The following is a 278246-nucleotide window of genomic DNA, read 5'->3' as shown; positions in this document are numbered from 1 at the left end:
GACGAGTTTTATGAGGATGCTGACTTCATTTTCCAGCAGCTGCCCACACAGGTTTGGCACCTGCCCACACTGCCAAAAGCACCAAAACCTGGTTAAATGACCGTGGGATTACTGTGCTTGATTGGCCAGCAAACTTGCCTGACCTGAACCCCGTAGAGAATCTATGGGGCATTGCCAAGAGAAAGATGAGAGACATGAGACCGAACAATGCAGAAAAGCTGAAGGTCGCTATTGAAACATCCTGGTCTTCCATAACAGGGGTCCCCAACCACCGGTCCGCGGACCGGTACCAGTCCGTGGAACAAGTCCTACCAGGCCGCTGGCTTGCTGGGCGCCGCCATCTTTTTGATGAAAAGTGCTTCCGGTGAGCTTTTCCGGGTAGAAAGCTCACCGGAAGCACGTTTTCATCAAAAAGATGGCGGCGCCAGCGCTCGGTGAGCTTTTCCGGGTAGAAAGCTCACCGGAAGCACGTTTTCATCAAAAAGATGGCGGCGCCAGCGCTTCGGTGAGCTTTTCCAGGTAGAAAGCCATTTCTACCCGGAAAGCTCACGAGCGTATGCCGCTTATTTGATGAAAAAGTGCTTCGGTGAGGTCACCAGAAGCACTTTTTCATCAAAAAGATGGCGGCGCCCAGCTGATGCCGGTACCGGGCGCGGCGCCCAGCTGATGCCGGTACCGGGCCGCGGCGTAAAAAAGGTTGGGGATCACTGTTCCATAACACTTCAGCAGTGCCACAGGCTGATAGCTTCCATGCCACGCTGCATTGAGGCAGTAATTGCTGCAAAAGGGACCCAAACCAAGTACTGAGTACATATGCATGCTTATACTTTTCAGAGGTCCGATATTGTTCTATGCACAATCCTTGTTTTATTGATTGCATGTAATATTCTAATTTTTTGAGATTGTGGATTTGGGGTTTTCATGAGCTATAAGCCATAATCATCACAATTATGACAAATCATGGCTTGAACTATCTTGCTTTGCATGTAATGAGTCTATCTCATATATTAGTTTCGCCTTTTAAGTTGCATTACTGAAATAAATGAACTTTTGCATGATATTCTAATTTTTCAAGTTTCACCTGTAACCTTGAGTTTAGGTCAGGGAAATATGAGGAAGTAGTTTTTCTGTGGGTCACGGGAATTCCAAGCCATTTTCTCCCAATTTGCCACAAGCGTTCCTTCCCCAGTCTGAAATATGAGAGATGGCCATTCATCTCATGCTGGAACTGAGGTATGCAATCTGATGCTCCTGCTCCTAAAAAAAATAATTCCATCCAGCTCAGGGATTGGATACTTTCAGAGACTTGGATTAGTTCATCTGCAAGGCATCTTCCACACCAATCACATAATCTGCATTGGCAAGGAGGACAGGACAATTGTTAATAGCAACTTTTTCGTTTTTTGAAAAAAATCTTCAATTATTAAGTGAGCACACTTGTGGAATTATTGCTATTTGGGGAGCATGGGCATGACGATAAATTGTAACATAGACACACAGTTCCAAATCCATCACACTGACCATGACGAATGCCGTCCTGAGGTGTTTAGAATTCTATTTTGGGGCAGGAGGCAGCCTTTCCAGCCTGTATGGCTCTCAACTTTTTAGGTTCAAAAGAAAAACCTGCAGGGACACTATTACTAGAGTTGCTTTTAGATAGCAAGATGAGCAGCATATAAAATTAACAAATAAAAAGAATTAAAAAAATAAGTAAATAATTATACTGTATGGGAGTGGAACCCTATGTAATCTGAGTCCTCAACTCATATGGTACTACAGATGTCCACCCAAATGTAGTTATGATTTTTCCCCAGACCATTTCCACAACCAGATGGATGAAGGCAGAAGAAACACAGTGCTGTTCCCATTTTCTGTCCATGCATACAGTTCCTGAATTGCTTAAAGAGGCTAAGAACACACTTGCCAATTCTGATAAACTTCACTGTGTATGTGGAAATGATATAGCTTTGTCTGCTTGATTTTATATCTCTTCTGATAAACTAGACATAAATATTTAATCTAAGGACTATAATGTTTCTTTCAGTGTACCAGCTAATGTTAATCAGCAGGAAGTTTTAGCATCATTACTTTTTAGGTAATGACACTAGAAGTATTTCAATGGTTAGATTAAAAACAACAAAAGCAATAAGCAAAATACATCATCCAGCAAAATTGTTCAGCTTTTCCTTGGTGTATTGGTTTTACTCTCTCAACAATTAGGATGTTGCAGTTTGCATTCTACGTTCTGAATATCAAAATGGACAATATTAGTTAAATAATATCAAACAACAGCAGAGGGCAGTAATTTAGAAATGCCAGACATATGTTGGAACCAGCAGATGGCAGTCCACTGTTAAAAATCAAATTCGCCAACCCAAAAAACACTAGCTCTCCATATCATTTCCTCATTCACCCAAGTTTATTCTCATATGCATAACACAAAAATAGCTACAGGGAAGCTAAGGATTATGTATTTAGTGCAATTTTGTCTGATTTGGGGAGTTTTAATAACAGAAAAAAGGCTGATCACCCAGCACATGGGCTGTTCTGAGACATAAACAATATAGGTGGTTTAGGAATGATCACAAAACATACACGTATGTTCTTGAGCAGGATTACTAGGAAGAAAAAAGGACCTCACTGCTTCGTTTATGCTGGCATCCAATTATAGGACATTGTTAGGAACAGTATTATAATTCACTGAATATATGTTTCAGGCACTCTCCAATTTTAGTGTTATTCTCTATTTTATTTATGCTATTGTACTCTTTCATTTGCACCTGTGAGTTTGCGATGTATAAATACATACATGAACATATACATATATATTCATCAATATGAATATATTGATGTATATATGTATTATGATTGATGGGATTTGTAAATGATTCAGAGTGGTCATCACACTTTGGAGAAACAGCTTTGAATAAGTAAATCTAATTCAACCTGAATCCTACTCAATATGTGTGTGTGTGTGTGTGTGTGTGTGTGTGTGTGTGTGTGTATGTATGTATGTATGTATGTATGTATGTATGTATGGTATTCAGCTCTGTTCGGGTATTTTCCCACATCATTATAGTTGTGCTTTTAAAGTTGCAGTGATGTTTCAGCAGAATCTCATCTGCCATCATCAGGATTGTGTATTGTGTTCATCTGTGAGTCAGGCTTTCACAGCCCTTTCTGTTTTAAATTTGGTGCTGTGCCAGAATGGTTTTATATATATATGTATATGCTCAGTAGGTGGCACCTCCTGGCCAGTCTTGTCTGAATTCAGAGAATACACATAAAGCTGAATCAGATCCATGTTCAGAAGGTAGACCTAGAGAAAATATTCTGTGCAAACAATGGCCAAGTACAATTTAAAAAAAAAACTATCTTCCACTTCACCCTATGAAACAGGGGCTGAGGGTCTGCTTGAACAGTGGCTCTCTGTGGCATTTGGACTCTGAATCCCACAATACCAGAGAAATTTCAACAAAACTGCCTTTCCTCACTTTAACCTTGCCAAAGATTCCGAGCCAAATTTAACAAGTTCAGGATAAAAGGCCAGGAAAATAAAGTGATCTTTAAAGTTGAATTTGCGTCATAGTCATTGCCATATCCATGATTTTTCAGGACACAGGCCAGAAGTAATTTGGCTCTGCTGACCTGCCATTCCTGTGGCCCAGTTGCGAACAACTCAAGGCCTACTAGTGGGGCACAGCCCAGAAGTTGGGCACCCCTGCTTTAGAGATCTCCCATCCAGAGGTGGTATTCGGCAGGTTCTGACCAATTCTGGAGAATCGGTAGCGGAAATTTTGAGTAGTTTGGAATACCACCTCTGACTGGCCCTGCCCGCATCTATTCTCTGCCTCCCAAGTCCCAGCTGATTGGCTGGGTCTTCTTTTGTTGCCCTGCACAGGAGAACGGAGCTGGAAAGCAGGTTAGTGGGATGGGGAGGGAATGAGGATTTTGCAGTAACTTTCCCCCAGGAGTGGGGAAGGAATGGAGATTTTACAGTATCCTTTCCCTGTCACACCCACCAAGCCACGCCCACCAAGCCACGCCCACAGAACAAGTAGTAAAAAAAATTTAAACCCAACACTGCTCCCATCTAAAGCGATTCTGCTTAGCTTCTGATCCCAGACAAGGTCACCCAGGCACTACTACCTGATGAGATATTGTGCATCAGTAGATCAGCAGCAGGAACAACAATTTAAAAAGCCAATTTGGTATACAGATAATCCTCAACATGTGACAGTGATGATACTTGCCCATGTAGTCATATGTTGTCAGTCTCATATGCAATATCTGTGAAAATGGCAAACTTCACACCACAGAAATAATGCAATTATTATGCGGATATGCTCTCCATTAGAAATTCTGTTCTGGGACTACGATATACAAAAGCTGTCTTAATTTATTGTACAGTAACATCCAAAGGAGTCTGGCAGCAACTTTGCTGACTAAGACACTTCGTTAAAAGATGTAATCTTTTCTGAGTTTCAGCTACATGAAATGCATAAAATGACCAGATTGATATAGGATTTAACTGGGGTGAGATAGGGGAGAAAAGGTGAGGAGAAAGGAAATGCAGATGCAGGTTCCACAGTAATAGTTTTTTTTAAAAAAAATCATTCAATTGGGTCCAATTGTCGGAGTCTACCTGCACAAGTTCCTGAAGTTTTCTTGGCAAGGTTTTTGAGAAGTAACTTGCCATTACATCCTTCCTAGGGCTGAGAGAAAATGACTGGCCCAAATTCACCTAGCTGGCTTTGTGCCTAAGGCAGCACTTGAACACTATCCCTGTTTCTAACCTGCTGCCTTAACCACTACATCAAATATGAAACAGAATACAAACACTTTCATAATTAACCACTAATGTATTACACCAAATTAAGTTTAATTTACTCATTAACCTTAACAATTGCAATGTGTTAAACACAATGTATTTAGAAGTCATTACATAATCTCCATCTGCGTAACTGTCTTCCCCTGCCTTCCCACCTATCTTGTCTCAATTAAATCCTACATCAACCTACCCACTTTACCTGTGGCTAGGTTGATGTAGGATTTAATTTACTTTTACCTAGCTACTTTATCTGATGAAATGAATTTCAATTCACACACGCAGACACATGCATAATTGGGAAAGAAATTTTTAAGCAGCAACACACAATCTAGGTGTGGTTTCCTCGAGTCTTGAAATTGATAGTCCGATTATCGTTCCAAGTAAAAAAAGTACACTTTACAAACATTACGTACAGGATCATATCTCCCTATAGTTGTGATGGGCAAAGCAGCCGATTGTTTACATTTCAGGGAAGTTGGGTGGGCTGTGGAACAGTCTCCCATTTGAGCTTAGATCTGCTCCTTTCTTGGCCACTTTTTGGAATTAGCTGAAGTAGTTAAAGACTGAGCTCTTACAGAGGGCAGTTGGATCCTGACCTCTTGGTTTGGCATTGCACTTGAATGTTCATCATTTTTCATTCTTTTATGTATTTCTTCTTTATAATATTGAAAGCTGCAGAATTTCAACCAAGAAAAGATCAGGTTGTTATCTGGAAATAGTCCTCACCATAAAAATAAGATTAAAAAAAGTAAGGCTGTTACTTCATGGGCACGTCCATACAATGCAGCTGTTATAATCATGGCATAGTATTTTTGCCTTCCAAAATGTTTTTCAACTTCAAAGAGTTGCTGAAGTAGCTCTGGACCTCTGTTTCAGCAATTGCTGGGTCAGGTTGATCTTTGTGGCTATTATGTTCAACAATGAACAGGAAAAATAGCAACATACTTATGTAAGAGTGGTGTTTCCTGCCCTTGTTTTGCAACCTCTGGGGCTTTCCCAAGAAGTCATCTTCATCTCAAAAGCTTAGAAAAATGAAATGGAGACAACACTGCCCAGGGTGATAATAACTGAAGCATCATAATGTTAAGAGTTATAGTAAGTGGTAAAAAGTGACTGATTCTGATTAACTCGTGAAACTAAAAAGAGATATAATTTACTGTAGGGATCAAAATTAACTTTATCAACTGAAAAGATTCAGGTCCCAGAGCTGCCTCCAGATGGCACTCGGCTTCAATTTAACTCATTTTGAAATTTTTTGACTGCCACTATAGCAAAGGCTATGCCAGATCTTTTTTTTTTTTTTGTTACATTCCTTTTTATCTCAGCATGCTGAGTTTTTCATTCTATTTTTGTTGATCTTTTATCTAAGACAGAAAAATGACCAAACAACATGGGATAGTAGGTGTTTTTCAGAAAGGATTTGTCCCAAACTGATGGATTTTCCCCTTGACTTTGGAACTTCCAGCTGCTTTCTGTCACACCCCATGGATCCATGCCCAACACTGACTCACCGCAACCACAAATAGGCAGTGCAGTTAGACCTGTAACTGTTGGCAAGAGGGAGCTCTGGAGCACCAAGCTTATCCATAAGCCCTAGCCAGTGTTTTTTTTATGGCATTATTCATTAGATTCAGCCCATAGGTAAGGCCACTTGAAATTGTCTTGTTGTATCAGCTTTAAAGTACCATTGTTCTGCTAAACTCTACCCAATTATTGATGCTGATGCAAATGTGGCACCTTCATCTACACCAGGAATCTCCAAACTTGGCAACTTTAAGACTTGTGCTTGCTGGGGAATTCTGGGAGTTGAAGTCCACAGGTCTTAAAATTATCAAGTGTGGAGACCCCTGATTTATGGCATAGGTAGATGTAGGGACACTTCATTTCTTCTATTGGGATCTTCAACTATGGAATAATTAGGGGATCGGCTCAGCTCCTCCTGGTCGCTTTGGTTCTCACCTCCTGTCATTGAGTAAGTGGCCCTTATGGTCTTTCTGGGTTGACCTACAGAGGAGATCAAATACTTGGCTTCCACAGAGGCATCTGTGCACATAAAGCCTGGACATTGCTTTCTAATGTCTTTTCAAGCTTCTCCAGTACTCAGGAAATGGAGTTACGGTAGCTACACACATCTACAAGCATATGATGTAGTGCTGTTTTGAAAGAATACTAGATCTATGATAAACAGATGGACTTAAAATGGGCATGAGGATGAGGTCCACTAGCTGTGTGTTTCTGGTTAACAGATAATCAGAGTTGGAAGGGACCTTATATGTCATCTAGTCCAACCACCTGCCCAAGTGGGAGACCCTACACCATTTCTGACAAATGGCAGTCCAATCTTTTCTTGAAGGTCTCAAGTGATAGCGCTCCCACAACTTCTGAGGGCAAGCTCTTCCATTGGTTGATTGGTTCTGTCACCAATGAGTGCATTACATATTTCCTGCTGTATCTACCACCAAGGAGCTTTTCATAATCATAATTTTTACTCTCCTTATGGCATTGTTGCGTATGCAACGGAGAGACGTAATTGCCTACTTCTACACTATTTTTACCTACACCATGGAGTATCGATGTTGTTTTCAGAAGGAGCTACTTCTTATCAATTTGGCTTATGGTTGCAAACAAAATTTGATACTTTGATATTTTTAAGTATTCTTAGTCAAAACTGCCATTCTCTTGCAACATTTGAGACAGGACAGACTTGCCTCTGTTGTCCTTGGCAAAAGGCTTTCTATATCTATATTATTTTTGTTATTTCTGAGGATTCACGTACAAATTGTTGCCTTAGCTAGCCAACTATCTCACAACGAGTACATTGAGGTTCCTGTTGCTATTTTGTGTAATGCAACATACTTTCCAATGATGTCTAGGATGAAAGGGGTTCAGGGCAGTGTTTCTCAATTTTGGCAACTTTAAGATGTGTGGACTTGGAAGTTCACAAACCTTATAGATGCCAAAGTTGAGAAAACAGTAGGTTAGGAGGAAGTGCTGCTTCTTTTCCCAATTCCTTCTTTGCAGCACAAGCTTCCATAACAATAAATGTTATTACTTAGGTGTAGACCTATTAAAACTGCAACTTCTTCCTGGCCATCCAGTGGCCATTTCCAGGCACTGATGCCCACAAGGTCAGAACTGCAACAGGTGGTCTGCTTGGTCTTGTGCAACCATTCTCCTGAAACAGCAATCATGAGGTGGGGGGAACGAGACGGGAGGGGGACTTTACTAGTTATTGATGGCTTCATGATCCCAGCCCTCCTTTTCTGCTCCCAATTAGTCCCTGCCATGTCTTAAAATCAGGCAGCTCAATTAGAAGAGCTTTGCAACCTGGAGAGGTTGCAAATACTTGAGGGGGTTGGGCTAGATGACCTCTAAGGTTCCTTCCAACTCTGTTATTCTATGACTCTTTGAGGAGCTTTCACTAGGGTAACCTCCCCCAAGCCCATCCGTTAGGGTAGGGGGCCTTCAAACTTGGCAACTTTAAGACTTGTGGACTTCAACTCCCAGAATTCCCCAGCCACCTGGCTGGAAGACCCCTGCCTTAGGGCTTGCCACGTTTTAGTTAGTTAGGAACTTGCTAAGTTGCCATTCCAAGAATCTGCCTTCCCTGCCCAGCAGGCAGAGTTTCTTGGGAAGGAAAATGAAGGCTCCCTCCCCTCTAAAAAAAAACACCACAGGTCCTTTCCCCCTTGACTGGTGACTGGAGATTGTTAAGAGACTGGACCACCGTTAGTCCAGATCTCCTGCTTGAGCAAGTTCAAACCTTTTATTGATTGAGCCTCCCTTGGTGCAGCCCACCCAAGAACACAGAACACGGGACGCAGAAGGTTGGACTAAAAGACCTCCAAGATCCTGTTGAAAGAAATATCCTTCTGGGTTCAGTTCCAAGTGGGGAAAATGACACTGGTAACATGGAGGCTATTTGGAAAGATGGTTTAATGGTGGACAGCAGGACCACATGGCTCGAAGCTCCAACGTGAAAAGGATGGATGATCACATGCTTCAAGGTGAGAAGAGAAGGTCAAGAAGGGCTGAGATGCTGAGCGTGCCTGGGCTTTATAACCTTTGTTGGGATTTGAATTGAAGCTTGTTTCTAATTGGTTGTCAGACTCCCATGGGGCCATGGGGGGGGGGCGCAATTCTGTAGGCTGTCCTGAGTTCCAGGCTTGGTTGAGCCTTGCTGGATGATGATGCGCTGAAAAGGGCTTTTGGCAATTCCTATAGCTCTACCTGGAGATCTTTGTTATGTAAAATATTCTGGCCCAGGCCTTAATGGCCCACCCATGAACAAAGGTGGGGGTGAGCTTCTGCTTCTGAGGTGGGTTTCTGCTTCTGAGTTTCTACTCTTTTTAGAGGAAATATTCTGCCTTTTAAATATTTCCTAGGATATTTCAATTTTCTAGGAGAGGGGGTGGGTGCTAACTTCCTACAGTCCCTCTGTAGGGCTCTGTTTATTCTGCATTCTCCAATGACTGCTCTGTTTTCCCCGCCGCCCTTAGAACCGGCGGAGAATTACGGCAAGATCGCCGCCTCGAAGAACCCTTCGAGCGTTTTCCCTTCACACGTAAAAATCCCCTACTCCACCCCACCCCAAGGAATCCCAAGTTCTTTTAATCATTGCCCTCTCAGGAAATTCCCTCTCTTCCTGAGCTTTTTTTTTTTTTGCTACGCTCATTTCTCTCTGTGTGGCGCTACTGTCCTCTAGTGAGCCGAACGACGTCGTCGGCGATTCCGGGAATATTCTCGATTTCATTTGAGGCCACGCTCCCTTTGCAAGAAAGCGAAACTTAAAACGCCTGCCTTGCCGGAGAGGGAAAGATAGCGCCGCCCCCTCGCTCGTCCCATCCCTCCCGCTTTGGGATTCCCTGCCGCTGCCTGCCTGCCTTCCTCTGAAGCGCTAGCCGCCGCTCGTGAGTGCCGCTCGTTGGAGGACTTCCCGTAAATCAGCCGACTTGCAACCAGCGGAGAAAGGGCGGGCGGGGCTGCGAACGCGGAAGTCCCGAAAGTAGCCCGGTTTCTCTGCTCTGCAATAAATTGGCCGCGCTGCATCCAGAGCCCTTTCCTTGAAATCGGGGTGGGGAGTGTGGCGGGAAGAAACCGAGGGGACGCAGTGCTCCGGCAGCCACTTAGGGTTGTGGGCGCGCTGTTTACTTCGAGCAGGAGGAGAGACTCTGAAGGTTGCTGAAGTGGGGAGAAGAAGGTTGCTGAAGTGGGGAGAAGAAGGAGAAAGGGAATGAAAGAGAGGGTGAAGAGAGATGTTGATGATGATAGCATCCATTCAGTCGTGTCCCCGACTGTTGGCAATTTTATGGGCTAGGTCAGAGGTCTCCAACCTTGGCAACTTTTAAGACTTGTGGACTTCAACTATGCTGGCTGAAGAATTCTGGGAGTTGAAGTCCACAAGTCTTAAAGTTGCCAAGGTTGGGGACCCCTGACCTAGGTCCTTCCACATCTTCCAGTTGTTCAACTGCTTCTTTGAGGTTTTTTATGTTGTGGCTGGTGTCAGAGTTGAAGGTGTCCAGTCACCATGTTCTTTGGGGGCCTGGTTTCCATTTATTTATTTATTTTTGATTTGATTTGATTTGTCAATCGCTTACAAGATAATAGGTATAAGTATAAACATGAGTAAGAATACAGGAAATAGGTATGAATAAATGGGGACAATAGGACAGGGACGGTAGGCACGATTGTACACTTATGCACAATTTTACTGCTAACTGTTCCCAACATAATTATTTTCTCCAGCACGACATGGCCAAAATAAGTGAGACACAGTTTTGTTATTTTTTCCTTCCAGTGAAGAGAGGGAGGGAGAGTGGGAGAGAGCATACATGCACACACAATGAATTGATTTATGGTGTTTATATTTTCCTAACCCCTTGAATCAGATGCTCAAAGTACCTCCAAAGCACACTTTTTAAAATGAAATGGCTCTGCCTGATTCATGTACTTTTAACGCTGCTTCTGTCCAAGACGAGACTGCTTTAACATTTAACCTTCTTCCTTCCCTCCTTCCCTCCAGCTTTTCAGGTAATTTCCCAATCTTTTAAGAAGGGGAGGATGGACTGGTAGGTACCATGGGTGGGCTTGTGCAGATAGATACCATGTCTCTCTGGTTGGATTCCATGCTGGTTACAGGAATGTTTGGGACCTTGCTGGGTTGTCAAGATCAACAGACAAATTTCAGCCCAAGCCAATGTTTTTAACTTCAGTAAACATCACAACCCAACTCACAGGGTGGTAGTTGTGGGGAAAATTGGAGGAGAAAGGAGTATTAGGTATGAGTTTAACTATAAAAACAATAAAGGTGGGAAAAAAGGTGCTCAGCCTTAATAAATTTAAAATGTTCATTCTCTTATTCCACAGCATATTTTCTTTCCTCATATTGTGCTTTTCACACACACACACCCCATTCCAGAGTAGGTAATTCCCATTTTACTACCCTCTAAAATGCCTTTTTGGGGTGCTGTAATTGCTGCTATGGCATGAGGAGAATTGTCTTTTGCCATTTGTACCTTATGCAAATATGGTAGATTTGCCTATCAGAAATTATCATTGTAGATTATAGCCAGCCAGCCCAATACTGTGGTTTGGCAATGCCATAGTTTACCAAAAGACACCCTCCCCTCCCATTCCCTTCTTTTCTACCAGGTGTACCTCTATTATTATTCCTTGCAATCAAAGCATCATAGCAAAAAAAGAAATCCCTAGGAAAAGAAATTTAATCATTTCAATACTCCAGATGGTCACCTCTTTGCACTTTTTCTTGACTGTTTTATAACTGATAACTGGGCTTATAATTCAAGGGGTTAGGAAAATCCCAAATGAAAGCCACAAAGATGTGACTAGAATTTTAGGCCAGTCTCTCAGCCCTGAGAATGAAATAATGGCAAAGCACTTCTGAAAACTTTGCCAAGAAAACTGCACAGACTGTTCCAGATAATCTGAGAATTGGACATGAATGGAAGGGAGGGGTAGAATCCCAAATACATTTGCAGGCCATTTCATTGGAGGTAGCTATTTACACACATACACACACATATTTCGGTTTACTGTTATAAAACCTCTAATGCTTGTAAAAAAACCATTTGTTTTGCTTTTTTTTTTTTTAAAAAAAAAGAACAATCCATTAGAGGAAGAAATATTGTATATACATTGTTTCATACATTAAAAGTAACAGCTGGGAAACATAATATTTAAGAACGAACTAGATCGGTATTATTGTTATATGCCAATAGTTTTCCAATCAGAACAATTCCTTTCAGCCTTATATGGCAGTCTGTCTCATTCATATACAATAAATGTTAATGGCTTAATGTGGATCACTTAAAGTCACACTGCTTCCGATTAATCTGTGTGAACCTCCATAAAAGCAACATTAGATAACTATAAGCAAGGTTGTTTTTATGAACTTTTTATGACCCAGGAAATGATGTCCAGAGCAGATGAGAATCACATTGTAATCTTTTAGCAAAGTCTTTCCATTTGTTGACTTACCACTGAATACTCATTATATCTTCAGGACAATAAGTTATAAGTATGAAACTACTAAATACAATCCCCTAGCAGTGGCAGAAGTAAGGGATCTGCCGTTTGAAAGCAAAATTCTAGAGGAATTAGCTGAATACCTCCTTTTAATGAAATACACAATTTAGCTTTCAGCTTTTATTAAATGTATTCTGTTTTTATCCCTTGTTTCAAGCCTGAACTACAAATAGTCTCCTTTATTGGTTTTGATCATTGCTAGTAACTACTCTGTTTTCTGATTCATTAACACTCTACTGTACTCCTTTTCCCAAAAGAGGCATTTTTAGGTTCCCAAGAGAAAATTATTTTAATTTAATTGTATTCTGCAAATTTCTAGTCTTTACTGTTCTTCAATATATCATTAATTACTTGTGAATAATAAATATATTGCTTTAAAAGTCTAAGAATTACTGTTAAGTTTTCAAATAAGAATAAATATGATCAACAAAGTATAAATCACCATCTGAAATTATGTTCCCCAAACTCTTGTCATTACTACTGGTTGGGAAAAATAGTGCATAGTAGGGCAACAATTTAGAACCAAGGTACCAAGGTACCTCAAATGGGCTAATGTACAAAATATATCTAAAATCTGGGACCCATGATTCCCAAGGGAATGAAATTTTGGAAAGTTGAGGCTGTTTTGGGCCCTCCCATGATCAGGATGCTGTTGCAGTCAAGTAATGATCATTTTGAGCATTCTGTGACAGTTTCCCAGCCAGTTTTCCAATCCCTCGCTCTCACACCCCAGCGACAAGGAATTGACTTAGCATGTATTGCTTAAAGAAGCAGCAACTTTAAAGGATACTTGCATTGCTTTACATGCCTCCTCTCTTACACACAAACATGCACATGTGTTTATATTGCAATCTTGGTTCAAGAACTCAAGGCACATGCATAATGCTCCATTCTCCTGGATTTCTTCCTAACAACCTTGTAAGGTAGATTGTGATGAAAGTCACCAAGTGAGCCAAACATTAAGAGTGCGGCATGGAGGAAAGATGAAGAAACAGAATAAAAAGACTGCACATCTACTGAACTGCAAGGAAAGATATAGGTAGAGACTACGGAGACAAGATAAGATGGAGGAGGAAAGGGAAGATCAACTTATGAAAACATGGTAAATGAATTTCTGTGAGAGTTCCTTCAACCACAAGTTGTCAATGGAGAAAGGGCAGGGCAAAATGCACGACCTGCACAATATAATGTATGGTAAGAGACATTCACCACATAAAAGACTTTCCAAGCCTAGTGCCCTCCAGAAGTGTTGGACTATGATTTCCAGTATGCTTAGCCAGCAAAGACCATGTGTAACATTTTGGGCAATTCTAGTATAATTCTGAAGTACATCAGATCATAGAAGACTGCTCTAGTCTAGACCCTGTTGGCCAAGCTTCCTTTGTTGAAAGTCAACAAAAAAAAAAAAAAAAGACAGCAATAACCAGAAAAGCATGTTGCCACCCACTAACTTCTCAGAATCCTCAGAAATTAATAACAACTTATCTAAACAAATATAACCAGAAAGACACTAGTCAAATATTGACAATGAAATAGTCATCCAAGTTAGAACAATATCAATGTTAAACAAACATACCACATTAGATCATCTGCAGTAAAATCTTTCTTAATTTGTGGCATAGATTATGACAACCAGATTTGGGCTGCAGAAATCTGCATGACAGTTAAATGGCAACAAAGAGTCAGAGAACTAGTAACCCTTTGTTGCAATCCAATAAACAAACAAATAAATCCTGTGGTTATCCAGATTTTTTACAGCTATAATCTGATAGCCTTCACACAGATGTAAACATTCTCGAACTCCTTGGACAGGTAGCTATGTATGAAGCAGATCATAGATATGCATAGTTTATTTGCTATTATCATCTCCACAAAGCAAGCTTTATAATGGGCTCAATCCTTATTCGGGTAATTTGATTTACAATACATCAATGTAATCTAGCTGCATTCCAAACACATTGAATTACAATGGTTATTTCATGCTAACTTGGAATAAGTGGAAGTGTGTTTCAAAATATGTGGAAGCCACAAGGTCAGAGAAAGGTGGCTTTAAAAAGGCCACACAGACATATGCCATTGCTTCTTGACTACTTGGAATACGAAGGGGGGGGGGGAAAGGAATGTTTCTTTTTAAGAGCAAAATGAGTAAAGATACTGTGCAGAATCAAAAGCAGTGTAACTTTAGGGCAGACCCAAAAAAAAAAAATTCACTCCAAAAGGGGTTGCTTCCCAAAATGCGCCACCAATTTATACTAAGGAGCTGTGCAAGGGTTAGATTCATGGACTTGGATGGCATAGATCCAAGGTTCGAACCATTTTCACTAGGGGACTCTGGACCAGCTACTCTCCTTCAGCAATCCCTATTTCACAGGGCAGTTAGAAAGAACCATAGTATGTGGCACTATATTCACTCCTTAGAGCTCCTGGAGGGCAAACAGGATAGATACCTAATGTAAGGACTGGCAGTACACTTAAGCCAAAAAAAATGAGCCGAAACAAAGACTTAAACGGAGGCTTGCAAATTAAAGAAAGCAGATTTTTATTCTTTGATCAAAGTTAAAGAATCTGGGAAGAAGTTCCTAGCACATCACAAGGGACATGGGAGGAAAATTCTACAAAATACAGAATGATGTCTTGTCCTTCTTATACAGGAAAAGTCTTTGTTCTTAGTTCTCTAATTACCTTGTAAATCTCTAGTCATGTAATCTAACTAAGATTTATGTCTTCCTGCAACAGACAGATCCCAGTTAGGCAGTATTTACCTTTCTTCGTTAAGGAAAACAGATGGATTCAGATTGATTTTGATGGGACAATCTTGTATCATGAGTTATAATTGTTTTACAAGTGAAAGGTTAAAGGAATACTTTCCCACAACAGCAAGATAAGAAATGCCTATAGAGATAAATACTTCTACGTATATAAGAAAACAACTGCCTAACATCAAGACATGCCTATAGAGTAACTCTCTACTTAATGCTATATTTTATTTCTTTATTTATTATCCTTCATTCCTGTTTTATTTTAAAGGATAGAATTCTTTCTATCAGAGTGAATGAGGAAAGATAAAGGCATTGATAAGAGGCAACAGAAAAAGATTCCTTCAATGGCTCCCAAAAACTTTCAACCATTAAGGTCTAGCAGTCAGGGGAAAAACGTTCTGGAAAGAAATTTACAGTATCCAATTTTGCATGCCAATTATTTTCAGATGTTTATATCACTGTCTGTGAGTTTCCAAACAGGTGTTACACAAGCACAAACCCCAAAAATTCTTCACAGCCATGGTTCTTGAAATTACAGGCTGCCCATTTTCAAGGGATGATTACTGTACCTGTCCTAACTCTTAGTCATTGTGCAATCCAGGCTATTTAGCATTTATTTATTTATTTCTTACACACAATGAGCCCTCGGACTTCTACTCATGAGACCATCAGTGCAACATTTGGGCAACTGGGCAGCATCATTTGTGAGTTATAGTCAGGGCTTTGGATTTGGAGATCTCTTTTCTGCTGTCTCTTCAAATGAGGGAATTACCTGAGGGGGATGCCCCTCCCCCATGGAGATATGAGTTCTTGTGCCTTAGTGCAAAAATCAACCCTAGGAGCAGCTTCATGTGGAGGTACTAGGAGAAACTTTGCCGAATTCTGAATGGTGTCTCTCTCTCTCTCTCTATGTGTGTGTGTATGTGTACGCAGCTACTTTTCAATACAAACATGTTGAACAAATTTCCCACCCATCAGACAGAAGTCCAAAGTGTTCAGGACCAAGGTGTTCAAAAGTTGCTGTGGCAACCATTCTCAAATACACAATCCTTACATGAGTACATTAAACTGGTTGCAATATAAATGAGACAACAAAGAAAACATTACACTGAATTTCCACCCTCCCCCAATAATTTTTCCAGCTGTCTTTAGGGAATCGAAAAAGAGTCTTTTACTCCATCAGCTTCACTTTGGATCTTCAGCTGGAATAAAATAAGATGACACTCGGGCAGGAAAAATAAAAAAAACTGGTACTCCTGCAATGAGAAAAAAAATCACAAAGTCTATTCATACCACCAAGACCACATCAGCTTTTGGTAATTTATTATTCTCAGCCAGTCTTCTCCAGGAAACACTTTCCACTCTTTTAAGTTCATCACCCTTTGTCTTTTGTTCAGACTGCTGCTTCAGTGGTCAGCAAGATTTGGTAGGACCTGTCCCAGGCTTTTGTCAGGACCCAATCACCAGCCTGGAACTTAAGGACAGCAAATTCGAGAGGTAGGGTTTGAGCTAGAAGTCCTTTGCTTCTGAAGTGAGATAAAGAAGAGTAGAGGCCAAGTGTACAGCTCTTTACAGACATATCTTTAGTTTCACATTGTGTGATTTCCCCCATTCTGTTCAAGTGTAGTGATCCAAACATCATTTCAGAAGGTAAAGTATCCCTTTTTGTACAGGTTCAAATTCAGAGCCAGGCCAAGGGTAAAGAGTTGGTCCATGGCATAGTTGAATTTGCATTCCACAGAACGTGACATTCCCACCGAATTCCCACACTCCATGATCGATTGAAGCGCTTTTGCAGAAAAATGAGTTGCTGTCTATAGCTCCTACTATCCCATATCTAAGTATTATCTGTTCCAGTATAATTTTAGCTCTCATGGCTGGATAAGCCTCAACCCAACCAGTCAAGTGATCCACTATCTTAAAAAAATAATTAAATCTTCCCACTTTTAGCCATTCCCCCAAGGGAATATAATTTAAATCAAGTCTAACCTAGGCTATAATATAAGTACCCCAACCCAATAAAGTTCAAAATCCAAACCTCCCTATAAATATCTTTTATCCTTGACAGGTAGGGTCTGACATTTCAGAGAAAAATGCCACTTCTGTGTTGAAAAACCCTCAAAAGCCATTCCCTAATCTGTGTAACACTAGGCTCTTCTTCTAGTAGTTTAGCATATAAGTCTTCATTCAAAATAAGTGTAATTATCCATCCATTCACAGCTTACAAAATCCAGCCAATACTCATCCCTGTAACAACTCCTCAAAAGGGCAACAACTTGTGTTGCTGACAAACAAACAAACATGCCATAGGATGGAGCACCTTGATTCCTAAGTATGTAAAATCAGTGTGTCAGACTCAGATTCCATTCACATGGAAGCAAATTCTCATTAAGTCAAAGATATTTACAAATGTAAGCAAAATATTTCAAAATCATTTCTTTTTAGATAGGTTTAATTAAGCATTTTTAAACCTCAACAATTTTCAGAAGAAAAAAAAAATCAAAATTGTATATAGAAAAGAAGAATATATTTGCATAGCTTTCAATATGCAAGCCAAAAATAGTGTAGACTGAAAAAAGGCAGGGATCAGACGTCACTCTTTTCAGAAGAGATTGGGTAACAATTTGTCTAAAAGGGTATAGGTTTCCTGCCTAAGCAGGGGGTTGGACTAGAAGACCTCCAAGGTTCCTTCCAGTTCCGTTATTCTAAAACTTCTAAAAACCTTTACCTGGCTTTTCTCAGGCTGGCTCTGCAGAAAGGGAGAAGTGGGGGATAGTTAAAAGGAGAAGGGGGGTTGTTCCCCCTCTGCTTCTCTCTTCAACCTCCAAGGTAAAAAGAAAAAAAATCCCTGTGCAAAAGAAAGGGGGTTAAATTACACAGAATTCTCACCTCCCTTCTCCACTCAGTCTCTCTCTCTCTTCAACTAATCACACACATTTCACACACACACACACACACACACAAATTTCACTCCCAAATCCTTCATGGGATCTTTCTCACTTCTCTTTCTTGCAAAATCTTGCAACTGTAAAAGGGAATTTCTCTGAAGTGGGGGTGGGGGGCAGACACATACATATACCATTAAATATCACTCCAGACTTGTGGAGGTTTTATCCTTTAAAATTTTCACTTTTCTTTCCATGGGCAACCTGTAGCTCATTCTTGAAGCAATGGAAAACTCAGCAGTTTCAATCATCCATCAATCATCCACTACCCCTAAGCCCAAGCTGAAAAGCTCATCACAATCAATTCAATTTCATTCAGTTCTATATGTTATTATGCATATAGGTTCACTCTACTCACGTCAAGATCTGCCTTCTCGGCTTGTACACAGAGGGGGCAGAAGTCAATGCTGAGAGAATATACTTTCAAAAAGAGGATGCAGTTCATTGACTCTAAGCCTTACAAGGAAAATGGAGTTACTGCAGAAGCCTCCTCTCTTAGAACTTAGATCTTAGGGACCTGTGGTATGCATTTCCTTGCCCAATGTTAAAAGAAAGGAGACACTCATTGTAATGATGTATGGAAGCACATACATCATAAAAAAACAAAACGTAATAACCCTCATTGGAAGGAGGGAAAAGAATTGGATGTCAACGAGGACATTGTTGCTGCAATGAACGTCAGAAGAGTATGCCTGCTAACGCTTATCCTAGCATTGGTGCAGCTTGCTTTACTAGCCAGGTGCCAAGAGGAGGAAAAAGAGGGACTGAAAAAGAGATCAGAAACGGAGGCTTCAGCAAAGCAAATGAACGCAAAGCATTCCTTTTACATTCAGTTAAAAATCAGGTGAAATCTTAAAAGCCCTGAACACCTCTTTGTTTAGGAAATTGGGAGATAAAGACACAAAGCATCAAACTAGAAAAGGTTAGCCTTTACACTGTCACAAAAATAAAATCCCACTGTTGCTATTGCTTGTGATGAGTAGGGAGTCAATGTGAAGGAAAAGACTTGATATAAGGAACACAAACATTTCAAAGTAGTGATCGTATTTTCTCCCAAAAACATTTAGCATCTTACCCTTAAGCACACAGAAATGAAAAGAAGCAACAGGGAAAAAATAATGCAAGACTTTTCTAGCTTTTGGAAGTTGTGATTCACCTTTCTCTAGGAAAAGAAAAGATTTTAAAATTTTTTAATAGGGGCAGGAAAATTCCTCTAAAAAGGAGAAGTGGAGGTTCAGGCAGTCCCCATCCTGTCAACAGGGCCATTAAAGCTGAAGCCAATCTATTTCCACAACAAAGGAAGGATAAAATTACAGCGACATCCAACCACACATGGGATACAGAGGAAAAAAGCCTACAACTTAGCTAAGACACCCCCTCCCCTGGAAATCAAATAGATGGCAAAATATAAAACTTGTGAAAAACAGCAAAAGCAAATGCCCAAAGGAAAATAAATCAACAAAAAATGCAACCTGATTAATTATAGGGAACGAGCAGCTACAAAGGGCCAGGAAAAACAGAGATTGGACTATAAAACAATTACTTCCTTGCCTTCTGCCCTGATCCCAGGACTCAATCTCAAGAGGCAGGATTTAGACACCATAAAAAACAATCACACACGCACACAAATCAAAAGGGTTCACATACAAATCAGACGACTTGAAGGTAAAAAAAGGAGTTTGACTTACAATTCAGGAGGCTAGCTTCAGGAACGTCACCCAGATCTCTCTTTTATTATTATTAGTATTAATTTTTTTAAAAAACTTGTCTTAGTGAACTTCTCATGTTTACTCAAAGTTAGAGTGTTACTACCTGTCTCTGTCCTGGGGATGTTCTGTCTCTTCTCTTTCTAGCTTTGGATCTCCCAGCAGGCTTATTTTTTTAAAGATCCAAGATGTATAGAGACCTTCATTCACACATCATTTGCCAGGGCCCTCATGAGCAAGTTTTAACTCTATTTTTCTTTTTCTTTTCTTTAAAAAACCAACTTAGATTGTTTCAATAGGTTTTAACGTGTCCCAATGAGCTAATACATAGTTCAGAGGGGAACACGGTTTCTTCATTCCAAGCAGGCTAGCAGTATGGTTGCCCATTTTTTCCGATGAGATTATTTCAGGCTTGTAGATTCGGAGTCTGGTGAAAACTCTTCCTGGGGAATCTCTCCCTAAGGAATTTCTCGGAGTGTGGCAGAGCTCACCCTTCTCCTGGGGGCTTTCTCGGACCTTTTCAAGCTTGTTAAAGAGATCTCTCAGTGGGGGGAATTTCTCAGGCTATTCCTTTGCTCAGGCTCTGACCAACTCTTCCTCTTTCTCTAAGGAATTTCTCGGACCCTCCCCTCAGGCTCAGAGTTTGAGTCAGGCCTCCCCCCAAAATCTCAAACTTCTATTTTATTCCACCAGTCACACTCCTTTCAAAGCGACCCTTTCTGGCTGATTTTCTCCGGAATAATCAGAAACACAAATTAGATCTCTACTCTCAGGTCACAGGCAAAACTCTACTAGGAATTTCCTGCATTCATTCACGCACACACAAGGAATACTCCCCTCCTCCCCCCCTAAAGAAATTTTCTACTCACTTGGAAGAGCCCAGTTCCACAACCCCTGGTGCAAGCCTCTTTGGTTAGGCATTCGGGGTAGGCAAAATCAGAGTCTGCCAGCAAATGACCAGGTCAAAGTCAAGGAATAAAATTTTCCAGGAGCGCTTTTGACTTCACCACTGGTCCCAGCTGGTTCCTTCCACCTGCCACAGTGAAGGCCACTGAGCCTAAAAGCAGCTCAGTTGAGGTGAGGTGCTGAATGCAGCCACCTTGAAGGAACATGCCTTCGAGCCCCATGGTTGGGCACCAGGATGTAAGGTCTGGCAGTACACTTAAGCCAAAAAATGAGCTGAAACAAAGACTTAAACGGAGGTTTGAAAATTAAATAAAGCAGATTTTTATTCTTTGATCAAAGTTAAAGAATCTGGGAAGAAGTTCCTAGCACATCACAAGGGACATGGGAGGAAAATTCTACAAAATACAGAATGATGTCTTGTCCTTCTTATACAGGAAAAGTCTTTGTTCTTAGTTCTCTAATTACCGTGTAAATCTCTAGTCATGTAATCTAACTAAAATTTAAGTCTTCCTGCAACAGACAGATTCCAGTTAGGCAGTATTTACCTTTCTTCATTAAGGAAAACAGATGGATTCAGATTGATTTTGATGGGACAATCATGTATCATGAATTATAATTGTTTTACAACAAGTGAAAGGTTAAAGGAATATTTTCCACAACAGCAAGATAAGAAATGCCTATAGAGATAAATACTTCTACATATATAAGAAAACAACTGCCTAACATCAAGATAAGACATGCCTATAGAGTAACTCTCTACTTAATGCTATAATATATTTTATTTCTTTATTTATTATCCTTCACTAACAAAATAAAATTCAAAATCTATATATTGTTTTGTAAGAAATATCACTGATCAATGGACTAGAACAGGGGTGTTAAACTCTTGGCCTGTGGGCCAGATGTGTCAGGCACTGGCCATGCCCATGCCTGGTTTAGCAAAGGGGGAAAAGGTCAGGATACATCATGTGATGATGCCATGACAACATGAGTTTGACTCCCCAGTACTGGAATGAATATGCTTGAGCCCAGCTAAATTCTGTTTTCCAAGATCATCTCTGGGTGCTAATACTATTTTTAAGAAATTAAAATAGTTCAGAAAGTTAAGGTACAATGGAAGGTGGTCACATCATCCTAATAAAGTAGAAAACTACTGCATATTTTATCTTTCCGGTAAATGAATGTTTTCTGACTTGTGACATATGGAAACTATTTTGTGAGAGTGCTCCCAAGAGCCACGATTTGTTGTTCAAAACTCCAAATCTTGGCATCCGTCTCACAAAAATATGAAAATTCCTCACTACAAAATCATTTCTGTGCATATAAACCTATGTAGGTTTATGTTAAAGTTTGTGTCCTAATATCATAGCATGATATTAATGTTCCACATGTTTGAAGTAGGCTTTATTTTGATTCCCTTTTGAATGCTGCTACAATTTTCTTTCATAAACGTTTATACTTTTATTGGTGGCTTGTTAAATCTAGCGAAGTTCATGGATCCTCAGTAGGTTGCATCTATAGGCTCCTGCACACTTCTTCTGAAGTTAATTGGATGATTTACTTCTGAGGAATCATGCTTAGATTTGAAAGGCAAAGTTGTCTTTCTTTTTAAATGTTTGGATGTTTATAATTTCTGCAATGGAAGACAAAACAGCAGAAGAGCATAAATTATCATTCTGGCAGTTGTGGTTTCCTTTTCTTTACAGTGTGTCATGATGGAGAATGCATGACCTGCCAAAGCCTTTCTTTCAGTGAAGCTACAGAGCAAGGGAGGTGTCCTTGAGCTGTCCTTTATGAATGTAGCAATCTAGATACAAAAGCTTGATCACCCATGTTGGAAGACCATCTTCTCTTTTATAGGCCATCATGATCTGTGCAATCAACTGATAGTGCTTTTTGTTTTCATTAGCTTCGCACAATACTTATTCACTGACTGCAATGTTACAATGCTTTAAAAGAAAAAAAATGGAATGTGAATGATCCATGTTTGGGCTTGCAATCCATCTATCTTCACACAGTTGACCTTACATGGAAGAGGCATCCATTTTTGAGATGTCTACTTATTCCCGACATGGAAATTTTCATTTTCTCCCCTTGGTCTTGGTGAAATTTAGTGGTGATACAGAATTCTTGTTAAGCAAGTAAAATTCAGTGGAAATGTTGCTTTTATTTTAGTTATGTGCTACTTAACTTCTTTAAAAGAAAACCCCTGTAATTGAGCAATGGTTTTCAAAGAGTGGGTACAATTCTGACAAATTAATTACTGTTTAGTTGCAGTTTTCTGAACAATTGAGGTGTAAGCCCTCAGTCATACTGATCAATGTCAGACTTCCAATTTAACATTGAGAAAAATCCTATGGACAGTAGGAATAATCACTGTGTAACTTTAGAATTGCTGATAGGTATGCACATTGCAACTAGTTTTCTTGGGGCAATTTTCCTTCAAAAAATAATCACATTATTAAATAATTTATTTATTGGAAAGCTTGTTCTTCTTTATCAGTGGGGAGAATTGACCATAAATTATAAAAAAGATAAGAACTTGAGAGTTTTGTGGCATCTGAAGACTAATTTATTGTTATATGGTAGGTTACTCAGTCCACACTGATCCAATAAATTAGCTTTTCAGATGCCACACTTTATTTTTCTCAAATTCCAGAAAAAGAAGAAAGGTTGTTTGATAAATTCCAGACATTCTGTACAACTCTGTTCCCCCAAATGTCAAATTGTTATCTGATTCCTTTGGCTAAAACAACTACCTTGGTATTCTTTCAAAACATTTTTTCTAAAAAATATATATCCTGAAATGGAAACCCCAATAATTCAGCAAAGTAGAAACTGTCATGCATATTTCACCTTCTCCTCATCTTCATCATATCTTCATTGATTGCAATATATTATGCAATATAATAAACTTGCACAATAAACAATGCGCAAAGGAGTGTACAAATGGATCTTGTCTTGCTACTAAAGTTAATTAATCCCAAACTTATTGGGATAATTGGGATAAACATTTTTATAACGTTCTTCCACCAGGCTTCACAGCAAAAAAGAGAAATAGTTTGACACAACAATTCATTATTAGGGTAGGGAAAAAACAGTAAGACAATAGAACGGCAAATCGAATTATTTTGCTCAGTTGTCTAAGTTGATGAAGATATTTAGCCATTTGATATATGAATTTGGGCTTAGCATCCCATAAAAAATAATAAAGATAAAATCAGACCATTAGTGCCACTCATATTTGGAAATGAAACAAAAGAAGCAAAAAAATAAAAAATAAAATGACAAGACAAGACAAGGGAAATATTTAAATTCCTCTGGAAAGAGCATTCTGTAGTCTAGGATCATCAAGTAAAAGGCCCTTCTATTGTTCCCCAATAGTCCAACTTCTATGGGGTGTGGGGGGCACGAGTAACAATACCACAAAGGGCTCAGAAGGAGAACAAACTTTTGGAGCTCAGAATCCAGTGAATCCTTAGACTCAACTGGAACTCAGGTTTAATGATTCAACTTATATTAAATCTGATAACCAAATGTCAGCCTGGAAGAATGATCTGAAGCCGGTGCAATGATCATTCATGTTTTAGACAGATAGTCTTGATGGAGAGTTCCATCTCTCCTCAAAGATAGTTACACCTGGAAATCATAATTAGTATAGGAATGGCCAAAGACAGACCCAAGAGTTTCAAGAAAAGACACAACTGATGGAAACAATTATCATCGCTGTTGTCAGAGAGGGCAGTAAAGCACTATGGGGCAGTACATAAGTGCTATTGCTACTGCTATTGGTATAGGAATAATCCAGAACACTCATATAACATTCTTGTATCAACCACTCCCAATGTTTATTTATACGGCATTATTTTTTAATATTGTAAGCCATCCAGAGTGGTAAAATGGGTGGCCAATAAATTGGATGGATGGACAGACAAACAAACAAACAAACAAATAAATATATAAATGAAAACTTCCTACTTCCTACTACTTTCCCAAATGAAAATTAGGTCACTAGAAATCCCTGGCAAGGAACATATTACATGTTCTACATTTAGCTCGTCAAGTGCTACTTCACAACATCTACTGTCTCTCCAGTATCTGTTGAAATGAAACTATGATGAGAGATTGCTGACTACTAATGTCATACTAGCCTGTGATGGAAACCCTTTTTGGCTTGGGGGCTGTCAAAACACCAGAAAATGCCTTTGATTCTTCAGATGTGCCCCCCTCTGAAAAAAAAAGCAATTCTCTATGTCTCCCCCCCTCCCCCATCTAGGCCCACCTGAACAGTGGCACTCTGCAGCAGTGCCAAGACTGGGCCTGAAGTAATTGACTGGGTCTCAACTTCAGCCCCAAAACCACCACTGCAGCTCAAAAGGGATGCCTTGTGGCATTTTCCATGGTGCGCAAACCTTGGGAAATCGTGCAATTACCTCTGTGGCCCAACGGTTCCCCCGAATCTGCCCTGTGCCACTTACTTTCTGGCAGTGTTTTCTTTCTATTAACAGGCCCCTGTGGTTTACCAGAGACTGCCATGGTCACATGCGGCCCTCACTCTCGAAGCCGCTTTGGACAATGCTCATCTTCAACCATCAAAAACTGTGTAAAACATATCCTGTTCTCACACGATTTCTGTATTTTTGCATGGCTTCCAGAGTGTCTGAAAATTGCACAAGAACTATGGCATATCACCAAGAACATTGTGGCATGTCCCCTTTGATATGTATTCACCATTTTAGCTTAATTTAGAATGTTCAAAAGCATATGGAAAAAGGTTATAACCTTGTAGCGCTTGGAATATGAAAGGCCACAAGGAAAAGCATTAAAACAGCTTTGCCTTTAGACACTCTAAGGCCTCCAAGGTCTCCAACCTTGGCAACTTTAAGACTTGTGGACTTCAACTCCCAGAATTCCTCAGCCAGCTTTCCAGTGGTCCCCAAAGCCTCCTTTCCCAGCTTTTGCAATGTACTTCAGTTCTTACAATTTGAAGGAAGAACATCACAATTCCCTTGCGTATAAACCCAAATGTCAGTCACAAGTGGATATTTTAATTTTCTCCTTTCAAAACTAGTATGATTTGATTGCTTATTGTACCCTATGACTATTATTAAGTGTTGTACCTGATGATTCTTGACTCTTGACAAATGTATCTTTTCTTTTATGTACACTGAGAGCATATGCACCAAAGACAAATTCTTTGTGTGCCCAATCACACTTGGCCAATAAAGAATTCTCTTCTATTCTAAACAAAGGGAATGGATATACTTAACAATCAGCATGAGAATCATCCCTTCATTTAGGAAAGAGAGATTCCAAGAAAGATTCACTGGCTCATTTTTGGATCAGACCGATTTCCTCCCAGTCTCTCTAACAGATCATTTAATGCCAGGCAAGCAGAACTTCCCCAGAGTTCACATAATTTATCTCACAATGCTGCAATCAAGCTCCTTCCTCATTGCTTCCTCTTAGCAGTGCTGTTTATAAGAAATGGAAACAGCTTTGAGCTGACTGGGGTGAGGGAGGGAGGGAGAAGGGCGGGAGAGACATAAATAACAATGCTTCTCATAGCTGGAGCTTTAGGATATTTCTTATGCTGAGTCATTTGTAGGCAGGCGTTTTTTATTCTCATGGCCGGTACAAGCCCATATCTTACCCCTGCAAAGTTTTTGGCAGGAAACAGATCTACACAGCAGTGAGGAGGGATGTCAGCGTTGTTGAGAACACATTCCACATTGCTCTTTTAGCTTCTCTCTAGTGTGTCTCATTAGTTGTTTCTGGAATCAAAATCAACACACCAAAGGAGCAAATATGTTATTGATGAGAAGAAAAAGGAGAGACTCCACCCCCACAAGATCTTCGTTAGGCCAACCTGAACTACACCAAATGGTGTACAAACTTTTCTAAGGAAGGAACAGAGAAATTAGGAGTGGTGTTTAAGTCATATAGGTTAGAAATCTACATAGAGCATGTGAATAATTAATTCATTAAAGTTCTAATATATAGTTCTCCAACTATATATCCAGGCAGCATGGCCATGGATACTCAATTTTAGGAAGCTGGTTTAATGGCATGTTTAATGACTGAATCATATCTGCTAAATGTCTCAATACCTTGCAATTAATTTGCTTATCACAAAATCAGAATCCTCGAATTTCTATCAGCATGATTTTCAACCAAGAGACAAAATTTCATGGGACTGGAAGAGAGAGAAAAACTCCCTGTCTATTTTCTCCATGCAAAGTGGGATTTTATGTCATCAAATCATAGGCCCAGATATTTGTTTTGGAAGCTTGCCCAGTAAAACATACCTGATGATGAACAAGCTGGATTTAGAGCAGGAACTTCAATGTATTGCAGAGGTGGGTATTCAGCAGGCTCCGATCAGTTCTGGAGAACCAGTAGCGGAAATTTTGTGTAGTTTGGAGAACCAGCAAATACCACCTCTGACTGGCCCCACCCACATCTATTCTCTGCTTCCCAAGTCCCAGCTGATCAGCTGGGTCTTCTTTTGTTGCCCTGCACAGGAGAACAGAGCTGGAAAGCAGGTTAGTGGGGTGGGGAGGGAATGGAGATTTTGCAGTAACCTTCCACCAGGAATGAGAAGGGAATGGAGATTTTACAGTATCCTTCCCCCGCCATGCCCACCAAGCCACGCCCACAGAACCGGTAGTAAAAAAAATTGAAACCCACCACTGCTCTATTGGTATTGCATTTTAATTTGATACTTTAATTTGATACCAAAATTCTATTATAGAAAACGTTTAAGAACTCTACTATTCTTAAACTGCCTTTGCTACTGTTAGGTAAATGTTATGACAAGTAAGAAGTATTCTTGTCAGGCAAGTAAGAAATATTCTTGTCCACATCCAATCATAACAGGAAATGGGATAAAACAAGATATCCTTTTAATCTTTATTTTTTATTTAATATTTATATATCATACATTTTATATCATATTATACATATACAGTATCTGATAAAGTATTATGTAATACATTATTCATATGCAGGGGTTAGAGTATGATGCTCTAAAATATATGAATACATTCATTATTTTGCTTTATCCTGGCAATCCTTTTAGATCTTGTTAGTTGGTTTTTTAACCGAGACTAGTTTTAGGAGAGTCCTTTAGGTCCTTGTCTGACCCTGGCAGTTTATTTATTTATTAAAATTTCACAAAACAAAAAGCACAAATGGCAGAGATAACAAACCCAAATGGGAACAAAGAAAAAAAAGAATGGGGCATGTGTTTCAATTATGGTTGCCAAAACCTTGGCCAAAGAGCCAGGGCTTCAGGGCCCTTTGAAATACCAGTAGGGTGGGTTCTTCAAATCTTAGGGAGAAACTCATTCAACGGACCAAGTGCTGTTACAGAGAAGGCACACTTCTAGGATTGTAACAAGTGACAATGTTTAATTGAAGGAACTGGGAGTGCACCAGCCCTGCCAGATCAAATTGGACAGACGGGTACAGTGGACAGTCCCTCAAGTAACCAGGCCCCATGCCATGTAGGCTTTCATAGGTACTGACCAGCATGTGGAATTGCACCCAGAAGCAAACTGGCAACATGTGCAGTTTGTAAAGCAGAGTTGTCTCATGGACATACTGAATCACGGCTATCATAGCCCATGCTGGAAAGGAAGGAAGGAAGGAAGGAAGGAAGGAAGGAAGGAAGGAAGGAAGGAAGGAAGGAATAATAAAGAAAGAAAGAAAGAAAGAAAGAAAGAAAGAAAGAAAGAAAGAAAGAAAGAAAGAAAGAAAGAAAGAAAGAAAGATGAACTGGTGCACATATCACTATACCAACATAGATCAAGTAAAATGTTTCAAATTTCTAGACATTGTTCTTCAAGCTTCTTGACAGGAAAACCATATATGTTAATTACACTTCCTCTAAGATATAATATAATTTACAACAATTTTAAATTTCATTGGATGTATGGGATAATTTTAATCTGTCCATCTTCAAATTATTTGTGCTGAAATTCACCACACAATGCGTATATGAGATGCAATTACACCTTTATTGTAAATTTAGATCCCTTGAAAAAGTACAATTAGCTTTTTTTAAAAAAAATGTCACTAAAAACTCCTCTGAGATTGGAAGCTGGACTACTGATAGCAGCACCTGTGAGAGATGGGTGGGGTGCTGGAGCTGGTAGAATAAAGGATGACAGGGTAATGTAAACAGAATTGCAGCATTGTGATGCAAGCCCAAGTCAAGCCTAGGTTTTCATGTGCATGCCCCAAAGCAGGAAGGGCTTGGCAATACCACTCTCTTCTGAGAATCAAAGCCAAAGTTTTATTGTAAATAAATAACATAATTAATTAACAAAGCAATATTGTTTGTTTAGTTGTTTCGTTTGGTGGAAGCTTAACTTCTCTAAGCAGTGTGTCACTAATAGCACTGGGACAATGACAGGTCAAAGTGATGGAAGAAAAATTACAGGCAAACTGTTCTCCTATTGCTTTTTGCATGATCATCTATCATTGTCAGGATGTGATAAGGCAGGGGTGTCAAACTCAAGGCAGGGGATGAATCCAGCCCACAGGGCAGGGGTGGGATTCAGTTTTTTTAACAACCGGTTCTGTGGGCGTGGCTTAGTTGGTGGGTGCGGCTTAGTGGTCGTATGACTGGGTGGACATGGCCAACTCGATATCACTCATGTCAAGGGGCGCTTCACCTCGCCTGGCCTCTCATGACAGTGGAGATGTTGCAATGGTCATAAGTGTGAAAAATGGTCATAAGCCACTTTCTTCAGTACCATTGTAACTTTGAATGGTCACTAAATGAACTGCTGTAAGTCAAGGATTACCTGTACAAAAATACAAAAAGCTTCTTTGCTTGCAAAAAGTTGTCCTAAATACCAATCATTAGATTAAAAATACCTGCAAGCCAGAGTTACAAATCAGGCAGGGTGCCAGAGCACCTTGAGGAATGAAAATAGTTAAAATGCAGTGATAATGATCAAGCAGCCAACTCTTGCTCATAAAGTGAAACCCTGTAGCAGAGAGGTCATTTAAGCTCTCTAGAAAAAGCATACCCAGGAACAGCAATCCTTAGATCCATTTGCACCACTTAAAGATACCAGCTGGTCTCACTCACCTCACAAGGTATCCTAAGGAAATCATCCAGATTTAAGGAAAGGTTACATGCCGCCCAGAAAGACAGTAAAAAAAATCAGTGCCAAGTTTGCATCCTGCCTCTTGGAAGTATACCCCAAAAGGACAGTGCCAGATAGTACTAAAACAATGAGGAAGACCCCCTCCCCAGATAGAAAAAGAAACCACGAGGCAAGAAAAAATTCAAACACAATACAAATAATTAAATCACAACAGTAGCTGTTGCTTGTTGAAGCTGAATAGGGAAAATTATCCCATCAATTAACACATGATTAAATGTCACCAAGCACAGAATTAACCTTCACCAAATACCAGTTTTAGACCAAAACTCAGAAAGGGTATGTCAATCTTTCTAGCTAGCCAAGCCTTGCTGAATGTCACTCATCTTGGTTCCCTGTCACTAAAAGCTTTGCTTCATTAGTCAATTATTTCTTCAAAGTGCTGATTGTCCAGGGAAGTATTTCCTTCCAACAGCACTGTAAAAATCTTAAAACAACCCTTCCCCTTTAAGGAAGCCAAGCCTGACAAGCTCCGGAGACAGCAAGTCTAGGCTGTCTGCCAAGAATGTAATAAGGAAAAAAACCAAAAGGAAATTGCTTCTAACTACTGGTTCTCCGAACTGCTTAGAAAGTTAACAAGGGGTTCTACAGAACCAGATAGAACTAGTAGAATCCCACCCCTGCCGCAGGGTGCTTAGATCTGGTGTGCAGCGCCATCCTGGAAACAGAGGAGGACTAGCCCGTGGTGCCTCTGCCAGCAAAAATGGAGGTTTGGAAGGCTGCAGGCTTGGTTTTCACTGGCAGAGTGTTGCAGGAGACTCTCCTAGTCGAAAACAGAGCTCGCGAGCCCGCCCCCCGGCTCCATTTTTGCTGGCAGAGTGTTGCAGGAGGCTGTTACAACCGAAAAAGGAGCTTGGGAGCCTGTTTTCACTGGCAGAACTCTTGGGCCACCACAGGCGCTCCCGACACGAGTGACGTCAAGCTGGTCATGCCTACACTGGCTATGCCCCCCCCTCTCCCCCAAGGTCAAACACAATTCTGATCTGGCACTCAATGAAATTAAGTTTGTGATAAGGCAAAACATGTAATCAAATAGTAGATTTGGGATATATTCACATTCGAAAGACATTTGAAGATTTATTAACAAGAATCTCAGAGGTGTTGTCCTGAAATCTATACATTCTCACTTGCCCCAAGTCTTGTTAGGTATTTTCTACAGCTCACTTTAATGTTCAACCCTGGGAACATCCAAATCAATTGCACTCTGAGAGCAAAGATACATCCCTCCTCGCCCAAGTGGCCTCAAGGGCTCTCACAGAGTGCTAACTGAGGAGATGATTGTGAAGAAATACAATCCTTCCATTTCTCCACCCCCCACCTGCAAAATCCAGTCAGAACTTATCCTTCCATCCCCCCACCACGCAGTCTCAACTGTCAGTACTTATCCTCCATTCCTCCCCTCCCCCCAATCACTGATGAAGTTTCTTGGATGAGAAAGGAAATATTTTGTTCTTCTTCCTCAAGGAAAATACAGTCAAATTGCCTTTTGAAAAGGTATTTTTGAGTTCCATTCCTGGTTATTTTTAGAGGATTAGATGCAGTAATCAGCCACCCTCACTCAGGATCTGTTTGTGCAAATCAGGTTAAACTAGAACAGTTTTATATCATTTTTTAATGTTGGGAATATTGTTTTCAATTTTGGTAAAGATTAATCTTTATTTTAAAAGTGCCCAAGCCAGACATGGAATATAAAATGTGGACATAGCATAGATTTGACATTATTGCAATCATTATTCATTTTATAGCCTTTGCTTAAAATCTCTGACATGGATCTCTTCTTTTTTCTGGTTAGAGACAGCCTATTTCCCATGTTATATAAAGTTAGGGTTGAGGGATTTTTATTTTTATACTGCATAACTGGCTTACATTTGTACTTCCTTCAACTGAACGACATTTGCCACTGGTTGATCACTCACCCTGTGATCAACCTTCTAGAACTCTTCACAGACACATTAATCTTTTAATCATCCTGAATAGTTCATCTTTTTGAAAACAGTGAAACTGCAAACAACCACTTTCTGTGGTTGCCGAACTAGGAATCTGGTTTCAGAAGATCCAGAATAATTTATACATGAGGTAGAGAATTCAAACAACCAGCAAATAATTGTATCTTCATTTAAAATCGAGTTCTAAATATCTTCCATGCTGCAATTTATGTTATTCATGTTTAATGTTTTTAAGACAATTGGAGGTTTCATTCCAACTGACAACTCTCTCTTCCTGTCACCTTCACAGACATCTAATTACTCACTTACTCCCCTCCCCCTTGCGTGTGTGTGTGTGTGTGTGTGTGTGTGTGTGTGTGTATCTATGTATGTTTTGGTGGATATCACAAAGTAATGGTTTTCAGTGCTTCAGAACAGAAACTTGAGAATTAGATTAGAATATCCATAAGCCAGGAGACCGTGAGGTCTTGTCCCACCTTAACCATGAAAGCTAGCTGGGTGATTTTGGGCCAGTCACTATCTCTCAGCCCTACCCACCTCACAGGGTTGTTGTGGAGAAAATAGGAGGAGGAAGGAGTATTAAGTGTGTTTGCTGCCTTGAGTTACTTATACAGTAATCAAGGCAGGATAAAATCTAATAAATAAACCGGGTGAAGGAAAAACATGACTTTCCGCATTTCTACCCCCACTTATGAAATGAATGACAGCACTGTAAATATGGCTCTACAGTAAATATGGCTCTGTAAATATGGCCCACAATATAACACTTTTGATGCAGAACTTCTTCACAACTAAACCGCCCTTTGCAGTACAACAGCAAAGTCCTTTTTGAACTGAGTTCAGCTGTTTTCATAATAGAAATGATTAGTATTGGTAATAGATAAATAAATAAAGGTGCTATTCTTATTCTTATAGTAATGTTGATAACAATAACAGTATTCACACCATTGCAACATAGTACCTGTCTGGGGAGAAGGGTACTTTGGTTTTTATTTATTTTTTTAGGGATTGTTGTGAGCTGCCTAGAACTCATTGAATGATAGAAGTCCTGCAAATAAAGAAATAAACTGTGATGCACCAAAAACTATTTCTCAACAGCCACAAAAAAAGAGCTAATTTCTAGGCTATCTCCTGTAGAATGCAAAGCCGCCAATCTATTGTGCTCAAAGGAAGGCCATGATGCTTCAAAAGAAGAAAGGCAAACAAAGCAAAGCAAGAAACGAGGCTAACTTCCTTTCCTATCTGCCACAAGTGACATGTTAAGTTACAGTTAATCAGGTGATATGCGGTCTTAACCAAGCAGACTTGATGAAACTATTATTTTTTGACCTCCTTTTTGGGATGCCTCGGCTGTCATTTTAATGGTGCTGTGGTTTGTGCCACGTGACCTTTATTTTTATTTCTGTATTTAACTTGTATGACTGCCCATCTCAAGCCAGTGATTCTGGATTGTGAACAATTATGAAATCACTAAAACCAATTTACAGGACCAGTACAAATAAATAAATAAATAGAACTGCAGCTGAGAAATTTGATAATCCAGCATAGGTTTTTGTTCTGGACAAGCCTTTTCTTTCTTTCTTTCTTTTTTTCTTTCTTTTCTTTCCTTTTCTTTCTATTAAATATGAATACTGCCCAACTCCTAGCCACTCTGGGTGATTCATTAAATAAAAAACACAGAGAGAAATAGTAATAAAACCCTAAAGACAAGGGAACAAAAAGATAACAAAAGCGAGTAGCAATGAGAACATGCATACTCTACTTAGAAGAGTCTTCAATCAGCCTAGCCAAAAGCCAGGGCAGAATAGCCAAGGCTTAAGGCTCTGCAAAATGTCAGTATGGTGGGGCTGCCTAAATTTAATACCAAATCATACAAAGGAACAATATCTACTTAAGATGTACATTTACAAGGATTCAAGGCAGCTGACGAATGAATGAAAGACAGAATGTTTTCCTAGTTCTCCACACCCCTACTCTACAAGAAAGTGGAAAAAAAAGAGAGAACATGTTTATTTAATTATGATGAGCCGGCCTAGATAGAAAAGAACACTTGGGGGTATAAAACAGTTCATCTTGCCCTATAATATGAATCTTCTGGGTTAGACAGTAGATCTGTGGATGTGAATGAATTTTTAAAAATATAGCTAAACTAAGCAAACTGTATAATTATTAAAATAAGATCCTACTGCTTCTAGACAAGTCTTGAAGGTATATTTTATTACACATGCTTTAAACTTGTACTTCCTCTTCAGTCACTTTTCATATGCACCGTGAATCCAGTAAGTTATAAATTCATGTTCCCAGCTTTGCTTGACAGGTGTGTATTAAGGATGAAAGGGTTCTACAAAAATTACATCAATTAAACATAACAATGACAGAAAGTACTAAATCCATTCCAGTAAAAAAGGTAGTTTGCTTTTGCCAATCTTTTCTATCATGACAGTCAAGTGATTTCCTGGAATGGGATACCACACTATAGGGTTGTGAGTAACATATAGTCCATAGTCCAGTATCTCTGAAAGTTGCTGTGGTTAGTATATTTTGTCACCATTCCCTAACCTTCAGCCTTCAAGATATGTTTGGACTAATGCCCTACATTTCTTACATTTTGCTGACATATTATATCATTGTCACTTGTGTGTGTGTGTGTGTGTAGGACTCCAACATGAAATGGAGATGGGATCAACCAGCTTCCCCAAATCTGGATTCATTCCAAGTTCATATTGAGGGCATCCTAGAGAAAGGATAATGGAGTGCCTGAGGTTCAGATACATATGCCTTCCCCACCTTGCCATCCTCTGAGCACGCTGCAATGGTCAGGATCCCAACAGAGTCCCAGAAGTTTGGAAGGAACACTGGATTAGGAAGGGTAATATGTGCATGTGGGAGTGGGGTGAGGAGAGGCATTCTAAGATTCCTTCTTGGAACTTGTTAGGAAAGACTTATGGTCTGATTGGATCCTGCAGGTTTTGACTGAAAAACTGGATCCTCCTAGTCTGGTTCTCCCTCCTCCCATTATACTTCTGCCCCCCCCCCTTTTTAACCTAGTATTTTCCCTTTTCCTCCTCGCCAGTGTTGTCTGCTTATAGCCCATATCTTTCCTGTTCCACTGAACCCTGATGAGTTCCATACATTGCTCTACTAAGGGCACCCCTGAGCCAAAGCTAAGCAAGTTCCATACCCTTGGAGAAACAAACCTATTTCATGAAATGTTAATCCTTGTTTCTTGTAGGAATCCAAATAAAAGTGTCGTGGGCTTTGGAGAGTATTCCAGTGTCTGCTTAGAGGCAACCAGAAAAGGGAAAGGCTGCTCTGCTTCCAGCACTGGTGATCCACTTCTGAGCCAAAGATCCTAAAGAAAAAAATTGTCCATGTTTAGGAAGAGGGTTTTTGGAATTATTATTTTTTTGGGGGGGGCTTCTTAGTTTTCTGTATATGGCTGTCTTTTCCCAAGATAAGGCAGCCATATGAGGAAAATAAAGACAAGAGAACCCAGGTATATTCTACTAAGAAGAGAATGCATATTCTGTTACATACAGGAAGGTCAGCTTTCCCCAAACTGGTGCTTTTCTGCTTGGGGTGCAACACACGAGATCCTGAGTTAGAGATTATGGGCTTTGTAGTCTGGCATATCTGGGGGTAGGAGTTGGTTTTGAGATGATGGGAGGCATGAAACATTCTTAAGGCAGCTTCCGATGTTCCGGCTGCGTCTCAGGCTGAAGTTCAGCTCTGGCATTGGGCTGTTATCCTGGAGGTCCATTAAAATGAAATAACAACAACAACAACAACAATAATAATAATTTACGAGGTCCTCCCCAAATAAAAAGAATAACTTCGCTTAGCTCAAGGTCTGGGAATATGCAAATATGCCACTTTGTTTTCATAGTTTTGAAGCTATAAATGATAGGTTTTATCAGTCACTTGGTGGGCTTTGACCCCGAAAATTTGTACGGTCCAAACGTTTGCGCACGCCCTATGTTTTAAATTAAAAGAACAGCTGCGATCCTCTCCGACTGCTCACCCTCCTGGATGGGGTGGGTGGTGGTGGGTGGGCTGAGACCCACCCAGCTCGAAAACAACGAGGTCGTCACCCTCATCTGAGCACGATTCAATCCCGCCCCCACCCGACTTCAAGGTCGCAGGCCAGGCAGGGGCAGTTCGGATGGTTACGTGCGCGTGGGTGTTGGGGCAGGCAGGAAAAAGATTCGCGGATCCCTGAGAAACGATCCACGTGCCCCGGCGTTTTGCATTCCAAAATAAGAATCAAGTGTTTCCTTCCCTCCGTGCAATGCAAGCCAAGGCGCCGCCAAAGTTTGAGAAAGGGGCGGGGAAGAGAAGTCGGACTTCCCCTCCCGCCGCTGGTTTTCAATAGCCTGATTTCTGAGAAATCAGGCTCCTCTAAACAGCGGGCTGCCTGAAGCGCTGATTGGCCGCGGCGCGAGCCCTTTCAGGGCGCTGATTGGCTAAGCCGGCCGCGCTTGTGTCTCTGTCTCTCTCCCCCCCCCCCCCCCACCTCTGACGGGTGGGGGGGGGGAATTCCCGGTGACTTGTAGAATAATACAGGCTGCTCCTGGACAGTCGCCTGCAGAAACGGGGAGTCTCTTGAACTGAGCGGAGCGGAGCTGGAGCCCACACAGGAAGACGCTGTCGATCGCTCGGGTGCTGCCGAAGGGTGTGATCCTCAATCAAGTCCTGCAAGGTGGGTCGCGCCTTAAAACCCCGAGGCAGGCACCGCTCAGTTCGGGGCAACGGTCCCCTGAATAACTTTCATCCACCGGAGCGGCATGAAGGAACGAGACGGGTGGGGTGGCGGGAGCGCTCTTAAGACCCACCGAGGCTGGGATCGGAGGTTCAAGTGGATCCGACGGGGTTTATTTGATTATTTATTTATTTTAGCGCCGCGTTGATCTGCAGGTCCCCTTCCCGCTTAGCCCTATTTAGACGGGGAGAAATCTAGCCTGGGGACATCCGAATCCGTTAGTCGTTTGCAGTAAGAATTTCTTTTTAAAAACTTCCTGGCCAGTTGGGACCTATACTCCGGAGCCGAGAGATTCCCCCCCCCCCCCGTTACAAAGCGCGTTAAAAGGGCGGAAATGTTCTCAAAGTACACGGGGTGAGTGGGTGTCCCGCCACAGGCTTAGAAAAGTCGGCTTGGGTGACTTTGGGCCAGTCAGTCTGTCTCAGCCCAATTTTTTTCGGGGGGAAATAGGAGGAGGAAGGAGTATTCAGTATTTTCGTCGCCTTCACATTATTATTATTATTATTATTATTATTATTATTATTATTATTATTATTATTATTATTATTATTATTATTATTATTATTATTATTATTAAATACTAATACTAATACTGATGATGATGATGATGATGATGATGATGATGATATGTAACCTCGCCGTTTGTAAGCGAGAGGAGTCAGGTGTTTGCAGAAGCGCGCACGCACGGCGGCTTCAGTAGAATTGGTGCAACTATGCAGTCGGCGCTCCGGCTACTCAGTAAGGGAACTCTTGCGAAGTGAGAAAGGCGCGTGCGTTGTATTGATTTTAAGTTGCAACAGTAATAGTTTGATTTGCAAAGTTGTAAAAAAAAGTTAGTGGCTTGGTTGACTGTATCCGAGTTTTACCAAAGAGAGAATTGTGTGGCCGTGATTTCCAGTAATGGGTGGTGTTGCTTCTTTTGTTCTTTGGATCAGGAAGTAGAGCGTTGGCGAGAGAAGAGAAAAGAAAGGGGCCGAGTGAGGAGAGACAGTTCTGGGTATATCCTTGAGTGCAGTCCAGAAGTTCCAACAGGAGAATACATTTTAAAACAAACCAGAATCTTGGAAAGAATTTTGGAAAAGGCTGGATAAAGGAGTAGAGATATCCATTGATTGCTTGTTGTATCTTATGATTATTACTAAGTGTTATCTTATGATTCTTGAATGTATCTTTTCTTTTATGTACACTGAGAGCATTTGCACCAAGACAAATTCCTTGTGTGTCCAATCACACTTGTCCAATAAAGAATTCTATTCTATGCTATATTATGCTATGCTATTCTACTCTATTCTACTCTATTCATTAGGTTGTTCTCTTGAAACCCTTGCAGGGATGAATACATGTGAGACAAACTGGTGGAACAAGAGAATCATAACACACCTGGCAAGGAAGGATCATGCTTCAAACCTAAACATTTCAATTTGACCATTCCAACTTTACTGATAAACCCCCATTGAATTCAGCATGGAAGTTTTTCCATGGAAGTAAATATATGATTTGCAGGTGTCTCCTTAAGCATCCCAGGGCAAATGCATGCAGTGCAGAGTTTTGCTCCTGTAACAGGTGCATGAAAATGCAAAATTCACCCTTTGGAATACCTTAGAGATCAATGTCACACACAGGAATATGCTTTGCAAGAAGGAATCAGACACCAGCCAGAGCTGAATTAAAAAGCTTGAATTGGCTTGGAGTAGGGACCTTAGTAAGTCCATGCTATATCCCTACTATTACCGGTAGTTGAAACAGGATTCAAAAGGCCAATTGTAAACCTCTAGAAAGCAGTTGATAATTCTTGACCTTTTTCTTCATAACTGCTCTTGTTAAGGATTTAAACAATAAAGATGAGATCCTTTTTATTAAAGTTGAATTAATTGTGTTTCCCCCTGAATGAGCTTCTGCAGTCTGAAACCACCTGGTCCCGATCCAAATCTTGCAAACAGGAAATCATCAAGCCTTGTGTTTGCTTGTGTGCCAAATGACAACATTCATGCTGTTTTATAAAAATTCCCCTAAGTGTAAGGGATCTTTTCAGTCCTGATTCTTACTACCATGGGTAAAGGGCACTTTGCATCTGTCAGGCATTTCAGGGAAAGTTCACTAGCTAGAACTATCATTAAACTTAAAAAGAGTTGTCCAAACAATATTAGGAGGTAATATTAGGAGGTAATTAGGAGGCTGCATTGGTTGGCCAGAGGCCAATGTGATAAAAGCTGGACTGAGGTGTGAGGTGTGGCGGTCTAAGCCCCATTCTTTTTATAGATGAGTGGAACTTTTGGTGCATTTTAGTTATTTTGACAAAAGAAGAAAACTTCTGCGGATACCTACATGCAAGCAATGCATGTATATACATATACATGTGTGTGTGTGTGTAAAACCCTAACCCTGCAGCCTTTTCCTCCCTCCCTCCCTCAACCAGGATATAGCATAAGGAGCTATATTGGAGTTGGGGAGACTCACTGGAGACTGGGCAACAGTTCCTGGAGGGAATTTGGATGCCTGCATTCTTAAGTATTATATGGGGCTTGATCCGGATATTTGATGAGCTGATTCTGCAACTTATTGCATCCTAGAAAGCCTGCCGATGCATCCATGAAGAAAAAAAAAACACACCCTCATTTGTAAAAGTTTTGCTAAAGCTGTTTGGAAATCATAGGGGGAGAGAGGGGCAAGATAGAGAAAAGCCATTTCCATTTTACCTTTGGAAGATGAAAATTTTTATTTTTAAAAGCTACCTGTAGGAATTTAAGGGGTAAACCAAAACACAGGTAGGAGATTCTCTCCCCTTAACCCTGCCTGCTGTTAATAATCCTGAGCCATTGTTTGATGACTCAAAGCTCTTCTCCAAGAGCTCTCCCCTACATATCTTGGTTTATACACGCCACCAGTGCTAATAATGATACATTTCTGATGTCTTCATGTAGCCCTTCCTGCTATTTTGATCAATTATATATTAAATTCTGCAGCAGAGGAGCAGAAGCAGCATGGTGGCATTTTCTGGATGGACAACTGTCTTTTTGCAAGTCTATGCTGAAAGAGGAAGAATAAGAGACCAGGCGTATGCAAAGGCATGGAAGGGGGTGTTTCAGAACAGCAGAAGGAACACCTCCTCACAAATAATCAAAGCATCTTTTCCCAGATTCGTATTGTTGTTTTGGAAGATGCTTTTGGCTGACCCGGATGCTTCAGTGGGAGAATAGGAAGCACGGGATAGTATTCCAAGTTTCATTTGACCTAACATTAGTAATTAGGGAGCAGTCTTTTCTAACTTTTGTTAAATTCTAAATAGGCTTGTTAGTGGCTTTCAAAGCATTTGTCAACTGAATTATTATGGTTGGTCACACAGTCAGCCAGATGTCTGATTTGGCATTTTTATTTAAATTGAGGCCTTATCAAAAACCTGGGATAGGCAGATGTTTTATTACTATTATTAGATTTATACCTAATTTATATTTAAATCACATTAATATATCCCATTACCTCATTTTATTATGTAAGTGGCTCTGGGCAGTTTACAGATTAAAAATCATAAATCCGTATAAAAAGATACAACCAAAATAGAATGAGAAACAAATAAAAGCAAAGTAAAAGATAAAAGGCAGAGAGAATACCCTCAAGGTACCATCCACTCCAAGGTTTCATGGTGTGAATTATATATAATTCAAAGAGGGGAATTTACCTAGACTCCTGCTTCCTATTTTCTCACAACAATCCTGTGAAGTGGGTTGAGCTGAGAGTGACTGGCCCAAAACCACCCAGATCACACCTAAAGTGGGAGTAGAATTCAGTTTCCTGGCTTCTAGGCCAGCATCATGACTGCTAACCAGATTGGCTTTTTATATTATCGATGTAAAAGTATCATAACAGTCTAATTTAATATCCATGATGTGACAATACTAACTCTTAAACTTTTTCTTAGGATCTTGTATTTTGTGAAGCACTGCACACGCAGATAGTGTTATATGAATAAAAACACTGGTTTATTTATTAGGGGAAATAGATTTAAATAAATAGTTTTTGGGAAAATACATTGTCCATTACAATATGAACCACTGGTCTCCATGATATTTCTAGAAGTTAGAGATTTTCGCTTGTGTTTATAACTCCTGACTTTTTCTTTTTTAGAGCCAGAATGCCACAAACCAGGATGCGCATGAGACCTTGGCTGGAACAGCAGATTAATTCAGATAAAATTCCTGGGCTTTGTTGGCTCAATAAGGTATAGTAGAAAACTTACATTTTTGCACTATTTTTTAAAAAGGCTAGCTTTGTGCACTTTCCTTGTTTCAAGTTTAATACAAAGTTATTATAGAACACGAAACATTATTGTGAGGAAAGTAGTGAGGCTTCAGTGCAATAATTTGTTGTTTAAGAATAACTACCCATAGGGGGGGAAATGTCAAGATCAAAGGAGCAAAAATATTGAAAAGAAATTGAGAATGCAAATTAAATAAATATTTAATGTATTTGATGTTATGTTTAAAATTAATTTTAACATCAGTCTGAGCTCTACAACTGAGATAACTTGATAATATGCTCTTGTACTTTTCTAGCTTTTTAAAATGCCAAATAGTTGAGATATGTAAGAAGTTCAGGCAGAGCTAATAGGCTTACTTCTCTGTGGTTAAGAACATTTACATATGTTATAGTAAACGGTAGGGAAATAAATCAATATATCTTTGTTTATTTTGTTTTATACAACAACTGGTTATGAAATGCTATGCTATTGAATTGAAGGTTATACAAGACAAATGCTAAACCAAATAAATTATCAGAAATGTAGGTTTGTTTATTACTTGGTTAATTCGGGGGTTGTTCTTCATTTTCAGTTTTCTACCATTTTCTTGATTTTGTTTTCTCTGTGCAATTCAGTGATGCTTACTCAGAAGTGTATTTTTTTTTTCAATTTCAGAAAGATAAAATATTTCAGATCCCTTGGAAACATGCAGCTAAGCATGGGTGGGAACTGGAAAAAGATGCCTGCCTGTTCAAAAATTGGGCTGTTCATACTGGTAGGTGCTGTTTTGTCCTGGTGATAGCGAAACATTTCTAGAGATTTTCTAGAGACTCATATGGCTACTGTATTTGAGGGAGGAATCATATTAACACTAGCCAAAGGGATCCCTTTCCTTGCCCTGCCTCTTTAGGTTAAGAGTTTGTGGTTTCTTCGTTGAGTATTTGTGGTCAGTATACTCATAGGGAGTTGTATGCTGTAAAAGTTTCGGGTTTCAGAATGCACTGGAGCACAAGGGCACTGCCTTCTTAAAGCATGCAACCTTTTTAAAGCTTGCATGAAAGTCTGACAAACAGATCTTGCCTCTGTTGGAAGTTATATGATTCCCCTCTCTTCTAGGAAAAGAAAAGAAATCTTAAAACATTAGAAGGGGAAGGAAAATTCCCCTTAAAAAAAGGAGAGGTGAAAACACAAGCAGCTCCATTAGCCCCCACCTTTGCATGGGATACAGAAAAAGCCTACAAACTAGCTAAGATCCTTTCCCATAGAAATCAAATAGATGGCAAGCTATAAAAACTTGTGAAAAGCAAATCAAAAGGCATGATAGGAAACTCAGGATATTGCAACCTAATGCAACAAGCAGCTACAAAGTGAACAAGCAGCTACTATAAAACAATTACTCCTACCAAGATCCCAGGAAGAGATCCCAATCTCAAGAGACAGGAACTCTTCACATACACACAAATCAAAGACTTCAAGGGTTCACACTTAAAAAATCAAAGGATCTGAAGGGCATAAGAAAGGGGGTTCTCTACTCACAAGATTAGATTAATCCCAGGAATGCTGTAGGACTTCTTACTTGCCTTCTTCCTATTAATAAACTGATTCTGACTTCCAGTGCAGCTGACCAATCATTTTGCAGTAACATCTCCCAGCTGGGAAATTTGAATCCATAAAAGGAAAGAGCTTTGCCTTTTCATTAAAGAGCAAGGCTTCCTTTTCCTTTCCACACCTCTGGGCATTCCAAAACATCTCCTCTAAATAGTTTTTGAAGCAAGTACAACAGCAGCATTTACTAGTTAAAACAACTCGAAAGACATTTAGGATCCCGCTGGCTGAATATAGCTTTTACTTTGTTTATTGCATACCTAGTTTTATGCCATCTGTCTTTTTACAGGGAGATACAAAGAAGGTGATGTAGAACCTGATCCAAAAACATGGAAGGCAAATTTCCGATGTGCCATGAATTCTTTGCCTGACATTCAAGAAGTGAAGGATCAAAGCATTAGCAAAGGACCCAGTGCTGTTCGAGTTTATAAGATGCTGAATCTCCCAGTAAAAGCAGAGAAAAAAGGTATTGCTCAAAACATATGAAGGATGGGTATTATTCCCAATACTTGTAATATAGCATTTGATTCCAGTGTTACCTAAAAGGCAGCCAGGTTGTCAGTTTTATGGTAACAACTGAAATCCATAGGAAAAATTTCCAAGAATGGCTATGGCTTTGTGGCCAACAGAATTTTGCACTATTGCAAACTTGGAGAAGAAAATGTTATAAGATGGATTACGCCTGAATTGTCTGGCTGTTGCATTGTCTGTCATCCCCTCTCTCTTAAAATGTGTTTATTCTAAGCCTGTGTTTTTGTTTTGTTTTTTCCAACAGAAAAAAAGTCAAAGTCTCCAAAAAGCAAGAGCCCAAGAAAGGTATGTGTTTAAAAGATTTGTATGACTACCCACCGAAAAACACAACTCTGGTTAGCTGACCACAACAATAATATCCAGAACTATAAAAATCATAAAACGTATCTTAGAAAAACATAAACTATGTAAAACCTTACATACAACATATGTCTTTTCTTGAATAGCTTAAGTAAAACATGCATGTGAAATATTAAAAGGGCACAGATTTGTGGATATTTGCAAGGCAGAAGTCAAAATCTGCAAGGTGACTGGTCCAACCATGATAGAAAGTGTGCCTACCATCTTGTAGATTTGAACCCTACTCTTCCCTGAAGATGCCACTGTTCAGCTTTCATACAAGGGGTACTTCCTGTGTCTCTACATCCATTGAAAATCTTCTTACTGAGAATGTTGTGGAAGAGAGAACAAGATGGCTTTTGGCATTCCTGTTGAAGGAAATGCATGTAGTTCTCGATTTACAGCCATTCATTTAGTGATGTTTCAAAGTTCCAATGATGCTGAAAAAAAGTGATTTATGACTGTTTTTCACACTTAAAATGGTTGTAGTATCTCTGGATCATGGGATCAAAATTCAGACACTTGACAACTTGGCATCTATTTATGATGGTTTGCAGCTTCCTGGGGTTTATGTGATCCCTTTTTGTGACTTTCTAATAAGCAAAGTCAACGGGGAAGCAAGATTCACTTAACCAACTGTGTTACTAACTTAAAAACTGCAGTGATGCACTTAACAGGTGTGGCAAGAAAGGTTGTAAAAGTCATTTAACAGCTGTTTTGCTCAGCAACTGAAATTTTGAGCTAAATTGTGGTTGTAAGTCGAGGACTACCTGGAGAGAAGCATTTTGGGACTCGGTTGACATATTTTTAGTTTCTTGATCCCTTTTTATCAGTTATCTAATTCTTTAAGAAATGACTTCCATCCCTTCTGCCTAATTTTATTGCCAGTGTTGAATCTTTCAAAATAAAAATCTATTTGGACTCCCAGCTTGCTCAGCTGTCCCACTCTCATATCTCAGCTATAGACAATTGCCATCTAAAGGCCACTTCATTGTATGAAAATTTATGCAAGAAAAGAAAAGCTCTCAACAATTTACTTCTGCCAAAAGCTGTGCAGAAATACCTCCCAAGGGGATAATACTGATTACAATGAAATAAACACATTCACATGTCTTGACCTTAAAATGGGTCCCCAACCCCTGGTCCACACTGGGCCACGACATGTCAAAAAATGGGCTGTGCAAGTGAAGTCCCATCTGCGGGATGCAGGCAGCATGTGAAACCACGCCCCTTCCAGTCTGTGGAAAAACTACTCCACAGAACTGGTCCCTGGTGCCCAAAAGGTTGGAGGCTGCTGCCTTAAAAGACATAAAGTTGACATTTTGCCATAATCCAGTCCTTCATCTTTTGCAGTCAGTGGACGATATTAAGGAAGAGACAGTCGAAGCAACAAACAGCATTCAGTTGCATGATGACCACAGTGGCTATGTGCTTCCTAGCTATGCAGCAGAGGACATGGAAGTGGGGAGCACATTTGGTAAGAAACAATTTTAATCGGTTGTGTGGGTCTCACAAGGAAAAACCAGACCTGCTGAGTCCATTTTTCAGCTTGCTTGAGTAGAGAAAAGCTAGGCTGTCAGGGATGTTAAGGAATTAAGACATTTGTCTTTATTTATTCTATATTGACAAATTCCCAACAAACTATTGGACTTCTCAAAACTAAAGAAAATGAAATGGTGGGATTTATATGACTGGTTGAAATGGGGTTGATTAGGTTTGTGTCTGAGTATGTTGTAGGAACTCAGACATTGAATCAGCGTTTGTGTAAAGTTGTGATCATCGGCTTAAGGTGCAATATCAGTTATTTGTCTGGTCATAGAATCTCATGTTTTGTTCATGATGGTGCTGTTGTCAATTATTTTGTTTGTTTGTGTGAAATATATATTCCTTGCATTATAAACATCATACTTTCAATGGACATTTTTAGGTCTTCCCTGTGACCTGAACAATGGTGCCTGCCCATTGGATATTCAGGCCCCTGACAGCACAAACAACATATACAGACTTCAGGTTTCACCCGCTTCTTCTTCTTCTGAAGGTTAGCATTTAATTGTTCATAACCAGCTGATTGATCATAATTGGATTGAGGAACCAGAGCCAAGAAAACAGCAGGGTTTAGGTCAACTGCCCACATGGATTGGACTTTCAGCTCCAATAATCCCTTAGATAATACAATTTTCAGCTCCTTGGAGCTGAGATTCTGATTAAGGAAGGATGTTTAGGTTGTCTGTCTACTCTCTACCTTCTTTTAAAAAAGTCAAAGCTTCATACATAGTCTCATATTGGATGCATTCTTGGTTAGAAATAGGTTTTAATGAGGGTGATGTAATGATATAAAAGTTTTTTTTATTTAGTTTACTACAGGCCTGACCCAGTGAAAGTTAAACCCATGTAAATCTCATTAATTTTATTAAGAGAATGGAAATATATACCTAAATCTTTCCCGTTGAAATAAAGGGCTTATAAATACTTAATTACAACCTGCCTTTTGCAGTAAAAGAATTCTAGATATCAAACCAGTGTGAACCGAAGACAGGCATTACTTGCATGAGCATAAATTATCCAATGCTTTATTTTAATTTTGTCATTGACTAGAAAGGTGTTATTGTTAATAATAGAAAACTGGAAAATAAATATTTAGGAAACAATATTTCCTAAGATTCATTGGGTATGTTTCTTTTCTCTCCCCTTCCCTTCCTTGATGACTTCGTATAACCTCACAATAACTGATGAAGAGGAGGATATTCCACTGTATGATGTAAGATTCTCTCTCTTTTTAAATAATTTTGGCTTTGTAAATAATTTTGGCATTGGGATAATACATGAAGTCTAAGGGCAATAGGGGGTATGTGGGCATGCAATGTGTACAAGAATTCCCATTTGTCTTAGTTGAGAAGGGATACTTTAGGGCAGGGGTGTCAAACTCGCGGGCTGTAGGCCGGATATGTCATGCACTGGCCATGCCTATGCCTGGTTTAGCGAAGAGGAAAAAAAGTCCTGATACGTCATGTGATGCCATGACAACGCGAGTTTGACACCCCTGGTTTAGGGTGTCTTTCTTTGCTTCTGAACCACATTAGATCGTAAGAATCCATGAAACCTAAAAATATGGCTGCAATCTTTGTTTTGTAACCTGCATCTTAGAAAGGTGTTTTTGAATTGAACAAAACAGTGTTTTTGAATTGAACTAGAAAAAAGTTCAGTTTGTTGATCTCTTTTATCTTTCTTCTTGGGCAGATCTTCAACAGCTCTGAGTGGCAACAAAACAGCATTGGTGGAAAAGGGTTCCTGTTAAATGAAGCTGGAATCGGAAAAGGGTTCCTGTTAAGTGAAACTGGAATGCAGAATCTCTCCCTGGACTTTAATTTGCAAGAGCAAGATACTGCCTTTGAGATACCAAAGCTAGGTATAAATATTTCACCTACATCTTCGGATTACTGAAATGTATAATGTCTCTCTTTATCTCTTTAGACTATTATTGAATAACAAATCTGTGTCATATAGGACAGGGATCCCCAACCTTTTCAACGCCACGGCCCGGTTCCGGCATCAGCTAGGCGCCGCGGCCCGGTACCGGCATCAACTGGGCGCCGCCATCTTTTTATGACGAAAGCGCTTCCGGTGGCGTCACGGAAGTGCTTTAAATCAAAAAGATGGCGGCGTAGCGCTCGTGAGCTTTTCGGGTAGAAATGGCTTTCTACCGGAAAAGCTCACGAGCGCTAGCGCCGCCATCTTTTTGAAAAAGCGCTTCGGTGAGCTTTCTACCCGGAAAAGCTCACCGGAAGCGCTTTTTACCAAAAAGATGGCGCGCCCAGCAACTCAGCGACCCGGTAAGGCTTGTTCCGCAGCACGGTACCGGTCCGCGGACCGGCGGTTGGGGACCCCTGATATAGGAGACAACCGAGCCCAAAATTTCTGCTGATAACAAGCAAGGCAATTGTTAAATAAGTCATGCCCCATTTTATGATCTTAACATGGTTGTTAGGCGAATAGCTACAGTTGTTACACGAATCATGAGATGATTAAGCGAATCTGGCTTAATCATCCCTATTGATTTTCCTTGCAAATGAATTCAGTCCCAAGACTCCAGAATGGCTGCAACCATTATAAATGCATGCTGGTTGCCCAGCAACCAAACTTTGATCATGTGATTGTGGGGAGGCTGCATTGGTCACAAGTGTGAGAACTGCTCATAACTCACTCTTTTTTCATTGCTCTTGTAACTTTTAATGAATGGTTAAAAGTTTAATTAAATGAATGGTTGTAAGTTGTGGACTACTTTTATAGGCCCTTCAACTCTGATGGCTCTACTCATTAATATCTTTAGGCCAGCATTATAAGAGTCATACATGGTCTATTGTCATATTGCCTGATCATAACAAGGGTTCTGGAAGCTACATGTATTGCATTTCATAGAAATAGTGCTGGTTGGAATTATGATTATACTGTATAGGTTAAGATCTTCTACCCATACTTAGTTTTAGACCTCTATCCACCTTTTCCAATTTAACAAGAGCTCTTTTGGGGGAAGAGAAGATCATCACACACATACATGATTTTTGGTAGTTTCATTGAACTTGTGATAGATTCCCTACTACATTTACTAGTGAAACCACATTCTAAATCTTGATTTCTCCCTTTTTCCACAGAACTAATTTCATATGAGTCAAAATCCAGTGCAGATTGCACTTTGTTGGACATTCGAACACACATTGTACCCTCTATATCCTGTGGCATTTAAACCTATTTGTCACTAGGCTTGTATTGTTTTATTTTGAATCAGTTCTACATGTTTAAAATGGAAAGGTGCAAGCACTGTGTGTACAGTATATATGTATGTATCTTTGTGAATGAAACTGTAGGTTTATGCGTAACTTGCCTCATGAGCCAATTAAGGCTTGTTTGCTGCTTCTTTCACTCTGTTCATCCATTAGTAGGATTAGATTATAAATAATTTTAAATATGGAAAAAAGTAAAGAAACAGAAGCTTTTCACTGTTGGTAAATTGATATATATTTAAAGCCCGTCCAGAGTATAAGCTGAAAATTATTATCTGAGAAATTAGTGAAGCCCTGGGGGCAGGGAAAATGAGCCTCCAACCAGATATTTCTTGGTTATATTTTTCTTATTCAAATTTATCTTGGCCTTTAGTCCTATCTTAGCATGTTAAACTGTGAAAAACAGATAATGTTTTTTATAACACATTCCACTGGTTATTTTGGACTTGTTTTATACTATTGCTATTTTCTCCAGTAAAAAAATATGCTTTGAAGTTGATAGGCGAATGTATGGATTATTTGCACTGTGCTTTTCAAGATGTCAACTGAATAGGTATTACGAAGAGTGCAAAAATGCATCATAGGGTTATATCAACTAAACCAGAAGATAAAGAAAAGGATTTGTCAGAGTGCTAGGCTGCAGCTTAAATTCTTGTACATTATTTTCCTTGTACATTGTTGTATATAAATTGTCTTAATTAAAGATTGTTATATATGAAGATATGTTTAATTTTTTTTATTACCTGTTGCTGACAAAGAAATTAGAAAAATATTTTCTTAGCTCGACTAGAGTTTCGATATACAAAACTTTTTAGCGCTGTTAAGACACTGAAGAAAATAAAGACATTTTGTTCAATGAAAAGAAATACTCATTTTATCGCAAACAATAAGGTATATTTACCCATTCCTTTTATACTTCCTTGAACTTCTGAAGAATGGTGTATACAAATAAAATGATTTTCAACTAAAGAAATCTCAAAAAAGGTTTATTCCGGTTTGGTTACTCTTAAGATTAAATCACATAAATCGTTAAAAAAGATCTTGAGAATCAGATTTGGGAACCAAATATGGATTGGAAAAAGGTATGTCTATTTTGATCAGTTCCTTAAAAGTGTGTAAACAACAACCATATTACGCCTGTCCATTTGCGTTGAATTAATGAAGTCCTCAATTTGCCACAATTGAGCCCAAAATCTCTGTTGCTAAGCGAGACGGTTTTGAAGTGAGTGTGTTTTGGCTTCATTTTGGGACCTTGCCACAGTTGCTAAATGAATCACCACAGTTGTTAAAAAAGTAACGGTTGTTAAGTGAATCTGGCTTCTCCGTTGACTTTGTCAGAAATTCACAAAAGGTGATCACATGACCCCAGGGGACACTGCAACCTTCAGTAAGTATGAACCAGATGCTAAGCATCTGAATTTTAATCATATGACCATGGGTATGATGCTATACAGGTGTGAAAAATGGTCATAAGTCATCTTTTTTTCAGTGCCATTGTAACAAATCAAAGACTACCTGTATATTGAAAAGAATGTGTAGGCTGAATATCCAAGGTTCTTTTTCCTTCTGGGTTAGTGTAGTATATTTACTGAAATTTCTAAAATTACATACATATCAGTAATGACTGGATTTCCTACAATTCATTAAAGATACTCTCTGCCATAATAGAAAGCTTGTTTTGTCCTTGGCAGTTAGTATCTGTGTAAAGTAGAGGCTTCAAACAATGACAGGTTCTATTCACAATGTATCAAATAGCTTATATGATGAGTTTATGTTAACTCATCCATAACAGCTCTTCCCTCTTTAGTTGACTGTCTTGGGGGGAAAAATCTTTTAAATATTGAGGTTTGTTATTTGTGTTTTTAAGAGTGATTTTCATTTTGTAATTTAAGATTTCCTACTTAACCTTTTAGATTAAATAAAATAGAAAGGCACATTTTTCTACTGATGGCTTCTCTTCTGATGTTTACTTAAAATAAACTTGACTCAACAACAAAATTTTATTATATAAACTTTATACTTTATTATGCACATGTTATTTACATAGAATATAATTTGCAAGCTCGGCTGGTTCTATTGCTTCCTGCTAATTGTAACAAATTTATCTCATATATACTGCACAATAAACTACAGAAAAATTGTATTGCTATCAAGTCAGTGGCTGCTTATAATCTAATAGATTTTCAAAATACAAGTTTTCACACTTCCTTCAACATTTGAATCTCTGGATTCTGCTGAGGTTTTTATCACATGTATTGCTATTACAGAGTACAGGAAAAAATGTAACATTTTTGTTCTTTATGATGTAAAAACCACCCAGAGTTACTTAGTGAAATGGACAGGATATAAATTTAAGAAATAAAAAAAAATTACAGACAAGGTTAAGGTTATTTCTGTTTAGATTGGGTGCAGATCTCACTATCCATTCAAACTACGATTATACCTAAATCAATCCAATGCATACTTCTAAGTTGATGATTCCATATCATCTCAAACAAGTAAACACGACAAGTAAATCAAATAAAATCTAATATACCTGCCAAGGTTAGAAAGTTGTGATGATCAGCTGTCAGTTTTCCAATATAGGATTTCTCAGGCCATCTACTGCAAGGATGTCAAACTTGCGTTCCGTGGGCTGCATGCATCATGCGCTTGCCACGCCCATGCCTGGTTTAGTGAAGAGGGAAAACGTCATGATATATCATGTGACACCGCCGTGATGATGCAAGTTTGACAGCCCTGATCTACTGTTTGGGCCCATTGGAAAGGATTAAGAAAATAGAACAGAATAGAAATGGACCCAGAGTATAGAACGGTGATTCCTGGAAAAAAACAATAGCTGAGTAAATGTTTATTTTGATCTGCCCATCACTCTGATGTTCTGCAGAACTTGGGTAAAACCTTCCTGGAAACCTCTCAAATTCCATTGCAGATCCTGAGTCTCAGTTTGAGAAATGCTGCCTCAGTAACTCCTCAGATGTTTGCTAGGAAATACATCTGAAAAATCCATCTTTCTCTTGAAATCCATGAACTGCAGAGCTACAGTCAGTTTGTTTCAGAGTCAATGGTCAACTATGGGGCCTTCTGATTACTCAAGCTTTCCACTCTTCCATTTAAAAAAAAGCACTTGGGAGAGCTAGTTTATTTATATGCCACCCAATCTCTCTATCCAAAGTGACTCTGGATGGCTCATGGTTTATAACATTCACCAGAAAACTAATGGCTGATCATAATTTACCAATCCTTCCAGAGATGCCTCGGTTTTATGTTTTAATCATGTATAAATAAAACCTGGACTTCTGGTGGTTTCCAGCACAAAGCATGCTGTGAAATAAGAATAAAAGAGGGAAACACTATAAAGCCCCATAAGCAACATAGAGACAACCACTCCAGTGATGGGATTCAAATTTTTTTACTACTGGTGTGGCTTAGTGGGCATGGTGTGGCTTGGTGGGAGTCGCTTGGTGGGCATGGCAGGGGAAGGATACTATAAAATCCCCATTCCCTTCCCACTCCTGGGGGAAGGTTACTGCAAAATCTCCATTCCGTCCCCAGCCCATTAACCTGATTTCCAGCTCTGTTCTCCTGTGCAGGGCAACAAAAGAAGACCCAGCCAATCAGCTGGTACTCAGGAGGCAGAGAATAGATGGGACCGGGGCCAGTATTTGCCAGTTCTCCGAACTATTCAAAATTTCTGCTACCGGTTCTGCATAACTGGTCAGAACCTGCTGAATACCACCTCTGAACTGCTCAGTTGGTACCCACCAAGAAGGGCTTTTTCCTAACACTTTTGTTTCACTCACAAAATCAAAAACCATTTCTACTCCATAAAGAAAAAAGTAAGAATTAGATTTAACTTCATTGTGAGAACCTATTAAATCACTTTCTTTACTCTGTAACTGAGCCTTTAATTAGGTGGTGATGCCCAGCTTGAACTACCAGAACTGAGCCCCATTTAGTGAATGAAAAGCTATCCAGTTCAAGCTAGAAAAATGAAATACCACATCTACAGCAATACTCCCTGCTTGTTTCCTGTTTGAAACAAAAATATTCCTACAATGCCAGAGGATTCATGTAAAGTAATTAGTAATTAGGCAGTAATTCAGTGTTTATTATTGGGCTGTCATTCTCATTTAGAAGTCCCCACAGAGGAACTTCAAAGTCTTACTATCGCTTTAAAATAACTCTGGATATGCCTAGAACAGGGGTATCAAACTGGCGGCACCCAGTCCAGATGCGTCACATGCAGCCACGCCCACTCCAAATCCACAAAGGGAAACATGTTGGGATATGTCACGTGATGGAAATGTGATGTGGCAAGTTTGACACCCGTGGCCTAGAACAAGACAGCAAAAGGTAAGTATGCATCAGTGAAGTACTTGTTGTCTACAACAAACCAGCAAGAATTTCAAGCTCTTTATGATTTAATACTACCAAACAGGCACAATCAAGAACAAAGAAGTACTGCAAGATTGGAGGATGTGAAGAAATCTGGCCCATAGAGTTGCCAAGAGTTGGACATGACTGAATGGATAACATCATTGCCATCATTGTCATCATGCACAACAGGATTTGAGTGCAAGCTTAAGCTCTCTGCCCATTTTTTTTAAGTTTATGTGCCCAACTGAATCACTATTTTTCTGGCTGAAGTTAATAAACTTCAGAATTCCAGTGAAAAAGTAAAATAGAACCCACAAGCTTAATGTCTACCCACAACTCTGTTTTAAGACAAAATTCCTAGCTTGCTATTGTGTCTGTACAAAGAAACTTATTTTCTCATTAAGGAAAACAATGAGTCATGGAAAGCTTATATGCCATGACTCACTGATTTCTTAACTGAGGAATCCATTATTTTCTCTGCAAAATTTCACAGTTCCTCAGGATATGGATATGGATATGGATATGTGCATGTGCATGTGCATGTGCATGTGCATGTGCATGTGCATATACATATACATATACATATACATATACATATACATATACATATATATATATACATACATACATACATACATACATACATACATATATATATATATATATATGGTGTTCGGCTTGGTTCGGGTATTTTCCCACGTCATTGTAGTTCTTTTAAAGTTGTAGCAACGTTTCAGCAGAATCTCATCTGCCATCATCAGGCTTCAGAAGCCTGATGATGGCAGATGAGATTCTGCTGACGTGCTCAAACTAAAAGACAACTACAATGACGTGAAAATACGAAATCAACCTCATACATGTAAGTACCAGCGAAAACTTAAGAAACAAAATATATATATATATATATATATATATATATATATATATATATATATATATATATATATATATATATATATATATATATATTCTTAAGTTTTCATGGGTATTTATATGTATGGTATTCAGTTTTGTTTGGGTATTTTCCCACGTCATTATAGTTGTGCTTTTAAAGTTGTAGCGATGTTTCCAAAGATAAAATTGACCTAGAAAACCAAGGCATATATGAAGTCCCCTGCGCATCATGCCCTGCCACATACATTGGATAGACCAATAGAAGAATAAGTACCCGCCTGGATGAACACAAACATGCAGTAAAAAAACTGGAACACACTTCCTCACTAGTCCAACACTGAATAACTGAAAAACTTAATCACAAGCAATTAGTACAAAAGAGATATCCAAAATTTCCATACACATTTGCAATACACAACGGAAAAATAATATTGTGTTCATTAACTTACATTTTAGTGTCTGGAAATCTTTTGAGTATCTTCTAAAAGGCAGCATATGAATATATAACTATGTCTTGCCATTTGGAAACAATAGGTGAAGGAGGTAGGGAGAAAGAGAGAGTCCAGGGAGGCAGGGAGGGAGAGAGAGAAAGAGAGAATTATTATATATGTTCTACAGTAGATGTGTACAACTTCTGCCTCCTGAAGTTTTGTACAAGTGATACATTCCAAAGTGGAGGATGTCAGGCCCTGTATATTGGTGATTTCAGGGGTTTTAAGAAATAAAATTTATGTCTGAATTCTGGAAAAAAATTAAAATAAATATTTTGCCCTTTACCGTGAAATGTAAAAAATTAAACTGATAAGAACATATACTATACTTGATCTTAGCCAAAAGGCCGAGAGAAGTGATGAGGAAGCCTGGTGGCTCAGTGGTTAGAATGCAGTGTTGCAAGCTAACTCTGCCCAGAGCTTGGAGTTCAATCCTGACTGGCTCAAGGTTGACTGAGTCTTCCATCCTTCTGAGGTCAGTAAAATGAGGACTCATTGTTGGGGGCAATATGCTGATACAGTAAACCACTTAGAGAGGGCTGTAAAGCCATGTGAAGCGGTATATAAGTGCTATTACTATTGCTATTTGTAAACTGCTCAGATATTGCTTTAAAGCACTGTGGTGCAGTATATAAGTCTAAGTGCTATTGCTATTGGTTAAAATGCAAAAAGGAGGAGAAATGTATTGGCCACACATACACTGGAAGACTGTGGCAATGTTGCCAATTTTTCTGAATTCCTGGTCTAGAGTCAGGGATCATCCAGGATATGAGGTGTAAGTGGACATTGAGAAACTTTTTCTCAAAACAATAGAAAAAATGACCATCTGAAAATTGATTGGAAGATCTAGGAAACAAAAGGACATTTTTCACACAGCGTGTAATTATTCTGTAGAGCTGTTGGCCATTTATCTGGAAGCAGTGGTGGGATTCAAATGTTTTTACTACCAGTTCTGTGGGTGTGGCTTGGGCCTGGCAGGGGAAGGAGACTGTAAAATCTCTAGTCAGAGGTGGTATTTGCTGGTTCTGCAAACTACTCAAAATTTCCGCTACCGGCTCTCCAGAACTGGTGAGAACCTGCTGAATACCACCTCTGCCTGGAAGGCTTTAAAACAGGATGGGATAAATTGATGAAGGATAGGTTCTTCCAGAGTAATTGGTCTCAAAAATCAGTCTTGCTACTAGGACAAAAGCAGTATGATTTCTGACACCAATTGCAAAGAAACATTGGTGGAAGAGGACACATTTCCATGCAGTGAGCACCTGAGAAGCATCAATTTGGTCACTGTGAAGATAAAAGTGCTGGATTACATACTCTTCCTCACTGTCTAGTTGTAGTTCTCTTATGCTTAAATTAGCAGAAAGGCATGACGGCATAATTCTCTCAGTCTGATAGCTAAGCTTTGTTCCACCTTATTTGAGAGGCTTGTGATTGGTATTCTCATTATATTAAGGTGGAACAATTAAAGGACAGTGATTAGTGCATTCCCCTCTTTGAGTTTCTCCTACCACCCAGCTTTATTTGCTGGGAGATGAATAACCACTAATCACTGTCCTTTGTGCTTGAAGGGCCAGACATACACAGAGACTGGAGCAGAAGATTCAGCAAATATTATCTATTCTACACTGTGACATCTCACTTGGCTATTTCTGTCTTTCACGCCCACTGACATCTTGTTCTAGTCTTCTCCAACCTGATGTCCTCCAGATGTGATTGTTTAATGTTCCAAGAATTCCCAGCCAGCATGGCCAATAGACATTGGCCAATACAATTGAAGAACAGTAGATGGAGAAATGATCATTTATTCAATGGTGGCCATGTGTTGCATGAAAGCTGGCTGGGTGACTTCGGGCCAGTCATTTTCTCCCAGTCCAATTCACTTCACAGGGCTGTTTTTGAAGGGAAATAGGAGGAGGAAGGACTATTAGTTAGGTTTGCTGCCTTAAGTTATTTATAAAAATAATGAAAAGCGGATAAAATATCCGCCGCCCTCCAAAAAAAAATTAAGTGGATTTGAATACTACACATTCACTTTCATTCTTCTTCTTTCTACAACCTGCTTATCCCAAATGAATTTTGTCCTGAAGAATCCTCTCAATTTTCCAAGACAACCTTTGAGAGGTCCTGATCCTTCCCACTAATGGAAGCCAAATGGGACAATTCTTATAGTATACTCTGCTGAGGGTTGAAATTCAAAATTTTTCCCTACCAGCTCTGTGGGCATGGCTTGGTGAGCGTGGCTTGGTGGGACTCAGTCTCTGAAAGGCCGACAGGCATGGGGTGGGGGGGTGGGATTCAGTCTCTAAAAGGTGTGTGGGCGTGGGGGGTGGGACTCAATCTGTACAAGGCAGGCAGGTGTTGGGGGGTGGGACTCGGTCTCTAAAAGGAAGAAGGCGAGCAGACATGGCCATGGCCAACTGATTCAAATTGTCCCTACCACTTCTCCCAAGGTGGTACGAGGTGGTGTGAGGTGGTTGAATTTCACCCCTGACTCAGCTACTGAAAATTTCTATGTTTCCAGGCAAGTTTAGCTGTCCCAGGGCATTTCTGTACACTTATCTTCTGCACTGGCTTGCATTGCCATACTATTCTCATTGTTCCTTAGAAGAATAAAGTAGTCTGAAAGGCCATCCCACTATTCATGGGTAATAGAAAACTCACTGCTCTGACAGTATCTGCTCCACCCTTCATAATTTCTTGTTCAATTTGTTGCAAATAATTTCCTTGCTGAGTCTCTTTCTGAGGACTATATGGCAGATACGGCAAAGCTTCCTCTAGAGAATAACTCCAAAATAAGAAGGAATGGGAAGGTGGTTCCAGAAACAAGTGAGAATATCCCAGGATGCAAGAAGTAAGATGAGGAGGGACTCCCATCAATGGATATCAGATGACCTTTAGCTCCAGAAGGAGTTCTGCCAGCTGTCTTCCTAGCATTACTTCTCAAGCAGCAGAGGAGCTGGAAGTGAATTAGCTCAGTTGCTGAAGATCGGCCCAAGACTAATGGGGTTGTGGGAATGCAGAGTGTAGCACTGATCCCAGATGGACACAGCTTTTGGGTCTATAAGAGGCCCAATTAAATGAATGCTACATTTAGCGGTCTATGTTGCAGGTATGTTTTTACAAAATGCAAAGGTATTTGTGATGAACAAGAATCTTGGGAGGGAACAAGAAAGTCTTTAGGAAAGAGAAACTACAATTAAGGGACTGACCTGTTATGAAAGTGTTTTCTTCTGAATCTGTTAATTGACTTGAAAGAGAAGTATGTGTCAGCACTAACTGACTAACAATAACTAACACTATCAAGACAAACAGACCAATATGTCTGCATTACACAATCCACCTCCTGAATAGTACAATTAAAGATTCATAGAATTTCTTTTGAAATGATTCATCAAGGAACTTTAAATAACATTAAAAAAAAACAGTTGTCATGTCAGGACAGAAACACTTCCCAAATTTTGCATACTTGGATTCCTGGTTAGTTTTATGTATGAATCTTCAGGAGTAAACTGCAGATTTTGCAAGCCCTATCAGATCCCAGAGAAAATGCAGCATAGATAAGAAATTGTATCTACAGTATATTTCCAGATGTTGTATAATTCAGATGTTGTATCAAGAGAATTCAGAACCATAATTCAGTTTGCCCAGCCCGCTTTTCTGCTGACATCTACTACACACTGGATATTCCCAATCAACCCACTTTAGTGGACCATCTTTGCAGGCTTCACCTGTTGGAACGAACCATAATGTTCGACTTCACAGACATTGAAATGTAACCAGAGATCCATGGGAGCTACATCTATGTTCCGATGGTCTCAACAGCAAAACGTATGAGAACCATTTGGAGAACATTCAAATATCTAAATATGAGCTGTGCGAAAAATAGGAACAGAGAAATTGTAAAAGGTTAGAGACCTAATCATGTATGAGAAATGGTTCTCTGCTTAACAATAGCACTTAGTCTTATATACTGCTTCATTGTGCTTTACAGCTCTCTCTAAGCGGTTTACAGAATCAGCCAATGGCCCCCAACAATCTGGGTCCTCATTTTACCAACCTCAGAAGGAGGGAAGCCTGAGTCAACCTTGAGCCTGGTGAGAATCGAACTGTTGGCAGCCAGCAGAATTAGCCTGCAATTCTGCATTCTAACCACTGAGCCACCAACGCTCTTAAGCTGTGTTGTACTAAAGAACCAGTCAACACTTCCAAAGTGATTACAAATAAAACAAGGTCCGCCATCTTTTTAGATGTTATTACATAAATATCCCTGTCAGAACTGTTAATGGTATTTTTAAGAACACGGTATATCCATATAATTTTAAGTCAGAGAAATATCTTCAATGCTGCATCAACTATCACAGGCTCTCATGAAAGTCTTGAAAACTATAGAATGAAGAGTTGGGCTCTGCAGCTAAAAGTCAGATTGAAAGACTGCATGGTAGAGCTGGGAAGGACAACTCAGGCTCCCAACCACTGAGAAGACCACAGGAGGAACCTGAAGACATGGACCTCTTCAGAAAAGGCAAGTGAGTCCAATATAAGGGTTTTGTTTGGTTTGGTTTTTAGATTCTAAAGATGAGATTGGCTGCAGGAAGCATCCATTAAAAAGGTAAGCTGCTCCTCTTTTTATACTCGCTCCCACCACCAATAGGATGGAAACACAATGGGACTGACTTGAGGCTATTTTTAACAGTTTGAGAACATTGATGGAAAAATGATTTGATTTCCACAGAAAACCTTCACCCCTTTCCTTCTTAATTCTACAGAAAAGGGAAAAAAGAGAGAAAGGGAAAAATAACCCTTCCCCAAAGATTAATTTTACGTTTTTGGGGGAGATGTGAGGGTGGGTATAAAAAGGAACATGGGGGGAGGGCTTTGAGGAATTCCCCATATATAGCAGAAAAAAAGATCCAGATGAATTGATCTCAGAGTTTAGTTATCCAGAATGTATTATAAAAATAATTCATAAATAGTGCTATATCCTTTGAAAATGGCATTGCATTAATTTAAATTTTCTAGAATTCACTGGTTGATACATTTCATTCGTAGTATCATTTCTGATAGCAATGGCCACTTAGTTATTGATGTTGGTGAGAACTATTTTGGAAAATTGGGAAAAAAAATACTTAGCAATGGTTGGTAATTAATTCTACGTAGGTTCATCATTTAGCGTTATCAAGACCTAAACTGTTGTGCTATGAGAAATTCATGTTACCCCCCAAAATATTATTACCAAACACTCAAAAATGGAAATAGAACTTTCTTTGGAACAATGATATTTCAAAATAGGAGAAATAGCACTGACTGACAAATGAATACAACAGCACAAGAGCAGCAAAATCAGGGAATATAAGGGTTGGAAGGGGCCCTGAGATCATCTAACCCAACCCCTGCCCAGTGCAGGAAAACCCACTATGTCATCCCCTAAGAGTCTCTGCTTAAACATTCTCTGATCAAGGAAACCACACCTTCTCTACAGTAAGTTTTATTCCATTGTTCAACAGCTGTTAGGATTTGTTTTTCAAATCAAGTCTCTCCTTAAATTGACAAGTTGCTTTTTTTTAAATGTTTACTTTTATACCGTAGGTTCATTGCTTTTCTTTATCGCAAATTCCTTTTAAGGTGGGTGATCTATCATTCCACTAATAAACAAGGAAGTACAATAAAAATAAATCAATAGGAATAGATACATGTACTTCCCTATCATTAATCCAATGTCTCCACATCTACAGGTAGTCCTCAATTTACAAACACAATTGGGACTGCAACGTCCATCACTAAACGATGTGGTTGTTAAGTCATCATGTGACACTGCCTGATTTTACAACCTTTGCCATTTCCCGGAAGCCAGCTGGTTGCAAATGGTGATAATCATGTGACAACAGGATGCTGCAACCATCGTAAATACATAACAGTTGTCACGTGTCCAAATTGTGATCACATGACTGCAGGGATGCTGCAATGATTTAACATTCTTTATTGATTGATTGATTAGCCCTTGGGCCATATCAAAGTGCAAAGTTCCAGAAACAAATTATTACTAAAATTTGATAAAAGCAATTTAAAATGGAATTGGATAAAATACAGTCTAAAATGAAATAAAATATGATTTAAAATGAAATTGGAATAAAATACGATTTAAAATGAAATTGGAATAAAATACAGTCTAAAATGAAATTGAAATAGAATACAATAGTTTAAGATATAGATAAAATATGATAAAATTATATTTCAGTGTCACCCCTGCAATCTACCCCAATCAGTCCCACATATGCAGATCTCAACTGAACCAATGGTTATAAGTCTGAGGGCTGGTCATAAGTAATTTTTTTCAGTGCCATTGCAACTTCGAACAGTGAGTCAAGGGCTACCTGTAATTACTAATATTCAGTTATTAGAAGAAGTTAAGAATTTAGTTCTCAACTCTAGTCACACAATATGATAGCTATTGTGTGTTATCATTAAGTTTTATTGTACAGATAAGGAAAATTATATTTGGGGTGCAAATAATGCTTATGATTTATTTTAAAATAATATTTTAAAACCTTGGTTTTGCAGGTGTGGAAAAGTCCACCCAGGTATCAAATAAATGACAAGAGGACATAATAAGAAATGAAATATATAGCCTAGATAGAATAAATTAATGTTAGTAAATAGAAATCTTTGGAGATACAGGGAAACCCAATTATATTTGCAGATTTTTTCCCCCCTGAAATAAACTCTTTCTAGTGTTATGATTATATACTTCCTTATTTTCATTAAAAGGATGTCACTTATGTGGTCAAACACTAAAATAAACATTTCAAGCAAATTTTCATGTTTCCAACATGATAATGCATTATTCATGGCCCCTGTGCAGAAATGCGATACTGCTGCCTTTTTACCACTTCATTCAGCACATGATAGTTATTTTTAATTAGTTGCAGCTTAAAATGCCTCTATGAATTAATGCATTTGGATATAATTGAAAGAATATATAAGACAATTCAATGGTGTTTTCTAGCAACTTATTTTTCACTTGAATTATTCATCCAAATATTAAAATTCATGGGCCATTTCTACCATACAAGATAAACAATATTAGAAATCCAACAAAGGTATTATATATTATGTAGTATTATAGTATAATAACTTTCTCAAATATTTCTCAAATGTTCATATGAATAAGTCTAAAGCAGATCTATTAGCCACTACAGTTATTCCTATTCCCATCATTATTCCAGGCACTTGAAGGTACTTGTGATGGTTTCCAGCAACGGCTGGATTAATGCTGGACCACACTTGGAATACTGCATCCAGTTGTAGTTGCTACAATGTAAAAAAGATGTGGAGACTCTAGAAAAAGTACAGAGAAGAGCAACAAAGATGATTAGGGGACTGGAGGCTAAAACATATAAAGAACGGTTGCTGGAATTGGATATGTCTACTCTAATGAAAAGAAGGACTAGGGGTGACATGATAGCAGTGTTCCAATGTCTTAAGGGGCTGCCACAAAGAAGAGGGGGTCAAGCTATTCTCCAAAGCACTTGAAGGCAGGACTAGAAGCAACAAATGAAAACTAATCAAGAACTAATCAACCTAGAACTAAGGAGATATTTCCTGACAGGGTTGGACTAGAACACCTCCAAGGTGCCTTCCAACTCTGTTATTCTGTTAATGCCACATGTGCATAGAGGCCTGTCCATAATGCTATTCCTTTTTGGCTTAAGGGATGTTATACAAATTGAAGAAAGGAGCAAGAAATAGTGAGCTACAGAAATTAAAGCATGTGGGAAGCAAAATGCATGTAACAAAATATATTCTATACCCAGGTTTGCCTGTTTACTTACCTTGCCTTTTGTCTTTGAGACTACTTATCTTTTCTTTTTTTAAGGATCTTATCAATTCCTCACAACCACAACATATCCAATTTTTCTCTCTCTTCTACCCCAGACTTGAGGGAAAAGGGCTACATTAATAACTGAAAAATCGTCATGGGCTGCAAAGAAATAACTGTTGTACCAAAAAGTTGGAGTTGGCAGCAGCAATGAAGGCCGGGAGACATTGGAGGTTTTCAATTGCGGATATTTTGGATATTGGCACATTTATTGACTTTTCAAAAATATATATGCTGTTGGGCTGTTTGGCAGAGCACACATGGCCCACAGAACATCTGTTGTGCAGACCTACTTTAAGCCATTCTTATTTTCTACAATTGATTCACACTTAATTTTTCTGTTATGGTCAAATTCCTTCAGTCTATTCCCTTGGAACTAACCACACAGTTTTGTACTCAACTCAGTGTAACTCATCCATTATTCATTCTTGATCCTAACCTGTCTTGTTTTACCCTTTTTCACTCTTAAATAACCCTTTCCCACTGCATTCGGCTGTTCGGTTTCTTCTGAGAGACCCAACTCTCATTTCTGTAAATGTGGAGAGAAACGTTCATTTACATATACAATTACCATACATCCTTCATTATATAGGACAGTCCCTTTATTTCAGAAAGCTAATTTTTAGAATTGTAGTCCCACCTGAAGTGTAATGCCAGCTGGGTGACCTCAGGCCGGCAGTGTCTCTCAGCTGTAGGAAGGAGGCAATGGCTAAACCATTTCTGAAATCTTGCTGAGAAAACTACAGGAACTAATCTAGACAATTGCCAAGAATCAACACTTAGTGAAGGACACCCTTTCCCTCAATTTCTGTGTTTTTGCAAAGTTTTTCATAGTTTCACTCTTGATTTTTTTTCCTTTGTGAAGCAAAGTTATTGATTGCTTTGATTAAGGGAAAGAACACAATTTGTTTTGTTTCTACTTGGAAGCTGCTTTTGCACATTGTCCTCGAGGTGGAAAAAATTGAAACTTTGAGTTTTGCTGATTGGATAGGTTTGTTGTTATAGAAATGACTATGATCTTTTCTTTTATGTACACTGAGAGTATTTGCACCAAGACAAATTCCTTGCGTGTCCAACCACACTTGGCCAACAAAGAATTCTATTCTATTCTATTCTATTCTATTCTATTCTATTCTATTCTATTCTATTCTATTCTATTCTATATTACATAAAAGTAGAAAGTTGATGTTTTATGCTATTACCTTATTTCATTGCACCAAAAGGAATCAGAAGTCAATGCTTTTCTTCTTCTTTTTCCCTTTCCCCTGCATTTTTGTCTTCCCCTTTTCCTCCCTTATTTTCTCATTATTTTCATTTTTCTTTGTATTTCTGTATTTTATATCTTGATCAATTGATAAAATATTTGAAGTTGTAAAGCAAAGTTAAAAATAAATATTTTTTATCCCTGAACCTCTTTCAGAGTTTCCATTTTTAGGTTTGTCCTTTATTTTTTCCAAGAAAATATGGTCACCGTATTTATTCAGGTAATCCTCGACTTACAACCACGATTGAGCCCAAAATTTGTGTTGTTAAGTGAGATACTGGTTAAGTGAGTTTTGTTCCATTTGATGATTTTTTTTTGCCATAGTTGTTAAGTGAAGCTGATAATTTAGTAACCCGGTTGTCAAGTGAACCTGGCTTCCCCATTGACTTTGCTTGTCAGAGGGTCGCAAAAGGTGATCACATGACCCTGGGACACGGCATTGGTCATCAATAGGAATCAGTTGCCAAGCACCTGAATTTTGATCACAAGATCATGGAGATGCTGCAAAGGTCGTCAGGGTGAAAAACGGTCATAAATCATATTTTCTAGTGCTGTTATAACTTTGAACAGTCACTAAATGAATTGTTGTAAGATGAAAACTACTTGTATACAACCATTTTGTCTTCTGATACTTTTCCTCACAACAGCTGATGGACAGGCAGCTGCCTTCTACTTACTTCTACTTCATCAGCTGTTGCATGCCTTAATATTTCTCCAATTATTTTTCTACCTTTAACAAATCTTCTAACAAAACACCCAACTTTTCAGCAATCACACACACACACACACACAGAGTAATTATTCATATTAGTTTTATTTTCCCTGTCAACTACAACCACCTTGCTTTTGAAACATTAATTTTCAGGTCTTTACCTGAATATATTGTTGGTTATTTTTGTTTTGGGCTGATGGGGTGGAGGGACAGATCTCTGGCTCTGTGACCCCTGAGAGCATTAATGGTTTTTTGCCACTTCTTGCCAACATGTGGGTTTTCATGGTTATACTCTTTGCTGTTTTCATTAGTGGGAGGGGAGCAGAATTGGCAGCGCTCCACATGCTGTTTTTGGGCACTGCCAAGCCAGCAACTCTCACCCTTCAATGACAATCACTTGCACCACTAAGCAAGGATAGAGTTCCTACTTCACCCAGCTTCCCCCCCCCCAGGCCTGCTACTAGCCTGACTATGCAAAGAAAAGGCATAGGATCAGTGGTGGGATTTAAAAAAAAATACTACTGGTTCTGTGGGTGTGGCTTGGTGGGCGTGGCAGGGGAAGGATACTGTAAAATCTCCAGTCAGAGGTGATATTTGCCGGTTCTCCGAACTACTCAAAATTTCCACTACTGGTTCTCCAGAACTGGTCAGAACCTGCTGAATATCACCTCTGCATGGGATGAAGCTGGAGGAACATCCCAAGTATGGCTCACAACCTCTCCTCCATATCTGTGATCCATCAATTGGGCTCTTTCTAAGCACAAGTTGAGTGAGCTTTGAAAAAATGCTCGATCCATGTCCAAAAATAGCTCTGTGGAGAGCTTGGAGGAAGAGCCTGGAATACAGTGAGACAAAAGTTCCCTTTGGCTTAAAAATGCAGTGTCTTTAGAGAACATATCCTGTTGTTCTGTTGGCACCAATTCAGGCAAAGCAACATTTATTAAAAGGAAATTAACTAGAATGTGTGGCCAAAATCCAGCTCAAAGGGTTTTTTGGCAAGGGGGTAGTGTATTAATTTTTTAAAAAATGCCTCTAAGGGATCACTAATGATGTTACCTAGTGTGGGTAATGAAACATATGCAAGAAAACAATCAAGCTCAGAGAGCACCAAGGACCTCTAAATTAGATTTGATTCCTGTCCTAGCAACCTACTTCTACTTTCAGAAGTAGTTTGCTGTAGCCTTCTTCCTAGGGCAGGGAGAAAATGATTGGCTCAAAGTCACCCAAATGCCATGGCTAAAGCAGGACCAGAATTCAGGTTTTCTTATTCCTAATCTAATGCTTTAACTATTAGACAAAATTAGCTTTCATGGGTGCCATGAAGCTCATCAGTTTGGACTGGCAATACTCAAGAGTGCTTTGATAGAATATATTACAGTAATACTGTTTGGCACTGTACAATATTCACCTTTGTTCAGATGATGCCATTATGCTATTAAGTAATATATTAATTAATGAGGTGGATTAAGTGAGGACTTTGCACTGAAAGTTTTTGTTTACTAGCTCAGATAAAATTCTCATGTACAGAGCAGAGGTGGTATTCAGCAGGTTCTGACCAGTTCTGGAGAACCAGTAGTGGAAATTTTGAGTAGTTTGGAGAACCGGCAAATACCACCTCTGACTGGCCCCGCACCCATCTATTCTCTGCCTCCCGAGTCCCAGCTGATCGGCTGGGTTTTCTTTGGTTGCCCTGCACAGGAGAATGAGTTGGAAAGCAGGTTAGTGGGGTGGGGAGGCAATGGGATTTTGCAGTATCCTTCCCCTGCCATGCCCACCAAACCATGCCCACCAAGCCTAGCCACATCCACCAAGTCACACCCACAGAATTGGTAGTTAAAAAAAATGATTCCCCCCCCCCACTGGTCATATAAGACTCTAAGATAGTTAGATATCAAAGGTTGCAATCTTTTCAACTTACTTGGAATAAATCCCATGGAATTGCTACTACTAAATAGCAGTCGTACATATGTAGGACAATATTGGAGGTTGTTTTGCCTTGCACATTTTAAAGAACATATTCTATGCTAGGTAAGCAAACATTGGAATTTCCCCTGCCTTTCCCAACCTTAGTTATTTGCTAACTCTCTCTTCCTCCACCAGGGTGACATATAGGACAATCTCCCTTCATTCTATCAACTGAAACAACTTTGTAAAGTGTTTTTGGCTGAGGCAGATTGGCTGGTTCAAAGTCATCCAGGGATCCTTCGTGGCTAAGGGAAGACTTGTAGTTTAATCCGTAGTTAGCAACTATATCATCCTGGCTGTTTACCCTCTGTGTGTATCCAGATCTGCTTCAGAGATTCTTTTAATCTAATGGGGAAGATTTGGAGGATGTTCAAAAATGGGGGGAGAGAAAGGAACTCTTCCTCATATCCTATCAATGGGCAGGGGGTACATTGACAATTGAATTGCAACCCCCAAGTCATAAATTTAATGGAGAGATACTTTCAGGTGTAGAACCTCAGTTTTTAAGTGGAATGTTAAGGCTCATACTGAGATTTGGACAAACAACAGACCCATATTTCATTTCATTTCATTTAAATGCCATTAAAACCACAATAAGTTATCCTCATGTAGTTCATCATTTTACACCTTACAATTTGATGTGATTTCAGAAAAGTTCTTGGATTGGGAATCTGCATGCAATTCTCATCCTCAAGCTGCATTCTGTCTACTTGCTCAGGTAAGTTTATTAATAAAATAAATTTCACTAAACAGTCTCTCTCCAGGTCAACACTCAATGAACCTCCAACAGATATGGTAGCTCAAGAGGGCATCCTTACTAGACATTAGCTGAATGGCAGATACTCATGGGAGAAGAACAATTTTTTGATCATGAATATATGTTTCTAGAAATTGAGGTTTACAAATGACTTTAAATAAAAGAATTCCTGGAGGATGAACATATGCCAAATAAAACAGACTATAGAAGTATAGATATATGAATTATGTCATGTTATGTCATGTCATGTCATGTCATGTCATGTCATGTCATGCTATGCTATGCTATGTTATAAAAAAGATGAGACTCTGGAAAGAGTGCAGAAAAGAGTAACAAAGATGATTAGGGATCTGGAGACTACAACATATTAAGAATGGTTGCAGGGATTGAGTATGTCTAGTCTAGTAAAAAGAAGGACTAGGGGTGACATGACAGCACTGTTCCAATATTTGAGGAGCTGTCACAAAGAATAGAGGACAACCTATTTTCCAAAGCATCAGAAGGCAAGGCAAGAAACAATGGAGGGAAACTAGTCAGGGAGAGAAGCAACCTAGAACTAAGGAGAAATTTCCTGACAGTTAGAACAATTAACCAGTGGAACAGCTTGCCTCCAGAAGTTGTAAATGCTCCATCACTTTTAAGGAGACTTTTAAGAAGAGATTGAACAGCCACTTGTCTGGAATAGGGTCTCCTGCTTCAGCAGGGGGTTGGACTAGAAGAACTCCAAGGTCCCTTCTGTTATTCTGTTATTATTTTTCTGAATGGCTGAATATTTTGCATACTATGTGACCTGGCTATAAAAGTCTATATACCATACTTTTGAGTTGCATGGATTTAGTCAATTTGGTTTATTCCAACTTGGTTTAAATCATAGTTGGTTTAGGCAACTTGGTTTAAGTCATTTTGGTTTAGCCAAGTTGGTTTAAAAATCAAGGGTCTTCAAACTTGGCAAGTTTAAGACTTATGGACTTCAACTCCCAGAATTCCTCATATTAATTGGAATATACCAATGCAGCAAATACAGAACCCAAATTGGTAACTACTTATGTCAGACTTATCACTAACAGGGAAAATACCTCAGTTTTCCACTTTATTTAGTCCCTGGTTTCTTGCGTTAAAGAAATGACAATTTGGCTTTATTTTTCTAAATACTTTATTATATTTTGTATAATGGTGGATACAGTGGGAGGATGACATAAGACTAACTTTAGTTATAGATCTTTAAGTAGTTAATATTCAAATAGGTAATGTCTTGTGTTCTCTAGTTGTTCATCTCATGGTGAGATTCTTTATAGCGGTTCCAAAGGTCTGTCAAGAAGCTCAAATAGTTATAGAATTTATGTCTTTGGTGAAATGAACAGATTGCAAGGATGTGTCATGGCTGCTTTTTTATCTCTTCTCCTTCCCCAATTAAGTACAGGAGCAGCTTGTTAAAATAACAATTAGGGTTGGGGCACCTCTTACAAATCAAAGTTACTATACGGCATTTCAAAGAAAGATGCAATAGAGTGTCTCTCCATTTTGAATGATATTTCAGCATCCCTTTCTTTCTCTTACCTCATATTCTTATCAGTTGTAAAATAACCCCCTCTTTGTCCACATGGTCCAATCCTCTCTAATTAACATTCTTCATGAGATCTTTCTAACCATGGGGCTCATCTGGGCACAAGAAACTAATGATTCCTGTAACCCTTTAGCTTCAGAAATAAGAAAACACTATTATTTCCTCTCTAATTACTAGAATGTTTGTGTTTAAAAAAAATCAAATGCAACATGCCCTAGGGCACATTAAACATCTCTCCCTAATTCTAGCCCAAAGATGGCTTGCTGACCATTCTTCAATGGCATGTCTGCTTAACATAGCCTTCATTTCATCCCCAGCCTATAATCAAGGTCAGTTAATTTTGGATTTGTCTGATCGGATATGACAATGTGCCGTCCTCTCCTGAGAGAAGTTTTATTATATTCACAATTTGTGTCGTATTTAATGAAACTATGGTAAAAATGCAGAAGAGGCTGGAATCTGCTCAGATCTATTGGTTGCTTTGAGGCCGTGTAGGAATTTATCCCTCTAGCTTCTCCCTCAGGCCATTAGGAGAAGCAGCTTCGAGATCTCTAAAAAAAGTTATAGACCAGAATCTCTCTAAAGCAGCTGTCTTGAATATGCTAGTCATCTTAGAGAGGTCCTGGTCTACCACATTCCCTAATGAGCTTGTTGCTACAATAGTGATAGTAAGTAGACCAGACTTTTACTTAATGGTAGACCAGGACTTCATATAGTGACCTGCCTATTAGCCCCACATCCAAAAGCAAGTTGCTCTGTAATGTCACATGTTTGCTATCCGACAGGCAGGTCACATCTAGTCACTAGAATTGTAATGTTATTTAATCGTTCTGACAGATGGCATGGTTAAACACACCGTACCATCCATCCATCCATCCGAACTCACTTCACAGCCCACAGCCCATAAGAGGTAGAGCAATCTCTGGATGTTTCCCCCCAATTGGGTAGAGGGGGAGTTCATTTGTCTCTGCACCATAATGTGCCCTGCAGTAATTTATCAGAACATGGTCACTCTCCTTACTGAGACAAAGTTGAGACTGGTTACATAGATTGATCAAACGATGCTAGCGTATTCTTCTGCTACTTCACAGACTAGAGAAAAGCACATTAAACTGACTGTCTAGATGTGCCCCTAAGCAGCAGATTTAGGTAACAAAAAATATTCTCCCTTGGTTTGATTTTGTGAGGAGGAACTACAAGCAGATAGACCAAGATGGAGTAAGACTTTTTATGTTTGGCTGGTGAATACAAACTTTGAGCAAATATCTGAATTATTAAACTTAACAACATTTCTTAATTTATCAGGCACTTCCCTTGATTTGTGAACTTCCTCCAGTCCCACATTTTGACAAAAAGACCTGAAGAAAGTACTTCACAAAGCATGTTAGTGTGAATGAAGTATTTCTCTGAAGTACAGAGAAGGCTCAACCAGGCTATTTCAAAGTCCTTCCCAGATTAGTTCCATAAGTGTGCATGGCCACTACACTAAATATTTTTAAAATAAGTTTTTTAGGCTTTTTAAGCTTCCAGGAGAGGGGTTTTTGTTCACACCAACCCACACTGCTTTGCAAAGCACAAACCTTTAAATGCTTTGCAAAGCCCCATTTAAATATAATCTTTGTTTAAAAGATATACAAGCCATGATCCCATTCATCTAGCATTGAAGACGAATAAATGAATGAATGAATGAATGAATGAATGAATGAATGAATGAATGCATAATTCTTAACATTGACTGAGAAGGCTGGAGAAGATAGATAATTTAAAAGGGCATGTGATATCTCTGACTTCCATGACATAAACTAGTAGACATAAAGTTGAAATATTTTTAAGTATTCAGCTGATTATTTAATCAGTTAACTATTTTTTTTCTCTTGGAAGTAAATTAAGTAAAAACATGGTCAAACAACATGGTCCAAAGCATGGGTGTCAAACTCACCTCGTCAAGTGATGTTTCACAACATTTCCATCCTTCGCAGACCTGGGGTGGGCATGGCCTGCGTGTATGATGCATCCAGTCTGCGGGCAGCTAGTTTGACATCCCTGTTCCAAACGATGGTATATTTTTATTGGTAAACAGCTTTAGAAAAGGGCTTGATTTTATGTCAGCTTTCAATCTTCATATAATTCACACCTATCCATAATCAGGCAAAACTATTTTGGCAAGGTGGTTTCACAGTTAATATGTTGTGGTTTATCTGACTAGCAATTTCAAAAGAACTCCAACTAACATTTCTAAATCTAAGTACTTGTGATGCTCAGTATTTTATTCAATCAGTGAACATTTGTCACATACTTTTAAACAATGCTAAATGAATTATTGAGCAATATTTATGTAGTTGTTTCAATACTTTCCCCTAGAACCCTTGATCCACTACTTTAAAGAAGATAGTAGTGCACAAAAATGAGATAGAAATAATATACACAAAGAGAAATTTTGACAAGTGTATTTCTATTTGATAAACTATATTTGCTGTGGAAAACAGTAGAAAAGATGTAAAGAGGGGAGGAGATACTTAGCTTGCTATTTATATCACTGAAGCCCCTTTCATTTAACCTAAAGATGAAGCTAGCTCTAGTACAGGCAATCCTTAGTTAACCACTTCATTCAGCAATGATTTGAAGTTATGACAACACTGAATGAGGAAGTTACTGATTCTTGAAGTTGTGGTCATTGCAGCAATCCTGCAGTATTTTGTAACCTTCAGCACAGATTTCCAACAAGCAAAATTAGTGAGAGCAGCTGGCAAGAGGTCCCAAATGGCGATCATTGAACTGTGCAGGATTCATTTAACAACCACAGTGAGAACTGCCTTTGTAAATATCATGTGATATTGCACTTTATGATGGGGTTGCTTAATGATGGGAGTTGCCAGTCCCAAGTGCCATCGGTAAGCAAGGTCACTCATAGTAGCCCATCAGTAAAGAATCATAGAATTGTAGAACCAGAAAGGATCACAAACATCACCTGGTCAGCCTTCTGCAGTATGCAAGAAAAATCATTTAAAACCACCTGGAGAGGTAGTTTGTCCAGCCTCTTCTTAAAAACTTCCAGAATGGAAAATCCATAACCCCCTAAGTAGTTTATTTCACTATTGCACAGATCTTACCAGTTTTTTTTCTCTTACATTTCATTTTTCATTACTATTCATTTATCTTTCAGTTCAGAACCAGTGTGGTCTAGTGCAGGGGTCCCCAACCACCGGTCCGCGGACCGGTACCGGTCCGCGGAACAACTCCTACCGGGCTGCGGCTTGCTGGCGCCGCCATCTTTTTCATGAAAAAGTGCTTCCGGTGAGCTTTTCCGGTAGAAAGCTCACCGAAGCACGTTTTCATCAAAAAGATGGCGCGCCAGCGCTTCCGGTGAGCTTTTCCGGGTGAAAGCTCACCGGAAGCACGTTTTCATCAAAAAGATGGCGGCGCCAGCGCTTTGGTGAGCTTTTCTGGAGAAAGCCATTTCTACCCAGAAAAGCTCACGAGCGTTAGCGCCCCTATCTTTTGATGAAAACGTGCTTCCGTGAGGTCACCGGAAGCACTTTTTCATCAAAAAGATGGTGGCGCCCAGCTGATGCCGGTACCGGGCCGTGGCGTCCAGCTGATGCCGGTACCGGGCCGCGGCGTCAAAAAGGTTGGGGATCACTGGTCTAGTGCTTAAGGCACCAGGCTAGAAAGCAGGAGACTGTGTTCTAGTCCTGTCTTAGGCATGAAAGCCAGCTGGGTGAACTTGGGCTAGTCAACGGGTGTCAAACTCAATCATGTCACGTGACATATCATGACCATTTTTTGCTATTGAGGAGCCGGGGTGGACATGGCCTGCATGTGAAGCATCCTGCCCGCAGGCCGCCAGTTTGACAGGCCCAGGCTAGTCACTCTCTCTCTTAGCCCAACTCACCTCACAGGGTTTTTTATTTATTTATTTATTTGTTTATTTATTTATTTGTTTATTTAATTTATATTGCCACCTATTCGCTCGTGACTTGAGGCGGTTTACACAATGTAAAACCATATTTAAAATAAAAAATAAAAATAAAAAACAATAAAAACTAACAAAAAGAATCAAATTAGTAAAGTACAATAGAACAAAATTTGGATTTTTTTTAAAAAAATTATGGAGATAATAGGAGGAGGAAATAGTATTAGATATGTTCGTTGCCTTAGGTTATTTATAAAACTAATAAATGTGGGAAATAAATAGATGGATAAATAAATAAATTCAAATTCAATATAGGACCTATAGGTTACTGTAATATACACCTATTATTTCTTGGCCTAGTTCCTGAGGCCACTGGAAAAATGTTTTTTGTCATTTTCCTATGGTTCTCCTCACTGACATATCTTCTCCTTGGTCATCTTTTTTCCTCCTGATTAAACATCCCAAGTTCCTTCAGACTTCCCAAGGCATGTCCTGAAGTCTCTATATCACTTTTCTTGCCACTTTTCTTGTATATATGTGGAAGGCCATCTTGAAAAGACTTGATTCTTTTTACAAATAAGTTAAGGAGGAAGAGATAAAATCTGAAGGTGGGGAATTGAATTGAAGTAAGGCTCATGATGAAAAAAAATTGAAAATTAAGTCTTAAGGTCAAATTTCCACAACCCATCAACATAGCCTGATTCAAAAGCATGTAATCCTATTGTACAATTTTCTTGAGCACAGTTCAGTATTTTTTTAAAGCAACCTTGAAGAGGAGTCATGAGGGAAAAAAAGGGGGGAGGCAGAACGTTGCTAACATTAACATCCTCTCTTTTTTAAAAAAACAAAAACCACTATTTCCTGAACCACAGAACACAGCATTGCCTGATAGAAAGGTGATACTAACACTTTTTTTCATTAAAAAAACATACAAACATACCCATACATTATTCACGTTTGAAGTAAGTAACGGAGCAAAAGAAAAGAACAAAAAATATGAATCCAAAGAAATTAAATACAAAAAGGATATAAGAAACATAAGAAATTAGGAAATTAAATATAGAAACATAAGAAATATAAGAAATTAGGAAATTAAACATAGCTGAATCTTGATTTTGTCCTATTCTCTAGAGCTCTCCAGACCTTTTTATCTATGCTTCCAACATGTCCATAGATCATTATGTATGTTGGCTTTTGAAGCTTCTCATCTCTCTGCTTTTATGGTTCTCCAGGGGTCTCCAATCCTGGCAACTTTAAGACTTGTGGATTTTGATCTTCCGGGTTGAGCACTCCTCGCTGACAGACTGTAGATCACAACTGTCCGCGGCTATGGTCCATGCTCTTTCTTTGGAGAGCCCCAATCATTGTGATTAGGGGCTGAAGCTGCCTTGGAGGGGTGGTGGAGTAAGGGGAAGCTGCAAGCCAGGTTGAGAGGAGCCGCATCTCCCCTCCTGGGCTTGGTCTTTTCCCCCGAAGACAACTGAAGCGGTTGTCCAAAATGGCCACCCCAAAGAGTAGGACTCAGCCTGATTAAGATATGTGCAGGAGTGAAGAAAGAGGTAGATAACATCTGAGCCGGGACAATTGGGCGAAACAACTAATCAAAAGTACCCCAGGATTAAGGTAACATTGAACTTTTAAAAAAAGAAAAGTGAGCGGCAGAAATATAAAGGGACAGGAAAAAAATAAGAAAATAATTTTGACAGCTAAGCGGGGCTTCGAACTGGGAAAGGAAGAAGCCAGAACTAAAGACTTAATTAAATTGGACTAAAATATTTTGGCAATAAACAGGCATAAAATAAAGCTGGACTGAAGATTGTCAAAAAATAATAATAGTAAAATTTACAAATTGGAGACTGGATTGTGTTGGAATATTGAGGTTCGAAAAACCCTAAATAATAAAATAGGGGGAAAAAGGTGAAGACTTTGCATAACGGAGAGTGCCATCTTCTGACAAAAACTTAAACTCAAACAAAAGGGAAATCATCCTGTTTCTGTATGAACTTATGTCGATATAATGTTAAAGAAATATTGAAACAAAGTAAGAATTTTAGAAAGTGAAAACGGAACCAGAATAAAGAAAGAAGCAAGGAGAGACTGACTGTGGGATTGATTGATGTTTTTGGTATACACCCTGGGTTGGACCAATTGAGAACTTTAGAAAACTTGAAGAAGAAAGAAGGAAAGTAAAAGTGTTTTTTTGTGGACTTCAATGATTATAAAATATAAGAGTGTGTAATGATAATATCTCTTCGGGAATTAAAATTGAACTTAAAAATATGAGAGAATTACTACAGGAAAGAGGCAAATCACTTTGCTCTGTGTTAGAAGAAATGGAAATGGCGATTGAAGAACAAGAAGAAAGAACTTCAGAGGAGGAGGAGTCAACTCAAGCAGAAGCCATTTTAAATAGACAATTAACACAAAGAACACTACAAAGACGAGGGGAAAGAAGGAAGGCTAAAAAGTTGAGATTTAAGAAGATAATCAAAAAGGGGAATACCTGTGAAATCAGGAAAGGTAGAAAGGCGGAGCAGAAAAGGGGAAAGGAAGATATCAAGAAAGAGAGAGATATAAACCGGAATGAGAAAAGATATAGGAAAAAGAGGGGGAAGAGAGGTAGTAAGAAACAGGTACAGGAAATAAAGAAACATGGAAATAGTAAAATGTTGAAAAGAAATTGTTTTTTCAGAGATAATGGTTGATGAATTAAAAAGGGGATTCTGCAGAGTGACAAGGGGTAACAAGAATAAATTTGCTATTAAAAATATTTAGAAAATAGGGTAATATAGATTATTAAAGGAGGGATAGATACTGATAAATCCTTATTAGATGAATATACATTTTTATTTTTATCCTTAAAAGAAAAGTTAAGGTCTATTGAAGAAATTGTAATAATTGAAATGAACGTGAAGATGTTTAAAAATGAGGTCAATATCAGTGACCAGGAATTAAATAGTCAATCTTTCCCTTTTATCTCTTTGAAATTAGAAATAAAATGGGGGGGGGGGGAATATAATGCGGAATCCAAATGAAAAGACATAATGATTATTATTGTAATTACTTAAAAATAAAGGTTTATTGGGAATTAAGATGAGGGAATAAAGGTATATTTTAACCACTGAGTTGTCACACTCAAAGCAGTAAAAGCGGGGAAACCTATGCTTGTTTCTTTTTCTTTTGTGTTAAAACTTGTATTAATCTAGAATTTATAGAAAGAATGTGTGATAGAAAGAAAATATGACAAATTAAAGAACTATTTAAATTAATAAACTAATACAGACTATTAAAAGGAAGGAGAGACATTGGTAACTTTTTTAAAAAATTAGGCAAACATATATTGTTATTTTTGTTTTTAAAATAAATATCAAAGGATTATATTTGAAATAATTGAAATGAAATGAAAGGATGTTTGGATTGTGATCAATGTAAGAGACTAGGATTAATTTGCTTGTTTCTCTCCTTTCTGAAAGTTTGGAATGGAAAAGGTAATAATAGAATTAAGTATGCATATATGAATGTATAACTATTGTCATATTTGTATGCAAAAGTGATGACCCGGAAATTTGTTGTCCACTAAAATGAGCTTTTTGTTTTTAAGTGAAAAATTGAATAAAATTTGTTTAAAAAAAAAAAAAGACTTGTGGATTTCAACTCCCAGCATGGCTGGCTGGGAAAATCTGGGAGTTGAAGTTCACTAATCTTAAAGTTGCCCAAAAGGTTGATACTCTTTTGCCCTTGGGCAAAATCATATTCTGGTGCCTCCTATAGTTCGGTTGATCTTCCAATTTTGTTAGGAATTTTTAAAAGGCGCTCTCTTGTTTCTTTTTTTTTTTTTTCCCTTCCCTTCCCTTTTTTTTTTTTTTTTTTTAGCTTTGTGCCTCTGATTTTTAGCCCTGGACAATTTTTTTCTTTTCTCAGAAATTTCCACCCTATTTACTGTGAATTGCAGTACATATCTTTAATTACCTCAGCACCCATTAGTGCAAAATTATATTTAACCTTCAAGCAGGCACAATGACACACACATACTACTGTTTACTTTATTCTGTTTTTCAGAAATCTTTTCAGTTTGAGTGTCCTCTACAATTTGGAACCTCTAAACCTAGAATTGGCCCCGGAGGATGTCTTGTGTTCTACCTAACCAAGGCTTTCTCAGTTTTCTCCTTCTTTCAGATGAGTCACCCTTCCTTCCTAGATGGTTTGAGATTCATTCCTCATTCATTCTCTTTATAGGATTTAACTACTTACCTCAATATATTTCTTTCATTCTGATTACTCACTTCTGTGTCCATTCATTCAAGACTCATTCATTCTTGCTCCCTGGTTGAATGTGCACACTACTGAACAACCTCATTACCCCTGTGTTCATTTAACTTTAGTATTTTTCCTGTCATACCAAATCATCACAATCATATAACAAAGTGGGCAGAAGTATAATTATACACATTTTCACTTAGTAACTCCTTATGATGGACCACAAACTATTCACTAATCTTTCATCCAAGATTTGTGCACCTTAATCTTTCTCCATTCGTTAACCTATAATGAATGAATGAATGAATGAATGAATGAATGAATGAATGAATGAATGAATGAATGAATTCTTTATTGGCCAAGTGTGATTAGACACACAAGGAATTTGTCTTGGTGCATATGCTCTCAGTGTACATAAAAAGAAAAGATACATTCATCAAGAATCATAAGGTACAACACTGAATAAAGTCATAGGGCAGTGGTCCCCAACCTTTTTTGTACCAGGGATCAGTTTCACGCAGAAACACTTTTTCAATGGCCGGGGGGGAGGGGGGGAGAAGGAGTCCGAGTTTGGTGGTTTGCTTGCAGACATACCTGACTAGGTAACATCTGATGTTGTTACCTAGTCTTGTAATAAAACGTCTGCCAGCAAACCACCAAGTTCAGGGAGCGCCAATGCCTCCTCATTGCAACCCTGAGCGACAGATATTCTCTTCTATTGGGACATTTAAAACGGAGGGTTTCAGCTGCAGATTCAGGAACTGCACCTGGCTGAGGAGCGTCTTCAAAACTGGGCGCTGGGCGGCGGCGGCCCGCGGCTGTCTCTGCGGCTGCAGGACAAGTCCCTGCAGGACGGCTGAGAAGCCCCGCCTCTCGGCCCTGCCTCCTTCAGCCTCATCCCTCAGGTGTCTGCCTCGTTCCTCTCTCAGTCGCTCTCTCGCTCCTCCACTAGCCCAGGAAGAAACTGCTTCAAAGAAGCTGGCAGGGTGGCTTTTCCTGTCAGCGCAGCTCCTCCGAAGCGCCCGTTCACCCCCACCCCGCCGCCCGCGGTTCAATCCAGTGGTCCGTTCTGCCTGCCTGCCTGCCTGCCTTCGTTTCTGGTTGTTTCAGAGCAGCTTCGGCTGAGAAAAAGAGGCGAATAGTTATTATTCTCAGGCGAAGCTGCTCCGAAACAATCAGAAACGAAGGCAGGCAGGCAGGCAAAACGGAGCACTGGATTGAACCTGGATTGATTGGCGGTGGGGTGGGGATGAATGGGTGCTTCAGGGGAGCTGCGCTGACAGGAAAAGCCACCCTGCCGGCTTCTTTGAAGCAGTTTCTTCCTGGGCTGGTGGAGGAGCGAGAGAGCAACTGAGAGAGGAACGAGGCGGGAGGAAACCGAAGCCGCTGAGCCGGAGAGCAGGACAGGCTTCGGTTGCTTCCTCCCTCCCCTTCTTTCATTTGTGCCCTTGATCCATGATCCCAGCAGCATTCACCAAAGGTGAAGAAAGCCGCCATTTTTATTTTATTTTTTATTTTTATTTTCTTTGTGGCCCGGTGCAAAGTGATCCACGGACTGGTACCGGTCCGCGGCCCGGTGGTTGGGGACCCCTGTCATAGGGTACAAATAAGCAATCACATCATACAAGGAAACAGTCAATATAAATCATACGGATACAAGCAACAAAGTTACAGTCATACAGCCACAAGTGGGAGAGGATGGTGATAGGAGTGATAAGATTAATAGTAATAGTAATGCAGACTTAATAAATAGTTGGACAGCGTTGAGGGAATTATTTGTTTAGCAGAGTGATGGCATTTGGGAAAAAGCTGTTCTTGTATCTAATTGTTCTGGTGTGCAGTGCTCGATAGCAGCAATCGCCACCAGTGGGCAGCTATAAAATTTTGGTGGGCTGCAGAGAAATCTCACCCCCAGAGCACTCCCCCCCAAAGCAATTAATCCAGGCTGCGCAGAAACACAAGGCTGTGCTGCCCACATGGCCACCCACATGGAAACCCTCCCCGCCCACTCACTCCTTACCTGGAAAACTTGCTTGCTAAATTGCTATTTTTCCTTTTTCCGACCATCAGCTATTCTGCTGTACTGGGAGATTTAGATTAGCTAGGAAGCAGGAAATGGTTGGATTTCTTGCTTTCTAGCTAGTTTTTAGATCTTCGGCTCTGCTTTTAAGCACAGCCGAATCTCCCTTAGGACTGAAGGTTCTATTATTCAGTGCAGACTCACAGCAAGCAAATTTTATGTGACAGCTTCAACTGCAACAATACGAGAGCACACAACAGATACAAACTCAATGTTAACCACTCCAAACTTGATTGCAGAAAGTACAACTTCAGCAACAGAGTGGTCAATGCCTGGAATGCACTACCTGACTCTGTAGTTACATCCTCAAACCCCCACTCCTTTAACCTCAAACTATCCACTATTGACCTCACCCCATTCCTAAGAGGTCTGTAAGGGGCATGCATAAATGCACCATCGTGCCTCGCGTCCCTATTCTAATGTCCCCATTTAATCATACCTATTTTCTGTATTCTTACTCAAGTTTATACTTATACCTATTATCTTGTAAGTGATTGACAAATCAAATCAATCAATAAATAAATAATAAATAGATTCAGGTAGCTGATGGCAGATAGATAGATCACTGAATGATTCTGTGAGCAACTCAATCTGCCTGCCTGCTTTGCCTGATTTTGGGTAAAAGTTGTTATTTTTTATATAAAAAAAAATCAATATTTACATACATGGTGTGTTGTGATTTAATTTTATGAGTTTGCTTGCAACCAAATTTTATGTGACAGACTGAGCTAGCCGATGGCATACAGATAGATTTATGAATGAATCTGTGATTCCGTGAGCAACTCAATCTGCCTGCCTGCTTTGCCTGATTTTGGGTAAAAGTTGCTCTTTTTATATAAAAAAATCAATATTTACAAAAATATTTATAATATTTACATACAAGCCATGCCCAGCCAGTCACATGACCACCTAATCACACCCACAAATTAGGCCATACCACAGAATCAGTTAGTGATCCCTGGGATTTAAAATTATGAGTTTGGTGGTCCCTGAGCATTGTTTTGAGGGTAGGAGATGAAACAGTTTATGTCCAGGATGTGAGGGGTCTGTAAATATTTTCACAGCCCTCTTTTTGACTCGTGCAGTATACAGGTCCTTGATGGAAAGCAGGTTGGTAGTAATTGTTTTTTCTGCAATCCTAATTATCCTCTGAAGTCTGTGTCTGTCCTGTTGGGTTGCAGAACCGAACCAGACAGTTATAGAGGTGCAGATGATAGACTCAATAATTCCTCTGTAGAACTGTATCAGCAGCTCCTTGGGCACTTTGAGTTTTCTGAGTTGGTGCAGAAAGAACATTCTTTGTTGTGCTATTTTGATGATGTTTTTGATATTAGGTGTCCATTTTAGGTCTTGCGCAGGGGTGGGATTCTACTGGTTCGGCTCAGTTCTATAGAACTGGTAGCTCTGAAGAGCAGCTGACACTGAACTGATTCTCTCTGAAGATCTTATTTTCTTCAATTGGGCCCACCCGCCTGCCTGGGCTCTAGGCTGCCCTTTATTCTTACCTTAGTTGCTTTGCATGGCACAGCTGAGAGCTGCGCATCAGCAGGAGATGGCGATTGCTTGCAGGAGAAGTTGTTTTGCAAGTACTGCGCACGCACGGGAAACGTGTGCATGTGGGCTGAGGAATTCTGGGAGTTGAAGTCCACAAGTCTTCAAGTTGCCAAGATTGGAGACTTCTGGTCTAACATTTATACATGGGTCTTTTTTTAAGTGCAATTTTTAAAAATATATTGTTGTAAAACCTATACATTATTATTACTTTAATGCAGTGGTATTTATACAGGCTTGATTAAATATTAGGTCTACTGTTTAAACAATTTAGACAATTGCAGATATTGTACAAAAAGGATTTATCAATCTTAATTATGCTGTAAATGTTGGCATTAATGAGTATAATGTTATATCCCTTCAGAACTGAATATAACATTAAAAAAACAGTTCAAGTTGGCATTGAAGTGTTTGTTGTACAATAATGCATTTTGGCCTTAAGTTTTGATATTAAGTAATATACATGGAGGAGGAGGAGGAGTTTAATTAGGAGAAGGAATGAAAGAGAAACTCCCTAATGGTGAGAACAATTAACCCATGGAACAGCAAGGAGGGGGGGGGAGGAGAAGGGGAAGAAAGAATTTGAGATTTCAGGAAAAAATGCCAGAATATATACTGCATGTAGCACTGAATGAATATTGAACAGAAGCTCTCTAAAACGTGGTTATAAATGCATCAGTGAAAACAATCCAAGTGAAGCCTTTTCTGGCAATGAACAGTTAGCCAAAAGCCAGACTAATACAAACATTATTTAATGTAGTAGGATGGAGGAATTGTTGCCAATTATAATTATACTCCCCCACTCTATTCCCACAAACTATTATGTCCTCATCTTATGACTAATATTTTTACCCCTATGGCAAATATTCTCCCTATTTGTATTCAGTTTTGTGGTGTCTTTAATGAGTAAGACTCTCTTATTACTTTTTAATTGCTGCCAAGTGTTTTGATACATAATGCCTCCACAGCTGCATGCTTCCTAGATGAAGCACATGGCTCACTTCAGTTTAAATAGCTGGACTCCTTTCGAAAGTAAATGTTGGGTTTATCCAGACTTAATATAAAACCAGTCTACTACATTTCCAGGTTGCATAATATGCTTTAGTGGAAGCATTGCTACTGCTAACTGTATTGCTAAACAGTGTCATCAATTTTTTTATTGGAATTCCAGTAACAACTAATCAGCTAATAAACGCCAATGAATGCAATAGCAATTCTATTACGACTTTGAAGTTAACATTTATTAAACTTTATTTTGCGTGAATAAATAGGCTTTCTTCCTCTATTTCTCTTCTATACTGTCAATAAAATAAGAATGTTTACTGAAATAATAAACTAGTTGACAAGCTTTATTTTTTTCACAGTTTTATTGAACACTTGATGTCTTTGTAGGATGTTATCTGAGTATATACAATGATTGTTCAACCTGTTTAAACCAATACCTTAACAAGACTTTACTCAAATCTTCCAGTGTTCTAGGTTACATGCCATGCTGACTCATAAACTACAAAATGGGTTAGGTACCTGTCAGACTAAACAATGTTGGCTACTTTACAGTACAATATGTCATGTGACTAGGTTATTAGGAATTTCATGTAAACTTGCCTCTCATTTCAATTGTGAGGGCTTTCAGCGTAGGAGTCATCAATTAAAGTACAAGAATAAAATATTAAGCTGTCCTCCTTTCTTGAAGTATTACAATGGATGGAATGGACATTAATTAAGACCTGATGTTTCACAGCAATGGATTGGGAACCAGAACAGGATAATAGAAAGAGTAGACCTTTGGGGGAAGAGAAGTCTTGCTCCTGGAGAGAAATATCTCCAGTATCAATGGTCTTCTGTTTGCAAAATACAGTATGTCACATATCTCTGTCTCCTCCTGCAACCAGAAAAGGAAAGTTTCTGCAGGATGGATTCTAGTCATTGCTGTTATTCCAGCAGAAGTATTAGTCAATGTAGGCTCTGGGTAGCCTCAGCCAACCAGGGTATGTCTCCTAGGAAAGTTAGCTTTTGTCTGATTTTTATTAACTGGATTTTAGCATAATGCCAGATTTGTTGCTCTTCTCTTTTTTCAAGATAAAAACTGGCTTAGTTTGACATAGTGAAATGGCTTTGCCTCCAGAAGTTGTGGGTGCTGCACCACCAGAGTGTTTAAGATGATTTTGGACAACGGTTTGTCTGAAATGATACTGTTTAAGGTTTCTTGCTTGAGCTTGGACTAGGAGTTGGACTAGGCAGTTTGATTGACAGACTTGAATATTGGGCACTATCTAACAAAATGAATATTGGGCACTATCTAACTTGAATATTGGGCACTATCTAACAAAATGAAGTTGAAATGAACTATCTAACACTGGAAGTTTTTAAAAAGAGATTGGACAACCATTTGTCTGAAGTGATGTAGGGTTTCCTGCCTAGGCAGGGGATTAGACTAGAAGACCTCCAAGGTCCCTTCCTTCTATTCTATTCTGTTCTGTGTTCTATTATGTTCTGTGTTCTATTCTATTCTCCTCCACGGTTCCTTCCAACTCTACTATTCTATTACATTTGAGTGCAGCTGGGTTTACACATCACATTAAGGTTACAACCTGAGTAAGTTACAACCTTGTGTTCATTCAAACATACAAAACACCATTTTAGTGTTTGTGGCTTACTTTAATTTCAATCTTGAACTCTGGATAGAGTAAGTTGCTCAGGTTTTTTTTTTTTTTTGATGCTGATACTCAGAGTTTCTGAACTCAGTCATTTTTAACACATACTGTATGGACTTCTGCCCAACCATCCCTTCTCATCTTCTGTAGAGAAGGCTGAGATTAAAGATAATGATAAAAAGAGAAATATTTTTTCTATTGCTTAGATTATAATGAAAATCTGTGCCACTAAGTCAGTGGGACTTTGATGCCTGTCATTTTTTCTGCCTGGGCTCCCCCCCACCCTTAAGCAGATTTATTTATTTATTTATTTATTTATTTGATTTGCCAATTGTTTACAAGATAGTAAGTATAAGTGTATACATAGTTGTGGATACATGAAATGGGTACATATAAGAAAAATAAAAGAATAAGAGAAACAATAGGACAGGGACGGTAGGCACGTTGGTGCGCTTATGCACGCCCCCTACAGACCTCTTAGGAAAGGGGTGAGGTCAATAGTAGACAGTCTAAGGTTAAAGTTTTTGGGGTTTGGGGAAGAGACTACAGAGTCGGGTAGAGTATTCCAGACATTGACCACTCTATTGCTGAAGTCGAATTTCCTGCAATCAAGTTTGGTGCAGTTTACTTTGAGTTTGTATCTATTGTGTGCTCTTGTGTTGTTATGGTTGAAGCTGAAGTATTCATTGACGGGTAGGACATTGCAATGTATGATTTTATATACCATGCTTAAGTCAGACCGAAGACGGCGTAATTCAAGGTTTTCTAGTTCAAGAATTTCAAGTCTGGTGGTATAAGGTATTCTATAACGAGTAGAAGAGTGGAGAACTCTTCTTGTGAAATATTTCTGGACTTTCTCAATTGTGCTAATATCAGATACGTAATGAGGGTTCCAGACTGATGAACTGTATTCGAGTATTGGTCTAGCAAATGTTTTGTATGCTCTGGTTAGTAGTGTGATATTACCAGAGAAAAAGCTACGTAGGATTAGGTTAACAACTCTTAATGCCTTTTTGGCTATGTAGTTGCAGTGGGCTCTAGCACTTAGATCATTAGAGGTGAGTATTCCAAGGTCCTTTACAGAGCTTGAGTCATCAACAAGATCTTGACTATTCAGCTTGTATTTTATTTTCTGATTTTTTTTGCCAATATGTAAGACAGAGCATTTATTTGTTGAGATTTGAAGTTGCCATTTGTTTGACCATTCAGATACATAGTCAAGATCTTTTTGTAGGGTAGCAGTATTGTCTGTGGTATTGAACAGCTTTATATCATCAGCGAAGAGGACGCAATTGCTCTTAATATGATCACAGAGGTCGTTTATGTAGAGTATGAAGAGAGTTGGTCCTAGAACACTGCCCTGAGGGACACCACTATTGACAGGTACTGGATTTGATAGGACGCTCCCGATTTTGACCATTTGTTGTCTGTTTGATAGGAATGCTTCTATCCAGTTATTCAGTTGTCCAGAGATACCATAGGATTTTATTTTTAGGAGTAGTTTGTCGTGTACCACTGAATCAAAGGCTTTACAGAAGTCTATGTAGATTGCGTCTATTGCTTTGCCCTGGTCGAGTTGTGTCGTCCATATGTTTTTGCAGTGTAAGAGTTGCAGATTACAGGATAGTTTTTTTCTGAAACCAAATTGTTTATTGGAGAGTAGGTTGTTTGTCTCTAAGTGGAGCATGATGGATTGGTTAATAATTGATTCCATGACTTTACAGGTGACGCAGCATAAGGAGATTGGCCTGTAATTTTCAACTAGGCTTGGGTCTCCCTTTTTGAAGATGGGGATGACTGTGGCTTGTGACCATAGGTTAGGCAAGGAGCTGGTCCTGAAAGATTTTTCAAAGATTATGCTTAGAGGTTTGGCTATGGCAGTGGATAGCTTTCTTAAGAAGTAGGCACATATTCCATCCGGTCCAATAAATAGAGATGGTTTTAGGTTGCGTAGTGCTTTTTCAACATTGTCTTCTGTGAAATCGATATGTATTAGATCATTGTTGTTATCTGTGGTACGGCTAGGAAATACTGGGCATGATCCATTGCTGTTTACAAATACTGAGCCGAAGAATGTGTTAAAGATGTTGGCTTTTATGGTGTCGTCGTTGCAGTCTTTACCATCAGGTCCTATCAAGGGTGGGATAGACCTTGAGTCTTTTAGTTTGTTGTTTACAAAATTGTAAAAAGCTCGGGTGGAATTGGTGCTTAGAAGGTTTTCCTCTTGTTTAATGTGATAATTGGTGCATTCAGTCTTTATCTGGTGGCATAAATTTTTGTATCGGTTTTTGAAATTGGCAACGTGACCAGATTTGTTTTTCCGCCAGAGTGATCTCTTTTTGGATTGAAGTTTCCTTATTGATATGGGTAATCTGCTTTTTTGTTTTGTTTTGGGAGTTGTTGTTGGAACATATAGTTTGATGACTCTTTTGACTTCAAGTAAAAATATGTTGTAATGGTCTTCAACAGTATTGCATCCAGTGAATAGAGATTGCCAATCAAGGGATGAGAGATCGTTGTCTATAAGATCATAGTTGCCTTTTTTGAAGTTACACTTGGGGATTACATCATTGTGGTGATTTTTGTGTGGACGTATGTTGAGACAAAAGTCAATCATATTGTGGTCACTACTGGAAAAGGGTTCTTTAGTTTGTATTCCGTAAATTAAATTATTTTACAAGTTGGCACAATAAAGAATGAGCAAGCAAAATAGCAGGTTGGAACACAGGCAGCACAGATCAGGGCTATAAATTTATAGTAGCTGCCTCCAAATTTTATCTGGAATGGCCCAGATGTAAATTCCATAAAACAAAGATCCCTGGAGGGTGTTTTTTTTTTTTTTCCTGAGAACTCCCTATTTGCCAGAGCAACAGCTGCTATGATCTGTCTTATCCCTTCACTAAAAATATAGACAGAGCAACCTTGACTTTAAGGACCTTATGTGCCTGTGTGTGTGTTCTTGTGTTTGTTCATGTGTATTAAATCACACAGATAGAAAGGATAGAAGATAAAAGATTGGCCTTCTGCAAGCTATCAGATGAATGACTCCTTTCTGATTTGATGCTCTCTGGGTTTCTGACCCGATGCCTCCCACATGCCAAAGATAGGCAATTGACAGCTCTGGATCTTTGGAGTGATTACTTCCAGAAGTCCTTTCCAGCATGGCCTGGGGTATGGGAATTTTAGTCCAAAGCATTTAGAAGCCACAAGGTACCTAGTCATGTTTGACCATGTTAACCAGTTACTGCCTTAAAACAAAATGTGAAGCGGCATCTTTTGGTGGTAGTGGAGTTTCCAATGGTTTCTATCTCAAAGTAACCACATCAATAGATGTAAAGAAGTGAAGAAGTTGGAAGAGAAATGAAATGTTTTCCAGGAAAAAAAGAAGAAAACTCAACTGTTTTTTAAAAAGCATCTTTGGGACAACCATGACCTGGATGATTGAGACTCTCCATACATGTAACCATATCAGTACCATTTCTTTTCTTTTCTTTTTTTTTTTAAACAAAGTTTTTATTTTTTACAACAAAAACATACAAACATAAAACCGTCTTTCAATTATATATATAGTTTGTCAGTTGGTTACAATCTTTTGTGCTATCCTTTTTTTACCATTACTCACAAGTTATATAAATTCTCACCTTATCGATCTAGCTTGTGCTTATATAATATCAATTATTAAACATTCATTTGAATATTTTTCCATCATTTTATACGAGATATTCTAATTTTCATTATGATTTAATCTTATACATTCATCCAATGGTTATATATTTTATACTGTATTCTATATCAATCTATTAACTTTTATTGTAAGGCTTACTAATCTATTTCTTTACCATGTCTTTTTATCTAACCATTGATAAAATAAATCCCATATCATATAAAATTGTTTATCCCCTTGTTCTCTAATTTCAAATGTCAATTTACTCATTTTGGCACAGTCCATGATTTTCTTAATAATTTCCTCCTGCATAGGTATTTTTTCATTTTTCCAATTCTTAGCAAATACAATTCTAGCCGCTGTTAAAACATTTACAATCAAATATTTCAATTCTTTACAATATATTTCCGGTATAATTCCTAATAAAAATATCTCAGGTTTAAAGTCTATGTGTCGTTTTGTCATTTTTTTCCAACCATGTATGGATTATAGTCCAATATCTTTTTGCATCCGAGCATGTCCACCACATGTGGTAATATGAACCAGGTATCTGATGACATTTCCAACATTTATCCAATTTGTTCTTAAACATCCTCGCAATTCTCATCAGGGGTAAGTGCCACCTGTAAAACATTTTATACAAATTTTCTTTATATGCAGTTGACATTGTCATTTTATAGTTTTGAGACCACAATTTTTGCCATTTATCTAAGTCAATCCCATATCCGAAATTTTTCCTCCACGCAATCATTGTTTCTTTTACTTGTTTTTCCTCTAATTTAAACTCTAGCAAATGTCCATACAGTTTTATGATTGCTTTTTCATCAGTACCTGTCAAAATTTTATCTAAATCAGTCAACTTATCATAGATACCTTCTGTTTTAACATCTTTATCAAATCTAGATTGTATTTGCAAATATGAAAACCAATTCATTTTTACACCTTGTTCTTCCAACACTTGCATAGATTTAAGTTCACCCTTTTCATTCAATATCTCACCATATCTAACTGTTTGTTCCTTTTTATATATTATTGGATAGGAAAAAGCTTCAATAGTAGATAACCATAGTGGAATTTTTAAATAATATTGCTTTTTTATCTTCTTCCAGCTTAGAAACAATGCTTCTCGAATATAATGTCTTCTAAAATACCTCTGCGTTTTAGTTCCCTTATACCAGAGGAAGGCATGCCACCCTAACAGCAAGTCATATCCTTCTAAATTCAAAAGTCTAGTATTCCTTAGTGTTATCCACTCCTTTATCCACATCAGACTCGTCGCTTGGTAGTATAATTCCCAATTGGGCAAAGCAAATCCTCCTCTAGTTCTTGCATCTTGTAGCAATTTAAGTTTTATTCTTGCTTTCTTCCCCTGCCAAATGTATTTTAGCACTATTTTGTTTAAATCTTCAAAAAATTCTTTCCAATCTGATTGGAATTATCTGGAATAAGTATAAGATTCTAGGCAATACATACAAGCTATCAGGTGAATGACTACTTTCTGATTTGATGCTCTCTGGGTTTCTGACCTGATGCCTTCCACATGCCAAAGACAGGCAATTGACAGCTCTGGATCTTTGGAGTGATTACTTCCAGAAGTCCTTTCCAGCATGGCCTGGGGTATGGGAATTTTAGTCCAAAGCATTTAGAAGCCACAAGGTACCTAGTCATGTTTGACCACGTTAACCAGTTACTGCCTTAAAACGAAATGTGAAGCGGCATCTTTTGGTGGTAGTGGAGTTTCCAATGGTTTCTATCTCAAAGTAACCACATCAATAGATGTAAAGAAGTGAAGAAGTTGGAAGAGAAATGAAATGTTTTCCTGGAAAAAAAGAAGAAAACTCAACTGTTTTTAAAAAAGCATCTTTGGGACAACCATGACCTGGATGATTGAGAATCTCCATACATGTAACCATATCAGTACCATTTCTGAATACAGCAAGGTAAACAGCCTTAAGTAGTAAAACTGCAACATTTTCAATGTACTCCAGGATCTCTAATGATACAATAGAGTCGAATAAAAACTTTATTGTCATTTTAAATGTACACTAATCAGCATACATTAAAATGAAATTTCATTGCATCCAGCCGTCAAAAGATAACCATTATGCATATGCCCACAGACGTACACATATATGACACAGAGAAACACCACAGTCTAGTTTGAATGAATACATATACATGGCGAAAAAAAAGAACCTGCAAGTTTACCAGATTGATGACATAGGGAACAAAGCTGTTACAGAATCTGATAGTCCTGCTATAGCTACTTTGAAACTTTTTTCCAGAGGGGAGCAACAGAAACAGACCGTGAAGTGGGTGTGTGGGGTCTCTAACAATGCTTTGAGTTCTAAGCACCTAGTGCTTATAAACAGTATTCACATTGTTAGATATAATGCTTCTCAGCTGTCCTTACCGGTTACCACTCTCTATATGGACTTTCTATCTGAGGCACTGCTGCCACCAAACCAAACAGTGATGCAGTTTGTTAAAATAATCTCAATTGTGCCTCTGTGAAAATGTGGCCAGGACAAAAGGAGAAAGATGTGCTCTCCTCATCTGATGCAGGAAATGCAAGCATTGGTTTTCACACTTCACTGAAGATAACTTACAAAGAGACCAAGTCAGATTGTTAGTTATCTGCACCCCCCAAATACTTAATAATATGATCACCTCCACAGCTGCAGCCTTGATACAAGTTAAATATAAGTTCAATAGTTGCAGAGGAACAAATGTCCTTTTTGGTGAAACAAGGACATTATGGCAAAAAAAAAAAAAAAAAAAGCTTATAAGCAGGAGATGTATTCTGACCATGCAGTAAAAACATGTACCTTAAATACAGAATTCTCTTCTAGATAATTTAACGAAGCTCAGAGCCTTTCAAATGTCATAAGTTTCTGTTTCTTTGGTTAAAGGAAGAGGTGACATGGCAGTGGCTTTTGAGTGATGGAAAAACTTATGTAGATTTTTTTTTTCTCCCCTTCATATGCGGTAGTCACGGTAATGAGTTACTTTTGTCCTGTACAGCTTCTCAAAGGTTTATGCAGAGTTCAACTTCTGCTTTTCAAACCAGAGGATTATTCTTCTGATACTTCCTCAGGAAGTAAAAGTGCAGACAGAGGTGCCATTTATTTTCATTCTGTTCAACACAACACTTTTATTAGGGCTAAGCCTATCTTTTACTTCCTGGACTACAGTTTCCACAACACCTTAAGATGATGGAAACATAGTCTTCTAAAAGGCAGCGGGCTGAGTGATTTGGATTGTCAAGTCACATGGATTCTTTTCATATTTGCTACATCTCTTTTACAGTCTCTGTATTAAGCACCTGCGCATACCCTGGTTGCTGCTTGGGGCTGATGAAAAGGCTCTATTGGCATTGTATCACAGGTTCTTTTTCATGGTTAAATGTCAAAAAGTGGTATCTATTTTCAGTATACAGGGCACAGCTCTGCTGCTTTGCTTTCTCCTCTTCCACTAGCATCCACTAGCTGGCAGGAAAACATCCCTCAGTTAGTTTTCTGTCTCTGCACAGAGGTGGATTTATAAACTGTACAGATGCAGATAGATAACTCAACAAGACGTCCATAACAAATTACATTTATTGGTTCATCAGGTATCCTCATAACACACGTTTGTGGCGAAGTTCTTCTTTAATGACCAATCCTTTGTATATCTGCCTTGTAGTAAAAGATGGTTATCTCCTAACCCATCTCGTAGTGATAGAAAGAAGCTGCCATGAGTTAGACTTAGAGAGTTCAGGCAAAGAATGAAGAAAACTCCCCCAACCCATCAAGGGTCAACCAATCAGGATTACAGATGTGGCCATGTGACATGAACTACATTTCCCAGGATACCTTTAACTACTTTACCATGATGCATTCCCTTAAGGGGACGGTTCATAATTCCTAAGTAACTGTCCAATTCCCATAGACTGGCTGGGACAGCATAGTCAGCGTTCTTAACACAGGTAGGGCTTGAAGGAATAAGACAGCTTTGATAGACAATTCGAGACTTTGAAGGCTGCAAACTCTGAAATTCAGAGCCAACCAGCCTTCCCATCACTCAGGTTCAGACGGAATCTGCATCCATGAATGAGGCGTGGCTCTTGGTAACATATAGAGGCAAAATACACTGAGGCAAAAGATACAGAGAATCTGCTATTTGAGATACAGATTTTGGAGTTCTTTTAAAATGAAGGATACAAGCTCAGCAGAAACCTGTAGATTGAGTTTGGAGAAAAATAGAATTTACCCCTGCCACAGCGGCTTCTGATTCTCTCTTATACACATTCAACTGAAGGAAGTAACAGAGGTTTTGCTTAAAAAAGACACCTGTTGCTTTGGTAGAAGTAGGTAAGCAGACTAACCAGGAAACTGTTAGTTTCCCCCCACCCTTATTTCCTGTTCTAGTATTTACTTGCCTGCATAGGTTCAGGAACTTTATGTAATCAACTTTTTATTCAGTTCTCAAGCTGTGCTTAGCTATAATATTGTCTTTTAACTACTGTTGTAATTTGTAATATAATTTTGAATCCTTTCATAGTTTTTCTTCTGAGATGCTAGCTAGATTAGATAGCTCCATTGCTGTGGTAGCCATTCCTATTGCCCAGGGTTTGCATATTTGCTTTGCATAATCTTTACATACATACATACATACATACATACATACATACATACATACATACATACATACACACACACACACACACACACACACACACACATATATTAGATACTATAGTAGATAGAGGGTAGATAGATAGATAGATAGATAGATAGATAGATAGACAGACAGATAGACAGACAGACAGACAGACAGACAGACAGACAGACAGACAGATAGATAGATAGATAGATAGATAGATAGATAGATAGATAGATAGATAGATAGATAGATAGATAGATAGATAGATAGATGTCTGCAGCAGATCACTGGCAGCTCTTCCTGTTGCACGCATTTTATGATTTTCCTGGAGCACTGAATTTTCTGTTGTTGTTTTACTTATTAATAGATGCTTTATCACAATCCAGACAGCTCTGGAGTTCCAGATCTTTTGTAAGACAAGTGTTCTGAATGAGTGCATTCAGAGAGAACTATGATTGTGGCCGATAATTCAGTTCCTTTTGGATAGAAATTTAACACTTTTCTCAAATAACACTATGTGGCTCCCACTATACACACAATGGTCAACAGCTATTCAGACTGATTTAGGTTGTTAAGTTGTGATGCTGGTACAGCTAGGCATGATCTAAAGCTGCTTTATGGATTATTGTGTGTTAGATCAGTGGCCCTGGCTTTCTTTCCGGCTTGGTAGTCTGCCAAGGCAGGGGTAGAAGGGATAGTTGTGTGCAATTGGCAGGTGCATGTGTGAGTGCACACAGCTCCATTTGCACTTGCACAAACGGAGCTTCATGCATGAGCTCACATGCTTACCACTCACGGAAGGGGAGCTTCATGTGCGAGCATGAGTGCTTGCCACTTGCGCAAGTAAGGCCATGTGTGTGCACACCTTTGCCTGCCACTCACACAGCCTGGTTCTGAACAAGCTGCAGCAGCCAGGTGGGGCGGGGGAGAGGATGGTTTTATGAGAGCGCCCACCACTCATGCAAATGGAGCTGTGCACACACTCACCTGCTAGTCGCGTGGCCTTGGGGTTGGGGATCCCAGTGTTAAATGGTGGCAATGTCATGAGGACATGACAGAAAAAAAGTATAGAATAGAATAGAATTGTGTGTGTGGACACACAAGGAATTTGTCATGGTGTAAATACTCTCAGTATACATGAAAGAAAAGATACATTTGTCAAGAGTCAAGAATCTTAAGGTACAACACTTAATAATAGTTATAGGGTACAATAAGCAATCAAATATACTAAGAAACAGTCAATATAGATCGTAAGGATACAAGCGACGAAGTCATACAGTCACAAGTGGGAGAGGATGGGTGATCAGTAGTGATGAGAAGATTAACAGTAATAGTAGTGCAGACTCTGTAAATAGCTGGACAGTGTTGAGGGAATTATTTATTTAGCAGAGTGATGGCTTTTGGGGAAAAACTGTTCTTGTGTCTAGTTGTTCTGGTGTGCAGTGCTCTATAGCGTTTTGAGGGAAGGAGTTGAAATAGTTTATGTCCGGGATGTGAGGGGTCTGTAAATATTTTCACAGCCCTCTTTTTGACTCGTGCAGTATACAGGTCCTTGATTGAAGGCAGGTGGGTAGTAATTGTTTTTTCTGCAGTCCTAATTATCCTCTGAAGTCTGTGTCTGTCCTGTTGGGTTGCAGAACCAAACCAGACAGTTATAGAGGTGCAGATGCTGAGCATATTGGTGCTACCATATAATGCAAGTGAAGAAAAAGCATTATGGACTTTTGCTGATCAGGACTGAACAATGACGCTTTAAGGATTTATTTATAAATAAGAGATAGAATATTAAAATTGTAACAAGGGTGGGTCCTTTCTTTGTATCTTTTATTTTTCTTTATTATTTTTTCTATTTTTTAATTTTCTGAACTTTTTTGGTTTTTATATTTCCTATTTTTATTTTTTTATTATTATAATTGTTAAAAACATGACTATTAAAAACAGAAAGGAAATCTGGCAGCTTTTCCTGTTGCAGATAAAATTGTTACTATATTCAGAGAGCCTTGGATTCCTCCCCCCTTCCCCCGCCACCATTTAATGAAGCAGAGACGGAGCTCAATGTCTGCCTGAAATGGTTCTCACAGTTGCTACCCTTAGAAACAAAGTGGGGGAGAGTTCTCCAACGATGTTGCCTCAAAGGATCTTGTGGCTTTGAGTTGGAAATGAGAACTCTCAGGTGAAAAGCCAATTTATCGAAGTTAGACAGAGTATGCAAGAGGTACAGACTTGCTGCAAACTCGAAGTCTTCCTTCATTGTATGTAAATCAGAGTCAAAAACAAACTGTGAGCTATTTTTAGTTCAGCCAGTCTTTTTCTCAAAAAACATATGTCTCATAAACTCTTTCCCCTTCCTTTTGACCTCACCAGAGTAATATAGCCAGAACCAGGATGTCTATGGAGATTCTCAGTCACCCAGGTCATAGTTGTCCCAAAGGTGCTTTTTTCAAGAGGCAACTGGACTTTCTGGTTTTTCTTTGAAGGCATTTTGCTTCTCACCCAAGATGCTTCTTCAGCTCTGAATGGATGGCGGACTTCTGTGGAGTCCTCCTAGTGTCCCATGGCTATATACCCCTATTTGATTCACCTTAATCCTGAGAGAATAACCTTGAGAGACAGGAGCTTAGACAAAGATATCTCAGTCCAAGAAGAAATGGGGACAGAGAAGGAGTCACAGAAGGGATCTCCCTTCTTCCCTGAAAAGTAAAAGGGGAAAAGGCTTTCAGACTTGAAATTTTTGTTACTATAACCTTACTATACAATAAAGGTAGTGTCAGTAGTCGTGGTTTTAGTTTCTTTCCGGCCTAGCTCAAAGGACTAATTCTCAGCTGAAAATATTGGCACATTTTCTCTGGTAATATCGCACTACTAACTAGAGCATACAAAACATTTGCTAGACCTATACTTGAATAGAGCTCATCAGTCTGGAACCCATATCATGTATCTGATATTAACATAGTTGAGAAAGTCCAGAAATATTTCACAAGAAGAGTTCTCCACTCCTCTACTCATTTCAGGATACCTTATGCCACCAGACTTGAAACTCTAGACCTAGACAACCTAGAACTACGCTGCCTTCGGTCTGATCTAAATATAGTATATAAAATCATACATTGCAATGTCCTATCTGTAAATGAATATTTCAGCTTCAACCATAACAATACAAGAGCACACAATAGAAACAAATTCAAGGTAAACTGTACCAAACTTGATTGCAGGAAATACGACTTTAGCAACAGAGTGGTCAATGTCTGGAATACTCTACCTGTCTCTGTGGTTTCTTCCCCAAACCCCAAAAACTTTAACCATAGACTGTCCACTATTGACCTCACCCCTTTCCTACAAGGCCTGTAGGGGACGTGCATAAGCACACCAACATGCCTACCATCCCTGTCCTATTGTTTCTTTTTATTTTTCTTATACGTATCCATCAGTGGTGGAATTCAAAATGGTCGTGGTTTATTTGGTGGGTGTGGCTTGTGGTCATGTGACTGGGTGGGTGTGGCTTAATGGTTGTGTGACTGGGTGGGCGTGCTTGGTGGTCATGTGACTGGGTGGGCATGGCCAACTCAATGTCACTCACATCAAGGGGTGCCTCACCTGGCCCCTCCCCTCCCAGCCATTCCTCGTCACCCAGCCTCAACTTATCTATAGTTCTGTAAAAATGTTGTTCACCTTTTTTGATTTTATTATCTGCATACTATAGATGTACTTTCATGGACCACTGAAAGGAGGAAATGGCTCATATGCTTTGACCAAGAGTGTGATAGGCAACAGGCTTTTAAGGGGCTGCCACAAAGAAAGGAGGACAATGTATTTTCCAAAGAAGCAGAATGCAAAGAAGAAGCAATGGATGGAAACTGAACAAGCAACCTAAAACTAAGGAGAAATTTCCTGACCGTGAGAACAATAACCAGTGGAACTGCCTGTCTCCAGAAGTTCTGGGTGCTCAATCACTGGAAGTTTTTAAGAAAAGACTGGACAGCCATTCCTCTGAAATGGTACAGGGTTCACCCCAAGGTCCCTTCTAAGTATTATTCTGACACCTTTCCCAGGATTTCTACTCAGAGTTTGGCATCCTCAGTTTTCTTGACTGAGCTGGGGGTTGGACTAGAAGACCTCCAAGGTCCCTTTCAACTCTTGTTAAACACATGTGTATTTTATGCTCTGGACTATTGACACTGATTGCATGTAAACCCTGAAAATTATGTGGTAGCCCTGGGCAAAAGAAAGGCAGAAAAAATCACTCTAGGTGTAGGGACAGTGTAAAATATTAACACATAATAAATAATGGAACAATTAAAAATAATAGCACAGAGTTTTCTCTCTCTCTTCCTATTTTTTTTCTTTCTTTCTCTACCTTCCTCTTTCTTTCTTTCTTTCTTTCTTTCTTTCTTTCTTTCTTTCTTTCTTTCTTTCTTTCTTTCTTTCTTTCTTTCTTTCTTTCTTTCTTTCTTTCTTTCTCTCTCTCTCTCTCTCTCTCTCTCACACACACACACACACAAATACACACAAACACACACACAGAGGACTTAACAGACAAGCATTTTGAAAGCAGCTCCTTTAAATTTCTCCAAGGCTTGAGTGGATTCCCCCACCCCCTCTGTCAGACCGCACTCCTTCTCACTCCAGCACTTTAACTCACAAAGGGAAAGCGACACTTGCAGCATCCATGGGGAATCCTTGGAGAAGTTTTTAAAAGACCTGCTTCCAAAATGCATTTCTTTTACGTTGCAAAAGTGCTCCAAGGCTTCACCCCCACCCCCTCTGTCAGACCACACTCTTTCTCACTCCCGACACTTTAACTCACACGGGGAAAGTGATACTTGCAGCGTCCATGCCTTTCTTCCTTTTCCCCGGGGAGGAAGAGGATGTGGGGAACAGAAAGCTAGGAGAGCGATCGCAAGTGAGTGACCGGGCGACCGGGTTGGGAGCGTGGCCAGCCAGGGATTGCCACCAGTTCGGCGACCCATGCCAAATAACAGCTACCGGTTCGCCCAAATAGGTGTGAACCGGTCGAATAGCACCTCTGGTATCCATCTCATGTATTCATAACTATGTTTATACTTATACCTGTTATCTTGTAAGCGATTGACAAATCAAATAAATAAAATAAAATAAATAAACTATTTCAATCTTGCCCAGTGAATCAGGGATTGTAACTTCAAGAAAATCTTTGGTAAAGATTTACTCAAGTTATTGTGTTACTCAAGTTATTGTAAAGCTTTTCGAGTGAGATCTATATCAGGCATGTCCAATACTTTGGCTTACCTGGGTTGCCCTGAATGAAGAGAAATTGTCTTGGGTCATATATAAACTATCTAATATCCTTAATTTTATATATGTATAAATAATGTTAAAAGTTTATGATGATGGAGCTGCATTACTCACTATCCACCATGTATTGAACATGCCTGGTCTATATAATGCCCAATAGTAGTCCTTTTCATCTAATTGCATTTTAGAAATGCTTTGGCATTACTTTTGATCTGGGTGTGATGTTTTTATTGGATGGCTTTGTTTATTTTAATGTCTTTTCCTCCCTGTTCTCTGAGTGTAACTTTTACTATAAATTACCCAGCTCTCCCAAAAATCTGGGGAAAGTTGAAGAAACTGGAGAAAAGGATAACCAACAACAAGAAGGATGGTTTCAGTTACAATGGCCATCAGTGTAAGGTAGACATTACTTGAGGTCTGGGAACAAATTGTTCTGAAGAAAATCTATCTCCAGGAATTGACACCGAGTTGTTTGCACATAATCAATCAACCAACCAACACAAAGTACTACAGTATTGAGATGAATAAAAGTATAGTAATTTGGCTTTTTAAAAAAAAAAAAAAAAAAATCTTAATATAAATTTTCTACTGGGAATCTTCTATTAAAATCAAATAGAGTTACTTCTAGGCAACTATATTTATATTTCATGGAGGTTTATTAATCTATTTAACAATATATGTTTGTTGTTTGATATGTTTAATAACCTATTTATTAAATCCACAGGCTAAAGTGGATATTGTGGCAAAAGACATCCTACCATTTTTATGATTTGGGGGGGGGGGGGAAACGTTCAGCATGCACCAAGCCCAACAAGTTCCAACCTTGTTTTCTTCCTTGGGTGGAGTTGTGTATCTGTGAGAACTGAGCAGAAGGAAATACCAAAACGATAACACAAGGGCAGAAGACTGAAACACTGTTGGCTATGTTAGCAATGAGGAAAGATTTTTCAAATAGGTTGTCCGGATAAATAATTCGTGAGAAATGTGGGCTTCTTTTTTTATTTCCTGTTTAATTCTACAGTGTCTGCAGTCATTGCAATCATTTCTGCAATGACAGGCAAGCAAATGTCGAATTGCGTCATGCCTTCCCCAAGAGGCCAAACATCTTCTATAATCTTGGGCAGCAATCAAAACAAAATTTGGAATCCTGACAATCCAACAAGAATTTCATGGTTTTTAAATCAGTAGGGACCTCCTGTATTCGATGAATCCAGAGCAAAGTGTATGTAGGCTAAGGGTCCTCTTTTTGAGCAGACAGAGTGGTTTTGCCTCCACTTGGTGCCTTCCATTTCAAATTCCAGTACAATATAGTGTCTGCCATCAAGAAGTAGTTTGTTCCCCAATAACTTGATGATCCTCTCACCAAGCTTCTGTCCCCAAGATGTTGTAAAGATCTAGAGGAATTTGAAAGCACAGAAGGTTTGATTGCTGGCTCCAATGGGAACTTCTTCCAGTTCAATACTGTCAACGAGTTAGACATTACGTCCCGCAAAGTCATAAGTTTCTTTAGTCTCTTGTAACAAGTAATGTCTTCCTCAGACTTCATCAACACATATTTGTAGTTTTCCTGGCAACAAAACGGAAATAGTTTGCCATTATATTCTTCCAGGATGGGTTTTTTTCCCCAGTCCCCCAGTTTAGTGTACAGCCCTGGGATTTTGTCATTTCTTCCATCCAAATACTAACCAGGCCCAATCCTGATATGCTTTGTCAAAATCTGCCAAAATCAGATAGAAATTAGGCCAACGCCACTTGGATGACATTGCCACATGGACTTTGATCCCTAATATCCATGATGTGTTGCCCGATGTTGAAATGCTAGTTTGAAGAGAGTTCTGACTCCTTACTGTTACACTGTACATAATCTATATTCATTCATTCATTCATTCAACCAATCATTCAGTCATTCATTCAGTCATGGTATATAGTTGCCCATCTTGTGGCTTACAATGCTAGGCAACTAAGAACAATAAAAACACAAGCAATAACAACACTACAAAAAAGAAAAAAAATCAGGAGAAACCAGATGTTCAATCCATCACTATGCCCATTTATCATCATCCTCAGAATCCAACTTCACTGTCCCAATGCCTGCTGCCTCAAATAGTGTATGGTTTAATTTCTAACCTCCACAGTTGACTTCAGTTTCCTTGAAATACAACCTAATCATGCTTCAATGCCAAAGGTAACAAAGAAAACAGGTCATGAAGAGGATGTGTAGCGTCCCAGACAATCCTGAGGACCCTGCTCAAGCATCGCATATGTGCTATGTCCTGGATAGAAGGAAGTGAACTACCAATAATCTTTTCTGTCTGAAGCAGTAATGCTTCCAAACCGGACAGTAACGCAACATGACAGGATGCTCTCGATTGTCCTTGTATAGCAGAGCTCTCCAAACTTGGCCATTTAAAGACTTGTGGACTTCAACTCCCAGAATGCTGGCTGGAGAATTCTGGGACTTGAAGTCCACAAGTCTTAAAAGTGGCCAAGTTTGGGGACCCCTGCTCTATAGAAAGTGGTTATAGTACTTACATGCATTAGGTTCTATCACCTTGTAAAATAAATGCTTAATCTTTGCACAGAAAGCCACATAACTACCCAGGAGATAATTGAGCATCGATTAGCAGGTTACTAAATTCTGATGCATGTCTCCAAAGCGTGGGAACCAAACTAGGGACTAGGTTCTTCAGCAGAATATTAGGAGCTACTTTGCCAGACGGCTATCATCTGAAACTCTTTCAGATACTGACTTGACAAAAAAAAAACAAAAAACCACAGATGTTGAATAGAAAAGATGCCATCTGACATCCAGGCCACATGTGCAGCATGAAAATTTGAGAGCTTAGATTTTCTTCAAGGCCAACCTTTCTCAAGAAATGTAAAACTCAGTCAATCCATATCAGTTTGGGAGCATTCTTTCATCTTTGCCAGATAACAATGTGGAGAGCATATTTCCTCTTCCCTCTTCCTCTCCTTCTCCTCTTCCTCCTCCTCCCTCCTCCTCCTCCTCCTCCTCCTCCTCCTCCTCCTCCTCCTCCCTCCTCCTCCTCCTCCTCCTCCTCCTCCTCCTCCTTCCTCCTCCTCCTCTTCCTCTTCTCTTCTTCTTCTTCTTCTTCTTCTTCTTCTTCTTCTTCTTCTTCTTCTTCGCAAATGGAATTCATCCTTCTTATCTGAGTACAAAGGCACAATCAGTTTGGATTTTCACAAGTTTCCTTCCTGCAGTTTATAAGTGAACTGGTATGGAAATAAAGGTAGTTGGGTTTCTAAGTTATAGGAGAACAGAACCTGAATGCCAGTTAGTGATTTAAGGTCTCAAGCCTAAAAATGCTACTTTGCAATGTGAGATGTGCTTGCAAATTGAATGTACACAGGAAGTTATCCAGTGATTTCAAGACCAATTGACTGAATAATAAAAAACATACAATTCCCTCCCCACCTTCTTTGCAGATAGTAATTCCCTTTCCACTTTCTTTAATTATAACCTTTTAATGGTGCCACATTTTCTTTAACATGTTACCTAATTTGTTTGATTTGTATAAAAACAACATTAGAACTAATGCATTCAATGAAAAGTTATTTCAACAAACATTTCAGTATTTTTCTTTTGCCAGGTAATACTGATTACTAAGATGAGCTTTTCTCTGTACTTTGTTTTTAATCTTCAATCAAATTAAATCAAATCAAATATCAAATCATGCATTGTATCCATAATGCCCGGACAGCAAGGTAAAACCTATAATGTGGAGATTCCGATAGAGATACTATGTATGTGTAGGTGTATGTATCTGTGTATGCCCACCTGTGTACACACACTTTGTATGTTATATACATGTATATGTGTGTGTTTCATTATTTTTTATTTATGTATTATATTTGTTAAAATCCCTCCTTTATTATTTCTTTTAATAAATAATTCAAGAAGGCAACTTTTCCTAATATTCTTTTCTCCTCCTGTTTTCCACACAATAGCCTTGTGAGGTGAGGTTAGCTGAACTGAGAGAGAGTAACTGGCCCAAATCATCCAACAGACTTTCATGCCTAAGGCAGGACTAGAACTCGCAGGACGCTAGCCTTGGCACCTTAAACCACTAGACAATCTCTCTCTCTCTTTCTCTCTCCCTCTCCCTCCCTCCCTCCCTGCCTGCCTCTCTCTCTCTCCACATACATAAATATAAGATATGTAATAAAGAATTAAAATATAAAAATGCAAGCTAAAGAGTAGAATAATGGTAAAGCAGAGTAACATACAATATTAGTAAATAGATAAAAGCCTAAACTGTTAGCTCCAGGTAAGACACTAGAACAAATGGAAGAATAGCCTGGGAGGAAGTAACTGAGTTCTTACCAAACAGGAGAAACAGCAAATAGAAGGCATGTTCTCTGTTTTACTCATGTTATCCTACTCTACCATTGTTCTACTATTTATCATATTGATTTATTGTGTTTATACATGTCTTTGTTTTTCTGTCTTTCTGTGTCTATCTATCTATCCATCTTCTGTCTGTCTGTCTGTCTGTCTCTGTCTCGATCTCTATCTCTGTCCCTCTCTTCTGAAAAATCTTGCCAAGAAAACTGCAGGGACTTGTCAACCCACTCTCCATGCATCAGATATGATTGAATGGAAGAAAGATGGATGGACTGACGGAAGGACAGACAGGCATACACAAACACACACATTCACTTTGTAGGTTTCATCCATGCTATTTTTCCTTGTGGGTATAATAAATGCTTTGACTCGATTTGAAGCCTCTGCCCTTGCTCTTCTCTTTCAATGAGGCCCTGTGTCTTTATGCTTCATCTTCTATCATTCTGTTATCTGCATTTGCCCTATCTTCATGCTTCTGGCTTTGAGTTGGTTGCAATTTGAGATTTGAAAGCCAAGGGGGAAAAAACCCCAAAAGAAAGCAAAACCCCAAACCCAATCCACAAGACAGACAGATAACAAAAACCTCTACATTCAACATTTTTTCAAACAGTATACTTATAATTGACAAACAAGGCAGACTATTTCTCTTTACAGAGAAATCATGTGCTCTGTGTGCTTTCAAAGGACCTCTGTTGTCCAATTTCTTGAAGATTGCTCAGAATTGGGATAGGCAATTTAAAGCCTTCTGCCTTCCAACACCTTATTTGCAGCTCCCAAAGAAGGCAGAGCCATCTCTGAATGGCCAGAGATTAAATATTTGTACCTCCTTTTAATGTGAATAATTGGTGCTGAAGACACTCAGTGGGATCCTTCCTCAAAGTCTTTGGGAAGAAATAATAATTCATTTCTGGCATCACCTTTTGGGATTTGCTTCCTTGGTAGAATTTAATTTTATTTACAGTGGTACCTCAGCACTCATTGTTACTTGGCTCTAGGAGGCATGATGAGTGCCAAAAAATTATGAGTACCGAACAAAAATTTCCCATAAGAAATAATGTAATGAGTCACAAGGCAGCTCACACTAACAAGTTCTAGCTTGTATGTTGAGTAGCAAACAAATGATGAGTACTGGGACAAACTTTTCACATCAAAATGCATTGAGTACCAAATTTGATGAGTTTCAAAGCAGTTGAGTATCAAGGTACAACCATATAATATTCATTGTTTTCCTATTTAAGAATCCCTCTAAGATTCCAGGGAGCAGCGCAATAATCTTTGCAATTTTTATTTTCTTTGTTGATCCTCTCTCTCAGGGCCAGCCATGAAGGAAATGATTTTAACTCTTTGTAAGCTGTACTAGTATTAAACAGTATTTTCTCCTTTACTCTAAAACTGCATAGGAGAAGCCATGGGGTGTACAAAAACACTTGGGTCTTGTCATCTTAACCTTGAAGGGAAGTCAGGGGATCACCCTGAGTGGAAAGAGAGGCAACAGAACAAGATAGTAGTCTTAGTGGACGACCAGCTATATATGAGCCAGAAGCATGCTGCACCAGCCAAAAAAGCTAATGCAATCCTAAATTGCATTAACAGAGGGATACAATCAAGATCAAGTGAGGTACTAATACCACTCTATAAAGCCTTAGTAAGACCACACCTACTGCATCCAGTTTTGAGCACTACACTATAAAAAGATGTTGAGACTCTAGAAAAAGTACAGAGAAGATCAACTAGGATGATTAGGGGACTGGAGACTAAAACATATGAAGAATGGTTACAGGAATTGGGCATGGCTAGTCTAGTGAAGAGAAGGACCAGGGGAGACATGATAACAGTGTTCCAATATTTGAGGGGCTGCCACAGAGAGGAAGGGGTCAAGCTGTAGGCCAGACAAGGAATAATGGATGGAAACTGAACAAGGAGAGATTTAACCTGGAAATAAGGAGAAACTTTCTGACAGTGAGAATAATCAACCAATGGAACAGCTTGCCCTCTGAAGTTGTGGGAGTACCATCACTTGAGACTTTCAGGAAGAGATTTGACTCCCATCTGTCAGAAATGGTGTAGGGTCTCCTGCTTGGGCAGGGGGTTGGACTAGATGACCTACAAGGTCCCTTCCAACTCTGATGATCTGTAATCTGTTACAGTCATAAGCAATGGGGACAGTCCACTTCATATTTATCCTGATTTCAAGAATGGATGGTTAAACACCATAATGGCAGTGGGGAAATAGCAGCTTCCTAAATGGAACACAATGGCCCCTAAATAATCTGGATAAGATTTTGCTTCCTGAACACTTTTGGATATATCTTATAGATATGTTAATCACGAAAATAATCTGTAATTTGACCTATCACATACCGTTTTACACAAATCTCTTTTTGCGATTTCTTCTTATATACAGTATATTTTAAGTTTACCAATTAAGCTAATAATTTCACTAATTGTCTAAGCCGACTCATTTTAAGTTCACTAATTACTAATATCCATGAGAATGGCATCTCTTTATTGATTTGTCAGTGTTAAGCCTCAAGACTGTCTTGTTACACAGTAGCAATGTATACTTTTTGGTACCTGTTGATTGTGTTGCACACATGAAAGAAACATACGAAAACATGAAACTGTTCTTGAAGCACATCTGGTACACAAAGTACAGAAATACAACAGGAGTATCTGTGGAGGTTTAAAAGTACTGGTTCTGCTGATTAGAATATAGCTCAGATACACCAAGTACTGTTGTTTCATATGTGAATGGTACGACCATGCAAGAGTGTCACATTACATTAAAAAGAAATGGCCATTCTGAAAGAATTTGGTTCCAGGATAGAACAATATGGCATATGAACCACTAGTTCACGCAACAAAGATATTTTTTGCCTCCGCTTCACATAATACTTGGACTGATGAAAAAAATTATAAAAGCAATGAACAAGAAAGGTGAAGTTTTCATCATTAGAAAGAAATGCTTCCAAGAATAACTGATGCCAAGATTAAGGAAGGCATTTTTGTCCACAGATCAGGTATGTCATCAATGAGAAGTGGTTCAAAGATCCATTAGTGGAGCCAGAGAAAATCACCTGGAAAGCATTCAAGGATGTTATTGAGAATTTTCTTGTTGACTACAGAGCGCCAAACTACATACACCTGGTTGATAAACTTCTTACAGCATACAACACCATGAATTGCAACATGTCACTGAAGATTCATTTTTTGCATTCACATTTGGCTTCCCCCCACCCCCCAATATCTAGGTGCAGTCAGTGATAAACATGGTGAATGGTTTGACCAGGATATTGCCACAATGGAAAAACAATATCAGGCCAACTGGAATACATCAATGCCATGCAAATAGAAACCAGCAACTCATACAGAATGTTGGAAATGTTATGTGACTAAACATATTATAAACATTAAATGTTAATTTCATATTTCATAAGATTCCTATGTGATACAGTCATTCTGAAATTATATTTGTATTCAGTTTGAAGAGGTCTGCCATAAACACCAGAAGTTTTTCAGGAAGCAAAACTTTTGGGGAGAAAAACCTGTTGTCCAGTAAAACCAAATGACATGTTTACAGCTGTTTGTTCAAATATTACCAGGATAAAGTCCACAAAACAGCTTTATCAGATATTATTCCCGGGTTGAAAATTAACCCGGCTCATTTCTAAGGTGATCCCCTTACAGGGATGCTGCAGCCAAGTGAATGATATGGAAGGATAGAGTTCGGCTGCAATTATCATTTTTCCTTCAGCATCACAGTCAGCATGAAATATGATACTTTCCAGTGCACTGACTTTGGCCACATCCTGTAATACAAAAACCACCACCCCAACTGCCACAGATACAGTTGCCTTGATACTGTATTACCAGACTACACAGTACTTTGCACAGCTTCCTTGATGTCCCACAGATTATATGGACAAATCATGATCTATCTGACAATTGTATAGAAACAGACTGCCATTATTACCTGCCCATTTAAAAAAAAAAATCAACTTCCCTACAACCTGGGAATTTTCAAGTAATCCTCATTCAAGTACTAACTAAATCCAGCCCTGTTTAGGATTGGTTTGATTTTGTTTTTAAATTTTTGAGATAATCTAAGATAGGCCCAGCATACTTTGGCCTAAATAAATAAATGCATGCAAATGTTTTTAAAGAGTCCCATCAGTTAGGAGATATTTTCTCACATTAAATCACCATTTCTTGGCTATTTTAATTTCCCTTCTTGCGTACAAATGTCATTTTTGATAGAAATATTGAAGATGGCAATTCAAAGTTTTTTTAAATGCTTCCAAATGGGTTTCTTGTTTTTCTTTTCCTGTTTTCAGTTTTTTGTTTATTTTTCAACACTGTGTTTTTCATTCCTGTTCCTGTGTTTTATCTGTTTTATTAAAAGAGGAAGAGTGATTACTCAGAGTGGTGATGGTAGGTCTTTTTTCTCAGTGGGAAGTCCTCGCAACTCTGTGCCTCTTTTTTTTTTTTAATCATGGTTAAAAACACAGGCTTGACTTCGAAAGGAAAAATGCAAACATACAGCTCTGCCTAGCGTAGATTTTACATTTAAATTTGGATCTTTCGTAACTGAGGGATCGTCAAAGAAATAAAATTGTTCAAATTTTATATTTTTTTGAAAAAGTGATCTTTTGTCACAGCAGACCAAAATCACAAACGGCACACATCGGCTACTCCAGTTACATTTGTGCAAGCTAAGGGAACTCATATGAGGATCTTCCCTTATGAGGAATCCAGGTTTTGCTTTCTTCCAGTGGGAACGCCATCAAGAAAATGTCCATTGGGAAGGAAAAGCTTTCCAAATTCTTTTCCCTGATGAAATTGGGAACCCTCTGCCTGGAATCACCTGAGCAACACATAGGATTTTATCTAAAATGGGTTCCCAAAATGTCAGGGAACTAGCATGCCCTCAACTTTCTATTGGCTGTCCAGGGCTGTGTTTTAATTCTTGTCAGGTCACACGGGAAGCAGCCTCTTTCTGATGACCTCAGTTTTTTCCTGTTCTGCCTCGAATCTGTCACCATTTCAGGTCTGGGCAGAGCCTCTGTGCATGAGCAAATATTAGATCTCACTACTGTGCTCTATTTGCACTGCATGTTTTCAGCTATAACCTCCCACACTTACTTCAAGTCAAAACCATCACCTCGTTGTGGTTTCTGGTCCTTTTTACCCCACCCAGGTACTTCCCCCCCCCCGAAACTCAAGGAATTGGTTAGCAATCACAGGTGCTTTTAATAAAGACAATAAACACAGTTGCACACTTATCTGCCAACCCTTGAATGCTGTTTTTTCTGTGTGTGCATATTTGTTTTCTTCCTTTCTCTCAAGAGAAACCAATCACACCCAGCAATGCTGTTGCAGCTCAGCTATTCCTTCAAATCACATGACTTGCCCTCCAAGAGGCATGTTGCCAAGTCAATTCCTGAGTCAGACGAGCTGATATCATCCTTGTGGCTGCAATATGCACTGAGCAGCTCAGACTAAAAATACTCCAGAATCTATTGGGAGTGCTACAGTCCTCCACGTCTGTCTTTGCATTTGGACTTGTTATACACTCAGCAGTATTTCTTAGAACCTCTATCATCTTCTTTTCACCCTGGTTTTCTTCTAGCCAATGGAAAGTGGGGATGGAGGTAGTCTAAATCAGTGGTTGCAAACCAGTGGGCCAGGGACCACTGGTAGTCCGCGAGAAAATTTTGGTGGTCCACAGAGAAATGTCACTCCCAAAGCACCCCGCAAAGTAATTAATCCAGGCTGTGCAGGAACACAAGGCTGCACCACCCACATGGCCCGCAAGAACACAAGGCTTGCGTCGCTTGCATTGCGAACAACACATGGTAGTGAGGGGAGGGAGGAAAGGGCAGGGGGGGGGAACTTGCCCCACTCAGCCCACATGCCTGGCCTGGCCACCGGGTTGCTTCTTTCCACTTGTTTCTTCTTCTGCTTTTGGCTGCATGCAAGGAAAGCAGCAAAAGTCTTTCTTTCTCTCCCCCAGAAAGAAACTCCACCAGAAATGAACTCCACCAGAAATGGGTCTTTGGGACCTCGCAAGGCCTCTTGCTCCAACAGGTTGCACTGGCAAAGACTCATTTCTGGCAGAGTTTGGAGCAGAGAAAGAAAGCTTCTGCTGCTTTCCTTGCATGAAGTCAAAAGTCTCTCTCTCTCTCTCTCCCACGGAGCTGGAGATGATATCCTGCGATCCCAAATAAAGAATGTTTGATCGGTAGGAAAACGGGGTGGAGAATTTTCCTGCAGACTTTTTGGGGGATTTTCCCAAGGTCTCTGGTCCGTGGGATTTAAAATTATGAGTTTGGTGGTTCTTGAGGTCCAAAAGGTTGGCGACCCCTGGTCTAGATAATATGGAGCATCAGCATTATTTTTCCTGTTTTTTAAAAAATAATAACCACTGCACTTTTTATAACAAGTTGAATAACAGCAAATCCTTTAAAAATGATTTTTATCTTTTCCCCCTTTAATCCTTCAATTAAAAAGGTTTGTTTGTGGGAAGAAGGGAACTTTGCTATGCAACATGGGAGGGGGACAGGGCAATTGATGTTTTTGTAACTGCTGCAAAGAAAATAGGAAGTTGCTTCTTTAGATGTTTTTCTTTTTCTTGCTTCTTGTTATTCTTCACTTTTTCATTTTCCCATTTATAATCTCTTTCTATTTCTTCTTCTATGCTTCTGTAGTTATATTTAAAAAGGTGCATCAAAAAACCCACCATGTATACACGTATTATCCTCTCTAGGTGAATACATTTTTAATTCCCACCCCTTGCGAAACAGAGTCTCTTTAAACTACTAAATCTATTTGCAAATTATTGACCTGTCTTCTATATATTATATTAGTGACAAAGTAGTTAACAGGAAGAATAATAATACTAAAGCAAAACAAAATTAAAATTTCAAATCTCTCTGCTAACAAACTTGTTACTGTAATCCACTTGTAGAAAGTTTATCACTGCATCTTATCTGTCCCAAACCATCCTAAATGTTATAAATGATTTATTCTGGATTGCTTCTTATGCCATCTCTTATCAATTGTTTAATTAAACACAATAGATTCAGTCTCCAGAATAAGTCTATATTTTGATCAAAGCTCAGACAGAAGTAGTTACCATTTAACTGTAATAAATCCATCCACTAAAACATGGATTTCATTTGTTGCTTTGAAGTTTAACTCCTACAATATCAGGACTGTGACTGAAAGGGGACGTGATAATTCCTTTCTCCTACGAAGACTGAGAGAGACTGGATGGTAAAATCGTCTTTTAATAAAATTTATTCATTCATAAAATCCTTACTCAGCATTATGAATAGGGAAACAGATAACCTCCGCTCTTAGCCTCAAGTGAATTGTTAATTCTCGAGTGAGAAACTTGACAGAGGGAGTTGTTCTAAGTTGAAGTAACACAGCTTCCTCATTTGATACCAGACTGATTGCAGTACAGATAGTCCTTGAGATATGACCACAACTGAGCCCAAAATTTCCTATGTTAAGCAAAACAGTTGTTCAGTAAAATTTGCCCCATTTTACAACCTTTCTTTCCTCAGCTGTTAAGTGAATCACTCAGTTGTTAAGTTACTAACTCAGTTAAATGACTCTGGTTTCCCCACTGACTTTGCTTGTCAGAAGATTGCAAAAGAGGATTATATGTGTTCTGTACAGTCATTTACATTCTCGCAAGCCCGCGCTGCGATTGGCTGAAGCGCGCAGCGACCGGATTAGGCGAGTGAGCCGCACTGATTGGCCGTTCACGAATCCCCGCGATTGGTGGAAACTAACCGCGGAGATTCAAGCGGTGCCATTGGCCGCTGCTGCCGCGGCTTGGGAATAAAGCCGCAGTTCTTCCCTCCAAGCCCAAGCTGTAACCGGAGCATAATAAAGAGCTGAAACCCAGTCACTGACTCCGAGCTTCCTTCCCGCGCCCGGACACGACACTGGCGGCGAAGGTGGGATCCAGAGAATAACCACCGAGCACGTGTCCCGAGGAAGACAAAGACCGACAAGATGGCCAGCATGACCCCACCAGCACCATTCAACCCGGCTACCGAGGACTGGGAATCGTACACGGATAGATTCTAATGTTCCTCGAAAGTAGCAATTTGAAGGATGCGAATGGGCAGAAGAAAAGGGCGTTTCCTCACACACTGCGGGCCTGCAGTGTTTAAGATGGCCAAAGCCCTCGCAAGCCCGAGGATGTGAAGGCGATGGACTGGGCCGATCTCGAGCCACTCCTTCGGAACCACTACGCCCCGCTGTGCCCATCCTCATCCGGCGGGACGAGTTCTATCGGCGAAACCAGCGGCAGGACGAGAGCATCAGCGACTTCATAGCCGCCTTGCGGGACCTAGGGGGATGTGCGAGTTCGGGACCTGGACGATGCCCTCCGAGACCGCGTGGTCCTAGGCCTCAGAGATCAGGCACTGAAAAGTCGACTGATGGCAAAGGCAACATCGACCTCGGGACGCCCTGGCGAAGCTTCCGCTGCTGAAGCCACCCGGAAGTCAGCAGCCAGACTTCGGAGGAGCAGACAACGGGACCGCACTGAAACCCCGAGGCAAGCCGACCGAGACCACCACACACCACGGGGACCTGGAATCCGCCTCGATACCACGGACGAGGAGGAAGACGTCCACTGGCTACAAACAGGACGGGACCGACGAGATCAGCGGGGTCGTAAGTCGGGGAACCAGTGCGCCGGGTGGGAAATCACCTTCGATCAGAATGCTGGTTCATCGGACGCGATCTGCCGGCATTGCAACAAGAAGGGCCACATCGCCCGAGTCTGCCGACTCAGAAAAACACACAGCCCCGCCGGCGAGAACCGAGCAGCCGGGGACGAGACGCACACCCCCGAGGACCAGAGATCGCCAAGCCGACAATCGCTGGAGTCGAGACAACCGAGGGCGACGGAGCGGGAAGGCCGCCAGAGAGAAGAAACCCACCAGACGGTCACCATCGGCCATGCCGAAACCACTGATGCCCGGAAGGTCTACGTGGAGGTGAGCATCGAGGGCGAGCCATGCCGGATGGAGGTAGACTCCGGATCCTACCTCTCCATGGTCGCCTGGAAAGAACTCAAGCGACTGGTGTCCAACATCCAGAAAAGAGGACTGGAGAACCAGAAGCTGATCATCAAGGACTATCAGGGAACCGCATCCCGTCATTGGGACCGGACAGTTCGAGGTGACTTTCAAGAACCGCACCATGAAGCTTCCCTGACAATCGTGGACCGAAACTGACCCAGCCTCCTAGGACTCCAATGGTTCGCACCACTCGGAATCGAGGTCACGGGAATAAACCACACCACAGAGGCCGACTGGGAGCAGCAACTGGCGAGGATTTCCAAGAAGTATTCGACGGCACCCTAGGCAAGTACCGAGGGCCCCTATCTCCTTCAGCCTAGACCCAAATGTCGCCCCCATACGCCTAAACCCAGACGGGTGCCTTTTGCACTCCGGAAGAAAATAGACGAGCAGATTGACAAGCTCGTCAACAGGGGTTTGCAGCCAATCGACCATGCCCGGTGGGAGACCCCTATAGTCACCCCAGTCAAGCCAGATGGGTCAGTAAGGATCTGCGGGGACTATAAGGCCACCCTCAATTGCGCCCTGCAACAAAGCGCCTACCCCGTCCCAGTAGTGCAACACCTATTACACTCGCTGGGGGGGCAAGGTCTTTCTTTGGCTCGACCTGGCGCAAGCCTATCAGCAACTGCCGGTCGATGAAGAAACCGCCGAGGCGCAAACAATAGTCACCCACCGGGGCGTTTCGTTGTAACCGACTCCAGTTTGGAGTCAGCGTGGCCCCGGGAATTTTCCAGAGCCTCATGGAGAGACTGCTGCGAGGAATCAAGGGGGTGGTCCCTATTTTGACGATGTATTAGTGTTGGCAGCCAACCAGGAAGAATTAGAGGGTCGCCTAAGGGAGGTACTAGAAAAATTCAAAGGGCGGGCTAAAGGTGAAGAAGAGAAATGCCAGCTATGCACAGAGCAAGTCGAGTTCCTGGGTACCTCCTAGACCTACATGGCATCCACCCAACTGGAAGCAAAATCAAAGCCATAAAGGAAGCCCCACACCCAAGAACAAAACAGAGCTGCAGGCATTTCTGGGACTGCTAAATTTTACAATGTGTTCTTGCCCCAAAAAGCGACCACGGCGGAGCCTTTGCATAGGCTCCTGGACAGGACGGCCAAATGGACCTGGGGAAACGGGAGGACACCGCATTCAAGAACACCAAGACCTGCTCACCTCGGATGCCGTCCTCATTCAGTATAATGAGACCCTACCCATCGCCGTCACATGCGACGCCTCACCCTTTGGCGTCGGCGCCGTCCTCAGCCATACACTTCCGGACGGAAAGAAGCACCCATCGCTTTCTTTTGAGAACACTCAGCAAACCGAAAGAAACTACAGCCAGTTAGACAAGGAGGCACTGGCCATCGCCGCATGTAGCGGTAAAGAAGTTCCACAGTACTCTACGGCCGCCGATTCACCATCATCACGGACCACAAGCCACTGCTGGGCATCCTGGCGGGAACAAGGCCACCCCGAACATCCTATCCCCCAGGATGACAAGGTGGTCGAGTTCCTCGCCGCTACGACTACCGGCTCACACACAGACCCGGTAAGGCGATCTCCCATGCAGATGCGCTGAGCCGCTCACCGCTTCCCGACCTAGACGACGGACCCAGCTCCCCACGGCGACCACCCTCAGCATAGAGACATTGCCGATCTACCCATAACGCGTCAGACATTGCCCGAGAGACTAATAAAGACAGGCGTCTGGCGCGGGTATTGATGGGTAGAAAAGGGATGGCCAGAGAAAGACAACGATGAAGCATTCAGGACATTCCGAAACCGGCAAACAGAACTGTCACTACAGAAAGGTTGTTTGCTATGGGGGACAGAGGTGGTCATACGGAAAAATTGCAAGGAAAGTATTAAAATTATTACACGAAGGGCACCGGGCATTGTGAGGACTAAAGCTTTGGCCAGAAGCTACGCTTGGTGGCCAGGTATGGACAAGGAGATCGAGGCCTGGGTAGCCAAGTGCTCGCAGCTGCCAAGAAACCAGACCAAATCCCCCGCAGCACCAATATTAGAATGGGAAACACCCAGGGGCCATGGTCGAGACTCCATATAGATTTTGCCGGGCCCACAGAAGGGAACACATTCCTCATCACGGTGGATGCTTACTCCAACTGGCTGGAGGTAAGCAACATGAAGACCACCACAACAGGCGGTAACCAAGGTCTTAAACAAGCTTTTCGCAACCCACGGCCTCCCGGATGTCATCGTGTCAGACAACGGACCCCAGTTCACCTCGCTGGAATTCGAAAAATTCCTAGCAGAGCGAGGCATACGACACGCACTGACAGCGACGGCGCATCCGGCGGCCAATGGTAGGGCAGAAACGGATGGTTCAATTTACAAAGAGAACCCTCAAAAAATCGAACACGGGGACATACAAGAAAAAATAAATAAAATGCTCCTAATACAACATATAACCCCAAACACAACGACAAACAAAAGCCCGGCAGAATTACTGATGGGGGAAAACTAAGGTCCTCACTTGACAGGCTACACCCCACATACAACCCAGAAAAAAACCCCAGACTCATCCAGCAGGCACTGGGTTTTGCACCAGGCGACATGATCTATGCAAAAAACCTCACGGAGACCCACTATGGGTACCGGCAACCATAACCCAGCTGACAGGACCACACTCCTACCGGCTACAGACAACCGACGGACAAACATGGAAACGCCACATCAATCAACTAAGATCAAGAATAAGAAACACAACCGACACGCAAGCAAACACAGGCGACCCCATGGACACAAACCAAGAGGGAGGGAATACACAGGGGACAAGAAGAAATAGAAAATAACCAGCAATACTCACCAGCAAACAGCCAGCTCGAAGCCTCACCAGAAAGAAACAGCCAGGCCAGCTCAACCAGCCCGGAAAGACCAGGCGGGAGATATGCCCCTGGGACATTGCAACTACCATAACTACATGCCAATTGCCAAGGATCTGAATGACCACAGGAATGCTGCAACAATTATAAATGTGTGAAATGGTCATAAGTAACTTTTTTAGTGCCATTGTAACTTTCAACAGTCTCCAAATGAGTGGTTGTAAGTTGAAGGATACCTGTTGACACTTTGATGAACTAGACTAGAGCACATTGTTTTCAAAGATATAAACTGTTGTACATACTTGACATTTGTTTTCTTGGATGGAGGGAAAATGTAAATTCTTAGTCTTCAAAGATCATGTATAAGCCTCCAACTCTTTTTCTTTTCTTTTCAGCAGAACAGTTTTTTGTACCAATGTTTCAAGGAAGGTCATTTAAATAATATTCAAGTAAAGCAAGGGGGGAAGAACACAGGTGAACAAGCTGAGGTGGCTTCATTTTCCCCATTTGTACAGCAGGGAGTTGTCTTGGAAGGTTTATCAGACAATTTAAATGAAAGTCTCCAAGATGGGCATGTTTCAAATGCTAGAGTGTGAAATTGACAATTTTAGAAGAAAGAAAAGATGATATGAAATATGGCTGGGTTGGGCCAGACACTTTCTCTCAGCCCAACTCACCTCATGAGGTAAGTCTTGTTGTGGGGAAAATAGGAGGAGGAAGATATGTTGGATATATTTGCCACCTTGAGGTACTTGTAAAACTAATAAGGATCAGAAAATCAATCAATCAATACTAAAATATTCCAAAATTGCATTAAAACACGCCCAGGATTTCAGTAGGGCAATTGTCAAGGTTCCAAGTAACAGTCCCAACGAAATCAAAACTTCTTAGGGCAATTTGGCTCAGGTTTGGATTTTTTCCCCACAGTTCCAGCATAGCTATTGCTGCCTGCCTGCAGCATAGTTGTTAGGTCTTCCTGTGTACAATCCCAGCTAGCACTATACAGTATCTCACAAATTAACCACAACTCTTTCAATATGTACTATTCTTCACTATATGTTGTCCGCAAAGATACAAACTCATCACAGACATAGAAGAAGATTTTCTGAATGAGTCTCAGCAAAGATGGAAACTGACTCTGTTCACCTGCAGTAATTTTTTTGAAATTTGAAACTTGAACTTTGAAATGATATTGGTGCCTCTAAGAGCCAATCACATCCCAGTGTAACAATATTGTGACCACCCTTTAAAATCTGCTGCCCTCCAGTCCAAAGACACGTTGTACCTATTCCCAGAAAAGCATTTCAAATGCATATGAAAAGTAACAACTTTTGGAGAAGTGTATGGAAATGTAAGGAACATTTCTGAGATGTGTTTCTACATATCTCAGAAAGAAAGCACAAAATACACAGTATTCCAGATATTTATCTTTCTTCTGAATTTAATGATGTTATTTTAATCATTCTCCAGAAATAGATGACTTAACATACTGTATGCCTTTGAATACACACCTTTTCATCCTTGCTATCTTGATTGTCCCCAGGCAATCATTAACTTGCTAACGAAAGTCCATTCTATGATACTATAAGTGTTTGGTAATGCCTACCACCCACGCTAACAAATACAACAAAGTGCTGGTGCTAAGATATGTTTGCTGGTGTTCTACATGCAATATGGTTAATTTGTACTTCCTGCCACTCCAGTACACAGGGATCCCTATACCAACAGATTTTTGTGCAATATTACACAACTGTAATATTCCATATAGAAATACAAATAATTCAATTTATAAGGCCACCTAACCAAGCCATTTGCTACAATAATAACTCGCTTCAAAATGACAGATGCAACAAGGCAATCAAAGCCCTGCTCCTTTTAAACATGTGACCCACATTTTGCACATATGTAAAACGGGGTGGGGTTTTGATTGTCCACCATTTTGAAGCTTGCATTTGTTGAAGATGCACCTGCATCTTATTTATTGGGCCTATATTATAGGACTAGTTGGTACTGACCAAAAGCAGTCTATACCAGCGGTCGCCAACCGGTGGGCCGTGGCCCACTGGTGGGCCATGATAAAATTTTGGTGGGCCGCAGAGAAATCTCACCCCAGAGCACCGCCCCTCAAAGCAATTAATCCAGGCTGTGCAGAAATACAAGGCTGCTCAGCCCACATGGCCCGCGGTAACCCTCCCCACCCACTCACTCCTTACCCAGCAAACTTGTCTGCTAAGTTGCTATTTTTCCTTTTTCCAACCATCATCTGTCCTGCTGTGCCGGGAGATTTAGATTAACTAGGAAGCAGGAAATGGTTGGATTTCTTGCTTTCTAGCTAAGCAGAGCTGAATCTCCCTTAGGACTGAAGGTTTGCTTGCAAGCAAATTCAGTGCAGACTCACGGCAAGCAAATTTGAGACTGAGCTAGCCGATGGCAGATAGATAGATCACTCAATGATTCTGTGAGCAACTCAATCTGCCTGCTTTGCTGATTTTGGATAAAAGTTGCTTTTTTTATAAAAAAAAATCAATATTTACATACATGATGTGTTATGAGTTAATTTTGTGAGTTTGCTTGCAAGCAAATTTTGTGTGACTGACTGAGCTAGCCAATGGCAGATAGATAGATTTCTGAATGAATCTGTGATTCTGTGAGCAACTCAATCTGCCTGCCTGCTTTGCCTGATTTTGGGTAAAAGTTGCTCTTTTTTATATAAAACATTCAATATTTATATAAATATTTATAATATTTACATGCAAGCCATGCCCAGCCAGTCACATGACCACCAAGCCACACCCATAATTTAGGCCATGCCCACTTAACCGGTTAGTGGTCCCTGGGATTTAAAATTATGAGTTTGTGGTCCCTGAGGTCCAAAAGGTTGGCGACCCCTGGTCTATACCATACTTCAAAACATCATAAAAATGGAAAGTGTACAGGAACCAATACAAAAGTAGCAGCCCATGGGGAGTACAAGAATTAAGATAACAGACATACACGTGGATTCACAAAATGTCTCTGGGAAAGAGCAAAAATTCCTGATGGTCCACTTGACAAAATCTGTTGGAGCCAAATGGACCTTGGGAGGACTATGGTGACAGGGAAGGCTGACCTCTGGAACCCTGCATACCAATTCTGCCAGTTCTTATAGGACATTCAGAACAATTGGAGGTAAGTGGCTTCCATAATGATCCAGGCCACAAGCCATGAATGGCTTTGTAAATAACAAACAGCTAGTTGAGTTGCACTTGGAAAGGAATTGGTAACCAGCGCAGCTTGCAAGGTGAAGCATTGGCATACTAATATGCTGCTGACATTGCTACATTCTAGACCAGCTATACTTTCCTATGGGTCTTTGGGTTGGAGGAAGCTCCCTGTACAGCAGTGCAGTATTCTAGATAAATGTGGCACAAATAACTGTTTATAAATTCTTTATGCATTTATACGGAATGTGACAGATTTTTTTCTAGACGTGTTCAGCTACAATACTACATCTGGATTCTAAAGACCACTTATGTAGTATACATTGTATTTGTTATCTTAATATGAAAGTCTACAGAACGGTGTGATATTTAAAGTAATCTTTCCCATTCTGATGCTGATGAGGGATTTTGGAAATTGGAAGTCCAAGACTCCCAGATTGGTGAGAGGTAGGAATAATAATAATCAAAGAAATTTTATTTCAATGTAGCCATATACTACTGTCCTTCCATTTCAATCCATACCTATCAATGTATGGTGCACTGTTCTAATGTACAGCTTTTAATAACAGTTATGGAAAAACTCTGAAAGGAACTCTTTGCAAAGCATTGTACGAGCCAAGAAACCCTTCCTGAAACATTAAAGCAACCATGTCCTTCAACAATTTTGGCTCAATTGCATTAACATGACTTCTAATTACCTGTCTGTGTGCTCATGCCTCTTTGCATACAGAAGTGTTGCCTGTACACATGCATATTCATGTGGAGACAATCAGAGGCAATGTTTACAGCAGTCAAAGAAAACTTTCCGAGATGCAGCCACTTTTAACACTTTGAGGGGAGGTGGTTAGGTTGCACTAATGCACCCTGTTCTGGAGAGCCAAGTAAATTCCTGATACTATGTTAGCAATATCAGAATGTAGAAGTAAGCAGATGTGGCTGTTATACTACCTATAAAAATGCTTGTGCTACTTTTCTATTCAAAGTTCAACCACTATTAACAATACAGTGTAAAGGAGGGGAAAGGCAAAATATTTTGTCATATGCTACTTTGTGGGATTGGATCAAGGCTAAGCAAGTTTGCTCCCACCAATCATGGCCAGGTTACAAATCCTCCGAGGTGATTGAGTTCCCCAGGCATCAAAGCCACAGTCTATAATATGGGTGTCAAACTCACCACATCACATTGCCTTCACGTGACGTTTCTCAATGTTTTTCCCATTTGTGGAACTGGGGTGGGTGTGGCCTGCACGTGACGCATCCGGCCCGTGCGCCGTCTGTTTGACACCCCCGGTCTAGCATTTTCTTCTTTCAAAGAGTGACAGCTGCCCTGTATAGAACAGGTAACAGCCAGAAGTTTTCAGTACAAAGTGCATAAGATTGGATGATAAGAGGTCAGTGACTGAGGAATAGGAAGATAGCTTTATTCAGAATAACCCTGAAATAATCACTGGATGATAACAGGTGTTTTCAAATGTGGCCTACAAAGCAATTTTGTGTGGGCCCAGATTATATTTGCTGCCATTTATAATTGTCTCAACTAACCCTGGGAATCTTTAAAAAACTAAGCAGGGTTGGAATTGGAAAGCTGTTTCCAAAAATGCTGCCAAGAAAATAATAAGAAGGGGTAATTGTATGTGGGAAAGTCCTTGGGAGACATAGATACTGCCTATGGTGAGATAAAAGACAGCATAGCCCACAACTGGATAGTCAGCGGGGCAAGAAGCTCAGAAGCGTCCTCTCTAGTCTTCCAGGTTGTAAAGGAGTCAGTGGGAGAATTGCCCTTTCAGACTTGCAAGATGCAGTTAATGTAGACTTACAATAAAATAGAATTAGCTTATCCGGTTGCATTTCCTGCCTTCTGTACCTGGTAAGACTGACAGGAAGTGTCCACATAGCTACTAGCAGTCAAACCTAACTTGACAGCGACATTGCTTTTTAATCCAAAAATTTTACTTTTTTTAATTTTACTTTTCTCTTTCTCTCTCTCTCTTTTGGTATAGAAAATCTGTTGAGGAGGGCAATGCTAGAACGTTAGAACAATTTTCCTATAAAGGAAAATATATGGCTGACACATGGAAAAGTTATCCTTGTGGAGACGAAAGTGATACTTTGTGACTTTCCCTGTCTTTTCTACCATTATTTTCTCTTCTCCCCCATTTAAATATTTACAACATAGTACCTAACAAAATAAAAGCATTTGGGTTTTGTTTCTATTTTGTTTTAAGTAGTGAGGATCTACCTATTGGTCAGAATGTACTCCACACCAAATTGGATTTCATTCTACACACACATACATAAACACACATAGACCAGAGGTGGTATTCAGCAGGTTCTGACCAGTTTTAGAGAATTGGTAGTGGAAATTTTGAGTAGTTCAGAGAACCGGCAAATACCACCTCTGACTGGAGATTTTACAGTATCCTTCCCCTGCCATGCCCACCAAGCCACACCCACAGAACTGGTAGTAAAAAAATTTGAATCCCACCACTGACATAGACACGATACTTATACATATATATAGTGGTACCTTGGTATTCAACTGCTTTGAAACTCCTCGAATTTGGTATGCAACACATTTTGACGTGTACATTTTGTCCTGGTACTCATCGTTTATTCGGTACTCAATGCACAAGTGTCAGTGTCAGTATCGGCTGCCTTGTGACTCACTACATTATTCTTCATGGGAAAAAAAATTGGTATTCATCATTTTTAGTACTCATCCCACCTCCTGGAATCAATTAATGACGAGTACTAAGGAACCACTGTATACAGACAGACAGTTTTTAAATTTACAATTTCCTTTCTTCACATGACATTCATAATCTTAAAGAATCTATTATTAATCACAAAACAAGGAATGAATTATTAGACCTTGTACTTGGCAAAAATATGAATACATGCAACATGTTTATACATGGGTTTTATCTGGGAAGTTTCTTGCTACATTTCTAAGACATTAATGTTGGAGTGCAAATTGTCTATGTGCCAAAGGATTAAACATTGTAGACCACATCCATAGCATTCTAAGCTTTTTAAAAAGTATCTAGTCAACAATTGCTTAAGAGAAATTATGTGTTTCCGCAAAACTGCCATGCTACTGCTGTAATTACTTCAGGTAGCCCTCAATTTACCATCACAATTGAGCCCCAAATCTCTGTTGTTAAATGAGACATTTGTTATGTGAGTTTTGTCCCATTTTACAACATTTCTTGCTACAATTATTTTGTGAACTACTGCAGCTGATAAGCTAGTAACCTGGTTGTTAAGTGAATCTGGCTTCTGACTTTGCTTGTCAGAAGGTTGCAAAAAGGAATCATGTGATCCTGGGACACTGTGATGGTCATAAGTATGAACCAGTTACCAAGCATCTGAATTTTGATCACATCATCGTGGGGATGCTGCAAAGGTCATAACTGTGAAAAATGTCACTTTTTTCAGTGCCCTTATAACTTTGAACAGTCACTAAATGAACTGTGGTAAGTCAAGGATTACCTGTGTTTGAAATCCAGGCTACCAGATGAATCCTGCAGGAATAATATAATTACAGAATGTAAGGCCTGGAATAGATCTTAGAGATGACCCAGTCCAACATGAACTCCAGTGCAGAAAGTATATACTGTAGCATCCCCAACAGTTTTCTACACACCTTGGTTTAAACATCTTCAATGGAGAATCTACCACAGATTTTGGCAATCTGTTCCATTGTTGAATTTAGCATAAGGGAATTTCCTGATCTCCTTCAAAACCCACTTCCTTGTCATTTAAAGCCATGGTGTCTTTTCCTATTTTCTAGAACAATTCTGAACAATTCTTCCCAATCTGGCCCTGACAGGCTTTCATATACTTGAAAGCAGCTACCATGTACCCTCTGCAGTCTTTTATTTTCCAGGGCAATTATGCCCAATGCCTCCAACCATTTCACTATTTTTTCCTTCCAAGCCCTTAATCAACTTGTTAATATCAAAGGAGAAATTGCATAAAATCTTCATAGGTTAATATTTAATGCATATTTAATGGTTAACTTCTTTTGTGATTAAAAACTGCTCCCCGCTTAGAATATCTGTGGAATGGGACTGTTAGCTTTGGAAGGTTTTGACAGGGACAACTCATCACAGCCAATTTACCATGGCTAATTTGCTATGGCTAACTCATCACATCCAATTCACCATAGGACAACTCACCATGGAACAATTCAACAATTCAATTATTTAAATCTTTTCCTCAATTTATCAAGGTTGAGATCTGTGACCCAAGCCTTTTACAGCTGCTACATGAAACTCCTGCAGCTATTATTACTTAGATGAAAGAAATGGATCTCCAACAAGCTACTGCTAGAAACACTAGATAAAGTTCACCCAAAAATTATTCTAATTTTTGTCATTCACATTTCATTTTGTTCCTCATATGGCATCCTTTCTTTAATGATTATATTCCACAATTGTTTTGATATTAGTGTAATTATATTAATATAATTATATTATATTCCATAACAAATTGTCCGTCCCACGGTGAGTTGTCCTGCAGCTAGTTGGCTATGGTGAGTTGACCATGGCAAGTTGGCTGCAGCGAGCTGGTCGTGATGAATTGGCCAGGATGAGTTGGCTGTGGCAAGTTGCCTTAGAACTGTCATTTTGTTGTAGACTCGGTTGCTTCTCCCCTCCTCCTTTTAGTCAACCAAAGAAGCTAGCAGAAACTGGTCTCCAATTTTGTCCTCATCTGGAGAGACCAGTTTCTGCCAGCTTCTTTAGTTGGATAAAAAGAAGAGGGGACCAACTGAGCCTACAACAAAATGACTGGAAGCACTGAAGGGACAGAAGCGGTCATCTTTTCCTCAATTTATCAAGGTTGAGATCTGTGACCCAAGCTTTTTACAGCTGCTACACGGAGCTCCTGCAGCAATTATTACTTGGATGAAAGAAATGGATCTCCAACAAGCTACTGCTAGAAACACTAGATAAAGGTCACCCAGCTGCAACGAAGCAATAATACTGCCAAATGCTAGCCTTTGTTCCTCTACGAAGGATAACCTCTTGATACAGGAAAGGGTAGGACTAGGACAAGTTTCAGCGTGAAAGCTTTAGCTAATATAGGCAAGCTTCAAGGAATTAAACCTGGCTCTTGAAAAGTATTCTTTATATAAAGCTTGCAAGTAGATCACAAATGCCTGTGTTTTCATGCAATTGCCTTTACAAAAAGCCTGTGTTTGGGTTTGCCATTCCTGTTCCACAACTGTTTGGACACATTTAACTGCAGTTAATATATCCTTCCTAGAAACAGTGGTGTTAAAGAGGCTTGACCACAATATATTTGGGCAATGATGACTTTAGTAGCTAATGAGAAATATGCAAGGACTATCCAACACGGTGATGTTTGATCAATGTCTGCTTTTCTGTGTTCAGTTTGAACAGTCATGAGGGATTCTTTTTGCAACGCGGGTGAAGGAAATGTTGGAATATAAACCGAGATGGACTGAACAAAAAGGAGACCATCAAAGAGGATTGTGGAAAACATTGGGATAAACTGCCCTTATTTCTGTTCAGTTGGGAGATTAGCAACTGGCAAATTAAAGTCAACTTGGGCAGGCAAAAACACCCTTTTTTCTTGTCTATTTGGCAAACTGGATGGTGTCTCATTCAATTATTTTGGAGTTTGGGGAAAAGGTTTGCGAAAGGCTAATTGTTATTTTTTTTTAAAAAAAATCAAAGACAATTTTGACTGAGGATACACTTGATTGATATTTTCCTAGAAGTGATTGAATTCTGTGACTGCTTAGGTCAATTACGGATAGCCTCTATCAGAAGCAAGATGGGCTCTGCAACCTTGCTAATTCTTTGGGATCTATCAACAGCTTTCAACAGACATCTACCCAGGGTGGGATTCTACCAGTTCAGACCGGTTTGGGTGAACCGGTAGTCCCAGTGAGCATTTGGTCCCGCCCACCTGCCCCTGCTCTTTCCTGGGCTTTATTTCATTGTTTTCGAGAACAGCTGATTCCGTGACAGAGCAGTTTGCTTTGGCTCAGCTGTTTTATTCACAGGGGCTGCAGTAGAAGGTAAGTATTAGAGCTGAAAATGGGCTTTTTTAAACAATGTGCATGGGTGCGGAGCATGCACTCACCAAACTGATTGTTACACCAGTTGAATCCGACCACTGTATCTACCATTGTATCCTTCTGGTCTGTCTGTTGGAGGAATGGGCTTGGTCCCCAATGGTAGTAGTCTTTAGATCAGGTTATGCCAGGTGGTGGTGTCAGGTGCTACTGTTTGACATTTAGGCAACTATGGAGTGCTATCGAGTTAACAGATAACAGATAACAGATAATCAGAGTTGGAAGGGACCTTGTAGGTCATCTAGTCCAATCCCCCACCTAAGCGGGAGACCCTACACCATTTCTGACAAATGGCAGTCCAATCTCTTCTTGAAAGTTCTTATCTTGCCCCCTAGGCTGCATAACATTAACAACAAAAACCTTGGAGAAATTCATCCGCAGCTTTAGACTGAGATGCTTGAAGGCATGCTGATGAGAACCACCCCTATTTCCTAACTCAAAGAAAGCAATCAATTATTCTTCCTTTAAGTTTTCTAAACTTAATAATGGGCTAGATCAGGGGAAATAAGATAAAATTAAAACCTGACAAGGTAGAATTTTTATTGGTAAGGGCAAAAGCTAAATTTAGACATTAAAGAGAAGTCTGTTGTAGACAAGACTGCAGGCTTGCCCTTTGGGAATGCTCACAGTGTATTTCTTGGTAGCATTCATTGTGGGGACTACACATTCACACAATTATAGCTAATGGACTATTTCCAACTTTTCTTGAGCTGGTTGGACTTAGCTACAATTATCTATGCTTTACACCCTGGATACAATTGCAGTCCATTTCAACTACTCTAGCATGAAATATATGGAGCTACTCTTGAAAAGCGCCAGGAAATTGCAACTAGGGCTACATATAGTGGCCAAGCTGCTGAACAGTGCAAGGTATTTGCAATATATGGCACCTATATGGAAATATCTGTTCTAAGTAACAGTTGTCTACCATATACAATTTAAAATGTTGCTGCTAACCTTAAATGGCTTAGGGATTGGCCTTAGGCATTGTCTCTCCCACTGTAAGCCTGCCTGAATCCTAAGTACAGCAGAAAAGCCCTTCTGAAGATTTCCTGGTTGGGGGGCCGCATGGTTTGACTAGTGACCATATAGAACAGGGCCTTCTCTGTAGCTCCAGGCTATGGAAGGCATATGCTTAAGATGTTTTTTCTCTTAATATTTAGAAGTGGGGAAAAATTCCATCTTCCTCCAAGTTTTTCATTATTAATTCTTATAATGATTGATTTCAGTTTTGGCTTTGATTTTTAATTGCTTTAATTTATTATGTTTTATCTATTAAACATTTGGTCAATGTAAGCTGCCGTGAGCCTTGGAATTCGGAGAAAGGTGGGAAATAAATGTAATGAATACTATGAGCTCGAATCTGGTTTAAATACAGCTTATAAAAAGTGGGTATATTTTAAAAATATCTTCTTTATCAGCTGCATATTTTAGTGTACAAATATTTAAATTATATTTTGACTGATTTGTACTTTCCTCCACTCAGTTATTTGCTCCAAATAATGAAATGCCTGAATTCAATTATTTGTTGCTTCTTTCTTCCGGCAGAACTTCCTGCTTCTCAAGATCAGTTAAGTAGGAAGCATAAGAAAATAAATCATATTGTCCATATGAAAGTTGAAGAAAAACTTTGCTCTACTGTGCAAATGTGCATGCGGTTTTTAAGGATAAAATTTTTATCTAAACCATGTCCTATCCCAGACATTTCAGTTAAAGAGGATTCTTGAATTTTGGGGTGGGAGAAAGACCGGGACTCAGAATGCAACATATTTAAATAAGGATATTCTCCTAAATAGCAATGTTGTAAATTATTCATTAAATTTATATCCTTGTGCAAAACCCTTTTGCAAGCGTCTCTATTCCTTTAAATATGAGCAAACAGAAAACAACTCATTCAGAACATACATATACTCCAGTAGAAAAAATAATTTATAATGTTGAGGCCATTAACATTTTCAGTGTGTGAGCAGCTCCCAAAATTGTTTATTCCTGCTACAATATATAAAAACACAGAGACCCAAAAGTATTTTGGAAAAACATTTGAGACTGAAAATAACACTGCTAATTACATTTTTAACTATGAAAAATGAGAATGAGAGTGAGGGAGGGAGAGGGAGAGAGAGAAAGGTAGGGAGGGAGAGAGAGAGATTATTTTTATCCCACCTTTATTACTTTATAAGTAACTGAAGGTGGCAAACAAAGCCAATACTCTTTTCCTCCTACTGTCCCCACAATTGCAACCCTGTGAGATGATTTGGGCTGAGAGAAAGTGAGTGGCCCAATGTCCCCACTCCAACCAGCTTTCACCACTATAAAAATTGTTTCTCTCTCTCTCTCTCTCTCCCTCCCTCCCTCCCTCCCCCTCCCTCCCCATACCCAAAAATGACTGGGCCTCTTGCAACAAAATACTACTACATACTTGATATCATTATTAATTATGAGAACTCCTGTGATGTCATGGAAGATCAATATCCCAATATCTATGAGAATTTGTTGCAAGGTACAATAAACTATGACATAAGAAATTGAACAATAATGACTGTTTTATCTAATCTATATGTTTTCTTATATTGCAATCTTGAATGTTCTTCTCTGTGTGTTTTCTAGAAAACAGGTCACAATCAGGCTCACATTTGAGCAAACATGTATAAATTTGCCCTGCTTTGATTATAAATATTATATAGTACTCAGATGATACTACAAAACTGATTAGGGTTAAGGGTTTTCATTTTTTTTCTGAATGTTTTCATCCTATTCCTAAAACACAGATACAGAAAGTTGTTATTCTGGAAGAATGCTGCCATCTTTTGGTTCAAAATGCACATAAACCAAAATTAGTTTGGTCATATATAAAATATACTACAGTAAACACAAAATCTGAAACAGTTTTCTGTAGAAGTTGGTATTTCTGAATTTTACAGAACCTTTTTTTATATTATTCAGTATTAGATATTATATTTGATATTTTTATATTAGATATTCAAATTTTTTAAATGAAGCAAAGTGTTTCAAGTAGCATGGCACAACTATAGTAATTCTTTTTACAGCTTACTCCAGTTTACAACCAGTCAAATTGTAATTAGGTTATATTAATTCCTTAGCTTAATGCTAGTAGAAGAGAGGGGTGACTTTAAATAGCTGGGTATATTTATTTCACAATCTCACTCCCTATTTCATGCTTTGTGGTTGTTTTCATATATACATTTGCAGCAACCAGCTTTACTTTTAGTAAGCTCAAGAAGAAATCAGTGAATGTATGAGAAAGTCAGCATCTTAATAGCATTTAATTAATGCTATTGAAACAAATTCAATTGGGTTTTTTTTGTCCTGCCCCACCTTCTTTGGGGAGTGCAACATATTACTCAAAGACCAAGTTCATTTTTATTTTTAAGTGCTGAAAGTCAATTCCTTTTTGGTCCTCCTGTAGATTTGATGTCTACTTACATTACACCACACTGAATTCTCCAGAACTAACAGAATAGCCTTATGTGATGTGGTACAAATAAAAACAAATCTGTTATACCAGGTTGGGTTGCATGTTTTGTGACGAAATGCAGGCAATAATTGTTCAGAAATTGGTTGAATTTAGTGAGCAACTTTTAAATTCAACTTAGAGCTTCCCCCTTACAACAGTGTCATTATAATTTCAGGTTAGATTTCTTCCAGATTGGATGGTTGTATGAAATAAGGACTATACTTAAGATTCTGGAAAACCAAGTTGCTCCAGCTGAAGCAATAAAGAGATTCATCTAAATCAGCCATCTTTAAGACATCACTGAAACCCTTTGTCATTTTTCTACAACTATCAAATATGCGCTTATTCTAGAGTTCTCAGGACCTGCCCACCCCTGAGGCATTCCATGCTCTATTTAATAGCAATAGCACTTAGACTTATATACTGCTTCACAGTGCTTTTCAGCCCTCTCTTAAGCGCTTTACAGAGTCAGCTTATTGCCCCCAACAATCTGGGTCCTCATTTTACCAACTTCGGAAGGGTGGAAGGTTGAGTCAACCTTGAGCCAGTCAGGAAATTAAGTCCAATTCAGCACGTTTCTGAATCTTAAATTAAGGATAATTGTCACTATAATTAGATTTGTTGAACTGCCAAATTGCAGTCAGCCAGTAGTCAGAAGAAGTAGCCTGCACTACTGCGTTCTAACCACTGCGCCACCATAGCTCAGTGAGTTAACAACCCATATAGTTGTTTAACAACTTCATTGGGAAAGCAGGGGTGAGGATCATTAAGGAAAGTGATCACATGATCACCTCACTTAACAACCATCATGACTTGAGACCATAATGAGCAGATTCCATTACGGTCATGATTGACATGTCTATCAGTGTTAAACATCTCTTTACAAAAGAACAAGAACACACAAACACTTCTAAAATGCAGAATCAAGAGGGTTATTAAGTGGCAATGCTACTGAGGCTGGTTATGTTTGCAAATAAATTATTACATCCAAAAGTCTTAGCGAGCTATGGACTTGAGAGGAAAAAAATGCATTATATGTTTACTTTTATTGGTAGAACCAAACCGTTTTTTTTTTTTTTTGGCCATTGTTATGCTTCCATCAACGTCAGGCTGCAAACAGACATTTTAATGTCTGCATTAAATTAAGATGCACATGAGGAACAGTATGCATATAAACACTTACAGTGGTGCTTAAATGTTTTGAGTTTTCAATGTTTCTATATAAATGTGATCTAAAACACAATCTTTTCTCTGCACAAGTCCTAAAACTAAGATATTTAAGCACTAATATTTATCCTTAGCAGGATAAAACTGTTTCAAGTCAAGAGTTGCTTTGGTCTGTGGTGTAGTGGGAGCCACACTCCCAAAAGTCGGGAAAAACAGTTTTGCGTGATTCATTTCATGAAAGCTAAAGTATTTAAAAAAAGACTTGATACGATTGTTCCTCAGGTATACTTTATAACAATTTCTCCCTTCTGGCACACTAAAAATTACATTGCTATTGACTTCTGTGGATAAGGGGGTGGATTGGAGCCACCACAAGAATTAGATACAGATACAGATAATCAGAGTTGGAAGGGACCTTGTAGGTCATCTAGTCCAACCCCCCACCCAAGCGGGAGACCCTACACCATTTCTGACAAATGGCAGTCCAATCTCTTCTTGAAAGTCTCAAGTGATGGTGTTCCCACAACTTCTGAGGGCAAGGTGCTCCATTGGTTGATTGTTCTCACTGTCAGAAAGTTTCTCCTTATTTCCAGCTTAAATCTCTCCTTGTTCAGTTTCCATCCATTATTCCTTGTCTGGCCTACAGGCGCTTTAGAAAATAGCTTGACCCCTTCCTCCCTGTGGCAGCCCCTCAAATATTGGAAGATCGCTATCATGGCTCCCCTGGTCTTTCTCTTTACTAGACTAGCCAAGCCCAGTTCCTGCAACTGTTCATTGTATGTTTTAGCCTCCAGTCCCCTAATCATCCTGGTTGCTCTTCTCTGTACTTTTTCTAGACTCTCAACATCTTTTTTATAATGTGGTGAACAAAACTGGATGCAGTACTCTAGGTGTGGTCTTACTAAGGCTTTATAGAGTGGCATTAGTACTTCCCTTGATCTTGACTGTATCCCTCTGTTAGTACAATTTAGGATTGCATTAGCTTTTTTGGCGGCGGCTGCACACTGCTGGCTCATATTTAGCTGGTTGTGCACTAAGACTCCAAGATCCCTCTCACAGTTACTGCTATTGAGCCTGGTTTCACCCAGTCTATATGTCTACTTCTGGTTTTTCTTACCTAAGTGTAGGACTTTACTTTTCTCTATATTCATTAAGTGGCATATGGCTTTGGAGCTACAACCTGTGCATTTCTAAATGCAAATCATGGTTTGTTGTGATGTTTCAATCGAATCAATATAAGTTGATAACCACCCCTTATATTCCCAATATTCTTTAGACCTTTAAGAAATGTGCTGATTAGTAATAATAATAAAACAGCTACAGCATCTCTTGAACACCATCAGCATTGACAAAATCACCATCATTCAATTGCAAAAGGTAGCTTTACTGTGTCACCAACTGCAACAATAATAATGCAATATCTTTTTTCTAAAGAAAAAAAATCATAAATAAGGTCCTTGGTATAGTTTCAAGGCATATTGCAGTGCTATAAGGCAGTGGTCACCAACCGCGGACCACTGACAGCCAGCAAGAAAATTTTGGTGGTCCACAGAAAAATTATTTGCATTTTTTATATTGCACTAAATACTATTTATCTTTTTTTTAAAAAAAACAACAACGTATTAGTGGTCTGTAAGATTTAAAAGTATGGATTTAGTGGTCCCTGAGGTCCCTGCTATAAGGCATTCTTCAATAATCTTTTTAAAATGTGTGAAGGAATTATTTGACATTTGTGAAAGAGAACTTTAACCTAGCCCATCGGAACAGTTGAGCTATATAGGAGATATCCTTCCTTTGCGGTCAACACATAATCAAGGCTGAGCTTTCCATCAGCATGCTCATACGCACAGGAGATATTTTTTTTTTAATCAAAATGTAGCAGCAGCTTTAGCTTATGGAAAATATGTTAGTAGCAGAGCTTTTATTAAGAAACAAATTGCCTCGTCCCTTCACTAACCAAAAGTAGTCTCCAGAAGGCTCTGTGAGTATTTAAAAAACAAAATAAAAGCAGGGCAAAGGGAGAGAAGAGGAGAGTGGCTGGCTATTCTTGTTCACATCTGTTCTGGGCGGTTGTGACACAAATGTCAACATTTTCCACTTACAAGCTTCTCTTTCCCCTGCATTCTTCACTGTAAGTGAAAACATGTACAGTGAAAATTTTTCTGTAACACATTGCTCCCAAGAGCCAAATAGATAAGGAAACATTAATCATAGCTACATCATCTGTATGAGTTAGAAGTATCTAACGGTCCTTTATAAAAATATTTGTACCGTTTTGTCAGTCTATTATCACAAAAACACTGCAGATAAAAAGTAGACTAAAGAACTGAGGACTAGTTTACCAAAACAATACATCAAACATCTTCCTTTACAATTAATTTCAGATCTACAAGATGAAAAATACAGATGACAAAGTTTCAGTTTTAGCGATCAGGGTCAATTAAAAATCAGAAAGCCAACTCCTCAGTTTCACAAAAAGATTGGTTGGGCTCAAACAAAATTAGGGTGGGAAAAGCAGGAAGGAAATAAAAGCCTTTTCATTATAATAAAGAGGTCCCTACCCTTTGACCTCTCCTCTCCTTTCTATTTTTCATTATTTCTGGGTCTAAGCAACTTATCTTTTCCGAGTTTCTTCATGCACTTTACAAGATGGTTTCCAACTTGTTTCTTCACGAAAGTATCAAGTTACCTCCAGTGCATTGCTTCTTTTCTTCAGGAGTCTTCAAATATCCTTCAATGGTCAATGCAGAAGAAACAGGAACAACTAGCAATCTTAATCCAGGTGTTACTGGCAGATTTGATTACTTCTAAATATTTAAAACAACATCTTTCCTATTTGACTCTCTTCCACATTCAATTCTGTCAACTGCAAGCCTCCGATTCCTAAATCAAAACAAGACTACAATTGCTTTCTCTTTTATTTCTGCACTGGTTTATGTCCGGGTTTAGAAAGAGAAAGTAAAAAAGGTGTTCACAGAGAGGTGACCGTTTGAGGAACCTGGGTTAATCTGAGCTGCAACTCTGAACCTAATTTTAATATTGTGATACACTGTTCAGATCAAGAAGGAAGCTGTATTTGTAGAAATAATTCTTGGTGGGCCAAAGCTATTATTTGCTATCTTGATTCTCTGCTGACTACAATTGAAACTCTTTAATTGCATCATTATAGGCACTAATCTGCATAGAAGTTTATTGCATGAATGTAGATTATTCATTTCCATAGTAATTTACAACAAAGGGCATTGACAATGCAAAAATTTTATTCTACTTTCTACACAAAGGCAACTATTAAAATAAAAATCAATCTTCATATCATACCATATTTCCATACCTGCATTTCTAGTCTCATTTTTAAAAGGTCTCTCAAAACCAGATGGAGAATCTGTGCTTTTGCAGAGTCCTGAAAAGAACTCTTAAGCATTGCACAATACATGAAGATGGCCTGCTAGCAACCTCTGGATAAACCAGTCTTGCTCCAGGCCTCCATCCTTTTCCTGGAATTCTCCACTAACACTTAAAACAAGCACTGTACACTTGGAACCCATAGGGGGAAAATAACTTGTCTTGCTTGTTTGTCTTCAATCACCCATGATACAAAATGTGACCCATAAAGTTTGATGGAAAATGATAGTGGAGAAGGAGAATATTTGTAACTCAGGGTTGAAATGAGGGATCCTTGGTACTCTCTGAGCTTGGTTGTTTTCTTGCAGATATTACCTAGACTAGATTAACATAATCAGTATTAGTACAGGATCCACCACCACAGTAAAAAATATAAATCCCAAGGTACGAATAAAATTCATAAATTGTAATGTTTACAATGTTATTGCATCTAGAAAACTCTGTACAGTTCTGGCTCCTTGGCCACTAAAAATGATACAGAAAAGAACAATTAAAATTATCAAGAACTTTGGGAAACTCTCATATGAGGTTTTCAAGTTTGGGATTTTTGTTTATTTGTTTAGGGCAAATGTGAGAGATGTAGAAAACATTTTCAAAAGAGTAACACATTTTTCCAAGAAATAAATTCATTTTTATTTTGAATTAATGTGACATCCCAATATTGAAATATTTTATAAATAAACCATTTTAGAATTACTATTTAGGATTTGAAGAAAAAACATCTGACAAAATGCAGCTTCACATACAAAGGCTACAACCCTGGGAATGTTTTTAAGCACATGAATCTGTCAAGAGGTTAGTTTATATTCTGCTATATTTTAAAAAGAGTATGCTATTATTTTCTTTATAAACTCTCTTGACTCCTGTTAGTAGCCTGCCAAGCTACAAGGCTGACGACCTGGTTTTCAAAGGAACATTGCAGGATACTTGTTGAAGAGATGAAATCCAATAGTCTCTGAGGAAAACTAAGGCAAAAAAGGCTTTTAGAATAATAATATTGAAAACCTATCATGTATTGCTGAGCAAGATTTCATTACGAGGTTTTCAAAACAGGTCAGATCAAGCAAGTAGTTTTAGCATGTTCTGCATAGTGCTACAACTTCAACGAGGAGATTCCTTTACAATTAGCACAATAGTTACTGCCATGATAAGATGCTATGCATATTCTTACTGGGAAAACAGCAAGTTCAAGGAATTGGGTAGCAATTGGAGTACAGACAATCTACAATGCTTCCATACATTTATTTGAAATATTTATATCCTCTGTATCTACTAGAAGCAAAAGTATTTATATATTTCAATATATTTATGTGTCACTTTTGCTAGAGTTTTAAAGCAACCAAAAAAATCATCACAGCAAAAGTACAGCTTGATATTACAACCGATTTCTTAATCTGTGTAAAATTCATTGCAGTATGCATCATAAAAATCATTTAATTCTTTTAATAATATAATATGCAAACCAGAGTCCTGATTTAAAAGAAAAGCATGTAAATGCAATGTATAGTTCCTGGAATCTATGGTTAATGTTTTTGTGTAGATTTGTTCCAACTGTGTGATCAACAACCTTGTTTATAAATGCCATGATACTCATTTCAAATAGTTTTCTGCTTATTCCAAGGGCAACAATTAGGTAAATTGAAGGACCCAGATTGGTACATTCCCATTAAATTAATACATTCTGCATTATAAAATATCTTTATTACATACCTGTATATCTATTTTAAGCACAAATAGTACAAAACTAAAAAAATTGGAAATACAGATGAGCAGGTGTTTTAGCATCAGAGGAAATTTAATGAACAGTAAAATGAAAGAGTTAAAAATGCAATTTTTGATAAAAAAAATAAACATGTCTAAATAAGGCAAAACATTATTCCCTATAAACAACTGTATATAGCTATCATTTAAATCTGCAGTAAAGAATTTAATTCTGCAAACAAAACTAATTTGCCAATGTTTTGCATTAGAACATTTGTCTCTCTATTTCTATTAAATGTGCTCATAAAAAAGAATCAGCTTCAATTTCTTCTCCTTTTACTGCATTCAGTCATTTGCATAATTATTTTAAGGTCTACTCTACCAGTTTCCTCTATATCATTTCAAGCTTATTTTTTCTCTCAAGAAAAGGTGTAGAATCTCAAGGTGGAGTGACAACATCCAAACTCTATTACCTATTTAATTTTTTGACAGTATGTATGGAAAAAGTGATGTTAAGACACTTAACTTGTACCTTGAAGAATCTTTTAAAAATGCAGTCTCACAAAAAGGATAGTTGTTGATGTGTCCTAAAAGTGAACAAAATTCTACATCCAACACTGTTCCATGAAGCAATTTCTGACAAAAAAAATATCCCATACTGGGATAGATTGTATTTTTAATAAATATATTTCCCATCTTAGGAAAAAAGTATGTAGGTTAGTCTTTTCTGGAAGAAAATTAAAGGAAATGTCCAAGGTATAATACTGTGAACAATGCAGTTTCATCAGAATGTTGTGGTCTTTAGAATAGCTGAATTCTCTTCTGTATGCTCTGTTCTATCTTGATGTTTCTGTGATTTTATATTTTTAATTCTGTAAAAAAGGAAACAGAAAAAAAGACATTCTCATAACATAATCCCCCAGAATAATTCAAGCATATTTCAGCTTCATATTTAAGAAATATGGTTGTTCTTTACTATGCAGTAAATGTTTCTACATGCCTAGCTTCAAACCAACCAGTGCACAAAGGCATAAATGATACAGTGTGCATTATGACATCAGAAAGATATTCATCCCTATAATATTCATGCTGAAACAGTAAAAGTAAAATTGTGCTGTGGTATAATTTCATTAAACTCTATTTTCACCCCTCTATGGAAGTCTATGGCTGTGTCACTTGGGAAACCTAAGGTGTTTATATAGGCTTATCATATGACATAAAAGTAGCCTTCTAGAGACTTCTGGAGACTACCTAGACATTTTGGGTTTAGTGATTTGGAAAAGATGACAGAGATGATCTTGACAAAAACCTATCAGCCCAGAATAGTTAAACTCAGGAACCGAGTGAGCATGCTTTGATCATAATAAAAATATTTGGTTGGCTTGTTATGTTTAAACACATGGCTTACCCAAATGTCAACTAACCTCATCTTTTTCAGCTGCGAGGAACTTAGACCTAACCATGCTTTCAATCTGGGATAAATAACTACTGAAAACGTTGTTGGGAAATTTTTATATAGCTTTAATTTAACAGAACTATGATTTGGTCTCAAAAAGTTAGAAAAGGAACAATTGGAATTTCTCTTGCATATCATAACTCTGTTCCCCAGGAATTTAATAATAATTTCTTAAATGTTAATAATTTATAATTTGCTAAACTTGTATGCTGCTAATTCTCAATAACTCCATGAATTTAAACTCAAATATTTCTTCCATTATATTATTCTTTATGCCATTCTTTTAAATATCCTAATAATATTTATGGTAGGAATATATTACAATATTCTAGTATTTTCTGTAATAAATTTCAAATGCTTTTCCAAAATGATCTGCTACAGTATAAGGTGGAATTTTTGCTATTTCTACTCTGCAACATCCTTACCCTTTAACTTTTAGCATCTGTTCAATAGTGTCTGGGAGAGGAGTTCCATAAGTTTCCGGGAGAAACAGGGTCAGGATTCCTGCAAGCACTGTTAAACTTCCCATTAAGATGTAGGGAAGAAATCTATCATAGGCACCTAGTTGAAAGGACAAGTAGCAATGAGTTATTCCTGTTAAGTTGCTTAACAATTTACATTTCCTAATATTGTGGCTTTGAGGTATGGTTTATATTTATAGATTTATTTGGATCTGATCTGGAAGATGATCATGACTTCCTCAAAATGAAGATCAGAAATTGGAGATCTGCTTCTCCATCTCTATACATCTTTCCAAGCAACAACATGTTATAAGTGTGTACAACAGAGACCAGTAACCGTTTGCTGTAATACTAAAAAGCAGGGCATATGATCTCGAGTTAACAGAAAACAGGCAACTTACCAAGATACACAAAATAAGGTGAGAGGATGCTGCCAATTCTGGAGGCCATTGAACTGGCTCCAATTCCCATGTTTCTCACAATAGTTGGGTACAGCTCAGCAGTGTACACATAAACCATTGAGAAGGAGGCTGTGATCCCAAATTTTCCAATCATCATGAGGATGATGGCCAGAACACTGAGATCTATAAGCAAGAGCCAAACAAAATGAAATTGAAGCTGCCAGTAAAACAATAAAACAATAGCCTGCCTTTGTTTCACTTCTTCATTTATACCGTAGATAATCCTCACTTACTAAGTGCCCCATTCAGCAACCGTTCAAAATTATGATGGTGCCTGTCCCTGAGTAACCCGATTGCCACAATCACATGAACACCATTACAGTCAGTCCACATTGCCCTGTGCCTCACCTGTTGTTTTTATTTTCCCCCATCCACTGCAGAGCAGAGATTGGAGAGAAAAGGATTACAAGGGAGTAAAGCTGGCACACAGTGAAGAAAATACTGGCTGTTTGCTGAGCATTCTCACTGTTGCCAGTGCCACCACATTGCTTTCAGTGTGTATTTTCCGTGTGCCTGCTTACTCTCTTATAATATCTTTTTCTCCAATGAATGTAAAGCCAGAAACTGATAAGCTTTTAGCCAACTATCTCAGCGCTGTGGGTAGAGTGGGAGGAGAGGGGGGGAATGGGGAAAAGGAAGGAAAGGTGCGGGAATGGGGAAAAGGAAAACACAGTCATGGTCATGTGATTTTCCACTTAATAGTCATTTATCTTAGTAATGGGGTTATCAGTCCCAACTATTGATAGTTAATGAGGAATATTTTATTATAACTACAGTATATAACTATTTTGTTCTGCTTCGGGCAAGAATCTACTTTACCAGATACATCTACTGAAGTAGATTTTCTATTATATATTTTTTCTAATTGTGAAGTGGTACATCAGATGAAAATCTAACATATTATTCAATTGCCACTACAGTAAAGAACAAATAATCAGAATTATAGCACATCATTTTATATCACTAGAGAAACAAGATGAACACAAAATGAAATAGATCTGCAATATATTTCTGTGTATCATAGCATTATTATGGAATACTGCTTTAAAAAAAACAAACACCTTAGTTGGCTATCCCCATGGGTTACACCTATCAAGTGTCAAGGAAAACAGCCTTACGTGCAGGCACGAACTGAATGAAAAGAAGAACACAGCCTCCTAAGAACAAGACTCCTGCCATTGAATAACGCCGGGGCAGATGCTGAAGGAGCAGCCAAGAGATAGTATAAGCTGGAACTTCAATTACTGCTGAAAGGAAACAATTGAGGTAGATGTCTCCATGCAAGTTAGGGGTATCCAGAGAGATTCCAAAGTAGCCTATGGAAATCACCATCCTGAAAGACAGATCTAGGTGACAATAAGGATATAGGGGCAACGATACTATTCTGCATGGGATTTGAGCTGTGCCGTACAGGTAGACTGTGCAACCAATGGATATTTAAGACTGTTCCAGTGCCCTATGGCCACATCAAATTATCTTTATGCACTTCACAGCCAGCTTCCAAAAAGCAGAGTCAATGAAAAAGCCAGCAGTGAAATTGCAAGTCATGCCCACATGATTTCTCACCCAACGACCATAAGTGATTTGCTTAATGATCACAGGGGAAGAGAGGTTGTAAGTCTGTTGTGGTCATGTGATGTTTTGATAGTGACTGTATCACTTGGTGACAGAATTGCCAGTCCCATTATTATTATATTAATTATTATAATAATTGTTAAGTGAGAACTATCTGCATCTCTATTAGTGTTGAAATGACAGGATATTTATTATGTTACACACTATGAGGCAATTTTCCATTTATGCACTTGTATTCTTTACTTTAGACTGTTGATGCTGTTTTTTTATAATTGGCAAAACAATTGCCAGTAAATTTCAGAGAGCAACTATTCTTAAAATTTCTTTCCAGGGCTGTGCTCCATTCATACAGAATAGAAGACTACCTTTCTCCCTTTGTCATGCATAAAATCCAAGATGAGCACACAACAGAGTATTGGATATGTATAACTTTTGAGAAAAGATAACATAAATTGAGGTGTGTGTGTGTGTATGTGCATGTGTGTGTGTTAATATAAATCATTATTACAGTCATAAATCAGCACAAATAAATAACAGTAATTACACATAGATCTATATCTACAAGAAATCCTTAGCCTAAATGTCAGCTGAGGTATAAAATGGAAGGTTGTGGGCATTACATGAACAACAGAATAAGGTGATTTCTAGAGGCCAGTCACATTTACAATTTACTGAAATAGTGCAACTGCAAAAAGTGGCAGAATGAGTGCTTTAGTGTTCTTTCAAGTTCCAAGTCATTCAGAATACCCATAACTAGCTAATCAAGACAGACTGATATTAATAATTGGCTTGTGGAGAATTTAAATTTGCTCCTGGAAACAGTTCAACTAGGAAATCATTTGAGACTGACATAGTCATATTAGACAGAGACATAAAATCTCTAGAGCAGGTGATATTTTGAAAGCTAATTTTCAAAAACAATGGTACTTGGACTAATAAAAGTTAAGATTTAGACTGATACATAGATTTCCATGAGCAAGTCTAAGAAGTGCCCCATGCCTTTATTTATCTGTAAGTAAATAAGAGTAATTCCAATTGACTTTTTGAATTCTGGTTTCTGGACTTTGGAAATTTTTTAGGAATCAGTTGATCAGTTGCTTACCATAGAATCACAGACATGATAGTGATTGTTCGTATATTTTGGGTTCTCACTAGGTCCAAAATGCTGCAGGACTGCTGAACTTGGGCATTCAAATCTTGCAGCTATATAAAATAATACATGCGTATGAGAATCAAATGACACCTGTTGGCTTATAAGCAGATAACCTGCAAATAATACTTATTTGAAAAATACAGTATGCTAAGTAAACTGCTGCAAAATTATAAAAAATGGCGTCGAGTAATTTTCACATAAGAATCAAAAACCAACAATTTCATTAAAAGGGTCTGGAAGACTTTGGACTTAAAGGACAGAATATTTTAATTCATGTTATTTTTCTCCAAGCACAGGAGCGTAGCAATAAATTAATTCACAGATTCAATATACATGATTACCTCAGCAAGATCAAATATTACTTCGGGGCTTCAACATGGTTCCTTTCTGCAGCTTTACGAATGATATCCTCTGCTTCTTTAATCCTTCCTTGAGAGAGTAGCCAGCGAGGAGATTCTGGAATGTACCTGCAAATATTTTAATACGATGTCAATAGAATAACTAGAATTGCAAACCTGATATGATACACATATCTGTCATGCTTCTGTTGGAGTCTGACTCCGAGGAAGAGGAAGAACAGCCAACAGGGAATGGAAGTGTGGCTCTGGAGGTTGTGGAGGAAGCTGGGGAAGGGCACAGGCCGGCTGGGCAGTCAGAGGAAGACCCAGGCCCATCCCCCATCTTCATCCTAGGGCATGCATGGAGGAGAGAATAAGGGAGAAACATGAATGGTGTGGTCTACAGGTGAGGAAGGGGCCCTGATCCCCTTCATGGGCTGCAGCTGTTAAGGACTATTTAAAAGGACAAATTGCACATGGCCCAGTGCTGGAAGCAAAGCGTGAAATAATTTTAGTCTTTCATTGCTTATCTGAGTGCTGGTGTCCTTCCCAGTGTGTGTATTTCAATATCTGTGGACGTCTTCAAGCCCTAATCCTTCCTTGTCTCCCTAATTGCTTCAGTATGGTTTGTGTTGTTTTTTTCTATTTATAATTTATAGATATATTGAGTTTGAATGGCATTTCTTCCTTTTCCCAACTGTTTGTGGGGGAATTTTTTTCTCCAGTCAATGATAATTGGAGCTTTGAAGCCAAGTTGAAGGAATTAAAGGGACTTCACCTGTTTTTGTGACTTTGTTGCTTTTGTATTCCCCCTGGGTCATCACAATCATCAAATATTTTTACCACGTTATCAAGCAAATACTATTTATTTATTTATTTATTTGATTTGCCAATTGTTTACACGATAATCGAGTAATTTTCACATAAGAATCAAAAACCAACAATTTCATTAAAAGGGTCTGGAAGACTTTGGACTTAAAGGACAGAAATATTTTAATTCATGTTATTTTTCTCCAAGCACAGGAGCGTAGCAATAAATTAATTCACAGATTCAATATACATGATTACCTCAGCAAGATCAAATATTACTTCGGGGGCTTCAACATGGTTCCTTTCTGCAGCTTTACGAATGATATCCTCTGCTTCTTTAATCCTTCCTTGAGAGAGTAGCCAGCGAGGAGATTCTGGAATGTACCTGCAAGTATTTTAATACGATGTCAATAGAATAACTAGAATTGCAAACCTGATATGATACACATATCTGTCATGCTTCTGTTGGAGTCTGACTCCGAGGAAGAGGAAGAACAGCCAACAGGGAATGGAAGTGTGGCTCTGGAGGTTGTGGAGGAAGCTGGGGAAGGGCACAGGCCGGCTGGGCAGTCAGAGGAAGACCCAGGCCCATCCTCCATCTTCATCCTAGGGCATGCATGGAGGAGAGAATAAGGGAGAAACATGAATGGTGTGGTCTACAGGTGAGGAAGGGGCCCTGATCCCCTTCATGGGCTGCAGCTGTTAAGGACTATTTAAAAGGACAAATTGCACATGGCCCAGTGCTGGAAGCAAAGCGTGAAATAATTTTAGTCTTTCATTGCTTATCTGAGTGCTGGTGTCCTTCCCAGTGTGTGTATTTCAATATCTGTGGACGTCTTCAAGCCCTAATCCTTCCTTGTCTCCCTAATTGCTTCAGTATGGTTTGTGTTGGTTTTTTCTATTTATAATTTATAGATATATTGAGTTTGAATGGCATTTCTTCCTTTTCCCAACTGTTTGTGGGGGAATTTTTTTCTCCAGTCAATGATAATTGGAGCTTTGAAGCCAAGTTGAAGGAATTAAAGGGACTTCACCTGTTTTTGTGACTTTGTTGCTTTTGTATTCCCCCTGGGTCATCACAATCATCAAATATTTTTCCCACGTTATCAAGCAAATACTATTTCAGGAAAAAAGATGTCCCTTAAGAAAGCCTTTAGTCAGCTATGAATGCTTGGGTTAAAAATGTATATACCCTCACATCAGAACTCCATCTTCAGGCTGGTCTGCCGCTGAGGGAGGCTGAGGCTGCATCAAGATGACCTGGAAGGAAACTAGTTATTTTTCATTAGCAACTGCATTAAGTCCTCTTCTGAGTGGGCTCAATGAAGGATTCTATCCAGCAACAAGGCTCTGTGCCACTGGGGCTATTTCAGTTTTGACTGCCAGCGAAAACTGGTTAACTGGGCATCCAGGAAGTTTTCCCACAATGTCAACAATCCCTTTTCTGGTCCAAAAATTACTGAAAGGACTAGCTGTCCTTAATGGAGAATAGGGAAGAGAAGGATAACCAGGATGCCTCTTCTACTGACTTTTCTTTTTTCTTATAAAACGTAACTTGATTGCTTTGCTGATTTGCTAATTAGGCTTGAAAAATGCAGAGATGCTGTAATGTGGAGGTTTTCCTTTATCCCAATAAGATAATTTGTTATTTTACAAATGTCTGAAAATGTGATTTTTCTGGTTTACATCAGACTATAATCCGGAAAGCTTTCAAAGACATGAAAATGACCCACCATACACAGTGGGCAAGAACAGCAACGAAAGTAAAGAAACAGGAGTTCATGTAACACAGCATGACTTGTTCCTAATTTTAAAGGTGATGTGATGGAAATGTTACATTTGTGAGTTTGGAAAAAAAATGAGTTCTCTGAGGAAAGGCTAATATAATAATAGAAACTCTGATCAGGCCTGTAGGAACACTTCTCCAACACACCTTGGCTCTGATTGATGGAATTAGCTGCATCCAAGCATTTGAGATGGAGTGGCTAAATATATTTAAGCTTTTTCTAGAAATAAAATAACTATGGACTAACAGATATCTCAAAATTTGGGACGGGGGCGTAGGACTTTAGAAGTATTTGATAGCTTGGTGTATCTTCTCCAATTTTTAAGAGTGCAGTGGCACCATCTTGTGGTGTAATATTTTATATGCTTTTAATAAATTGTCCACACAATTATTTAATGGCAGAATTGTTACACAATAGCTTTTTTCTATTTTTTTTAATATTGTTTTTTGGAATTAACTTTAAACTCAGGAGAATCAGATTGAAGATCCTACTGAATAAACATTATTACAATATATCTTCCTACATCAGATTACTGCCAAATAATAAACAATATAAAATATAAAATCATAGAACTGCAAGAGATCTCAAAAGGCCATTCAAATCTGTATTCACAGAACATGCTTAGTTAATTAGTTACAACATACAATGCATTTACAGCATAGTTTTTTTAACAAAAGTTGGGTAAGTGGACCCATTTGGTTAGTTTCCAATTCATTATATAGGTAGTCCTCAACATACAACCACAATTGGACCTTGAATTTTGGCTGTTAAGTTGTTGTTGTGATTTAATTGAGAGGCCCACATGACTGCTTTGCTCAATGATCACAATCCTCACTCTCTCAGTTGTGGTCATTAAGCAATAGCATGGGCCGTTAGCAGATGGAGTGGAAGAACTGTCAGCTGAAAGAGGGTAGGCAGCTCCCCTCCATGAGGGCAAGGGAACATCTATGGCGGGCCAGAGAAATCAAGCTCAGATCTCAAAGATCTGAGCTTCCTTTCTCCAGTCTACCACAGGCCTTCGTCTGCCTGTGCTAGCCTTTCTACCCTTCAGAAATATTGCATTTGCTAGCTTTCTAGCCAAAAAACATCATGAGAGATGGCACTCTTATCGTGATTATTCTGACTGGTAGAAGAATCCTCTTTCTATCCTTCAGAACATTGTGTTTGTTAGCTGTGTGTCTGAACCTCACATCTTGGAGGTTGGCACACCTCTTAGCAGCTGCACAGAAAGACAAAAGTAAGTGGACCTGGATCTGGTGGGGCAAGGAAAGGGCTTACACCTTCTGGATGTGGTGGAGCGAGGCCTCCTGTGTCACAGCAGCTTTATGAGTGCTGGCGGGACGGGTGAAGGGGGCTGAGATAGGAGGGAAAAGACATATGGGTAGGGGGAGTTGCAGTGTCCCCACAGTTGTATTTGAATTTCAAAATAAATCCTATGATTTATTTTTTTGTGTCATCAACCAGTATAGTGTAGAAATATATTAATACAAAGGTTATTATTAGATACAAAAATTTAATGCAGAACTGTTTTATTACTAGATGGATCATAAAAATGAACTGTATATCAGAAAATACAGTATTTCAGCAAGATTTTTATACTTTAAAAATATGCAGTGAATGAGGACTGAATATCCTGGATAATGACTATGGCTTATTATTATAAAATATGCTACTAAGTCCTTTCTAATAAGGTGAGCATGAACCAAATCTGGATGAATTCCAGACTGTACAAGACCAAATTTGAGAGAAATGCACGTTTCCCAAGCCATTCTCTCTTGTGGGTCTTTTTCTTACTCTGAAACTTTAGGGGAATGGGTCAGAAATGTAATGCAGTAATGCTCTTCATTGCACAATTGCATTCATTTGCATTGCATTCAAATCCTAAATCTTTCTTAACAATGTAACCCAAAGAGCAGTGGTGGGATTCAAATTTTTTTACTTGGTGGTTGTGGCAGGAGAAGGATACAGTAAAATCTCCAGTCAGAGATTTGTCGGTTCTCTGAACTACTCAAAATTTCCGCTACTGGTTCTCCAGAACTGGACAGAACCTGCTGAATACCACCTCTACCTAAGAGGTTAACTTATTTTTGTTTCCTTGGGAATCTAGTCCAATTTAGCTATTTTTTTAAACAGGTTACTTATTAGCAAATAAGTAGCAAAATTATCGCTTAGTACTACTATTTCTTATTAATAATTCAAAAACCAATTATCAAGATTAGCTAGATTCAATTCAAGATTCAATCTTAATTATGTCAATTATCACAATTAACACAAAGGGTATTAGTTGCCATTAATTGGGAAGGGCAATGGGGACTTCAAAATAGTAAACACTCACCACCACAATGGAAAATATAACAGCCCAGGAATAGTAAGAGCCATTAACAGCAATCGCCAGTCTCGAATGAAGTAAGCACCCAGTGGCAGCATCATGTAGCCAAATGCATAAAATATGCAGACACCTAATGTGCCATATATAATGCGGATGGATTTGCCAAGAATTTCTGCACCTGTTCAAACAAGGGAGAATGAATGAATTCACATGCTACTATACAAACCAATTCTTTTATGTACTATATGGGAAAAACTGATAAAAATACATTGAATTGTTGTTTTTTCTGTGAGTTTGTATGCAGGTAGTAGTCAACTTACAACCACAGCTGAGCCTACATGTCGCTAAGTGAAAAATTTGTTAAGTGAGTTTTGCCCCAGTTTACGACTTTTCTTGCCCCATTTGTATAAGTGAATCATTGCAGGTCTTAAATTAGTAACATGGTTGTTAAGTGAATCTGTTTTTTTCATTGACTTTGTCAGAAGGTCGCAAAAGGAGATCACATGAGTCTGGGACACTGCAACTGTCATAAATGTGAGTCAATTGTCAAGCATCCGAATGTAAATCATGTGACCATGGGGATGCTGCAACGATCGTAAGTGTGAAAAATGGTCATAAGTCACTTTTTTCAGTGCCGATTGTAACTTTGAACAGTCATTAAATGAACTGTTGTAAGTCGAGGACTACCTGTATGTCAACCATTCCTACTTGAAGGAATGCAGAATCAGTTCTGAACTGGTACTTTGGAGCCAGCCTGGACACTCTTGCTCTAGGGTGCAACTTTTCTGTAGTTTGTATTTTTTTAATATATTTTTTGTTTTATTTTATAACATATAAAGATTCCATTTTTAATTAAACAGTGTGTTGTCTGGGTACAAATATTTTTAGAAAATAATAATCACAATGTTTAAAACAATATTCATTACATTGATTTAGTTTAATAACAACAACAACAACAACACTTGTTCAACTAGTGATTTGTGATACGAAACCCAGCATAGTTATCTCGTTTGCTGTGTATACTGTCATAATAATAATAATTCACTATCAAACATGGAAAAATAGTGAAAACTGAAAGAATTAAGATGCCCCATGAAAACAACATTAAGAGTCTGGATGAAGATGATTACTACAAATACCTGGGTATCTTTCAAGCTGACAACAAGTGTGACAAGCACACTGAAGTCAAGAAAAAAAATTAGAGGTGAATACATTGAGGGTGAAAAAGATCTTACAGTCCAAACTTAATGGAGAAAATACCATCAAGACAATCAACACCTGGGCAATACCAGTTATTAGATACACAGCTGGCACAGTGAACTGGATTCAAACAGAATTAAAAGCAATGGATAGGAAGACCAGAAAAATAATGACAATGAATCATGTCCTTCATCCTCGCAGTGACATTGACAGACTCTACCTACCAAGGCAAATAGGTTGGCATGGAATGTTGCAAGTACACCAGATAGTTGAAGAAGAAAAAAGGGCTTTGGAAGAATATCTGAAGGACAATGAAGAAGATGCACTGAAGTTAATATGCCAAGAAGGCTTGCTGACTACCAGAGAGACCAAACTGGCCTACAACAAAGACCAAATGAAGAACAGAACAGAGGCATGGGAAGACAGCACTACATGGCCAGTACATTTAAAAAAATAGCAGGGAAAGCAGATAATAACAAGACCTTGCAATGGCTAAGAGCAGGAAAGTGAAACCAAGGGATTAATTCTGGCTATGCAAGACCAAGCCTTAAGGACAAATGTATACAAAGCCCGAATTGAGAAGACAGGAACAGACAGTAAGTGCCGCCTATTCAAAGAAGCTGAAGAAACAGTGGACCACCTGGTAAGCTGCTGCAAGAAGATTGCACAAACTGACTACAAGCAGCTGCATGACAAAGTAGCAACAATGGTGCACTGGAAGATCTGCAAGAAATACCATTTGCCTGTAAGCAAGAACTGGTGGGACCATAAAATAGAAAAAGTCATAGAAAATGAAAAAGTTAAATTGCTCTGGAACTTCAGAATCCAGACAGACAGGCACCTGCCACATAACACCCCAAACTTAACAGTTGTTGGTAAAGACAAAAAAATCTGGATAGTGGATGTGGCTGTGCCTGGAGACAGCAGAATAGAAGAGAAAGAACTGGAGACGATAACAAAATACAAAGACCTACAAATAAAAATAGAACGCCTATGGCAAAGGGAAGCAAGGTAATAGTAATAGGCACCTTGGGTGCAGTCCCAAAACAAATGGAGCACCACTTGAACACCATAGGCATTGACAAATTTGCAGTCAGTCAATTGCAGAAGGCAGCTTTACTTGGAACAGCTTCCATCCTGCGGCGATACCTGTAACACCATCTAACATCCAGATTTACCTATCCCAGGTCCTTGGTAAGGACTCAAGAGGTAGACAAAAATGCCAAACCCAGTCTGAACATCTGGCTGACTGTACAATTAATAATAACTGGGGGGGGGGAATCACAAAATATCGCGATTATGGATGAAACATGTAACAGTGATACCCATTGTCACCTGGGTACTTGGTACCATGTCCAAGAATTTTATAAAATACATCAAGAAATTGCACCTTCCTGCAATAACAGCAGTGGAACTGCAAAAAACTGCACTACTCGGAACATTGTACATTTTAAGAAAATACTTGGTTGATACCTAGGATGCTGCCAGCAACCCGTATCAACCATCAGAGCCAGTCAATGATATTTGTGTTACATTTTTAAATGTTCAGTTGACCGAGTTTCATGTTTGATGAGTAGGAGACGATGATGATAATAGTAATAATAGTAATAATAGTAATAATAATAATACAGTTGCATTTCCATTTTAACAAACCTCCTTTATATGATTTATATGATTAGTCCTTTTCTTTCATCTACATGTTTCTAACTTCTGTTTTTATAAGCTAACCATTGATAAAATAAGTCCCATGTCAAAAAGTATTGTTTCTTCCTTTTCCTTAATTCTAAGTGTTAGTCTATCCATTTCTGCACATTCTAGTATTTTTTTAAATCACATTTTCATCTATAGGGATCTCTTCTCTTTTCCATTGTTGTGCAAATACAATTCTAGCTGTAGTTAATACATGTAAAATCAAATATGTATTCCCTTATTATACTTATCTGGTAAAATGCCAACAGAAATATTTCTGGTTTTAAATCTATATGTTGCTTTATCCTTTTTCCAACCATGTAAGTATTTTTGTCCAATATTTTTTTGCTTTTGGGCATGTCCATCACATATGATAATATGAACCAGGTATCTGATGACATTTCCAACGTTTAGTGGACATGTCCTTAAACATCTTTGCCAACTTTGTGGTTGAAAAGTGCCATATATAAAACATTTTATAAAGATTTTTTAATATGCAGCTGATATCGTTAATTTATAATTCCTGTCCCACAGTTTCTGCCATTTATCCAACTCCATTGTATAACCAAAAAATTTAGCCCATACTATTATTTATTGTCTCCTTTACTTGCTCACTTTCCGTTTTGATACTTAATAGATACCTTGTAGTTTGTTTTATAGGTGCACAGAAAACTCTGCATTTTTTGTTCAGATGGAGTGTCCTGTATGCAGTGATAGCAAGGTGTGAGCATGCATTACCACCAAGCTATCACTGTCTTAACTAAATACAGATTCTCCAGAACCTGCACAGCTACTGCATAAGCCCAAGAAAAGGTCCTTTAAGCAGTTGTTGACAGATATATTGATGATACCAGTGCTGGATTTGAAACATGTTTTCCCACAGATAGATGCACTCACACACTTATATAGGGACAAATAAAGAAAGGGTAAGACATTTTTAGAGAAATTAACACACTCTTCGGAAAGATTCAGACATGGAAATAGAGGAAGAAAGGAGGCTCAGGTGCACACCTACAAACACATTCATAGGAAAGAGACAGAGAGGAGATTGAATCACAAAGATAAAAAGCATTTTCCAATAGGAGAAAAATTTCTCCTTTCCTGTAAAACCACTGAGCAAACTGTTAAAAAATTGTAATATTAAATAAGGAGAAATAATCTACCATTGCTGAAAAATGACTGGAGAAAGGTGAGAAGCTCACCAATTGGCAAGTGTATTGCAATAATCAGGATCATTAGTGAGGAATAAAACTGCTCCCTCCAGCTGATATACGCTGAATGTTGTTAATGCCCTTGCAGGAAGGATAGTGCATGGTCACCAACTTGGGGATCTTGCCCTTAATATAGAGCAGAATATATAAGAAGGGACAGATCATGAACAAAATATTAGAAGAGTTGAAAGGATATCTCAAATCAGATGCTTATTCCAGTTGAACAATACAATATACAATAAACATACATATTGAACGCAAGTTTTAAACAAGAAGTTGGTTACCAGTTCTACTTTTATCAGATCCATTTTTAAATTATGTTCTGCTTGATAATGTTGGAAATACTGCTGTGGAGAAGACAGAAAGAAATTAAAGATGCCCCTCACTGAGCTAGCGAGTCAGGCTATTGAGAAGGTCTGTTTGCATAAAGACAATCACATACCAAGAACAAAGGCTGCCACATAATTAGATATTTGACCCATTCCAACAAAAACAAAGAGAATAGAAAACATCTCCCAGCTTGTTGAGAAGACCTGGAAAAAGCTAAAAATAGTCTGGATCCCCATCGTTACAAACAGCACATGCTTCCGACCAAATCTGTAATGAGACAAATAATAATAATAAAAAAGCAAATCAGATGAAAATAATGAACTAGCAGAGACCAGCTAATTAGCATCAGAAAAGGATGTCAACTTTCAAACCTATGAACAATGTTATACTTCAAACACATGAAGACAGCATCTTCAATCTTCTTATGAAATTTCAATAAAGTTTTAAAGGAAGAAAGATGATGATAAAGATTCTTTGTACAAGTTTGTCAGAATGTTTGCAACGTGACTGCAGGGTTATGAGACAACCCAGGAGCAAAACACAGCACACAGAGGCTTAGACATTTAACAGTGGTTTATATACAAGACATTTATATACAGAAATATATGTGGTAGGTAAATACCTGACAAGAAATCAATCTTCTTAACTCTGCACGGATAAAATCTACAATGAAGATAGGACACAAGGAGAGACAGGAAACCAGGTCAGATATAAATATAGAAGAGGTGTCTATGTAAAGGCAGTCATTAGAGGGTGTGTTTTTTCTCTCCTTGTGTCCTGTAAACATTGCAGAGTTCTCCATGTAGAGTTAAAAAGTTTGACTGCTTGTAAAGTATTTGCCTACCATGTATATTTCTGTATATAAATGTCTTGTATATAAACTACTGTTAAATGTCTAAGTCTCTGTGTGCTATGTTTTGCTCCTGGGTTGTCTTACAATAGTAGTCACGCTGCAAACGCTCTGACAAAGTTTAAATGTAATACATACACAACAGTGGTCGGATTCAAATTTTTTTACTACTGGTTCTGTGGCTGTGGTTTGGTGGGTGTGGCAGGGGAACGATACTGTAAAATCTCCAGTCAGAGGTGGTATTTGCCAGTTCTCTGAACTACTCAAAATTTCCGCTACCGGTTCTCCAGAACTGGTCAGAACCTGCTGAATACCACCTCTGAAACACAAAAAATATGAGGAAACAACAGATGGTTGGATTTTAGCCCCTAGAGTGACCAAAGGAGTGGGAAGAGGGAAAATACATTCCTAGTGGTAGCCTCTTCACCCTGGGAACAGGTCATACTCTGAGGTCAGGCTATTTTCCCTACTTGATTGTTTGGAAAACAGAAGAAACATCAACATCTATGGAGATTCTCAATCATCCAGGTCATGACTGTTCCAAAGGTGCTTTTTCCAAAAGACAATTGGGTAGCTTCTTTGATGAAGAGCAAAATGTTCTCAAAGAATGAAGAAAAAAAATGTGGAAAAAATACCCTTGGGACAAGAAATACCAACCTTTTCTTCAAGTCTTTTGTGGACTTTTGTGGACTGAGTTGTAAAACAGTACCATATTTTAATCATTTTTTTAAAAAATAATATTTTATTTTATACATACAAAATATTGTGAATTGCTGATGTAAATGGCATGCCTATAACTATAAATGAATAAATGTTATCTTATTAGAGATAAAGATATAGTGCTGGAAAAAAAATAAATGTAATCCTGAAACATGAGTTGTGCATGAAAATAATAAATACAGAGCTTACCTGTCTGAGAGCTGTCCAGATATAAAGGATCCCAACAGCACACCCACAAACAATAAGGAGACAGTTAATGGTGCTTTCCAGTCATTGTCACAAACAAGTGTCCACTGGGAAAAAAAAGAGGATTAGCATTTTAACTTGTTTGTAACATATCCATTTTTAACTTATTATAACTTATTATTTTCTCAATAACCATTCCATTATTACATTATAAAAAATGTAAAAAGTTTTACAATTATTTATTATTCTCATTGTCATATAAAAACAATTCCCTTAAATTATTATCTGTTAAGGCCTTATATTATGCCTTCACAAAGTAAAGAGAGCAGTTATACAAATAGTTGAACAAATATTCATCAGAATTTTGAGGGGTGGTGGAAATCAGCCATATATTGGTTATTCACATAGGGCCTTGGCTTTTAACTTCTGGTTGCTTTAAAAATGTTTAGTAGGTATACTGACCAAAATATTAGAGTAAAACAGCATTGATCGGCGCCGTAAAAACGGCAACAACTAGTACAGTGTGAAGTTTTTCCATTCCTCTTTACAGGCAGCTATTTGTCTACAGTACTCCATTGTATCACCATCTTCCTTTTTTCCATTTCTCCCCACTAGCCAACATTCTGTAAACAATGAGCAAATTCAAACTTCATTAGGCTATATATTTCAGTCTTCCATGATTAATTGGTCTATTTGAGATTTTATTTTTATTTTGAAGAGCCTCTGGTACAACTATAACTAGTTATTTTGACTACGTAAGGGGCAACATTTGAAGCAAGACTGCTATTTGTGTAGATGTCACACACATAAATTATATAGTCTGCTGGTCACTATGAATAAGTAGGATTTTCCAAGTACACTTTGAAAATAAACACTAAGTGTTAATGCTAGGTTTCCTCATTGTTTTCATAACAACATAAGGAGTTAATTGCTAGGCATAGCACGCAAGCAGTGTTAATGATAACAGAAATCAGTACTACATTTGTCCCACACTTTCAAGCAGTTTCTAGTGGTCATTTTAAATCAGGTTTTCAAATGTCCAGAAGAGCAGATGCCTTTTATTATGTCTACCTAAAAGCCTTTTATTATGTCTACCCAAAAGAACAGAAAATGAACCAGATGGCTAATTTTTGTGAACTGTCTACATTAAAATCACTTTTGAATGACATTTACTTGGCAGACACAGATCAATCAGATCAGTGCAGATAAACAAAGGGTCAAGAAGAAGAAGAAGAAATAAAACATGAAATGCTGTAACCTGTTACATTAACTTGAGGCCAAATTTTTACAATATTATATGACATATATAACTTATTTAATTTTGGCTTTGCACGTGGCGTGAATATAGCCAATGAATTCACAGAGCATGTTAATGGCTTCATATGTTCTAGAACAGGGGTCTCCAACCTTGGCAACTTTAAGACTTTCGGACTTCAACTCCCAGAATTCCTCAGCCAGCAAAGCTGACTGAGGAATTCTGGGAGTTGAAGTCCGAAAGTCTTAAAGTTGCCAAGGTTGGAGACCACTGTTCTAGAAAGCCAACCAACTGTAATTTATTCAATAAAACAAACTGAAGCAAACTGAATTAAGCAAATTCAATTAAGCAAACTGAAACTTGGCTTGGTACAACATGTGAATTCAATCTATATTCCTAGTGATTATGAACTGCAGTAGAAAAACCAGCTTTTATAATGTCACAAATTATTATCTATTACCACATGAATAAAATGTAAATACTGAATACTCCAGAATGAAACAAGCAAAATGGGTCAAATTCTACATTGTTACTCGATTCAGTTCCCCAATTTCGAAGAATAGAGGGAAATAATAAATATTTCTCTGACAAGATTTTACAAATATCTTTCAGAACAGCAGAACTCCATCACTTTTATCATCCTGGGAACAGAAACCAGCTGACAGGGAACAATATTAAATACCACTAAAGTTATATTTGCACAGTGAGGTTCTACCACTACCATGCAAATGCAGAAATATATTATGACAGAGAAATGTTGCTTGGACTGAATACAGTACTGTATAGTATATCAGCTCAGGCAAGAATTATTTTCATTCTCTAATGCTTTCCAAGATAGGTTACTGAAGTTCACTGACCGAGGCTGCCCACCTCTTATAGTACTATATTTAATATTACTTTTTTAGACACAAGACACAAGATATAGGCTATTGTAGTAAAATAAAACTTAACCAATAGTTCTCAAACATTCAGTTACTAACACCACTGGTGTTCTGAAGAGACTTGACCTGGCTCCTTTCCTGGCATTTAGCAAGGGTGAGTGAAGCCCCCTTGGATACTTTTTTTTCCTTCCTGTTCCTATCCAATTTCTGTCATGTTTGCTATCTTTTACTTTTTCTTTATTTGTTGTAACTGTTTAAAAATGTTTTTACTTGTGAACTGCCTAGACATGGTGGGAATTGGATGGTACACAAATTTAATAAATTAACAATTCAAAAGGGCTAAATTTAAGGATGACACACACAGGAGTATGCAGAACAGTCAGTCAGCCCATCAATCAATTTTACTCCAGTCTCAGGGCCAATCAGAACACAAGATTCGTCTTCTCAGTCAAGAATTCAATAATGACAGAGAAGGAGGAGAACACTGAATCGTTGAGGTCATATTTAGTATAGTATGCAATGGCATGACACCAAAATGTGAGGTAGATTACTCAGCATGTGATATTCACTTAGCCTAGCAAATACTTGCGGATTATATTTATAATCTCCAAACACATTTGCTTTATTATAACCTTTTAAAAATAGCAATAAGGTATTTTGTATTGAAATGTGATATTTGATCCCCCAAAAAAAAAAAAAAAACCTAGGGAAAAATACTCTCTATGTATTAATTTAGATTTTGTGAAACTATGGACTCACTTGGATTTTGGAGAAATATATTTGACTTCCTTGTTTATCTGAAACATGTTTATCTGTAGGTCAGTTAATACAATCTAGTAGAACATTGCTTCTGCAATGAGAAATGCAGTTAAAATAAAATTCACCTTTTGGAACTGAAGCTGAAACAAATTTGTTTGACTATAATGTGAGGTAAGGAAAATCTGTTGCATCCTGTTTATTTATTTATTAAATAAATTACCATTTTTTAAAATCAAATTTATACAGCTGCCCAAACAAATGTATGGACCACTTAGCCTTTATATCAGAGATGGGCTATATGTGACCCTCCATTTAATGTTCAAGTTCCATCAGCCTTAGCTAGAATACTAATTGAGAAGATAGAAGATACCAAGACTCCTAAGCAGTCTACACAAAGAAAGGAGACTTGAAAATGGTTAAGACTATCTGTTTTTGAATGAATGAATGAATGAATGAATGAATGAATGAATGAATGAATGAATTCTTTATTGGCCAAGTATGATTAGACACACAATGAATTTGTCTTGTTGCATATGCTCTCAGTGTACATAAAAAGAAAAGATACATTCATCAAGAATCATAAGGTACAACACTTAATATAGTCATAGGGTACAAATAGGCAATCAAATCATACTAGGAAGCAGTCAATATAAATTGTAAGGATACAAGCAACAAAATTACAGTCATATAGTCACAAGTGGGAGGGGTGGGTGATAGGAGTGATGAGAAGATTAATAGAGATAGTAATGCAAACTTAGTAAATAGTTGGACAGTGTTGTGGGAATTATTTGTTTAGCAGAGTGACGGCGTTCGGGGAAAAACTGTAGTTGTTCTGGTGTGCAGGGCTCTATAGCATCATTTTGAGGGTAGGAATTGAAAAGTTTATGTCCAGGATGTGAGGGATCTGTAAATATTTTCACAGCCCTCTTTTTGACTCGTGCAGTATACAGGTCCTCAATGGAAGGCAAGTTGGTAGTAATTGTTTTTTTTCTGCAATCCTAATTATCCTCTAAAGTCTGTGTCTGTCTTGTTGGGTTGCAGAACCAAACCAGACAGTTATAGAGGTGCAGATGATAGACTCAATAATTCCTCTGTAGAACTGTATCAACAACTCCTTGGGCACTTTGAGTTTTCTGAGTTGGTGCAGAAAGAACATTCTTTGTTGTACTTTTTTGATGATGTTTTTGATGTTAAGTGTCCATTTTAGGTCATGTGATATAATAGAACCTAGAAATTTGAAGGTCTCTACTGTTGATACTGTGTTGTCTAGTATTGTAAGAGGTGGTAGTATGGGAGGGTTTCTCCTAAAGTTTACCACCATTTCTACGGTTTTGAGTGTGTTCAGTTCCAGATTGTTCTGGTTGCACCATGAGGCTAGTTGTTCAATCTCCCATCTCTATGTGGATTCATTGTTGACTCAAATGAGACCAATCACTGTTGTATCATCTGTAAACTTTAGAAGTTTAACAGATGGATCATTTGAGATGCAGTCATTGGTGTACGGGGAGAAGTGGAGAAAGCACACAGCCTTGGGGGCCCCCTGTGCTAATTGTACAGGTATCTGATGTGATTCTGCCTAGCTTCACCTGCTGCTTCCTATCTGTTAGGAAGCTTATGATCCACTTACAAGCATGTTCAGGTACTGCTAGCTGGCTTAGTTTAGTTAGAAGAATGTCTGGAATGATGGTATTGAATGCTGAACTAAAGTCTATAAAGAGGATCCTTGCATAGGTCTTTGGAGATTCAAGATATTGTAGCACATCTCTAATGATTTATTGAAGATTCGGGTGAAGATGGGGGCCAATTGGTCAGCACAGACTTTTAAGCAAGGAGTTATCTTGTCTGGGCCTGGTGCTTTTCCTGGCTTTTGTCTGTGAAATAGATCTTGCACTTATTTTTCTGTGATCATCAGGGATTGTGAATCCAATGGGGTGGAGTCAGTTGTGGGAGGTTTGGCTGTTGTTGGTGTGTCTGAGATGGGGGTTGTGGAGATAGGTGGCTGTAGTTTCCTTTCAAACCTGCAGAACACATTCAGGTCATCTGCCAGTTGTTGATTTCCTTCAGCTTGGGAAGGAGGTTTGATGTAGTCGGTGATATTTTTGAGAGTTTTCCACGTTTGCTGGTTCATTTGTTGAGAACTGATTCCTTAACTTTTCAGAGTAGCTTCTTTTTGCTGCTCTGATCTCCCTTGTTAATACATTTCTGGCCTGACTGTTCAGCATTCTATCACCTTTTCTGTAGACTTCCTCTTTGAAGCGATGTAGCTGCTTAAGTTTAGCTGTGAACCAAGGTTTATTGTTACTTTATATTCTCAAGTTCCTGGTTGGTACACATAGGTCTTCACAGAAGCTGACATATGATGTTACAGTATTTGTGAGTTCATCTAAGTCTGCAGAGGTATCTTCCAAAACATTCCAATCAGTGCAATCAAAGCAAGCCTGTAGCTTTAGCTTTGCGTTCTCAGTCCAAGTCCTCACTGATTTAATTGTTGGTTTCGTGGCTTTAAGTCTTTGGCTGTAAGCAGGTACAAGGTGAATCATGCAGTGATCAGAGTATATCCCACAGCTGCACGTGGTAAAGATCGATAAGCATCTTTTAGTGTTGTGTAGCAATGGTCTAAAGTATTCTTGCCTCTAGTGGGAAATTGACACGCTGAAAATATTTTGGAAGCTCTTTCCTTAAGTTGTCTTTGTTAAAGTCTCTAATGGGAAGAGAATCTGGATATTTGGCTTCAGACTCCATAATCTGGTCAGCCAGAGTTCGTAATGCCTTGTTTACACAAGCTTGTGGGGGAACATATACAGGTGGAGAAATGAGGAGAACTCACATGGAGAATAAAATGGTTTACAATTGATAGTTATATCCTGAGACCAGCTGTTGTTGATATATAAACATAAGCCTCCTCCCCTTTTTGCCTGATGACTCTGTAATCCTGTCAGCTCTTCTTATCTGAAACACTGGGATATGCATGCTGTTGTCATCAATTTCTTCATTTAGCCAGGTTTCAATGAAGCAGAGAGCTGCTGAGTTGTAAAAATTAGAATTGCATCTATTTAAAAGGAGTATTTCATCCATCTTTATTAGCAAGTGAACATAAATTGGTCAGAAAGGTTGAAGGGAAAGGGGTTTCCCCCCCCACCCCCTTACTCAGCTTATTCAAAATTCCCGCTCTTTTACCTCATCTCTTTCTCTGCCGCCTCTTTCTCCATTTGTTTATTGTAAACCATTTCTCTGGGGAAATTGCTTCTTCCTGTGTTAGAATCTCCTCCAGGTTTGTAAAGGGGGGGGGGGGGTGAAGACACAGAAAGCTGCTCCTTAAAGAAACATTGCTTAATTCTTAGCAGATGGTCTTGTGAGTATGAAATCCATAGTGAATCGCAGAGAATAATAAAAAAGAAAGAGAGAGCATTTCACCGAGGCAACCTTCAGCGGTGCCATCTTGGAAGTTTTCTCCTCTCATCCCAAAAACAGCTGTTAAAAAGCAGCTGCAGAGGCTTTTGTGTAGAGGTGTGGGATTTTGGTTGTAAAGCTTTTAGACTATTTTTCATCTGTTTTCAGGAATTCTGAACTGCAGAATGATTGTAAACTGCTTTCAAACACTTTTAGAGCAAACTGAGAAATGAAAAGAGTGGTCAACTGGAGATGCCTGCTAAGATTTTAGTAATCAACATTATTTTTCTTGTTTATCAAACAGCTTCAAAGAATCTCATAACTATATTTTCTATCTACTCCCTGTCTGGAATTTTCTGAGAAAATTAAAAAAATAATTTAAACATCAGAAAAGTAGGGGGGAAAACCCAAGAATCCGGTTGAATATGTTAATAAGTAAGACAGGTCAAAGAAATGAAATAAATATAAACATGAAATAAATACAAACATACAGGTAGTCCCTGACTTACAACAGTTCATTTAGTGACCATTCAAAGTTACTTTTATTGATTTATTATAGCTATTATACCCTAAGTTTTGAAATACTTAAAAATTAGAAGCTAAATAAATATAGGCTATATGAAGATAACTAACACATGACATTAGTTGTTCATTAATAGAAAGTATGAAGTAGATCTCTGTTAGGAAAATATTAACAGCTTCATTCCACTGACAAGTTTACATATTATTCTAAGTATATCAGTGAATCTAGCCCATGAATTACTTAGAAAATCTCTTAATTCCCAAACTATGCTTACATGGATTTCTTTGAATGATTGTAATTCCATAGATTGAAGGCTTTTTCAACCTTGAGATTGTGTTTATGTTACATTTCTAAATCCTAAACAGACTTCAGATCACTTCAGAAGGGGCGTTGGTCCTACCTAAACGCTTCTTCTCGGGGAGCTGAAGGGAGAATCCAGGATGGGAAGTCTCTAGTCTCATAGCTCTGCAGACCGAGTTCAAAAACTGAGGACACACCCCCTGGTAACAGTCCCCAGTTCTGAACAACATCGAAGCGAATCCAGCCACTCCTCGTCCTCTAACAGATAGCCTATTTGATACTGCGAGAAAAAAACATTTCCTCCCTACTCCGACCAGACAGAATACAGGGTGGGACTGGATTCTCCCTTCGGCTCCCCGAGAAGAAACGTTCAGGTAGGACCAACGCCCATTCTCCACTGAGCCGAAGGGAGAATCCAGGATGGGATATACCAAAGCTGGCTGATGGCTGTCCTATGGGAGGAAACTGGATTGGTCGGAGGTCCCCACTTCTACATGAACGTCCTGCAGGACTCATCTTCCAAAGGACACCTCTGCTGAGGCAAAGGAGTCAATTTTATAATGTCTTATGAATGGGGTCACAGATGACCAAATCACAGCTCTACAAAAGTCCAGAACCGAAGCCTGCATTGCCCAGGCTGCAGTGGTCGCTGGACTCCTGGTTGAGTGCGCAGTGATTCTCCTGGGCACAGGAAGAGCCAGGAACTCATAGGCCTTCGCAATACAGGCTCTAAGCCCGCGACTCACAGTAGATGGTGTCATCCTGCGACCCAAAGTTGACGGCTGAAAGGAAATGAACAGGGTTTCAGTCCTCCTAAAAGAGGAGGTCCTTTTGATGTATATACGGAGGGCCCTCCTAACGTCCAAGGTGCCCATTTTCTCTCCAGTGCACGGGTAGGCCCTGGACAGAAGTCAGGCAAAATCAACTCCTGTGAGCGATGGAATAAGGAGTTCACCCTGGGCAGACAGGTAGGGTCCAACCGCAGAACCACCCTGTCTGCATGGAAAACGCACAGGTCCTTTCTGATGGATAAGGCTGTCAACTCCGAGATACGCCTGGCTGAAATAATGGCCACTAAGAATGACACCTTGCACATGAATAGGCGAAGACTGACTTCACGCAAGGGTTCAAATGGGGGAGAAGTCAGTGCCTGCAGGACCCTAGGCAAATCCCAGGTGAGGAAATGGTGGACCACTAGTGGCTTCAAATTAGTGGCTCCCCTAAGGAAGGCTTACACCCTGGGGAGTTGGGCTAGAGTGGTTGAGTCCTTGACCCCAAAAAAACAAGGCCAAGGCAGCCACCTGTCTCTTCAAGGTACTGAGGGCGAGACCTCTGTCCAACCCATCCTGCAGAAACTTTAACACATTTGCCACAGACATAGCAGTGGGTTCCAATAGGTGACTGGCACCCAGCCGCAGAAAATCCTCCACGATGCGTCGTATATCCTGGTCGTGGAAGGTCTTCTGGCCGCCTGGATGGCCTGAATGACCCTTCTGGAAAACTACTCCTGTTTCAGGAGCACCCACTCAAGTGCCAGACGGTCAACTCAAACCAGGCTGGATCTGGATGCTCAATCGGGCCCTGGCTGAGGGAGATCCTGTGCAGGGGAATTCTCCAGGGTCTGGCAACCGACTGGCCCACCAGGTAGGCAAACCATGGGCACCTGGGCCAGTAAGGGGCTACCAAGAGAACCTCCACCCTGTCAGTACCTTTCTGATTGTTCCCGGAATCAGGGGAAGGGGGGAAGGCATAGAATAGCCCTTGGGGCCACCTGCATCGGAGAGCATTGACCCCTTCTGTTCCTGGTGCTGGGAACCATGCAAAGAACCTCGGGAGCTGCGAGTTCTCTGGAGATGCAAAAAAATCCAGAAACGGATGGCTGAACCATTCTGTCATCTCCTAGAACAGACTGGGATGCAGTCGCCATTCCGACTGGTCGACTGTGGGCCTGATCAAACAGTCTGCTTGCACATTGAAAACTCCCAATATGTTTTCTGCTCGCAGGGACAACAGGTGTCTCTCTGCCCACCTGCACAAACAAGTCGCCTCCTGCATTAGAGATCTGGAGGGAGTGCCCCCCTGCTGGTTTATGTGGGCCTTGGTGGCCACATTGTCTGCGAGGAGAAAAACCTGTCTCCCCATACCTCTTGCCTTAGATCCTTGAGAGTTAAGCAGGCAGCCCTGAGCTCTAGCCAATTTATGTTGTGGGCAAGCTACTCCCATGACCACCTCACCTGGACTCCCAGGTGGGCCCCCCAACCATACAGACTGGTGTCAGTGGTGATGGTAATCCTCTGGGGCTCCCTGTACAAGCAACCCTGATCCATGGCTCGGGACTGCCACCAATGGAGAGAATGAAGAACCAGCAAGGGGACGTGAACCCTCCTTGGTGAGTCACCCCTGCCTGCCTTCTGGTAGGGGAGCAGGAACCACTGCAGGGTTTGGGCAGGAAGCGGGCCCTGGGATGATCCCGATGCACGATATCATCTTGCCGAGAAGTTGAGACAGCAAGATGATAGGCACCTCTTGGGCAGACAGGATCTGTGATGTGACGTCCCTTATACTGTCTTGATGCTCCTGTGAGAGAAAGACCTGGCCAGTTAAGGTGTCTATGATAGTCCCCAAATGCGAGACAGTTTGATGGTGCTAGGTGGCATTTGTCCAGGTTTATCGAGAACCCATGCTCTCGAAGGATCCTGATTGTCGATATCATATCCTCCTCCGCCTGGGGTCTGGAAGAGGATGCTATCAGGTTGCCATCCAAATAGCATAGGATCCTTATGGGTAAGGATCTGAGGTATGCCGCTACGGCCGCCAGGAATTGGTAAAAGTCTGTGGGGCTGATGACAGGCCGAACAGGAGAGCCCTGTATTGAAAATGGTGGCCGCCATAGCAAAACCTCAGGAACTGATGGTGGTTGGGGTCTATGGGCAAGCCAAAAAAATCTCTCTCCTGCAGGCCCTGTATGATAGAGTGGAGGGAGTGCACCTTGAATCTTCGGTAGATTAGATGCCTGTTGAGCCCTTTCAAGTTGAGGAATGCTCGCCACCCTCCCCCGGCCTTTGGAATCACAAACCAAATTGAATCGAACTTCTGTCTCTCCTGGTCTCCAGGAACCAGCAGATGGTGGATCGCCGATTCCATGAGATCCCTCTTTGAGGGGTCCCTTGAGACGGGGCAGCACACAAAGGCACTGGGGGGGGGGGAATAAACTCCTGAGAGAGACCTGACCATAAGGTTGTCAGGATCCAAGCGTCCATTGTGATCTGTTCCCACCTCTGCCAGAACAGTCCCAGATGGCCCCCTGTGGGAGAGGAGGCTTGGGTGTCACTTCTTGTATCTAAAAGGTCTGTTGGAACCCCGAAAGGACCTTTTGTCATCTTGCCTCTGATGCCCTCTGGTGGCAAAGGCCGGTCTATCGGCCTGAAATGAGGATCTTTGGAAGAAGGGCCTACTTTCATGGGGAAAGCTTGCTCCAGCTTCCCCCTGTTTAAAGGAGGGCTTTCTGTAGTAGGGTGGAGACCTGTAATCAAAACGCCTCCCCTGGGAGGGCAGGATCTTTCACTTGTCCCTGGTTTCCATCAAAAAAAGGGACCCAGGGCCTTTCCAAAAAGCTTCTCTCCCTTGAAGGGAGCAAACACCAGCTTCCATTTGTTTCTGGCATCCATCTGCCAATTTCTTAGCCAGATGAGCCTACGTGCTATTACAGATGAGGCCATGGGAGAAGCTCTGGAAGAAGTTTTGGCTGACTTGAGGGTGGCATTACCTGTCGATTGAGCTGTGGCTATTATCTTATTTAAGTCCTGATGCAGCCTGAGGTCCTCAGGTGGGATACTACACTGCAGCTGCCACAGCCACCCATTAAATAAGGTAGACTCAGACCCACTGGGGCGAGTGTACCCCCCAGGGGACTCCCACTGCTTTTTAATCACATTCATAATCATCTGGGGCACAGGTACAGCGTCCACCACAGATGCTTTTTCAGTGAATAGGTAATCTTCCTGATCCTCCCCCTTTGGGGGAAGATCCCAGGTGACCTTGTCCCTTTTTTAAGATGAGCTGTGCTCTTAGCCTTAACCAGCAGAGTCTTGGAGAGAGCCAGGTGGAAAAGGTCCTTAAGGAAGTGGGGACCTGCTACCTCCAACTCCCCGTCCGAAAAACCCTCTCTGGAAGGAGGTCCCTCTCGGAAACATAAGACTGGCTTCTTTCCGAAGGGGATGCAGAATTATTTCTGAAGTAGATCGGCTGTTATGCAGAAGCCTGCCCCTGCCCGAGGAACGCCTCTGTTGGTGTCCAAACCAGGCAACCAGCGCAGCTGGTTGACTTAAGCCTGAAGTTCTTGTCTAATTGTTTGGGAGATCCAGGCTCTCATGAAGGATGGCATCTCTTGCCTGTGGGTCTCCTCAGGCCGCAACCCAGCCACTATAGAGTAAGGGTGGCTTTTTTATTTTCAGGCGCAGGTCTGGTTCTGCTGAAGGCTTGGCTTCCAGGTGCAGCAATCAAAAATCCTTGTGGTGGCTCAGAATTATTATGAGTGGCTTTTGCCTTGATCTGGAGCAGTGGTTCTCAAACTTTTTCAGTCCACCGCCCCCTTGGTGCTACAAACTCATCCTCGGTGCCCCCCACCCCGGGGTGGGATTCAAATTTCTGTGGGCGTGGCCTAATGTGAGGGCGTGGCTCTCTAGTCACATGACTGGGTGGGCAAGGCTTGCTGGTCATGTGACTGGCTGGCGTGGCTTGCTGGCTGGGCATGGCTTGCTGGTCACATGACGGGGTAGGTGTGATTTGGTGGTCATGTGACTGGGTGGGTGTGGTCAGGTGACTAGCAAATCAAATACAAATGGTCCTCACTTAATGTCCATTTGTTTAGCAAGTGTTCTAATTTATGACTGGCCTCCCCAGAGATACTTGACTCATTTTTGGAGTTTTGACAGCCACGCACACACATACACACACACTCCCTTCTAACCCTGCTGGAGCAGGTCATTGCACTAGAATCGGCAAAGCATCTCTGATTAGATTCTAGCAGTGAATAAAATCTAATCAGAGATGCTTTGCCGATTCTTGTTGATTTATTTTATTTGTATCTCATTATTTTATGTTGCTGAATTGCATTGACATGTGTGTCCCATCTTGTGCACAACCCAGAAGCTTTTGTGATTCTTTGCAGCAAAAATTACCGACCTCTGGCTTTGCTTTTCAAATATGCCGATACTGCCGCGTTCTAGGTGCCGGCCCCACAGGTCCACCCCATTGAGCCCACTGCATTGGAGGGAACTGCCCAAGCAAGTCAAGTCAATGGGGTGAGACTGAGAGAGGGAAAAAGAAAAGAGAGAGAGAGAGAGAGAAAGAGAGAGAGAGTCCTCTGGCCCTTCTGCAGCCCCCTGCAGCTGCCCCTCTGTCCCTTCTGCAGCCCCCTGCAGCTGCCCCTCTGCCCCTTCTCCAGCCCCCTGCAGCTGCCTCTCTGCTCCTTCTCCAGCTGCCCCTCTGCCCCTTCTGCAGCCTGCACCTTGATCCCCTTGCACCTCTCTCCCTACTCTGCTGAGGAGCTGGTAATTCTTGGCCAGCTCCCCTGGCGGCCATTTTGAGCATGCCAAAAATAATTGACATTGACAGGGAGAGAGAAAAGGAAAAAAAGGGGCAAAAGAAAAACAAAAACAAAATTTATTTGATCTAAAGTTGTCTGCTTTGGTCAAGCAGCTGTCCACCACTTCAGGAGGCTAATGCGACCCAGAAGTGGTAAGCTCAGCACAGCTCTGTAATTTAAGGCAAGAGTCAAAGCAAAAAGGGAAAAAAATGGCTGACTCTTTAAAATTGCTACAAGCCCTGACAGATCAGAGGCTTGCAAGCCAGTGCTGGCTGCAATTTGGCAGTCTCAAGCGACTCACAGCTGCCACGGTGCTCTGGTGACTGGACAGGGGGTCAGGATTCAATCCAGATGGCCAGTACCCCCCCACCCCACCCCAAGGGACAATCATGGAGATGAACTGCAGAATGGTCCCAAAACGTCTGAAATGGCTGCTGATGCCGAAAAGGGGCAGAAGCACCTTGTGGTTTTCACGGCTAGCACAGATCAATAAGAACAGACCGGGAGAAAGTGAGTTGAATAAGACACTGACTCCCGCTCCCCCAGCCCGGGCCACATGGTCTCTCAGGGGCACCTCCAACCAAATTTACAATCACAATTCCAAAAACCAGTCTACCAGCAAAGATTTTTTTTTTTTTTAAATGGCAGTCAAAAAAAAAAAAAAGCAAAAAAAAAAAGTGCTAACCGGCAAGCCGGCTAGCTGTCAAACCTGCTCTTAGCCTCTTGAAGAAAAAAAAAACACCTCAATCCAGGGGGTGAAGATTCTTCTACAATCTGAACTATTCAGAGCCCTTAAAGAGTGGTCTGAACACGCTGAGACCGAGTGAAGAACTGGGGACTGTTACCAGGAGGTGTGTCCTCAGTTTTTGAACTCGGTCTGCAGAGCTATGAGACTGGAGACTACCCATCCTGGATTCTCCCTTCGGCTCAGTGGAGAAGAATGTCAGATAATGAGGGAGATGTATTACAATGTTTGAAGACAATTCTGCTGAGAATGGAGCTGAACATCTACAGCACAATGAGAAGTCAGTGAACGGATCAGTTCCTTAGAATTCCTCCTGATAAAGGAGAGGTGCTCCATACAATGGTTCTGTGGAAGAAGACAAGAAGACAGTTGAGGGTTTTAGAGCACTGGGAGATGAGGGATCTTCATGGATTGAAGCCATCAAAAAGACACTGGGTTCACATACTTCTGTTCATAATCACTTCCGGAAATTGCTTGTTAACTGTGTTTGTGTGTAAATAATAATATAACATAACATATAATTAATATACAGTAATATAATACAATTAGAATTGAGTAGAGTAGACTAGAGTAGAATAGAATAGGAATATATAACATAACTTAACATAATATCATTATCTAACCTAACCGAATCTAACCTAACCCAACCTAACTGAACCTAACAGAACAGAACAGAACATAATATAATTACAATACAGTACAATAATATAATATAAAGAACTCTTGGAAAGGCAAGATTCATTACAGGGGTGAATCTCCTTCAATCCTTGATGAAAGCAAGTTTTATGCAAGGATTTTAAAAAAATATTTTGGAATAAACAGCAAAAGTGGATTAGAATGTTGATCTGAAAAGTTATAAATAGATTAAAGAGCCAGATGGATTTGAAGTAAGATTTTGAAATTAATTAGGAGAATATTTCCTGGGAAAAGATTATGGATTAAGGAAAAAGATGATAAGATGGGACTTTGATATTTGGACACTTGAGGGAACCCAAAGAAACTAGATTTAAAATGAAACCAGCTAAGATCTTAATAATTGAAAGAGAAATGCAAACAATAAACTGGAAGAATGCTTTGGATAACTTTCTTATCTTCATCTTACAAAAGAGATGGAATAAACATATGAAAAAAATCCTGACAAAAGACAAATAGAAACTGAAAAGCAATCACCTTTGGGACATTATATATGCTGTTTCTGCCAACTCTTAATGGATTTTTCTTGATCAGGACTTTTGTTGATGAGGATTTTTCAGAGCCTCCTTACAAATTTGTTTTTAGATAAGAGGTAAAATAAGAATATATGCTGGTCTCCATTGTAAATAAGGCTTGGAGAAGTTCTCTGACCAGGCAAAGATGGGTTGTAGGGAATCTAAATGGAAGCCACAACACAACTTGATTGGAACCCTGAGATCCAATTTACATATCCTTTCTCTAAATCCTGCAGTGTTAAGATGGACAGAGCTTGGAAAACTGGGGTGACATCCTAATACTGTACATCTGGAAGAATTTTAGATTCCTATCATTTATCCTTCAGAACCAATGGATATTTACCATGATTGGATAGATGCTTGTGAGGCAGTAATTAATACAACAACTGTTAGAGGAACTTATTGGAAGTTAAGCAATGTTTCTTAATTCAAGGGTAGGACTATTAATGTCATAATATATTGGAGATACAGCTAAACGACTAGGAAATTGGTGACCTTACATTTAAATGCAAAATTAGTATCAGGAATGTAACTTGTTTTAATTTGGTACCTAAGAAACTCGTATTGAATACGTAATGAGAAGGGATTACAACTGCTTTTCTCACAAAAATCACATTTATTTCTATAATATTCTGTACTTTTGAAACATAGTTTTAAGAGAGATATAGGTGCGGTTTGTTACAGAACTGCAGTCCAAAAAAAATAGTATTTAGTCTTTAGAAATTGAAGGGTGAGGAGTATGAGCAGGTTTAGAACACTGCCCTGATTTGTAGATTCATCCAAGTCATGTTTTGGTTAATGATAGTTTACTGAATAAACCACAATTGGCTAGCTTCACAGAACATGCTAAACCATAAATCAGTTTACAAATCAAAATTCCAGGTTCATATAAGAAAGTAAGGCGTAATGAGATGTGATCAGGATAATTGTCTATATTGTGTGAACCGAGGTATTATGGTTTATTGTGGCACTATGGTTAAGCAAAGAGTGGCTTAGAACAGTGTAGAGGACATGGAAGGCTTGTTCTCAAGGCAAGATCACTCTCTGATAAAAAATGACAAGAAAAGCTAAAACATGCAGCTCAGCTGGAAACAAATTGGCAAGAATGAATCAACAAATTAAAAGTTAAACAAAGGTAAGACTAGAATTGAAAAAGTGGGTGAAAGGTTATATGTACAACTTACGCAACTTCTCCAAGAACGTAACAGGTTATATTTTAAAAGTGGTTAGAGTCAATAAAACTTTGCCAATGAAACATCAATTATAACAGGTTTTTAGAAAGTCAGACAAGGGGCAAATAAACTTCTGCCAAACTTGTGACTGGTGACGATACTCTTATCTCTGAAGCTATTGTTTTTCAATCTTTTAATGTAAACCACTGAGGATTAATTAGTAGTATTCATTATTGCTTTACTATATTTTATCATTGCTTCTCTTTTTATCTTTTTGTGTGAAGTCAGGACCATGTAAAGAAGCATGCTCCACATAGAAACACTAACAAACACACACACACAATTATCAAATCCCACCTACTAGTTATTGAAATTGTGACTCATTCATATCTCAGCTCATTCATTGTGACTCATTCATATCTATATACTACTAAAACGTTTGTATCAATTTGATTATTTGCAAACCTTCAATTCGTGAAATGGTGTGTCATAGGGAAGCCATTTTTTAATCAATATCCCTCCAATGGTCTAAGAATGTGGGATCCATGACTCCTATTGGATTGAAATTTGGCAAAGTTGTCCCTGCTACAGTGCTGCAGTCATGTGATCTTCATTTCCAATACTCCCTGCCACCTTCCTACAAGGAAAGTGAAAGAGGAAGCTGACAGTAAGTCAGAAGTTCCTCTACTCCTACTGCTTTTTTGCCTGCCCATGGTTATTCTGCTTCTCTGTTTAGGTATGAAAGTGTCCCTGAAATAATGACCCAGCTTGTCATGGGTTGTCTCTTATTCAATAAAGCTGAGATACCCAACATATGACCTATAAAAATAAATAGAGTGACACATCATATATGTCTAATGGGATGGTGGAGCATTTTGGAACAAATTCAGAAAAAACAGTGTACAAACATAGCACTTGTTTGTAATTCTTTAACGAGCTGAATTCTTTCTCTTTGTGGCTGCCACATGATTCTGGCAAAAGATACAGCTCTTTAAAGGGCAGCAAACAGGCATTATATTCATCTGTGCACAACAGAGCTTCTGACTGCCCTAATACATAATATTTAGTAGATTTTTATCCCATCCATATCATTTAATAAGTAACTGTAAACATATCTAATACTCTTTCCTCCCCACAGCAACTCTGTGAAGTGGGTTGGGCTGAGTGACAAGACCAAAGTCACACACCAGGCTTTCATGCTTTTAATTCCCAGTCTTCTGGTTTCTGGGCCAACATCTTAATCACTATACTAATCTGGCTCTCTGTAATTTAGGAGCTCATATAGACTAAAAGTTGAGCTTACTATTTGGTAACCATAAATGGGATTACAGTCTAAAAGGATAATTTTGATAAAGGAATGTGCAATATTTATGTCTCAGATTTAAACATACATTCAGAGAAGAGTTGTGGCAATTCTATTAAGTATGCAATCTGAGCAGTTTCCTGGAGAAATTTATGAAACAAGGCTTGTTTGAACATTATCTGAAATTTTAAACAGAAAAAAAGGCTTCAAAAATGTGGGCCAATGTTGAATGGAACAGTTAATATTGTGAGTTTCTACAGATGAAAAATCTGGTGGCTTTTGTTTCTGAATTGGAATTTGTCAAAAATATGTTTACAAAAAGATACAAACACCATGATTAAATGACTGGTATTATCAGGTTAATTTTAAAAATATTGTACTTCAATAACAATAGTTATTGAATTTCATCTCTCCAAAGTAATTTCTTCTCAGCAGTCGTCCGTGCAAGTTTTTCTCCTAAGCTGACATCGCCCGGTTGATCTTGATCTCTTGGGAGGTCGTCACGCTGCCGGCCACTTTCCTCTAACTTCTCCCCCCTCCCCCTCCCCCTCCCCAAGGTCAGCACGCACCTGCTTACCTCGTTGACAATGGTGTTGTCGTAGTACTCTCGACTGAACTCCCAGCCATCCAGGCACTCCTCCTGCCCCACCTGGCTGAGGTTGACATCGCGCCCGGGCTCCAGGTTGCCGGCCGAGAAATTGAGCAGGGCCTCGAGGCGGTAGCGGCTGCACTGGCTCCGTACCTGCCGCCCGCCACGCTTCTCCAGGGGGATGCTGGCGTTGAACCACGCCGCGCTCAAGTTGGCGTTAGCGGGCACCCGGCACCAGTGCTCGGGGGTGGCGGCCAAGAAGACAGCGGACAGCCCCGTGTAACCGTTGGGGATGATGCTGGCGCTGAGCAGGAAGAAGATGAGGCGCTGAAAGGGGCCCCACTCGCCCAGAAAGGCGGTGGCCTCGTCGTAGTCGAACATAACTGGCGACTGGCAGTTGCAGAACGGCTGCCAAGGAACGGCCGCGGTGCCAGACGCCGCTCTCGTCAGCACATGCAGCAGCTCTTGCTGGCTCGGGCCAAAGGAAGGAAGGGCAAAAGGAAAACCTAGCCGGCCGCCGGCAGTAAAGGGCAAGAAGCAGGGGCCGGTTTAGGAGGCTGGTTGTGGGTGTGGTTTGTACACAAAGGGCTGGAGCGCCGCGTTCAGCCCGCCTATGAAACCGGGGACGCGTCTGTCTGCAAGTTCCCGCGCGGAAGAAGGGAATAACTCTCCCTCCCCCTCAACTTTTTAAACGGGTTATTTGTACCACGTCCGCCTTTACTTTGACAGGAGATTGTGTAAAACAACGGACATGCGGACAGGAGGAGCTCAAGGGAGTGTGACAGGCAGCGTGGCTTGAAATGTATTACCTATACACATTATTTAGGTCATAGGCAACCGTATTTGCTTAACACGTACAAAACTAGTAGAATAATAAATCTGGTGAACCACCTTTGCCTCATCTGTCCCTCTGCCTCTGTTGTTTAGCCCTGGATTTCCAAGAACAGTACAAAAGTTAGTTACCCAGTTTCCTTTCTTGCACAGTCCCACAAACTATTCCATTTTATTTGTTTTATTGTAGTTGAAATGCTCACACCAATTTATGTAGACTTAGCATGAAGCCATGATGTTTATTTTGTTTATTGTTTCTGGCATCTCATAAAATGTAAATCGATACATTATGGCTTTGCACTATGACTACCATATTATGTTCACCAGATCATATTTAAATTATCAGTTGTCATATGGAATTCATATGGCAGCCTTTTTCAATCTAATTATTTTAGTTGTTAAGTTAGTAACATTGTTAAGTCAATCCGGCTTCCCCCTTGACTTCACTTGTCAAAAGGTCGCAAAAGGGGATAACATGACCCTGGAACACTGCAACCATCATGAATATGAACCAGTTGCCAAATATCTGAATTTTAATCATGTGACCATGGGGATGTTGCAATGGTAAGTGTGAAAAAGTCACTTTTGTCAGTGTTATAACTGAATGGTCACTAAATGAACTGCTCTAAGTCAAGGACCACCTGTATTCTCAACTGCATTAGGATTCCTGGTGGATTATATAAATCTAGTAGAACATAAAATCCAACAATAAAAGTATATCTAACTGCAGATTCTATTACGTAATAGGCAAATAATAGGGTGGCACATTTTTAAAACAAAGTGAAATAATTGTAAATACAGGTACTAACTGAATGAATGTCACTAAGGAGTTTCCACAAAACCAAAGTTGGTTTTATGGAAGTCAAATCTTGGAGTACCACATATCTAGCAAAAGTTTTTAAAGATGTTTCTGTTAGTTGCTTGACTAAAGGTTAAGTATGCACAATATGGGTGTGTGTGATACATCGCAATAATCAGGAATCCAGATGAGAACAACGTTCTAGATAACTAAAAATGTGTGCTATTTCTTTTACTTTGGAGCTGTTTTCTGACTTGGCCTGAATTCAGAAATTAAATTAGGTAGGTCTTGTTATCCATGAATGGGATGTCAAAAAAACATGATTTAAAGGAGACAAAGACAAAGGCAAATCACTTTGATGCTATGCCAGAAAAGCTTGTGTAGACGTGTTCATGAATTTATGAGAAATCAAGCTTGAGGTAGACGGGATATTTTTAGTGGAACAAAGGTAATGAGAATGATATGAGCAACATGGCAGCTTCATCACTTAAGCCCTGTCCCTTTTCCAAGCCTTTTTCTGTAGCCTCACATGTATGTACAGCCCAAAGGAACAGAATTTGCATTTGTTTTTTTCATTCTTAGCAAAAGCAGCAAAAATCTATGGATCCTGCTGAAGGAGACTTTTCCTGTATTGGATGCTCATTTTCTTTCAACCTTGAGTTTTACCAAGCGAAATTTAATGGGATAAAACCTTAATTTCTACCTCAAAATATAATCCTCACCTAACAAGTAAAAAGTGTGATCTGGTCAAGAATATACAAAGCTTTAAATCATGTTTTGCAAAGTACAATGGCTTGATAAATTAACATGGAAAATCAAAACCAAGTTATATTGTGAGTGTGACTGAGTATGAGGCATAAAACTTGAGGCAGGTAACAATGTAGACAAAAATAATTACCGTATTTTTTGGACTATAAGATGTTCCAGACTATAAGACGCACCTAGGGAGGAAAACAAGAAAAAAAAATCTGCCTCCCAGCAACTTGCCTCCTTACGGCAAACAGCCTGGTCAGCTTCAGTACAGCCTGATTTAGCACAAGCAGCTAATTGGCGGTTGGATCGGCCTCCCAGAATACTGTTCCTCCCAGATCAGCTGTTCCAAGCTGTGGGGATCACCTCCACCCATCGCCACCGCTGCACACCCCATTTTTGGGTCTGTGCATCCTGTTTTTGGCCTCTGCGCACCCTGTTTTTGGCCCGTTCCAGGTGGCAGGGATCGCCACTGTCTGGAACAGGCCAAAAACGGGACGCACGGAGGCCAAAAATGGGGCACACTGAGGCTGAAAACAAGATGCATGGAGACTGAAAGCGGGATGCATGGAAACCTGCTTGCTGCAAGGAGGCAAATTGCTGGGAGGCAGAGGCCGAAGGGTGGGGGCTGGTGGGTAGGTGGGACTTCAGCAACATTCGCTCTATAAGATGCAGACATTCCACTTTTTTGAGGGAAAATGTGTCTTATAGTGCGAAAAATACGGTAGATATTTGTGCTTATCTGTAAAGCAAATAGTGACTGGGAGAGGATAAGGAAGTTTTTAAAAAAAAAAAAAAAGGTAAAAAGAACTCTTACTAGTCCCATATTAAAACTCAAGTCTTCTGTAGATATTTTAATTAAAAATAAATCAGAAAAGAGAATCATACATTGGTTGAATAGTTCTTTCTTTTTTACTTACTTATATTGCTTTATTTTTACAAATAACTCAAGGCACTGAACATATCCAACACAGCTTCTTCGATTTTCCCCACAACAATCCTGTGAGGTGGGTTGGATTGAAAGTGAGTGACTGGCCCAAAGTCACTTTTCCAAGACCGACAGTAATATTTCAGATTATCTCCCTGCCAATATATAAATATGCATTCAAAATATATGTATGCAACCATATTTACTATGTAACATCAGACTGTTCAATTCCATTGTACTGTTGTCACCTTTACATCTATCAGTTCAGAGGTGGTATTCAGCAGGCGCTGATCAGTTCTGGAGAACCAGTAGCGGAAATTTTGAGTAGTTCGGAGAACCGGCAAATACTACCTCTGACTCGCCCTGCCCCCATCTAGTCTCTGCCTCCTGAGTCCCAGCTGATCGGCTGGGTCTTCTTTTGCTGCCCTGCACAGGAGAACAGAGCTGGAAAGCAGGTTAGTGGGGTGGGGAGGGATTGGAGATTTTGCAGTATCCTTGCCCTGCCACGCCCACCAAGCCATGCCCACAGAACCGGTAGTAAAAAAAATTGAATCTAACCCAATTATATACTAGGAGGGACTCAAAATGTATTGCATTAAGCAATGAAATATATTACTAAATTTCAGTTAAATTTAACTGTTGCTTGCTATCTTGGAGTTGACCACCCGATGAATACTTGAGGCTTCACACAAGCCTGTACAGAGACCAATACTTGAGGCTTCTTCAAGCCTGTAGATTTTTTCTTTGAACATACTCCAGGAAGGGAACTTGCCACGGCATGTAATTACATTAAAATAAACATTCACCAATTCAGAAGCCATTTATCACTAACCTCAAATATGGGTTTGTGCCTATGAAGGATAAAGCTCATAGGATAAAAAGTAAAGACTCTCTCAAGTTGAGTTCAGCTCTTGATGACTTTATGGAGATGACCTTGGGTTTCCTTGAAACAATATAGATATGGTTGTCATTGCCTTGTTTTATTTCTTCTACAGCTCCTGAATGACAGAGGTTGCAAATGAAGTCTTTATAAAGGCTTTGTAGTATTTCTCAATCAAATGGAGAATGGTTACTTATTGCATGTTTGCTTGGATAGGAAACAGATGAACTTGTATGCATCTACTTCACTTAGCAAGATATCATTCAGAAGACCTGAGGCTGCAGATGTATTTCTAAACAAACATTAAACTTACATCTACCTAACCTGAAGGAGAAAGATTTGAATTGTTTAATAAAACTTTAGAGGAATGTGTTCAAAATATGTTGTCTTGGTATATAAGTAGAAATGTAAAATGTTTCCACCCGTGTTGAAATTTGAAAATGGTATCTTAACCTAAAACTAATTGGATCCAAACTTGCTTATCATTTTGAGATCACCAAGGGACCCTCATAATTGTCTCCAAAACTGTAATTCAAAGTATATCTTTCCAAGTGGAAGATATTTTTGAAATATTAACTTTGAGAAGACTTTTAGAAATTAAGAAAATGTGAATAATTTATTTTCAATTATTTGTCCACCTTTTTTATTCAAAGTAAGAATGTATATTTAAAATGCAGGTTTCTTAAATCTTTTTTGTGGTGCAGCAGACTAATCCAGTTCTTCTGGAATGTCATGATAAATTGCCACATTTATCGCATGATAATAACTAAGTGAACCAAAAATATTTAACAGCTTTGATAATTGTTCAAAATATTTTGTCTGCTTTGGGATATAATGGCTGCTTTATTTTCTTATTACTTGTGTAAGATAATCTGTCCCAAGTTTGAAATTATAATGCAGTATTGATTGTAGTGCCCTCATAACGGTCCTAAAGTGATTCTTTCATACTTATTGATATATCTGTATTATTAAATACTAAATCAGCATCAACTCTCAGGCTAAGTTTCATTGGTTCCCCAACATCTATCTTACACTATATATTCATGTTTCTTATTGATTTGTTAGTTCTTTGTACTAAATAAGGACAATGTTGTCAGTATCTGAAGGAAATGTATTTTTTATATTACTATACACATAGAATTTCCCTTTTTTACTCTTCAAGCACAGAAAACTCAGCATAAGTTTTGAAGGTTTTGTTTATGTTTTTATTCGCAATGAAGAAAATAAAGAGATAATATTACAGGGTGATACATGACAGATTCCATAAACTTTATACAAATTGGCACAATCCAAATGAACAGTGAATAGTCCAACATAGAACATAAATTTGTAAGACAGAAGTTCCTCTCTGCCTTACACTTTGTCTCGATCTGCTCTGAGGATCCTCCAATAGAAAAGACCATTGCACTTTCTTCCTCCTCCTAATCACAAAACCAGTTCTTTCAGTTGGAGAACCTGATTCCATTCAATATTCAGTACATTATCAGTTACAGTATAAGTGCAATGCAAAACAGGTCTAAAAGAACTGTTAGAGGAGATATGTGGAATAGATAACTCACACTTTGGTTAACTGAGAAACTTCAGTCTTTTTTTAAATAAGAAACACCAAACATGACAAGGCACTTTACAAAATTAACAATTAAATGGAGTTTGTTCAGCCTGATTTATAACTTGTAGCCTTTTGTTGAAACCTAATAAGAGCCAGATTCCTTCCTTTTTAATGTCTTTTAAAGCAGTAGCAAAAAAATGGAGCTATATTGAAGTATTGATTCCCTACTTGCATGACTGATAAATATGTTTCACTGAATGAAACAAAATTGTGCATACTGCCTACCAGGAGACATAATTAAAACTTTGGCTAGCACCACAATTGTTTTACAGAAAAAAAGGAAGGATTAAAATGTGACAATGACTCACCTTCTTCCATTCCAAATGGTCCTCCTTCCATTTCCTGTTTTTGGAAGATTGAAATCATCTGAAAAATCCCTGAGAAAAGTCTATATTGTCAAAGAATGTACATTTTACTGAAAAATATTTTGATGCAGAAATTATAGGATCAATACTGCAGAACTTAATATGTCAAAAATCCATGCCTGGAAGTTATAAATCTTCAACTACCTAGCAGTGAAAGGCAAAAGGAAATACAATTGTTGCTTTCTTCAGCAGGCTTTCTTCAACTACTAAATTGGACCACATTAGATGAAAGCAGCTATATCATAAGAAATTAAGGATATATCAGGAGGTTAAAATGTCTTTACAACTTGCACTAGGTCAGATAATACTGTAATAATCTTTAGAGAAGTGATCCCTCCAAAAATTAAAAACAAACTCACAATCTTCTAGAAAGTGCAGCTTTCCAAACTGGACAGTGTTGAACTAAAAATCAAGAGACAAACTAGCAAAACTAGATTCTCCAAAAAAGTACCACAAATATTGTTTTAGAAACAGTTACAATTACAACAAGGTAAAACTGTATAGAAATCCATTATTTTGTTTAAAATATTTATACATAATATGTTTATACATATTGCCAGATTACAATACATTATTGAACAATTTTATCTGACAGATTTTTGTTGAGAAAGTTATTAGCATGAACTTCTTTTTTCCAAATGATGTTTCAGAATCCTGCCTGTTTGCCGTAGGTAAAAACCTGAGAAAACACTGTAGATCCAGAGTTATAGCTTGTGGTTCAGAACCTGACAATCTTACAAATAAGTAACTTGAATGTTAGAAGAGTCATGTTAAAGACTATGTACCAGAACCATAAAAGAATTGAAAAAGAAATGAACATAGCATACATTAACATGTTAACATCACTGCACAGATTCATAAGGCAAAGGGTTCTCCTACAAGGAACAAAAGGTACTAGTCCTAAATTTGTCACTTGAAAGTCAGGGGTTGATTTAAATGCTGCTTTGTTCTTTTGCCATTCTTTTTCAAGGTAGATATAGATGATCCATACAGAATGTGAAGTTATTAGTTTTTAGTTTCAAAGGAGTGGTTAGAAAAAGCTGCTTTTATAAAGAATTTCTTTGCCATATTTAAAACTTGTTAAGTAAAATTTAAAGCAGCCTTCACAGAACTATTACAGATAATGTCCAAGATAGTCTTGTCCATCCGATGTATTACAATATAAACTCCATCATTCTCATCAATAGCATTATCTTGGGATCATCACATTGGAGAAAATTGGTCTAAGGTCATAAAACAAATTATTCTGGACTAGTAGTATTATAACAAAGCATGCTGTATTCAGATTAATGGTATAAAAACAGCATATTGTACAGTTTTGCTACAGTTAAGATTCTAACATTAGTGGGTTACATACTTTTTAATGAATTAAATCTGATTAATATATTACTAGGAATGGTACTTTGGCAGTAAAAGCAGGAAAGCCAGTTTCCCCCATGACGCAGGCAAAATCTGAATTACAGAAGTTTACATTTTCATAGAATGCCATTTTAAGCTTTACAAACAAACAAGAAAGATTTTGTTGACAAAAGATAAAGAATTTCAGTGTTAAATGGGCAACAAATTGTGATCTACACATAAAGACCCAACTGTCTGAATACTTGATTTTAATCACTATCTTATCATATGACTTTTAGCATTGGATTTGCTGACAAGCTCATGCAAGCCATCATCTTTAATATTTACTTTATCACCTAAAATGTTTTTAAAATCCAGTTTCATAAAATAGTTTCTTCTGGCAGGCTGACTTACATCCAACTTAACACCTAATTTATATTTCTCACTGAAGAAAATAAACAAAGAGCTGTATTTGGGCCCAGTGAATGAATGAATTATATAAATAACTAGAATGCAAAGTGTGGAGAAACCCTGCCTACATATTGTGTGCATTGCTCTTTCTTTGACAGGTAAATTTCCTAAAAGATAGGAGCCAATGATAGTTAATTTTAAATTTTGGATTTTCAGAGCTATTTTCTGGTTGACAGAGGAAAATATAGTTATAATTTATTTCTAATATGTAAATTAATTTCAAAACATGTGCTTCACTTTTAAAAATATCTTTTTAAAGTTTAAAGTTACGTTTTATTATAGTCAATTTTTTCCTTTAAAGATTTTTCAAGTGAGCCTTAGAAAATACAGCCCTATCCACAAAAAATTCTGTCATTTATTTTCTAAAGAGTAATATTATAGATCTTAATCCACACTTTAAAATACTTAAAAATGATGTTTGGAGTTCAAGAAACACATAACTAAAATGTTATATAAAGTATAAATACACATATAACAATAAAATAATACCGGCACCTCAAGAAGAGATGAAAATATTCAAGACCTCACAAAAATGCAAATCCCAAACCAAAGAATAGAAATAGTTACTGATAAAAGTAACTTGTGCCAACACAGCAATTTAACACAATTCCACATATTTGGTACATCAGTGTTTTGAGAACCGCAGGATCATTAGGAAAAGTCTAATAGTGTTATTGACTTTCATATATCTTTAGATAAACCACACATTCCTCCATTCAACTGATATGATCAAAATGATGTCATATCCTTAATGGGCAGTTCATTTTGCTCTGAATTATCTACCTTGTAGTCATGTTTTCTTTTGCTTAACCTAAAATCAAATAAAAAATAATATACATTAGAAATGATGGCAGCAAACAATTACTTTTCTTACTTTCCAAATGCTGTCTTATAAAAATATATTTTGGCATAAATGTGAACTATTAAGGAAGGAGTGGCTCTGATTAACAGTCCCAAAGACAAGTAGTAGGAAAATATTTCCATTAAACTGAATGAAAAACATACTTTGGCGAACCTGGCCTTACAAGAATGGGGTGCTAAAATGGAAGCCTCATTCTGTAAACTCTGCATGTAATTCCTTCTCCAAATACCATAAAAAGTCCAGGCATAGGGGTGGTGGCAGCTGTCTGACACTGCTGAAAGCCTCAATCCTCTACTTCAGGCCCAGCCATGGAGCTACTGCCAATGAATGCTGTTCTGCAGGGCAGCCAAAAGATCATAAACGGTGGCGGGGACACAGGAAAGCTGCAGCACCCCGTGGTCATACAGGAAAGTGCCTGACTTCTGATCATGTGACTATCGGAGCATTCAACAGCCGTAAGTTCAGGCACAGGTCATAAATCCTTTCATTCGACACCATAATTTCAAGTGGTCACTGAATGAATGATTGTTAAGTCAAAGTCTATCTGTATGATAACATTTTCTTTGTTATCCATGATATCCTCAGGAATCTTCCCAAACTCAAAAATTCAATGTTCTTTATATACTGCTCCTTCAGAGCAAAACTTTTGCTTCCATATGGCATCACAGGGGGGGAAAAAACATTGTGTACACATTTCTGAACTTTTTCGATATATACATATCATGACATCTGTATATATTCTCCAAGATACTTTTCTTTTCCTATCAAGTGCTGGCCTGTGGTATATTTTTCAACTGTTGGTTCCCTTGCTATTGCTAGTTAATTTTAAAAGGAAGAAGCTCTCACTCCAATGGCTTCAATCACTTCAATGGCTTGTTAATTCTATTCTATGGTATCTGTTGTTATTAGTTTTATCTGCTTTATATTTAATCACAGACCCATTTTTTCATTATGCATCTTTATTTTCATTATTAGAGCTTAACAATAATTTGATTTTCATTTATCACAGTCCTATCATCAGCAGTTTGATATATCTTCCTCCAGTTTTAAAATCACATTAATCTTCTTTCATCCAGCTCTCAAAATATATTCCATGTAAGTTTGAATAAGGAGAGAGTATATTCTCTCCTTATTTTGTTTCATCATGTTCCATACAGCCTGGTTTCCTTTCCTGTGTGTAGATTTCTTATGAGGACAATGAGTTTATATACTGCAATAGATTCATTTGACTGCCTACCCAACAACTTCAGTGACTCTAAATGTTTTGAGATTCCCGTTTTCCTAAGAACATTCTATAGCTTGATGTAGTTGTACAATCAAAAGGCTTTCTATAATCAATGAAGCACTTATTGACTTCTTTTTGGTATTCTTTGGCATTTTCAATTATCCAATTGCATAAGTAATAATAATGTCTCTAAAAGCAGCTTGAGCACCTGGTATTTCTCTTTCCAAGTTGAGCTATAATGGTACAATCCTTAACACAGTTTGGTAATATGTGAAATCAAGGATATTTTTTACAACAGTTTGTAAATTCTGTTAAGCTTCCTTTCCCTGTTATTGATGGAATGACCTCTTCCCATCTGTTGGACCAGTGTGTCAATTTCCAGATTGGGTGGCATAGTTTGATTAGAATGTTTACTGATTCGTCTCCTGTTGTTTCCAATATTTATATAGATATTCCATCAGTTCCTATAATATTTTGATTTCATAATGATCAGAATGCTGATCAAAATTATCTTTTGGCAGAAGCATTTCTTATAAATATAAAATTATTTTTAAAGTATCTCAGTCATTAGCATAACATTCAGAATTTTAACCTTCCATTTTTGCTTGATCCCTCTGAATCAGTTACTGTCTGTCCATTGGCATTCTTTAGCATACCAATTTAAGGTTGAAAACTCTACATCTTTTGAATGAATTGCTGTTGTTTTTTCCATATCTGTTTCCATACACAATGCCTTTATATGAAATATAGTAAGGAATTCTATTTCAGTAAAATCAAATTACCCTTTAATTTGTTGCATCTCATCAAATGTCTCTGGCAGGGGTTTCCCATAACTTTCTGGTAAGAAGAGGGTGAGAATTCCTACCAATAATGTTAGGCTGCCCATGAAGATGTAAGGCAGAAATTTACCATAGGCACCTGGTAAAACATAAAAATAAGTTAATTACATAATGTTACAATATAAATTCATAATCCCTTTATCTATTTGATTCCTGCCCTTTCCTCCTGGATTTTATCTGGATGTATTCCTTTTAACCTTAACAGCAATCTTTCATGATCTTTACTTTAAAATTATATTATTTTGCACTATCCAATCTGCACAGTGTTTTGCTATTTTTGTCATGTGATTTTACTGTACAGGTTTTGCTCCTTTGAATCCATTTTATGATACGTTTTAATTGATTTTTTGCTGCATATTATCTTGGTATTAGATAGAAGGTATGATTTAAAGAAGTCAGACATTTAGAGTGTGATTTATTAGGTAAGATTTATGAATGATTGGCAATTAATGTCTATATGTTTGAAATCCATGTTTCAGCATTGGATATTATGCAACAAAATATTACTTGGTAATTTTGTTAAGAATTGCTTTTTGTTGTGCCTTTAAATCCGTGTTGATTCCTTGACAATATTTTAGGAAGGGCTTACCATTGCCTGCTTCCAATGCCTGAAAGAGTTACTGGCCTAAGGTCCCCAGGCTGGCTTTGTGCCTAAGGAAGGACTAGAACTCCTCCTTTCTGATCCTGGTACCTGTAACCACTATCCCCAAATAGTCCTCTACTACTGGTAATAATTATTGGCCATGAATTATAATCCACCATTGGAAAAGGACTAGGAATCAAGTGCTTCTAGAAGAATAACGATGGCTTGCATTGAATATCTAGATCTTTTGAAAGACAGTGTGAGTTAAGCCTAAAAAATAAACACAGAACTAAGGAGACCACAGAAAAGTTTACTGAGTATTTCTCCATTGTCTCAAAGCTAAACTAGGGAGCATTTTATTTTGAGCACATTTAAAATGATAAATTTCTTACCCAGGAAAACGAAGTATGGTGCAATAATGCTGCCCACTCGGGATGACATGGAAGAAGAACCCACTGCCATGTTTCTTACTATTGTTGGGTAGAGTTCTGCAGTGTACACATAAAGCATGGAGAAGGCTGACGTGATCCCAAATTTCCCCAGCATCACTAAGATGAGAGACAGGATGTGGAGATCTGTGGGAAGAAGTTAAGGAAGAAACAAACTTCAGTGATTCTTTTATTAATCAACTTTGCACAAATCCTACTTTTACCTCAATTCATCATCGTCACCATCATTTCAACCATTGTCTATGCACTGCAGGATGAAAGCCTCTTCTGCGGATGCTTTTTTATCAAGTGGGATCTATTCTATGACTTCTTTGGTCCACAGGCCATATAAAGCTGGAAACCTCCTTAGATATGCTTTTAAGGCCTAATTTGTATCATGCTATGAATTCTCAGAAACTGATACAAAATCTTTGAGAATCGTGATACTAATATAGACTTCTCCAGAACAGAAGTGGGTATGCATGCAAAGGTGACTGCGGAAGAGTGAAAGATCACTTGATCAATCACAAATAACCAAAACATCTTACGTCTCCATGGCTGCATAACACAAAAAAGGTACTAGCAAGCTATCAGAGGCTAGGGAGAAAAATCACTGCTGGCAAAAATTACCTAGTTAATGCAGGCATTGGTCATACAACATAGCTATCCAAACAATACTGCTTCATAAAGATGCTACACAGGTGAAAGCACAACTGCAGTTATGTGAAACTGCAGGCATGGTGGTCTAAGAGCATATAACTCACTGGTAGCCTTTCTAGCCATTTTTTGCCACTCATCTACAGTACATTTAGTAATCGAGGACACTGGAATCTGTTAAATCTATCACAGATTCAAAAGGTTCAAAAGGTAAAGGGATTTTATGCACCATAAAATCTGAAGTAGAAGTCATGCAAAATAACTGCTCAATATTTTGCTGGCCTGTGACCATAACATTGCTCGATTTGATTTGTTTCTTTAATGTTGCTTCTTCTCTGAAGGAATGGCTTGTTGGGCCTGAAAATGAAAATTATAGGCATGCAAAGAAAGAATCCTTTAAATCCAAAGTATAGTCAGATAGATATGAAGGAGAAGACACTTGGTTAGAGATACTTTCAAGACTGAGGCTACATGAAAGTAGGTATCTACAATGTGATGCTGTAAAATTTAGTTTTATTTATTTACTTAGAAAATGTGTATAGTTGCTCCAGCATAAAAAAAAACACCTCTGGGTAATTAACAATAGCAAACAAGGTTAAATAATTATAAAACATTAACCAAAATACCATAGAATAAACTGAGTTACACAACCATACCTATGTTGGGTTTATCTATTATCCTGGCCCAACACCTGGAGGAAAAGTCAGATTTTTCATAGCCTTCCAGAAGACCAAGAAAGTCATGGCCAATGACAATGCAAAAATAATCAACACTGGATCTGAAAATACTGTTGAATATGTGAAGCAAGAATTAAAGAAGGATCAGAAAAAAACAGGCATCCTGGTGCCAAAGTGAATTGTTGAAAACTTGGCATTCTGAACAAAAGTGAGTGTAGAAGAGTGTTATAGAATGGTTATAAGTAGAAGACTGCTAGTATGGCAGCTGCAGAATAACCAAAGGTACTGCAAGAGTATTACTGAGGCATCTCAAATGTGAGTTGAAATTACTTGGGGAGTCATGAGTAATTAACGGGATGTAGCATGGGGAAAATGGGAATGATTTTAGAATGTTATTGCTACCATGTAGTAATATTTGTAATGTTTTCTTGTACTGTGCTAAAAAGAGTCAGAAGTCAATGCCTTTTTCTTTCTTCCCTTGTACCTCGTATTTTCTTTCCCCTTTTTTCTTTCCCTTGATTTCCTATTTTTATTTCTCATTGTATTTTATACATTGATAAAACAATAAAAAGTTTTGTATATACACACATACAGTATTTACATACATATAAAATAACAGAATGTTACTGCTACCAGAACTGGATTGTAATGGCCCTTAGTGGATAGCTGCAGAATTGCAAAGTTTAAGAACTTTTGCATTTAGAGATTCAAATGTAATTATTAAAAGTCAATTATATATTTATTATTTTGCTCAGCCTTAAATCCAACTAAGGCCAGTAAGAAATAACAGTACCCAAAAGCTGAGCAACCATGTTTGGCTTTCTACCAAATTCTTGCTACCATTTGGACATTTTCTAAAAAATATATATATATATTGCAGTGTATTTTGTAGATGTGTGGTACACAGAGGTCACAAAAATAAACTGATAAACATTCCTACAATGTTCTGTGAATGCAGATCTCTAAATATACATAATCTTAACAAATTTTCCTGGAATAGAAAATTGAGAATCCATATGATATAGGTGTAAAAAATAATTCTTTAACACTTGTTCCATTTCCACATACAGTATTGACAATTACTACAACACAAATGAAATGAAATAACACACACAGACATCTTACCTGGAGGTACTAACTGTATAAACAAAATAACTCCTCCTCCCAAGAAGAGGGTGCCAGCTATTGTATAGCGTCGAGGTAAGACCCGCAAGAGGAGCCAAGCAATCACATAGGCTGGGACCTCAATGACTGCTGACAGAAAACAATTGAAATAGGCATCTCCATGCAGATTGGGGGTGCTGAGTGACAAGCCAAAATAGCCAATAGATGTGAACATCCTGAGATAAAAGAGAAATCAGCAAATATAAATAGCCACAATCTGACACAATCAGCCCAATAGCAGAACAGACTTATTTCCTATTTTACTATTTCAGATGGCACTTTTTTGAATTGGAATGGCATAAAATATGCTTTGGGAAATTACACATACAACCCTCTGGACATTTATGTTTTGATACTGCTTTACTGTTTTTCAATAATTTATGTAAACATGTATCTTAATCAAATGGGGGGCTAAATTCATAATATCCCTGGATGAAATATAACCTAGTCCTTCTAATGACAAGAGGGAAAAGGTGACTATTCACCCTAAAGTATTCTTAAGTGCTGCTTTATGGAATGTACCTGTTAGAGGGAAGCCATCTAATTTTACATGCTGATTGCTCACATGGGAAGACAAGAAGCTCCTCAGGGTTCTCAATTATCCAATTCAGTATATGAGATAGCAAATAGCACTTAGCCTTATATACCGTTTCACAGTGCTTTACAGCCCTAAGTGGTTTAGAGTCAGCATGTTTTCCCCAACAATCTGGGTCTTCATTTTACTGACCTCAGAAGAATGGAAGGTTGAGTTGAGCATTGAGCCTAGTGAAATTCGAACTCCAACTACTGGCAGCCAGTGATCAGCAGAAGTAGCCTGCAGTACTGCATTCTAACCACTGAGCCACCACGGCTCTTGATGCTAAAGATTTAACTGAACTGAGTGTTAAATATTGATTCCTTCTGTTCAGAAAATGTATACGATTGCAGAAAGTGTTACACAATAAATGGTGCCTACGCAATAGCTTGTATCTGAATCTCTTGATAACCTATAGTATAGTGACAATGTTCATTATTATCTGGTGCCAAAAGTGCTTGCATTAATAGTAGCTTTTAAAAACTAATGTCCAATGTCAAATAAGCAGGCTCATTTCTTGTATTTTACCTTTGCTGATAAAGTTCAGTATTTTCAATAATATAATTTTTTTAAAAAAAAAACTGTGCAAAGAATTGACTGGACTAAGACATCTCTGGTGCTTAAACGTAAATTGTTTCCTTTTTTTTCCCCTTGACTTTTCATTGTTCAGTTAAATTATTTTTATTATTATTTTTCTATCTAATCTGCAGTGCTGGAAACAATAATAGTGTGATATTGTTTAGTCTGGTGCTGTATCTAATCCTGTTGGTTAGTCATTAGCTTTGTCTAGTTAAAATGTTAAGGTAAAGAAGTAGACAAAAGTGTTCTGATGCAGTTTAGTTACTGAAGGGCTCCTGACTGCATGAACTCCATTGCTCACAATTCCAAAATCCCTCCATACTTACACGCATCAGCAAACAATCTAATAAAAGGTCCTCTAGGCGTAGAAAATTATTTATAAAAACATTTGCAATTTTCTGATCTACATCACATTTTAATGGCAATTCACATGTTAGGGGCAGCTGAATATGCCAAGCAGGGCAGCAACATAAATCAATCAATTAAAATATAAAAGAAAATCTCATTGGATAAATAAGGATTGGAGTGTCCCAAACAGCCTAACTTGCCCTGAATAAAAAACAGATCATCGGGTGTCTGCATTTAATGGGCCTCTGCATTAAATGAGCCTGCTGTTGGAACCTTACCATAAAAGAAGAGACATAAAAGTCATAATTGCAATGTTTCGTGATCTGAACAAGTCCAAAAACACACCCTGATGTTGCTTGGCTTTCAAATCTTCTACCTTAAGAGGAAAAGAAAGGAAAAAGGGAACATTCCAAAACCAAGCAAGTAAACAAACATAAATGTCCTGGACAGCATACAAGGCAAAGAAAAGGAAAACCAAGCCGTTGGTTAAAAGAAGATGGACTGACTTATTGATTGCTTTCATTTTGACAATTTTGTGTATTTTCATTCTCATTCTGCACAGATTTTAACCTGTTTTGGAGATCAGGTCCAAAGTGAATTATTTTACAGAATTCTTTATTGTATGAAAAACACTCTTATATTTGAGAATTAGCCTAAATTAGTAACAATCAATTAACAAGGATTGTTGGGAATAGAGACCTAATGAATCATATTTATTTAACACATGACGCATACTCAAGCAACAAGAGATCCATAATAAAAACAGCCAGATATGAAATAAAATACTCAACACTTTGATGTGGTTCCCAGTTTCATGGATAGTTTCCTTAGGAGGTACAGCTACTGTAGCTCTAGACTTACGACCATTCAAAATTATGGTGCTGAAAAAGATCTGGTTCTTGCATTTATGACTGGTCCTCACACTTATGACTGTTGCAGGATCTCCATGGTCATCTGATCCAAATTTGAGAGTTTAGCAACCAGCATGTTTTAGGGGTATTCAGCAATCTTTCCCAGTTGGCTTCCAACAAGCAAAGTCAATGGGGAAAGCTGAATTCACGTAATAGCCAGGTGATTCACTTAATGACCATGGTGATTCACTTAATGACCATGATGATTCACTTAATAGCAAAAAAGTCATAAAATTGGGCACGACTCATTTAATGACCACTGCACTTAGCAATGGAAGTTCCACTCCCAATTGCAGTGTAAGGCGAGGACTACTGTAGCTTCCTACATCAGAAATATGTTTGTAAACTGTCCAGGGAAAACTTTTACCTTTAAAATAAGCTCATAACAAATAAAAAAAACAACACCTGACAGATTAGCTTATTTTCTTCATTAATGACTGCAACTGCAAGTCATTAACTCCTTAGAAAAGACAGGTAGTGTTGTCTGTGAAACCAGAGCAATTAACAAGTAGAGATGACTAGATACTCAACTACTATAGTAATGCAGTACAGCTATTTGATTTCATTTTTAGAGCAGAATTAGACATTCTCGGGGATTTTCCATTCTGGAATTTGGTTTGGGTGTGCCAGTGAAAAGTGTGTCCCTAAATTCTAATAAAAAAAAACCTCTTTGTTTTTTGCATGTCTCTGGTAAAATTAGAGAACTTCTGAGTATAAAACCAAGAGTTTTCCGTAACTATAAAAACTGAATTTGTAGCCTTCCACAGAAGTTCATTTCTGTTTTCTTCTATAATCTTTATTTTAACAGTCTCGATTGGGTTGGGTTGGGAGAAGAGGCATATCAAAGTAAAATTGAGTTAAAACCTCTTGCAAACGGAATCACAAAGAGACACACGACAGCTAACCAATGCATTGCCCATCTTGACTTTCTCTTAGCATCATTTTCTACTTTATTGCCACCCATAACCAAGAATATATAATTGGCAGAGAAAATAACAACTTCATGCATTAGCTGGTAAATAATTACATTGGAGGTGGTTGATCAACCTTGTTCCATTTGACTCCAAAACTCATTACTCTTCCCAAGTTTGTTTTTTAAAAATAAATTGAGTCATACCATGTGGCCAGAGCCTTTTTAAAAAAACAATGCTACAATGGAATAAACTAGTAGTATACATATGTAACAGCCTTTATTCTCAAGACTTAAGATGAAAATGAGCTACACTAGGTGGACTGCACATTTTCTTGACCTTTTCTATTGTTAAATGTTTGGGAAGGAGGGAAAAAACATTTTGTCCAAAGTCCATTTCACAATTATGTCGGTGACCCGATCAAGTTCAGATATGTGTGATTCATTATTTGTCTGCAGCTCACAAGGGGAGGGATGTGATTTTTTCCCCTCCCGGGAAAACAAAAAAATGATATAAAGCCATCCTGAAACTTTAAATACAATGGGCAGCATGCCTATCCAAGCCAGAAATACAATTTATAGCAATTTATGGCTGAATGATAAACCCTGCCAATGTGATTAAACCACAACATTTGAGCGAGAATAGAACTATAGCTGACAAGTAGAATAATAGAAGTGGAACAAGCTCCAAGCCGCCTCTGAAATATATTAAAATGCCTGCTGTGGGGGATAAAAGTGGAACATAGGCAGAAGACACGAGAGACAACATTATATTTAGAATCAGGAAGGTTTGTTGATCTTGGCTGTGTTACTGAGCTAGCTAGATTTTTATACTTTTTAAATTTATTTTCAGGCAAACATTCATGGCATATTATCTGCTCTTGTTCTCTTCAAGGACATAGCGGTGTTTTATTGCACATATAACTGGTTTTATAATGCTCACCTGGAAAAATTGTTGATGTTTTTGAAGACCTTGCCATATATGAATCACTAAATGGTTTTTAATAATTAATAAGTAATAATTGACTCAGATATAAGTACTAGTGCATGCAAACTATCATTTGCTCTACCTTAAGAGTTATGTTTTTTTAACATGACCAGGGGTACAACTGAGACCTGCTATTTATCTATTTGCCTTTTATCTGTTTCTCTAACTATCTGATTAGCTTTTTATCCCACTTTTATTACTTTATAAGTTACTCAAAGCTGTGTTCATACATAATATGTCCTTCTCCTATTTTCCAATCCTGTGAGGTAGGGTGGGCTGAGAGATGGTGACTGGTCCGAAGTCCCCCAGCTCAGTCACTATTATAATAGTGGGCTACCGCAAGTACAACAAAAATATAAATATACAATTTTTTGAGTCTGTGGCTTCAAGTAATTGTTGATGACTGGTGACTGCCTGGACAAATGGTTTGTCCTTGCCTGCTTTCTGGGATGGAGAGTGAGTGACTAGGCTGGGGCTTTATGCCTAAGGTGGGACTAGAACTTATGGTTTCTAGGCAGGTACCTTAACCACTCTACCAACTCCTAATACTTACATCTACTGGATCTAAAATTATTGTTGGAGCTGGAATCCTGTTTGTTTTTGCCGCCTTCCGAATAATCGCTTCAGCTTCTTTGAATCTTCCTTGAGAGATCAGCCACCGAGGAGATTCAGGAATAAACCTGTAACAAGTCCAAATTATATCATTGCTTTTTTTCATAAATTGATGCCATCACGGTCACTGAAAGGGTTTTCACTTAATTGTGATATAAGACGCCAAAGGTCTGGTCCACTTGTATATAGGAAGCATAGAAAGGAATGTGTCAGGGAGAGCAACTAACTAACTAACTCACTGCATTGTGTTTTCTTTAATGATCGGGGAGCTAAATTCGGAAAATCATAGAAGAATATGTAGATGCTACATTTTTCTCATTTCAAGGCAACTCTTTTTGTTTAAAAAGACTTCACATTTGATATAAACACCCAAACATTTGAGTAAACACTTGCTAATTCTAATAGAACAATTTATGTTAACATGTCTATAATCCACTGAACTGGGTAGGTGAACTATGAATCTGTTTATAATAAATATATTTCCTTGGAAGTGAGAATAATACAGACAGTGTACCTCTGACATGATGGTAGCTTAGACTGTAAGACACCTGGGATCTATATAAATGCTATATAGGAGCTAACATATGTTAATACAATGTTCTTCCTTACATCCTAATTCCTTTTCTTGATTAATAATTCCACAAACGATTCAGATACATTGTACACCTATCTATCTGCTTTCTATAATTTGGAGAAAATTGAAATATATGTATAAAAAACTGTAATACTAATTCTCTGCAGTGAGTATTCAAAACGTCAAGGAAAATTTGGTATATTAAAATAACAGGTGACATCTCACTCATTTGAATAAAATCTGTTATGTAAATCCACCCTAAATATATCACAATTTCTTTTATGCAAATGGATACATTAGGAGCCGTGTGTTGATTTCACCTAAAGAATTCGATTAACAAGGTCTTGTCTTTAGGGTCAATCAATCTGTGTGTCTTCTTGATGATAGTTTCTTTTATTCCTTCATAAGAGTATTTTCTTGGAAAGGAAATTATTAAAATGTCCAGAAAAATAGATTATGAATCTAATAACCTAGTGCCTCTAAATATTTCAATGCCTATTATATTATTAATATTACTTTTTCAAAAAGTTAAGAATTATTAACAAAATTTTATAGAGACTTCTGGTTTTACTGAAAAATTAGTAAGGAAAAATATTCTCAATTTATATGCTTGACAAATGTATAATCAATATATTCATGAAGGAGTAATGCCCTCCCTTTTTTGAAGCAAATTTGGAGAGAACTCACAATCCCTACTTCAACTAGAGATACAGATAGTCCTCGAGTTACGATGACAATTGAGTCCAAAATTTATGTTGCTAAATGAAACATTGGTTAAGTGAGTTTGCCCCATTTCATGACTTTTCTTGCCAGAGTTGTTAAGTGAATCATTGCATTTGTTAAGTTCATAATACAGTTGTTACATGACTCTGGATTCCCCATTGATTTTGCTTGTCAGAAGGTCACAGAAGCTGATCACATGATATTGGAACACTGCAACGGTCATAAATATGAACCACTTGCCAAGCATCTAGATTTTCATCATGTGACCATGTGTACGCTGCAATGGTTGTAAGTGTGAAAAACTGTAATAATCACATTTTTCAGTGCCGTTGTAACTTTGAGTGGTCACTAAATGAACTGTTGCATGTCGAGGGCTACCTGTAGAAACTTTGAGGGATTTTCAAAAGAAAATAACTTCAAAAAGGAACAGAGGAGGAGGAGGAGGAAGGGATGTGGAGGATTAGGAACAGGTGTGAGCTAGAAGAAGTTTGCAACCTCTGAATAAAATGGGCTTTCAGAGAGAAAGGAATTTCCCAGTTAAAATGAAGCAAAAGGATCAGCAATTTCGAGAGACCCCTATTTTTGTAGAAGTATGCAAATTATGATTCTTTGATTTGTTTAATGGGTTCTTAAATATCTTTGTTTTGTTGGATAACGATATAGGGAGTTCAATGTCAACTTTCATTCATTTATAATTCAGACTGGCCATAAATGTTTTGCTTCTAAAATCCATTTGTTAGCAATGATAAGAACAGCAATAGTATTTGTTGTTAACCAGTGCCATCGTGCGTTCTGGTTTGCATCTAATTTTACAGTTCTTTTCTTAATAATTTGGAAGGCATGTTAGAACCATGTATAATTGAGGCATCTGGGTATAATGTTAAAATCTAAAGTTGTTACATTTTAAACTTTTCTTTAAAAAAAAAAGTCTGACCCATCTCTGGTAAAATTGGTCCTTTTTTGGGCGATGTTGTTGATGAAACCTCAAGTCACTATACCACACTTCCAGGGCTTATAGTATAGAATTTTTTTCAAACCCTTTTAGTTGCCAATAAGTCAGCAGATTGTGGGAAGCCTCTCTGTCTCAAAAATAGGATTAAGGAGATAACACCAAATAAGGTGTTCCCTGGAAACCACGTGGTGGCGGCAGGAGTTACCAAAGCAGTCCCCAAAAGTCAGGAGGGCAGAGCTAGGATTTGCTGGGAAAGCCAATTTGAGACCTCCGGACTTCCATCTTACCAGCTCAACTTTGCTACTACAACACAACATAAACAGAACGTTGCAAAGTACCAGATCTTTAAATATAATTCAAAACTGAATTAATAGTAAGTGGGATACCAACAAATTATAATGCTTATAAACACTATAAATGTATCTATGATCTGAGGCTTTCTAAAAGATGAAACACCCATCCGTCGCACATGGAAAATCTAATTGTCCACTAACACACTTGTCGATCTGATTTCAAGCCACAGATTTTGTTCACTATTTTTAAAATGGCTGAATTTCCTGCAAGGATTTAAAGTCCTGGAGCATATCTTTTTTAAAAATTATTTAATTTATATGTCAATGTTTACGTCTAAATGCCCCTCCTCGCAACTTAATAAAACAAGTACACTAGTCCTAAGACAAACTACTGACATAAGCAGTACAAAACACAATCTCCTATGTATGAGGATTCATATGTGTTCACTAAGTTCAAGCTGGCTTACATCTAGGTATGTGTACAGAAATGCAATAAAAGTACTGAATTTTTTGCTTCAAGAATGGTAAGAAAATTTGGATTGCATTTAGCTAATATATATATAGTAGCTAGGATATATATATCTATATATATATATATATCTTATTTAATACTATCAATTTTCAAACAGGCTAGAATTGAAGAAATTTAAAAACTTTATTTTATGAACCTGATTTTTTTTCTTGTTCAATAGTAGTCAGAAGCAGAAATTTGTGGTATGGCTCTATTCTTATAATCTGTGTTTAAAATATGTGAATCTTTTTTATTTCATTCAACCTTTGATCCATTAATTGATCAAAGCAGAAGAGAGCACAAACACAAAACTCTTATTTCATCCAAATGTTTTAATATTCATGAACCACAGGGTTGTTTGTAGAGATATATTATTGATATGTCTTTTGTATGCAGCTTCTTACTCATAGGAAGGAACAATATATTTACAAGGGATTTCACTAAAATATAGTCTCCTTGATCTACTGTATAAACCACTATCTATAATATTTTGACGTTATTCGGAAAAAGAGGGTATTTACTGGTTAGAATCTTTACAGACCAAGTAATTTGTAGAATTAAAGTATATTAGGGTTAACAGACAATTGCTGGGCTAGAACAATCCAAAAAATTGCTAGACAGAAGCAAACAATAGGATGCAGGAGGGAGAGTTCTGTATTGTTTTGCTATCAATCTACAGTAGTTGTTATATGGAATTTTTGCAAACTAGATCTGGTAGCTCTAGCTAAATGAAATAGATCTCCATCTTCTAGGTCTCCCCTTTATCCCACCATTAAAAGTCAGAGTTTATAATATTTGTTTTTGCTCTATACTACAACCATGTAAACCAACTTTAGAAGTGAACTAAATTTTTAAGTGGAAAATTCAATTAAAAGCCAGAAGTACAATGGCTAAGAACAACAAAAACAACAAAAAAAGGGTGGGGGGGGGAAGAGAAGGAATTTGGGTTATATACAGAGAGGTGTTAAAGTGCACAAATCTAAGACTGAATAGACCAAGAAGTGAATAGGAGGGAAGAGGCCAAGCAAGACAAAAAGAAGCAATTTCAAAAGATGGAGGAAAGATAATACCTCGCACTCGATTCTTATTAATATCTCTATTTACATTATTCAAAGCATACAGATATGGCAACAACTTCTTTCTGAAATAGTAATCAAAAAGTAGCTCCTGTCATTATCAGCAAATTTATATTCTTAAATAGAATTTTCTTATTCTGATCCGCAGAAATATTTCCCATCTATCTCAGATAAAAAAAAATTTTTTTTAGCTAGATTCTCTTTTTGTCACTCTGCATGCAAAACTGGAACAGAAAGCTACTCTTCTACTTTTGTGGCTTTCTAGTGATACCATTGATAACCTTCACAAAACTGTGGTTTCTGGATCATAGAGCTAACTGTGAAGATAATTAAGCAATAGAGGCCAATAAAGTATAGGAAGAAATTTTTTAAAAAGGAGAAGTCGTCTCTATAGAACAATTGCTATGTGAAACAACCCATGTAGGAATTAATCAAGTTTTTGATTAAAGTAATTTGCAACATTATTTCTGCAAAACACAGTCTAAAACACAGAGACATTTAAACATTATAAATCTCCAAATACACTTCTAATACATTTTAGAACAAATCTAGTATTTGAACAAAAGGACTGACACATTGGAAAACAAAAATTGAGATCTAAAACATATAGATGTTTGTTTTAATATCAAGTAATGTGGGAGGTTGTATATTCATAAGTTAGAAAGCACAGTATTTCCTTTGAGTTAAAATTGTATAATGCCTATGCAGAAATAAGGATTATATTCTTAAATTCCTTAAGAACGTTGTAGCAACATGTAACTTTCCAATAATTTTAATCTCTAAAACTGATATATAAGTTTTAGTGAACTATACATTTGCAAGCTATCTTTTAAATTGCAAACAATTTCTTTAAAATGACATATTAAATACCGACAGTAATACGATACCAGAATCTAGTACTGAATCATTATTTCAGGCCAACAAATCAAAATTTGTTGAGATTTGAAAGTTGATGGAGTTATGCGAGCAGTGCCAGACCTTTAAGATATGAGTGCTGTACAAATCAGAAGTCTGGTACTACCTTTTAAGTCTAATAAATTTTATTATAAAACATAAAATTTTGCAAGTGGACCTCAGTTTATCAGATGCTTAGGCCTTATAATAAAATTGGTTAGTTTTAATAGATCTTATCATATACTTTCCAAGTTTTAGTTATCGTAAGGTAATATAGTTCTCCTTCAAAATGTTTTACAAGCAAGAAAAAATGTATATAATTTCACAGCTTCAATAGTTCTTGGCACTAACAATTGGAAGTGGGTTCTCTTGATGCAGTAATTAGTTTTAATAGTTTCATGAAGTTAATTTATTAGAATTGTTCTTAAAGATATAAACAGGACTGAACATTCAGTGCATACACACTACCTACAAAAATTCTGCAGCTGCTGTTAAAAACGTCGGCTGTTTTCGATTATCAAAAAATTCTGTTGATACCTTAACAGAAAAAAGTGGAATTAAAGATAACTGGGAAGGGTAAAATTTGAGCAGGAGAACTCATCTTACAATGACTTACATTTTTTTAAAAGTATTTTTTAAAAGTTGGAGGTCAGAATAACATAATCCAGGACTCGCACAGGGTAAATCCTATCGAACCAGTCAAATCAGACTCAAAATAAAGATAATTTAAAAGGACATTTAAAACAATCCACTGCTTTCTGCAATCAAATGCCAAAGGTGGGAAAATATATCTATATCAACTCAAGGCTGTAAAATGCCCGCTGGTTATATAACAGTGTAGGGTGAAAGTTATCAGCTACAGAGAGAACATTTCTGAAGCTGAACAACTTTCAGAACAGTTAAACTCACCACCACAGTGGAATGCAGCACACCCCAGGGACAGTAAGAGCCAGTAGCAGCATCCGCCATTCTCTGATGAAGTAAGCAAATAGTGGCAGCAACATGTAGCCAATTGCAAAAAATATGCAAACTCCTAACGTAGAGAATATAACACGAACTGATTTGCCAAGAATTTCTGTGCCTGTTTAAAACAAGGAGTGTGGTTAGCATTTAACTCTATTTTAAAAAAATTACCCAAAATATGTTATTTTGCAGCTTGAAAAATAATTACAGTCTTTTAAATGGAGCCATGTCCTACAGTTTTCAAGAGAGGCATGGCACTAATTTAGCCTAAAGTTGAACAAGATTAGCAGGAAATTCTGATGCATAATGGGCACTGATACATAATTTAACTTTAATTTAAGTTAAATTACACATCAATACACACTGTGCATCTATTGATATATTTAGTCGATTGATATATGTGTTATATTTTGAAGAGAAATAAGAGAGGTTATTGAAACGTAGCCATGTCACTACTGAAAACACATTTTAATATGCCTAAGGGAGTATTCAGACTGCTTTCGTTTGAGCAGGTCAGTGGTTCAGTTAGTCCATGGTTACACTTTCAATAACCATCAATTTTAATTCTACATTGGAGTATGGAACTGTAGTCTCCTGGAGACTGTTAAGACTACAACTTTTGCAATTACTGACTACTGATCATACTGACTGGGGCTGCCAGAAAGAGAAGTCCCACAATTGGCGTCTTTATCTTTTTAGACAATCACTACACAGTCTGATATTACTGCTAAATGTAATGGTTAAGATGCTAGATTAGAAAACCAGGTTTTCTAGTCCTCTCTATATAAGCCAGCCGAGTGACTTAGACCCAGTCAGTTTCTCTCAGCCCAACCATGTTGTTGTTGTTGTTGTTGTTGTTGTAAGAAAATAAAGAAGTGAGCATTATGTGCCTCACTTTAACTAGTACAAAATTAAGCTGGGGTATATATCTAATAAACAAACTAACAAAAAGTATCCAACTCAAGCATTTGCTTGTATAAAAGGAGGGCCAAAGTACCCTGGATTAACCACTGAGCAAAATAAGCATAGGCTTAATATACCAATTGAAGAAAGGCATCACAGAGTTTTATCCCCCACGCAAGCCAACATGCCCTTAACTCATCCACTGCTACATTTGACTTCGGTTTTCAGCACTTATTAAGTGTCTTAAGCCAATTAACCAATGGAAGGGCCAATGGACACCCTTATTGAGCTATACTTAGGACATTACATGCTTTACTCCAGCCCTGCTAAGAATCGCTGAGGGATCAAACTCATTATTAAAATTGTGCTAAAAAAAACCTACAACCTTTCAGCCGAAATCTTTTTTGAAAAAAAAATTAAGGATGCATTCTACAAATTAGGGATAGGACAACTCCATTTTCATTCACTCTTAATTGTTTAATTTTTTAGCAAAAATTAAAAAAATAGCTGTTTTTGAAAATTACTTTTATTTCTATGTACTTTAAAGCTTGTTTAAATTGATTGATTAAATTATTTAGTTAACCATCTTATGCTATAGAAGACAGCCTTATCTAGATGCTAAACTATACAAAATAATAATCTCAGCAAGCTGAGCCTAAATGATTTATTAACATCTTTTCATTCTATCTATCTATCTATCTATCTATCTATCTATCTATCTATCTATCTATCTATCTATCTATCTATCTATCTATCTATCTATCTATCTATCTATCTATCTATCTATCTTCATCCATCCATCCATCTTTAGGAAATTAACTCCTTCAAAAGAATAATAAAAATGTTCATATCAGATCATTTCAGAGATATTAAGTCAATGACTATGCTCACTTGGACCAGTTGTTTAGGGAATATTACATAAACATTAAAATGAAAGAATTAATAATTTACAGTATCAACAAACGTAATCCCTATGGTTGGACTGGAAAGCCATGAACAACCATACAGAATACGTGAGACATTACATTCACTGGATAGTATTTAAAAATATTTTAGAATTCCATTTAATATTCATGAAGCATTTCCAGGAATATAGATATTGCTTCCTATATTTTACTGTATGTCTAACCCATCAGGAAATAATGTGGTTCTGGACTGGGGGGAAAATCAAAGTAATCATAACCTCACATAATCATCTACTGCAATGTACTTAAGCCAAATAAACAATAGCACACTTGGTGTCATGGTTCCCTTTCCTTCTCCAATGAAACTGGAAGGAAACCTTTCAAAACCTTTCAGTTGTTTTTTCTAAGCTCACACATATGGAAAACCATATGGCAGGGAATCAGGAAAAACAGAATTGTCCTCTGTTCAACTATGATAAAAAGATATTGAATGTCTTAAGAATGTTCTCTTTCATTCTCATTATGAAATGTATTATTTGACAGTAAAGAGTACAAACTTAATAATTTCTGGAAACAATTTCTTGGAAAAACACTACAAAACAATATACTTTTCAGATATGGTATAGTGTTAAAGAAATTGGTATAATAAAGTTTATGTGCCAGTACAGTCATAAATCTATATTTGTTCCAGATAAAAGAAACCAAAGATAATTATCTACTACTGAATGCGCTTATAAAATTGCACAACCTGACCTCTACTGTATACTAAAGATTCCAGACTACTGAAAGTAGCATAGCTTCCTTAGTTTTGACTGACTATATACTGATCTTGCCCTTGTTCCAGCACCACCAATCTGTTTATAGCAGTGGTGGGATTCTACCAGTTTCCCTACCGGTTTGGTGATCGCACACTTCGCATGTGTGCAGTTTTCCAAACACCAGCTGAGGCTCTGCCTTGCCAATCAGCTGAGAGGATAAAGAAGAGAAAAGCACAGGGATGAGTGGGAGGGCCGAACTGGTAGCATTTCACCACCGGTTTATAGATATGCCTTCCTATAAATATTACTGCACCCTATTGAATAGCAATTACTAGTGACTCATGTGTGCATACAACTCAGCAGGCATACAAGAGGTGTTGAGGCAAGCACTGTAAAGTATTATGTAATTAATTATAAGGAATGGTAGGGAAAAGTGTTAACAGGATGGGCTGCTTGGTTGGGATTTTATCCTATATACTATATGTATTTTCTCCTATTTGGGGAAAAGAAGAGGATATCACACATCTGCTTGATTCTTGATTCTGACGCTTGGTATTTAAGGTCATCAAAAAACAGATGAATAATCCATGCAAGGGATTTGTTATTAAGAGAAATGTATTGTTTCACAGTTTATTTGATAAATAGAGAATTAAAAAAAAACAGTTGAAATGTATTTTATTTCAATTCACTGAGGACACTTTAAAAATGCCTCCAAATAGCTACAACTGAATAAACATTTTACTTAAACAAATATAAAGTGTGTTAATATGTATATTTTCAGAAGGTGCTAAAATTCATTTAAATGTTTTTGTTCATTTTTTTGTGAAAGTATTCTAGAAATGTTCATATTTCCTTTTCTTTGCAATCTGTTCCTGTGAAAAAAATAGTGTCATACAATTCAAGGAGATAAAATTTGGCTACAGCACTGGAAAAAAATAACAATCATCAATTTGCCCTTTCTATATTATAAATCCAAAATGTATCAGATAAGCATGTTCTATGCCTTTATTCATCCCAAAGGGTTTAATGCATTTAAATACATTTTCTGACAAAGTTTCTAAAATGCAAGATAGAATTTTTTAAAAATGCAAGTTTAAATGAATAATTAGCAAAACTATAACCAACTTCATAAGGTCAATATTGTTTAGAATTAAAAACTTTTCTCAAACACTTCCAAGTAATCCAGTCTGAGGGTAATCGCTTGTAAACAACCACAATCTGGTAGCCACCTGCAAATTACTTCATAGAAGACTTATTCTGCATAGTAAGCCATTGACTTCGCTATCCTCTCTCTGTCCTCCCTTCACCTCCTCCCTGGCTCCCCACCAGTTACATAATTCTGTAGAACTTCATGAACAGGGTTGACACATTTTGGTAAATATTTATAGCTTACAAATCCATAAACAAGAAGGGAAAAGTTGATTAAAAAACATTGTGTCATTCAAATTTTCCAGGGGAAAACTAGTTTTAAAGGACAAACAATATTTTTAAAATATTCCATCATTAAATATTAATATATAAATTATTAACATTTAAATATAAATTACTAAAATGTTTATATTTTAATAAGTAGAAGCTTAATTAGTTCATAACCAAATTGGTAGATTAAAAAAAATTGCTCCTGCTGTGATTCAAAGTTTATCTCGTTTATCTCTATTAATGGCAATGGGAAAAATGCATTATTTTGATGACTTGGCTTAAATTTAGAGCAGGGGTCACCAACCTTTTGGACCTCAGGGACCACCAAACTCATAATTTTAAATGCTGTGGACCAGAGACCCTGGAAAAATCCCCCAAAAAGTCTGCAGGAAAATTCCCCACCCCATTTTCCTACCGATTGATCATTCTTTATTTGGGATCGCAGGATACCATCTCCAGCTCCATTCTCGGGGGAGAGAGAGAGAGACTTTCAGCTTCATGCAAGGAAAGCAGCAGAAGTCTTTCTTTCTCTCCCCCAAACTCCGGCAGAAATGAGTCCTTGTGAGACTTGTCGCACTGGCACAGCCTCTTGGAGCAGGATGCCTTGCAGACTCATTCTGGCAGAGTTTGGGTGAGAGAAAGAAAGACTTTTGCTGCTTTCCTTGCATGCAACCAAAAGCAGAAGAAGAAAGAAGCAGAAAGAAGCAGCCCGGTGGCCAGGCGAGGCCTGTGGGGCAAGTGACCCCCCTCTCCCTTTCCCTCCTCCCCTCACTACCTCATGTTCACAATGCAAGCGACTCAAGCCTTGTGTTCCCAAAGGCCATGTGGGTGGCGCAGCCTGGATTAATTGCTTTGGGGGGTGCTTTGAGGGTGATATTTCTCTGCGGACCACCAAAATTTTCTCACAACCACCAGTGGTCCCCGGCCCACTGGTTGGCGACCACTGATTTCGAGGATTAAGTATATCTGATAAGAAAATAATTTCAGCACTGTTCTCGGCTATAATTTTTCTCCTATTCCACAATGCGGTGGTGATTTCCTTTCCTATACAAAAGAGCAAAAAAATACATATCATTGCTCTTTATTCTTTCATTGTAAACACTGTCATTTAAATAGGGATAGAGTAATATTCTTTACTTCCAATAATACCCTTTCCGAAATATCACCATTCAACATGAGAAATTTGGTAATCCTTGGTAGTCATCTGGTGGTTGAGAGCATTAAAGAAAACAATGCCATAGTAAAGAGAGTCAATTCAATTCTCAGGAGCATGTTTTAGATCCAGCTAAGGAATTAATTCCCTATTGTATCTGAACATGAAACTTTTAGATAACTCTGAACTCACAAGGCACCCTGAAGCCAAATAATTACCATCAGGCTTCAGGAAGGCAACAGTCTGAAACTGGTAACTTGCATAGAGCTTAGTATGATACTACGTAGATCTGCCTGCATAAAAAGTATGATGGGGATAGACTTTACCTCAGACCTTATGGCAGGGGTGCCCAACCACCGGGCCACGGCTCACTACCGGAGCCTGTTTGGACCATGTAAGTGGCTGGCTGGCGCACGTGTGTGCTCAGCTCAACTTGCATGGGCAGTGGCCCGGCGCACACAGCTCAACTTGCATAAGCCAATTCCCTTCCCCACCCTTGCTGGGCTACCAAAGCTTTCTAAGAAGTGCCATTAGTCTCTTGGCAGTCTTCAATATCATACTAGTAAAGAATGAATTTCCTAACTTTGAATGCTGGAAGATGGGAGTCCCTGTATCTGTCAACCGTTCCCAGTTCATGTTATTCAAGACTTGGTGGGGAGGCTACATGCAAAAAAAATCAATGATAAAATGGCTAAGGGAGTTCAGAAGAATCCTGCTGTTTATGATAAAAATGCCCCTTGTTCATATTTATGATGTCCCTCAGCCTACTCACCTATTTCTCAAATATTCCCTCTGCTTTCCCTGTTAAGTAAGTTCTGGCTTCTGATGATTAACAAAGGTTTCAGAATAGCTAGTGAAAGTTACTTTTGTAGCAATCTGAAATCAATTTTTGAAATGTCTATGTTTGTTCAGACAAGTCCACAACTTGCCTCTGGAAGTTGTGGCTGCTCCAACACTGGAAATTTTTAAGAAGAGATTGGACAACCATTTGTCTGAAATGGTATATAGGGTTTCCTGTCTGAGCAGGGCATTGGACTAGAAGACCTCCTAGGTTCCTTCCAATTCTGTTATTCTGTTATATTTTGCTAAGCTATGTTAAACCTCAAAAACAATATAACCATACAGTGGCATTGGGTCATTTAAGTCGCTGAATCAGCTAGCTAAACTGACAGAAAGTATTTTCTTTCACTTGGCAAATGTTATTCTCTTTAACTTCTGAACTTTCTCAGATTCTACCAATTCTTAGCCTTTATTTTAATTTAGCTATTTTTCCTAAATATAGTTTTGATACTTATATGTGGAAATATTTTAAGCATGGGCACGTTTCTTGTGAAATGTGATTGCTCTGACATATTGAAACAGGAAAATAAAGTTTAAGAGTGAAAATAATCTTACCTAATATGAAGGCCACAACGTAATTTGAAATCTGCCCCATGCCAACTATAAGAAAAAGCACTGTGAACATTTCCCAGCTGATTGAGAAGATCTGGAGGAAGCTGAAACCTGTCTGCACACCCATGGTTGCAAATAGAATAGCTTTTCTGCCAAACCTTTTGGGGAAAAAGAACAAGCAAGGCAAAAGATTATAAATGAAATCAGAATATAATTGTTGTTTGGTTTTAGGGGGAGTGAATAGGTCCACCCCAAACTCCCCTTTATTTTCAGTAGACAATAGATCTCAAAGAGATATAGGCACATTATCATGTGAACAAATTTCTACTTTAGCAACAGAAGTTTCTGTGTTATCTATGCCTGAATTACCCAAACTTAGTTTAGAGGTTATTCTAAACTAAATTACCTGGATCAAATACAAAAGGATACAGTGGGCAGAGGAGTTCTTCTAACCAAATAAAGGGAAAAACTAATCCAAGTTGAAAACAACCTGGAGTTAGAAGCGTGGGCACCCTAAATCCAGTTGCTAAATAGATCTTAATGTGAGTCTACCCTGTTTCTCCAACAATACGGCCTCCCCCAATAGGAAGTCCCAGCATGTTTTATAGGCATGAAATGAAATTAAGCCCCTCCCCCCAAATTAAGGCCAATATTAAACATGCGAAATGGGGGGAATGGTGGGGGGGCTTGCCGTTAGGAAGTACTTTTGTTGCACACCTGGATATGGTGCTGCCTGCATTGACCCCGAGACGAAGTGCCCCACCAACGCCGAGGTCAACATCCAAGCTGTCGCCGCCTGCCCGAAGATGCAAGGGGGGGGGATTAAGTCACCCCCGAAAAGACGGCTTAGCCATTTTTTTGGGGCTCAAAAAAAAAAAAGACCTGGCCTTATTATATGAGAAACACGGTAGTAATGGCAGATTGAGATGCAAATTTAAATGGTAATCTATCCATTATGTTCACCCAACTAAAAAAAACTCAAACAAACATGGAAACACAAATTTAACAACCCACATGCGCGTGCGCACACACACACACACACACAAAACCCCATTTCTGGAGAACTACAAAATATACAGATGGAGAGCATTCTGTACTACTCTCTATCTAATGTGAATGAAACCCGAGAGTAGCAAAATGCTCAGTTAGTAGCATCATGTATAGTAGCATCATGTATTTTATAAGTTAATAACATTAAGTTATAAAAACTGACATGCCTTTCTTAGTAATGTATTGAGATGAACACATGGTGGCAGTATATTTCATATGTTGAGGGTTCAATTATCCAGCATTTCCAACATTCAAGTTAATCTAACCTCCCGAAGCATTTTGCACTGGAACTTCCATCTCTATGCTAGATGGGAATGATGAAAGCTGTAGTGTGGTCCATCACTTCTGATAACACTAGGTTACAAAAGACTGTTTTATGCTAGGCAGTCTTACAAAGGACTGGTTGGAACTTAGAAATAAATAGCATATAATATACTGTGCTTGGTTTGTATTAAGAATTGCACGAAACTGATTGTCCCCTCCACCAGAAACATAAAGGGAAAACTATATATTAGATTGAAACAAATGTACTAATGTCCAGAGAACATTTTTTTTTTAAAAAAAAATGTGCAACAGGGAAAAGGTTAAGCATATTTCTTATTTAGTCATCTGTCCAAAACCAGGATTCTTCTTCAATCAGAACAAAAAACATCAGAAATGTTTAATGCTTTTTTATCCTCACAGCTTCCTTATAAAAAGTGACAAGCAGATTGTGAAAAACTTCTGACACTTGATTGCTTACAGCAAAACTTCTGATTGCTTACAGCAATCTCTTTTATCTGATTTTAATTGCTAGTACCAATATTGAAATGCATGCATTTATCTCCCACATGGTACACATATCTCATACAGATGTACAAATATCTCACACTTATAGGTGTATAGAATGCTACCGAATATGCATAGATAGCTCTGTTGTCTACTAACCTATATTCCCATGAATGTTTGATTTCAGTTCATATTTTCAAAGTTGGAATTAACCATCAAATTAAGTATGATTCTGCATCCTCTTAACAGCATTACAAAAATATGTTTAAAACCCACACACACACCCCAATGCTATTTTTAAGTATGTGTACTTTACTTGTCTGAGAGTTGTCCAGATATAAAGGATCCAAGCAGCACACCCACAAAGAACAAAGATGTAGTTAGAGGAGGTTTCCAGTCATTGTCACATACCAGATTCCACTGTAAGAAAACAAAACAAAGCAAAGTTAAGGTCATTTTGCAATTGTTTAAACTGTTTAAGAAGTACAATAACGCAGTATGAACTGGCAGTAGAAAGCTAGGAAAAATAATAATTATTGAACAAATAAAGAGACCATTCTGAATAAATACGTTGATGTATTACTGCATCTTATAATCAGCACCTAAATGGTTTTTTAAAAAACAAGTTCCTTATTAAAATTCATTTGCCTGTTTTACATCTGTGAAGATGAAAACAATATTCCAGGAATCTAGGCCAAATGTAAATAGAAGTAAAGTAAGCAGAGAAATGCTGAACCACAGATTTTACTACTACAGAGCTTGAATTACAACCTTGCATGAAACTTCTTTGCAGAATACATACAGCTGGAAATATCAACCAGAGGTCAAATCAGTTGGAACAAAGTGGAAAATATCAACTCCTTTCTATTTTGAATAAATATCCTGCTTGGATATTTTACCTAGAGTATTTTCCACAGATGCAATAAAAAGTACTACAGGAGGAAAAGTATAGGTTTGTTTCCAATTTCCACAACCTCCCAGATTCCAGATTAAAATAAAAAAGAAGCCAGAAATGTAATCAGAATAATATCTGATATCAGGATGGAGGATATCAACCAAAGAAAGGGAACGGTCTCACATATTAATTCTCATGTAAAATTGTTTAAAATAATAATTTGTTAATCCATCTGCCCTCCCTTATGTGGATACCTGTGGATAGTTTGAGAGTTGGTGTACCTACGTGTAAAACCAATACGCACAATTGGAAACTCTTAGTAAATAATAATATGCTACGTGAAGGTGGAGAGAGAGACACAGAGCCCAGCCCATCTGCTGATATGTCGTCTTCTACCAGAAACATTTACTGATATTGACTGATTTTTGGCCAACGACAAAACTAGGAAGGTGGTTTTAGCAGTTTAAAGTTTGACCTAGACTAGTGATGGTGAACCTTTTTTGGCACTGAGTGCCCAAAGCACGTGCACATACCCAAAATGCAACACAAGTGTGTGCCCTGCCCCACACAATGGCCCCACCCCCCCGCACATGCACAGCAGAGCCCTAAAAACCAGCTGACTAGCAGGGGACACACACGCATACACGGTGGAGCTGAGATGGGGCAATGGTGCACGTGCCCACAGTGCCATAGGTTCGCTACCACGGACTTAGACGCAGAAGAATCCATTTGTGCTAGGGAAACAGGTAGAGATCCAGGTCTTACATATGAATTTCATATTCATGTTCTATAAAACTAATATAGAGCTATTTATGAAGAAAGATTGTGCAGGGCAGCAAGTGTTAACTAGTCTCTGTCTCTCCTTACAAAATCTCTCTTTTAATTTAAATCAACTCAGTAGATTGGGTGAAAATTTCCTGCCTTTGGGAGGTTAGGGACCTAAAAACATGTAGCCAAAAAAAAAAAAAAAATGAAGAGAAAACAATTAAGGGACCAAAAAACAGGAAAAAAAACCAAAAAAACAAAAAACAAAGTGCACACATGCAGACTGGACAGTGATAAACATTTTAAAAGCCAACAACAGGAAATTAAAAGCAGTGTTGTCTGGAACAAATCTTTAGTGTTTTCTAAAAATATTTAGAGAGGGAGCATAGCAGAAATGGAATTATACAATCATGGTGCAACCACTTATCGGCATGCTATTATGAAAAGGATCACGGGTTGTAATCATTCTCATCTTATGTGTTGGGGCGGGTTCATACCAGGAGACCTGCCTTTAAAATAATCCAATGCTTCGTCCTTTAGGATGTTTAAGGTCAACACTAGCCCTTTAAACTGGGTTCAATAGTTATTATTTGGGTTCAGATCTTATACACACACATACATTATTTCTTTCCATACTCTCTAAATGATACCTTTTTTTTTCTACAGAGACATTACGTAAATCCATACAGCTAGTATTTACAGTGTGTGCTGATTTTATCAACAAGATGAAGAAACTATCTGCATACATAAGGTTGATCTCTTATCTTCCAAGCATTTTGTTCACATTCTTGGGGTAGTATCATAAAAGAGACTATCACAGAATGGGTACATGCCCTGTTAAGATTCCCTTCTAACTTTGTGTTAAAGTTTTGAAAGGATATTATTGTATGAACTTCTACAAAGAGTAATCAGTGCAGGTGGACAGTTTGTTATGAATTATATTTCCAACGGTAAATTGCTTCATTCTCAAGAGATAGTGGGGATGAAAGCAAGAATTGGGACAAAATAATTTCCATTTGCTGCATTAGTCCTTTGTTTAAAAAAAACAAACACCCAGCACAACCTGTTTATACCAGATGGCTTCTGGGCAAAGGTCGATGCATTGTGTCAGCATCATAGCATCTCCTATAGGCCTCCTTCCTCTTATACAGGCATCAAGGCATTGTATGCATTCCTCAAAAGTGTGCAGGTTACATCACAAGTCTACTTTCAACATTCTCAATAAAGTAGCAATAGCTTGCCTGTAGCCTTGGCTGACACCCATGTAGTTTATTTTCACTTTTAAGGAAGCATAAACTTTGATATATGGGAAAGTATTATATTTAAATATCAGCAATATGAAACCATCCCTCTTCTACTTCTAGCAGTAAATAAAGATATAGTTTGTTTTAACTTTTAAGGAGGCATAAACTTTTACTTTATGGGAAAATATTATATTTAAATATCAACAATATGAAACCATCCTACTTCTCGCAGTAAATAAAGACATAGATTTTCGAATCAAATCCTAACTTTCTATCACATTATCAAGTGTCTGGCTAGAAGAGATGTGTGTCATCATCTAAAATGAGTGCATCCCGGTATCATAATCTACTTACTGTACTTTTAAAATGTTTTCCCTTAGTTGTATAAGGTTGATTTGTCCTATACGAGCAGATCTCAGAAAAACAAACCAACAGTACATTAAGCAGCATTAGTCTGAAAATGAAGCAAGGCTATTTGATCATTTTAATTCTTTCATTTTGAACCGTGAAAGTTTCAAATAAACAGCAGACCAAATAATTGAAGTTGGCATATATTGTCAAGGACAAATGGAAAAGTTTGTGAAATGCTGTGTTTGACAGATTCAAACTTCCATCTTAAAATTATAAAAGTACATCAAAATTATTACTGGGCTGTGTGAAACCTACACAGATTGCACATTTTCAGTAGACAAACATGATCCTTTTCCAAGTCTTCTACCTCAGTGGCCCCCAACCTTTTTTGTACCACGGACCGGGTACAAAATGATCCATGGACCGGTACCGGCATCAGCACGCACGACCAAGGCAAGGCGAGCCGAGCGACCGGCCAGCCAGCCATCCCTCGCTTCTCCCCGCCACCTTCAACTCCTCCTTTGTACCTTCTTGCGGTCGATGGGCTTTTCGGGCTCTTTCTTAATCTCCTCCTAAGTAACGCTAGACTCCACCGCCATCGGGACGGCTCTTCGTTCGAAGCCGCCCCCACCTTCAACGAAATGAAGGATTTCGAGGATTCCTTCAGCACCCAAACGCCGCTTTCCAACCGACGACCGACAAGCTCACCCGGAAGCACTTTCTCAAGTGCCGTTGAAACAAGATGGCGGCGCCCAAGCAAAATAGGTGGCCCGGTACAAAATGATCCATGGACCAGTACCAGTCCGGGGCCCGGTGGTTGGGGACCCCTGTTCTACCTGAATGCAACCCAACAGCAATTTGGTCAGCTTGAAAGGTAAATTTTAAAAAATCCTAGATATGAGTTCCAATGTAAGTGGTATTATTGGCATCCTACTATTTGCTGACACTCCCACCACCCAAAACAATCCAAGGCCATTTACATGTCCATATCCATGCCCTTGCAGCCACCAGGAGACAAATATATACATACATATACACACAGAGAGACACACACACACATATATATGCCATTGAACTAAAACAATTATCCCTATTTTAGATCTGATTGTTGCCAAGATGAAGGCTGAAGTAGAAAACATGCAAAGCGAACAAGTGTCCACCCTGTTTTGTAGGTTTATTTGGCCAGATTGTTAACTTAAAATGAAGCCATTTACTTTGTAGAAACAAACGGAACATAGAATATTTATTACTGGCCTTAGCAAGAGATTCAAGGGTAAGCCTTGGATAAATAAGTAACTTTCTTACAGATACCAAGAAGTTCTAATTGCGACAAAGGTCAAATTATACAAAGTCTAAGAATCTAGCTCTCTCTACATTTCTGTCCTAAGGTTTATTCCTGATTTTTTTTTTCTCATACCTTATTGACTTTACAGCATCAAGTACTTGCTACCCAGTCCATGGTGGCACCTCTGTTATGTCTACCAAATAATATTGTCTGTCTCAGAATCCTTATTCCCTCCCATGCCAGCTTAAAGGCTTTACAACTCTTTGTATTTCCAAACTCTTAATGCCACCAGGTGGCTGGCAGATTGAAATGGACACCTGAATAAAATATCTTTAAATCACATTTTCATTAAGAAATGTAAGGGAATTAAAAATACAAGTTCTTTCTATTGTGGGCACTGAAAGTCTGCAAAGAGAAGGAAAACAGCTTTGATGCTTATGGATTTTAATTTAAGGATTACATCTTATTTTTATTTAATTAAATTTGATTAAAAATATAGAACTTATTTTAAATGTACTAGATCTTTATCCAGAGCCTGTGTGTGCAATGTATTTCTTTTAGACTTCCAGACTAATATGGAAGGTTTCTAAAGCTATGGGCATTGTGTAGCAATTTCATTTTTTCTTCTTTAATATACACAATTTGTACTGATAAATACAATATTTGGAAAAAGTTAGCTGGGACAATATAGGAATGTTACAAATGGAGGTCAGCACTACCGTGTCCAAATATAAAATACCCTAGAATTTATTTTTGCTGCCACCGAGGCTATGGGCTGCACAAACAATGATAAAATTAGTCTATTTATTTTTTATTTTAAAGCAAGAGTGGTGAATTTTTGGTGCTAAAGGGGGTCACTTAAAAAATAATCCAAAGACCTCAAATAATGTGATGATGATGCAGTGACCCCTTCCAGCAAGGACAACTTCTGAAGGTATTTAGATAATCCATATGTGAAACCTAGATGCCTCAATGTTACCTTTTTTTCAATACAGTGCAGCTGGATTTTTGTGACCCATTGCCAAAATGTGGAGTCCAGGGGTAATGGCTGTGGAAAGACTGCAGAGAAACTAGGGATTACATGATACTTATGTGTTTCCAACATGTTTGAATGGTTGAATGGCCTCTGAACCCAAATATCTACTGAAGTTGTGTGGACAAGGTCAGCACATAATTTATTTTTTAGATGGCGCGGGCTTTCGTTTTTGCTATTAGTTACACCAATTTTCAAACCACTCCAGTGTAGATAAAGATATAAAATAGGATGGAAAAATGATGTTATATAAGCCTTATTTAATTAATCCTAAAAAACAGGGAAGCTTTCAGGCAAAAGGAACCTAAACGGCATTGTGATCTTATCAGAGAAACTGATCATATTATTCTCAAACAGTGAAGCTACCACAAATTAATTTCTCAACTGTGCTCTTTCTCTTATATGTGCTCTTTCTGTAATACTATACTGTTTGCCTCTAATGAATTTTCCATCGGGGACAGCCTACAAATAACATATCATAAATAAAAATAACAATATATTTAATGACCTTTTAAGTTTTGTCTAAGGAGATCATTGTTAAAACCCTGTGGGATTCCAATAATTAAACATGGATAAGATGCTATCAATCTCACAATGATATATAAATTCTAAGTACAAGTTCCTTTTCAGACTAAAGCCAACCTTTTCAAACAGTACGCATGGCCCTCCCCTGTACGAGATAAGATATAGACTCTAAGCATTTCTGAATGAGAAGCATGTCTCATTTCTGAATGAGAAGCATGGCTGCCAGTAAATAGGAATACACAGCCATGCAAATTCTCTCTTCGCGGGAAATGCCATCAAATCAGAATACACATCAAGAAGGCTCTAAGTCAAGAATCGGCTCAGTGGGAAATAGTTAAGAAAGCTACTTAATTCCTTCTCTCTAGCTGGAGCAGTTAGCAGAATTACATACTTTCTTCTAAGCCTCTTAGAGATCATTACTTTATCTGTCACAGGCAAAAAAGATTTTCTCCTACTCTCATATTACACAGAATTTCAGTTTGCTTCCAGGAATGGGTGGCCATAATATTACAAAACACCATTTTTTAAAGAAGTATAGATAGAAGATAGAAAATAGAAGAAGTATAGATGGGAACATTTCCTATAAAAACAACCTCCATCCAAAATTTGCTATCCTTTTACCTGCCTCTGTATATCTTTGCATGCACTTCATTCATCTTGCACCAAATAAAGGGGTGTGTGTGTGTGTGTGTGTGTGTGTGTGTAAACAAATAGCAAAGGAAGGGATAGAGCTAGAGTAAGGAAATTTTAACGTTTTGCAATTAGCATACAGCATAATCTATGTCAGAGGCCCCCAAATTTTGGGGAACCAGGGACCAGTTCCATAGAGAAAGGCAGATCGGAAGGCTATGGTTTTGCATGCTGCCTGCATACCACAGATGGGGCTCAGCTTTTTTGTGCGGTCCAGTTTCTGACATGCTGTGGCCTGGTGTTGGTCAATGGATTGGTGGTTGGTGACCCCTGACCTATGTGATCTGTTACAATGTATAAATGGGAATTTGTAATATTCTGTATACATTCTTAGACCTATCTGCATATTTGATCTCACCCAATACTGGTAGTCCTGGAGTTATAACAGTTCTTTTAGTGTCCATTCAAAGTTACAATGGCACCAAAAAAATGTCCATTTTTCACACTTACGACAGTTGCAGCATCCTCATGGTCATGTGATCAAACTTCAGACCCTGGGCAACTGACTCATAGTTATGACGGTTATAGAGTCCTGGGGATTACCTTTTGCAACTTTCGAGAAGCAAAGGCAATGGGGAAGCCAGATTCACTTAACAACCATGTAACTAACTTAAAAATTACAGTGATTCTTAACAACTGTGACAAGAAAGGTATAAAATGGGACAAAACTCACTTAACAAATGTCTGTCAATCAAGTTTTAGGCTCAATTGTGGTTGTAAGTCAAAGAGTACCTATATCAGAGAAACAATCCGTTATGTCTCCATATCTTGCAAATACTTTCCAAAGCTTCACAAATTCCAGATTAATTTTAAATGCTTAGATCCCTATTTTGTAAGTATTGTATATAACCTAAGAACTCACTCCTAAAGAAGAAGCCATATAATCAAAGCTGATGATGTAACTAAAAATTGCTAAGTATCTTGAAACACAATGTATATGGAAAAAAATGACCAGAATAAGTAAATCTTCAATATAAGGAACTTATTCTGCCAGGTAAGATTGTGTAATGAGAAGATAGATGGAAATTCATGAATATCTTGTGGGGAAAAATATATGAGCAAAATAATACATAACAGTAGTGGAATCACAGCAATATAGGCCTTCATCTTAGATCATAAATAAAGGGCTGATGGCAAAATTGATTTTCATCACTCTCATATCTGCGAACAGTCACTGTGCTAAACAAGGACTACTTATATAGAGTTAGAACAGGACTTGGAGTCATCTACTCTGACCTTAACTGTACATAAGATCTTTTTTATAAATAAAAGGCATTTACAACATCTTGGATGATCTGCCATCCAGCCCACCATCACCTAACATACAGTAATTTGTACCATGGTCAAACAGCTCTTACCATTGAGAGTGTTTTCCCTCCTCGTTTAGTCAAATCTACTTTTTTATAATTTTCATCCATGGATTCTAATGTTAAACTATCTGGAGCAAGAAAAAGTGAAATCTGCAATATCTCTTGCATGATGAGTCATCAGGCAGTTATCTGAGAGGCTAATTTCTCAAAAGGCTCCAAAAATAAGATTACAAATAAGAGAAACACAAAAATATCTAGAAAGAAATGGGTGAGTGCTGTTGTGGCCCGCCAGCGGTTGGCAGAACTGGCAGCAAAGTCAGACAGTAGTGAGAAGGTTGGGGAGGAACCTGGGCCAGTCTTGGAGGCTGAGGAAGGCTCGGACAGGGGATCTGCATCAGAGGCAGAGATGGGGCCAGGGCAGACTGGCAGTCATCAGCTGCCTTCAGGTTCAGATAGCAGTAAGGCTGGGGAGCAGTTGGAACCGGTTCCCAGCCTGCGCATACGCAGAGCTGCTAAAAGAAAGGAGCAATTAAGAACTCAGGGTCGACGTGGGAGCAAGGCCACAGGTGGATGATGAATGGCCCCTCCCATCAGGATTAAAAGAGAAGCAAAAGGGAAGGGGGCTTTTGCAGGAATCAACTAGCTCATACGTTCATTTGTTGATTCCAGCCTCATGAAGATTTGTCTTGTAACTCAACCCTTCCCTGCCAGCACTGAGTGTGGGACTATTTATTGGGCACTGTTCCAGGATTGATAAAGGTCTGAGCTAATTAGTGTACCTTCGCAAGACTGTTTGACAAGCTGTTTGCTGACTGTGAATGAAATAATTCACATTATTGTAAATAAAGAGGTTTTTGCCAGGACTCAGAATTGACTGACTGCTTTTTGGTGAGGCCTAGGACAGAACAAGTACAAAGGAAATGCAAAGCACAAGAGCCAATAATAACTATAGGAGCCCTAATGCTAAAACCCATATGCATCCTGTACAAATAATTATGACATGAAATGAGAAAAAACTCTAGACGTTACAGGTGGTCCTTGCTTAACAACCCTAATTGAGATCTGAATTTCTATTACTAATTGAAATAGTTGTAAGATGAAACATCACAACTGCGTCACTTAGTGACACTAATTCTGATAGTTCTGGTTGCAATTGTTGGGCCAGGACCACACTGTTGTTAGGCAACAACCTTCTGCTTTTCCTGCCCTGCCGCACCCAGTTTCATTTCAACTCCTTCCATCTATTTATCTCCCACACATCCCTTTTGGCTGCTCTGCCCAACAACTATGTTGCCTCAGGCTGTCCATTGCTGTTTGATTCTTGATCTATTTAGCCAAGCAACGAGATGATTTTTCCCCAGAACTATATTAAGGTTAGCTAAAACCAGTTCATGTCTAATTAATATATACTTTGACCCTGTAGGAACAAGTGCTTCAGAACTTACGGAAATGAGAATATAGCATTTGACTGGGGTTCTTTAAAGCAGCCATATCTTTCCTGGTTGTAATGGTATATGGGCATGACCTTAACAGACAGAAAGAAGAAACAGAGTTAAGATAATGGTCTAATAAAAGGCTACTTAGCCCACAGCAGAAATATGGGCAGAGCAAACGGTTCACAAAGAGCCCTCTCCAATTTCTTAAATTATAGAGTTGTAATGAAATGTATGGATGATCTTGGGGGATGAAGGGAAGAGATGCTATAGGAAGTAATCAGACATGAGAAGGAAATACCTCCAGTGGTTTAACAATCAGAAAAAAGAAACTGATCCTAACTGATCAAGCGGTTAAAAGTGGCAGCAGGGAGTTTGTGCCCTCAGACTTGCAAGATTTTGTTAATGTAGCCTTGTGATAAAATATAATTAGTAAATCTAGTGTGTTTCCTGCCTGGTTTATTTGGGAGAGCTGAAAAAGGGACATGGGCGGGCAAGTAATGTAATTTAGACTTGCAAGATTCTGTTCACGTAACCTTACAATAAAGTAAATTACTTCATTAAATTCTTCCTGTCTGGTCTACTTCACAAGGCTGATATCTGGATCACGCAGCTCCTTGGTTTCTTGTGGGTTTCCTGGTTTAGTCTTAAGCTTCTGCAGTGGAGTCAGGGTGAGATAAGGTGGAAGTGGAGAGACAAATGACCAAGAGTGCAATGCAACTCCATGACTTAACTACTTGCATCTGATACCAGAATCAATTACAAAGGACTAGGGTCAGGATGCTATCAAGACAGCCCTTCTTCAATGACTATGGGCTCAATGACTTGTTTGAAGTTACAATGGCACTGAACAAATGGTATTTATGACCAATTCTCAAAGTTAGGGCAACTTCGATCACATGATCAAAATTTGGGCGCTGAGCAACCTACCTGCATTTACAACTGAGTGTGTATCTGTCTTTTGGCTGCCCTGTACCTCACCACGACTCTCTGCCCTATGCTCTGCTGTCCTTGCCATCCCTTTGCTGTCGTCTACTTCTCATTAACTGAAGGAATACACTGGCCTGGCCCTTCAGGAGTGCAGTTGAGTTGGAAGTTGTTGCTGACAAGGTAGGGGGTGTGTGCAAAATGCCCAGATCTCTGCTGCTCCTGCTGCCCCAACTGACCTTCATAAGAAGATGTTTCAGGAAGGCCACCAGCAACTTCGAGAAGGCCAGTCACAGCCTTGGGAAGAAGGCCTTACAGGGCATGCCTCATCAGCAGTGGGAAAAGACAGCGAAGGTCAGTTGGGTGACAGAGGCTTCAGAGCACAGGTCTTTGTGACCGCATTGTTACATCAACAAAAATTCTGGGACCAGAATTTTTAAACAAGGGCTATCTCTACAATGAGCATAAGTGCAATCAACAAAAGAGAATATGCATACAGGGTTTCATAAAATAATATGCTGACACATTTCAGAAACCTATTTTATTTACCTTTCCTTGAAAGAAAGTGATTATTTTTTAGCTTATTACATTTCCTAGTGATTTAATACTTAACACAATAACGTTGGTAACAATAATTCCAACCAAACCAAATTATTTTCAAAATCTGGTCTTTTAAAAATTAGCATGTTTCAAAAAAACATTTGCCTAAGATTTACGTCAATAGCAGAGGAGTGCACTTGTTATTTTAAGAGGAACTGAAGGAATCTAAAGTATTATATTTCTGTTAATGTAGTATCTAATTCAACTTTTTTTTCCCAAAGAGTCAACATGGCTAATGCAAATATAAATTCTTCCTCTTCTGACTGCCAACACTCCTTGAATAGAAAAAATCTACTGCAGTGTTCCTGAACTTTCAAAGGCTTTTGATAAAGTCCCCCATTCAAGATTCTTGATTGCCCCTAACAGTCATGGAATAAGAAGAGAAAGTCTCTTTCCATGTTGCTAATTAACTCAAGAATAGAAAATATAAGGTAGGAATAAATATTAATAAAATATAGGTTGCATAATGGAGAATAGAAACAGTAGAATCACTTAAGAGTCTACCAACCATGTATTTTCATTTGTTCATAAACAATCTGAATTTGGATGAAGAATAGAGTGACTCAAATTTGTAAATCAGGCAGGTATAGCAAAAAATCCAAAATTATTTCTATGTACATAGGAACTGAGCTGGTAGTAGTGAATTAAAGAAACTCTCTTCAGTGGTTTGGTGTTTGCTATTTGGTAGTGAATAGCTCCGAGTGATGAATAGTTCTGAACAAGTGTATAGCTATTGTGAAAAGGCAATCTTAGCGATCATTAGGAAATAAATCAGAAAAAAAGCTGCCAACAAAAGAATTGTTCATAAAAATCTATGTTCCCAGAGCAGTGGAAACGCTTTGGATAATTTTGGCCAGCATACCTTAGTCACAGTAAAACTTTGAACTAGGTAAATAAAAGCAAACCACAATTTAATCTAGAGTATTTATCTCATGAGACTTTAAGGTTTGAGACTCTAGTTTGTGGGAAAATAATGTAATGAAAAAGTAAATACTGCATTGCTCCATAAAAATGGACACACACATCCCTACACAAGTAGAACTTAGAGTCATTCAATGAAACCATAAGGTAAGAGATCTAGGAGAGTAACTTTCTCTTCACATAGTAGATACTTGACATGCATCCATGACAACAAAACAAATGATAAACATCACTTTCCAGTTAAGTGTATACTCACCTCCACTGGCTCCTGCAGCGATATCCTGTCTAGGAAACTGTTTTTAGTTTATGTTGCCTATAGATTAATTGCAGATTTTAGTAACTACAGTTTTACTATGGACTTATTACCGGGATGATGACCAGTTATCTTTGCCCAGATGAACACATCAAGTATTACAATAGATTTAAGACTAAATGGTGATTTTCTTTGTCGTGTTGCTTGGAGGGAAATAGAAGCTAACAAAGAAGTCAACAAGCTGTGTATATGGGTTGTCATATACAGCATGGCTGTTACTGCAGAGACAATCAGCACCTCAATAGTAATTGCTAAGAAAACTAGGTGAGAACGTGCTACTACATTTATATGTAATCTATGAGTTTTCTGTTGGCATCTTCCTGGACTCATAAGGTTGGGCTAGGCCTTTGGAACGATTCACATAACTACATCCTTAATTGCTTCTGTGGTTTAAAGCTTGCAAATCTAGAATTTGAATTTGTCAATGCTACTAGTTTTTAATATACAGTGGTTTGCTCTGATAAAGTACAATCTCCCACCAAAATAAAACAAAAACTGAACAAGACCAATTGAACAAACGGTACAGTAATTTTAACTTCCAACTTGTTGGGACTGGGTATGATGATAATAGCAAAGTCTTTAGAAATCTGAAATAAAGATACTGTACCCTTATTAATGTGGGAGCAGAGTTGGAATTGGTCAGATATTAGTTTACAGAATTACAGAATCATCTGAGATCAGTAGCTCATTCAAAGCAAAAGAAAACAACTCTTGTTGCATTCTAAAGACTAACTTAAGTTTTCACATTGTACAGCGTACACCTCACATTATGAAAAGGATATAAAGTTATTTACAGATTGGATAATATGAACTTAATGATGGAATACTATCTTTAAAAAATCAATTTGTTTAGGATACAATAATGGAATCCACATAAGCTAATATCCTACATATAAGAAAGCCAGCGTAGAAACATGAGAAGTTGAACATGACCTGGTTTCTGTATTTTGGGTAACAGATAATAATCACCCTTTCATCATTCATTCAAATTATTCAAGCTATGGAATTTATCTAGCCTGAGTGAGCATTGAAGGACTTGATGTGAACAAGAGATATTTTTAACAACTCCCAATTCGCCAGAGTATCTTGACATGTTGCTGGGGTGTCTTATATGCCCTTATGCATGCATTGTGAGGACTGGAAAATTGTAAAAACAAAAAACAAAAACAAACAAACCAGAGTTTGTTTCAGCTGCCTGTGAGATTATTAGCCATGAAGACAGCACTGGTATGAGATAGAAGACTGCAAGAATTATGCTGTGGGTACTTACATTGTATGGGAGAAAACCAAGATATGTTATCGCTCTTTTGAATAAGCAGAAATTTCTCCACTAGCACCATGTTCAATACAGTGCAAACTATTTCTAAGAGTATTTCTACTTCCATCTACTTAGCACAGTATTTCTATTTTTGACTCAATCTATTGAGCACAGCATTTCACTTCTCAAACAAATGTTACTAATTAGCTCACTTCTTTGCCCAAGAATCTTACAAGCCACAGTTGCATAATACTGTTAATACTAAATACGTTTCTACATTCATACATTCAGATTAAATTACTGCGTGTGCAAAAAAGGTAAAACTTAGATGTAACTCTGAAAATTCCAAGTTGCCAGTGATTTGTCAAAACTCTATTTTATCATTTTATTTATATCCTGCTTTTACTTTTTTACAACTCAAGGTGACATCCATAGTGCTCCCTCCTCATAACTTTCCCCACAACAACCACCTTATGAGGTAGGCTGGGCTGTGAGAGAGTAACTGGTTTATAACCATTTAACTCCTAATAGCAGTTAATTGTCAGGGCAGAAGAAAAAAATATTACCAAACATGTTTACATAATAAACATTGCATTATGTACCATGAAGGCATTCTCATTCTCTTTCTGTTTCTTTCATGCACATATTCAAGCACAACAGAAGGGAGATGTTTCTATTTATTTAACATCAATTACACAAGCAATCTATGTATATAGGCAAAGTTTAAGGTGTGACATCCTAAACTATTAAGAATTCACAAAAAGGGTTCTAGGAAGTTCTTCAGCTTCTGAGAAGCTCTTTATCTGCTAAGAATTGAGTTACTCTAGAGCACAGAAGGACATATTCCAAGAAGCAGCTAGCCTTCAACTTTTACAGGCATTTATTGACAAAAAAAACTAAGAAGCAAAAACAGGGACTTATCCCACAATAACAGTCTCTGCAGATGAATTACCAAAACAATCTTCCAGGAAATGAGAGTCTAATTTCTAATAGGACAAAAGAGGTCTCCTGAGGTTTGAGCTAATATTTCCATCTGGATCAAGTTTAACAACTTGGATATATTCAAAGCTTACCAAATGAAAAATAAATAAAAATTCATATTTTTCCCAGACCCCCTCCCCCAAATTCTGTTTAAAGTTTCAAATTCTGCCTATATAATAATTCTAATATAATTTAATCACTATTTATATAATATAAATAAAGTAATATTAGTATATTATAAAATACAAATAAAGTAAAAATAATATAATTTATATAGTGATACAGATCTCTGAGGGAAATAAACTCAATGCTTTTTATTATACGTATTAAGGTTTTAGGTAAATATTCAGCTATGTTTGGGGAAGAGTACTTCTAATTATGAGTTTGAATTGTCAAATAAAATTGACAGAAATACTAAAAAAGATATATTTAACAATCTCAACAGCCATGATGACTATTCAGCCAGTTACTGGCATATGTGACAAAGCCAAATGGTATTTTAATATCTGAAGCTAAAGGGAAGAATGACAACCTCTATTCTACCCTCATCTCATCCAAAGCTGAGGAAAAGTTCCAACTTCAGCAATGAACCAGAGAGGGCAGTAGCAAGATCTTTAAAATGTGGAGAGAAGTGAAGGATATATCATCACTATGGGGTAGAAGTTTGATCCAAAATATAGACCAGCCCAGAATTAGAGCCCTCTGTGCATTACATATTCTGCTGTCAACATCAGCTCCCAACTGAATATGATTTTTGTATGCTTTTAAATTATGTTATCTATCTCAAAAAACAAAGCCAGGCTGAATTTTATTTGGACTTGAATGGGAAATCACCAGGGCACCCCAGCTTGTAGGCTAGACTGAAAAAATTGAATAGCATCCTGGAGAAGCCAATGCCAAACTACTTCTGTACTGCTGTCAAGAAAACATAATTGTGTCAATGAAATTACCAGGAGTTTAATTCAGCTTCAGAGAGACTACAACTCTCTCTGCTTTAAAAATGGAGTGCATTTTTTTCTTCTTTTATTTTGTAAAATTAAGGGTGAGAATGGCCACTGTGTCTGTTTTCAGGTTGTTTTAACGTGTTTTAAAGGTGCTCATAGTAATGATTTACCTTCCTGGGCCTCTTACTCTTATCTCACCCTTAAGATCTTCCAGTGATGGGCCTGCTCTTTCTTGGCTGCCAGATGGTTTCCTGAAATTTGGGAAGTTGTGTTACAGTCTCCGACCCCTCAAATACTGCTGTCTGCAACAATCCTGCACACACTTGCTAAAGTTCACTGAACTCAATAAAACAGTTTTACAAGCTTGACCTGCAAATCTCTTATCAGTATGGAACACGTAACTTTGCAAAAATGCTAATTTCAAAATACAGCATGTTTGATCTATATATTGAAAATTGATGGAAATTAAAAGGACTGGGTACAGACAAAACCCAAGTTAAGTATACTTTTACATTATGCAGCATATATACTCAATATTCTGGAGGCCAAAGAGATAGGACAGGTAGTCCTTAACTTATAACAATTCATTCAGTAACTGTTTAAAACAGTGGTCCCCAACCTTTTGGGCACTAGAGACCAGTTCTGTGAAGAGGTTTTTCCACGGACCGGAGAGGGCATGGTATCACGTAATGAATGCATCCCGCAGATACGGGCCATTTTCTGGCATGCCATGGACTGGTGCTATTCCACGGACCGTGAGTTGGGGACCCCTGGTTTAAAGTTACATTGGTGCTGAATGAAGAGACTGATGACCCATGTCTGAAATTAGGCCACTGCAGTGAACCCACAATGATGTGATTAAAATTTGGCCTTTTGGCAGCCTGTCTGCCCTTATGATCTCAAGGGTGCTGAAACTCCCTCATCCACCTATTTCCCTATCCACCTCTCCTCTTCCCCACCCCCAATCTATGCTCTTTGGGCCCTGCGCAGTTGTCCGAGCTCATGGCTCAGGGCCTGCGTTCAGCTTTTCTTTCCTCTTTTTTTGCAGTGCAAAATCAGCCCCAGCCCAGTAGCTAGGCCGGGCCTACCTATCAGCATTAGGAGCAAGAAGATGGAAAAGGCGAGTTGGGGTGGTGCAGTGTGGGGTGGTAGGGCAGAGGTGGTATTCAGCAGGTTCTGACCAGTTCCGGAGAACTGGTAGCGGAAATTTTGAGTAGTTCAGAGAACTGGAAAATACCACCTCTGACTGGCCCTGCCCCCATCTATTCTTTGCCTCCCGAGTCCCAGCTGATTGGCTGGGTCTTCTTGTGTTGCCCTGCACAGGAGAACAGAGCTGGAAAGCAGGTTAGTGGGGTGGGGAGGGAATGGGATTTTGCAGTAACCTTCCCCCAGGAGTGGGGAGGGAATGGAGATTTTACAGTATCTTTCCTCTGCCATGCCCACCAAGCCACCCCACACCCACCAGCCATCCCCACAGAACTGGTAGTAAAAAAAAATTGAATCCCACCACTGTGATAGGAGGTCTTGAAGTGAAGAATGGTGGGTTGGGGCAGCCATTACTTCCCAGAGAATAGCAAACTGTGTGGTTGTGGGGCAGTTTGCTGTCCTTCAAGGAAGGAGAAGCAGTAGCCCAAAGGACAGAGATGGAGGCGAGATAGTCAAATAGGGGACTGGTGAATTACCATTTACTCGTTGGCATAGAAGAAAACCAGATCTTAATTATTTGTATACATTTGGAACCCCAGCATGGGTTCATATTCCCACGCAAGTAAGGCAAAAGGGACAATATAGAGCTAAGAAATTGTATTTTGTAGGTTATGGAGCTAATCATAGATTATTTAAATTTTGGGAGCCAGGTATTACCAATATATATTAGAGTACAAGTGCTAAATTTCTTGAGAATGTTGGCTGGTGAAAGTTTAAACAAGAATATAATAATAAAAAAAGGGGCTTCCGGTTTGAGTTCCTTCGGCGACAGACAGAAATCTGCGATCATGCACGGTTTCGGTGGTGAAGAGGGGGAGACTACCAGCAGGGTTAAGGAGAGCCGCATCTCTCTTCCTCAGCTGGCCATTACTCCCTTTCCTGAAGGCGGTTGTAGTGGTGGTCAGAAATGGCCACCTCAAAGAAGAACTAGACCGGAAAAGAATGTGCAGGAGGAAGATAAGAAGTGAAAGTTTTGGCTGACCGGGTTAAATTGCAAAAGCAACAACTAAGGTACCCTGGAATTTAAACTTACAAAAAAATAACATTGCTCCCAAAAAAGAGTCGGAAGCAGCGAAGGAAAGTGAAAAGAGAAAGGCTTGGGTTTTTTTTTCTTCTCTCCCTTTCCCTATACTGACCATTAAGAGACTTAAATAAGAAATCGGAAAAATCCGCTTTGACATCAACAGGCAATTAAGCTGAAAATAAAACAAAATGTCAAAGGGATAATAAAGATTTCTGGACACTAATTTTTTTTTTCATAAGCAGGAAGGGAGAGAAAAAGAATAAAAGAATAAAAGGGCAGGATCTGGAAAGAGGGAGGAGACTGCCTGGAATTAAAAAGAATCTACAGTAAAACTTCAACAAGACTTCTAAAAGATACGTTTTAACTGAAACTTTGTAACTAAACAGTAGAATCCCAGGAAGAGAAAGTGAAAAAAAAGAGCAAAAAGAAACAGCTTGCGTGTATTTGGATTACTTGGTTATCTTTGGATTCTTGGTTATTGCATTTGAATGACTAAAATCAATCGGGTGGTTGTTTAAAAATTTATACAATGGCACTACTTCTGGATGAATTGAAAATGGAACTTGAAAAGTATAAAGAAGATGCACAAGAAGGGAAGGGTTCTTTTGGCTTCGTTTTTCAATTCTTAGAAATGGAGATTTGGAACTATGAGAAACAACAAGAAACGTTTGCAAAACAAGAAGACTGGGACAAAGAAGAAGCCATCTTTAATGAACAAGTAATTCTATGTGGGGAAGAAAAAGGAAAGGGGGGAAAGAGAATGGAGAATTTAAGACTTAAAAAAACAACCAAAGAAAAGAAAAATAACTCGAAAAATAAGTATAATACTGGAAAGCAACAGAAGAGGGGAATACAGAAGAGAGAAATAAAGGTAGAGAGACAAGGGGGTAAAAGGGGGAGAGAGAAGAAGAGAGGGAAGAAGGAAAGGAAAAGAAGTTACAAAGGACCGGAACAAGATATAGAGAAACAGGACCTATTTAGAGATAATGGGTGGAATACAACTCCCAAAATCCCGAGTCAACCAAAAAAATTCTGGGTTGCTTAAAAGACTATTGTATAATAGGAAACCACTGTACTTAGTTCTTGCAATTTGTTTTTTTTATATTGTGCAAACAATTCTTGCTTTGTACAATAATTATAAATAGCATTGTGCAAAGTATTCAAATGAAGAGCTTCACAATGTGAAGGAGTATGAATGAGGCATCTGTGCAAATCATTAAAACATCCATCTGAGGTGGAAGGTTCACAGAGCTGTTCACTTCTTTCGCAACCATGTGCATGAATAACTATTTTATTTCCTGTGAAGAAAGTACATTATGCTTTGCACACACTATTGGTGACATACCATAGATCAGGGGTGTCAAACTCAATCGCATCACGGGCCAGATCATGATGTATTGTGACGTTTTTTGCCTTTGCGGAGCTGGAGTGGGTGTGGCCTTCATACCCGGCTCACGGGCCACCAGCTTGACAAGCCTGCCATAGATGATTTCAGTAAGGACCGTGACAATTAAGAATTATGAATCTGTTCATTTAAAATTAAAAAGAATGTGTTGTTGTTGCAGCAATGAAGATAATGATTACTTTCACGACAAAGTAGAACTGGATTCATGAACCTGGAAAGGCACTTGCTTTCATGGTTCTGGTCTTTGAATCTATGAAATTATTTGCAACCATGTGGGATTCCACTAAATTTCTGTTTCTGAAAAATATATGAGTGCTTTAATAAATCACCAAAAGGTGCTTCCAACCCACCTGTTTTAAGCAGAATCTTAAACACTGTGCACGTAGTACACAGGATGTCGTCTAAAATCCAGAGTCTGCTACTCATTCAAATCAGTCAGAAAACAGAGTTTCATGTATTTCAGATATTTCTTTCAGTTCAGCAGAACTTTAATAGATTTTGCAAGTGGGAACAAACATGTATGTATTTGCATAAATGTAGAAACCAGACCATTGTAATTTGTCCCCAAAACATAACTTTAAATATAATCATTTAAGATTGCTGTGAACTTAGCCAATACAATAATGTTGATCCTGTTTTTCAAGACTCTAGATCAAATATTGTTAAATACCAAAACAATGCAGCTGAAAATAAATATAAATATGTATATTTAATATAAATATAAAAAGGTAAATAAATATTTACCTTTTATGTCACAACCTAAGATAGTCACCAGATGGCCTTAGATAGGTCTACATACATGTTATCAGGATTTTAAAAAGCAAGAATTGCTGTAGGTAGGAAAGAAAAAAGGATATAATATGTTCTATACATAGACACTGGTTTTATGTCTACATTTCCTTCTTAATACTGAAGTCCTTTCATAGCACAGAAATTTACATTCCATTGTAACTTGCAAAAGCAAAAGGCAACACCTGATCATAACTGAGAGGTACCCAAAACTGCACATGCTGTTGGATTCTGTACCAGTTATAATTTCCAGGTAGTTTTCAAGGGACCATCAAGTGCATTTGAGCAAAGAATTAAGAAGGAAGCATAAAATTACATCCTTATAACTTGACCAAATAACTAACCAAATTTGAAACACTTAGCTAAAGATGACGAAAGGCATAAATCTTGATATTATTAGATGCATATTTGTCTAAAAATAGGACTGGTTTCCAAAGAAATAGTTTCTAATTTGAGTGTTTCTGGTCTTTTCTCCAGGATGTGGATCGTACTATTAGGGAACTGCAATTTCTCACCTAAATCATTGACCGTTCAGTGGGGTCTACACCTTGTTTCCTATGTGGTTTAACATATATATCTAAAACTACTGGAGAAGTTCATCCAAAGTTTCAAAGTGAAATTTAATAGTTTGCTGATCATACACATTACTGCTCCCTATTGCCTAACTCCAGACAATCAGTGTTGTCTAAACTTGTTACCTTGGAAATAAACCCATGCAAGATGAAGCTGTTGTTGGAAAAGACAACACTAGAGTTAGGGATTAAGCTGAAGCATGTTTTGAATGGAACTGCAGATTCCTTAATCAGAGCTGTTTCAATTATAGTTAGTATGCCAACTACAACCATTTCTATTGCTAACTGATCATTTATTTATTCATCAAATTTACATGGCTGCCCATCTCATGAAAAGTGACTCTATTAACATATAAAATGATTATTAAAATTTTTAAAAATATTATCTATGTCTCACTTGATGTATACCTTGATGTGTCCTTTCCTTTCCCTTTCTTTCCATTCCCTTCTCAGAGGTTACTCTTGATACTCTCCTCCAAAAAAAACCCAAATTAACTGGACATAAATCTGCTACTAGCAAGATAGCATGTTTTAGCGAATATAGCTTGCACCAAAGAGTTAGGCCCAGGAGCCCTCAACTTACAACACAATTGGGACTGGAATCTTGGTCGTTGAGAGAAACAATATCGAGATGCCCATGTGACTGCTATTCAACAACCACAATCCTGGTACCAGCTGTAGCTGTTGAATGAGTTCAAGAGTCATTAAGCAGATGGAATTCCAAGTAACGAGCACAGGGTGCCTCAAGAGGTAGGGGAAATCCTAGGAAGATCCAATGTGGAGATGAAAATCCTCCTTGCCAAAATCCAAGTAGGATTTTCAGTCCCTAAACGAAGAGGCACTTTTGTGTGGCCTGCACCAGGCTTCCTAAGTCCACCTGAGGCACCCTGCACTCCTTATCATGCTGCCCCTCTGCTTGGATTTTGGCTCCATCTTGTCCCTGGGGGCTTGCTGATAGAGCTGTCTGCTGAAAGAGTCCAGTTTCCCACTGTGCACTGAAGGGAACTCCTTAAGTGGGGTGCAAGAACAAAGCTGAATATCTTCAGATTGGGCGTTGGTATGATTACCTGAGAACGCCCTTTCTATCTACGCTGCAAGAGAGTCCAGGATGGGGTATGACTCCTCCCTCTGATGTCATCGAGCTGAGTCTGCCACTATATAAAAAGCCAACCCCTAGCTGGCTCTCCAGCTTTTAGGCGAAGATTACGTGACAGACATCATGTGCATCTGGAAGAGAAAATATGACAATGAAATCACCTCCCCCCCACACCAGGACCAGATGGCAAAGGGTGGGGCTGGACTGTCTTGCAGCGTAGATAGAAAGATCGTTCTCAGGTAATTATACCAACGCCCATTCTCATCCACACTGTGATGAGAGTCCAGGATGGGACATACCAAAGCCTGGATATCCAAGGGAGGGCCCTCGTCTGGTCCACTCACTCCGACTGTGGGACAAACTTCTGTAAGACCCGTAGTCCTAACACTGCCTCAGAGGAGACAAACGAATCCAGTCGATAGTGGCATATAAATGGTGATGGGGACACCCAGATAGCCGCCTTGCAGATTTCCTCAAGCGACACTTAAGTGTTCCAGGCAGCGGAAGTAGCCACACTCCTAGTGGAGTGGTTTGTAATGTTCCTGGGTAACGGCAGGGACGAAGACTGGTAGGCTTTAGAGATACAAGTTCTAATCCATCTACTAATGGTAGATGAGGAAGTCTTACTCGCCAAAGATGAGGGCTGGAAAGAGACAAACATAGCTTCAGACTTCCTAAAGGCCGCAGTATGTTTGATGTATATCCAGAAAGCTCACCTTACATCAAATGTATGCCATTTGCGCTCTAAGTCATGGCAAGGCTTGGGGCAAAAATCTGGCAACACAATGTCTTGTGCCTGATGAAACCAAGAGTTCACTTTGGGAACAAACGTAGGGTCCAGTCTGAGAACCACCCTGTTCTCATGGAAAATACACAGGTCCTGACAAACAGAGTGCCGCTAGTTCCAACACCCTCCTGGCCGAGGTAATGACCACTAGAAAATCCACCTTGAGAGTCAAAAATTGAAGGGACACTGAATTAAGGGGTTCAAATGGCTGTTCTGTAAGGGCCTGTAATACTTTAGGAAGGTCCCAAGTAGAGTAATCTATGAACCACTGGAGGGCGGAGATTAGAAGCCCTTTCAGAAATCTGCGGACTGATGGATGGAGGGATAAGGATGAACAGCCTTCCCAGAACAAAACAGATGACAGAGACGCCACCTGACGACACAGAGTGTTAGGTGCTAAGCCTTGATCTAACCCATCTTGGAGAAACTTTAACACAGATGCAGAAGTGAGGTCTCGGGCTGACCTGGCACACCAAGTACAGAAGACCTTCCAGGTAGCATGGATAATCTCTATCACCCTATCAGGCAGATTAGAGTCCCTCAGAGATTGCCGCTCAAGCACCAGATGGCTAAGCGAAACCACTGAGGATCCGGGTGGAGTAAGGTTCCTTAATGGAGATATTGTTGGTCAGAATCCTCCACGGCTGGGCTACAGACAGATTCACCAGGTCAGCGAACCAGGGTCTCCTGGGCCAATGGGGCACCAGGAATATTAGCTCTGCCTTTTCCTTCAACATCTTCTGAATGGCCGCCGGAATGATCTGAAGAGGGGGAAAGGCATAGAGGAGACCTGGTGGCTATCTATTCTGAAGCACGTTGGTCCCCTCTGCTCCCTGGGTCGAATACCTGGTGAAGAATCTGCTTACCTGAGCATTTTGAGGAGAGGCAAAGAGATCTACTGCCGGAGATCCGAATCTGTGGGACAGCTCCAGGAACAAGGACGGATGGAGACTCCACTTCGACTGGTTGACTCTGGACCGACTCAGCCAATCGGCCTGGGTGTTGTCGACCCCTCAAATGTGATCCGCCCTGATGGAAAGAAGGTGAGTCTCCGCCCCCTGCCCCAGAAATTCTGCTTCCCTCATAAGGGCTCTGGACCTGGTCCCCCACCTGCCTGTTTACATGTGCCTTTGCAGCCACATTGTCGGTCATCACTAGCACATGACAGTGTGTCACCCTGTTTTGAAAATGCTTCAGGGCTAGGAAGATGGTCCTGAGCTCCAACCAATTTATGGGGCAAGCCCTGTCCACCTGAGACCAGGACTCCTGGGCAATCTCATCAGCTAGATGGGCCCCCCAACCCTGGAGGCTGGCATCTGTGGTGAGCAGGATTCTGTCTGGTTCCTTGAATGGATGTCCTTTTCCAGACAGCCGGGATTGCCACCACCTGAGGGAGTGAAGGACTTGAGGTGGAACCTGAATCCTGGTGGAAGAGTGGCTGGTTCCTGCCCACTAGAAGGGCAGCAGGAACCACTGAAGAGTCCGGGCATAGAGGTGGGTCCACGGGACTATGCCAATGCAGGAAATAATTTTCCCTAGAAGCTTGGACAGGTGGGACAAGGGACCTGTACACTGCCATTGAATTTGAATGATGAACTTGTTGAGGCTCTCTCCGCGTTTTGGGGAGAGAAAAACCTCACAGAGTGGGAATGGTATATAAAAATGAGCATGAATTTGAATTTGTGTCTGTACGAAGAGATGTAACCCGGGATCAAGCTGCTTTCAAAAAAGATGTTTTATGTTTTTATGTTTTATGTTTTGTTTGTCTATGTTTGTTTTTAAAAAATCAATAAAAATTTTTTTTAAAAAAACCTCAAAGAGCGATGTGTCGATGACTGCCCCAAGATGAAGCAATTTGGTCGTTGGATTGAGATGGCTTTTCCTGAAGTTGATGAAAAACCCGTGGTCTTGCAGGAACTGCAGCGTGATGTGGAAGTTGTGAGAGGCGGTTTGCATTGATGTAGACTGGATCAAAATGTCGTCCAGATAACACTGGACCCTCACTGGAATCACTCGGAGTGAAGCTGCCAATGCCGCCAAGACTTTGGCGAAGACCCTGGGGGCTGATGAAAGCCCAAAGGAAAGGCCCGGTACTGGAAATGCCTGTTCTAGTAACAGAAACGAAGAAACTGGCAGTGATGAGGCCAGATAGGAATGTGGAGGTAAGCCTCTGTAAGGTCTATTGAAGAGAGGAGTTCGCCCTCCTGAACGCTCTCTAGAATTGAATGCAAGATCTGATCTTAAAATGCCTGTACGGGATGAATCTATTCAAAACTTTGAGGTCGAAAATGGCTCGCCACCCCCGAGGCCTTTGGGATCACAAAGAGGCGAGAATAGAAACCAAGCCCTTGTTAATCCAATGGAACCGGCTGAATGGCTCTGATGTCCATAAGGTGTTGAATGGCCAATTCCATCAGGGCCCATGTCGAACTATCCCTAGATATCGGGCAGGAGACAAAAAACCTTGGGAGTGGGGAGAGAAACTTCAGTTGGAGGCCTGACCTCACTGTCCTGAGCACCCAGGCGCCCGATGTCGACTCCTCCCTTCTGGAAGTGAAAAAGGCTAAATGACCTCCGATGGGTGGGGAGAAGGGGCATTCACTTTGAGTGTCGGAAAGAACAACCTCCTCCTACTCGAAAGGGCCGTTTACCCGAAGTCTGCTGCTGTCTACCTGCCGCCTCAGAACGCAGTTCTGATGAGGGGAGAATGTCCTCTGGCCCCTGGAGAAGCGAGCTGAGAACTTGGTCCAGTAGGAAGAAGGACAATAGTAAGGAGCAGGACAGAACTCAGACTTCCTCCCTGATGAGGAGAGAACCTTCCTCTTGTCCCTGGATTCCACCAAGACGTCGCCAAACAACTTGTCCCCAGCGCAAGGGGCGAAGGCCAGCTTCCAGTTTCAGCAGGAATCAGACTGCCAATTTCACAGTCAAAGGAGCCTCCTAGCCACCACCGATGAGGCCATGGCCCTTGTTGCAAATTTGGCTGAATTCCGCCGTGAATTCTGCCACTGCAATGAACTTGTTTAGGTCCTGATGTGACCTAAAATTGGTGGGAGGAAGCCGATCTTGCAGTTGACGCAGCCATTGCAGAGATGCCCTCGTGAAGAAAGAGGCTGCTGTGCAAGCCCGGACTGCCCAAGGCACTGCTTGGTGGGTGTGAAGCAGTTGAAAAAAGCATATAAAGCACTTTTCATATTTAGTACAGGTCAACAAGTCATGTTTAGCAAAGGTCCCAGTTTCCCGTAGCTTTGCTTAACATAACATTGTGTAAACCCACAATATTGCTGAACTCAGGAACTTGAACTAACCACGTTACTGTAAACAAGGGTGGACCTGGAAAATAACTGATGGCGTAAGATAACTGAGTAATCAAAATGTACTTCTTATTTCCTTTTTATACTTCCTTAATAGAGATGTATACAATATTGTCCTTATTTGGTAAAATGTAATAAAAGGAACGCCCAGGTCGAAGCTGAGGTCATGATGGGTATAAAAATAATGTCTCAGGAAGAGCTAGGTGTTAGGAATATAAGTCACCTAACAGGTATTTGGGTTAGAAATATATAAACCAGGATAAACATTTTAGTACTATGTCTTTAAGAGATTGCAAAAACCGCAATTGGGTGTGGTTTTTCAAACAGCCATAAGATGGAGCCAGAAACCTGGATTGTTTTAGTCTGAGTCTCAGAAGAGAGTGTGAGTGTATCTCTGTTTCCTTCTGTTGGAAAGTATTACCGTTGCTCCATTACTTCTAATTGACTGATATTACTGGATTTAATGTAAGTCTGATACTGAACTGTTTTTTGACACTGGACTTTGATATTTGGATTATCCCTGGATTGAAAAACTGACTGATTTACCTGTGAATGACTTTTGGACTGCTTATCTTGAACTTTGCTTAAACTGCCTGGAAGTAAAAACCTACATTTACTGTACCGTGTATCTGTGTACTGTGTGTGTATTATTCAAACACTACTCCCAAATACGTCTCCCTGTATGCGCTCATTCTCCTAACGGGGAATTACCTCAACACTAGGGATTCAGAATTTGCCATGTTAATGCTCTGAACACTTTGTGCAAATAAAACCTGTATTCTCCAACCTTTCGTGGTCTTGTGTCCTGATTTGGAAGCAAGATTTGCTGCAACGTTTAATGGCGACCGCGGCAGGACACAGGGGGCCCTGAGGCCCGCTGGAGGGTCCATCCCGAGTGCCAATGCATCGGTGAGTTGAAGGGAACATCCCAGGCGCCATCGGTCCTTTGAATCCGAGGGACTTCCTGAGACTGCTGTTCTCTGGTGGCGGTGATTGACACCTCCAAGAACCACAGGTGAAAGGTGAGGAGACCAGGACACCTTCTAGCTGGCCGTGGAGAAGGAAGACGCCTGCAGGCAAGTATTGGATTTGGGAAAATAATCACTCCCTGTAAGCAGGGACGAAGGAGAGGACTGATCACCCTCTCTTAGGAAAAGGTGGGAGGACATGTCAGAAGTGACTGAGGTGAAAGACTACTGCGGTTTCCATTGGCAATTGTGAGTGTCCAGCACCGTGGGCCAGTAGAAAGCGAGTGGCGTTCGCAGTTCCAATCGGAGACTGTGCACATCCGGCTCCCTGGGTCGGACGTGAGTGTGTGTAAATCCCTGGTGTGTTCGGAAAAGGAGGGATCCCATACCCTCCTCTCCAATCCCTTTTCCCAACTGTCTTGTCTGGTGACCTGGGTGGCTCATGGGTGGGGGAGAAAGTAAGCCCCTGACCCCGCTAGGTGTCATGCTGAAGCATTTCAAGGAAGCGTATGAGTCCCAGGACTATGGCCTTAAGTGGAGCAGGCACAAACTACAGAAGTTTTGTGAGGCAGAATAGCTGACATTTGGGTTTTGGTGGCCCTCCATAGGCACACTGGATGTTCCCATAGCAGTACAGGTACATCGGTTAGTATTTCATCCCACTCTAGGGCACCCAGACCAGGCTCCATATATAGATGTCTGGCTTGACCTGTTGAATCACCCTCCCCCTTGGCTTAAAAAGCTTAAAATGCAACAATGTAAAGTTTTGCTGTCACGAAATGTGTCCCTTACAAGGTTAAAGAAAACTATACAGGTCTTGCCTAGCTGTCCAGAAGAAATACCACAAACAATATGTGCCTCCAGAAGGCCTAGAGAGCACGTCTGAAGGAGAAGAATCATCAGGGGTACCAGGGTTTATGGCCCGACTAGACCGACTGTCCCCCTTTTTGAGAAGCCCCAGGGATCCACCAGATACCCATGATCGATCAGCTCAAGCTGACCGGCCATTTCCGGGAACCTCCACCCCAGCAGAGTCATGGGCAGATTCCCACGCGAGCCCTAAGCATGAGACCGAAACCGTGGCAGCTAGAACTAGGGCAAAGACGGAACAGGCCTCCCTCGTTGCTCCCCTTAGGCGAGTTGACCAGTTGGCAATTAACCCCCAGAACCCCTCTGAGTCTGCCACTCTTTCACTACTCCAACATGTACCCTTCACCACCTCAGACTTACTGAATTGGAAACTACATTATGGTCCATTCAGTGAAAAACCCACGGAAGTAGCTGACTTAGTGAAGACGATAGTAGATGCACACAATCCCAATTGGTTAGACATTCAGCAGCTTATGGGGACCCCGTTTAATCCTGAGGAAAGAGATAAAATCAAAATTGCAGTGATCGAAATACTAAAGCCCGATGTCACAGTATATAGGAATCTAACAGACCTTGTTGAAACTCATTTCCTGTCCAAGGATCCCGAGTGGGATCCTTACAAGGACAAGGAAAAACTACAGAACTACCAGTCATTGGTAGTGCGAGCCATCCGCCTGGCAGGAAAGCCTACAGTCAACATGTCAAAACCCTCCTTAGTATTGCAGGAACCCACTGAAAGCCCAGAAGCGTTTTATACCCATCATGACCTCAGGTTTGACCTGGGCGTTCCTTTTATTACATTTTACCAAATAAGGACAATATTGTATACATCTCTATTAAGGAAATATAAAAAGGAAATAAAAAGTACATTTTGATTACTCAGTTATCTTACGCCATCAGTTATTTTCCATGTCCACCCTTGTTTACAGTAACGTGGTTAATTCAAGTTCCTGAGTTCAGCAATATTGTGGGTTTACACAATGTTATGTTAAGCAAAGCTACGGGAAACTGGGACCTTTGCTAAATATGACTTGTTGACCTGTACTAAATATGAAAAGTGCTTTATATGCTTTTTTCAACTGCTTCATTCCCCCCTTTGAAACTCCACTTTAATCTAGTGATTACTGTGCAGTTTCACACAAAGGGGCAAGTTCTTTGTAAGTATTTACCTGCTCATTTACCCAAAGGGCCATAGCCTTATCAGCAGCCTTTTCCTCCACTAGCAAAGAAAGACTATTTGAGGTTGTTTTGACAAAGATAGGGAGGATACATGGCAGAGTTACACACCCTGCAGCAATCAGACCAACAAGTGCCACAATCGCCTGAAGGCCAGGCAATTTAGGGAACCATGTGCCAAATATTTCACCAAGGTCAAGGCCACTCCATTTCTGAACGGGTACATGAGGAAGATTTTCTATACGTCTGGCGCCTTGCTTAATGATTTCACCCACATCATCAAATTCCAGGCAGCAATTGGTAAGGTTAAACTTGCCACATACTCCTCCTTCAGCCGCCAAGAGGTAGTCTAGGGCTAGACAGTTTTGGTAAATCGCATCCCTAAATTTCTTCTGTTGGGCTGCTAGGGTGCTCAAGGACTGAGCCGTTTCATTGGCTATCAGTTCCACAATGGCTTGAAGTCTGATAATACGATTTAACATATATATTGGGGTGCGATACCCATAACTGCCATCAGCCGCCCACATAGCCGGATTATAGTAATGTATGATCCGTTCGGAGGGGCCACTCGTCGTCACTCCAATCCCCAATCCTGTAATCTGCTTTTAACTTCCTACTGGCCCAGTGCTCAGCTGTAACTACTTGAGGTATCTGAAGTGGCAACATAAAAAAGGCTGGATTGATAATTCCCAAAGTACACGCATCTTTCCATTTTAAAGGCAAAGTGCTATAAGCTATACTTCCACAAATCCAGTGTACACCAGGGGGCGCTTCGGTGATATTCTCCAATGAATAGTTGGACCAGAATTGGTTGGTATTATTGGGCCAATATTCCCAAGATTCGGTGGACGGGTTCCATTCAGGTACCTCCAGACAATCCATTTCCCCTATCGATGGACCCCCTTCCTGTGAATTTGCCAGACACCATTGGGCAACTATGGGATTTTGGAGCTCCCACCTAGATTGGGGCTGATGCTTTGGCATAGCTGTTAAATTATAATTATTAGAGTAGTTCCATTCCTGAGCAGTCCATGGCCACTGATCTCCCACTTTGGTACCACCACATATGTAGCAGCTAGTAACATTGAGAGTGCGTGCTATAGTGGAGGCCAGTTCCAAGAATAGATTACGGGCCTGCTCGGACAGTTGAAATTCAATGTCAAGTTCCTGCCAGAATTCAGAGAAATATCTAGTGTTAGTAGAAGTAGGGTGATACTTGGTCTCCAGGGACAGATGTATTATACCTCCGGGATCAGTGCCTTGCTCCCACAATCTAATTCCCATTGTTGACCCATATCTTGAAATCCATTGTTGGGGGTTAGGTATAGTGATATTGACATTATTACATTGATATGGCATACAATTTTCAGAGGGAGGTATCCTGGTTATCTGAAGATAGGTTCCCTTGCCCTTATTTGGATTATAAGTGGCCCATGCAACACAACTCCAAGTTGGGCAGTACCTTTCAACAGCACTGCTACATTCCCATTTTCCCGTGTTTCCAGGGTATTGGTAGGGGCAAATATAAATATCAGATTGGGAATACGTTCTGTGCCATGATAGGGTGGTCCCACAGGAGGTAGGCCACTGAGCTACCTTGCAGACGTCAATTGTGATTGTACCTGGGCTAGTGGGTGATAATATCTGTGTCTGGAAAATTATGGGGCTCTCTTTGTGACCCCTAGCTTGGGCTATCAACCATGTTTCAGCTGGATTAACCTTGGGATCATAGCACTCTTTCTTTAGGGTACAGACTGAGTACCATACTCCTTTATAGCAACAGGCAGTAGTGTGCCCTTCACACCTGTAATGGGTATGATACACCAAAGTTGTAGTTATGGTCCTTTCTCTGAACACAGTTTTAAGGCATACCGTGCAATTGTTTGGGCATAAGGGATCCTGTTCTATTTTCGTGTTAGAGATCGGAACGTTTGATTGGCCAGACTGTGTTTTGGGGTGGACGTTAGGCAGCATTGTCCTTTGTCCTGTGGAGGGGGTAGGCAGAAACGGCTCTTCCTTATAACATAATACACCCTCCGTCCCATTTCACCTTTTATATGTAGTGAGCCTTCTTCTACCTACACAGCTCAGTGTGGAAGATCCCGTACATGTGCTTTCGCAGTTTTGGCATGTTGGTAAATCAAATTTCTTACATGAGGGTGGCTTTCCAATCCTTGCCCGAAAGGTTCCCGTACTACCCATGCATTGATAGCATAGATCACCTCTGGGTTCCGTGTGCCTTTCCCTGGTTGAGGGGATCAGTTGACGCAACTGGATGATCCTCTATGTAAGAAATTTGATTTACCAACATGCCAAAACCGCGTGCGCTTGAGTGTTTGGTCTGACCTTTTGTCCTCAGCCTTGAGGACATCCTCTGGCTCAGTGGGGGTTCCCGATGTTGAGAACAAGGCAACCACTGGGGCATCCACAGCTGGAACCACAAGAGTGCTGGCCAAGGAAGGACCCATGTTGTAAAACCACTTGTCGTGCAATGACAGCCGAGGCCCTGCCCTATGGGAGGCACACTGTTCCTTAACCAAGTCCAGAAAGAGCAGAGGGGATGGAAGAACCTCTATATGTACCACAGGCTTTGAGAACAGGGAGTCACCGTGGCTACTGGAGGTCATTTGGGGTTCTGGAGCCACTTCCTCCGGAGTTAACTGGGCAATGACAAGGGCCTTATGGAGAAGCGGTTTGAACAAAGAAGACTGAAAAACCGCTGCTGAGGGAGTTTGATCTGATCTAAGCCCCTCTTTGTCAGATAAATTAGGGTCCCTGATCTCCCCTTCCTCTTCCTCAGACATGGAGGAACAACTATGTTCAGAAGGGTTGGTGTAATCTCTGTCCTCATCCTCTCCCCAGTCTGATTGGGCCAATGAGAAACTGAACTGGGGTTGCCTGGGGAACCCTCTCTGAGCCGGGGGGACCTCTTGGGAATAGACCGGAGCCAAAGAGTGACTGCCCCCTAAAGGGCGAAGGAATTGCTGAAAACCCTCAGCTAGGCCCTGTCTGATGGCCACTGAGACCATGTTCCTGATATCATCAGGCCTGCCCCCTGGGATGATCCTATCAACAGGCAGTAGCATCTTACAACCTTCACTGCTGGCTTCCCCACTGACTTTCTAGGGAAGCTGGCAGAAAAGATTGCAAATGGCGATCACATGATTCCAGGGCATTTGGCAGCCAGTGCCAAGTGCAAACAGGTTACCAAGGATCCCAATCATGAATACATGACCGTGGGGATAGTAATGCCATGTTTTGGGTGGCCATCATAATTTTGGACCATTGTTAAATGAACAGCTATAAGTCAAGGACTACCTGCATTCTTGAGTGAAAACTGAGTTTTGGTTGTGTTTGTGGTAAACTAGCCCAATGTACTAAAACTGACCAATGCTGTCTTTATTGTTAGAGGGAGTGTTATAAGAGGACAGGTACACTTAAGGCTGGTAACTAGTTTACCTCTTCTCCATCTTACTGAAAAGCGATTGTTTGAGAATCCTAGAAATAATAGATATGTTTTAGAGTTATTGTTTCCAGTCACCTTTTTTAAAAAAATTGTAAAGCTATAGAACAGTGTGGACATAACCTTGAAGAAGGAATACGAGAGTAATTATGTAAATACCAGCTCAACCCAGAGAAAGAGGGGGTGGTAATAAAGAAACTCAAGGTTACCCTGCCTTGATTATCTTTGATATATCAAGCAGAGAGAAATTCTGATGGGTTTCAAGATTCTATTATAATCTGTTGACCTGATATACCTTGAAAGGTTGACATATATTTAGCTACTAATTTCAATGTAATTCAAAATGCTAATTATCAGCTTTAAAGCTCTATCAGGCATGGAATCAGGTTATCAGATTGGATAGGGTAGGCAAGCTCCAGGTCTCCTCCCTAAAATGTTGCCATCTCATCAGACCTCTGAAGCAGGAATTTTCTGGGACTCCTTTTACTCATGGAATATCTTCCTACGAGCAATCCACCAGCTCTCACTCTTATAGTCCTCCAAAAAGCCATCAAGCCTTGGTTTTTTAACTAGGTGCTCGGGTAGAGTGAGTGTCATTGGTGCTGGTTGCTGGGGCACCACAAGAGGATTACTGAGGTACTAGGCTTTGGTTGTGTTTAACAATGTTATTGTTTTTGAAGTTCAGGGTTTATATTGTTGTTGTGAGACGTCCGGAAGGTGGCAGAAATGCAAATCTTATAAATAAAGCAAAAATAAATTAATTTTTGTGATAGTTGGTTTTCCATTATTATCATCACTATTTGGAATTCCATATAGTGAAATTACAGTTGGGATCTCTAATGTCAGGAGAAATTGTACCTGCAGCTTCTCCTCTGACTATATGGATAGTTGTGGGCTAGAAATCTATATGCTTTTATTTGTATTTGTATCTTTATGTTCAAAGTTACTGAAATACTTACAGTCATAATCCAAATTAGGTCAGAATAAATAAAAAATAGACTCCTTGATTCCTTGTGACATGCACACAGTATATAAGAGATTAACTTGCTTTGGAAGTCTTCAGATAGCGAATGACAACTTAGAAAATAAGCCAGATCCAACGTTACTTTTGGTGTAGAGGTGGATTTAAAAAGTCTCTTAAGTTTATCAATTAAGCCCATAAATTTTAACATTAAAACACCAGAATAGAAGTTACTGAATCATCAACGGTTGCATTTATTAGATCAGGGATCCCCACCTTTTACCTCGCCGCCCGGTTCCCCCGGCGTCACCCGGCGCCCGCCCATAAACGCTTGTTACAAAAGCCCAAACTCGGTGAGCCCCAGAATGGCTTTACCCGAAAGCTCTCGGTGGCGCCCCCCCCCCCCCATTTTTATCAAACCAGCCCCCCCCCCAAGGCGCCGCCCACCAGCGGCCGGAGGCTTGTTCAGCCCGGCCCGGTCGCGACCGCGTTGGGACCTTAGATGATACCTACTTCATTCTGATCAAACACTTGACAAACAGCACATATTTTGACTTTAACCAAGTGCCTTTTTCCTACACAGAACAAGATAACATCAATGCTTCTGATATCTTTGCCAATCTGTACACCTGTGAAGATATATCTACTGCAGATCTGTACCCATCATTGTTTCCCCTTGTATAGGAATAAGACCCTGAAGAAACTTAGCAGCATCTCCATTGATCCAATCCGGAATCTTTAAAGTCCCATTATATTCTCTCTAGAAATGTCTACTGTGCAAAAGCTTTAAAAACATAATTATGAAGATGGAAGTGTTGTGGTTGTACCATGCCACCTCTTATTAACTTACCCAGATATAGTGCTCTGCAGGATGACAATTTATATATTCATCAGTGTATGATCTAAGAGCTGGGGAACAGAACTACCTACCGTACAAAACCCGAATTCTCAAACTAGGACTACCTGGCTTACTGTAATAGTAAGAGGAACATGTGGGCCCGCATACAGATATAATCAGATTCCATTTATGACCCTAGACACCTTGAAATCACACCAATGAATTTCAGCCCATTTTAGGTAGATTTAGCAAGAACACTGTAAACAGGTATGACTACTGTAAACAGGTATGCAAGATGTCATGATACAAGGGCCAAATGTTGGGAACAGTACTGTTGCAGAGAAACCCATCCAGTTACAACTTCACATGTCTGCACATGCGCTATAGAAGAAAATGTAGAAAGAAGTGCTGCGAAGACAAAGCTGCCTTATGATATGATTTGATGCTCTAGTGGCAAAAAAAAAAAGTTTGCACAAAGGTGCCTTGGAGGTGAGTGAGAATAAGGATGATAATAGGAATGGTTTACCTCCTAGAGACATTTCTGTTCTTATTGCCCCATCTTTTTTTTAAAAAAAAGTTTTAGATCACTTTTCTGGTTTTTAGGGAAGTAATCAGAGTGAGTTTCTCTCCCAGAAATCTGCCATGTACAACAAATCCAACAAAATAGCAATGGGCAGATAAGTAAATAGTATGGATATATTTCAAACTAATAATTTATTTTATATGATGATGAAGAAACAACAGGTTGTTAAAACATTTAGAGTTGGCTGTGTCCATCGGAACAAAACTCTGTACTGTTTTATTGTTCCAGACAGCCATGGGAGACAATGGCAACTCAAGACCATGTACAACACCTCAAGAGCAGCTGAAGGTGGTAGTAATGCTGAATACTGCCTGCCAAGCAAAATTCCATAAGATCTGACCAAGGTATGATATTCAATCATTTCCCCCCAGAACAGTATATTCCAATTAATACATCTCCTTTAAAAGCTATCTTAGCATTTTGATTTCTGAAAATCCATTTTGTGTGTGTGAAATTTAAATGATAATCCTTCCCCCTTATCAGCCTGTATGTGCTAAGAAACACACAAAAGGAATAAACAATCATTTGAATTTTTCCTCCCCTGCACTTTTCAACACATCCTACAAAGCTCTCAAGTTGAGCTCAACTCTTGGCAACTATACCTATCTTGGCAGAATGACAGAAAAGATTAGTCACTGCCCCTTTCGAGCATGTATTTTGATTTTTCAGACCTAGAATTCCCAGATTATCTCCCATGCAAGTAATAACTAAACCATTTAACTTCTAACGTCTATTTAACTATTTAACTTCCGTAAACAGCCAAAGTTCCCACTCTGTTGCTACCTGTTACTACATGTTACATCAGTGTAACTTCTTTTCTCTATTTAAGTCATGGTCCGATAAATAAGAAGAATATAAAGAAACTCAAAATACTGAAATGCATTTGGTTAGCATAAGGATAATTGCTGTCAACCTTTTCATGTCAAATACTATGCTCTACTTCAGGGGTGTCAAACTGAAGGCCCAGGGGCCGGAGCTGGCCTGTGGGGTGCTTAGATCTGGCCTGCAGGGCCGCCCTGGAAATAGCAAAGACCAGCCTGCAGTGCATCTGCCAGTGAAAACGGATCTCACAAAGGCCGCATGGAGCCCTCCCAAGCTCCATTTTTGCTGGCAGAGAGTTGCAGGAGGCCGTCGCAGCCAAAAATGGAGCTGTCAGAGTGCTCTGGCCACCACAAGTACCCCCAACATGAGTGAGTCAAGCCTGCCATGCCCCCTGGCCATGCCCCCACAACCCTACTCTACTTTAAATGGGACATAGAACAATGTTGTGTCCATTTAACGGCCCTAACCAAGAATGTTCCTGGGGTATGTAAGTGCCAACCACTTTGAAATGGCAAGCACAACAGATTGATGAATGTTAAAAAGAGGTGAAGTGCAAGTATCCAGTCATACTGCTATTTTGACACTGGTGATTCTCCCTGCAGACCAAGCTATTCACACCATTAGAAATAACAGCGGTCAATTGTGAAAAGGCCCTTCGACGATTGGCATATCTTTATTAAGGTTAAGACTTCTCCGTTCATCTGGAAATTTATGAAGTTGATGGTCTCTGGATCTATGGTTGATTATTTTTCTGTTTGTGCGTGTGAATAAGTAGCATCTGTTCGTAAATGTATACTATATACAAAAGCATCATGTAGCCCTGCTGAATATGTACGACTGAATTGGAAAATGCTAGTTGCAATAAGGTTAAGATTTTCAATGCCCAAGTAAATAGAAATGCGGGTATTATTGTATAACGTCAATCTGCCAACATTATGACGGATAATATCCTATACCTTTATTCAGACAGGCTTTATCATGCAAACACAGAATAATATCACAAATCGCTAATGTCCAGTTACTTCACAGGCATTACAAAGCATCGCTATTTCCAAATCCACTATTCCTGAAAGAGGAGCGACAGAGGGGGAAAAAACCCGTAAGTGACAAAATTTTAAAAAACGCCGAGCGATGCCAGAACAAAAACGCCTCTTAACGAAGAGGACTTTTCCAAATCGCCAGAAGGACGTTCTGTTAAGGAAGGATCTCGCAAAGGCTCAGCTCCGAAACCCTTCCCTTTTCCAGAGAAATTGGCAATAATTAATCGGGGCCGCCAAAGTGAAAACCACCATCACTGTAGCTACGCGATCGCAGGCGGGCCACGTGTTCTCACACACACTCCGGGCAACAAACCATGCGTTCTCTGTCTATGTCTCTCTGTGTGTGTCTGTGTGTCTGTCTGTCTGTCAAAAAAAAAAAAAAGAAGTCCAAGTGGTCCTTTTTGGACACAGAGACATACATCTTCTTGCTGGGAAAGCCTCGCAACAACATGGTCCCAGTAAAGCCTCCTTCACCTTTGCTCCCCGACCCTTACCTACTCCATTTTCTGCCTCGGCGGTTTCCTATTTTCACATGGCCCTATCTGCATCTCTCTCGCCGCTTTTTCCGGTCCACGCTCGCCAGCCTGCTGCCCACCTCTCCGACGCCTTGCAGCCCAACCCCGGAACAACACAGGCGGGCCGCGACCTCCGGTTCCTCTCCCCGCCATCCCTGCCCCGAAGCATCGGGCGACTCGCTTACCTCCGTGACGATGGTGGAAAGATAAACCTCCTGGCTATACTCCCAGCCATCCAGGCATTTCTCCCGCTCCACCTGGCTGAGGTTGACATCGCGCCCGGGCACCAGGTTCCAGGCAGAGAAATTGATGAGAGCGTCGAGGCTGTAGCGGCTGCACTGGCTCCGCACCTGCCGCCCGTCGCGCTCCTCCAGCGGGATGCTGGCGTTCAACCATTCCGCGCTCAGGTTGGCGCTGGCGGGCACCCGGCACCGGTGCTCGGGGGTGCCGGCCAGGAAAACGGCGGACATGCCGTTGAAGCCATTGGGGATGATGCTGGCGCTGAGCAAGAAGAAGATGAGCCGCTGGTAGGGGCCCCACTCGCCCAGGAAGGCGATGATGTCGTCGTAATCCCGCATAGCGGCTACGGGCACAAAGAACGGCCGGCGGAGAAAGAGCTACACCCCCCACACCGGGCGCTAAACAGCGGAGCCCGGCCTGCGCCCTTCTGACTGGTTCTGGCATCCCTCCGGAGATGAGGTCTCTCCCGGTCAGACTCCGCCTTTTTCGCTTCGCCACCCACCCCGAGCTGGTTTCTCATCGGCCCCGCCTGGGACAACCTTCAGCCGATCGGAGAAGGTTCATCCTGCCGGAAGGCCAGTCACTTGTGAGCCCGCCCGGTGGCGTCCTTATGGCGACGCCTAGGCTTTAGGCGGGGAAAAGCATCGAAACGTTTGTAAATAAGGCGACTGTGTGCGGCGGTGGGCCCTGAGAAAGAGAGGTTACCCGCCCCTCTTGCTATTTCTTTAGCTAAAAGGTCTCGCGTGTGCCCGCGTAGGTTGTGCGGGAGAGAAATGGACAGAAGCTGAAGTTGCTGGTCGGCTTGGCCTGGTGGTCTAGGCGGACTTACATCACAATTGAGCTAGTAGTTAACCTTTGGTCTGGGTTCACCGTTCACCCAATACCTGAGGTTAAAATTGTGGCTGGCTGGTTTGCTGGAAATCAGCAGTACAGTAGTAGCCAGTAATGACAAAGGTCACTGAATTGCCAAGGTGCTTTTTTCAAGAGGCAACTGGACTTCCTTGTTTTTCTTTGAAGATGTTTGCTTCTCATCCAAGAAGCTTCTTCAGCTCTGATTGTAAAAAGCACCTTTGGGGCAACCATGACCTGGATGATTGAGAATCTTCATAGACATCATTGAATCTCATTTTGTCTTGTGTATTGTGTAATGGCTCCCAGCCCCGGTGCTTAGTTGATGATTCAATCTCTCACGCAAACCCCAAAATAGTTAATTGCACACACCCTGGTTTAAATTAAACAGTGGTAAGTGTGCCATGTAAAAATGCTCTGTTCATCTCTCATTTTGGAGAAATGACTTTAGAATTGCTTTGTAAAGGGTGTGCCTTAGGTATTATGTTCTAAACTGCCCATAATTGTTTCCACTTAATATTTGCAAATATTAACTTAAGTATTATCCATGTAATACAGAAAATGGTTCTCACATAATTCGCTAGCTTTTGTTTAACCTCAATAGCAGTACGCCATGTTTTTCAATGCAGTGCTTTACAAATGAAGAGCCAGCATCAAGCCATGCTGCTTCCTGTATCAACTTCTTATATAAAACATTACTTTTTCGTTGCCAATTATTTCAGCCTGTTGATGTTCTTGATGACAACTCTGAGTTTTTTTCTATAGTTAGTGTTTATAAACAATGAAAAATTTAAGTCTTTCAGCTTCCAATTACATGATTTGAATTATAATTAGAACAACCTAGTTAGTTGAAAGGTGATTTAGGTGAGACATCTAGGTTGATAATACTGGGTGATTTCTATTTATTCTGCCTGGGCTACTTAGGCTATTCAGGATTTCATAACAAGCATGGTTTTCCCCAAATCATCATACACCTAATACACAAAAGAGGCTACACATTAAACTTATTTTATACCACAGAATGGTTGAAATATGGTCTGGTAGTAGGAGATATAAGAATTTCACCTTTTCCATGGACAAATCTCTTTCTAGTGATTACAGATTGACTGGTACTACAAATCTCCATAGGGTGATGGGACCAGTTAGATTTATCTCATTATGAGAGGGACAGGTAGTGATGCAATTGAAGAAATTAGTGTGACTTTTCCTTAATAGATCCTAAATCTAGTCATTGGACAACTTGCCAGGCCTCTAATCTGCTCCTTTAGGGAAATACTATGAGGAAATGATGTCAATCCATACCATACAAGGCATACACCAAAAGAGAAGGTCAAAGAACATTTGACAAGGCAGACCGAAAAGAAGATGGAGAGACAAAATCAAAGGCACAATACAACATGAATTAACAATGATTGGGGCTGCCAGAAGAGCAAGAACCAGAACTTGGTATCTCCATCGCCACCCGAAGCGGTAAAAGAGGAAGTAAAGACGAAGAAGACGAGCTGACTGATGCAAAAAGATACAGAAGAAGTAGAGTATCTTCATCTTTTTCAGTCAGGGTTCAGGCACAGACATAAAACTGCATTGGTTACTGTCATTGATGATATATGGTGAGGCTTCTTTGTGAGAAACAAAATCCTCACCCAGCAGTTTAGGTACCAGTATCATCAGTAATACCCATTGATACATTTTTACCCTAGGGTGCCCAGGAGATTAATGGAAATCTCAAAGTCTGAAAGCTATAAAGATCTAGATGGGAAGAAAGAGGTAGATTCTAGGAAGATGGAGATGCAGTAATCAATTGACTTGGGGACAATATTAACTCTGGATGGAGTTGTGCTCCTCTAGAAAGACCTAGTACCCAAGCAACATTCTTGGACTATATCTCCTGCTAGAAATGGGAAGTGGCAGCTTTGGCCAGGAGGGTTGGTATGCCAGTGGTTTGACCATTCCTAGAGCAGAGAAGCCACTTTTATTATACGGGTGCACTACTGTCCTGTACCTGGGACTGGCCTTAAAGGCCAAGTAGGACCTTGTAAGAGTTGTAACTAGTGTTAGAGGCTTGCATTTGTCTGGGGCAAACCTAAAAGGAGAAGTTTAGTTATGGTTTGTTTCTGTTTACAGTTCAAAGCCCTGGTGACCATTGTTGCTTGGAGCTAGGTCATCTTTGAGACTATGTAATCCAAATAGAATCTGCTTTCCCAAGATGGCCCTGTGGAGAGTGTCAGCTGAGAGTCCTTGTCCATATGAGATGTTCAATGAGAGAACACTTGAAGAGGAGCATTCTCTTTAGGAGCTCCCCATCTGTAGAAGGCCCTCCCATGAGATACAAGGATCATATCTTTACTTCAGGAAGCTTTAAAAAACATGGCTCTTTGAACATGGATTTGAGGATCAAAACCCGAATCCCCAATAGCTATTCTTGATAAAGAAGGCCTTCAAACACCCATGGGCATTCTAAATTGCATGACACCATTAGCTTCCTTTGAGAGTTTAGTCTTTGGTTTTTGCTATCTTAGCCAAGGTCTTCCCAAAGAAATTTTAACAAATGCTGTCAGTCCCAGCTCTGCAGCAGTGTCTAGACCAGGCATGTTTACTTGGTTTCCAAAAAACAAATACCCAAAGAATGAGACATCTCTTTTTGTCAAGCATAGGAGCCAAATATGAACCAAGTTTGTCTCCCTCAAGCAATGAATTTTTGGGACATTTCTACGCCTAATTTATGGTTTTCCTAACACAGATCCAAAGAGCAGCACTCTCATATTGTCCCATTATTTTAATAAATATGTGGTGGAATTGTGGCCGTTTGTTCACGCAACACAAGTTCATCTCACAAAGAAAACTTACAAATCTTCCATATGTATCAGGGTTTCAGGCAAGCAGCAGAACGTTTCTCACAAAAGCAGATAATAATGCAGCCAGAAAACAAAACAAAATAATCATAAATGTCTTTTGCTTATTTAGTAGAGTAGAGTAGAATAAAGTAGAGTAGGATAGGATAGGATAGGATAGGATAGGATAGGATAGAACAGAACAGAACAGAACAGAATTCTTTATTGGCCAAGTGTGATTGGACATACAAGGAATTTTTCTCTTGTGCATATGTTCTCAGTGTACATAAAGGCAAGTGTGTGTGTGTGTGTGTGTGTGTGTGTGTGATATAGGATTACATTTGGCTCTAAGTCAGACTAAACTGTATCATTAGAATAGGATAATGGGTGATTTTGGGCTGATGTTTAGCCTATAAAATCCTGCTGAAACACAGAAGATATTAAGCCTCATCCCTGGGCTTCAGAAAGAAAGGGGCATTCCTGAACAGCACCCTGGCAAGTAAATGAGTTTGTCTTGCCACATGTGGAAAGCAATGTGGATTTTATGAATAATAAAATCTTTTCTTTTAATAATAAAATTCTTTTCTTTTTATTCAGATCTGTCCATGGTCTTAGAATGTACAAATTGGATGGAAAGATTCCCTTGGCTTACTACACTTGTCTAGCCTAGACCATTTTAATTTAAATGCAGTCTTGTTGGAAAGATGGGGGGGAACAAACCTTCAACATTACTTTCTGATTGGTTGAATGACATAAAAATGGGGATTTTCGTCCCATTGAAAGAATAGTTCTATAATAAGAAGTCAGTTTTCACAGGAATCTGATAAAAATGTGAGACTTCATCCTCATTCCGCAACTTGGAATGACATAATTAAACATCTGGAGGGGCGGCCAAGGGGTTCAGCCCCCCCAAGGAGAGCAAAGCCTCCTTTCTGCCTCTGCTTCTCCCAGCGGCAGTTGCCACGAGGCCCCTCAGCTCAGACACACACATACACACACACACACACACACACACCGCCCGCCCGCTCTTCTGTCTCTTTGGAAAGTGCAGGTGGGGGGAGGCTTCCAGCCCGGCCCTCCTTCTCTCCCCCAACTCTAGGCAGCCACACCTGGCAAAGGAGAGAGAGGTTTCCTCTGACTTGGGAGATATATGAAATGACAGGAGACCAGATGGGGGGGGGGGCTCTACTTTTTTTCTATTTCGGGGGGTCGGTTCCTCCCCATCCAGCTTGAAGATGGTGAGTGGGACCTCGTCGAAACATTGCCAAGATACTCTCAATCTTACACGGGAAAAGACCCGAACACGCCAAGACCTGCATACCTGTACCCATGAAAATCTATGAAAATCTATGAAAATCTATATCTATATCTATATCTATATCTATATCTATATCTATATCTATATATATCGATATCGATATCGATATAGATATAGATATAGATATATAGATATGGTATTCAGCTTTGTTCGGGTATTTTCCCACGTCATTATAGTTGTGCTTTTAAAGTTGTAGCAACGTTTTGGCAGAATCTCATCTGCCATCATCAGGCTTCTGTATTGTGTTCGTCTGTGAGTCAGACTTTTACAGTTGTTTCAGTTTTAAATTTGGGGCTATCCTACTGCTGTGCCAGAATGTTTTTTTCTTCATCCTGATTGGTTGGGAGTCTTGGTCTGTGTTTATTGGTCTTGGAGTTTGTTGTGTTCTGCTTGATTGGTGTTTCTAATATCTTCTGTCTGTTTTGTGGCTTTTTTTGTCTTGATTGGCTGGCCACATTGTGTTCCTGTATTGGAGGCTTTTAGTGCAGCTTGGCTCCAAGTAAATGGACGGCTATCATTTGTTGGGTAGCTAGGTTTCATCTGGGTGCCTGGTTGGAGTGTGTTTGAGCTGGAGGTATCGGGGGATCTGTTTGTGCCCAGGTGTTTGCCTGGCTTGTGGTGTGGAGATTTTTTTGTTTGTGAGTGCAGGCTTCCAAATAATTGACAGTCTGGTAGAATCATCTCTTTTATTCATGCTTTCAGGTCTTTTTTCAATCTCTATGGCTTTTCTGATAATTCTGTGGCTGGGGTTTAAAGTTGTAGCAACAAACACAATACAGAAGCCTGATGATGGCAGATGAGATTCTGCCGAAATGTTGCTACAACTTTAAAAGCACAACTATAATGACGTGGGAAAATACCCGAACAAAGCTGAATACCATACATGTAAGTACCCGCAAAAACTTAAGAAATATATATATGTATATGTATATGTATATGTATATATAAATTTTAATATTAAATTTATATTTAATATAAAAAAATTATATTAAATATATTATCTTTTTTAAAAAATTCATATTAGCGGTCCTCGGGATTTAAATGTATGGTGGTCCCTGAAGTCCAAAAGGTTGGCAACCCCTGCTCCAGGACATCTAGTTTCTAGCCACACAATCTTTATTGTTTGATTGTTTTCTTCTTGTGTCTTTTGCTCCATTAGAAAACAACAAGCTACTCTTTAAGAAAAACTTCCACAAAGTATCATACTGTGCATAAAATTCAAAACAACAAAATATCATGCAGAAATGTTAAGTATTTTTAAGCAGCCGGTAGAATTTATATATCAATCCCAGGGGTGTTTTAACTCCGTTACAGGCCAACTGAATAGGTTGCTCAAAGATCTGTAATGTTAACATCAAAGGGATTAAACTGAACACAATCCTCTAAATGAACTCAGTGCTGAGAAATTACTCTTGCCAAGCAGCATAGTTAGGCTTAGAATGGATTTAGGCCTAATACGTATATCTTTTTTATATTGGTATACTTCATAAAATAACAAGATACCCTGCTGATTACCAGCTGAAATTTCAAAATCAACAGCCTCTTATTTAACCAAAAAGGCCGGAATTTAAAGTGAATGATTTGAATCTGTATGACTCATCTTTTTTTCAAGAAAATTATTATTATGCATCCTGTGGGACTTTTCACAATAGCTGGAACTGGCTGTTGGCCTTAGAAAACCATCTAAATTAGTTACAGATAAGATAAATCCTGCAGTGAGAACTATCAACCAATGGAACAGCTTGCCTTCAGAAGTTGTGGGAGCTTCCTCACTGGAAGCTTTCAAGAAGAGACTGGACTGCCATTTGTCAGAAATTGTATAAGGTCTCCTGCTTGGGCGGATGTATGTGTAGACTAGATGACCTACAAGGTCCCTTCCAACTCTGTTAATCTGTAAGACCAGATCAATTGTTTGTGCTTTCATGGATAGCAAACATCTCCAGCTAAAATAGCTTGTATGATTATCTACATCAATTCACATATGCCATACATGCTCAAATTAATCAGAGTATATTTTCTAAGAATCCTTGGTAGGCTAATTACATACTATCCACCCTGCTGGGGAAACAAATTATGGGATACATAGAGCTCCCAAATCTTTTTGTTTTGCTGCCAAATGATCCTGAAATGATAGTGCTAGAATCTAGCAGCTGTCTGCCAATAAATGAAGGTGTGGTTTTTGCCTCAGTTTTATGTTTTAAAACAAAACAGGCAGGTGATTCATTGGAAAAACTTGACACACACACCTTAAAAAAGAAAACAGAACATCTCTGAAAACTGTTCCAAAAATCATTTGTTTCATGTGATCATGTAATTGCCTGCCTATTGCGGCCTTCAACCAAATCAAAAAATAACTTAAGAAAAAGTAAATTGCATTCAATAATGGTTTTTTTTTTTTTTTTACATTATAGCATTCCAAAAGCTAGTGGCAGCAATCTCATCCATATCCAGTAGTCTTAGACTTACAACCACAATTGAAGCCAACATTTCTGTTGCTATGTAAGATAGTTGTTAATTGAGTTTTGCTCCATTTTACGATTTTTCTTGCCACAGTTGTCACTGCAGCTGTTAAGGTAGTAACACGCTTGCTAAGTGAGCTGGTTTTCCATTTGACTTTGCTTATCAGTAGGTTGCAAAAGGGTGACTCAGAGACACTGAACCACATGACTCAGAGACACTGAAACCACCATAAATACATGCCAGTTGCCAAGTACTTGAATTTTGATCATATGACAAATGTGGGATGCTGCAACGGTCGTAAGTGGGAAATAATTACACGTCACTTTTTTCCGTGCTGTTGTAACTTGGAACAGCCAGTCACTAAATGAATGGTTGTAAGTCTAACTGTCTATAGGTATATGCATTTTTGTTGTCTTTACATCAGATTAGATCAGGGTTCCCCAACCTGTGGGCTGTGAGGGGTTTCCAACCGGGCCACGGAACCGGCCAGCGAGTGTGCATGCGCATCACTTGCATGAACAGCAGGCGAATACACACGTGCACTCTGCTTAAGTGAGTGGCATGTGCATGTTGCTTGTGCAAATCTCCTCTTCTCCTCCCCCCGCCGGTCCACAAAGCCAAATATGTTGGGGAACTCCTGATTAGATCATCGTTCAGTGCTCCAGAAGGCTAAAAGACCTTTCTCGGGCAGAGTGCAGAGGCTTTAAGAATCCATTCATACTTGCATATTCAGGCATAGCTCTAGTAATATGTGAAATGAGAATGCTTCTCAGAAAAAGAAAAACAAACCCGCCTATCTATTCTAGACTCAGGTCTAGGAGCCTTGTCCCTCTCAGATAGCAGCTGCCTGCTGACTGTGGTTAAGCAGTAGTCCTAGAAAATGCTGTATGTAGACATTCTCAAGGATATTGCTGCTGGAAGGGGAGGGTGACAATTTATGCCCAAAGGAAAAAACTGCAACACCATTTCTGTGGCGTCTCAGTCTCATTATGTACATTGCTACCGAATACAGTTGGTTTCTTGCATGGACCTCAAGCCCAAACTGGGTATGTATGTATTATGTATGTATGTGTGTGTGTGTGTGTGTGTGTCTATCTATCTATCTATCTATCTATCTATCTATCTATCTATCTATCTATCTATCTATCTATCTATCTATGTGTGTGTGTGTGTGTGTGTGTGTGTGTGTGTAGAAAGTTAGCACTCACCCCTCTTCTAGAAGAATGAAATATTCTAACAAATATTACAAAGGCAGAATATTATATTTCCCTGGATGAGAAAAGGAGAAACATGTTTTTGAAGACAAAGAGCAGCTCCCTGCTCCCAACAGATATTTTGGTGCACATTAAGACTGGGCCAGCCTATCTGCAAGACAATTAGACCTTCAGCTCCAGGGTGATAAGATTAAGACATGACCCTCCAGGACATCATAGGATTATCTATCAGCAGAGTTCACCACATGGTACAACCAAGCCCTTTCATTATAACATCACCCTCTAAGTTTCAACCAAACTTGACTTCAAGACAAACATGACCCCTGCATAGCCCCATGGGAGTCTGACAGCAACCAATAGAATACATGCCCTTACTAGAGGAACAGGGGGCTTAAAGTTCAAAGCCCAGAGAGGGCATAAACACCTCTCACTCTCCACTCCATGTGTTCAGCTGCACCAGGGCTACAAACCCATGTGGTCCTGTCCATCAATAAACCATCTTTCCAATCAGCCTCCGTGTTTCCAGTGTCTTTCTCCCCACTTGGAACTGAACCCAGATGGATATTTCTTCCAACAATTGTATGTATGTGTATATATTATATATAAAATATTTGTTTTCTTAAGTTTTCGCGGGTACTTACATGTATGGTATTCAGCTTTGTTCGGGTATTTTCCCACGTCATTATAGTTGTGCTTTTAAAGTTGTAGCAACGTTTCGGCAGAATCTCATCTGCCATCATCAGGCTTCTGTATATATGAAATAATATATACTATAAAGATATAGTATATCTATCTTATACTAGCCCTGAGCCAACGCATGATATAGCTAGGTTCTGTACAACTGTATGTGCACATATTAATTAAAAGCAGCTGATTCTCCTTAGTCATAGTCTGCTGGGTGTGGCTGAGTCTTAATCCAATTTTAGGCCTGGCTTGTTCATTAACAAAAAAAATATTGCATTCTAAGTGAAGCTTTTTGCCTTTAAATTTTCTTTTCGTCGAACATATTATCTTATACCACCTATCAGAGTAGAGTAGGATGGAAAGAATGAAAGGTTTACTTTAAAGCAGTCTGGAAGGACCTGATATGAGGGAGAAAGGCCTGCAGGGATCCCCTGGGGATGGGGAGAATGGAGGGGAGGTGGCTGCAGGGTCCCTGCAGTCGATCATAAGGGGGAACAGCTGCAGGGGCAGCAGCATCTGCAACTTCAGGACCAGATTGTAAGTAGCTTTTGGGAGCTCGACTGTGGCTTCAAGTGGCCATTAAGCAACCAGTGGTAAGTCAAGGAGTAGCTGTTCAGGCAGACAAGTATATATATGCAGGGATTGCTTCCCAAAGGGAGAAAAGCGATTGGCCATTGTTTTCCTGGAACAGAAAGGTGACAGAGCAGTTGACAGATGAAATTGCCTGCAATCTGGATTGAATAACATTGAAAGTTTCCAAAATTATGTCTGGACAGGATTTTCTTAAACCAGTGTAGATTTTCTTAAGCCAGTATAGAGTCAAGCCAGCATTAGCATAGGACAAGAGCAGTTTGAATAGTAAGTACAGATATGCCCTAAGAAATATTATCTGTCTTAAAATGGTGGTGGGAAATAAGTACACCCAGTTGCAGGAGTTATCCCTGATCGAATATGTAACATTTTCATGGGATATTCACTAAGTAGTATTTGAATCTTTAAGCTTTAAAACTGGCTTTCATAGAAAACATGAAGCAAACATCTTGCTATATCTAATTAAATTTCCCCAGTATCTGATGATCAGTTTCACAAGAGCCAGAGCAATGCAAATGCAAGTGTAATTTTTGAATTTTATAACAGTAGTTCTCTGTTTAGTCACAATGTTATATACTGATTAGGAAAATATTTCGATTTTGCAATACCTCTTGGGCAAGCTAGAATGTGGCTACATAAAACAGAAAGATGTGTTTGCAATATACATTCACTTTTCAAGTATTTATGCTGCTTTGAGGCATAGCATGAAGTAACATTTGCCTTTAATATGCACACAAGGTCTATCAATCTTCAGCAGAGCGGTTCATTCCCAAGGCGCCTATTAGTGGCACAGGTATACTTGCACAATGTGGCCAAGTGAAAGAAAGATTTCTCCATCTCAGAAACCCCGTTTGCCCTCTAACCGTATTAGGGAAGTGTGGCTAGAAACTAGATGTCCTGGAGGAAGAGGAAGGAGGATTCTTCCTCATTCCACTAAGTCAAAATAATGTGTGTATGTGTGTGTGCAGACAGACAGGAGGCTGGGTAAATGTATTGTTGGAAGAAATATCTTTCTGGGTTCAGTTTCAAGTGGGGAAAAAGACACTGGATTCATGGAAGTTGCTTGGAAAAGTTTACTGATGAACAGGATCACATGGCTTGGAGATCCTGGGCGGAAAAAAAAAGGGAAGCGATGCTGAGAGCCCCTAGGTTTTATGCCCTCTCTTCCTGGGTCTCAGGAACATTATTCTGATTGGTTGCTGTCAGAGGTCATAGCTAGCTTTGTAGGTTGTCTATGTGCTATGTTTGGCCGAAACCTGGGGGGTGATGTCTGAAGGAAGTAGATCTTTATTATGTAGAATAGACTGGCCCAGGCCTTAATGGCCCATTAACAAAGGTGGGAGGATTGAGTTTCTGCCTCTCTGAGTTTCTACTTCTCTTTTAGGGGAACTATTCTGCCTTTTTAGTATCTCCTAAAATATTTCATTTTTCTAGGAGAGGGGTGGGTTTTAACTTTCAACAGTATGACTGTACAACACATCAGTTTATGCATGAATATTCATGTGAGCATTTTCCAACCATCTAACATGACTTATGCAGAACAATTCTATCTTGAGGTTTTGGAAGGGGAAAAAAAAAACTACAGGTAATGTTCAGCTTATGACCACAATTGAGTTCAAAATTTATGTTGCTAATTGCAATAAATGTTACTACATGGACCATTGGCTTCAACTGACAAAAATAATACTGATTTTTGTAAACTAAAAATATGCCAGTTAAGTTATGTAAATGCTATTAGCACATTCTTTGTGATTGAAAGTGTATGTTTGAGTGTTTACAAAAAAAACCTATTGATTTCTTTTTGAGATCATTAGAGGGAGCAAAAAAAACCAACAACCCTACTCCAGGGAATTTCAGCAAAATATGCCAAACAACACACACTTCAGTAAAAAAAGAAAGAAAGAAAGAAACATCAGACTCGGTTATATCTCTAGAAGGATTTATTGAAGTAAATTGGAGAAATATACAGAGTTATCTATAAAGCTTCACAATCTGTCATATTAAAAACTCCAGCAGTCAAAAAGCATTAATAGCATTGACTAGATTAAAGGCTACTTTGGCAGCAGGTTAGTTCAGATGCCAAAAATGTGCCTGATCAAAAGTGTGCTGGCTGGCTGAAACAAAAAATAAATAAATGGGGCAGCTTGAGAACTGATACTCAAAACATTCTCATCATGCATCATGCTTTTGCTGATAGCAGGACAAAAGAAAGCTTTTTCATCCAAGTCCTAAAAGCAAGCCAATTCATGTGGGAGAAAAACTACAATCTTTCAAATAGTCTGATCTAAAAGTCAGGCTGGTTTTTACAACGGAAGTTAAATTATGTACCAGTCCCTGGATTGGACTTAAGGCCTGATTTGATACTTCAAACACAGCTTCAGGGTTTGTCGCAGGATCGTTGTTGGGGTATCAGAAGGTCACAGTGGCATCCATATCAGCACAACTAAAGTTCTCTTCCCCCGCCCCCTTTTAATGTGTAACAGAGATAAAAGCAGAGCAGGGCTTTCATTAAATTGGCAGGACTTTTTTTTTTTTTTAAACCTCCCCTATGGACATCTCTGGGCTGCTTCTTTAATGCCAGACCTGATCCTGTTCATGCTTCCCTTGACAGCATGTGGTCAAAACTGTAACTTTAAAATTTTTGGATTGAGTGGAATGAACGGCTACTCCAGTCAGAGGATTAAATTACATCCAAGTTCAAACAGGTAGCTTGAGGGGATTTTTGTCATTGTCGTCAGCTTTACCTGTCTCACAAAAACAATTCAAAGGAACCTAATAAAATAATTTCTAGGGTGGGTGGATAAATGCAGTCATAAAAGGAGAGACTGTCTTTCTGATAGTCACGTCCCAAATTGTAGGGTTTAAAAGGCTGATAATAAGAGTGACTCTTTCAAGACTCTTGATCCTTGGAGTCTTTCTAACATCCCTTTAAGCCATAAAAATGCCTTGCTAATAATGTATAAAGGACAGGAATACACTATGCTATCTTCATCTTATCCTCAGCCCACCATAAATACAGCTTACATTTTTCTTTAGTTCTTCTGGAGTTGAAGTGCTGTTTATCTCTTCTTCAAATAAATATTTTTCTGTGGACACAAACTACGATGCTTTATCAGTGATGCTGGGGATGACCCAATCAAGAATCAGTTGCTGGTCCAGGTATGATCCACCTTATTCACTCATTATCATCTTCCATGGCCCGTTTGGCTTGGACTCCAGGAGAACTCATACTTTGGCTTAGGAGCAAATTGAAAACAACCTTGGAGCTACTTCTTTTACAATCCATAGCTTCATTTGTAGTCCCCTGATGTCTCCTGCTCTTTATTAGTTCACTCTGGCATCTTGAATCCAAGTCCCAGGTATGGTATCTGTTTTGGCTGAGGAAGAGCTCATCTATTCATTTCATGGCATGTTGTTCTCCATGTCCCCTCATAACAGGACAATGTGCATGGTGATGAAAAGGGATTTATACCTGATTTGTTTCAAAAACAAATTATATTAAGGAACTGCAGAGGGGAAGCAGAATGTGAAATGTGGACAACAGCTATGACAACAGAAATATTTCTGCAGGCACTAGCAGCGTTAAAAGAGATATCACCTCTTCTCCACTACCAACTTCTCTTCTTTTGCATCACATTTGAAGGCTGAAATTGACCAGGCTGCAAGTCAATTGTATGTTTCCATATTAATCTGTCCAGGGAGGAGGGAAGAAAAAGAAAGCCATGGTTTTCTCAGCAAGGTTTTTTGGTAGGGTAAGTGCATCTCCCTGGAAATGAAGACCTATTGAGAAAGAATCTATTCCTTCTATTCCATCTATCTTTGGATTTTTCTGCCATTGCTTCCTTAATTCTGGCCAAAAAAAAACAGGAAGAATGGAGGAACCTCACTATCTCCCAACACAACACAGAAATATTAAACAATTAGTTTGCTTCTCCCATTGGAAGCAGGACCAAAACATCTCCCTACCTCAAGAGAAAGTGGAGAGGTAGATCCACTGTAGGGATGACCTCTCTTCACAGTAGCAAATCAACATTCGTTTGCTGAGCAAGGAAATACATCATTCATAGGCACCCACAATGGCTGGAGAAAGTGATGAAACATGCATCATGATTCATGAAACAGCTTACATACTTGGATCTGGCATTAGGATGGTTATGTTGTGATGTCACCATGCATGTTTCATCCTGTCTCCATCACAGTAGCTAGTGTGGGCATCTATGCATGTAGATTATTCAGCCCCTTTAGCATTTATAGATGACAGGATTTTGTTGGGAAGCAACTTTTTTATTGAAAGATAAAAACCCTGCTACAAATACAACACTTGCCCTAAAACTGGAGACAGATGGGTCCAAGCCTCTACAATATCCCACTTAAGTACTCTAGCTTCCCTTAGTCCCACCCCTATTACCCCATGCCCACAATCCCTATGATAAAGCCATCGCAACCAAAACCAACTATATTAGAATGAAAAGACAATTCTATCAGTAGCCAGTCTACTACATTCTGGGAGCATCCAGGCCCTGCATCATCTAAGGCCACAAATGATGCCATTTAGCAAAGTTTAAATGTTCACACTCACCCAGTGCAGTTCACAAATGTGGGTGTTCACAAATTGGCTGCTCTCTCCTGGTGAACCTGCTCTACAGCTAGATTGAAGGCCCCAGTTGATACAGGTCACCAATTCTAGTCCTGTGAAAGGGTGTCCAGAGGCTAGAGGATGGGAAGCAGCAACAACAGGGTTGTGGGCCAAGGTGCTGGCCAGAATGGATCTGGTTTACCAAGTATCGGCATGATGGATGCAGTTGAAGCTGATGTTTCTTCTGACCTTGCGAGGCCAGATCAGGAAACAGACACCACAGGAACAAATGCAACTTTACTTATTGTTTTATAATAAGATAGAATGTTCAAAAGCTGAGAGAGTGTTCCTTTCCTTCTTTTTTTATCCGAGAGAATTAGCATGGAAAACTTTTGAGTTTCTTCCTCCCTCCTGCTGAAGACTAAGTTGCTCTTTTTGTAATAGCTGCCAGATCGTCTTTGAAACTATCTCTGTACTCCTCTTCAAACCCCTTAGCTTAGATAAGAAGTTGGAGTGGTTAGCATAGTCATCTGCTAAGTAGCTCATGGGTAAATCCCACAGTAATTGGTTTAGTGTTCATAACCAATGATTGTCTTATGTGAAGTTGTTCCATTTTTGTCATTATATAAATCTGGATTCCCAACTTTTTAGAAGTTGTGGACATCACCATAATTCCTTTGAAGTCACCTTCACTACTTCATGTAAAAGCCAAGGTAACCATTTTGCTGTTTAAGATCACCGACTACCCATTTGTCTCATCAAATCAAAATACATGAGAGATGTTTCCATAACCAGGTTTCTGAGCTTTTTGTCTTTGTCACTGTCTTTGAGCCAGAAAACAAATGGGCAATGCCTCAAAAAAGAAATTATATGTGTGGCCTGGTGTTTATTGCCAGAATCACCTCATTTACTGTTATTTATTGAGTAAGATGTCTTGGATACACCAAGATCTAACCAGTAGATGGCAGTGTAGCATTACAAGTTTTGTATCTCTTTGCTGCTGTCTAATGACTCCCCAACAGGGTGTGCTGTAAAATAGAGAGACTTCAACTCTCTTTTATTTCAGAAGGTAAAATAATGCCTACTGTTATGTTAGAATCATGTGCTTCCCTTCAGGGATTCTCTTCCATTGTTGAATCAGTCCAGCTGCTTGCAGAAAAAGAATAGCTTTGGTGAATTTTTTGATGACCAAGGACCATGCTAAAAAAATATGGTGGCCTGAACTGCAGTGACTAGGGCAGTGCCATTATGATGCCATCAGTTGGATTTGGGGTTTGTTGTAGCCTAGAATCATCTAAAGATATTGCAAAGTGAATTCAAATAATGTGTCTTATCTTATCCCTTGGTGATTTTCTTTCCAGAACAGTGTCCAAGTGACTAATTTTCAGTGTGGTTTGAAGAAGAACGCTAATAGGATTTTAGTGTGTTATCATATTCAGTGTATAAAAGTATGAAAACACGCATAATTTTCTGAAATGCTTAATTTTTTGAAATCATTGTACATAAAGTCTAGAATACCCTTCTCATACAAGCTTTGTGCTAAGCTTGACTAGAATTTCTGGGAAGTACAAACCTAACATATCTGGAAATTGACAGATTAGGTTTAAAGCCCAAATTATTTATGCAAACTTTTTTGACTTTTAAGGCAAGACAGCTACAGAATTGTCAACTCAGTAAGAGAAATGGTAGAGAATGGCTTATTTTTCCCTCCCTTTGACCTTTGGAGAGAAGGCCTGATTTTTCAGTTTTGAGGGCAAACATAGCTGGGCTTCTGCAGCTCCCTATTATCCATTCCTTTGAATTACTGACCACTTCCTGTAACTGCTTCACATTTAGAACTTTTTTCTAAAGAATCTTCTAGTGAAAAAGAAAAAAAGTGTGAAGTTCTTAGAGCAGAAAGGCAAGAGGTGATCTAGACTCCTATTACTGTGCCAATCCTCCCAGAAAATCCAGCTGTTTTTCATTTCTGCAAGAAGGTCATTTGACAGTTATCCACCTCAGCTTGTAGCATACAGTTTGTTTCTGATATCACAGGGAGAATGAAACCTCTGTGTGTCTTTATTGGCCTAGGATATGCCTTTTAAGAATTCAAAGCAAACACAATGGGGAAAAAAAACAAAGATCAGCAGTATTTAAGGCAACCTGACTCAGCTGAGATTGAAAATGAAATTTAGGTGCATGCAACATTCCCCTTTTCTATAAAATGGGGGAAAATTGCTTAATTGTTCATGTATTGCCCAGAATCAAACCCATTTCCAATTAAGGCAACACTTGCTTATCTTACTTGTCCCGTAAGCAATTATTTTTAATAACCTGAAAGATGTAGAGACATAAGCTGAGGGTAAGGATATTCTTGTATTTGCTAATAAGAACAGAAGAAGCCACTGAAAATCAAGAAATGAACAAGAAGTACAAATGAGCAAGGATATTACTATTGAACAGGTGTATAAGGTCTTGAAAAAACAGCTGAAAGTTTAGCCATAATTTATGGGAGGAAGTTTGCTTAAAGAGGTTTTATTTTTTTCTGCAATAATAGCCAGTACTTTTTTTAAAATAAAAATTATTACTTTTCTTGTTAAGTCAACCCCTTCTCCTTTCTTCTCTCTATCCTGTTTTATCCCAACACTTTCCCTTCAGTTTCCAGTATAGATATCCTTCTTTCTCCCTTGATTTATTTTCTTGTTGCTATTTCTACTGGAAGAAAGAAAAAGAGCATGTCTATGTAATATTCTGTGCTTCTCTAAGTAACACTAGTTTGTATACGAAGGGATATTAGGAACCATAATGCAGATTAGGGATTAAATAATTGTAAATGTGAGGCAACTAAGTGTAATCATTAGTTTAATAACTGAATTTAACACTATTAGTTCTAACCCAACTTAATGGTTGACTTTAGGTAGATACGTAGATATGCACAGACACACAAGCAGGATGGGCTGCTGGGAGTTTGCAGGGGTTCAGAGAGTCCCTAGCTAAGATTCCGTGCAGTTTGGAAAACCCCAAATCCCACTCCTCACTGCCCCCCCCTTCCCCTCCCAGGAGTCCCCACATGGCCTGTTTTGAACGCAGGTAAGTGCAGGGCGTGCGTGGAGGCTTGGGGAGGGTGAAAAACAGGCTTCCTGGAAGTTCCGGAAAGCTGGAAATGGGCCTGTTTCCAGCTTCCAGAGAGCCTCCGGAGCCCAGGGAGGGAATAAACACCCACCACCACCATGGTGCAGGAGGTAATTAGGCCATGCCCGCCATAGCCACACCCATCCAGCAACCAGGCAGAGAACCCCTTGCTAAAATTTTTGAAGCCCATCCCTGCACACAAGCATGGTGCATGGACACATTTGTTGGTTATGGGCAAATCTGCAGTTTGCATCCTAAGTGGATATACACTTAGTCTAATTTTGCTTCTGTGTACTCTTTTTAGAGATGATGGTTGAAGTTTTCGTAAGTTCAGGGACATTTTCCTTTCACAATAATATTGTGTTTTTTGTCATTGTGCAAGGTCAGTTGAGTAACTAATCAATCTTGAACAGGGTAGCCATAATTTTAAGGTTTAGTTATGACTGAACATGAATATAATGGTGCCATAATATAATAATCTTAACAATATTTAGATAAAATAGATAAGTTTGTCATTTTTTTTACTGTGAGCAGACTGGTCCACTTTAAAATTGAAATTCTGTTGCCTCTCTCAAGAGAAAGTATATATCTACCCAAACACATATGTAACACACATATACAAATGCTATATACATACATAAATATACCTGTACCCATACACACACACACACACATGATATATATACAGACAAACACAATACAGAAGCCTGATGATGGCAGATGAGATTCTGCCGAAACATTGCTACAACTTTAAAAGCACAACTACAATGACGTGGGAAAATACCTGAACAAAGCTGAATACCATACATGTAAGTACCCAAAACTTAAGAAAAACACACACACACACACACACACACACATATATATATATATATATATATATATATATATATATATATATATATATATATATATATATATATATATATGTTTTCTGAGGTTCTCGCGGGTATTTGTATGTGGATCTTTGGGAGAAAACCCGAATAACCAAAGATCCACATATATATATATATATATATATATATATATATATATATATATATATGTTTTCTTAAGTTTTCGTGGTACTTACATGTATGGTGTTCGGCTTGGTTCGGGTATTTTCCCATCGTCATTGTAGTTCTTTTAAAGTTGTAGCAACGTTCAGCAGAATCTCATCTGCCATCATCAGGCTTCTGTTAATTCGTCTGTGGGTCAGACTGTAAAAGTCTGACCCACAGACGGACACAATACAGAAGCCTGATGATGGCAGATGAGATTCTGTTGAAACGTTGCTACAACTTTAAAAGAACTACATGGCGTGGGAAAATATCCGAACCAAGCCGAACACCATACATATATATATATATATATATATATCCTTCAGCTTTGTTCGGGTATTTTCCACGTCATAGTAGTGGTGCTTTTAAAGTTGTAGCAATCAAGATACAAAAAGAGCCAAAAACAGACAGAAGATATTAGAGACACCAATCAAGCAGAACACAGCAAACTCCGAGACCAATAAACACAGACCAAGACTCCCAACCAATCAGGATGAAGAAAAAACCATTCTGGCACAGCAATAGGCTGCCCCAAATTTAAATCTGAAACCACTGTAAAAGTCTGACTCACAGACAGACACAATACAGAAGCCTGATGATGGCAGATGAGATTCTGCTGAAACGTTGCTACAACTTTAAAAGAACTACAATGACGTGGGAAAATACCCGAACCAAGCCGAACACCATACATATATATATATATGGATCTTTGGTTATTCGGGTTTTCTCCGCGTAAGATTGAAGTATCTAGGCAACATTTCGATGAAGTCTCATTCATCATCTTCAGGCTTCTGTCTTCAGCTCTGTGCTTCTCAGAGTGGTTGAATGACAGAATTGCCTGAGAAGCACAGAGCTGAAGACAGAAGCCTGAAGATGATGAATGAGACTTCATCGAAACGCTTGCCTAGATACTTCCAATCTTACGTGGGAGAAAACCCGAATAACCAAAGATCCACATACAAATACCCGCGAGAACCTCAGAATGAATATATATATATATGGTATTCGGCTTGGTTCGGGTATTTTCCCACGTCATTGTAGTTGTTCTTTAAAGTTGTAGCAACGCTTCAGCAGAATCTCATCTGCCATCATCAGGCTTCTGTATTGTGTCCGTCAGATGCCCCAAACTATACGGCCTCCCAAAAATACACAAAGAAGGCATACCTCTCAGACCCATAGTCAGCTCCAGAGGAGCACCACTACAAAACCTAGCTAAACACCTAGCAAAAGAGCTACAGCCCCATGCTGAAACAGCAGCTTCTCATGTAAAAACTCATACCACTTCTTGGAAATGATCAAAGATCTACACGTGGAGCAAGAAGATCTGCTTGTAAGTTTTGACGTGGTTTCACTATTCACTCAAGTCCCGATAAAAGAGACCCTTGAAATCATCAAAAATAAATACCAACCAGCTAAACACCTCATGGAACTAACAGAACACTGCTTAACCAACACATATTTCATATACAAAGGACAAAGATACAAACAAATAGAAGGAGCTCCCATGGGATCACCACTGTCACCTGTCATTGCAAACCTGTTCATGGAAGAATTCAATCCAGAGCCCTGGCCAATGCCATCCTCAAACCCAAACTATGGTTAAGATACATCGATGACACATTCGTGATTTGGCCCCATGGACAAGAAAACCTAAACAATTTCCTAACACACCTAAACAGCGCACACCCCAAAATCAAGTTCACCATGGAAACAGAAACAAACAAACAACTACCATTCCTAGATGTACTAATCTACAAAAAAAACAGATGGCACACTAGGACACACCATATACCAGAAGAAAACACACACCAACCGCTACCTCAACGCCCAATCCCACCACCACCCAGCACAGATAAACTCCGTGGCTAAAACACTAATTACCAGAACCAAACGCCTGGCAGACAAGACACACATTAAGACTGAACTATGCACCCTGACTAAAATATTGACAGCCAACGGCTTCCACAAAAGCAAAATCACCAACTTGATCCACAAAAACACACTGAGACATAATAGAGACCCAGAAGATGAATAGACCCATGGAACAGCTGTCCTGCCCTACATAAGAGGCACTACAGACAAAATTAGTAAGATACTATACAGACACCACATCAAGACTGCCTTCAAAACAGACAGAAAAATAGCAGCCATCCTCAGAAACCCCAAAGACAAAATTGACCTGGAAAACCAAGGCATATACGAAGTCCCCTGTGCATCATGCCCGGCCACATACATTGGACAGACCAATAGAAGAATAAGCACCCGCCTGGATGAACACAAAAATGCAGTCAAAAAGCTGGAACACACTTCCTCAATAGTCCAACACATGGAAGCCACAGGTCATAGCATCAACTTCAATGGCACCAAAACCCTGGCCACTATAGAAAACCCTAATCACAGAATCATCAGAGAAGCCATAGAGATTGAAAAAAGACCAGAAAGCATGAATAGAAGAGATGATTCCACCAGGCTGTCAATCATTTGGAAGCCTGCACTCACAAACAAAAAATCTCCACACCACAAGCCAGGCAAACACCTGGGCACAAACAGATCCCCTGATACTTCCAGCTCAAACACATCCCAACCAGGCACCCAGATGAAACCCAGCTTCCTAACTAATGATAGCCATCCATTTACCCGAAGCCAAGCTGCACTAAAGGCCTCCAATAAAGCAACACAATGCTGCCAGCCAATCAAGATACAAAAAGAGCCAAAAACAGACAGAAGATATTAGAGACACCAATCAAGCAGAACACAGCAAACTCCGAGACCAATAAACACAGACCAAGACTCCCAACCAATCAGGATGAAGAAAAACCATTCTGGCACAGCAATAGGCTGCCCCAAATTTAAATCTGAAACCACTGTAAAAGTCTGACTCACAGACGGACACAATACAGAAGCCTGATGATGGCAGATGAGATTCTGCTGAAACGTTGCTACAACTTTAAAAGAACAACTACAATGACGTGGGAAAATACCCAAACCAAGCCGAATACCATACATGTAAGTACCATAAAACTTAAGAATATATATATATATATATATATATATATATATATATATATATATATATATATGTATGTATGTATGTATGTATGTATGTATGTATGTATGTATGTATGTATATATATATATTTTCTGAGAACCTCAGAAAACAAATATTGCACCTCTACGGGAGGAAACCCACCATCTGACCAGGACTTATGAAAAACTTGAAGTCCAAAGAGCTTCCATTTTATGTGACCTCGCATTCCTATGCAACTGCCGAGATCAAAATTTAATTCCCACAAGCTTCCAATTGAAATTCCACACCAACACAGCAGCCACCAAACGCATCCTAAAAAGAACAGAATTGGCCCTAATTAGAAATGAACTTCACACAAAAAGATTTCTCCTAGACCAAATCAACAAAGATCTTCTTACACTTCACCTCAGACTCAGCAACAAGATTCACCCTTACTTTGGGACAACCAAACAACTCGCTGTCTGGAGAGCCGAAACACAGACCACCCTCAAGACAGACACACACACCAACAAACTCAGAAAACTACAACAATGCCAGAAACCAACTCCCCCCTCACAACCACACATGAAACAAACAGTGCACAACATCTCAGACAAGATCCTCACCAGCCGAAACCAAGGTCCTTTCAAAAGGATTCAACTTTGCTGTTGCTCCCAAACACATCCCCACAGAAACCATCATATGCGGAGTTGAAACCAGCCTGACCAAAACCAACCCTGATGAGGCTAATAGAATCAGACTCGAAATCACCAACATCCTCTGCACTAGCAAACCACCCAAAAGCAACTTATCCAAAGAAGAACAAACTGCACTACGTAACCTGAAAGAAGACACCAGCATAATAATCCTACCAGCAGACAAGGGCAACGCAACAGTGGTTATGAACACATCTGACTACCAAACCAAGTTAACCAACCTACTCCTAGACCCCACATACAAACCCCTAAAGACAGACCCCACCACCTACCTAGAAAAACCACCAGATCCAAAATAAAAGCCTCCCCCATCAGTGAAGAAATCCAGCAAAGAATCATACCCAGAGAGAAATCATCCAGATGCCCTAAGCTTTATGGTCTCCCAAGATACACAAAGAAGGAACTCCACTTAGACCAATAGTCAGCTCCATAGGCTCACCTCTACAAAACCTAGCCAAATTTCTCGCCAAACAACTACAGCCCTATGCAGAATCCATCAACTCACATATAAGAAACTCATTCCAGTTCATCGAGATCATAAAGAAACAAAACTTACAACCCAGCGACCTACTAGTTAGCTTCGATGTCATATCCCTCTTCACCCAAGTGCCAATAAAAGAAGCCTTGACAGCCATCCAAAACAAATACAACCCCCAAGCACATCCTAGATCTGACCAACCACTGTCTATCCAATACATACTTCACCTACAATGGACAAAAATACAAACAAATAGAAGGAGCACCCATGGGATCACCCTCTCACCTGTCATCGCAAACCTCTACATGGAACACTTTGAAACACAAGCTCTAGAAAAATATGATCACAACCCAAACTCTGGCTCAGATACGTAGATGACACCTTCATAATCTGGCCACACGGGAAAGAAAAACTGAACAACTTCCTCACACACCTCAACAGCCTACACCCCAAAATACAATTCACCATGGAAACAGAAGCTAACAATCAACTTCCCTTCCTAGATGTCTTGGTATACAAAAACCCAATGGCTCCCTAGGACACACCATCTACCAAAAGAAAACACATACAAACCGCTATCTACACGCACTCTCACACCACCACCCAGCACAGATCAATTCCGTAGCTGAGACACTCATCTCCAGAACAAAATGCTTAGCTGATGAACAACACCTAAAAACCGAACTAAACACTCTCACCAACGTACTAACAGCCAATGGATTTCAAAGAAAGAAGATCACCCACCTAATCCAAAAAGAAACCCCAACCAAAATCCAAGACAGAGAACAAAGAGAACGGCAAAGCCCTCCTCCCATATATAAAAGGCACTACAGACAAAATCAGCAAGATCCTCCAAAACACAACATTAAAACAGCATTCTGCACAAACAGAAAAATATCCACCATCCTAAGAAACCCTAAAGACAAAATCGAGTTAGAAAACCAAGGAGTATATGAAATCCCTGCACTGCCTGCCTCACCACATACATTGGACAAACTAACAGAAGAATAAGTGCACGTGTTGAAGAACATAAGAACTCAATCAAAAAGAAGAACCAACCTCTTCCCTGGTCCAACACCTCAAAGCCACAGGACATGAGATTGACTTTAAAAATACCAGAACTATCGCCAAAACTGAACACCACAGCAGCAGAATAATCAGAGAAGCCATAGAGATAGAAAAACGCCCACACAGCATGAATAAAAGAGATGACACCTCCGCTTACCAGCCATTTGGAAACCCGCCCTCATGAACAGACGAGTACCCAACATGATAAATGACACCAGACCCACACCCATGAGGGCCACACAAGATGCCACCACCACACTTCCACGTAAAAATCAGACTCACACCCACACAGAAGATGAGACACGACCACAGACCAGAAGCCGCACTGCAGCTGCATCACTACCCACTTCAAACTCCTCTGAACCATACATGAAGCTAACTGACCCCCACCATGAAGATGTGGCACACCACGAACTCAAGCCAAACGAACACAGACCCAGACCCCAAACTCAAAGCCATATTAAAAACCCAAAATGCTACATCACAGCCACCCGCTCAGGACATCACATCAGAAAACTCAAGAAATTACACCTCAAGAACTCAAGAAGTCACAACACAGCAAATGACCCAGGATATCACAGCACAAGACCAAGGATACCACAGCAATAAATCTCACAAGGTCATCACACAACCCATTACCCAAGCTGTTACTACACAGGAGGCTAATCGAAAAGAGATCAAAACACAAACGACCCAGGAGATTACAACGCAAGACCCAGGATACCACAACAAAAGAACTCACAAGCCCATCACACAACCCATTACCCAAGCCGTTAAAACACAAGAGGCTAACGACCCAGGAGATGACAGCACAAGATCCAGGATATCTCTACAACAAAAGGCCATTACACAGCCCATTATACCAACATCAACTCCATCAACCAATCAAGAGGCTGCAGCAGCCAACCAGCCCAGCACACCATCCCCCACCACTTGTATATATAGAGAGATGGCAGCTCCGGTCACACACTGCTTGCACTGGCACTAAGCCGAAAGCACCAGTTGAAGATGGCGAGTGGGACCTCGCCGAAACGTTGCCTAGATACTTTGAACCATACGGGAGAAAACCCGAATAACCAAAGATCCATATATATATATATATATATATATATATATATATATATATATATATATATATATATATATATATATATATATATATATATATATATATATATATTCGTAGATTTTCACGGGTACAGTTATGTAGGTCTAGGTATGTTTGGGTCTTTTCCGTGTAAGATTAAGAGTATCTTGGTGACATTTTGGTGAGATCCCACTCGCCATCCTCAGGCTGGTGCTTTCGGCCGTGCCAGTGCAAGCAGAAAGCACCAGCCTGAGGATGGCGAGTGGGACCTCTGCTGAAACGTCGCCAAGATACTCTTAATCTTACACGGAAAAGACACGAACATACCTAGACATATATATATATATATATATATATATTTATTTATATATATATATTTATATGTATGTATGTATATGTATATGTATATGTATATGTATATGTATATGTATATGTATATGTATATGTATATGTATATGTATATGTATCACTGTCCATTTTGAATACAAAGTGGGAAAAGGAAACTTGAGAGTTCACAAGGTTGATGCTATGTGGAACAAAACTGTGACTAAATAAAAAAAAAATATTGGAATCTGATGATGCTCAGAGTCAAATAAATATGCAAGCAAAGTATTGCTGTGAGAGTGTACTGGCCAACTTCGTGGGAGCAAGCAGAGAAAGTTTAAGTCAGCTTGGAGTGTTTAAATTTAAGAGAACTTAAGTCAGCCTGGGGTGATTTCCATTTCCTTTGACTTAAAGCAACTCTTCGGAGGTGAAAGCCACCTTGTGATTCTAAGGCTTCGTATTCTTTCCAGCGTGTCTGCTGTAGCCCACTCCAAAGCATTGTTATGATGTCATCTGAATGGAATGGGATGGAACAGTCCAGCTCAATAACATCACAAAGGCTGTTAAGCAATTCATTCCACCCTTATCTGGATGTCTTTCATTCCTGTTTTGTCAAGATAGGGGGATGTGGTGTGATCTGATCTTAGCTGCCAAGTGACCTTGCAATTATTTTCAGCAGACCTTTCCATTTGTGGTGGAGGATGATGTTTTCTGAGAAGGTTAATTCCACTTATAATCCTGCATGCTGACTTGGAGCTCTTTGAGAAGATTGAATTGTTGTACATTTATGAAAACATAAAAGAAGGCAGACTGGGCCACAGTCCAGAGGGGCTGAGCTCTGATAGCTTCTAGCTTATGTTATATCACCAAACCCAGCCTAACTGGTAGCTGCAAGAAAACATACACTTGGCTCCACTGGAACTAACAGTGCCATTGTATAAATCAATGCAGTCCTTCAGAGTAATTTCATAAAATTGTAGAACTGGAGTTAGCAGTAAGGATTTACTTGAATGACACCTTCTATCTATAGTCTATGGCTTTTTTGTGGTCTGCAGACCATGAGGTCCCAAAAGATCTGGGGCACTAGATTTGGACTTCCAACAAACTTAAAAAATGGAATTGAATTGTGTCACCACAACACATATGCAACAATCTACCCACGTCTAATGGGTTTTTTAAAAAAAGTTTTAGCAAATTATTGGACATGACAGTTTTAAAATGTATGGCACCAAAACTGGATACAATTCTAATAAAGGAGTTTGACCATGAAAATAGAAAATAACTGGCTGTTCCCCTTATTGTAGTTTTGTTTTATCATGTCAGTCAATTGTATTTTCTTTTGTCATAGATTTGTAATGTGGTTCATTAACATTTGTTGTGTCTGGAACTTGATGCTGTTAGAGATTCTATGCAGGAACCACAGGAAAAAAAATGATACAACTCAGAGGCATTCAGACAAGCTCAAAACCTGCAGCCAAAGACTCAGTGTGTGGTCTAATAATCTTTTTAATCGCTTCACTAATTCCAACAAATGTGAAATGTTAAAACTGGAATCAGAACTAGAAATAACACAAAGTGGACATGTCTATCACCACTTCAAGCTGGGATAGTAAATTTCATTGATTCTATTTCTTTCCTGGTAAAATTGATTTATTCATGAAAAAAAAAAACCTACAAAACAATGAGATATGTCAAGGAGGATTTAAATATTGCAGATTTTGTTTCTAATCATGTCTCCAGTCAGTTCAAACAACAATTGCTATTTTTTGAATAATTTCTGACTATGAGCGATAAAAGGAATTGACCTTAAACATTCCTTCAAAACTGTTTGCCAAGAAGTAATTGGGCAAACAAGCCAGCCAGAAACTTCATCACAAAACCACCAAGAGGAAGCAGAGGTGGTATTCAGCAGGTTCTGAGCAGTTCTGGAGAACCAGTAGTGGAAATTTTGAGTAGTTCAGAGAACCGGCAAATACCACCTCTGACTGGAAATTTTACAGTATCCTTCCCCTGTCATGCCCACCAAGCCATGCCCACAGAACCAGTAGTAAAAAACATTGAATCCCACCACTGAGAGGAAAGTATGTTGGGTGGACTGTCTTGAAGTCATGGACAAGACGAAACAGCTGTGTCTATGGTATTCAGCCACCTAGGAGAGGTTATGGCAATTGTGCACGACTTACTAAATGATCAGGAATGGGAAGTCTCAAAATCTTATTCCCATCTCTGAGACAATTAGTTTCTGGACTTGAGTGCTTCCTGAGGTGTATCTTGTGCAGACATGGATAGCTTTTATTGGAGTCTGTATAATGTGTTGTTTTCATTTATGTGGTCTATGAGAGTATATTTTAATAAACCAAACTAAACAAATCAGTTTGCACTTTATGTAACTGTGAAGAGAACAAGAATGTCAGGGTTCACTAAAAGGAACAGTTCAGCTCAAGAGTCTTCAAACTTGGCAAGTTTAAGACTTGTGGACTTCAACTCCCAGAATTCCTGAGCTAACATGACTAGAGGAGGAATTCTGGGAGTTGAAGTCCACAAGTCTTAAAGCTGTCAAGTTTGAAGACCCCGGAGCTGTTAACCCAACTTTTTTTTACTTTCCAGTACAGGTAGTATGACCACAATTGAGACAAACATTTCTGTTGCTAAGGAGACATTTGTTAAGAGAATGTTGTCTCATTTTACAACCTTTCTTGCAACAGTTGTTAAGTGAATCTGGCTCCCTCATTGACTTTGCTTGTCAGAAGGTTGCAAAAAAATGATCACGTGATCACATGACACTGCATCTGTCACAAGTGCTGAATTTTGATCACGTGTTCATGCAACAGTTATAAGTGTGAAATATGGTCATAAATTTTTTCAGTGCTGTTGTAGCTTTGAATGGTCACTAAACTGTTGTAAGTGGTGGACTACCTGTATAACCAGATTGAAATGACGTTAGTGACTAGTCACCAGGCTGGAATAATGCAAAAATAGTTTTACTGTCTGTTAACCAATCTGATATCTAACTTATTTTTCCACTAATGGAAAACTTCCTTTTCTTTGTCCAAGTTATACCAACTTGTGTTTTTCCAGTGGTTTGGCTGCTGCTCACAGAAAACGTTAATCATTGTGGCTTTGAGATTTCTGATGATAATGCACTTGAATGCCTAACTGCATCTTCTACCTCAACATGCAAACAAAATTTTGCAGATAACCAGGAGGCCTTGGATGATATACATGAGGTGAAGCTTGAATTATTCCCACTGCCTCCCCCGCCCCCGAGGGCAACTAGATATTATTTTCACTTACCTGGAGCACATCTTGCTCTTGATTCATCATACACAATTCCCCCCACCCCCCGCCTTCAATATTGCTGCGATGTGTCTGAAAAGCAAGAACACTTTAAATGACTGTGTCTACATCTTCTCAAGAAAGAAAGGATTTAGAGGGTCCAGACCAAAATCATAAAACCATGCTACTTTATTATAGTTTTCTTAAAACATTCAAGTGCTGCCTGAGAATGTGATTATGTGGGGTGTCCCACAGTAGCATGGAGAATGAGAGAGCCAAAATTATTCTCCTCAGCAGAGAAGCTAATAGCCAGACAAGATTACAGGGATCAGTGCCAGCCATTTTGCCATTCCTTTTCACAGTCAGAATGAGCAGCATTAAAAGAACCATGGCAGATTTGATCAGAGTTCACAAATGAGAATTTTACAATGAATTCTGGATTTTCCCCTACGTTTTGATAAATGTAGGAAGAATAGCCTCCAAAAGCCTGGGACGAGATGGGAGATAACCAGGCTGAACCTCAGGGAGGGTTCAGACCAGAGGTGGTATTCAGCAAGTTCTGGCCAGTTCTGGACAACCAGTAGAGGAAATTTTGAGTAGTTCGGAAAACCGGCAAATACCATCTCTGACTGGAGACTTTACAGTATCCTTCCCCTGCCACGCTCACCAAGCCACGCCCAAAAAACGGTAGTAAAAAAATTTGAATCTCACTACTGCTTCAGACACGTTGTAAGTCACAAGTAGTTGCATGCCTACAAGAGATCTAAGTCCGGCCCATCTTGAATGCCTCTCTTATCTCCTGCTCATTTCTCTTGACAGCCAGTTGGTCAGATTCTTGTAGAGAGCTTAAGCTTGCAATAAATCTTTATACTCATTTGAACTGCCTGAATATCCTGAGTTCTCTGGCTTTGACAAAGAGAAGCTTTCTGCTCCCATATTTGTGCCAGTAGCATTTGACACCATCCCATGTGCATCTTCTGATATGCCTCTTGAAATCTCTGCTATTGCAAAATCACATACAGGTAGTTTTGGACTTATGACCGGTTGCTTAGCAACCAGTCAAAGTTACAACAGACCTCCTCAGGGTTACCTATGACCTGGATTCAAAGTTTTGCCAGCTGCCCTGTCTCTCCCAGGGTCATGTGATTGCAGTTAGGACATTCTGTAACTGGCTGTTTACATTGTCCCACAATCACACAACTGCAATTTATTTTATTTTTTTGCTGGAAACCACTTCTGATTTCTGACAAAAGATGCCCATTGCAGACATTGGATTTGCTTGACAACTGCCGCATTCGCTTAATGACTGCTGCAAGAAAGATTGTGAAATTCAATGCAGGCATTTATTGACCTACTGAAAAACCACTAATGACTTACAACTGTAATGCCCGGCTTAATTATGTTCATAAATCAAGGACTAGCTGTAGTCCATCTTTTACTGTATATCAACCAGAAAGCCTGTGCTAGCAAGAAGGGGAGCAATTTAAACTTCAGTTTAGATTGCACAAAGAATATCTATTTTATTTTTCTACTTAAAGAGCTTATGTGCCATCTATCTCACATAAGAACCCCTGCAAGATAAAAACAAAGAGAATCTTTAAAACAAGTTAATAATATGAAAAAAGTTATTGATTGCCAGTTTGACACAGAAAGCTAGAGAAAACCGTGTTTTTGGCTGCTTGTGCTTTTTTTCTTTTTTTACTTATTCACTAACTCTGGAACTGGCACAAGTTATTTGAATTTCTGTGCTGAATGTTACCAGTTTCCAAGAAATTGTAAAGAGTCTGAGGTATATTAACAAGTTTCATATAAGTCAGAGTAGGGGAGTTAACAGACTGGACCGGAATCGTTAAAATATATTATGGATTGGGAAATCCCAGGATTGGCAGAATTTTTCCCATATGGATAGATCGCTATATATACCCAGGGATTCTGTCTTTGTCCCAATCTGAAAAGTAAGAAAGCAGACTCCACTAACAGTCATTCTGTTAGCTTGATGAATGGTCTGCTGTAAATAATCTTTATGTCAGGCACTTCCTATAGAAACTGCAGATTGCCTGGAGCAAGAGAAATTATGACCATCAAGGCTCACTAACTGATTTTTAAACACTGACCAAAAAAATATGTCTTTGGTCCAACATGTCCAAGGGAGACTTTGTGCTATCTTTAGATTTAAAATTGGTCTTTGATGCTGTTCGTAGGGATAAGCTTTGGAGGAACTAGAAGTCTCCTCAACATATCCTTGGCTGCTTGCGCTGATTAAACCGCTCCACAAGGACACTTATATTTAAAAGGTATATAACAATCTAGGACAGCTTGTCTTCCCCTGTTGCTGTGTAAAACACGCTGCAGCAGAATGTATTTTCACTCTGTTGTTTAATTTCTTGATCAGCGGGACAGAACAGATTTACAAAAGAAAAGCACCTCCCCTGGATAGTGGGTTACCTAATGGGAGTGTTAGTCTCTACAGATGCTGCTGCGGTTTTTCATTCAGGATAATGAGAACTTTGTGAGCCTTTAGCAGCCTAATTGGAAGCAGAAGATCTATTGATAAATTATAAGATGAAAATACTAGTTTTTGTTTTTGCTAAGTGATAAAGTAGGTATACCCAGTACTGGATGTTAAAAAATGAAGAAGGTCCCATTCCCAACCTTTAATGCTAGGTTTACTTTGATGAAATTTGAAACAGATAGGTTGCTCTCTCTCTAATCCTCATGGACTTTTGCTGATCAATGCAGCTATAAGGATTTGTTTATGTAGATGAGAGACGGGATATGGGAAGAAGAGATTATTTGCTATATTTTAAGAGAAGTGATACTGTAAGCTACTAAAATTGTTTATACGTGTAATGAGGGTGGAAAGTCAGTGTATTTTTCTTTATTATATCCTTATTTTTCTTTTTCCATTTTTCTTTCCTGCAGTTTTTATATTTTTAATTAGTATTAATTTATATCTTTTTCACTGTTTAAAATTACTGTTCAACTTTTTTTTTTTTTTAAAAAAAGTCATTCTCTGGCTGGAATCTGGTATGCTGTAAATTGAAATAATAGGTTTTAACTTTTACCTTTTGATTAGTGGCTAAAACTTTCCTCAGCCTCTCCAGCATCCTTGACCTTGAATAACTCTTGTCTGTTACGTGGGAGGATCTTAACAGCTGCTGCCTTTTGCATACTGTGTAATACCACCGGGGATAGGCAGAACTGAAAAGGTCTTAGTCCCCCATTACAAGCATATAGATTTATCTATGTCTTCCAGGTGCACAATCCATCATAAAGAACACCTTAGTATTTGAATGCCTAAACCTGAAGAGAGCTTACAACTTAGTCCTCTGTTCAAATAGTCATCCAGGCACCGTGGAAGAACACTTAAGTGTTCAAGGGCTATGCAAAGCCCTTGAAAAGAGCCTGTTGCAAAGAGTATTGGAGCAAATGAATTATTTCTCCTTGAGCATCTTCTGGAAAGCTCAGCATGGCTCCTTTGAAGGCTTTCCTTGGCGATTTCTGCATCTATAGACATTGTCTTGGGATCCGGAGACCCAAGGAGGTTGCATCTAGGCTTCCAGAGCCCATGATTGTTTTAACACTTGAAGAGGGTGTTTTGCCTTCACCAACACCCTTTGTGAGTGTCCTTTTGAATCTTTGACACAACCATTTGATCACTACAGTGCCCTATCCATCAGTACTGTATTTCTGACAGGCAGGCTTCAGAATATTCGGGTTTTGAAGCACTTCAAATGACACCGAGTTTCTGCTTCAGTGTTTGTGGTTTATAATGTTAAATGGATAATATGGTTCTACAACAGTTAAGGAAAAGGCCAGCAACGATGCAGGAACACATTTTTTTCTCTTCTTAGAACAGGAGAGCTGGATTACTAAATGTTGCTAGATTTTGCATAATTGCTGTGAGAGAAAATATCTAATTAAGATATGGTAGGGGATAATAATTGAAAATTTTCTATTAATATGCAAACTCAGAAAATTCCACAGAAAGTTTTATTCTTCTTGTGATGATACTGAACCTCCTCTCCAGTATGCTGCTCAGGGGCAGTACAGGATTTCCTGGAAGTAAATGCTCCAAATAGAAGTACCCATGTTTCCCCTGACTCATCTCATCTGCGCGCACCGCACCCGGCCTCCTTTTTGCTGTCAGAGGCCTTCAGGAACTTCTTCAGCCAGCAAGGCCAGCAAGAGTCAGGAAAGGCCTTTAGGAAAGGCCTTTGCAGCCCATAACAGAGCTCCAGATCGATCCTGAGCTCTGTTATCACCTAGAGAGGCCTCAGGAAAGCCTGCAGAAGAAATGGGCTAACCCTAACCCTAACTATCCAAAGGTAAGTAGTAGGGCAACTCCACACACCCTGCCATTCCCACCCTAGCTTAATTTTTACCCATGCACCCAGGAGTGGCTGGGGTCTTAATTAAGGCTTATTTTGGGGATAGGGTTTATATTGGGTGCACGTGTAAAAATCAAGCTAGGATTTATTTTCTGAGTAGGTTGTATTTTCGAGAAAACACAGGTAGCACAAAAAGTTTGGAAATCATTGATTTGCACTCAGAATAGCATGGTGAGTTTTATATAGCCCTAATATTCCAGCGATTAATTGACATAATAGTTGAGTTTGTCCAGGTATGTGTGTTGCATATATATCCAGATATATAATTAACTAAATTTAATATAATGGAAACATTACATCCCTTGTTTTGTAAGTGATATTTAAATTGTTTTGCCTAATTAAAAAAATCCTTCTGCAAGTAATTCAGTCCACTAATAATAGGATCTACCCATCTATTTTTGGGAGAGCAAGAAAAATAAGTCAGCAAATTAGTGACAACTAGAGAAAAAGACAGTCATCAAAGAGCGTATAGGTGTGGTGACTGAGCCCCTTTTCTAAGACATCCATCTTGTGGCTTTTAACAGCTTAGCCCTGAAGGGATGCAGCCTGTGACAAAACACAAAACCGGTTGTTCCTTCATGGTTTATACAGCAGGCAAGGTATGCTCACATGTAATTAGTTGTGGGATATAGCACGTCTCGTCTTGTATTAAATATATATGGAAATCTAAAATGTGGTTAGTGTTGAGGAGAGAATTGGAGAGATCATGAATGTTCCTAAAAATGATTTGATGGCTTCTTGCTCGCTTTTAGCATCCTTTCTGCTCTTTTACCTCTATCATAAGCCCTCCATTGAAAGAATGGTGATTATTGTCCTGGAAGTCACTATTGGTTCCTTGAATTCATTTCCCTTGATCAGGGGAATCTGATGGAAGCCTGTCAGTCCAGTCCCAAAGGTGACCCTGACGACACAGATAAACCTCCAAGTAGCCTTAACAACTCTCTAAAAAGAATGCAAATGACCAGCTGTCTGCAAGGACTATAAATCCTCCCATTTCCCACCATCCAGTCAGAGCTGAAGAAGCTTCTTGGATGAGAGGTGAAATGTCTTCAAAGAAAAACAAGAAAGTCAGGTTGCCTCTTGAAAAAGCACCTTTGGGACAACTAAGACTGGGATGACAGAGAATCTCCATAGACTTTCAGTCCAGTCCTGTACTTGTTGCTTAAGTCACTGAAATGTCTTGCTTTCCTACAGGCACTGGGCTCTTTAGTACAACTGGGGAAAGCCTCGTTCTGCGCAACTCTTTCAGACTGGCAGGTGGGACATCTGGTGTGCTTGTGAGCAGCCAGAGGTTCCTATGGACCCCAAACATAGTGTATGCCTAGACAGCAAAAGCCAGCTTATCTCTACTTTATGTTGGCCTCAATTTGCATTACCTTTTTATGCAAACTGGCATCTCAAAGGGGTGAGCCCAGTTTTTTAAACACTTTTCAGCATATGGGCTTCAACATGGCTGGGCACATCAACACTGTACCGCTTGAAAAAGGGAGGAGGAGCCTCCTGTGATAGGTTTTGCATGAAGTCTTCTTTGAAGAAATGGATCAGAAGACTATGGATTTTCAAAAGAAACCAAAAAAAAAAGAGGAACGCTCAGGAGAACAACAACTTAATGATGAAGTTTCCTGGATGTTCCATGAAAAGGGTGAGTTTGTAAGAAAAGTAGCTGCCAGGAAAAAGCAACCAAGACTCATATGACACCTTGGTTTGTGTTGCAAAAAAAATCAAGACTCATGCGACACTAAACAGTAGTAAGTGTGTAACAACAAGGGATTTTGTGGATTGAAATCCTGATGGTTGTTTGTTGCTTACATCTTAATAACCAAATTAGTCTTTAAATGTGTCAATGAGCCAGCAAAGACCAGCCATTTTTAAAGCAAATACAATTTCTAGAGAGTAATAATTTACAGAAAAGGAAGAGAATTTTTCCTACTGTACTTCTTAAATTATGAAGGACAATCTATGTTTTGCCTTCTGGGAAGATAACCTTTGAAGAAAAAGTTGTGTATTTGTGTGCTCCATTATCTATTGCTTAGATTAAGGAAACACTTCTTTTAAAATAATAAAAAAAATGGATGGGAGAGAATTAGACAGACACAAATGTGGGCCATTTTGCATTATTTAGGCCTTGGGAAGGGCCAAGAATCATCATGTCTATTATCTGCCAGCTTAGGTTGGTACCAGTAGCTCATCTGATTTGGAATAAAATGGGTTTAAGGCCCTGGTATGGAAACTTTCCGAAAACTTTGAGAAAAGTTAAACACTTTGAAAAACAAAACATTTGGCTAATAGAAAAGTGATGGAAAGCTTGAGGTTTCTTACGAAAAATTAAAGTCACTGTTAATAGAAATGCGATCAATCCAAATTCCCTCCAAGTCTGATCAGTACCTCACACATCTTGTTGTGCAGCGAATAGCAAAACTTTGTAGTCTGAATGTCTGATATCACAAATTACACTTCAACTTCTTCCAGCTGCCGAGGATGGAGAGATTTGCTCTTTCCATGGGTGATCCAAGCTTAGACCAGGCAGATACATGTAGTATTTTCACTGCATGTATCTTGAAATCAGTCCCACTTGCATTATGTCATCTTAGTCTTAGATTCACACTAGACAACAATAACTGGTTTGCTCCCAGCACAGCGGTTTGGAAAGCCATCTTGTTGGAGCATTAGAAGCCTTGGAGAGAAATCCTTATCCGATGAGCAAGTAATCATCTGGCTTGCTGAGCTGACCAGGGAAAGTATGGAGTTAGTCAGGAAGAAAAAGCACATTACAATGACTTCATGTGTACATGAGAGCAAATGCAGCCCAGCCCACTTTTTACAAAGCCTTTAATCTATTTATATGACAAGACTGCCCAACTCAGGAAATCTGAACCTCAAAGTCTAAATGTTTCAAAGGAGGAACATGTGCTGAAGGGAAGGGGTGGCCTGGGGATTGGATTTCAGGGCTTTTTTGTAACCCCGTACTTTTCTCCAGAATTAAAACAGTTTACGCAGCTGAGTTTTGAACTGGGCCTTTTGATACCATAGTTACGGCTTTTGTAGGGAATTGTGTTTCATGCAACCCTCTTCAATTTTGTTGTGTTTGAAAATGGTGACAATTAAATCTGGCTGAGCTGAGCTTAGTCAGGAGTGTAAACAGACAACTAAATTAAAGCCACATTTTGCCCAAAATTGCTTCCATTCCACTTTTGGAGGAAGGATCACATTTTCGACAAAAGAGTCATAGATACTGAAAGACAAGCGGAGAGTGTCATACAGAAAGTCCTTGATTTACAACAGTTTGTTTAGTGAACATTTGAAGTAACAACGGCACTAAAAAAACCTGACATGACTGTTGTTCACACTTATAACTGTTACAGCATGCCCATGCTCATGTGATCAGAATTCAGATGCTTGGCAACTGACTCATATTTGTGACGGATCAGAGGTGGTATTCAGCAGGCTCTGACCAGTTCTGGAGAATTGGTAGCGGAAATTTCGAGTAGATCGGAGAACCGGCAAATACTACCTCTGACTGGCCTCACCCAGATCTATTCTCTGCTTCCCGAGTCCCAGCAGATTGTCTGGGTCTTCTTTTGTTACCCTGCACAGGAGAACGGAGGAGGAAAGCAGGTTAGTGTGGTGGGGAGAGAATGGGGATTTTACAGTAAACTTCCACTGCCACAGCCCCAAGCCACGCCCCCCCAAGCCACACCCAGAGAACCGGTAGTAAAAAAAAATTGAATCCCACCACTGTGACAGTTGCAGTGTCCCCGGGTCATGTGATCACCTTTTGCAGCCTTTTGAAAAGCAAAGTCAGTGGGGAAGCCAGAGTCACGTAACTGTGTTACTAACTGAACATATGCAGTGATTCACTTAACAACTGTGGCAAGAAAGGCCATAAATGCCCCTTTAACAACTGTCTCACTTAGCAGCAGAAAGTTTAGGCTCAATTGTGGTTGAAGGTTGAGGACTCCCTGTACAGGTTTTCCTTATTGCATCTCTTTAGAGTAACACTCTTATGTTCCTTATCAATATCATTCACCCTGGGACAGGGATGTCAGACTCGATTTCATTGAGGGCCGCATCAGGGTTGTGTCTGACCTGGGGGGGGGGCTAGTGGGCGTGGACCTGTTGGGCAAGGCCAACTCGACTTCACTTGTGTCGGAGGCAGCTGTGGTGGCCCAAGCGCTCTGCCAGAGAAAACAAGTTCCTGAGCTCCGTTTTCAGCTGCAATGGTCTCCTGCAACCCTCTGCCACTGAAAATGGAGCTCCATTTTCAGTGGCAGAGGCACCATGGGCCGGTGGTGTTTTGCTGTTTCTAGGGCAGTCCTGCAGGCCAGACCCCTGGGCCTTCAAGGAGCACTGGAGACCAAGAGTGGCACTGAGGTAATATTCAGTTCCATAACAGAGAAGGAAAGAGAAAACTTCTGTCTGTCGCTCATGCCAAGAAAGACCATTTTAACAAATGGGTGTCAGGCAAAATGTGCACCTTCATCGAATACTCTTTGGCTAGTTTGCATTCATATTGCAAGATGGAGTCCAGTATCCCTTACATTGACAGTCCAGATAATTGATTGCTTTGCATTTGTGTCAGAAGCTGTGCTCTCATGGCACAATAAACCATTAATTAGCCAAAAAAAGTTTTAGCCTTACGTGTTGTACAAACCCACTAAACTGAATCAACTATAGTGAATTAAAGACAAGGATGCTATACAAACACATAATTAAATGGAATGGAATTGAGTCTATAGTCTCACTTTGTAGATTTTATCTTTCTGTAGCTGAAATGTGTGTTTATTTCTTGTGGCTGAAATAAACGCCCAGAAAGACCATGTAACTGATGCAGAATACCTTAACATCTCGTGAGGAAAAAGTCAAAGTCTTGATTTATCTCCGAGCCAAGTATTATTTTGTTGCTTGTGTATAAAAAAAAATCTGAAGAGCAGTCGGGCACCAGCCAAGCTTACAATGACGACAAGTCCATTTTAAGCTTGTTTCAGCAGATGTTTTATAATGCTTGTAGGATGGAAAGACAAACGTTTCCTTGTTAAGGTCAAGAATACCAACCAAGTACATTGTCGAGTCAATATATTTATCTGCTGTCCTGTTACTTTGCCTTTCACATAGCCACTTAGAATGAATCAATTTACAGTATTTTTCAAAGCTTGTTTTAACTCCAGGTCTAATTGTGTAGAAGGAGGCATAAGAAGCTTCTTTCATCCATTCTGTTCCACAATGCCGTCTATAAAGGAATTATTTGCCCATTCAAAAGGCTGATTAAAGCTGAAGAGAAAGGACTGGATCAGTGTGGACTGGATCTGTTATGTCGCGGGAATGAGATTCAGGACACCAGCATGATTCCAATCTGTTTTACTTCTGCATAGGACTCAGCCCCGAAGAAACCGCGGCAGCCCTTGTTATAGTCGGGCTGCTCGCGGCTGTGGCCAGTGATGGCTCTTCAAAATTCCTGCCTCCACAGACCGACCAATTGCAGGTAAGTATGCTAATACATAACAGGATCAATGAGCACTTGAGGTTGGAGTATTTTCTTTCTTGTCTTTTGTTTCATGCCAATTATTTCCCCTTTTCCTCCTTTTCCTTTGGAAAAAGATACTAATATTTAGTCTGGTTTCCTGAAAGCAGACGTTCTTTTGTAAGCGGATGAGTTTTCTCTAGCAACATTGGGGATTTGGGTCCAGCCTCCGCTTTCCACATCAGACATTTGCATCCAATGTTTTTCCCATAAATGAATGGCTTTTTCCACAAATTCAAGATTCCATCCGTTCACCTCTGACCTTTAATATTTCCCTTTTGGCCTTTGAAAAATAGAAAAACAGCAAGCCTGGGTGGACTGATCGTTTCAAGGTTCCTTATCCAAATCATTTTCTGTGAACGGGAGCTTTATTTTTTCTCTCTCTAAAATGATGGTAAATATGATTGCTTCCAATAATTCAGACATCCAGTTAGCATTTTCTCACCTCCAAGATCAGCAAGCCTACACAGAGCTAGAGGTGGTTTCTTTTACTATACTTTACTTTATTTCATGTTATATGCTATAGTATGTGATGCTATGCCACTATTCTTTCATACTGTATCCATTTACAGGAGGACAATTAACCAGTGGAACAGCTTGCCTTCAGAAAGCATGGGCGCTCCATCACTAGTGGTTTTTAAGAAGAGACTAGACAGCCACTTATCTGAAATAGTATAGGTTCTCTTGCCTGAACAGGGGGCTGGACTAGAAGACCTCCAAGGTCCCCCAGCAATATTCTATTCTTATTCAACAGGGTAACAGTAACAAGGTACTGTAGATATTCTGAGCTACATTTTCTGTTTCGACGAGTCTTCCCAGGTACATGGGAAATTACCTTTCTGCTTTGCTTGTTCTGCTTTTAGAGCAGCTGATTTTAGAGCCAAGCACAGACTGTCTCTGGATTTCAGACTGGGCTTCCCTTGGGTCTACCTGAATATGCTGGGAATTGAATTGATGTTTTGCCACTGAGCTGTGGCCCTACCAGTTTGGGTCACCCCATAAGCTAGGAGCACTCTATAGCCATTCAATCAATCAGAATAGAGCTGGAAAGGACCTTGAAGGTCTTTTAATCCAACCCCCTGCTCAAACAGGAGACCCAATGCATTTCAGACAAGTGGCTGTCCAGTCTCCGCTTAAAAACCTCCAGCGATGAAGCACTCACAACTTCTGAAGGCAAGCTGTTCCACTGGTTAATTGTCCTCACTGTGAGGAAGTTTCTCCTTAGTTTCAGGTTGCTTCTCTCCTGGATTAGTTTCCACCCATTGTTTTTTGTCCTGCCTACTGGTGCTTTGGAAAATAGGACGACTCTTTGTGGCAATCTCTTAAATACTGGAATACTGCTATCATGTCACCCCCAATCCTTTTTTTTCTCTGGACTAGCCAATCCCCAATCCTGCCATCATTCTTCATATGTTTTAGTTTCTAGGCCTTTAATCACCTTAGTTGCTCTTCTTTGTCCTTTTTCCAAAGTCTCAACATCGTTTTTGGGAATGTGATCAAAATTGGAAGCAGTATTCCAGGTATGGCCTTACTAAGGCTTTTATATGGCTGGGAAATGTATTCAGCAGTCAGAACAGGGAGGTTGAAGGGAGGCCCTAACAATCTACACAAACGAAAACATGCAGGGTGTGATAGTGCAAAAGTGGTATTAAGCAGAATATTAAAAAAAAAAATATTGGAAGTAGAGCTATCTTGGCAGTGCTACCAGATCAGGGCCACAAAATTCCAAATGGTGGCAGCAAAGCAATTCAGAAAATCTTAGCTATATGCTCTCCATATTATTGGTTTAGAGTTTTGCAGTCCAGATCTGATAGCTCTGTTCTTCAAAACGCACACTTATTGAGAGTCCCTGATATTTATTTTAAAATGTACCATAGATTCCTTCCGTCTGCAGGAGTGTTCAAGATAGATGTGTAACCAGGAACATTCGTCTGAGATCTGTTTATTTTAAAACAGAGCCTGCCACCAGGCTCCCCCTTCAATATCTTAGGCAACCATTTTTGAATAGAGTTGGGGAAAAAGTGCACCATTTTGGACTATATCATGCTCACTGGCTGCCTATTGAGTTTTCTCTGATGTCTTCGGAGGTGTGAGCTTTTGCTTTCAACAATTGGTAGATTGAGAAGAAGAAAAATTCTAGAAGAAGACAACAACGAAACACTTTGAAAATGCTACCAAGGAAAGATAGGCCCCAGGAGCCAAGCTTGACCTGAGGACAACTTTGTTATTTTAGGGAAATTCTGAGATATATAAATTGATATATCACCAAATAGTCTGTCAATTCTTTGATCACCTGGTCTGGTGAGTTCTCTTGCTTTCCTACTTGCAATTGGAAGTGTAAGATTGCTTTTACTGTTACGTTTAACCTCATTGTGCACAATGTTACAGACAACGAATTCCTCATGAGATTACATGCACCCAGGTACCAAATAGCTGTAGATCAAAGAATAAAACTCTAAGGCCGCACAACATATACAATGGTTTTGGTAGGCGGAGCTAGTCTTGGATTCTCTCAGCAATAAATACACAATATACACCATACACCTGTATTTAGATCTAGATAGTTTCAAGTGTATCTGTCATGTTTATGATTTATATTTTTGGTGCAAACATCTTAAATCTCAAAGATGCTTTTTCAAAAGGCAATTGGATTTTCTTGTTTTTCCTTGAAGAAGCTGAAGAGGTTCTTGGATGAGAAGCAAAATATCTTCAAGGAAAAACAGAAAAGTCCAGTTGCCTTTTGAAAAAACACCTTTGGGATAACCATTACCTGGAAGACTCTCCATAGACATTAAAATGTAATATAAGTAGTTGGCTATCATGCTTTATTTCAGTGGTATTCACCATTCAAAATCTCATGTTCCATTAACTCAACAGGGTAGTTCTCAAATTCATTGCAATAATATTGAATTATGATAACGGATGAATCTTTGTATTATGTTCCAGCATTTGGCCATCTCAAAAATATGTAAGGCAATAATATTTCAAAATCATTGACAATTTTCCTTATGAAAACTGGGGTTGATAGTATGTCCTATTTTGCTGTTCAAGATAATGCATTCTATTCTAACTAGAATAATATCCTCATTTCTAACTCTTGCTTGAAATTGAGCAAGCAATTTACAGCATTGGTGTTTAAAAGAGGAATGTGCTGTGCTGATATTATCATGGATCTCTATTTAATGAGTTGACAGCCTCCTCTAAACTTTCTCACGAGGGCAAATAGCAAGTCACACTATTATTTCATGTTTACCATTATAAAATAAAC

The 278246-nt window shown here is 39.3% G+C and overlaps 3 protein-coding genes, 2 long non-coding RNA genes and 1 other non-coding gene across 11 annotated transcripts; 1 reads left to right on the top strand and 5 right to left on the bottom strand.

The window, feature by feature from the left end:
• The first annotated feature begins 36216 nt into the window (after nucleotides 1–36216).
• IRF1 (interferon regulatory factor 1) lies at nucleotides 36217–48782 on the top strand. Of its 2 annotated transcripts, none has more exons than XM_026687590.2 (10): nucleotides 36217–36516; nucleotides 40699–40792; nucleotides 41486–41585; nucleotides 42705–42881; nucleotides 43191–43231; nucleotides 44639–44762; nucleotides 45213–45323; nucleotides 46021–46043; nucleotides 46523–46691; nucleotides 47935–48782. In XM_026687590.2, exons 2-10 carry the CDS (start codon nucleotides 40706–40708, stop codon nucleotides 48024–48026), a joined length of 924 nt encoding a protein of 307 aa, XP_026543375.2. In that variant the 5' UTR covers nucleotides 36217–36516; nucleotides 40699–40705; the 3' UTR covers nucleotides 48027–48782. The 2 variants fall into 2 exon arrangements, with proteins under 2 accessions (XP_026543375.2, XP_026543366.2); XM_026687581.2 differs by having other exon boundaries at nucleotides 36342–36516; nucleotides 46009–46043.
• A 5208-nt stretch (nucleotides 48783–53990) lies between these two features.
• Nucleotides 53991–54189, bottom strand: LOC113432620 (U2 spliceosomal RNA). Its single transcript, XR_003373550.1, has one exon. It is a non-coding gene; the product is annotated as a U2 spliceosomal RNA (small nuclear RNA).
• A 15653-nt stretch (nucleotides 54190–69842) lies between these two features.
• LOC148132109 (uncharacterized) lies at nucleotides 69843–129198 on the bottom strand. Of its 3 annotated transcripts, none has more exons than XR_015747597.1 (4): nucleotides 128824–129198; nucleotides 121629–121799; nucleotides 118039–118187; nucleotides 69843–70009 (listed from the first exon to the last, which is right to left on the bottom strand). It is a non-coding gene; the product is annotated as an uncharacterized LOC148132109 (long non-coding RNA). The 3 variants fall into 3 exon arrangements; XR_015747595.1 differs by lacking the exon at nucleotides 69843–70009 and adding an exon at nucleotides 96924–97567; XR_015747596.1 differs by lacking the exon at nucleotides 69843–70009 and adding an exon at nucleotides 99071–99234.
• A 1074-nt stretch (nucleotides 129199–130272) lies between these two features.
• On the bottom strand, nucleotides 130273–166201 carry LOC113423685 (organic cation/carnitine transporter 2-like). Its single transcript, XM_087955347.1, has 10 exons — nucleotides 165622–166201; nucleotides 147925–148028; nucleotides 146278–146432; nucleotides 141742–141913; nucleotides 137878–138004; nucleotides 136421–136521; nucleotides 134862–135076; nucleotides 133684–133866; nucleotides 133247–133382; nucleotides 130273–132237 (listed from the first exon to the last, which is right to left on the bottom strand). The coding sequence occupies exons 1-10, from the start codon at nucleotides 166012–166014 to the stop codon at nucleotides 132150–132152; spliced, it is 1674 nt and encodes a 557-aa protein (XP_087811473.1). The 5' UTR covers nucleotides 166015–166201; the 3' UTR covers nucleotides 130273–132149.
• A 4802-nt stretch (nucleotides 166202–171003) lies between these two features.
• Nucleotides 171004–237993, bottom strand: SLC22A4 (solute carrier family 22 member 4). The gene is made up of 10 exons (XM_026687570.2): nucleotides 236385–237993; nucleotides 199612–199715; nucleotides 197481–197635; nucleotides 190894–191065; nucleotides 184903–185029; nucleotides 181819–181916; nucleotides 180001–180215; nucleotides 177506–177688; nucleotides 176474–176609; nucleotides 171004–174415 (listed from the first exon to the last, which is right to left on the bottom strand). Exons 1-10 carry the CDS (start codon nucleotides 236775–236777, stop codon nucleotides 174334–174336), a joined length of 1665 nt encoding a protein of 554 aa, XP_026543355.1. The 5' UTR covers nucleotides 236778–237993; the 3' UTR covers nucleotides 171004–174333.
• Nucleotides 237994–248311: 10318 nt separating this feature from the next.
• On the bottom strand, nucleotides 248312–266045 carry LOC148132108 (uncharacterized). Of its 3 annotated transcripts, none has more exons than XR_015747297.1 (4): nucleotides 265781–266045; nucleotides 265088–265162; nucleotides 253276–253346; nucleotides 248312–249858 (listed from the first exon to the last, which is right to left on the bottom strand). It is a non-coding gene; the product is annotated as an uncharacterized LOC148132108 (long non-coding RNA). The 3 variants fall into 3 exon arrangements; XR_015747298.1 differs by having other exon boundaries at nucleotides 248318–250076; XR_015747299.1 differs by lacking the exon at nucleotides 248312–249858 and adding an exon at nucleotides 250200–250235.
• Nucleotides 266046–278246: the final 12201 nt, after the last annotated feature.

This window comes from Notechis scutatus, chromosome 2 (genome assembly GCF_049901735.1).
Source record: "Notechis scutatus isolate UNSWTSFEM ecotype Mainland chromosome 2, rNotScu1.2, whole genome shotgun sequence".
Lineage (NCBI taxonomy): Eukaryota > Metazoa > Chordata > Lepidosauria > Squamata > Elapidae > Notechis > Notechis scutatus.
Note: the sequence above shows the minus strand (reverse complement) of the source record. Positions and strands in the feature narration are given on the sequence as shown.

Coding starts and splice junctions, on each gene's coding strand:
- IRF1 (XM_026687581.2), top strand. CDS start 40,706: ATGCCACAAACCAGGATGCGCATGAGACCTTGGCTGGAACAGCAGATT. Junction 44,763..45,212: donor GGAAGTGGGGAGCACATTTG/GTAAGAAACAAT, acceptor GGACATTTTTAG/GTCTTCCCTGTGACCTGAAC. Junction 46,692..47,934: donor CTTTGAGATACCAAAGCTAG/GTATAAATATTT, acceptor CTTTTTCCACAG/AACTAATTTCATATGAGTCA.
- LOC113423685 (XM_087955347.1), bottom strand. CDS start 166,014: ATGTTCGACTACGACGAGGCCACCGCCTTTCTGGGCGAGTGGGGCCCC. Junction 133,867..134,861: donor CATTCAGTTCGTGCCTGCAC/GTAAGGCTGTTT, acceptor TCTTGCTTATAG/ATCTCAGTGTTCTGGCCATC. Junction 133,383..133,683: donor ACCTTATTTTGTGTATCTTG/GTAAGTTGCCTG, acceptor CCTTTCAACTAG/GTGCCTATGATAGATTTCTT.
- SLC22A4 (XM_026687570.2), bottom strand. CDS start 236,777: ATGCGGGATTACGACGACATCATCGCCTTCCTGGGCGAGTGGGGCCCC. Junction 185,030..190,893: donor TGCTGCATTCCACTGTGGTG/GTGAGTTTAACT, acceptor GACTTGTTACAG/GTTTATTCCTGAATCTCCTC. Junction 174,416..176,473: donor GAGATGCAACAAATTAAAGG/GTAATTTGATTT, acceptor ATTTGATTTTAG/GTTAAGCAAAAGAAAACATG.